General features: G+C 40.3%; 2 protein-coding genes across 5 annotated transcripts; one reads left to right on the forward strand and one right to left on the reverse strand.

Moving 5' to 3' along the window:
• Positions 1 to 27,839: 27,839 nt before the first annotated feature.
• On the reverse strand, positions 27,840 to 120,906 carry LOC124612413 (epsin-2-like). 3 transcript variants are annotated; one of them, XM_047140611.1, is made up of 6 exons: positions 120,630 to 120,906; positions 100,243 to 100,314; positions 81,517 to 81,651; positions 71,731 to 71,849; positions 50,412 to 50,500; positions 27,840 to 29,114 (listed from the first exon to the last, which is right to left on the reverse strand). In XM_047140611.1, the coding sequence occupies exons 3-6, from the start codon at positions 81,645 to 81,647 to the stop codon at positions 28,434 to 28,436; spliced, it is 1,020 nt and encodes a 339-aa protein (XP_046996567.1). In that variant the 5' UTR covers positions 81,648 to 81,651; positions 100,243 to 100,314; positions 120,630 to 120,906; the 3' UTR covers positions 27,840 to 28,433. The 3 variants fall into 3 exon arrangements, with proteins under 3 accessions (XP_046996567.1, XP_046996566.1, XP_046996568.1); XM_047140610.1 differs by lacking the exon at positions 100,243 to 100,314 and having other exon boundaries at positions 120,630 to 120,904; XM_047140612.1 differs by lacking the exons at positions 100,243 to 100,314; positions 120,630 to 120,906 and adding an exon at positions 120,448 to 120,470.
• Positions 120,907 to 230,082, forward strand: LOC124612414. Of its 2 annotated transcripts, XR_006979542.1 has the most exons (5): positions 120,907 to 120,965; positions 158,404 to 158,519; positions 164,181 to 164,315; positions 205,566 to 205,693; positions 229,968 to 230,082. XR_006979542.1 is itself a non-coding variant. In XM_047140613.1 (4 exons), exons 1-4 carry the CDS (start codon positions 121,050 to 121,052, stop codon positions 205,656 to 205,658), a joined length of 348 nt encoding a protein of 115 aa, XP_046996569.1. In that variant the 5' UTR covers positions 120,915 to 121,049; the 3' UTR covers positions 205,659 to 205,693. The 2 variants fall into 2 exon arrangements, 1 of the variants encoding a protein (XP_046996569.1); XM_047140613.1 differs by lacking the exon at positions 229,968 to 230,082 and having other exon boundaries at positions 120,915 to 121,053.
• The last annotated feature ends 58,276 nt before the right edge of the window (positions 230,083 to 288,358 follow it).

Here is a 288,358-nt window from a genome sequence, read left to right on the forward strand (position 1 = left end):
GAGCCATTCTCTGCTTGCAAAGATCTGCTGTCACATGGATTGTCAGCCACACAATGCACTCCATCTACCACCTGCAACACAATGAGAAATTACTATTTCTAACTTATCATGGGCCCAACATGAGAAAACAAGGAAAATACCAAAATATGAAGAAATTTTTTTGATATTTCAATCATTGTATTAGACATAGCCTTAAAATGAATCGTGTTGATTGTCAGTGACCAGGCTGGTCAACAACTATTCAACAATAGCAAACTGGCAGGTGCCTATCAACATCAAGATGCAGCAACAGCCAGAGGACATGGAGTCGATCAACCAGTAACACCTAGCCACACTGAACTGTATTAAGTGTCAAATAATTTCCCATTTACTATGTAAGTTTGTAAGATAATGTAAAAAATTTCTATATATGAAAGAGAGAGGGAGGAAGAGTGGCAAGAGAAGGCAGTACATGATTTGGACAAGGAAGGTGTGGCATGGGTAATGACAGAATGGAAAAGGGAAAGTAAAAGGTGAGGCAGTGGGAATCAGGTTCTATATATGAAAGAGAGAGGGAGGAAGAGTGGCAAGAGAAGGCAGTACATGATTTGGACAAGGAAGGTGTGGCATGGGTAATGACAGAATGGAAAAGGGAAAGTAAAAGGTGAGGCAGTGGGAATCAGGTTAGCGGGGGTTTAGGCCAGGATCATAGCAAGAATTCAGGATATGCTGAAGAGAGAATTCCTACCACCATAGTTAAGAGAAACTTGTGCTGGAATGGAGTATCCAAATAGGATGCATAGTGAAGCAGCTGTGTTGTGGTGTGCAGCAACCGGATGGTCAACAATGGGGATGGCCACAGTTTCATGGCGGACATTCATGTGAGTAGAGAGTTGGTTACTTGTTAGGCCCGCATAAAATGCTGCACAGCAATTGCAACACAGCTGCCATATAATATGGCTCCTTTCCCACATGACCCTATCTTTACCAGGCAGAAAATGCCTTTGACTGGACTACTGTAGGAGGTGGTGTATGGTTGTATGTGACAGGCCTTGCAGCTGGGTCATCCACAAGGGAATGACCCATGTGGTGCAAGATTGGAATAGGGATGGACAAGGATATTTTATAGGTTGGGTGGACAGCAGAACATTACTTTGGATGATGTGGGTGGAATTATGGGTAAGATATCCCTCATCTCAGAGCATGACGGGTGTTAGTCGAAGCCTTGGTGAAGGATATAGTTCAGCTTTTCAAAATCAGGGCAGTACTGGATGACCAGAGAAGTGCTAGTCATTGGCCTGTCAACAGGTTTACTGGTGTCAGAGAGGGAAATGGCACAAGAGAGATGTTTATGGATGAGTGGTTAAGACACTGTCTGTCAATAAAGACTCTGGTAAGATTACGGATATACACTATGTGTATCCGGACACCCCCAAAAAATATGTTTTTCATATTAGGTGCATTTTACTGCTGCCAACTGCCGGGTACTCCATATCTGCGATCTCAGTAGTCATGACATCATGAGAGAGCACAATGGGGCACTCCGCAGAACTCACGGACTTCGAATGTGGTCAGGTGATTGGGTGTATGACTGTACACAAGATTTCCACACACCTAAACATCCTTAGGTCCACTGTTTCTGATGTGACAGTGAAGTGGAAGCATGAAGGCACATGTAGAGCCCAAAAGCATACAGGCCGATCTCATCTGTTGACTGACAGACTGCTGACAGTTGAAAAGGGTCATAATGTGTAATAGGCCGACATCTATCCAGACCATCACACAGGAATTCCAAAATGCATCAGGATCCATTGCAAGTACTAAGACAGTTATGCAGGAGGTAAGAAAACTTGGATTTCATGATAGTGGCTGCTCATAAGCCACACATCATGCCGGTAAATGCCAAACGATGCCTTGCTTGGTGTAAGGAGTGTAAACATTGGACGACTGAACAGTGGGAAAATGTTGTGTGGAGTAACGAATCACGGTACACAATGTGGCGATCCGATGGCACAGTGTGGGGATGGCGAATGTCCAGTGAACGTCATCTGTCAGCGTGTGTAGTGCCAACAGTAAAATTTAGAGGCAGGTAGGGTTATGGTGTGGTCATGTTTTTCATGGAGGGGGCTTGCTACCCCTTGTTTTGGATGGCACTATCACAGCACAGGCCTACATTGATGTTTAAAGCACCCTCCTGCTTCCCACTGCTGAAGAGCAATTTGGGGATGGCGATTGCATCTTTCAACACGATCGAGCACCTGTTCATAATGCACGACCTGTGGCGGAGAGGTTCCTCGACAGTAACATCCCTCTATGGACTGGCCTGCACAAAGTCCTGACCTGAATCCAATAGAACACCTGTGGCATGTTTTGGAATGCCGACTTTGTGCCAGGCCTCACTGACCGACACCAATACCTCTCCTCAGTGCAGCATTCCATGACGAATGGACTGCCATTCCCCAAGAAACCTTCCAGCACCTGATTGAATGTATGCCTGTGAGAGTGGAAGCTGTTATCAAGGCTAAGGGTGGGCCAACAACGTACTGAATTCCAGCATTACTGATGGAGGGCACCACGAACTTTTAAGTCATTTTCAGCTGGGTGTCCGAATACTTTTGATCACATAGTGTATTTTGACAACTCCTACTTTCCGCTACAGATGCTTCAATGGGTGGTGAGGCTGTTATGCCAAAGTGCAGTTGTTGTTGATGGTTGGTGTGCTTCACATGAAGAAAGATATCTGTGGAATCATCTGGATGGTGGCTAGTTGAGTTGAGGAGAACCAGGTGAAGTGGATTTGGAAGTAGGTGTTGAGATTATGGAGGAAATAGCAAAGGTTGTCCTTGCAACGAGTCCAGGTTATAAAAATGTTGTCAATGAATCTGATCCAGACAAGGAGGTTTGAGTTGTTGCTTGGATAGGAATGATTCCTCCAGATGGTCCATAAATAAGTTTGAATAGGATGGTGCCATGTGAGTACCCATAGCATTGCTTATACATTTGGCCCTCAAAAGTGAAATAATTGTGGGTTAGGTTGTGGTTGGTTCGGAGGATTAGGAAGAAGTTGGCATGTTTGGTATCAGGAGGACACTGAACAAGTAGTGTTCAGTGGCCAAAAGGCCATGGGCATTAAGGATGTTGATGTACAAGGATGTCACACCTACAGTGACTAGTAAGGAGTTTAGTGATCACTGAACAGGAATTGTAGGAAGACAGTGAAGAATGTAAGCAGTGTTTTGTATCTAGAATTGGAGGTTATGGACAATAGTTTGGTGGTGCTGGTCAAAAGGGGCACAGCTTCATTCTGTGGGAACATTGTAATCAGACACAACTGAATGACTTGTAAGACTGGGTTTATAGACTAGGTAAAAAGACAGAGTGTTTGGGGAGGGGGGCAGTGTTGTTACTGGTGAGAGAAGAAAGATGGGTTTGGGTATCAGGTTTTGGGATGGACTTAAGGCTTTGTGGAGCAACCAGTTCTCTTCCTCCTCTCTTCCCCCCTCACCCATGTTTGCATATTCTCCCCCCCCCCCCTCCCTTTTCCATCCTTCTCTCTTCACTTCCTCTCTCTGCCCCTCTTACATGCACTAGCCCTTGTAAATCCTTCACTGATTACATAAATTTTCTCACTGACTAGCAAAGTAACATGATTATTAAGACTTCATTCAGATTCAGATGCTAGATTCCAACCAGCATTTGGATACACATTTCCCATGTTACCCCAAGTCACTGCATGTGACTGCGAGTGCCACAATGGTATGGTAACTTAACCCTGTGGCGCACAGCATTCACTACAGTGGACAGCTGTTAATGGTCGCATTTTCAATTAGTCCTGAGGCTGCAAATGCACACAGTTCACTGCAGTGGGCACTCCCTACAGGTGTTGTGTCCTGCATGCATTTGCAGCCTCATGACTGAATGAAAACACCAGCGAATTGACCATTAAAAGTTGTCCACTGCAGTGAAATTCATGTGCCACAGGGTTAAAGCAGGCCTTGTGAGATTATCCAGTTTTTCATGAGCTATGATTCTGGCTGTTGTGGTCACAGTGGAACATTACTCTCTAAGCACCCTACTAATATGCTTCACTGTATACTGTGGCCGAGACACATATTGTTAATCTTTCACGTTAGGCACACTGATCAAGCTAATGCACTTCAAAATTTTTGTCAACAATCAACAGAAATGATGCCTTCTTGGTAGTAGCTTCCTGCCTCAGAACAACTTTCATTGTTGAGCACTCTACTGTCAGAGCGACTGCTCAACCTGATGCACCGTGCTTGTTCCAGTTTAAGTGGTACATTTATTTGGCCATCAATAGTACTTCATGTAGTATCCTTGACTAGTAATTAAAACCTCCTGTGTCCCAGTTATAACTCAGCCACTGTTTGACACTTTGAGTATCAGTGGTTTCTGCCTGAGTCCATCATTTTATTAATAATATTTTTTCAATACCTGTGCATTCAGTGTGAAACCAACGATGCTGTTGTAAGAGAGAAATAAGTAGTGGTACTCGAAGTAACATTTGGCATGGAGATAGTGCTTGTTTTTATTGGCTGTACTGACATCATTGACAGTGAAAGTAAATATATCTAAATTTGTTGTAACATAAATTTGAGTGTTTGCTGTTCTTGTTATGAGTGATTTTGAAACCACTGTGGTAGTATGTACTTTTGATACAATATTTATTAAATTTTAGGCCCATTTGTGCTTTTTATTTGGGACTGTAATTTGTTTTAGATGTTATAAACAGATGAAAGTTTCGAGATGTGGGATTATATCTAGGAAAAATGCAAATTTGCTTTAAAATATATCACAAGAAACAAAGGGTGGTTTGAAAGTGAAACCACCTCTTTAACAAAACTGATTGTTTACTTTTTGCCAATTTCTTTTTTATTCATTGCTTACTATGATAATAAAGGTTAATTTTGTGAAAAATTTTAAAATTGTGTTTGTTTTCATATTTTTGCAACTCAAAGGGTTAAATTTTTAATAAAAATCATCATCAGCAAAGCAGTTAAAGACTTCAGGTATAATGAGTAAATCTCATTCTGGCAATGTCCTTGTCGAAGAGAGCAGAGAAGTGGACAGAATTTCAGGACAATCTCTTGCCCCTGGAAATGGAAAACTGCCCATGGAAGGCATAAGAATTAGCAATGATGAATGGCATGATGTTGCAAAAGGCAGTGGAAACTAATGCATTAAAGACACATGTCATGATGATCTCCCCATTGGCAGAAGATTGAATAACCAATTAAAAGGTAACATTCTATGAATTAGAGCATGGAATGCCATAATTCTGAAGATGGTAGGGAAGCTATAAAATCTGAAAAGTGAAATGCTAAGGCTCAGTCGAGATATAGTGGAGGGTCAGTGAAATGAAATGGAAAGAAGATAATGATATATGGTCAGATGAATACAGGATAATAACAGCAGCAGCAGGAAATAGTATAATGTGAGTAGGATTCATTATGAGCAAGAATGTAGAGCAGAGAAAGTGTTACTGTGAACAGTTAAGTGATAGGATTGTTGTCACCCGAATCAACTGCAAACCAATGCCAATAACAATAGTTCAGGTATAAGTTCCAACTTCAGAATTAGAAGATGAAGAGAACAAAATAATACACAACAAAATTGAATGAGTAATTCAGTATTTTCACAATTATGGCCGACTGGAATGTGACAGGAGTGAATCAATAAAAGACTTATAGACTTGGTAGGACGTACAAGAGAGGAGAAAGATGAACTGCATTCCACGGTAAACTCAAGTTAATAATAGCAAATACACTGTTCCAGAACCACAAGAGGGGGAATTATATTTGGAAACAGCCTGGAGGTACAGGGAGTTTTCAGGTGGATTATATCATGGTCAGACAGAGATTCTGAAATCGGATATTAAATTTACAGGCGTAACCAGTAGCAGAAAGATACTTAGATCACAAGTTAGTAATGACAAAGAGTAGTCAGAAGTTTAAGAGAATCGTCTGAAGAATCAATGAGGAATGAAGAGGGATACTGAAGTACTGGGAAATGATGAGATGTGTTTGAAGTTATTTAATGCTATAGATATTATAATGAATGCCCACTAGGGAATTCAGCTGAAGAGCTATGGACATTTCAAAAAACAGTCACATAAGCTGAACAGAGAAACAGAGGTACAAGGAAGGTAACTGCGAAGGAATCTTGGGTATTGGGGAAACACTTTAATTGATCAGAGGAAGAAGGCAGTATAAAAATGTTCAGAAACAGAAGGGAATACAGCAACCTAAATCAGTTAGGATGTGATGATGATGGTTGGTTTGTGGGGCGCTCAACTGCACAGTCAACAGTGCCCGTACATTGTCCCAATTTTTACACAGTCCACAAGTCACTGTCACGAATGATGATGATAATGACGAAGACAACACAAATACCCACTCCCCAGGCACAGAAAAGCCCAAACCCGGCTGGGAATTGAACCCGGGGCCCAGTGATCCAGAAGCAGCTAAATCACTTAGGAACGGACGCTAAGGTGAAATGGGTGCAGGAAAAATGTGGACCACTGATTCAGCTTATAGAAAGGTCAAAACAACCTTCAGTGAAATTAAACAAAGGTGTCAACATTAAGAATTCAACAGAAGTTGTACTGTTAAATACTGAGGAGATATTAGATAGGTGGAAATAGCACACTGAAGGCCTCTGCAAGGGAGAACCTGTCTGATGATCTAAAGAAGAATGGCAGTAACAGAAGACATACAGTATTAATGGCTGAAATTGATAAGGCCTTAGAAGACTTGCAGTCAAATAAGACAGAGGGGATGTATAACATCCCTTCGGGATTCCTAAGATCACTGGAGGAAGTGGCAGTCAAACAACTATTCAAGTTTGTATGTAGTACCTACAAGACTGGAGACATACCATCAGAATTTCACAGAAATGCCACCCACACAATCCTTAAGATAGCAAGGGCAGATACATCAAAGAATTATCTTCACTCTCAGCTTAATGTCTCAGGCATTCAAGTTACTAACACAAACAATTAATGGAAGAGTGGGAAAGAAAATCTAAGAGCTGTTAGATAACAATCTGTTAGGCTTTCAGAAAGACAGAGGAATGAGACAGGCAATCCTGAAGCTGAACTTGATAATAGAAGCAAGACACATGTCACTGGATTTGTTGACTTAGAAGAAATATTTTATGATGTAAAATGGTGCAAAATGTTTGAAATTCTGAGAAAAATAGCAGTAAATTATAGGGAAAGTTGGGTAATACACGTTATGTACCTGAATCAATGGGGAACAATAAGAATGGAAGACCAAGAGCTAAGTGCTCAGGTAAAAGATGAGTAAGACAAGGATGTAGTCTTTCACCATTATTGTTTAATCTATACATCAAAGGAACAATGATGTAAATAAAAGAATGGTTTATAGAATGGGATCAAAATCCATAATGAAATGATAGCAATAAGATTGGCTGATTACATTGCTGTCTTAAGTGAAGGTAAAGATAAATCACATGACCTTTTGCACAGAGCATACAATCTAATGAGCACAGAATACAGATTGAGAGTGAACATTTATTTCATTCATCTTGTCAGTTCTACGAAGATTACAGTGAGGCAATTGTCCTGGGTTTTCATTTGTACAAGAGAACTTGAAAATAGAGTTAACCATTTCAACTTTTGCATTGCTACCCTTAATTTCAGTTCCTGCCTCATTCACCTGAAACTGGACACTAACTGTGGTGCCACGAACAGCCTTTACATGCGACCCGAATTTCTTTGGGTTCTGTGAAAGATCACTTGACAATATTCTGCTACGGTAGTGACTGAAGACATCATGCATTGTTCTCTTCAGCTCCAAATGAGTTTCATTTAGCATCTCTCTATCTATAGTCCCATGGTTTATTTTACACCTACTACACAGTAATCTCTGTTACTTTAGAAGTTTCTTTACAGTGACTGTATACCATGGAGGTTCCCTCCCATTATGAACTGTTCTACTGGGTACATGTCTATCCACTGTGTGGTCAACTATCCTTTAATAAATTTGAGTCATAGTTCCTCTACATACTCCCGATCTGTGCTGAAAGTTTGAAGTTCCTCACTGAGATATAACATGACTGATTTTTATCTAGTTTACTGAATGTATATGTCTTTCTGATTGTTTTAGTTTTACTTTGGTTATCATTGTTGCCACAATAGCATCATGGTCACTGATGCTAGGTTTGACGTGTACATCCTCAAAGACGTCAGGTCCATTGGTTGCCATTAGATCCAATATATTTCCATCATGAGTGGGGTTCCTAACTATCTGTTCTAGGTAGTTTTCAGAGAAGGTGTTTAATAAAGTTTCACCTGATGCCTTGTCACTCCCATCACTAACAAAATTGTTATTTTCCCAATTATTTGTTGCATGATTAAAGTCTCCACCAATGATTACAGTATGACTGGACGAACTTACATACAAGTGAACTGAGGTTTTCTCTGAAGTTTTCAGATATGTCAGAAAATGAGTGTGGTGGGCAATATAAGGATCCAATCATCATTTTGTGCCCACCCCTGACACTGAATTTTGCCCAAACAATCTCACATACAACTTCAGTTTCTATCCCAGTGGATTTGAGTTTTTTGTCTACTGCAACAAATGCACGACCTCCATTTCCCATTTGCCTATCCTTTCAATATACACTTAAATTTTACCCAAAAATCTCTCTACTATCAATTTCAGGTTTCAACCAGCTTTCTGTGTCTAATATTATGTGAGCTTCACTGCTTTCATGAGTGCTTCAAGCTCTTCACACTTTGTTGTGAATGCTTCAGCAGTTTACTATATGACAGCCTCTGATCCTTATCTTTATGCATCCTAATCACAAAGTTTCTCCATAGCATATTGACTATCTGGTTACTCCACATGTATGTTTTCTGATTCCTCCTTTTGCACCTTTTTACCTATACTCCTTCTACTGTTTTAACTTACATTATTCTATTACATCATCTAATAATGAATCTTCTCTCATGTTATTCCATCTATATGTTCATTTTGCCATGAGTTACTCATAACATTCATGCACATGGCTCCACGGAGTCTTTACATTCCAATAAATATTTGTTGTCAATGACTGTTCATAAAGTACCTATTCACTAAGGGTCTACTCATTGTTTCTAGATTATAAAGTTTATCTTTATCCTTTACGATTAAAAGAGCCACACCATAAACAGTTACAAAAATGCAGTTCAAGTACTTTTTCCTTCGTTTCATTACACAAATGCTCATTATATACAGAGTGATTATAATTAAAGTTAAAATCTCAAAACACTGTAGAAATAACACCACTGGTCAGAATATGACGTCCAATTACAATGGAATATTATCAGAGAAGGGGAAAACGTATGGCAGAAGAAAAAAAAGTGTGAAAATTGATCAGTAGACGGTGCTGTATGTGTCAGAATACATAAATGAAAAAACCTATCATGCGCACGACCCACCGAGGTTGGTATAAACATACCGGGTACACAGCTTATCCTCCTTTCGTGTCTGTGACATTCGCCATGACCATCTCAATGAAGGATTGCACTCTGCTTGTCCAGCTGTTTTACAAGAATGATGACTGTGCACAAGCAGTTCTGCAGAAGTTCCGGACACTGAAGGGTTTGAAAAAAGGTGTTGGTCTGATGACTGCTGTGGGTCTGGAGAAAATGGTTTGGAAATTCGAAAAGACAGGCTCTTTTGGTGTGCAACCTGGTGTAAGAAGAAAACGAATAGATTCGATGTCAGTGGAAGCAGTGACCACAGCAATGCATGAGGAGATGAGTGGTGGTGCGCAAACGCGTAGTGCACAGAGAACCGCCCGAACATTGGACATACCTGTGAGCACCGTGCGTAAAATCCTACGAAACATCCTTCTTTGCTATCCATTTAAAATTATCCATGTGCATGAGTTGCTTCCTGTTGACCTGCCAGCAAGAGAGGCCCTTGCTTTAGAATTTCATGCCCGTATGGAAATAGACAATGATTGGCCTTGGACGATTTTGTGGACAGATGAAGCCCACTTCCACCTGACAGGATATGTCAAATATGCAGAATTGTCGAATATGAGCAACGGAAAATCCACATACAAATCACTTCATCCTCAAAAGGTCACTGTGTGGTGCAAGTTTATGGCATCATTTACCACAGGGCCAGATTTTTTTTGTAAAGACAGGTGCTTCCAGTCCTGTTACCTGTACCATTACTGGTAAGCGCTACAAGTGTCTTTTGCGCAACCATGTCATTCCAGCTCTCCAACAGCGTGGATGGGAACATTTTTACGCATGACAACGCACCTCCACACACTGCAGTTAAGCAGCTGCTGAAGCACCATTTCGGAAATGCTATAAGTATCAGCCACCATTTCCTTACAGTCTGGCCGTCTGTATCGCCTGCTTTCAATCCATGTGACTTCTGGCTGTGGGGCTATCTGAAACATGTTGGGTTCAGTGTTCTGATAACTTAGTTGTATTGAAGGCAAGGATTGCGCAACACATTCTGAACATGATCCCAGAAACACTTCGATCGGTTGTGGAACATGGCGTTTCTCGTTCTTGTTGCAGAAAACGGTGGACAGCATATTGAACAAGTTTTGTGCCAGTCACACAGAAATTAATAATCTGATTTGATTGTGGTTGATGCTTTTCATGCAGGTTTTGGCCTCAGGACAATTAAAAACCAATTTTTCCCATCTGATGTGATATGACCTTGCTGTAGTGGATGGGCTTACGTAACTAACAGTATCACACCTGTACACTCCTGCACACTGAGTAGTACAGTTCGTTTAACATCAAACGTACACCTTAGGCATTATTGTATGATTCATTTGTCATTTGTAATCGACCACTATTAAATTATGATGCTTACAGTACCATCTATTGCTACATTTTGTAAATATTTATTTTTCTTCTGCCATATGTTTTCCCATTTCTCCGATAATATTCCGTTGTAGTCTGACGTCATTCTGACCAATAATGTTATTTCTACAGTGGTTTGAAAGTTTAATTTTAATTATAACCACCCTTTATATTAAAAACTAGGTTCTTGAGTAGAGAATAATTCTAAGTTTGCCATTAATCTCTATTTTATTTTTTCTGTTTTTATTAACTAAGACACATCTACTTAGTAACTCATCAATCCCTCATTTTGTGTGTGTCAGTGTAATGTATTAATAACTGTAGCCTTTCTATTTCATTTACTTAAGTCATTTATTCATTAGGGTTCTCTCATCAGAGATAACTTTACCCTTTTATTATTTTCGCGCATCAGCAGTTAAGCACTTCATTAGCGCTCCTTCATCAGAGTTAACAACTCTTAGCTCCTACAGCTTTTTTTTCAACAGAAGCAGAATTTGTTTCACTTGCAACTTGTTTTAGTAAATTTGTGGTTTGAGGAAATATTTCAAGACGTAAAAATTTTTAAAAATTAATAACTCATAATTTATGAAGAAAATCGGTTTTGTACTGCCTCTCTTTGTAAATGAGAACACAAAAGACTATAACACACAGACGTGAAGTATGAGTTTGCTACAAACTTATGTTTGAAAAGGAAAATAGATGTCAAGTGTATTGCTACAGAAAATCAGTTAGCTGATACTTTTACAAAATGCTTATATAAACAAAAATTAGAAAAACTGTCAGAAGGATTGTGAATACATAGTTTTAGACTACCATTATATACAACTGAGGTAGAGTGAAGGAATGGCAATTCTATATCATGGTCCTTACGATCTCTTCAATATATTAGTCTCTGGTTATGAAGAGTCTTTGATTTTCCACTTCTTTCTTGCACAGTATGCTTGTAAATAAATTGCTGTTACGCATGTCAGACATTGTGTTAAAAGATATTCTTACAGTGAAAAATCAGCTCAACTTACACGTTTCTTGCTTGCAGCTATGCTTTGCAAACAGTCTTCTCAACAAGCACATCATATTCCACATACCGAAAGGTTTTCTTTCCCTTCCTTTTCCCTCTGTTCACGTGACACTTTTAACATGTCGTACAATAAAATAAATGCCAGGATTGCGTTTCTTCTATTTAATATTTATTTAAAACATGCAATCCAAATTAAGGCACAATCATATATATTAAACAATGGAAAATCCAGGATAGAATGTAACGATATTATGAGAAGGGTAGTTGCTACTCACCATATAGTGGAGAAGCTGAGTCACAAATAGGCACAACAAAAAGAATGTCAGAAAATAAGCTTTCGGCCAACAAGGCCTTCACTGAAAAACACACACACACACACACACACACACACACACACACACACACACACAGGCTGCTGAGGCCAGATTACAAGCAGTAATGCATGAGGGCAGAGGCAGCCAGGTGATGGGGGTATGAAGGTTACAGTGGGGAGGGGGAGGGATGGCAGGGTAGGGGTGGGGGACAGTAGAGCGCTGCTTGTGACAGTTGAGAGATTAGATGGAGGGCAGGAGAGAGATGGGGGGTGGGGAGTAGCTGGAAAGGAGAGAAGTATAAAGTCTGTGGGTGTGTTAGTAGAGTAGAGGACTGTGTAGTGCTGGAATGGGAACATGATAGGGGCTAAGTGGGTAGGGACAATTACTAACGAAGGTAGAGGCCAGGAGGGTTACGGAAATGTGGGCTATATTGCAGGGATAGTCACCATTTGCAGAATTCAGAAAACCTAGTGTTGGTGGGATGGATCCAATGGCGCAGTCTGTAAAGCAGTCAATAAAATGAATCATGTCATGGTGAGTGGTGTTCTCAGCAGCAGGGTGGTCCAGATGTTTTTTGACCACAATTTATCAGTGGCCATTCATGCTGACAGGCAGCTTGTTGGTTGTCATGCCCAAGTAGAATGCAGCGTAGTGGTTGCAGCTTAGCTTTTAGACTACATGATTGGTTTCACAGGTAGCCCTACCTTTGATGAGACAGGTGATGCTTTTGCTTATCTCTCCAGTCACCCACCATCTCTCAAAGTCCCCCCATACGGCCACAGAGGAGCACTCCCCTCATGACCCAGTACCACCCAGGACTGGAGCAACTGAATCGCATTCTCCTCCTGGGTTTCGACTACTTCTTGTCATGCCCTGAAATGAGGAATGTCCTCCCCACTATTGTTCCCACCCCTCCCACAGTGGTATTCCACTGCCCACTGAACCTACAAAACACCTTTGTCCATTCCTACAAGACCACTGCTCCCAACCCCTTGCCTGATGGCTCATATCCCTGTAATAGACCTAGAGGGAAGACCTGTCCCATACATCCTCCCACTGCCGCCTACTTCTGCCTGGTCACAGGCATCACTTATCCATCAAAGGCAGAGCTACCTGTGAAAACAGTCGTGTCATTTACAAGCTAAGCTGTGCAACAGATATACTGCATTCTGCTTGGGCATGAGGACCAACAAGCTGGCTGTCAGCATGAATAGTCACCGACAAACTGTGGCCAAGAAACAGCTGGACCACCCTATTGCTGAGCACACCGCCCAGTACAACATCCTTCATTTCAATGACTGCTTCACAGCCTTTGCCATCTGGACCCTTCCCACCAACACCAGGTTTTCTGAATTTCACAAGTGGAAACTCTCCCTGCAATAAATCCTATATTCCTGTAACCCTCATGGCCCCAACCTTTGTTAGCCATTGTCCTTATTCACCCAGCCCCCTCCCTGTTCCCATTCCAGCACTACACAGTTCGTTCCAACAATGCCCGCACAGTCTTTTTATTTCTCTCTTCCCATTAACACTCCCTCCTCTTCTCCATCCCCACCCTCTGTCTTGTGACTCAGCATCTCTGCTATGTTGTGTGTAGCAACTATCCTTTTTGTAAAATTGTTACATTCCATCTGGGATTTTCTGTTGTCTGACTTTGCCTAATGACTTTTCTTTCATCCCATAATCCATGTGCTGTTTTCTTTTCTTACTATTTTCTAATCCATTACTATACTCATTGTACATACTTCTGTCTCTTCTTTCCTGTGTTTCTCTGGTCGCCTGACAAACCTCACTGCACACTCTACTTATGAACTACACTTTATCAACCATCTCGGCCATGCACAACAGACAGCTATGAGACTGTGCTGCTTGTTGGTGCAGCATCTCATGTCCCACATTAGTCCCACCAATATCATTAATGCTATGTACCTTCAAACTGATCATTCTTTCTGCAGCACTCTCATGTATTTTCATATGTTATTTCTCATACCTTCCTGTGCTACACGCACTTGTATCTCACCCTACCAACCCCTCCTCTCCTCTATTTCAGTTAGCTTGTACTGCTTCACCTAATCGAGTCACATCTGCCATGCCCCTACTTCGTATTTATCCACCCACACATCTGCAATCCATATTTCAATCTTTTTATTAATTTTTTCCTTGATCTCATTGTGTCTTCATGCCAATTTCAGTTGTTTTTTGCCTTAGACTATTGGTCTACTCCCTCAGATTTAATCTTGTTTCCTCTACTTAACCCATTTCATCCTGTTCATGGTTTTCCCCACATATTTGGGTGTATTTTTGCGAATTTTTTCAGGTGTATTTCTCTGCTATTTATGTATTTTTAGGGTTTTTGTCCACCACAATGGATTCTTGTTCCTCCCATCTGCATCAATACCAAAAAGTTTCCTTATCCCTAGCCAAAACACAGTCCCACAACTGTTCCTGCATTTATGTTTGGGTCATGAAATACCCCAACCAAAAGGCCTTACCATCAAATAATCAACCTCCGGCTGCCACCCTTCCTTACACAATTCCAGATCCCACCAAACCTTAACCCTCACCAACATAGGCCTGCAAAACCATATCAATCAAGCCCCAACTTCCTTGCAATACCTCCTCTCCATCCGCAAAATTCTCCTACTACCTGCTACACAATCCCAAATTCCTGGATCCCGTATCACATGTTGAAACTCTGCCCTCCGGGAACTAGAGCAACATGTACAACGCCACCTCACAATATTCTCCACCCTGTTCACTTCCTACTCCCGCCTTGGACTACCAATATCCAGCACCTCCATAACAACCCCCAAACCTCCTCTACAGCCCTTCATAGCTGACAAACCCTATCTTGCACATATTTACTACATGCACCCCACCATCCAAAACTCTCTCCCACAACCATACAGAATCCAGGGTCTAAACAGTCCCTCCAAAAGCGTTAGCCCCACAGAAGTATCAGTCCTTATTTTTTAGGCCTCACTCCCAAATTCAATCACGTATGACTTGTTAAAGACCTCTCTCCTTCTCCCAGTCCCAACAATGGAAACACTTTTTCACCATCAACCCTACCAATCAGACTCAACCAAAGACCAATGCTGAACCCTGCCTGACTCAGCTCACCCCTCCACCCAACTGTGATTCACCCCCACTGCCCTCAAATCACTCCCTGTTAATTTCCCAGAATTTATTAATCTTGAACCTTTCCTCACCATCATTCACCAAATCCCTCAACAAACCGACAAACCTTACATCCGCAGAAAGAAAAACAACCCACCACCCAAAAACAGATCCCGACCTTATAATCCTACCTGCTGACAAAGGCTCCAGCACTGTTGTTTTGAACTGCAAGGATTACCTGGCAGAAGGACTCTGCCAGCTGCGAGATTCACCCACCTATAAACCTTGCCACAGTGACCCCATTCCAGAAATCCACCTCTCTCCTCACCCCTACCACTCCCCGCACTCCTACCTTCTACACGCTTCCTAAAATCCATAAACCTAACCACCCAGGAGACCGCATTGTGGCCAGTTACTGTGCCCCCAATGAGAGAATCTCTGCTCTCGTAGACCAACAGCTTCAGCCTATTAACCCACAACCAACCTTCCTATATAAAAGACACTAACCATTTCCTCCAGTGACTCTCCACAGTTCCTGCTCTTTTACCACATGGTGCTGTGCTCGTCACTATTGATGCCACCTCCCTTTACACTAACATCCCTAATGCCCATGGCCTTACTACTATTTAACACTACCTTTCCCAGCACCTGACAGATTCCAAACCTACAACCTCCTTCCTAGTCACCATGACCAACTATATCCTCACCTACAATTACTTGTCCTTTGAAGGAATTACCCAAAAATAAACCCAGGGTATGGCTATGGGTACCTGCATGGTACCATTCTATCCCAACCAATTCACAAGCCATCTAGAGGAATCCCACCTATTCACCAGAATCCCAAATCCCTCATCTGGTTTAGATTCACTGATGACATGTTTTCAATCTGGATCGAGGGTGAAGACACCCCAAACACATCATTCCTCCAGAACCTCAACACCTTCTCCCCCATTTGTTTCACTTGGTCCTACTCAGCCCAACAAGTCACCTCCCATGATGTTGATCTCCACCTCAAAGATGGCCACATTACTACTTCTGTCCATATCAAACCTACCAACCACCGGCAATACCTCCATTTCGACAGCTGACACCCATTCTACACCAAGAAGTCCCTTCCATTCGGCCTAGCCACCCATGGCCATTGTATCTGCACTGATGAATGGTTCCTTTTGAAATATACCAAGTGTCTCACCAAGGTCTTCACAGACCGTAATTACCCTGCAAACCTTATACAAAAATAGATCTCCCATGCCAGACCTCTCCAGTCACCCACTACCTCTCAAAGTCCCTCCAACCCACCACAGAGCAGCATTCCCCTCATGACTCAGTACCGCCCAGGACTGGAGCAACTGAATCACATTATTTACCAGGGTTTCAACTACCTTTTGTCATGCCCTGAAATGAGGAATGTGCTTCCCACCCCTCCCACAGTGGTATTCACCACCCACCAAACCTACACAATACCTTCGTCCATCCCTACACAATCCCTGCTCCCAACCCATTGCCTTATGGCTCATATCCCTGTAACAGACCTAGAGGGAATACCTGTCCCATACATCCTCCCACCACCACCTACTGCCGTCCAGTCACAAACATCACCTATCCATCAAAGGGAGAGCTACCTGTGAAATCAGTCACATGATCTACAAGCTACTCCGTGCTGCATTCTATGTGGGCATGAGAAACAACAAGCTGTCTATCCATATGAATAGCCACCAATAAACTGTGGGCAGGAAACAGCTGTGATGAGCACACCGCCTAACACAACACACATCTCAATGACTGCTTCACAGCCCGTACTGTCTGGACTCTTCCCACCAACACCAGGTTTTCTGAATTGCACAGATAGGAACTCTCTCTGCAATATATCCTACATTCCTATAACCCTCCTGGCATCAATCTTCATTTGTCATTATCCTTACCCACCTAGCCCCTTCCTTGTTTTCATTCCAGCATTACACATACTTCTATTCCACGAACGCACCCAGTCTTTTTACTTCCCTCCTTTTCCACTGATCCCCCTCCCCCGTCTAGCCTCTTGACTGCAGCTAAATGAGCTGTCCTCTCTCCACCTTGTTCCTGTACGCAACCACAAGCTCTTTACCGTCCCCCACCCCTACCTTGATATCCCTCTCCCTCCCCACCCCAGCCTTCTCCTCACCCCCACCACTCGATTACCTCCCATCATGCACTGTTTTTCGCAATCTGGCCTCAGCACCCAGATTGTGGCCACGTGTATATGAGTTGCAAGTGTGTGTTGTCTATTTCTGATGAAAGACTTGTTGGCCAAAATCTCACTTTCTGTCAGTCTTTTTGTTGTACCTATCTGCAGCTCAGCATCCCCACTATATGGTGAGTACAACTATCCTATTCATAATAATGATATATATTACACAGTTGGGCAATTTCACCTGTGAGAACTTCATACGACTTTAAGCATATGATCTGCTGTGCAAAGCCAACAAATTTGACAATTAATCTTTCTACTTAGAAGAATAAATAAATTTATAGGCAAGGTTATCTTTGCCTCAGTTACATTATAATAATAAAATTCAACCTACAGCTTTAAAATAATCCCTAGGCCTTTCTTCAGCTCGACAACTGTTGAACTTGAGACACATTGCATCCATAACAATTTTTAGGTTCCTTTAACACAATAGCCTTCTCCTGTATTAGGAGTGTAAATCCATGGAAGTCTACTTTTTATCTTTATTTTAAATATTGCACTTCTCATTAGCAAATACAGTGCACCTATATACAGAAGGATGCTCGATACATTGCAGACTCCACTATTAATAAGCCTTGCTCTTTCAATAACATATAAATACAACTTCATACTCCATTCATATATTTGTACATATTCTTATACTTACCACAATAAAACTTAAAACCAGTGCATATTTTTAGTGTCTCGGCTTGTAGTCCAACTTCCCTGACACACTGCATTCAAAAACGAAACCTTCATCTGAACATTCATTACAGATAATACATTTTTCACAGATACAGTTACGATCATTGTATACTCGCTAGGAGACACAATTTCTTTTTGGTTTTCGGCCATACTGCCCACAGAATTAGATGCAGTGCTAGCAGACTCAACCTTCTCTCATATTTCTGTTCAGCTAGTTTTTGTAGATGTTCCTCCAAACTGGTCGAAGTGTTGGGGCACTGATTACTTCATGAAAATCTCTGCTTTCTTCTAATGCTTCTACTCGTTGCCACGTGACTGAGATTAGAGTTTACACTTTCATGTTCATGGGTTGACAATTCCTCTATTAGTTGCACCTTATCGTTTACCTTTCTACACCGTTTTTTGAATACCATTTCTAACTACTTCACATTGTTTAATTACTTCCATTTGAAACTCCTTAGGTAACTTTAATAAGGTCACTTCTACATTTATAAAAATTCATGTTGGTTCTGTTTACAGCTCACCTAATCAGGCATCCCGCTAGCTGTACGGCACTGCTTATACATTATGCGGGGGAAATGGACATGGCAGTGAGCTGATTAGTTGCTGCAGTGCAAAATGGAGCTGCTCTGTTGTAGAACTGGACGGCCACCAAAGGGATGCCATCGGAGATTGCTGCTGCAATTGTATTCTTGAAATCACAACACAGAATTCTTCTATGTTGATGAAATTCTTCTTCATTCATGTGCCAAAGATTACTTAAGAATTGTTGACCTCACTGCTTAGGTCAGTTAACATCCTGCCTCCAACTCGTTATTATTTATTAATTATTAACACTTCTTAGGCTGTAAACAAATTAAAATTATTTCTTATTGAGTATTCAAATTAATTCAGGCAGCACCAATGCATGTGCCCACTTACATTTTCTCAGTTACTTAGTTGAGTTGCTTTGGGCAATTACTTATTAAGGCTCTTCTTTTGTCACTTCCGATTGATATCTTGTACTAGAGTGCCAAATGGAGTGTGACAAAACTGGGGTTTTGGTATGATGTGTTCCATTGCATTCATATCTGTTACCTGTATGTGCAAACGTTTACCTTACAAATATCTTGTGGTCACCATTCTTGAAGTTATTCATTGTAGTGGATCAACTATGTCGTGCCACTACACCTTGTTGTGAGACTTCATCTTTTGCAGGTGCTGAAAGAGCGCTCCCATCTATTTCAGCTACTATATTGATGTACTCAGTTTTATAGTAACCCTTCTGTATTAACAACTTCTTTTACAGTTGTGGGTGAACAGATCATTCATAACTTGTAGCTCACTATAGATAACAACATTTATTGATATGACATCACAGAATGACAGTTTACATCTATTCTACAGTTGTTATAGCACTGATATTATCACCAGCATACTCTGTTCCAGGAGTTCCAAGACAGTGCCAAGCTGCGACACCAAAGCCTGAGCAGCCCTCCACAGCAGGTGGAGAAGCTCACTCACCATCCTCCCTAATTGATAGTTTGAGCTGACGTCTTTTACAACCCTTGTGCACATATTGCAAACCAGAGTGTGGATATTCCACACTTAACAACTACCTAAAAGATTTTCCCGGTTTCCAAGACTGTCTTTCATAGGCCTGACTGGTTAGAAGTGGAACATGTTATTCTGTAGAATCAACTTGTAACACCAAGTGCTGGAGGGTATTGTAGTCTGTTTTGGTGGATTTGAGTTTCTTGTCCACTGCGACAAACACACCACCTCTATCACCCATTTGCCTATCCTTTTGATACACTTATATTTTCTCCATATCAATTTCGGGTCTCAACCAGCTTTCTGTACTAATTATTATGTAAGCTTCACTGCTTTTCATGAGCACTTCGAACTCTGGCACTTTTTTTGCGAATGCTTCGGCAGTTTACAATTAGGCTTTTAATACTCAGCTGTGGGAGGCATTTCTTTCAATCTCACACTTATGCTTCTGGGTTTCCTACAGTTATCATTATTACAGTTATCATTATCTGGATTGGATGAAGAATCACCTAATCTAAAAAAAACCTTCTATACACTACACACACAGTCAGCTACCTGAGCAGCATCCTCTGATGTGTAGTGCACACCTGACTTATTTAGGGAGATCCACAGTTCTCAATCCTATGGCTCAAGTTCAAGAAGTAGCAGCCTAGTTTGTCACAGAACCTTCAAAGTCTTTGATTCAGTCCTTCCACTCAACTCAGAACAAAAGGACCATGATCAGTTCTTGGAGCAATGCTGCAAATTGTGAGCTTCATTGAAATCCACACACAAGGCTGGTCTTCTCTAAATTCTCTGCCAGCCACTGGAATGACCCTGAAGCCAAGGAGACAGGCATCATTTGTTCCAATTTGCATCACAATCTGCAGTTGGTTGCACCCTGTTCCCTCAATGGCTGACGGAATAGCCTCTTCTACATGTTGAATGAGGCTCCCAGGCCTGCACACTCAGTGCACCTGGTGTTCTATCACATCCCTTGCTGCCATTTCCCTGAGGGGTACCAATGATTAATAGACCCCTACCCTGACACCAGAAAAAATAGGTTTCCCCAAAACAAGTGAAGTGAATCCCACTGACTCAGTTTCAGTCTCAGTGAAAGTCAGCACCTCAGACTTGTTGGCTAGGGGGATCAGTACAACACCCTGAGCTCTCCCCGGTCCCCGTCCACCCTGTACAAGACGCCTAGATCTACCACTGACATGCCACTCGCAGTCAAGTGGACAGATAATGATACAACATCAAGTGCTTTGGTTTAGAATGAGGTCTCCACAATTACATTAACAAAGCAGCATACGAAGGCCTGAAAAGGAGAGAAAATAAAGGTAGGGTTTAACATCGCATCTAAGACAAGCTCTTGTTACGTACTTTTCCCAATGGGACCTTATCAACATTTGCCATAACCCGCTGATTGTCTAAAGGCTGCCAGCAACCACAGCAAAGCCTGAAGACAAAGTGTGCCTGCTGGCAGCCACAGCAGAACCTCATGCCTTACGGTTACAGCAGAGCCTCACACCTAATGATGTGTGCCTGTCAGTGAAACATCCATCACTGTGTGCAGCAGTCAAAGTGTTAATTGATTTAAGGAGACCATGAAAACCTGAATGCCAATGTCTGGGCAAGCTTTTAAATCCTGTTTCTTCTATGTCTTAACCACTGTATAAAGTTGTTCAGTCTGTAAAAAAGTATTCATCCTCTGAGGATGGCAGAATGATGAAAACTTATTCTAAAACTTCCAATTATATGTTTATAGTGTGCCTGTACGAAAGAGGAGGAAACGAGAGGTGGAAGGAAGGGGAAGGAGTGAAAGTTGGAATATGGAGCACGAAAGAGTGTTTTTACTACCACTTGCATACATATTCCTTACATTTAAAGCCAAGTATAGCTTGTGAACTATACACAGCTACTAAATGCATTCATGTTCGAAATTCTTAATAGGCTATAGCAGTGGTTGTCAAACTGCAGCCTGAATCAAGTATTTGTGCATCCTGCAGCTCTCTGCCATATTTTATAACAATATGTATCAAGCAACTAACAGTGGAATCCAAAAACTCAACTAACATTAAGAGCTTCTTAAGAATGTAATTTTCCTGCCTTGTAATAAACAAAAATACTTACACAGATAGGAATATTTGAAAATGTGCTTAGTTTTAATTGGTGAATTTGGCCTTGAGCTAAGTGCATTTTGTCCACTTGCCTTCGAGACAGAGTAAGTAGGGCGACTTCTGCAGGGTTACATGATGTGAGGGGGTGGGGGGAATGTTTTATTGTGTGTCCTCCAGTGCTGACAACACACGCACGTGCATGACATGTTTCGATCAGCTGCCACAGTATAAATTTTGACACAAAAGTAATATGGATTCGTAACTGTGCATTATAGAGATAGTCATCTTCAAATGTGGCAGATATTTGTAGGAAGGTATATGAAATTAAATTAAGGCTGTTGTAATAATTTGCAATGAATAGCACAACAATAGCATTCAAAATATCTAGTAAACAACAGATATAGCTTCTAGAGAAGATTGCATAAAAATTCCACCAATCATACACCATCAGTTGTCTGCACCAATTTCAGGTGATATACTTTGGTACGCAAAGTATGCCACGAAACTGTGGTAACCAAGAACAGTTTATGAATATAGCCCAAGTTTGTTTAGCATTACTCATACTGAAAAAACCATGTACATGAAAACATTCGGCATTCATCGCGCGCACGCGTAGAAACCATGATGTAAACAACATTACTATACTGATTTATGTTCTCATGTATCTTTTTACTTTAAATCTCCACCCAACATTTTTTTCATTTTTTAGGATAAAGATTATGAAAATAATAAATGATTCATTAGATATTGAATAACTGCATAATCATAATAAATCTCTTTCTGAAACTATGTGGGAAAAAAAAGGGTACCAGCAGTCAGATTCAATCCAGAGACTTATGAAGTTATGCATTTAGTCACTCAGCCGTGGAAGACTTCAATAATAGCAACCAAACAAAGTATATTAGCACACCTAAAAATTTCAAATTCATTTTTTTCGAAAACGGTTGAGAGTTGCGTCTTCCTGTTTACATATGTTTAAGTCCTAGTGGTGCCATACATATCTGGGCAATATGTATAAAAAGGTCAAGGGAAATTCGTTCAGTCCCCTTGTAAGGATGGCAGCAATTTGGAACAGAAAACAATTGGCATGAAGTTTTCCACATAGCGCAGGCTTAACAATTAATACTTACCACACCCTTATTTTAGCTTGTCTATTGGGGTACATAACACACAAATTTATGTAGGTTACTGTACCACTTAATAATACGATCAGGACGTATGTGGCCCAAGAAGCTATCAATGTCAGTATTGGCTCTTGAAGAAAAAAAGTCTGATTACTGGGCTTACATCAATATCACCATGCGGTGTGATTATTTATTTATTGGGCACCAAATGGTACTTGACAGTGCACAATCAAACTAAACTGAAAATAATATTTCTAATTTCGGTGTCACTTAAACAACTGCACAATTCTTTCAAGTGAATGCTTTCAGTAAAGTAGAGATTGTAATCTTTTCATTAAAATGAATACGAATAATTTTATTGATCTTTCTGCATGAAACAATTGTAGCTATATGTCAACTTGTTCATAATGCAGACAACTGAAAAAGTTTTACACTGTTGATGTAAAAATTGCCTCTTCATGCCCAGTCCATTAACACACATGTGAAAATATTAAACAATGAAAAGTGCTATGGAAAATGAATTTGTGTGTGTTTTCTATTTCCAAAGAAGGACTTTTCTCCCAAAAGCTTAAATGGCTAGCAGTCTTTTCATTGTGCCTGTCTGCAATTAAGTGCCTCCTGTAAGTGGTGACCAGCAGTCTATCTTTTACATAACAGTGATTATTCCTTGTGGTAATATGTCTCTTGCTCTACATTAAGGCCAAATTAAAAAAGTGAACAGTCTCTAACGAGAGCAGCACACTTTTGTGGGTTACAATGTTTATACCACTGATATTATTTAACCTCTAATACTGTTTATTGGTTTTATTCTGATTAGGTGTAGATATAATTTGCATTATACAATGTTGAACTTCTAGGTGTTTGACTGAAGGTGGAAATACTGTTACAAAAAAAGACTTTGCAGTGATTAACGTTCACATTTGCATTTCACAAGAATATAACGAAACAAAATCGATACTGCACATGCAGTTTAAATGAAACATTACTGTGTAACACGATTATTCACGGCACACAAGACGTATTGTTGCAAACATATGTTTTGCATGACTGACCATGACACTGTCACTTTACTTTATCTTTAGGTTTTCATAAAACTCTCGGTATTTTTCAGGAATATATATACATATGTTTAGCAGATTAGCTTTCTTTTCCGCAGAGACATGCAATGGCACACCATAAAGTCTAAGTAGGTCATTCAAGCTAAACACCACCGGCAGAACTTAAATACTATTTTTACCCCTGGAGTGTTTTGATAAGTTTGCTGAGTACCAAGGCTGCAAGTAGTTATGACTCTTGCGGCACTGAAGTACTGTCGAGGAGTCTGAAGATATTTTCATCCAAATATAATCCGTTATTTTGCATTTTGGATCTTTGCGGACGTGCTTTTCAATACCGCTTAAATACATCGTCCTGCTCCATGTAACAAACCAGAAATGAGTTGTTTGGTTGTGCAGTAGCTGTTACCTGAACCCATTCAAATGGTTCATACACAGTAGTAGTTCTTATTTCTCTCAATGTGAAATCCCTGTCACAAGGCAAACAGCTGTGTTCTGTGATAAGAAACTTTTGCTCCACAGAGGTGAAATACTTCATCTTCAGAAGATATTGATACAAAACAATAGTTTTCCAGTTATTGTTCTGTCCTGTACATCGATCTGACCACACCACTAAAGTACTTTCTTCACACGGGTTTAGTATTGAAAATGTAGATGTTACGTACTTCAGAAGGCACGAAGTTATTTCCCCTGATCCCCGCTTAGCAACAATTTCAGGCCAAACACACATCCACACCTTATGGTCACCAACGTTATGTATTGCCTGATTGTAGGTTGACAGCTGATATTGATAGAAAACCACAGAATGGTTAATGGTAGGACAATACAGCACCTGTTGGAGGTCTGTGCATATCACAACATAGGTTTCGTTTGCTTTAGCTTTTGCTGTATCCTTCTCCAGCATTGAATATGCTGCTTGCGCACGTAAGTGGTACAGTTTGTTTTCTTCGTCGATTTTCTTTCTCTTTGTTTCATTTTTACTGTTAACTAACTGCTGGAACAATCTGTCACAACACCCACATGAATCCGAACATGGTACTCCACAGCGAAAATTATATTGTCCCCTGAAAATATCTGTATAAGCTCTTTCACTGCACTGTACTGTTGGATTATCTTCTTTAAAGAGTCGACAAAGTTTAGAAATATTCAAATCGGATCTCAGGCAGTGCTTTTCATTCTTATGTCTTGAGTAGTGGCTTTCTTCTTTTGGTAGCTTCTCAACATGGTTTCTTATCACGTCCTTCAAGCTGTCCTGCAGCTTATTTGGATGATTCACATGCTTACCTCCTGTCTTCTAACGGCATGCCACATTTCATCTTCCCTTGGAGCATTTGTACATGTCTACCTGTAATCCTATATACCATGCACAGCATTTTTTGACATACCTGAACTTTTTCTGCTCCTCTTCTTAAAAAGTACTTGAATGTGCAGTGTCTGCTCAAAAAGGTCTCCTCAGTCTCCCTACATTTGATGTCTACTATTTCAATGCACGACGAAGCCAAATGTCTGGTTTGTGGATTATAGTCTAAAGTGTAGAATTCTTGAAACAGCTCTCTGTTGTCCTCCATTTTTAGTGTTTTACACTGGTATCTACATTTGCAGGTAGCAATCAATAAAGGGAGCACGATGTAATGATAAGTATAGTTAAACACATTAACATCAAACGCAAAGGCTATGACAGCGCATTACAATATGATGTTTGTGAATAGTGTATGGAATCTCCCATTTCACAGAAGTATAGTGTTAGATTGGCATCGACATTTATGCACGCACCTGTTCAGCAGGGATTTTACCAGGTACTGGTTTGCTATTGTGGGCCAAATGTGGTTGCCCCGAATTCGGTTTGTGTTTCTTCACATTCCTCTTCCATTCACTATACTTAATTTTCTGTTTCCGGCCCCTATTTATATCTTCGCACATGCTCTGACTTAACGTCACACAATGTTCCTGCTCCATGTTTACAACGTTTCTGCATCCGAGCACCTCGCGGCGAATAGGAAACGAATGAGAAATGGTGCTTAATGTACATGTTTGCCAACATAACTTCATACACTGCTTATTCTTGGCACATACAACGTTTATGTGTGACAAACTGGTTTCTTAGAAAAGTGAGGGTTACAACATTTTTGCCGGCAGGTATTCATATATGTACAAGTTTTGTTTCACAATGGCTTGAAAGCAAGTTCACATTTTTTTTTTTTTTTTTAAGGGGGAGGGGGGCATAAATTTTACAGCCCCAATGGATTCATGGTTTTAATTAACAACAAACCGAACTATTATCAACAACAGGGTAACTACTGATCAGGAGGGGATTTACAACAGGGATTACCCTTAAATGAAAGCTATTGGACCAAACAAATTACATTTTGTAACATGCAATTACTGTGTTTTTATTATTGGTAACACCTCATTCTACAACTACTCCAGTATTACGTGAAAGTGCAGTCAAACCACCAGTTTATTACTTAACCTGCATACACACAGTGTGCAACAATGAAATTTGCTGATTTGAATGGGACACCATGAAAGGATGTGTGGTAAGACTACATTAGGGATAGCCTCATTTGAAACGTTACATAGTTAAGTTGTTTACCAACAGTCTCAGTAGTGGACAAAGGAGCAGTGTGTGTTTGTCATTGAAGTCTGCTTTTCTAAAGACCAGTCAACTGTCACCACACCGCGTAGATTTCAAGCAGATTTTAATATTCCATCAAATGTGGGTCCTGTAGTGGGTAACTCAATTTTTTCAGGGCACCTGGAAATGTGCAAAAAAAGAACGGGTTTATCAAGGACCACTTCACTACAAAACATCAAGACAATGAGATTCTTTCTTGAGATCTCTTCAGCAATCAGTCCTAGCACACAGCTGGTCTTTGACTTTCGGATCATTCTGTGTGACAAGTACTTCATTTCGATCTCCATTACCAGCCATACAAGTTCACTGTGGTGCAACCACTCAATGAATGTGAATTTGTTGTTCAGTAAAAAAGTAGCCTGGTGTCCTTTAGTGGTGAGTCACATTTTCATGTGGCTATGTGCACGAATAAATGAAACCTGTGTTACTGAAGTGTTAACAACCACAGAACTTCATGTTAGCTTACAGTAACATAGAACCATGGCAGAGATAGCGCAAACTGCAATGTGTGTTTTGTGCAAAAAAATTCCCCAGTCACTGGTCACTAGATGTCCTTGAGAAATAATCTTGAGGCTGGCACGCTCGCCAGATTTAGCACCCTTGCAACTTTTTTTTTTTTTTTTTTAAATCTATTATATAATGTTTATATTTATATAATGTTTATATTGGCTATCCGTGGATGCTTCCACACTTGAAGAAGAATATTCATGAAGCAATAGTCGACATTCTCATCCTCTATCATTTTTAGAAATGTGTAATTTTAAATTTCCAATTATGCAGAAACACAAAACATAAAATGCTAAGACATTTATTTTTCTTTTATAAACCTTTCAAATCAGCAGTTTTTATTGTTGCACTATTTATGATAAAAGCAACCACTGCTCAACAATACAATAACCTTTTCTTTCAGACAAACACACTTGCAAAGCAATGCTGCATTCTATCAAGATCTATGAATCACGGGCCAAATATTGACTGAAATATGAAAAACTTTAAATTACATAATACGTAAAGATGTCTTAGTTAATGTAGCTTTCACTTTAAATAAATAACAACAGTAATGCTTCTGTGTTTGTGAAAATTTATGTGAGCATCTACGTGCGAGTCATAGAAAATATGATTTTTTCTTTATGCTTTTGCTGAAACACTGTAGAACATTTGCAATGCCCACTAAGTACAACATGAAGGTTTATATCTGTTTATTGACTTTTCAATCAAGAGTTTTACAGAGAAAAAGGTTTGTGATGACAGGTATTCTACAAGGTTTTTTAACAAATTATAAAAAATTATGTTTGGCCATTTCTACTACATGGAAGTGGAGATTTTTACACCCAGTACAATTTTCTGCTTCAGTCTCTCCATGTAATTTCATTTATGTATTGGATATACGATGTCTTTGGCTACACAAAAATGTGGGTCTCTGCTTACAGTAAAAGAATTTTCACACTTACACTGGATTTCCATTAACACACACATAGTATCAGTGTCAAGTCAGAATGGAGCAGTACTGCTCAAAGAATACTGTGCCTTTAACTTTGATCAGTGGGTTTCTTCCTCAAATGGTGATGATACTGCAGTGGTTCACCAAATAGAAATCACTTTGTTCATTGCACTGTAGTATATCACATCAAGCACAGTATATCACATCAAGTAAATGCAACAAGGAAAAAACAAAATAATTGTCCTAATGTCCTTATACAAAATTGACAAAGAACTGTCTTCTATACACTGACTCAATTACTGTGCTGACGCAAAAACGTCTTCATACACCAGGGAACTCAATACCATTGGTCATTGCCCTGCTGAGTGTATGACTGGCTGTACACCTGCGTCTGTTGCTGCCCATACGTTGCTGTAGGCTGTTGCTGCCCATATGCTGCAGTCGTCTGTTGCTGTCCATATGCCGCTGTTGGCTGTTGCTGCCCATATGTCGCTGTCGTCTGTTGCTGCCCATATGCTGCTCTCGTCTGTTGCTGCTCCTGCCCAAATGACTGTGTCTGCTGCTGCTGCTGCTGCTGCTGCTGCTCTTGCCCATATGTGTGTGTTGGCTGCTGCTCATATGTCTGTTTTTCTCCATAAGTCTGCTGTTCATAAGCCTGTTGTCCGTAAGGCTGCTGCCGATTGTACGTTTGTTGTTGGCCATATGACTGTTGGCCATATGATTGTTGTTGGCCATATGGCTGTTGTTGGCCATATGATTGTTGCTGTCCATACTGCTGTTGTGACCCATATGACTTTTGTTGTCCATATGACTGTTGGCCATATGGCTTCTGGCCATATGGCCTTTGCCCAAACTGCTTTTGCCCATATGGCCTTTGACCATATTGCTTTTGTCCATACGGCCTTTGGCCATACGATTGTTGCCTGTAAGGCCTATTGTACTGGCGCTGGGTTTGTTCATCATCTTCGTCATCGTCATCATCATCATCATCATAGTCGTCTTCAGAATCTTCATAATTCTGTAACATACCTTCTGTTAGTAACACTTTTAGACTAGAATTCCCATGCTGTCTACAAATTTTTCCCACCAATTGCAGTAACTTCTGTCACAGTCTTTGTCACTACAGGATTTAACAGAAATAATTCTCTGATTTTGAGAGATCACTCCACTCTGAAGTGCAATTAGAAAAAATTTGAACACACACGCACACACACACACACACACACACACACACACACACACACACACACACGAGAGAGAGAGAGAGAGAGAGAGAGAGAGAGAGAGAGAGAGAGGTTACATTTAGAGAAAGTACCCATGTTGCAACCCATTAAATCACATTAACAGTTAATATCACTCAAGTGGTGATCATTATCAATTACACACTGTTGCTGTTTAGCAATGAGGTACAATTTCAACTGTAAGACATTGTAAACAAGTATTCAAGGCCAATAACTGACCCACTGAATGAATGTCCATTTCATAGACCCCATGATCTATGCGGTTCATTATCACTAAATCTAGCACGTGTTGTCTGCATGATATTGAGGCAATGACAGGAACCATGGCATTTGACAGATGTTTCGACATTTTAAGGAACTTTCTGTGGACACAGCATGAAACTGAAAATAATGCACAGTTCCATAATGACAGAGGCACAGCTCATATCTTTATTTTTCATTGGCCTGTTCAGTTCCTTGGTCCCCATCAGTTTAGCATTTTTTCTAACTTCTAATCCTCTGTAAAGATATGTAAAATAAAGTCTGTATGAAAATAACAATTAAAGGGCGTCAATACAACAAGAAAATTTACCTGTCTGCAATTACTTGCAAGGTCACAGATAATTTGCATGAACTGTTATCAGTGTGTGGTTGATAAATGTCACCTATTGGTAGCTTTTCTCTTAAAAATTAAAAAATCTTACAAATAAAAGAATTTTGAACATTCCTTACTTCATTTGTTTTTATTGCCCTTAAAAAAATAGACTGAAAATTAGTTTCATGTACATATTATAGACTGATAATGATAATGCATCATGAAAGGAAGACGAAGCTTAAAATGTTGTATTCAACTGACTGCAAGGACAGGAGGAGTGCATTCGGCAAAAAACACTGAACATCTTATCAAGAGGTCAGAGGACTGTAATATTGGAAAGTTGGGAGATGAAATTTCTGTCAGCTAAAGCTATTCCCTCTAAGTACATTTATCGGGTGTCTCTGCTAAGAATTGCAACATGCATTTTCTCTGATGTTTGTGCAGATATTTTCAATTTTATTTACGCAATGTATGGATGGAGTCAGCCCTAAACAAATAAGGCACATTACGTGTTTCACACAATGTCCAGTATCAACAGAAAACTGTATTTCTCATTACATACATTTTTTTAATGTAAAATTATGTGACCATTCAATTGAACCGACATAGCAAGGGCTGCAAAACACAAATATTAACCAGTAATCTAGCAAGCAACAATGCAGTAGCATTGTTGTATGGCAGTGAAAAGACAGGCAATGCATTAAGAGTCTGCACAAGAGCCGGGCAGGCCATGCAGTGAAGACATGTAAAACAAAAATTTACTGATATGACAAATGTTGAGAGAACATCAGAACTAATTGCTTTTTACTTCAGATAAAGATCTGTATATGTATGTTCACATCTTCTGTGCACGACTTGCCCTGTGCCATACTGTCTGTCCACTACTGTCATGCAGCAGCAGTACTGAGATGTAACTGGACTACTGGCCATTTCTTATGTTTTTCTGTTTCTTGTGTTGTTAAACTAAATACCACAGCAGTTTAAACTTGGACAACTTTGTCACAAGTACACACAAAATTACACTTATCCCCCCTCCCGTGAGATTGACACCAATGTCTTCTACTGACACTGGGTACTGTATGAAACACATGACGAGCAGTATTTGTTTGGACTCACTGCATCTACACATTACAAAATCAGAATTACAAATATCTGATGTAAGATCAGACCAAAACCCACCTGAAAACCCTCAGAAGACACACATGGAATAGTGGAGAAGTGTTGCTACCATAAGCAGGGGAAACAGTTGTGACTGAATACATATAAAACAAATAATAGATTGTTAAGTGCAGCAGCAACCCACCAAATGAAAATCTTCTACAGAATGTCAAAACGGATCTAAGTCAATCACACTGAAGACAGAAATCAAACAGAGCCACAGCCAGTGAAACCAAGATATTACTACCTCAAAATTTTCTGCAATTCATTAAAACTTAATGCTATCTACCAACTGGCATAATAATTCTGCACTGATTTTTAACACATTTACATGCTTTATTTGAGTGAAAATTAGTATTTTTAATGTTTAATGAACAAATGTGATTTCTGAATGTATCACAGCAAGATACTTCAGGATCACTTTGCAACTGAATGGGATGTGAAAATAGAAGAACTTGATGACAATCATAAATTATTAACTTTACCTAGTAAAATTGTCCACAATAAATTTATACAAGTACTTAACTACACACACCAACATGCAGCAACCTTTTAAAACAATACGAACTGATGGGTCCAGGAAAAGGAATAGCTAAGTCCATTTTTACAATTTTGAGTTTTCAGCAGTATATGAATGTGTGGAACAGACCCAGTATTTCCTACTATAGTAAGTATGGAAAAACCACTAAGTCATACTGTAAATGAGGTTCAAAAAGTCTCTGTCCAGAGGAAAAGGGGGGGGGGGGGGGAGAGGGTGCAGGGGGAGTCTTAGTGTGGTGTCACCGCCAGACACCACACTTGCTAGGTGGTAGCTTAAATTGGCCGCGGTCCATTTAGTACATGTCGGACCCGCGTGTCGCCACTGTGTGATCACAGACCGAGCGCCACCACAAGGCAGGTCTCGAGATACGATATAGCACTCGCCCCAAATGTACGACGACTTTGCTAGCGACTACACTGACGAAGCCTTTCTCTCATTTGCCGAGAGACAGTTAGAATAGCCTTCAGTTAAGTCCATGGCTACGACCTAGCAAGGCACCATTAACCGTATCTGAAGATAGTCTTATTTGTATTATCAAGAGCGATGTACCACAAGGATGGAATAAAGATAAGTATTCGAGGAGCTGCATACTTTTCTTATTAGAATTCACTACTTATCCTGTTCCAGAATTCACGCCCGTCTGCGTTAGATTTCGGCCTCCTCTATCTACAAGGTGTTGGCACATTTAACAACACATCATTGGCGACGATTTAACGGAAAGGGTCTTGTTCTTTCTAATTGCTTACATTTACTTGTGTCATGGCTTCGCCAGATGTACTGTCCGAATTTTATCGCTTGCAGACTCAGCAGACGCAGGCGTTATTGGATGCCCTTGGCCAGCTCGTCCAGGGTCAACGTGCCATTCAAACCGATGCGGCAGCCGCCGCTTCACCGCTACCACAGCCACAACATGCAGTTGCACTGCCTTTTCGGCCCTACGACCCGGACGTGGAAGCGTGGACCGAGTGGTCCCGCCAGTTTGGATTTCATCTCGCCGCCTACAGAATTCAAGGTACCGAGCGGCAGCCTCATTTATTGGCGTGTGTAGGGGTGCAAACGTACCGAGTGATAGTGAAATTGTTTCCCCGACACGACGTAGCAACTCTGTCCTACGATGAAATTTTGTCGGCATTGGACGCCTATTTCAAAGAAACAGTTAATGTAGTTGCAAAAAGGTATACGTTCTTTCGTACAAAACGTACGGCTGGTCAAACTAATCAGGAGTGGGTTGCAACTTTGCAAGGCCTTACTAGGGATTGTGCGTTTGAATGAGACTGTGGCCTTCCTTATTCAGATACTATGGTGCGTGATGCAATTGCACAGAACGTTTCTGATGTTCGCATACGGGAGCAAATTTTGAAACTAGTTAATCCCTCCCTTCAACAAGTGATAGACATATTGGATAGGCAAGACACACTTGACTGTGCTCAGGACTCATTTGCAACTTCGCCAGCCGTGTGTAACATTAACCGGCCTGCCAGGCGCGCTGCGCGGCCCGGTCAACTGCCCTCGCGCACACCAACGCAGCTGCCGCCACGCTATACACCAGGTGTGCCGCGCCAGCACACAACTGCAGTGAAATCATGCCCGCGGTGTGCAACTAGACATTCGCGTGAACATTGCCCGTCACGCCAAGCTATTTGCTTTTTCTGTAATAAGGAAGGACATTGTAACGGAACTGAAATGATGGTGGGCTGACAGTAATTTGGAGCCCGCGCGTCGGAAACGGGCGCGCTGTTGTGAGACTGCCAGGGAGTGCACCCTGATGCCATCTATTGGCGAAACTGGGAATTAGCGCTGCCTCTCAGACAATGCACTAAGCTCTCGGAGTCAAATGTATTCTTTTTCTTGGTAATTATAAGTTATTACTGTATGATTTAATGTTATAAAGCGCTAGTAGTAAATTATTATGACTGGTATGAACTCCAGGGTAATAAATATAAATATTCTTAAATGCTAAATGATTTCGGTGAAAAGGTGGTAGGGGAACGCCCCCACTCTTGGTGATACGAGCGTAGCTAGAGGTAGCTGGAGACACAGGGACTGAACAATGGAATGGCCTGGGGAGTGTTGACGTGACCAGACGTACGTAACTGTGCTCACGCAAAAGTGATTGTGCAACAGCGAAGAGGCGAATATCGTCGCCGTTTGTGGAGTAGAACGCGACGAATGGTTGTCGAAGCCGTCTCGACGCCACTGGGGCTGATTGTAAGAGTTCCTGCGCCCAGATTTTATGGCGGACGTGCAGTAGCTTATACGAGTGCTACAGCTCGTAGTTCCAGCCGCCATTGAGGGCATGAGGCGTGAAGAGCTGCGTTAGCCACACGCATCTCACCACCAGCACCGACACGTCTACCCAAGGCAAGACTGCTTGCAATTGTTAAGTCGAACTTTGTATACATGTAAAAGGAGAATACCAGTTTTCTTTTGTGCAAGTGCAGAGGACAGAATATAGTAATGAGTAAAATTACGACGCATGTTGTTCATTGTAAAGTGTAGTAACCTGAAACATAGTGTAGTGAAATCAGACTGAGGCCACCATCGCCTCTTTCGTTTACAATTCTTTTGGGTGTAGAATACTTTAGCGTGTAAGAATGTCGAAAAGAGCATTGGTCACACCAGAATGAGTCGCCTATTTATAGTTACTTAAATTTTTCTGAGTAACCTTTCAAGTAAAGTCACTTAACTAATTCTATATCAATTGTCCAAAGAGTAATATCCAAAATCATTAAATAAGTTGAAGGATAGAATTTTGTTAACCTAAGTTGCATAAGTTGTCTTGGTGGTAATTACCAAGCCAACTCACAGAAATTGAGAGAGTATTTGCTTTGTAGAATCACCTAGAATGATCAGAAATAGTAATATTCAGAATTAAGTTTAAATTCAACTCAAGCCGTTTCACTTTGAAACGAGCCAAAAAATTGATTTATTCTTTTGCTCCTTCAGAGCTGGCGACCGTAGTTATAAGTATTTTCAGGAGGATTCGACGGTAAGTCTGCTGCTCTCGTCGTGCTGATAGGATTATCCACTGCTGCTAGCACTGGTGATTGGATACATAAGCTCACTACCAAGTTAAGTGGGTCAGGTAGGCAGTGTTACCGTGTGAACTGTAGGGCACTGTAGGCCGTGGATCGAACCCGTTCAATCATCACAGCTCTTTGGGAAATAGTCCGGTTAGGAGTGTGCTAATCATTAGGTAAATACTGGCGAGTAACGGTCAAAATGTATACGCAGGTGAATTTAGCAAGGTCCATGTAGCACCTAGTTAATGTGGTGCAATGGCGAGGGTAGGAGTGGAGTAAAAGTGAGCTGAGCTTGTGGCAGCTGTTCTGTATTCAAAGATTAATAACGTGAATTCACTACTACCTCTTACCATTAGGACTGAGCTATTTACGGTTAAAATACGTAGCAGTAAGCGCAAAGGCGTGACAGCTACAAGTCCGTATTGGCTTTATACGTACGGAAGTAGGAAGCGGGTCATTCCGTCAGTGGAGGGTGTTAAAACAACCGAGTCAGTTGAGAACATACCCCATTTACTGATGGAAAGATTCGGCGGTTCGGTCGCAACATGTTCGACGTGTTTGCCAGAAAAAGCTCAGATCAGACAATCACAACAATTCCAGGCCTTTTGCTTCGCGCCGGAATCGAACCATGGACACTCAGGCTCGTGGACCTTCGCCCATGGACATTCATGTAGTTACTTCCACCCCGTCCAGTGCCACTTTCTCTAACAGTGACTGTGTTCGTCCCACAAAAAGTGTGCGTCGACGTCGCCGGAAATCACGTCAATTAGCGAGTGATGCTGTACCTGTATCAGTTCAAATTGCACGAGACAGTCGCTCTTGTCGTCAGCAGGACAATAAACTTTTAGTAGATTTGGACTTTAATGGCAAGGTCATACCATTCCAGCTCGATACCGGAGCTGCAGTTTCACTGCTCAATCACGACACGTACAAACAACTGGGCAAACCTCCGTTGCGTGCCGCAAATGTTCAGTTAAAAAGTTATTCAGGACAACCGAAATTTTTCAGAGCGCGCACTGTTCCTCACGCATTGCGTGTTGAGGTCGCAAGAACATTACACGCTTTAGCATCACAAGGTGTGAGTGAATGTGCGCAATGCCTCTTCCATTTCAGCTCCGCTTCATAGCTTACGCCGTAAGGGTGTTCCGTTCGTCTGGACGACGGAATGCGAACGCGCCTTTCGCCAGTTGAAATCGGCGTTGCTTTCTAATACTTGCCTTATGCCATTCGATCCCCAGAAACCCCTTTTGTTGATGGTAGATGCAACGGATTTCGGGATCGGTGCTGTGCTTGCGCACAAAGTTGGCTCGCATGATCGCCCTATTGCCTTTGCGTCCAAATTGCTCTCATCTGCGCAAAGAAATTATTCACAGATAGAGAAAGAAGCTTTGGCTCTCGTCTTTGGTGTTACTAAGTTTCATGATTTCTTGTATGGTCGTCACTTTACCATCATCACAGACCACAAACCTTTGACATCGCTTTTTCATCCGAACACGCCCGTACCTCCGCGTACAGCGCAGAAATTCATTTGCTGGTCTATTTTCCTCTCGCAGTACCGCTACGATATCTTGTATCGGTCCACTGCTAAGCACGGAAACGCCGATGCGTTGTCCCGTTTGCCTGTTGCTGAGGATAAAGCATTTGATTCTTCCGAACTTGCTTGAGTGTTCATTGATTCGGAAACCGATGAAGTGGTCGAATCGTTTCAGATTGATTTTCGTCGTGTAGCTACAGCCACAGCTGCTGACTCTGTCCTTGCTACCGTTTTGCGTTTTGTTGCTACGCAATGGCCTTTGTCAAAGTCTCGGATCGAGGATCCGTTGGTCCGCCGATTTTTTGCTCATAGGGAGAGACTTTTTGTCCGACGTGGTGTTTTGTTGTTGCGTTCTGATAATGATCAGTCCAGAGTCGTGGTCTCACGTTCGTTACAGTCCTCTGTATTACGACTTCTTCACCAAGGACATTGGGGTATAGTGCGAACGAAACAACTTGCTCGTCAGCACTGTACTTGGTTCGGAATCGATGCTGCGATTACGAATATGTGTTCTTCTTGCATGGCGTGTGCCGAACAACAATCCGCACCGCCGCAGAAAGTCTTTGCATGGCCGAAAGCCACTTCCCCTTGGTAACGCTTGCACATCGATTTTGCTGGTCCATTCTGGAATGCTCGATGGTTGGTTCTGGTAGATGCCTTCAGTAATTTTCTAATGTTGTCCGGATGTCTTCCACGACGTCCTCTGCCACCATCCAAGCGTTGTCTGCTATCTTTTGCATTGAAGGTCTTCCGCAGACTATTGTTTCCGACAATGGCCCACAATTCATGTCCGCAGAATTTCAGTCATACTGCCAGGCCAACGGTATTCAACATCTGACATCCGCGCCGTTTTCACCTCAAACGGTGCCGCGGAACGATTGGTCCGGACTTTCAAGTCACAGATGTTGAAGTTGAAAGAGTCGCATTCTCGGGAGGACACGTTGTTGCTCTTTTTGTCATCGTATCGCTCTCAGCCCCGAGATGGTCGCTCGCCGGCTGAGTTGCTCCACGGTCGTCCTCATCGAACCTTGATGTCTTTGCTGCACCCGCCGCATCAGGTTCCTGTGCAGCGGCAGACTCCTGCTTTTGCTCCAGGCGACGTTGTGTTCTATCGCAATTATCGAGGTTCACGACGTTGGCTCGCAGGGCGCATTCTTCGCTGCCTCGGCCGCGCGATGTATTTGGTTTTGGGGGCCTCTGGTGAGGTGCGTCGGCATCTCAATCAGCTGCGCCTCTGTCGTCGCACGGGTTCTGCCGCTCCCCGTCTGCTTTCAGCGACGGTGCCGTCCGGTCAGCGCCCTGGGGACCCATCTACTGGCTCGCCTCATCCCCAGGTGTTACCGACGATGCCTTCCATTTTGCCCCATGGCGGCGCGCCGCCGCAGCCGCCTGTTCTCCCGCTTCGCTGCAGCCGCCAAGCGCCTCCCTGGGTCACGCGCCGCCGATCGCTTCCCGTGACCAGCTGTCCTCCGCCATGGAACTCTTGCCCGCTCCGGACCACATGACGTCATCGCGTGTCGGATACCCCAACGCAATGGAGGTCGACCCTTCGGCCCCTCCTGTCTCTTTACGGGTGCATACACCGCATGTTGACGTGCACCCTGGACTAGGTTTTCAGGCGTTTCCTAGCTTCCCTCGGACCGAATGGCCGGGTGCGGGTGGCACAGCCTCGCCTGTTGTTAGGCTCCCCATCTCATCGCACACGTCAACATGGGGTCCTCCCCACGGCGGGCGGAAGCCTTATAACACGACCGTTCGCCGATTTGCGGGGGAGGAATGTGGTGTCACCGCCAGACACCACACTTGCTAGGTGGTAATTTAAATCGGCCGCGGTCCATTTAGTACATGTCAGACCCGCGTGTCGCCACTGTGTGATCGCAGACCGAGCGCCACCACAAGGCAGGTCTCGAGATACGATATAGCACTCGCCCCAAATGTACGACGACTTTGCTAGCGACTACACTGACGAAGCCTTTCTCTCATTTGCCGAGAGACAGTTAGAATAGCCTTCAGCTAAGTCCATGGCTACGACCTAGCACGGTGCCATTAACCGTATCTGAAGATAGTCTTATTTGTATTATCAAGAGCGATGTACCACAAGGATGGAATAAAGATAAGTATTCGAGGAGCTGCATACTTTTCTTATTAGGATTCACTATTTATCCTGTTCCAGAATTCACGCCCGTCTGCGTTAGATTTCGGCCTCCTCTATCTACAAGGTGTTGGCACATTTACCAACACATCACTTAGTATGTTAAGTGCTGGTCTGTAAATAACGATATAAGTTGCAGCTCTGACAAACTGTTGTTGTAAGACATTACTGTAATTATGTGCACTGTTGGCACATTAAGCTTACGTGTGATGGTCTGTACACAGTGCACTGAAGTTCTTGCAATTTTGTGAAAATACTGTTATGGATGGTGAGCCATTAAGTCATGACTGTAGTGAAATTATGGGAGGCAGTAACATACTCACGGAAGGAAAAAGAAAATAAAAAAAGGCTACTTATCTGTCCTAAATGAAATTTAATGTTTCATGAGGTAGGAGAAAATTGCCATTGTACTTTACAATGTTTTCACAACATCCCTGAAGGTACCAATAAAATATTTTAAAACAATTCAACATAATGGACTATGTAGATATGCAGAATGCCTATTTATGTCATCTCATTTCTGTACTTCCAATACAGCGCAACGAAAGATGGAAAAGTAGGGGATGGAGTCAAAGAAGTTTCAGTTTGTCATAAGGCATTTAGGGTAATGCATTGTTGAGTTGATTCTTAGAGAGAGAGAGAGAGAGAGAGTGTGAGTGTGTGTGCGGGTGTGTGTGTGTGTGTGTGTGTGTGTGTGTGTGTGTGTGTGTGTGTGTGTGTGTGGGGGGGGGGGGGGGGGGGGGGGGAGCATGTGTGCCCGTGTGAATGACCTAACGCATATGCTTTTCCTGGTTTTTAATTGTTTACATAAGCAAACCTTATATTGAAATTCATTGTCAGTCTTGTACAGTGCTGGTACTTTTTTTCCCTCTTTTCTTTCTGTCTGTACACTTTCTAAAAATGAATGTGTAAGAAAAAGAAATTTGTGCTGTTCAGTGTTAAGTTAGCAGCATTGAAATGACAAAGGAGAAACAATAAAAAAACGTGCTCATATATAATATTGGTGAAGTTACCACTGGTGACTTGCGAAGAAACCGACTTTCATTGGAACACTTTTCTTCATATAAATGCTCTGAAGGATCTCTCAACTAAAAAGCTATGAAGAAGTTAGAGTCTTAAGAAACAAGTGAGGCATTCATTTGGTTTATTCTTTTCAACATCCCCCCCTAACTTTCCATAGTACAAGTTTTCAATATTTCGAGATAGTCCCAGTCCCAGTCCCAGTCCCAGTCCCAGTCCCAGTCCCAGTCCCAGTCCCAGTCCCAGTCCCAGTCCCAGTCCCAGTCCCAGTCACCTAAAACTATCAAGACACTTTTCTACTGGAGATACCCCAGTTGATAAACAAAGAAACATGCCATGGACATTAAGTGCTGAAACAGCTAATACAGTTACACAGCATACTGCCTCCTTTCCAAGTAGTAACAGTAATTAGGCTTATGTGTGCTTCGAAGATCCACTGTTTATCAAATGCAATTTCTACATTTTTCCTTCATCCTGAACTTGTTGCCAAAAAAGATAGTAAGGATATCTGTTCAATGATTCGTACATTTTGTAACAACTATTATTGACATGGCTGTGAAAAACTGGAACATATTTTGTGATTTATATTCTTGCCAAAATGAGGACTAAACATTTATTCAATTTCTGTACAATTTGATTACAGCAAACAGAAGCTCTTTTCCCATAAGAGGACGTTCTATCAAGAATCAGATAAAAACATGGGCCTTATAAACCAGAAAGCTCACACAGAAGTCCCCAAAGATTAAATACAGGAGCTCCTATCAGCTCGGTCAAAGACTTTTCACCATTTAATGTTACTGAAGCGACATCTGAAACTTTTTGCCTATGGACAGCATTCCTTAAGCCCTTCCACAAGCAAAAGTGTCCCTTTCCTATGTGTCCAGTTAGGAACTCATTATAAACAGAACTCACTCAAGGCGTGCCAATACAGGACTTATAATCATCCAGCTGAAGAATTCAATGGACTATAGTGATTTGCGGGGGGTTTCAAGTAGCAGTAAGACTGCATGATAATCCCCAAACCTTACCAATTTATTTATTATGATAAAATTTCATATTCTAAAATGTTCCAAATGTTTCAAATCTACTACCCACATCTCGTGAGAAATACCAGGATCTAGAAGTTTTGAAAAATTTTTGTGGGTCAGCAGCACAAGAATATTATAACAGTCTCCCTATTGCTTGAAGTTCTCAGAACAGGCAATCTTCACTTTTTAAATGTAGTTTGATTCTTATTTCAAGCAATAAAGGAAAAGTCAATGCTTATGTTTCTTTCAATTCACAGACTCATGCCCTCCTTTCTTTGAACAAGGTACTCTTACTTGACTTAATCATCATCATCATCATCATCATCATCATCATCATCATCATCATCATCATCATCCGTTTCCCCTCTATACAACATCTGGTCGGGTTGGGGTATCAATGGTACTTTGTCACTTTACTGTCTTTCCACCATTCTTCTTCCACAATTTGGTTCCATAGCAGGTTTCTCCTCCTTCAACTCATCTTTATTGTATCAATCCATCTTTTTCTCTGTCTTCCTCTTGATCATTTTTCTTGTTATTCTTCCCTCTCCCATCCTCTTTACATGCCCAAACCATTTTAATCTATTCTTTTCAATTTTTTCAGTCAACTTCTCCACCCCAATTTCCTTCCTAACATCTTCATTTTTCACTCTCTCTCTCTCTCTCTCTCTCTCTCTCTCTCCCCCCTCATCTTCCCTAGCATACTTCTCAGAAACTTCATTTCACTGGATTGTATCGTACTCTCCTCTCCTCTAGTCACAGTCCAAGTCCCTGAGCTGTAAATTAGAGTAGGTGTGAAGTAGTTCTTGTATAGCACCAACTTGCACCTCATTGGCACTTCCCTTCCCCACACCAAGTCCCTCACACACTGGTACAATGTACTACTCTGTTGTATTCTTTTGCTAATTTCTGCCTCCAAAAGAGCATTCCCCATTAATACACTTCCCAAATATTTAAAGTTGTCCACTATTTCAATATACCGCCCCTTAATATGAATTCGTCCCTTGCCCTCTCTATCCCCTCTGGTTACCACCATGGTCTTGCTTTCCTCCACACTAAATTTCATTCCATATTTCTCGACCTTATCATTTAGGATGTCTATTTGTTTTTGTATCTCCTTACTGTTTGTTCTTCACACCACAATATCATCTGCAAATAGTAACAGCTTCATCTCCCTTCCTCTATGGGCTTCTTTCGTCTCTCTGACTATTTCATCCATCACCATTATAAATAGTAGTGGTGATATCACATTTCCTTGTTTTAGTGCCGTAACACTCTTAAACCATTCAGTTCTTCCAACTGATGTCTGCACACACAACAAGAGCTTTTTTCATACATTGCCTGGATGACTTCAAGTGTTTTCTTTCTAACTCCCTTTCTCTTCATGGCTGCCCATACCTCTTCTCTGGGAACACTTTCACTAGGTCGAGAAATGTCATCACCAGATCTTTCCCACACTCCCAATGTCTATCCATCAACTGTCTCATACTAAAGATCGAGTCCACTGCTGATCTACCATGACAAAAGCCATACTGCTCCTCTTCTAACTGCCCTTCCACTTTTACTCTCACTCTTCTTTCCAGTATCCTCTCCATTATTTTTGCTACTTGGGATAGGAGTGTGATCCCTTGATAATTGTCACATACATTCCTATCACCATTCTTGAGAACTGGGATTATTATTCCCTTTCTTCATATACACATTTTTGGGTCCAAATGCATCTTATTAGTCTATATAGCCACTGTAGCCCAACTGGTCCAGCTGCCTTATCTCCACAGTATAATTTCATCTACCCCAGGTGTCTTTCCTGTTTTCATTCTTCTCGCAGCTAGTTCCACTTCTAACATTGGTATATCCTCCTCTTCAACCAGACCCCTGGCGCACTTCTATTCCCTTTCCATTGCCGTTCTTCACATTTAGTAATTTATAGAAGTACTCTTTCCATCTTATCTTTTCCTTATCTCTTCTGGTTGGATTAATAGCTCTCCACTTTCCCCCTTCACTAGCTTTGTGTATGTTTTTTCCTTCCTCATACTCTTTGTAATTCCATACATCATCCTCTTACCACAAGTAACATCTTTTTCCAACTAATCATCTGAGGGTTGAAGCTCTTTTTTTCACGTTTGCTTTAACAATACATATGTTTTTGGACAGAATCCGCTTTTAGCAAAACACAGTTTTGTTTTTTAACCCAAACATGTTCAGTTGCAGCATCTTCAGTGGGTTTATTTCATGACTGTTAAAGATCAAGTTCTTTACTGTTTGTATACATGTAACTATTAGTTTTTAAATCATAATGACAGGTATTTGGAAAAAAAACACATAAAATTATGAATTCATACCTTTTTACCAGATGGTGTGGTTTCTCTGATGTGTTGTGTTTCAGCAGTGACTGTTTTGTTTCACAGTTTGTCATCTGCAGCCACTTACACCTCCAACACTTGGTTGAATTTCTCTCAGCTTTTCCTCTTTTCTTCTGCTAACATTTTCTTACACTTATTTTTACTATCCTGGTATTTCCTTTTACTTTCAGTTGTTCAGTCTCTGTTCCATTCATGCCAGATTTTCTTCTTTTCTTTTGCTGCCTCCATCACCCTCTCATTTCACCATGCGTCTCCTTTTCCTTTACCCTTCCGGACACTCTGCCACAGGTCTCAGCAGAGCTTACAAATGCTTCTTTGAACTTACCCCATTCCTCTTCCACACTGCTATACTCGTGTTAGGGATTTTACGCTTAAGTAACTCCTTGAACTTTTCTTGTACCATGCCATCCTTTAGTTTCCACACTTTTATTTTCCTTTCCCTTTCTTCCTTTATGTCTTTCAATTCATTGAATCTCATCTTTTCCACCACCACTCGACGGTTTCCATCAAAAGCCTCTCCCGGGAGTGCATTTACATCCATCAAGTGTCTCCAATTTTTCTTTTCCACCAGAAAGTAATCGATGGCCGTCTTTGTCCGTCTATCACCCCATCCATATCTCATTATCTTCTGGCTATTACTTTTACGGAACCATGTGTTGCCCACAATCAGCCCATTTCTTTCACAGAAATCAACCAGTTTCTCTCCTTCCTCATTTTTCCTCACATATCCATATGGGCCATTTATCTCCCCCATTCCCTTGCCTTTCTTTGCCTACCTGCACATTTAGGTCACCCATTACTATTGCTTCCATACCTGTAATTATACTCTCTAATAAGTCTAGAAAATCGTCTATATTTTCTTCTTTATTTCCTTACTTCACTTATTAACATGTAAAAATGACAGTTAGAATAAATATGTGATAATATTTTTACAGAATATAATGTAAGTTCTGTATTTTTGCAAAATAAGTTTAAATGCTACAGAACAGGAAGATTCAGAAAAGATTCAAACATAAATATTAATGTTCTGTAAAATGTATAAAACTGGGCTTGGCTCATTCTTATGCCTACAACTGCTCTGTACAGAAAGGTCTAGAGAGAGAGAGAGAGAGAGAGAGAGAGAGAGAGAGAGAGAGATCCAGAATATTCTAGAAAGCCCGGCACTATTTCAACTAAACTTATATGAAAAAAGAAAAAAGTGTTATAGGAATACGATTTCTCTAGCACTGCTAGGAATGGAGTAATGATAAATAGGGGAAATGGGGTGACATTTCTTCTAACAGTAAGTGTTGACGAGAACAGACAAACACATATAGAGAACAGGAAAACACAAATATTAAGCAGCAGTCCAGCCAGAAGTGACGCAATAACATTGCTACATGCTACATGGCGGTACCAGACAGCACAAGAGACCAGCATGAGTACACACACACACACACACACACACACACACACACACACACACAAAGCCATTGTATCACTGGGCTGTCCTTATCTTTTCAGGAGGTTTTAAGTGCAAAAAACTCATTTCATTACAAGAACCATACTTGCTTCAATGCCTTGGTTAATACAACTGTTCACAGTGTAACACGAACACAAAATTATATACCCCTCATTCTACTATCGTATGTTGAAAACCTCGTTCGAATATCAAACTGTTCATGAAATAAAAGCGATGCAAGGTTTAGGTAAATCATTTTCTATAATAAGAATTAATATCTGGTACCAGTCACAAAACTGCAGCATGCACGTATTTCTCGTTGGAAATACAACAGCAAAAATATTGTAACAGTATGGCTGGAGAGTAGAAACAATAATTTGTGAGACATATTTTGCACCAGAAGCCAAGGCTACCTCTATCACATCCCACAACCACTGTCTTCCCAGAGTTAGAGATGTTTATTATGTACCAGTTTTCTAACTGAACATTTATTATATATCAGCAAGCACAAGAAACAGGCAAGAAATACAAAACTGTTGACCTGGCAGTCTCCTTTCTGTAATATATAAGATACTCACTGGAATCAGAAACAAATAAATAGAATATATGATAGTTATTACTCAAGGAAAGGAACAACAGGGGAGTGACTCCAAGGGGGGAATGAAATTACAAAATGATGCAATGTGTATGAATTACCACTCTGCCTTTGTCGTTCAGTTTTGGGAAACCTTCTTACTACTATAACAGACCTTGAGACAGTGAATTAACTCGTGTTAGAGAACTGCTTTAGTTTCAACAAATTTCATCACAAAAGTGGGAAATAAATGACATGAAAATATTTCTCAACAGTTAGAGGAAGTTTTCAGATCTTTCCGTAGGTAAAACAAAGAATAAGAGTTAATGAGTCAACCTGAAGCAGATGATATTGCTCTGTTGACATTGAGACTGCAGACAAGCCTCAAAAGGGAATGGAAGAACTAAACAACCGAATTTAATTGAAGATTTGGAAATGAATTATAATGAGTCTAAAATAATCATAGAAGGAGTACAGGTTAATAACTCACCACACAGCTGAGGCACCATTTCCATTTTAAGTCTAAAATAGTGTACAATCAATATATTGACTGAAAAATCGTAAACATTGCCAACAAAGTGATTGAATCTGTTGATTAGCTGTTGTATTTAAGACACCAGAAGGGAAGATGGATACAGAAAGAAATAAACACTACAGCAAAAGTGGTCTGGAGTGCATTTGGTTAGCAAAGCTGTTTTCAAAATAGTTTTAGATGTGTAAGATACAAAGATTACATGTGTTTTGGCAGTAAGACGCGGTCTTCTAATGTGGGAAACTGTAAAACTCAAGTACCTTCTACAAAGAAATGGAGATATGGCTGTTGCAAATTGCTAGGAGTAAGAGGGAAAACAAACAAGTGGATAAGGTAACAGAATGAAATAAAAGACATATTTGTGACTAATGAAAATTAAATGACACTGAATGGGACAAGTAGCCAGATGAGAGAAAGGTAGATGAACCAAGAAAGACTGTTGGATGACAGTGGTACTCCAGTTATGATTATTCCGACTATTGATATGGTAACTCCACTTACCTACCATCAGAAAAATCTAGATGAAGATTGATGCTGAGCGTGAGGCGTTTATCATCAAGCAAGTTCTTAACTTGATTCAAAGAGATTATAAAATTCTGAGGTAATGACCCAACGGAAACACAGCAGGAGGCATTGGGGAATCATCAAGGAGCAACAACCACCACCACCACCACCACCACCACATTCATAGGGTACTCAGCTGTTTGGACCCTTAAACTAAAGTTATCATAAGAAAGTTCATAACCTGCTGAAGCATCCCAAAAAGTAAATGAAGATATCATTTTAACATAACATATAACAGTTGGAAAAACTGCTCCAAATAATGGTACAGGAAAAACAAAAGACCAAATGTGTAATTTGCACATAATTTCTTCTTTACACGTGACGAGACTATTTAGTTTTGGTGATTTCCTGAAAACAACTACATCTACAATCCACAAAACAACTTATGGTGTGTGGCGAAGAGTACTTTGTGTACCATCATACCTCCTCTCCCTTTTCCTATTCCAGCCACAAACTGTGCATGGGAAGAACGATATTTGGTAAGCCTTCATTGTGATCTCTAAATCATTGTAATTTTACCTTAATGGTCTTTTGATGAGATAGTAGAATGAGGAAACAGAATATTCGCAGACTTTTCTAAGAGCATATACTCTTGGTATTTTAACAGTAAAGCATGTCATGGTGCACAAAGCCTCTATTGTCATGTTTGCTACAGAAATCGGTCAAGCATTTCTAACACTTTCATTTACTTAATTAACTCACAAAAAATGCAGAGATCATCTTTGGATCTTCTCTATTTCTTCTATCACTCATACCTAGTAAGGAATCTAGAGTGAAGGGAAATATTCTAGTATTGGATGATCTAGAAATTTGTAAGCTACCTCATTCACGAGCGCACTTCTCTTCTTGATTCTTTCAACGTGTGTCATCTATTTTTTGTTGATTGATTTGAGGAGAGGGGACCAAACAGCAAGGCCATCGGTCCCATCGGATCAGAGAAGGATGTAGCTGTGCCCTTTCAAAGGAACCATCCTGGCATTTGCCTGAAGCGATTTAGGGAAGTCACGGAAAGCTAAATCAGGGTGGCCGGACACTGGTATGACCCGTCAACCTCCCAAATGAGAGTCCAGTACAATAACCACTGCACCACCTCACTTGGTAATCTGTTTTTCCTACAGTTAGTTTTATGTGGTCATTCACCTTTAAGTAACACCATACGGATACTCTCATGTTCAATGGGTGTGACAGTTTCCAGTGATTGTTTGGCAGTCGTGTAATTTTCCCTTATCTGTACACAGTATGTTACATTTGTTTATAATGATAGTCAACTGCCAATCCTTGCAACAGTTTCATGATGTTTTTGATGTTATTCATTAGGTCATTAATGTTCCAGTAACACTCCCTTGGGTGTGCGCCCAACAACTTCAGCCACTGAAAATGACATGTTACACTTTTATAGGGTAGAAAGTCTTGAATACAGTCACAAAGCTGGTCCATTATTGTGTATGCTTGCATTTCATTCATTAGGAGACAGTGCAGTACTGCACTGCATGCCTTCCAAAAGTCAAGTAATCAACATTATTGACAGGGACAATTTCTGCCTGTCGAGGGATTTACTGCACATACCTGAGTGTACAAGACACGGGTTCTCATGGTCTCTGCTGATTATTTCACCACTTTCAAACTTTATCACAAAGCAATCTTTACAATGGTGCTTGACACTTTTTGATATCAAATTTGATAGCTATGGAGTTTCCTTTTCTATTTTAATTTGTTGCGAAAATACTTCTGCCCTTCAATTCAAGAGGAAAAACAAAATCATGAAATTAAGAAAACATTCTCCCAACATAATGACAGTTCGAAGAAGTAACGTCAATTCTTTTCTTTCCTTACTGGATGCACAGACTAGCAGTAAGTATTTCAAGACAGTGGCAGCTTTACAGGCTTGTACATATATTAAATCATTTTCCAGCAGAGAACAATAAGCTTTCTCTTTAAGTCCACCTTCCAGTCCCCACTGCCCTCACACAAACGCATACACTCACATATTGCACATGGAGACTACTACTTCATTTACCAGTAAACATCAGCTGCAACTTTGAAAAAGAGTGGATGTGGAGTGGGAGGGAGGGAGGGAGATGGAGTGGGAGAGGCAGAGAAAAACAAGGGTGGTGGAGGACAAAAGAAGAATACCGGGGGCAAAGGAGAGGTAGGGGAGAGAGAGTACAAAAAGATATGGAGGGGACACACAAAGGGGGCAGTGGAAGGCAAAAGGGAGGGGCAGAAAGGAGGGAGACAGAGGGAACACGAGAGACGGCGGGAGGGGGCAGCCGAGGCGGAGATGGCGGGAGGGGGTGTAGATGGAGTAAGGGAGAGTGCGGGTGAGGGATAGGGAGAGAGATGGTGAGGTTCAGGTAGATGCAATGAGAGGGTGAAGCAGCGGGGACAGGGCGAAGCAGCAGTGAGAGAAGTAAGGGGGTGGGTAAGGGTGATGGGGAAGTTAGAGAAGTAAGGGGTGGGGCAACAGGTGACGCGGCGGGCAATGGTACAGTCGGGGGGCGGGCGAGGGGGGGGGCGAGGGGGCGGGGTGAGGGAGCGAGGAGGGGGGGGGGCGAGGGGAGGCAGCAGAGAGAGAAGTAAGGGGCGCGTAAGGGAGATGGAGAAGTGAGGAAAGGGGTGGGGCAGACGGGGGACGCGACGGGTGGGGCGGCGGGCAGGACGGACGAGGGGGAGGGTGCGGCGAACGGGGTTGGGGCGTGCAGGCGAGGGGGGGGTGGCGGGCGGGGATGAGAAAGAGGCAGAGGATTGAAGAGACGGGAGACAGGTAGGGCTGAGAAGAGACAGGTAGGGCTGAGAAGAGACAGGTAGGGCTGAGAAGAGACAGGTAGGGCTGAGAAGAGACAGGTAGGGCTGAGAAGAGACAGGTAGGGCTGAGAAGAGACAGGTAGGGCTGAGAAGAGACAGGTAGGGCTGAGAAGAGACAGGTAGGGCTGAGAAGAGACAGGTAGGGCTGAGAAGAGACAGGTAGGGCTGAGAAGAGACAGGTAGGGCTGAGAAGAGACAGGTAGGGCTGAGAAGAGACAGGTAGGGCTGAGAAGAGACAGGTAGGGCTGAGAAGAGACAGGTAGGGCTGAGAAGAGACAGGTAGGGCTGAGAAGAGACAGGTAGGGCTGAGAAGAGACAGGTAGGGCTGAGAAGAGACAGGTAGGGCTGAGAAGAGACAGGTAGGGCTGAGAAGAGACAGGTAGGGCTGAGAAGAGACAGGTAGGGCTGAGAAGAGACAGGTAGGGCTGAGAAGAGACAGGTAGGGCTGAGAAGAGACAGGTAGGGCTGAGAAGAGACAGGGAATGGGTAGGTGGTGATGGGTGCGGGAGACTAGAGGGTGATTGCGGATGGAGAGACGGGTCGGCGCGGGTGGAGAGACGGGTCGGCGCGGGTGGAGAGACGGGTCGGCGCGAGTGGAGTGAGGGGACAATATGGAGGGAGTGAGGGGACAATATGGAGGGAGAGAAACTGTTTAATACTTCTAATTGTATCATCATTACAATATTAGATTTGTATTATGATATAACATCACGGTTTAATATTTCGTCAGGAAATGAGGTCATTAGAGGTGGATGGAGTGGACACATTGCCCAAACTGGGACAAGAAAGTAGATCCGCAGTGGCCCTTCGAAGTTAACATTCAACTTTCGCCTTTGTTGATTTAGAAAAGCCATTAAAAATCAAAATCTGAATGGTCAGATAGTGATCTGATCCCAGCTCCTCTAGAAAAAGCACATCATCGCTCAGTATTGATATCATATATATGTACAAGTCTAGGAGGATGAACAAGCTGGGAGAATAGTGGAAACTAAAGGCCAATAAATAAAAGAAAATCATACGGCCTATAGCATGTTTCTATTTTGATAGGTCTGTGAGACATCTCATGCTAAACACCCATGCACGCAAGCACTCCCCTGTCTTCCGGCACGTGCGCACGCACGCACAGAGATAGAGAGAGAGAGAGAGAGAGAGAGAGAGAGAGAGAGACTGGGCTAGTTACAGAACAGTGGTAGGAAAACAGGGCATGCTTGCACACATCACTGTTTACCAATTTGAGTGTTATTGAGTATTTGTATGCAGAAGTTTACACAGCTTTGAAATAAACTACACATGAACACAAATTTTTCTGTGTCAACATCAGTAGCTGTACAAAATATTTATTTGCACAAATGAACATTACATGGTACAAACAAATAGGGTATGTCATACAGGAACCTACTAAAATGCTAAAATTCTGAGTGCATCACACCTCATTTGTCAAAGCAGTACCTATATTAGGATACTGGAAAATATAAATACGGCCTCCTTGATCAAAATTATAGACTCTAGTTTCACTGTACAAAGCTGGAAATTATCTGGAGGATTACACATTTTCACCTTTGTGTAAAAGATAAACAGTTCCTTAGAAATGAATCAGTATTAAATATTCTCCATACCTTCAAAAGAACCAAACAAAAATTCATCGCACTTTATATGATCAAGCAACGAAGTCAAGGGGTCTGTTGAATCCACCCTTGCGGTTCATGTATTGACGATATTTGCGTTTTAAAATTACATGGACTGAACCTACGTCATTTCCTGATACCTTTTTGCCTTTTGTAGTGTCGAATGCACAGAAACCCATTATCTTCATCATTTCTTGTTCATCTGGAGTCTTTCCCTCCAAGTCAGCCTCTAAAATAATAAAAATAATGATGTAAGTTTCACTGCAAATCTTTAACATACAATAATCTAGAAAACTGAATTATCACTAATTACTGCTACAGAGAAACACAAATTTATACTGTTTGGATTGTCCTGTAGAGAACATGCACACACTGAGACTTATTCCAATGCCACAAATGAATACTGTTTTCTTATCTCCATTGTCTTCACATGTTGAATATTGACCTTAATTTCCCAGTAAATTGCTGGGACAGACAGGGATCTTTACTTTGCTAATAGTCCCAGAGCTGGAATATCACAGGAAGAAAAAACTGGGCTACATTTGGTACCACCTTTGTACACACACTCAGTTTTATGATGAACAAATACTAAATGTGTGAGGAAATAATCAATCACCAAAGTCACTAGCAAGCTGCTCTTATTCTTTATCTATGGCAATCATTTAAACATAATAAATTCAGCTTAAGTTCATATAAAACAAGCTGTATTTGTTTCTCCATAACAAAGATACCTATGTCCGTCCATATTAAACTTACTAATTACCAGCAATCCTCTACTTTGATAGCTGTCACCCGTTCCTTACCATGCAGTCACTTCTCATACAGCCCAGCCACCTGTTGTCGTCGCATCTGCCATGACAAGCAGTTCCTCCCGAAATGTACCGAGGGCCTCACTGAAGCCTTCACAAACTGCAATTATTCTCCCAACCTTGCACAAAAACAAATCTCCCATGCCTTATCTCTCCAGTCTCCCACCACCTCACAAACTCCCACCATCTGGCCACAGAGGAGCATTCTCCTCCTAACTCAGTACCACCCAGGACTAGAGCACCTGAATTATATTTTCCACCAGGGTTTGAACTACCTCTAGCTGTACCCTGAAATGGGAAATGTCCTGCCTACTATCCTTCCCACCCCTCCCACAGTGGTATTCCGCTATCCACCAAACCTACACAATATACTCATCCATCCCTACACAACTCCTGATCCCAGCCCTGTACTTCATGGCTCATACCTCTGTAATAGACCTAGATGCAAGACCTGTCCTATACATCCTCCCTCCACCACCACCACCACCACCCACTCCAGTCTGGTCACAAACATCGCCTATCCCATCAACCAGTCACATGATTTGCAAGCTAAGCTGCAACCAATGTAGTGCATTCTATGCGGGCATGACGGCCAACAAGCTGTCTGTCTGCATGAATGGCCAACAACAAACTGTGGCCAACTGCGCAGGTGGGAACTTTCCCTGGAATATATCCTGCATTCCTGTAACTCTCCTGGCCTCAACCTTCGTTGGCCACTGTCTTCTCCCATTCAGCCTGTTCTCTGTTCCTATTCCAGCACTACACAGCCCTCACTCCTCCATCGCACCCAGTCTTTTTACTGCTCTCCTTTTCTGCTACCCCTCCTCCCCACCTCTCCACTGCCCTCCGTCTAACCTCCCGACTGCTCATAGCAGCCCTTACCCTCTTTCCACCTCGTCCCTACGCGCTCCCCAACAGCATGTCATTGTCTGCCACCGCTACCCTGCTACCCTACTATCCTTCCCCTTCCCAGTCCCAGCCTCCTCCTTACCCCCACCCAGTTGCCATTCCCATCATGAACTGGTGCTGCTACTTGCAGAGTGGCCTCAGTTGCCTGAGACTGCAGTTGTGTGTGTGAGTTGCGTTCGTGTGTGTGTGTCTAATTTTGACGAAGGTCTTACTGGCCAAAAGCTATATTTGTGACAGTCTTTTTTCTAAGCCTATCTGCGACTGAGCATATCCGCTATATTAAGAATATGTAGTTTTCACACACACAAATATGTGGACAGAACACTGCTGGCTCCACCTTTGAAACAAAGGATGTCTGTGACATTTGTAATGACAATTCATACTGCCACAGTGACAGCAATCTTTAAGCATACATGGAATGCAGACAAAAACATGTTTGCTTTTAGTGCACCAGTTGTCAGCTGCTTTCAAACCACACAAGTTTCCTTGTAGTCATAAAATTGGTTGTTTTTACCCAAGTGAATCACTCGCACACCATGCAGCTGTACCGCAATCCTAATGTGTGGGCCTGGTTAGCTCAGTTGGTATAGCATTAGGCTTTTAACCTAAGGGTCCAAGGCTCAAGTCCCTGTCTGGCTGGAAATTTTAACACCTTTCTAGTGGCTCATCTGATAGTGATGGAAGCAGGATCCCTCTTTAAGCTAGACATTAAACCAGGGATGATAAAATTTTGCCTGCATGACTTATCAAATTCCCTCACTGAATGACTTGTCTGGTATTAGTTACAATGGATTTTTGTGTACTGATGTTTCACAAACATATGGACATCTGACTGGCAACAGAATTTACACATTTCTCACAAAGACGAAGTCCCAGTTTCTTGGGAGATGTTGGAAGAGAATAACTGGCACTTAATTGTTTTCTCCACACAAACCATAACATCATCACATTCAAACATATTGACCATGGAGGCTGTTTGGGCTAATCAAATCAAATCTGCGTATTTCCAATCATGCAACTGAAGACACTGATTACAGTGGAACTTGAAATCCAGTATAGCGCGCAATACCTATGCCACTAAATGATAAACATGGTTACCTACTATGGTTTCACGGATATCATTTGTTACATTCTCATTCAGTGCCTGACAGAATCCTGCAACGCTCGTAATGTATTCACCCAAACACCTCCACCCCACTTCACCACCACAACAACAAGACAATCTGAATTGGATATTTCCCCCAGCAGACACCACCACACTGTAGACCATATAATTTGAAAGTAGCCTTATTTTACTAAAAACAAATTGTACATATCATTACATCTGAGTGGGTCATATTAGATGTTAAAGCTTGTTCGAATTTCCTTGCAGCACTTAAACCACAACTTTATACAATATTTATCAACAGAAACACTACCAAAAATGTTTCTCTATGCCTCTCCAGACAGTGTTCCTACACAAAAGTGGTGTACAATGGTTGTTTTCTTAATGGTAACAATGTCCTTTAATGCTCTGGTGTCCGTATCTGGAAGTTCCAATTATTTTTCCACTGCTATATACAACAGGTGCAGTTTTCCACCATCAACTATTAAGTGGTTATGCCATTACATACAGCAGCCTGTGATACTCTAAGAGGAAATATGCAACTGTTGCCATGGTTGCATCACCACAGGCACAGACAATTTCCTCACACTGGGAGTTTGTAAGGTATAAACGAAGCTGCACAAAACTCTTCCTGAGATATTAGTTTTTTTTTACACACACACGTATCTACAATTTTTTAATTTGGTTTCCTATCTTGTGCTCCTCCATCGAGTACATCTATTGTCATGTTAATGATTTCTTGATGCCACAGTGTAGGTTGCATTGTACTGTTTCTTCTTTTTGTCCAGTTTTGTCATAGACCTGTTTCCTTCCCTATTCCTTTAAATTTCTTATTTGGTACTGCCCACGTAATTCTTACATACTTTGATAGCACTACGTTTGAAATGCTTCCAATTTCTTCTACACATCTTCCATGCAACATATTTACTTCCAAACAGTTCTGTATTCTCTAAACACACTTTCAGGGACTTCTTCCTCAATAACCTATCGATATTAAAAACAGATAGAGCACTTTTAATGAAGTTAGCTTTCTCCATCTGCAGCAATCTACTTCTATATATCCTATATAAACATAATACATCTCTGCATCACATACACCTTAACAATTTCTCTTAAGCCATCTTCTGTGCTGAATGTGCTGTTTATTCCTCTCACTTGGTTTATGTTGGGGATATAAATTTCTCATCCGTCCTAATTGTCTCAAGGCTCCAAAATCTTATACCAACTTGAGCAGTCAAAGGCTTTCCCTAGATTCACAGTAGCTACACAGAAATCCACATTTTTCCTTCATTAAGGGTGGGTTCAAACACAACAAAAGTAAGACCGTTGCTCATGACATACTGCAATGGCACTGCGAGCTACCATTCAATGTTGTGGAACAGTTTTCAATATGGCACCAGCTGCCATGATTTAGGTGGGTATTAATGTTATAGTGCAGATTATGGCATTAGAACCGAGGCAAATGTTAAATACAATGAAAACTCCAATACTGAAGTCAAAAAACTAATTTCTCACAGGAAGAAATGAAGAGGAGGGTGGGAGACGGAGGTAGCAACACACACACTTGTAAAAGAACTAACACTGACACGAAAATGTTGTATGCTGTCAGACCAACCAATAGTTGGCATCTAAGTGTCAACCTCCCAATGTTGCACTGTTAGCAGTCTTGTCATGCCGCCTCCTGGTCCCTGCACACACTGCCGGACAGCATTGTTCTCTCTATCCACCTGTGCCCTGCTAACCCATCTCCTTCCCCATCCCCTCTAGAGTGCTGCTTACAATGAATGTGACAGTTGCATTCCAGTCCGAGCTGCTGGCGATGGTGGTCATGTGTGCATGAGGTATGGTTGCTTGTGTTAATGAAATGTGTGTGACAATTGCTACTCACCATATAGCGGAGATGCTGAGCTGCAATAGGCACAATAAAAAGGTGCACACAATCATAGCTTTTGGCCATTAAGGCCTTTGTCAGCAGTAGACACACACGCACACACACACTCCTGCAAGCACAACTTGCACACACATCTGCAGTCTCAGAGAGATGAAACTACACTGTGAGCAGCAGCACCAGTGCATGATGGGAGTTTTGACTGGGTGGTGGTAAGGAGGAGGCTGGGGCAGGGAGGGGGAGGGATAGTATGGTGGGGGTGGCAGGCTGTGAAGTGTCGCAGATTAGATGGAGGGTAGGGGAGAAGGTGCCGAGGGGGGAGGGGTAAGTAGCGGAAAAGAGAGAAATAAAAATAAAAGAAATTAAGAGGCTGGGTGTGGTGGTGAAATGACAGCTGTGTAGTGCTGGAATGGGAACAGGGAGGGGGCTGGATGTGTGAGGACAGTGACTAACAAAGGTTGAGGCCAGGAGGGTTACGGGAACGTAGGATGTATTGCAGGGAAAGTTCCCACCTGCGCAATTCAGAAAAGCTGGTGTTGGTGGGAAGAATCCATACGGCACAGGCTATGAAGCAGTCATTGAGATGAGGGGTATCCTGTTTGGTAGCATGTTCAGCTACAGGATGGTCCACTTGTTTTTTGGCCACAGTTTGTCGGTAGCCGTTCATGCGGACAGACAGCTTGTTGGTTGGCATGCCTACATAGAATGCATTCCATCCTGGATTTTCCATTGTTTGGAATGTGTGTGCGTGTATTTCCTTTTCTGAAGAAAGCTTTGGGCAGAAGCTATGTGTGTAACTGTCTTTCGTTGCACCTGTCCGCAAATTACAAGCCACCTTTATGGTGAGTAACAATTCATGTTTTGAATTATGGTGTTTTTATTCCAACCTGGAGTTTCCATTGTTCGATTTTACCTAACAGCTTTTCTTCCATCCCACAACCCTGTGACTTTTTTTTTGTGACTTGTTTAAAGCATTACTCTACACAGTATCTGTTTTTTCTCTTCCTTCCAGTTTTCATTCATCGCCTTCCAAACCCCACATGCTCCAACTTCTGATCCACAATGTCTCAATGATCTTATCCGCGCACATGTGCCTACATGACAGTGTGGATGATTGAGGCAAAATCTGACACCCCAAATTCTTACCATCAATAATTATAATTATTCCTAATGATACCACCTCATCCTCAAGTACTTTCACATTTCATTTTACATACCCACCTGTGCCACACAGACTTATGATCCTAGACATAACCACCCCTTATTCACCTTTCTCTTCCCTTAACCCAATACACACATCTCCCATACCTCAACCATTTATTTTCACTCATGTTTTTAAATTTGTGGACATTTTTACATAACTGTGTGCATTCTTACGAATTTGTGCATGTCTTTGCATATTTTTACATGTATTTCTGTTATCCAGCTCCCCTCAAAACCATCTAACAACTTCATCTGCCATATCCATGTCTTTCCCGTTTCCTCTACGCCTTCCCTGTCACAATGGATCCCAGTTCCATCTTTCTGCACCGGTTTTCAGACAAGCATACCTTATCGACCTAACCACAAAAGTTCCTTTCCCTGGATACCGCCCTTGATCTTTTTAAGATTTCGTCAGTTCCTGGCTGTTACAAACCTGGTACTGAAAAAACACATCTCCATGGCACAGGCATCCCAGTACCACCTCTGCAAGATACTACTACAGGGTGTATACGTGTACAAGGGGGAAAAAAATTCCCTAGATTTTTCCTGGATATCCTGGTTAAAACATGTACTTTTTCCCAGGCTTAAATACGTTTTTTCCCAGCACTTTAAGAGGGGGGGGGGGGGGGGAGTTTTGGAAAAACCTTTAACGAAAAAAAGGAGAGATGTTTCGGAAAGACCTTTGATGTGCAGCAACATATACGCGTTCGTGAAAGAATAAATTCGAATTCCACCAAACAGCACTTTAGTTTCTGGAGTGTTGAAATCAAGATTGTGATGACCTTTTGTAAGCCAACCATACCTCAAAGGCCATGTGATCTCGCCAGCCAATGACAGCAGATATTCAGAGCATAGGCCAATAGCAAGATGACTTATGTAGTGCGAACACAGAGTAAAAGTTAAACACACAAAGAGGAAAAGTTAATAAAAATGGCTCTGAGGACAATGGGACTTAACATCCGAGGTCATCAGTCCCCTAGAACTTAGAACTACTTAAACCTAACTAACCTAAGGACATCACACACACCATGCCCGAGGCAGGATTCGAACCTGAGACCGTAGTAGTCCCACAGTTCCAGACAAGTGCCTAGAACTGCTCGACCACACCGGCTGGCGGAAAAGTTAATAGTTTACATTAATATACATAGTGTAGCTACAAGAAAAGCTAAGCTTTTGCATATAATATTGATCTTTTGAACCATACAATGTAGGCTTTCACAGCCGGTGTTGTCTTCAGTTAAAACTTCCGGGCTGAGAGGCCATGGTCAATGTATAAAATTTCCACCTAACGTTTCGTCTCCATCTGTGGGAGACATCTTCTGAGGTCAGCCCTCGTCTGATTAAGCAAAACTGGGAACAGGCGAGGCGTAACATTGTTGCGACTCATAACCGGCAAGCACGTCGTTATAATCGATATCGCCTCCCCTTTAATGGGAAGCCTGGTGATCAGGTGCACATTAGGAATATGATGGGGAAAGGAAAACGTTCGGGTAGGCTAAGTAAGTTTATTCCCTGTTTTATCGGCCCATGTACTATCTTACGGGTCTTTGGTCCAGACAATCTTTTGGTTCACCATAATGGTTCCGGTAAACAGTACCGAGTGCATCTTAGTCAAGTGAAGAGTGTCGGATTGTCTGTGGGCCCTTCGTTTGGGTTTGAGGGGTGGAGGTTGAGACGTGCTTCTGTCCGTCTCGTTTAAACACACGCCCTTGTTACGCCTCAGCTTCCCACTGGCGCTTTTCCGCGTGGCAGCGCCGTCTGTTCTCGTCTCGTGCCCCACCCTCTAGGTCGGTGGAGTGGAGTGAGTGAGTCGTGAAGCAAGGCAGTATGCCATCAACTCCAGAAGTGCTTGTTTGTCTTACTTGCGGTGGTTTGTGTGGTGTCGGCCGGCTCATTCCACTGTGAGGTTCTACGGCACAGCGTGTCTGACTTGGAGAAGCCATTAGCTCCGATTATGCTTGTTCTTGTCGGAAGAGAATTGAAATAAGAAGCTGTGATGTTGCTGTTCTGGAGAATAGTGGGAGTCGCCGAGGACGGTTGCAGGTTTTCCTCCGGGACTGAAGTTGAGTATATTGCGCTATTGTCGTTGTGCTTTTGACTTGCTATTGCCTTGTATTAGGGTGGTGTTTGCGACTTCCTTTATGTTGCTGCCGCCGACATTGTGTGTTTTCCGTCCACCGGTTTAGCTCGCCGGTTCTGAACCTATGAAGGAAAAGGTTGAGTGTTTGTTCTGCACCGCGTTTGTGGAGTCTGACTTCGAGTGTGTAGGTTGTTCTTGTACTGCTGGGCTGGTTCCTCGGTGAGGTGTCGACGTGAGTGTGAATTGCTTGGTTAAAATTTGCAGTAGGCACTCCGGGCATGGTCGATGCTGTACAACAAGGATAGTAGAACATGTTGAATCAAAGGCTGTGAATGTGAACTGTTGCTCTGTCATGTCACACCGGGAGACTGTCTAATTAGGTACTGATGTATTGGTGGCTATCTATTGATTCTTGTGACCAATTTGGTAGTCAGTTCCAAGCCTACGTGTTCTATGTATGTGAGAGAAAGAAAAGATATTTGTGAAGTACGTGGCTGTGCACACCTTAAAAGTTGTTGGTGCATGTGTTTATCTTAAAGATTGTTTTAATACCGTGTGTTATTATCAGCCCCTTTTAGACTGAAAATTTTACAGGATTAGAGAATTTTATTTGTATGTTTGCCTATATGAACAGTGTCGATTGAGCTGGTGGCTATTACGCCAGTTTGTGAAATGTGGCAGCTTTACGCTGCAGTTTAATGATTTGTAATTGAAGGGCATCATTTAATTCCTCTTTGGGGCTCGCCTTGTATTTTTCTTGTTTCATACTACCTGAAGATATTGGGGCACGATGACTGATTGGTAGCCTTGCAGCTGCTTGTATTTCATACTCAGCAACTGTGGTTAAACTTTTGTAAATTTGCTGGCCATGTTGGTGTGCGATTGTTTGCATTTTAAATTTAGATTTTATGCAGGTTTACCTTTTAGAAGTATATGCATGTATTGTTGTCCCTAGGTTTTAAGCTGGATAGTATCAATTGATTTATTTAAGGTTGCTAAGTTTTAGGGAATCGCTTTGCTGTGTGATAGCTCTTAATGCTTAATGTGGATTCTAAATGTACTGTGGCCCTTAAGGCTTGATTACTGATAAATTTGTTGATTTGCCTTCTATTTTTGAGAACTTGCCTAACCTTAACCATTGGCCAGCCCTTCAGGCTGAGCTGTTTATTAATTACCTTGATGAATTAGCCCTTCAGGCCCCCCTTTTGGAAGCTCTACAGCCCTTAAGGCTTTGAAATTCAGTTTTAACACTTAACCTCCCTTGTTAGTGTACTGGGGCCCTTAAGGCCGGCTTACAGATAAATTCCTGGCCATTACTTACTTATTGCAGAATTTGTTTGACTAATTTCATTTATTACCTGGCCCTTAAGGTAGAGTTGTTAATAAGCAATTGTTATTTTCCAGTTGACATTTTTAAGTTTTTCTTATCTTGTTAATCTGGCCCTTCAGGTCTCTTATTGTTTCACACTGCCTTGCCTAAACTGTTTGAGAATCTGCTCTTTAACTAAAGTCTAGTTAACTATTTTGGTGGCCCTTCAGGCTCGAACCTTCTGTTCATACGTTTATATTTGAATATTTTCTTTGTCTGTGGTATTGGTCTTTTATATCTTAAATTTTGAAGTGAAGTGAATTTTGGTTTGCAAATTTACTAGCCCTTCAGGCTGAATACATTATATGTATTCTTGCTAAATTGGCCCTTCAGGCTTTCTTTGCGATTGCAACCCTTAAGGCATACGCAGCACTATGTTGCAAGGTACAATGTTAAATTGTTGATGAACTAGTTTCTTAAGGTTTGATTCTCCCTATATTCATTATCTTGGCAGATTGTATATTGTATTTCAGCTAGTTTTAATAAATGCATTAGAAGTAAGGTGTTGTGTTACTTCTACCAGCACTTGGCCCTGCTTCCTCGCCTGATCCTAGTGGCTTCTTAATTCCTTGATTGTTAGAATTTTTGCCCGTTAGCCACTATTATTGGTTCCAAAACTGACAAAAATAACTTCATTGCCCTACAAGGCGATTAATGCTTGTATGCTAAAAACTTGGAAATAAAATCAGAAAACAAACTAATAATATATTTTTGCCTTCCATATTATGTGAATGCATTTTAGTATACTCGATAGCTCTCAGCCACAGAAATTCATTTTGTTTTCATTTGACATGGGACCTGTAAATGAAGAGGAAACAGCGAAATCACTTAACGCATATATGGGTCACATAGAGACTACCCCCGTCACCACTACAACTCAAACAACTCTGCACATGCACTGATCCGGCAGCTAGGGTGCACAAGAAAAATTTTTCTCATTAGCATCTGTCTGTTGTTGCTACTCCTGATACAGCTAATAGCCACACTTCAAGTAACCGGAAGCAGGAGAAGGTACTGCTCATATGTTAGTCAACTGCGTAAGCATATGAGCCCGCTGGTGACTGGTCAAACGAACTTAATGCAAACAGCTGTGACGCTACACTCACAGAAACTAGTTTATTGTTACAAAGTATTACATAGTCTTCACCGTAAGGTCTTTGACATATTTTTGCTGTTTGCAGACCGTTGTGCATGCACTGTGTTTTGATGTTGTAAATGGCACAATTCCTTTGCAACGTAAGTTTTATTTCTCTCTCTCTCTCTCTCTCGTTTATGTTTTATTGCTGCACTCTTGTTCTCCAGTAGCACAATACGGTAACATTCTTTGCTAAAATATCAATTCTTTTCAGTCAAGGTTACAAAAATTAAACTGAAAACTAAAACAATGAAAAATATCTGGAATTCTGAAAAATTCCCTAGTTTTTCCTGGTTTTCTCCCGGATGAAAAAATTCCCAGGTTTCTCCTGGGTCGTACACACCCTGTACTACTGTGTAATCCCTGCTACACACATCACAGACCTGAAATTGATTCCCTTGCTCTCCAGTGCCCAGAGAATCATTCCCGTAAGTTATACAACCTACGACCATCCTACTGCTTTGCCTATTATACCACCATCCATCAATGATCTCCCCCCTGCCCCCCCTACCTTCCAGGAATGACTCACCTTCAATTTCACCATCCTTCCCCAGGTCCCTTCCTAAGAACATCAAACTTTCAGCAGAAGAAAGGACAGCCAAACATAACCACACAAAAAATCCTGACCTAGTCTTCCTACCTGCAAACAAAGGTTCCACCTCTGTCATGAACCAAAGTGACTACCTGCTGGAAGACCTCTGCCGAGCAACAGTCTCTGACACCCCATTTTAGCTAGTTATTGTGGCCCCCACAGAAAGAATTTCGGCTCTCACTGACCAACACTTCCAATCTATTGGCCATAATCTAGCCTCCCACATCAAAGATACCAACAGCTTCCTTCATGAAGTCTACTCCATCCCCACCCCTTTACCTCCTGGATTCCTACTCATCACTGCTGACACCACTTTCCTAAATACCAAAATCCTCACGCCTAAGGTCTTGACGCTATTGGACACTACGTTTTCCAATAGCTATCAAACTCCAAAACCGCTACCCCATTCCTCTTACACCTTCTTAATTTCTTCCTAATTCACAACTACTTCTACTTTAAAAGCAAGATACAGAAACAAATCCATGGCACACTCCTATCTTAACATGTTTATGGACTATCTAGCTGAAGCCTTCCTAGCCTCTGAAAATTTCGAACTCCTTGCCTGGTTCAGGTTCACTGATGACATCTTCATGACTCAGGGTCAAGACAACCTCTCGTCATTCCATCACATCAATGCCTTCTCTCCCATCCACTTCAACTGGTCCTCCTCAAATCAACATCCCACCTTCCTGGACATAACCACCTCCTCTCTGATGGCGCCACCCACACCTCTGTCCACCCATCAATGATCAACAGGACCTGCATTTTGACAGCTGTCATCCCTTTCACACCAAGAAATCCTTCTCATATACCCTGGCTACCTGGGGATGGAGCATCTGCAGTGACAATAACTCCCTTGCTCAGTACGCAGAGGGCCTCACCAAGGCCTTCACACACAGGCACTATCCCCCAGGCCTAGTCTGCTAACAGACCTCCCATTCCATTTCCTCTCACACCCCAGATCCTCCCACCACCCCCAAGAATCAGCCACAAAGGTGTATACCCTTCATCACCCAGTACCACCCCAGATTGAAACAACTGAACCACATCCTTCGCCAGGGCTTTGATTGCCTGCCATTATGCCTTGAAACAAGGGATCCTTCCCACCCCTCCTAAAGCGGGTTCCTGTCATCTACTCAATCTCCACAACATCCTAGTCCATCCCTATGCCATTCCCAACTCCAACCTCTTACCACAGGAATGCTATCCCAGGGAAAGACTTGTCCATCAGGATGAATGACCACTGCCAACCTGTGGACAAGAATGGAACTGCACAAATAGCAGTCCACTCCCGAGATTATCCAGGCCTCAACCTACGGTAACCCATTGTCACCACACCATCCACCCAACAGTTTCTGTCCAGTGTACCCTCACCCTCTGCCAATGTACACGCCTGCCTTTCCCCCTTCCTGCTCCTCCCCCCCCCCCCCCCCTCAGCCTCCCTATGCTGTGCCAGTTGGCAGACGTCATGTGTCTTTCTAGTCCCCACACACCACCAGGCAGCACTCTCTCTCCCCTCTCCCATATCCTACTATCCCTTTCCCTCCCCTGCTCCATCTAGACTGCTTCTTCAGCTAAATGTGACAGAAACGTTTTGTTACGAGCTGCCAGAAATGGCAGTCAAGTGCACATCAGGTGTGTTTGCTCGTGTGAATTAATGTGGATGGGTTTCCTTTTCTGGAAAAGGCTATGGACGAAAACTAAATGTGTAACAGCCTTTATATTGTGTCTGTCTGCAACTCAACGTGTCATCTTAACGGTGAGTACCAATCAATCTTAGTCCTTATATTACTGATATTTCAACCTGGGGTTTGCACCGTTTTACTTTCACAGCTATAACATCAAACTTAGACACTATTTGCCACACACAATTCTACAGCATTTGGTCCCCTCAAGGCACAATCTTTTAACAACTCTTTCTGGTTCAGTATGCATTTCATTCATCCACCAAAAAAATTTTTACAAGAAGAGAGGGGGGCAGGAGAGAGAGAGAGAGAGAGAGAGAGAGAGAGAGAGAGAGAGAGAGAGAGAGAGGGGGGGGGGGAGAGAAGAGAGACAGAGGGGGGGGGAAGAGAGACAGAGGGGGGGGAAGAGAGAGAGGGGGGGGAAGAGAGACAGGGGGGGAGAAGAGAGACAGAGGGGGGGAGAAGAGAGACAGAGGGGGGGGAGAAGAGAGACAGAGGGGGGGGGAGAAGAGAGACAGAGGGGGGGGGAGAAGAGAGACAGAGGGGGGGGAGAAGAGAGACAGAGGGGGGGGAGAAGAGAGACAGAGGGGGGGGGAGAAGAGAGACAGAGGGGGGGGGAGAAGAGAGACAGAGGGGGGGGAGAAGAGAGACAGAGGGGGGGGAGAAGAGAGACAGAGGGGGGGGGAGAAGAGAGACAGAGGGGGGGGAGAAGAGAGACAGAGGGGGGGGAGAAGAGAGACAGAGGGGGGGAGAAGAGAGACAGAGGGGGGGAGAAGAGAGAGAGAGAGGGGGGGAGAGAAGAGAGAGAGAGAGGGGGGGAGAGAAGAGAGAGAGAGAGGGGGGGAGAGAAGAGAGACAGAGGGGGGGAGAGAAGAGAGACAGAGAGGGGGGGAGAGAAGAGAGACAGAGGGGGGGGAGAGAAGAGAGACAGAGGGGGGGGAGAGAAGAGAGACAGAGGGGGGGGAGAGAAGAGAGAGAGAGGGGGGGAGAGAAGAGAGAGAGAGGGGGGGAGAGAAGAGAGAGAGAGGGGGGGAGAGAAGAGAGAGAGAGGGGGGGAGAGAAGAGAGAGAGAGGGGGGGAGAGAAGAGAGAGAGGGGGGGGGGAGAGAAGAGAGAGAGAGGGGGGGAGAAGAGAGAGAGAGGGGGGGAGAAGAGAGAGAGAGGGGGGGGAGAAGAGAGAGAGGGGGGGAGAAGAGAGAGAGGGGGGGGGGAGAAGAGAGAGAGGGGGGGGGAGAAGAGAGAGAGGGGGGGGGGAGAAGAGAGAGAGGGGGGGAGAAGAGAGAGGGGGGGGGAGAAGAGAGAGGGGGGGAGAAGAGAGAGGGGGGAGAAGAGAGAGGGGGGAGAAGAGAGAGGGGGGAGAAGAGAGAGGGGGGAGAAGAGAGAGAGGGGGAGAAGAGAGAGAGGGGGAGAAGAGAGAGAGGGGGAGAAGAGAGAGAGGGGGAGAAGAGAGAGAGGGGGAGAAGAGAGAGAGGGGGAGAAGAGAGAAAGGGGGAGAAGAGAGAAAGGGGGAGAAGAGAGAAAGGGGGGAGAAGAGAGAAAGGGGGAGAAGAGAGAAAGGGGGAGAAGGGAGAAAGGGGGAGAAGGGAGAAAGGGGGAGAAGAGAGAAAGGGGGAGAAGAGAGAAAGGGGGAGAAGAGAGAAAGGGGGAGAAGAGAGAAAGGGGGAGAAGAGAGAAAGGGGGAGAAGAGAGAAAGGGGGAGAAGAGAGAAAGGGGGAGAAGAGAGAAAGGGGGAGAAGAGAGAAAGGGGGAGAAGAGAGAAAGGGGGAGAAGAGAGAAAGGGGGAGAAGAGAGAAAGGGGGAGAAGAGAGAAAGGGGGAGAAGAGAGAAAGGGGGAGAAGAGAGAAAGGGGGAGAAGAGAGAAAGGGGGAGAAGAGAGAAAGGGGGAGAAGAGAGAAAGGGGGAGAAGAGAGAAAGGGGGAGAAGAGAGAAAGGGGGAGAAGAGAGAAAGGGGGAGAAGAGAGAAAGGGGGAGAAGAGAGAAAGGGGGAGAAGAGAGAAAGGGGGAGAAGAGAGAAAGGGGGAGAAGAGAGAAAGGGGGAGAAGAGAGAAAGGGGGAGAAGAGAGAAAGGGGGAGAAGAGAGAAAGGGGGAGAAGAGAGAAAGGGGGAGAAGAGAGGGGGGAGAAGAGAGTGATTCTCAACTTTTTGAATGTACTGGTGCTGCACTTTATTCTGTATTTCAAACAAATTTTAATGCAAATTCTTTGACCCATTATTTTTAAAAGTAAAAATTCCCTGAGCACTCAAATACAAGTATAACCTTTTCAGCTGTTAATAATCAACTGAATATTCATTATACATGAAAATGCACACATACACCACAAACATATGTACCAAGATAAAAATAAATTTTAAAATTGAAAAGATTCCATTATTTTTTATTACCTCATGTTTTGCCAGAGATGCCATTGTGTTCGTGTTTCAAGTATTGAACATCCACCATTTTTTGTTATGGGGGAAATTCAAATTTAATATTGCCCATCTCAGAATTAAGCAGTTTTCCATACATTTAAACCAATGAAAAAAATCTCTTTTCTTACACACAATCAAAATATACGTTTTTAAGAAACTTGGAGAAGTTGGCAAGCACAGTAAGTACAGTTTTACATTTTGAAAGTTCCATTCGTAAGCTTTTGGCACATGTCGATGTATATTAAGTGATTTCTCAATGCTCCCAATACTCACGACGTAACAGTAAGACATTTTTTAATGCCTTAATGTAATTTCATATTCATGAGTACAATTATGTTCCACATTTGAACACGAGCATCTTTATAAGTGGTGGTGGTTGTTGGGATGTTTAAGGGGGACTAAACAGCGAAGGTCATCAGCCCCCCATTCCAAAATCAGGCGAGCCGAAAATCTACGGAGCAGGTAAAAACCAAAGGGGGAGGAGACGTCCCCCCAGGCGCTAAAAGAACACAAATGCAGCAACAAACACTACAGACAAGAACAGGACAGAGGAACACCAGACATCTTTATAAGTGAGCTTATATGAGACCTCATTACTTCCGTAAGAGATTTCTACCACAGCAGATAATTGATACTAATTGCATGTTACACTGCACTCAAGGGGTGAAATTTTTCTGCTGCACCAATCCCCTCCCCAGCTTCATCTGTGTTTCTTCCACTGACCTCCTAGGCCAATGAGAGCAGTGCTCAGTGTGTCTGCAGATGTACATTCGTATTTCACCCTTTGTTTCAGTCTATTTTAGCACCTTTCTCAAGTTCCAGGTATTAGTCTACCATGATGAAGAGTGCTCCCTATAGTTCCAAGTCGAAACGGGAAGAGATTCCTCTTGCTAAGAAAACCTCATGCTGTGCTGCAAGTCAGTGATTTGAGATTGATACAGTAAAGCAAGATGGTGGTGACAGCAAAAGGAACAACATTTAGCTAGTTCCAGCAACAGAAAAACATTTTCTCGGCGACAACGTGAATGCAATTACATGTTTGTTATAAGTTGTCCTGAATGATTTTGTTAGGGAGCAGTGACAAAAGTGCTTACCATGAGTGCAGAAATTATCCAAGTTAAAGCACATGAAGTTGCTCACAAGCAAAAAATAACAAATTTTGAACAAAGCTGTAATTTGGTTGCCAATGTTATGAAACGTCTGGATTCTTTCTGCACAAGCGGATATCAATTGCAAAGAAGCTGCCACAAAACTAAAAGGAAAAACTTGCTGAATGTCAACATTTCATAATCAGGCAGTACACCAAAAATAATTATCTTCTTGGTCAAACCGGTAATGCAGACGAAACTCCACACTATTGTGATATGCCAACAAATTACATGGCAGAAGCAAAAGGGAACAAAGGTGCCAAGATACTGCCGGCATGTGGTGGAGAAGCAGCACGTCTGTCACGCTTGCTCATACTGCCAATGGCCACGAACTACCACCGTTCATTGTTTTTAAATCCAAAACATTACCTATGTCCGGGGTATTTGCAAAAAGCGTTACTGTACATGCTAACAAAAGTAGCATTACAGTGGATTAAACTTGCGTGGTAATGTCATTCTTGTGACCTGCTAAGTTTTCCAAACAAGCTTGTACTAGATTCGTATGCAGGTCATATTACTCCGGTTGTAAAGAGGAAACTAGTAGAGGGTAGAATGAGCTGGCTGTAATTTCAGGAGGAATGACGTAAATTCTACAGCTAATAGATATTTGTTTGAACACATCATTTAAAGAAGAACTTAAAATATGTACACACAATGACTACTGAAAAAATATAGCAAATTAATGCCTACACAATGTGTTAAGTGTGCAAGCAAGCTTATCTCAAGTCTGTCAGTGGATTGACCTGTCTCGGAAATTTATTCCGAATAAAACTGTCAATCACGAACATTCAAATTCTTTGAAGGTGACGAGTGAGAAGCGAGAAACATAGATTAATGGATATGACTGATGTAGTAGTCATCAAATGGGAGCACAGAAACATCTGAATAATTTTACCCAACATTTTTACTATGAAAATACACAAACGGTACTATGACAGTTTTGCAATGTGACACAACAATCAGTCACAGGAGGCTGATTGTTGCTGTGTTCTGAGACTACTTCATACATGCATTGTAGCCACTGTGCCAAGTTTGTGAGCACATTCAATAGCAGGCTTAGTTTGAAGTGCTTGCTATAGCATCGTGGTCAGGAAGTGAGATTCAGGCAGCTCTGCAGTACAACTGCGCGTGTGGTTGAAACACAGACCAGTGCTTTGAAGAAATGACTCTTGCACTTGGTGACATGTGTCCACATCTTACAACATATTCAGGTGGTTCTGAGAATTCCAATACGGAAATTTCACTCTGGAGGATGCCGAGAGGACTGGAACGTCACGATCATCAGTTGCAGAGGAGGATATTGATGCTGTGAGGAAAATGATAGATGAAAACAGGCGAGTAACTTCTATGAAGATAACAGATACCTTAGGACTAAATACACCAGTAATTTGATTCTGCATGATAATTTGAAAGTAAAGAAACTTTTGTTGTCTCTGGGTGCCACATGCACTGACGGAAGATCTGATGACACGACATGCGACTTGGTGCCAGGAGATGTTAAAGAAGTTTTCTAAGAGAGAATCTCAGTATGTGAATAACATCGTCACAGGTGACAGGACTAGTCTGTTCTATTATGACATGCCGACTAAGATTCAAAACAAAGTTTGGGTCCTTGAAGATGATGACACACCTGTAGCTGTCAGAAAATCCCTATCAGTAAAGAAGAAAATCATAGCTTTCTCTTTTTTTTCCAAATCGAGTGGACTTGTGAAGCGTGTTGTTCTAGACACACAGAAAACGGTCGCAGCTAAGTGATACACTGGGCAGTGCCTGCCCAAAGTCATCCAATCGTTGAAGAACATGCGACAGAAGTGAAGAATGGACACTTGGTTCCTCCATCATGACAACACTCCAGCTCAATGTGCGAAAATGTGTATCGAATGTTTGCGCGGTACAGGATTGAAACTTCTTGAGCACATTCCTTAGTCCAGACCTTGCTCCTTGAAAATGAAGTTGAAAGGAGTGCAGTTTTCAACAGATGAGAACCTCCAGAGTGTTTGCGACAACGAGGGTGCCTTAATCCCTACCGAAATTTGGGAGAACTTGTTTAGCGATTGGTTTTGGAGGGTGGAGTAGCGATTGGTTTTGGGGGATGGAGAGGTGTATTCAGGAATAAATTACTTCAACAAATTTAAATAAATGAAGGTGTATTGCAAAACTTACATAGTACCCTTTGTATCTTTGTTTTCAAGGATGAATACACAAGTCTGCAATATGAGCATGCTACCATATCGCTTTTCGGATCGCCAAAGCAATGCACTGTTTCACAGAATAATTCATAAAGACATGTTAGGTATCTGGAACTGTGCATACAACTCCTGAAAAACTTTAAAAGTGTCAAGCAATTAGTCTCTCTCATTCAACCATTTGAGGCAGGATTCAAGAAATAGCCAACAACGTTTCAGGTAAGGTAATGGTTCTTAAAAAAATTTTTTTTTGTCTTTTCTCTGGTGCAGGACAAGTGCACAGGTGTTTCTGATACTGTTCAGTTGGCAATTTACATTTGCAGAATAGATAGTAATTTCACCATCATAGCAAAATTACTGGTCTTGGTTCCAATGGAAGACACAATGTGCACAAGTGTTTGAAAATTGGGATCTGCAATGGAAGACTTTCACTTCTGTGGCTATAGACTGCACAGCAGCTGTGGCTGGCGAAAATATCAAGTTGTGTGTCACTTTTTGTCAGAGATGCTAAAAGTCGATGCCTGTTGCACATGAGATTTTTGAAATACACTGCAGTCTCCTCCAAGAGAATGCGTGTACAAGCGTGAACATGAGAGAATGAAAAATGTATGGACTAGTACAACCAATTTCATCTGCAGCTGTGCTCTCAATCACCAGTTCAATGTCTTTCAAAAGACATGGAAAACACGCTGATGTGCCATATGGCAGTGAAATATAGTGGCTAAATAAACAGAAACTCCTTGAGAGACTTTTTTAGCTTCAGAGTGAAACAGATTTCTTTTGGGCACAAGTGCTTGGTCTGTTGCAAACTTGAAAAATGAATAGTGCATAGTGGATTTGGGCTTTCTATGTGACAGTACATGCCATATATTAACTATAAAACTGTCTCTTGCTGAGAACAGGAAAATTTTGTGGGAACAATAATGTGAGAAGTAACGCGAAATTAGTAGTTTTTAGTGAAATAATAAATCAGCGCAGCGAATTTTACTAGCTATTGAAAAATTTGCCATTTTCTCGTATGAAAATGTGATCAATCTGAGGACAGACGTTGTTTAGTATTCATAATGGACAGTCATTGAATGTTAAAACTGCATTTTGATCTCTTTTCTGATCTTGAAATAATAGTTCTCCTCATGTGTAATGAACATTGATGTGCCCATGAAAATAGCACTGAAATTGGCCAAAAAACACCAAAATCCGCAACAACCCTGGAATATGAGAAAAGAACGACAGAATTTTTTGAGGGAGGGAGGGGGAGGGAGAAGGGGGAGGGAGAGGCGTAGGGGGTAGGGAGGGGGGAGGGGGAGATGGCGACGGAGGGGGAGGGGGAGAGGGAGGGGGAGAGGGAGGGGGAGAGGTAGGGGGAGAGGTAGGGGGAGAGGTAGGGGGAGAGGTAGGGGGAGAGGTAGGGGGAGAGGTAGGGGGAGAGGTAGGGGGAGAGGTAGGGGGAGAGGTAGGGGGAGAGGTAGGGGGAGAGGTAGGGGGAGAGGTAGGGGGAGAGGTAGGGGGAGAGGTAGGGGGAGAGGTAGGGGGAGAGGTAGGGGGAGAGGTAGGGGGAGAGGTAGGGGGAGAGGTAGGGGGAGAGCAAGCAAAAATAAATATATAAATAGAGAGGACAGAACACCAAAAGTGGCAAGAAATAACACCACATTTTACTATAAAATAAAACCATTTTTTTGTGTCTATCTACAGTGAGATTTTTTCCACCGTGTACAAACTCTATGGATTGATCAATGAAGAGTACGGTTGTGCACAATGGTTCTGTATTCAAATTGAGAGCTTGTCAACATGGTGTTTACTTACGGAAAGGCAAGTGGCAATGGGCAGCAAGGTTGTATCAGAAGACCTATCCTCAATGACAACAACCACAGCATTCAATGTCTGCGAAAGTGTTTCGCTGTTTGTCTGAGACAGGGTTGTTTCAGGAAGCAGGAAATCATGAAGGACATACCAGAAATGTACAGACACCAGACTTCGAGGCACACTTGGAAGGCAACCACTGTGTCAGCACCAGACAGTTGGCCCACCAGTACAGGGTAAGCCAGATGACCATGTGGAACATTCTCCATGACAACTGTTACTACCCGTTTATCACTTACACTGTGTGCAGAACTTACTAGCGACAAATTTTCCACATGGGCAGGAGTTTTGTCACTGGTTTCTTCACTAGGCAACCATGATTCCGGGATTTGTGCCATCTGCCCTATTCATAGATGAGGCCATCTGTATGTGGAGCAGTATCTTCGACTTTCATAACAATCATATGTGGGATTAGACTGGAACTATCGGCTTTTCTTGGAGGTGACTTTGCCTCCTCTGCTGGAAGAAGTGCCATTGATGATTTGAAAGGTTATGTGGCTGCTACATAATGGTGCTGCAGACCACTTCATCATTACCATCAGAACAAATCTCAATTGTGTCTTCCCTGGTCAATGGATCGGACGACAGGGTCCAGTTGCATGGCATGATCATTCACCGTATCTCACCCAGTGCGATTTCTGGTTATGGGATCATCTCAAAAGTATTTTGTATACAGAGCCCATTCCAAATGTGGAGACACTGGAGCAGCATATTCAGGCTGCCTCTTGATGCTGTTTGGATACGACGTGGCTGATGTGAACTTGTGAGACTGAACATGCCACGGTGTTTATACGCATGAGTTGAGGCACATGGAAACCATTTTCCACTCATACTTTATGTGTGGCTGCATGGTACAGCGCATATTAGATCACAGTCTCTGTAACAATGTATGACTGAATTGTGTCTAGCATGGAAATTATGCATTTCTGTACATAAGTTCATCACACCTATTTTGTTCCGTATCCTTTCATCGACCAATCTCTAGAGTTTGTACACAGTGGAAAAAAATCACCCTGTGTAGCTGCAAAGAGGTCAGACACTATAATACTATCAATGGCAAATTTCTGAAAATTAATTCTTACCTGTAATAGGGGGCCTTTCGGCCAACTGTGGCTTGTTCCTTGGCGTCCTATCTCTGGAACGAGATCTTGATCGAGATCGTGACATCGAACGACGATGTCGATGATCACGGTCTCCTGACCTGTTGTGTAATAACATAATTTCTCTGTTAACTTAACAATGATTTCTTCTTAGAGGGACTTTGAAATGTGCAGGAAGTAAGATAACGTATACAGTAATGAAAAGCAATCAGTAACGAAAAACAATAAATTTTAACCAGTACTGTGAGATATTTACCATTAAGAACAAACTTATTGTATGAGGAATCAAGTGAAGGTTTGCATTCACACAGAGAATGGACCAAACATCAGCCACAGCACTAATTATTAAAGTGCAATTCCAACAAGCCAACATTTGGGCAACATGTGGCATACAGCTATGACACATGTTACAAGACAATTTGACCAGGACAACATGTCAACACGCCACATGTGGCATTGTAGAATGCTGCATCCACCACCTGTCAACAAGAAACGACATTGCCCCCTGTTGCCACATATTAGACAGTCAGCACATCTGTGTGACATGTTGCATGCAGTATGGAGTGGATAATTGACAAAAGACTTTAGGTTGCCCAGCATTCTTCATTATTTGAAGAACAGTAAGTTTCGCCCTGATAGGGCATCGTCAGGTTACATTAAAAAAGAAATTTTCTGTCAAAAAGCACCCACTGTACCTGTCATTGCCTCCATGAGGCTGCCTTTTAGTACTTTTTTTCGGTATCTTGCCTTCTTGACAGATTTTTTCTGATTTTTTAACATAACCTGATGATGTCCTATCCTGCAAAAACACGTTGTTCTTAAAACAATAAAGAAAATTGTGCACCTTATGGCCTTTTTTATCTAGTAGCAATAGAAGGTTGCTGTATCACCATGCCAAGATGGAATGGAATAATTTTTATGATTTTAGGGTTTTGGAAGCACAGAAGAAAATAAAGAATTTACGGACTCCATTCCATTGTGAACATAAGTAACTGCAACAGTCAAAAAGTAGTAGTAAATCACCTAAACAAGAAGGAAAATGATTTACTGAGTGAGTTACAAGACACTAATGAACCAAGGAAACCCAAATGAAGAGTAGGGATGAGGTAAGTTCATACTAGTGAACCATATGATGATTCAATTACGAACAGCGTGTTAGTAGTTCTCCATGTTGTTGCAGACTTAATACTGAATTAAACACTCAATGTCTTTTAAGACTTCAGTACTACACTATGATCATCAGTGATACGTAATTCTAAGACTTCGTCTTACCACCTACTGTGGTTGCTTTTTATAATACTGATTGTTTATTTCTGCCTCCACCATGTCCTGCTTTCTTCTGTGGTCAGTTGTTTGTAAAATTATACTGTGTCTCTTCCGTGTTTATGTGTTGGTGTCAAATGATCCTTGAGGTGAGTACAGTGGTTCTGAAGTAGAGCTTTTTTTTCTCAGGAAGTTGTGAAGATTAACGGATGTTACTGTAACAATTTCCATGTTTCTCACAGTTCGCAACAGTGATGTCAGCAACCAAAAACTGTTCTTTGCTAACCTGTGAGCATGTGACTGTCTGTAGTTTTAATGTCTTCCACAAGAATTTATTTTGAGAAGGCCCGTAAGGGGTTTCACAATGTGTTCCTGTAATGAAAAACCATCATCAGGCACTAACACATATGGTGACACTTTTCTGTTTCCAGGAAGAGGCCCAGAAGCCAGAAATGCAAACTCACTTTTGTCATTTTTTGCAGAACTAAGTTTCATGCGAAACTGGGTTTGAAATGCGGCCCTGCCAAGGATACTGCATACAAGAAACAGTAGTTAGCATCAACAATGGCCATCAGAACAATGCTTAAACCTTTCAAGGCTATGGGCATATAGTCGCCTGCATGGCGATGTGCGTACATGTGTGCCCCACATGTACAGAATGTCCAGACAGCTACGGTCATTCATTCATGCCAGGCAGGAAGGAAGACCTAACAGCTAAGGGCATTCTTGTACGCCCAACTGCAGGGGAGTAGGTAAGCAAGCACACTGCAACAGCTACTAACTGTTGTCTGCTCCTCTTGGTAATGTCGTAAAACGTTACAGCTTTTACCACCTCCTGGGCCCTTTCTGCTTATGAGTTGTGCACTGAACCAGTCCTGTTTCTGCATTTAATGAAATGACAACATTTGCCTGCATTGCCTTTGCAATGTCGGGACATAATTTACCAGACAAGTAAATATGGAAATCCTCATGATCAATAGTGGCGAAGATTATAAGGATACTTTGTACCTTTCTTTGGGCAAAGATGTGGATATATCTGGACTTACTAATGATTCAACACCATGAGGAACTACTGCAGAAAATCTTCCTCCCGAAGAGGGACAGGACAATGAAACATTAAGCACAAGTTGTCATCAGAAAAATGAATGTACTATTGGTTGGAAAATCATCCTGTAACAAAACATCATCATTTCGTGAACACATTTAGTGGTTCAAGAATAGGATTCGATGATTCAGCAAGTACTTTAGATTTTTTGTTTTACTTTAGGTCTTTTGAATTTGTCTCTGCCATTTGTAAAGAGATAAATAATTATCATATGTCTCTTCCTGGGATAAAAATGATGAGTTTCCACCAGCTTAGCACAATGAAAGCCTATGGAACCTGCAGAATTTTATTGCTTCTTGTTGTGTTTCCTGTTTATACCAGTAACTAAAAAGTTAGAAGTGAATAAATACTGGTCAACAGATTCTTTGATTCAAACACTACTATTTCCACACAGACAATGTCCAAGTACCAGTACAAACTGATTCTTCGTAATTGCACTTTAGTGGCAATTCAGCCATGTCTCATGAATTCTTGTGAAAATGAGGGTCATTGTAGAGCAAACAAGAGAAAAATTCCACGAGGCCACAGCCCCTTTTAAAAATTTAGTAATAGCCTAATGTTTTTCAAAGAAAGGCTCTGAATTAAGAAGTACATTACAAAAAAACGTAGCCGTTTTGATATTAAACTTTTCGTGCTTCATTGCATAGAAAGTTATTATATTCTAGATTATACTGTGTACGGTGTTGCTGCTAAGGAAATAAAATCCAGAAACGCTGATAGGGGGAAATCAGGTAATGTTTTTGTGTTTGTTAATCTTTCAACCACAAACTGATCATATTTTGATGAAACTGAGAAGAAGGAGCATACAACTGGCCAAAATAACTGAAACACATGTGTAGTGAGCCGCAATAGTTCAATGGGTACTGCTGATGTCACAGACTTGATAAAGACAATGATGTGGTACAAAAGGGTATACTTCCGTTTGACTGATGTGTGTGCTGAATGCTAAAACAATTTTTGAAATAAAAAAGCAGCAGAACACCACTGGCAAAATTTCATAGACAAACAAGTAAAACGGAGATCCCATGGACACCATGCAAGAAACGCTATTTTGACTACAAAAAAAGGACTGTATCCAGGACTCCTTGCAGCAAAAGTGAAAAAGGATGTTCACTAGAGTTGCTGTGCAGTATGTATTGCTAATTCACAGAGAAAAATGACATGCATAAGATGCTAAAAGTGTGATGTTGCTCTTTGTATGGTGCCATCTTTTGGAAAATATCATACACTAAGGAAATCTTAGGTGGTTTCCATCAGTATATATGTTACAAGAAAAGGAAAGTCAAAAGAATGAAAATAGAAAATGAAAAGGGAAAAAATTTAAAACAATAGTTTTTAATCTGGCCAGTGGCAGTCCAAAGCCTGGGTCAAAAATGAGGATGGGAAACCACAAAACTAATTCAGACTAACCGTGACAAACGAAAAGAGAAAACAGTGAGCAATAAGCAGGTGAAATCTTACTCTTGCATTCTTTTTAATAAGGAGAACTGAGTTTAGGCTTTAATTACACAAAAGTCAATAGGCTTACCACAAAATGAGTTGTACCAAAATTTTCATTGTTTAGTTCTGTATCAGGCTACATAAGAATTTGCTTTAAAGTTTAATAATTATTATGTATTTATGATTAGAGTAAGAATTGTTTGTCAGAGCTTTGGGCATCTTCTCAAGAAACTGATCACACTTGAAACTTATCTGTCCGATAATAATAAATTTTATTGGATTATAATCTCAAGTTACATAATTTTTCAATAGCAAATACAAATGTTCTTATTTTCTGATGTATCATTCTCTTAGTTCAGGATAAATGTGTAACAGAAGTGTGGGTTAGTTCTGGAGGTTCCTTTCATGTTTATTGGAATCCACTGCAACCTTACAGTATGATACTGATTTTATAAATAGTGTTACTGAAGAGTGATGTTAAGCACGCTGAAATGTGGAATTAATAAGCGGGATGCTCTGCTCTTGCAGCCACAAAAGAATGGAAGTCTCTTTATAACTGAACAATGGTGTTGCCACCGTTCATTGAGTTTTGAATCACTATGTGTTTTCCAACACAAGCCCCAGAACAGTGTAGGTAATTCCAGAAAACTTTAAAATCTGTTGCAGTGTTACTCCATACATCTTCAATGGAGTGGGAGGGGATTTTTAAAAAAAAAAAAAAAAAAAAAAAAATTGAGCACATGGTAGCTTGTGTCACTGTGATGAACAAGTAGCGAATGGTATCATAGTTTCTGTTTTTGCCATTGCAAACACTCATATACTATTCTGGGTGACTGGGTTTGGAGTTAATCCATCCAAAGACCATGAATACGATTACAGTATCCGTAATACTGTCAAAACTGCAAAGCTCCATTCAGATAACAAGTGACACATGGCTTTATTCTGCAGCTTTGACGTATTACAAATGGCTCTGACCACTATGGGACTTAACATCTGAGGTCATCAGTTCCCTAGAACTTAGAACTACTTAAACCTAACCAACCTAAGGACATCACACACATCCATGCCCGAGGCAGGATTCGAACCTGCGACCGTAGCGGTCGCGCAGTTCTAGACTGAAGCGCCTAGAACCGCTCGGCCACATCGGCCGGGCTGATATATTACAATCCGGACTTCAGACCGAACACCACATCAATAATAATAGTGTAATGATATCTATTGTCTGCAGATATGTTATGTCTTAAAGTAGTTGCTCACAATTGTTCATGAGAATTGTGACAGCTATAACCAAATACGAAATTAATTTACTTTGATACATAATTTGTTTTACAGTCTGAAGATGGAATTTCGAATGCTGTAAGTACTTCGAGCACCTTAATGGTGAAATGCTACCAACATCACATGCATCTTCCAGTCATCTTGAAAAGATTGGGCTGTGGAGGTAAAATGCTTCTTTCCCCCAAGAAGGAAGTAAGAAGGTGTACGCATCCTACATCTCCATCAGAATGCAAGGAAGAAGCATATGTTATCTCAAAAGCAGCAGTTGCAAGGGATGTTCAACGTATGGCGAACATGTTGCAAACAAGCTACGGTGTTTGTTGCATAGGTCACGAACTATTTTCATGCATCACATAAATATCATTTTATTCCAAGCAGCTATTGGTACATACGATGCAGAAAATCCGCCCAATAGTCGTGCAGAAATATTTGTTTCTGACAATACATGTGAACAATGTCTTGCTTCACTGATTCACTCTGATGTCTCTGCTCTCACAACAGAAGAATGTCAACAGGTTCCTCCTTTTGGTGTTCTGACTGTAGTTTTTACATTTAAGGTAATAGCACCATGCGCTTAATGAATTCAAATACACAAGAATGTAAGTTGAATAAAATTAGAAGCTATTACAGCATTGCATTTCAAACTAAATACTGTCCGGTTTGTGATGTTTCGATATCTAAAGTGTACTGCATACAATCAACAGTTTGTAATGACACAATTTTCCTGCATACCTGTACAAAATCACACAGGAGATGTACATGTACATGCTTTTTGTACTTGTGGAATTCTTGAAATACCTGGTTCTGAAATGTGGAAAATGTACACCACTGAAGGATAGTTATTACCTGTAACTAAATGTCTCAACGTCATTAACAATTTCACATCAGCTGGTCATGATAGTTGGTGTCCAATGTTCTGATCACTGGCATGAATTAATGCAAAAACTACTAAATATCTTCCAAACTCAATTTACGTAAAATTTTTAAAACATGTTTCACGACCACCCACCAATTTCCTAAAAAGTTCACTGCAAGATTCTTTACCAACAACAAATAATTCTTCCCTCCACCATTTTGATTTTCTTCCTTTTCTTCTGCTTCTCAAGGTTACTACCAGGAAAGCAGCTGCTCCTACAGTTCGCAAAGGCATGGTGCACTGTTCTGATGTTGCTTCAGTGGAACTGATTGAGACACATGCTACAAACACAGGCAACCTGCAGCATGTGACGCTAGGTAACACATTTTCTGGGCAACGACAACTCTGTATCACGATTTCATGTCACAGACTAAAAGCTGGCGACATCAGGTGACATGCAGCAAGTAATTTGAAGCAAGGTACCACCTAGTGTTGCCTTGATGGACTTCGATCTTAATACTATGTGCAGAGAGAGAGAGAGAGAGAGAGAGAGAGAGAGAGATCAGTTCGTTGGGCTGAGGTACAAAAGGACCAAACTACATGGTCATCAGTCCTTTCTCCCTGACATAAGCAAGGGTCAATGTACAAAAGCACCCAACACCACACCTAAAAATAAAACTAACGCAACGAACAAAAAATGTAACCATCAGCCATCAATGTATACCACTTCATGGTCCCAGTACATGTCAAGAATCGAGAGGAAGTGACAGCGGAGAGCTGTGGGTTTACCTGGGTCCTATGCAAGGTCCAGGCGGGGCTTCGGGCTAGGTGTACACCATGGATGTGTACATGAATGGACCTCAAGTATATGTGGTAAAGTCAAGGACTCCAGACAGAAGAGATCGCACGCGAACCACAATCTTAAGCCCTGACCTGGACCTCCGATGCGGGAGATGAACCGCCGTGGATGGAAAAAGGAGACGGTAATTCAGATGCTCAGGAGAACTGTGAATGTGAGCAACGTAACTGGCGAGCAGTTGTGCACATCTAATCTTCAATGGAGGAACTCCGGCCTCCACCAGGACACCAGACTCGTCCTAAAAGCTCCTGTTGTCAGTCGAACGCCACAGTGGTGGACTGGGTCAAGTAAACGGAACACTGAGGGCACCGCTGAACCATAAACCAGACTCCCATAGCCAAGGCGGGATTGAACAAGGGCTCTGTAGAGCTGCAGCAGCGTACAGCGATCTGCACGCCAGTTGGTGTTGCTCAGGAAGTGGAGTGCATTGAGGTGCTGCCAGCACTTCTGCTTCAGCTGACGAACCCATGTTAATCGGGCGTCGAAAACCAGTCCTAAGAATCAATATATCTCCACTACAATGAGTGGATTGTCATTAAGGTAAAGTTCTGGTTCCGGATGAATGGTGCGGCACCGGCAGGAGTGCAAGACACACGACTTTGCGGCTGAAAACTGGAAGCCGTGGGCTAGAGTCCATGACTGCACCTTGTAGATGGCTCCCTGTAGGTGCCAATCGCCAACACCAATACTGGAGGAGCAGTACGAAATGCGTAAGTCATCTGATACAGAGAAGGTGAGACAGAGAGCCCGACAGCTGCTGTTAAGACTGTTAATGGCCACTAAAAACAGAGATACACTCAATACAGACCCCTGCGGGACCCCATTCTCCTGGATATGGGGAGAACTATAGGAGGCACCAACTTGGACATGGAAAGAATGAGATTTTCCCTCTGCAGCGGAGTGTGCGCTGATATGAAACTTCCTGGCAGATTAAAACTGTGTGCCCGACCGAGACTCGAACTCAGGACCTTTGTCTTTCGCGGGCAAGTGCTCTACCAACTGAGCTACCGAAGCACGACTCACGCCCGGTACTCACAGCTTTACTTCTGCCAGTACCTCATCTCCTACCTTCCAAACTTTACAGAAGCTCTCCTGCGAACCTTGCAGAACTAGCACTCCTGAAAGAAAGGATATTGCAGAGACATGGCTTAGCCACAGCCTGGGGGATGTTTCCAGAATGTTTGGAAGGTAGGAGACGAGGTACTGGCAGAAGTAAAGCTGTGAGTACCGGGACTGAGTCGTGCTTCGATAGCTCAGTTGGTAGAGCACTTGCCCGCGAAAGGCAAAGGTCCTGAGTTCGAGTCTCGGTCGGGCACACAGTTTTAATCTGCCAGGAAGTTTTTGGACATGGAAAGTACGGAGTGATAGGAAATTTTGGATAAAAATTGGGAGCGGGCTGCAGAGACCCCACACATTTAATACAATGTTGCCAGATCGTCATAAGTTTTTCGTAAATAAAAAAAGACAGCAATCAGGTGTTGGCGTCCGGAAAAGGCTGTTTGGATGACAGACTCAAGGGAAACTAGATTACCAATGGTAGAGCGACCCTGGCGGAAGCCGCCCTGGCATGGAGCCAGTAGGCCACAAGACTCCAGGACCCAACACAACTGCTGACTTACCACACGTTGTAACAGCTTACAAAGAAAGTTGGTGAGGCTGTTTTCCACATGTAGAATTTATTATATTTGAACTAAGGATATGTTCAAGGATTCTGCAGCAAACAGGGAGTCCCTGTTCTGAGCTCATAGGCAGCACACCGTGCCTGGTACACGCAGCGCTTGGGGACCACAGCACAGCTGCAACACCTGAAGATGGGCTTGTAACAGTCCGAAACTGGCTGTGTGAAAATAAAGGAATTTACAACTGAAGTGGTATTTTCAACCTCTGCTATAATGCTCAGTTGTGAATGTTCTTCCAACATGATTGTTTGTGACATAAAATAACGATGGACAACAGAATACTTTAAGGTCAGGTCATTCATATGCACAAAACCTTCAGAAACTTTTGAAATTTACCATCAATATTTAATCTTTTCATTTTCATTTTCATTCTTGTATGTTCTTCAATCCACATGTAACAATTTTCAAGGGCAGATGAGCCCCTTTTGACAGTCAATGGGGTTATGCCCTAAAAAGATGCTAGTGTCAAAAGAAGTTTCAGGCTTTCAAGCCTGTTACAATTTACTTCACTGTACGACATTTCGACTGAGCTGCCTTCCTAAGGTGAGCCATCAAAGACAGAAGACTTTTCCTTTCCAACAATTCATCAGTGTGTGTATTCCGTACATGCATTATGACCATGGTGACAGACTAATCACATTACCCACCAGTTAGTATCATCATTAGTGGAACTGCAGAACTCTGCTTATACTGTTGCATTCATTTCGAGCAAATAGTGGAAATGATGGGGGTTCCAAGCATTATCACAGTTCATCAATCTTTCAGCTGCATGTACTTCCACCAGTTTTTAACAAAGGAGTCGTAGTAAGTTATCGTGGTCAAAATTATTGTTGTATCATGCACCACTGAATGTCCAGTAGAGATACAATGCCCAGCAATGACAGACTAGACTGCAAACGGATAATATAGCACTGATTTTTGCTGCAGTATTTTCCCCACAATGCACATGATATGGACAGACTGTCTCCATTTTTCTTTAATGGCTCGCATGTGGAAGAGTGGCTGGTGCCAAGACAATCTATTGTGAAGTGAAGTAAATGACAAATGGACGCAAGCCCAAAACTTCTTTGAACATTCTGTTCACCAGAAAATATAAAAATTCACAAGACATTAGTACACTATGTATACAATTCCAGATGAATGAAACATACTGTTCTTATTGCAAATGGGACTTACACTGCTCTGAAACCAGCAAGAAAAGAAATGTATCTGTTAGCTACTTAGTGCATGAATCTTTTTCCCTTGTCGCTACAATACCTAACGACACGTATCAGACTTGAGAACTTACCGACGCCTCCTTTCCCTCTCTCTTGAGCGACGCCGCCTCCTGTCACGATCTCTGTCACCACGGTCCCTCTCCCTTTCCCTCGACTTGCTACGGCGTCGTCGCGAAGGAGAAGGTGATCTGCTGTGCCCCATTAATCTGTGTGCATAAAAAGAATGATATATTTTGTACACTTAAAGAGTTAAACATACCAACTTTACTACCTCACTCAGAGTGACAAAATACAGTCTTCCAGAACACGTGCTTTAAAACACAAACTGTTTAAAGATATCAGTATAATTTTCTATTACTATAGTCTGATTTAAACTAGTTGTCACTAGACAGGTTGTGGGCTGCACGGCTGACTCCTACCACCAATAAACTAATGGAAGCCTGGCATCATCGGCTCCCCATGTTGCCACTTCTGCTGCACTGCCTAAAGCACTGTGCCAGCCAGTCCTCAGTGAGCCATTGTAGTGAGAGATTTTTATTATTTTTAGCTTTGCTTGCCTTACAATGTGCGATGAAAATACTCAAAAGAGGAGTAGACTGAGGCTGCACACTGCATCAACATAGATACTCTGCAAATCGCACTTAAGTGCCTGGCAGAGCAGCTTGAAGTGCTGACTGCCTCCCTACCATCGCCTTTACAACACAACAGAACTATTTGCGCACAGGTTAAACATTACAATGCTACAGAAAATAAATTTACATTTAGTGAAGGGGAATTCCTTTGAAGGAGGCAATTATAAAAGTAACACCAGTAGACAGACAAAAGATAGCACATTATATAAAATGAGTGACATGGGAAGCATGGAATAATAAATGTGTGTTACAACAATGTGTCACTATGAGCTGCAACACCAGTAGGTCCACTGGCTTTGAATTAGGTGTTGTTTTCCCACTGTCCGATTATGTATAGTGTACTTTAACGAACCTTTTACTTCCATTAAATCCTGAGTTTGTGAATTTATTTCAATCACTTTCTCTTCCCTTTTGTAAGAGTACGTAATACTGTTCAGCAAGCTCCCATCATCTCCTTGTGGCACGTTACTTCATGCACAAAGATATGTCATGTGCTATTTATTACACATAAAGTTCCAATGATAAGAAGGAAGCTATCTCAGACCCAAAAATTTCTCCTATTTCAATAACCAACTTAACAACAGTCCTAATAAAAATTAAGAAACCATCCTGAGCTGCTTAGAGATACTACTGAGAGTGATATAGGCAAATTTCAGAATTTTTAATCATTTTTGTAGGACACAGAGACTAACTTCACACTTGTTAAAAGTTAAATATTGACGCCACTGCATAAAAATGCTGTTTTTAGAAGCTTATATATAGAAAATGCAATGCAATATGAAAATTTTAAAGATTTATGGCAAAACAATATATTTTGATAACCGATGAAAAAGTATTCGGTGATTTTTTTTAGATATTACATGATAAGTTTGAAACTGTTTTAAAACTGGAAAATTTAATCTGTTTCAAAATGATTTACACAACTCTTGCCCCCAATTAAAATTAAGAATGGACTTATGATGTGCTGACACTATACAGATCTACACTGTAAGTGAATTACAGATTTTTTAGTTCGCTTTTGTGGAAGATAGGGGCTTTAAAGTGATTTTCTATTGCCACAGAGTGATGCCCTGTGGTGGCCGTCTGCAAACAGTACTTGATGCGACAATGCTGCAGCTTTGGACCTTAAACTTAGTGTTAACCAGTTTAAATAAGAAGGCCACAGTTAATAATAATAATAATAATAATAATAATAATAAATCCCGTGGAGGCCCGGGAAAAGAATAGGCCTCCGGTATGTTCTGCCAGTCATAAAAGGCGACGAAAAGAACGGACCACTGAGAGGGCTAACCCCCCTTTTAGTGTGATTAGTTGGTTCAGGACAAAACTAATGAAGCCTCAGACAAGCGCTGTCATGGTCGGGGACGACGCTTGAACCCTATGCCCGTCCACAATGGTAACAACACTGCTAGCCACACGGAAAATGATTTAAATCCAAATAGAGGTGTTTTGCAGGATATGCTTCCTGCAACCACTCTAGAAGGAAAACAAAGACAGAGGATGAGATGGTCAGATGAAGTTAACCGACACCTCTGCTATTACCAAACAACAAACTTAGGAACCAACACAACCGGATACAGATCACAAGTATACACAACATTTACTACCAGGTACCCAGAATTAAAATTTTTAACAGAACAACAACTAGCTCATCTGATCCGTGTAATGATAAAAAATAACAGGATACCCCAGTCAGAATTAGAAAACATCAAACAACAAGTACAACAAATACTAGAACAAAATAACGTGCAATCAGAAGAAGAAGAAGAAGAAGAAGGAGAAAATACAGTAATGGACTCAAACATCCCAGAGCAAACAAACAAAGAACAACACGCATCAATTAAACAATCAGAGGAAAACAAAATCTTAAGACAGCCACCAGAACAAGCACAAATAGAACACGAAGTGACACACATATTAGATCTAGAAGAAAAATTTCAGCTGACATATATAGAATACAAAGACACAAATACAGACATTAGACCATTCTTGCATAGACCACCAAATAACCCACAAGTCGAAACAACAATAACAACTATCACCACATACACACACAGCAAAATAAATGAAAATACAACTATGGAAGAGTTACAACTACTGGTTTATATAGGAGCACTCACTACACTAAATACGCACACTAGGCATATATCAGAACCAACCAACACACAGAAGAAACCCACAAAACCAGCATGGCAACACAGGCTACAGATCAGAATAGAAAAACTGAGAAAAGACATCGGACAGCTAACACAATTTATAAGAAATGAAATATCAGACAAAAAGCGAAAAAGGTTAGGTAAAATCTCACAACAAAAAGTGATAGAGCAATTAGATGAAAAGAAGCAGAAATTACAAGCATTGGCCAAACAACTTAGAAGATACAAAAAAAAAGTGAAAATAGAAGGAAACAAAACCAAATATTCAACACAAACAAAAAGAAATTTTACCAGACAATAGATAACACACACATTAAAATAGACAATCCACCAAACATAACAGGCATTGAACACTTCTGGAGCAACATATGGTCAAACCCAGTACAACATAACAGACATGCACAGTGGATACAAGCAGAAACAGACACATACGAGATGATACCACAAATTCCTGGAGTGATAATTTTGCAACATAACCCAGTACAACATAACAGACATGCACAGTGGATACAAGCAGAAACAGACACATACGAGATGATACCACAAATTCCTGGAGTGATAATTTTGCAACATGAAGTCACCCGAGCAATTAATTCTACGCACAATTGGAAAGCCCCTGGAAAAGATAAAATAGCAAATTTCTGGTTAAAGAAGTTTACCTCAACACATTCACATCTAACTAAATTATTTAACAGTTACATTGCAGACCCATACACAGTCCCTGATACACTCGCACATGGAATAACTTATCTGAAACCTAAAGATCAAGCAGACACAACAAACCCAGCAAAATATCGCCCCATAACATGCCTACCAACAATATACAAAATCTTAACTTCAGTCATTACACAGAAATTAATGACACACGCAACACAGAACAAAATTATGAATGAAGAACAAAAAGGCTGCTGCAAAGGAGCACGAGCTTGTAAAGAGCAACTCATAATAGATGCAGATGTGACATATCAAGCTAAAACTAAACAAAGGTCACTACACTACGCATACATTGATTACCAAAAAGCTTTTGATAGTGTACCCCACTCATGGTTACTACAAATATTGGAAATATATAACGTAGATCCTAAATTGATACAGTTCCTGAACATAGTAATGAAAAATTGGAAAACCACACTTAATACCCAAACAAATTCAAATAATATCACATCACAGCCAATACAGATTAAGCGTGGAATATACCAAGGAGAAATATTAAGTCTTTTCTGATTATGCCTTGCTCTGAACCCACTATCCAACATGCTAAATAATACAAATTATGGATATAATATTACTGGAACATACCAACACAAAATCACACATTAGCTATACATGGATGATCTAAAACTACTGGCAGCAACAAATCAACAACTTAACCAATTACTAAAAGATAACAGAAGTATTCAGCAATGATATAAATATTGCTTTTGGAAAAGACAAGAAAAAAAAGGCGTAGTCAAGGGAAAACACACTAAACAAGAAGATTACATATTGGATAACCACAGCAACTGCATAGAAGCGATGGAAAAACAGATGCCTATAAATATCTAGGATACAGACAAAAAATAGGAATAGATAATACAAATATTAAAGAAGAACTAAAAAAAATATATAGACAAAGACTAACAAAAATACTGAAAACAGAATGGACAGCAAGAAACAAGACAAAAGCTATAAATACCTATGCTATACCAATATTGACCTACTCATTTGGAGTAGTGAAGTGGAGTAACACAGACCCAGAAGCACTCAATACACTTACACAATCACAATGCCACAAATATAGAATACATCACATACATTCAGCAACGGAAAGATTCATATTAAGCAGAAAGGAAGGAGGAAGGGGATTTATTGACATAAAAAACCTACATTATGGACATATATCTAAAAACAAAGATGATGTGACTTACCAAACGAAAGCGCTGGCACGTCGATAGACACACACACACAAACACAAACATACACACAAAATTCAAGCTTTCGCAACAAACTGTTGCCTCATCAGGAAAGAGGGAAAGACGAAAGGATGTGGGTTTTAGGGGAGAGGGTAAGGAGTCATTCCAATCCTGGGAGCGGAAAGACTTACCTTAGGGGGAAAAAAGGATGGGTATACACTCGCACACACACACATATCCATCCACACATGTACAGACACAAGCAGACATATGTCTGCTTGTGTCCAATCTGAGTTTAGGATTTCATTACTGTTTAAGTCTGGTTTCGGCCAACTTTCTGTCCCTAGTACTATATGGGCATTGTGACCGTTCATTAATGAGAGCAGTTCTGGGACCTTTCTATAGATGCTCCTGCAGTTTACTATTAGCACACTAATACTGTTATTCCCTGTTACATTTTGCCTACTCCTACCTAGCCGTGTCTCGGGAGGTGTCTTGTCGGGCCTAGGGAGGGAATTCTCTAACCTAAAAAACCCACATTTGGACTCCACATGTACTCTGCTACCCTTGTAGCCACTTCCGGCGTGTAGTGCATGCCTGACCTATTCAGGAGGACCCTATATTTCTTCACATGATAGCGGAGGTCGAGAAATTTGCACCCCAGATCTCCGCAGAATCGTCTGAGCCTCTGGTTTAAGCCTCCTACTCGGCTCCAAACCAGAGGACCGCGATCAGTTCTGGGAACAATACTACAAATAGTTAGCTCAGATTCCATCCTGCAAGCAAGGCTTTCTGCCTTCACCAATTCTGCCAACCGCCTGTACGAACTGAGGATGACCTCTGAACCCAGACGGCAGGAGTCATTGATGCCGACATGAGCAACAATTTGCAATCGGGTGCACCCAGTGCTCTCTATTGCTGCCGGCAGGGCCGCCTCCACATCTCGGATGAGACCCCCCCGGCAAGCAGACAGAGTGAACACTGGCCTTCTTCCCAGACCATTCCGCTATCTCCCTAAGGGGGTCCATCAACCGCCTAACATTGGAGCTCCCAATAACTAATAAACCCCTTCCCCCGCGTGCCTGCTCGGACCTTGCCGAAGGAGCAGCCGCATGTCCACTCACAGGCAGAGCGGGCGATGCCACACGGCCAGCTTCCACATTGACCCTCCGCCTCGTGCGCTGCGAACGCTGCTGAACCCCCCACTCCCCTTGGGGAGAGGGTGGCCCAACCGCGCCCGGTACCCGCGAAGATGTCTCGACAGCAGGGACAGTGGGTGAAGCATGTAACACCTGGGGTGTACCATGCAACACACCAGACTCCCTACTGCCGCTACACTCCGAGGCAGCAGCCTGAAGACGGCTGACCACGGCCATCAACTCGTTCAGCTGTTCGCGAACAGTGGCCAGCTCCTCCTGTGTCCATACACAGCAGTCACACATCCTATCCATCCTAAGAAATTAATTTACTGTAGAGAGTTAATCAACTTTTAACTAGACTGCTAATTCATTTAAGGCGGCTGTTAGTTGACTAAACTGTGGTTGATAGACGCTTCTTGTAAAAAACCATGAAAATAGCACTACCTGTCTCTGGACTGTATTGAAAACAAACACTACTGGCACTATGATTGACTACAGGGACTCTCTCTGACTGTATTCAAAACAAACACAAAACCTATGGAACACTGTTACTAGCACTTGACAATTAAAGCTTCCTAAAAGCAAAAACACACAGAAGAAGAAGTGACAAGTAAGAAAAATACAGTTAATACTTCAATTAACGTAGCTCGCTGTGAAGCAGACGGCAGTTACGACGACACTGACACTACTGGTACTATGGCTGACTAAAGGGACATGCACAAGCTGTTTGTTGCGTTAATCAGACTCCAAAATCAATATGCTCCCTACGGGTATCAACCTGCTAAACCCTGTATGTTATCCGAGCACAACTAAAATCCGCAAAAAGTCAAAACGTTTGTAACACTTAACAGAGTCCGTGTCTCCTCACCATTCAGAAAGGACATCAGCAGTCACCAAAATAATCAACCTAAAAACACATTATCAATTAGGAATCACCATACACAGTGCTCTCAAATACCCTGGCTGACACTGTGCCAGACAGGTGAACTGCTATAGCCAAAGACAGCAGGACTGTCCTGTAAGAGTTACTCAACCATCATCAGGATGCCACTGCCCACTCACAATATACAGGACACCTGCAGGGACAAAGTGCAAGCCCTATCAGACCAGACACTTGTCACCTGTAAATACACTCACTCATCTTCAACAGCTGATCATGTCACACTAAAACCAGACCTGCCACCACTGCACTGCTCGACATTGTGACAAACGTGCAATTCTGCACTGCAGGAGACTGCACAGTGTTGGCCACTTTGGGGCCAGTTGCAAAATTCAGGAAGGGAGGGATCGGGGATGGTTATGTTTGGTTAAGTTTGACTATAACAAGGAGACAAACATGTCTGCAAATGGAAGCTGCTCCTCATCAGAGGGCAGAGCAGCACTGGGTGCTGTACAGTCTCCACAACACAGTAGCACACAACTTGCCATTTGGACTACAAGCAGCATATTAGCACAAGCCCAGTGTGGCACTAGCAGTCATTTGTGTTTGGTGGTGAACTACTGCTCTTGACTGTGTACAGGCTAAGGAGGTACTGTGGTTAGTGCTTGGCCGCTTAAAGAGACATACAGTACACAAACCAGAGAATTACTCTGGCTGTGAACCATGATTAGAATGGACCAGGTTTAGCAAGGATCTGTGCTTTGTTTCTAACAACCACACTGTCACAGCTACTCAGCCCTGTGTGTGTGTGTGTGGTGGGGAGGGGCCACTGTGCATATTTTCACCTATCCACCATCCATCACCTAGAAATGGCACAGTCACCGCCTGTCAGCAAATTGTGTTCATTATTACAACTCATGAACCATGGACCTTGCCGTGGGAGGCCGTGGGGAGGCTTGCGTGCCTCAACGATACAGATAGCTGTACCGTAGGTACAACCACAACGGAGGAGTATCTGTTGAGAGGCCAGACAAACGTGTGGTTCCTGAAGAGGGGCAGCAGCCTTTTCAGTAGTTGCAGGGGCAACAGTTTGGATGATTGACTGATCTGGCCTTTTAACACTAACCAAAACGGCCTTGCTGTGCTGGTACAACGAACAGTTGAAAGCAAGGGGAAACTACGGCCGTAATTTTTCCCGAGGGCATGCAGCTTTACTGTATGATTAAATGATGATGGCGTCCCCCATTCGGATCTCCGGGCGGAGACTACTCAAGAGGACGTCTCTATCAGGAGAAAGAAAACTGGCTTTATACGGATCGGAGTGTGGAATGTCAGATCCCTTAATCGGGCATGTAGGTTAGAAAATTTAAAAAGGGAAATGGATAGGTTAAAGTTAGATATAGTGGGAATTAGTGAAGTTCGGTGGCAGGAGGAACAAGACTTTTGGTCAGGTGAGTACAGGGTTATAAATACAAAATCAAATAGGGGTAATGCAGGAGTAGGTTTAATGATGAATAAAAAAACAGGAGTGCGGGTAAGCTACTGCAAACAGCATAGCGAACGCATTATTGTGGCCAAGATAGACACGAAGCCCACGCCTACTACAGTAGTACAAGTTTATATGCCAATTAGCTCTGCAGATGAAGAAATTGATGAAATGTATGATGAGATAAAAGAAATTATTCAGGTAGTGAAGTGAGACTAAAATTTAATAGTCATGGGTGACTGGAATTCAAGAGTAGGAAAAGGGAGAGAAGGAAACATAGTAGGTGAATATGGATCGGGGCTAAGAAATGAAAGAGGAAGCCGCCTGGTAGAATTTTGCGCAGAGCATAACTTAATCATAGCTAATACTTGGATTAAGAATCATGAAAGAAGGTTGTATACATGGAAGAACCCTGGAGATACTAAAAGGTATCGCATAGATTATATAATGGTAAGACAGAGACTTAGGAAGCAGGTTTCAAATTGTAAGACATTTCCAGGGGCAGATATGGACTCTGACCACAATCTATTGGTTATGAAATGTAGATTAAAACTGAAGAAATTGCAAAAATGCGGGAATTTATGGAGATGGGACCTGGATAAACTGAAAGAACCAGGGGTTGTACAGAGTTTCAGGGAGAGCATAAGGGAACAATTGACAGGAATAGGGGAAAGAAATACAGAAGAAGAAGAATGGGTAGCTTTGAGGGATGAAATAGTGAAGGCAGCAGAGGATCAAATAGGTAAAAAGACGAGGGCTAGTAGAAACCCTTGGGTAACAGAAGAAATATTGAATTTGATTGATGAAAGGAGAAAATATAAAAATGCAGTATATGAAGCAGGCCAAAAGGAATACAAACGTCTCAAAAATGTGATCGACAGGAAGTGCAAAATGGCTAAGCAGGGATGGATAGGAGGACAAATGAGAGGATGTAGAGGCTTATCTCACTAGGGGTAAGATAGACACTGCCTACAGGAAAATTAAAGAGACCTTTGGAGAAAGGAGAACCACTTGCATGAATATCAAGAGCTATTATGGAAACCCAGTTCTAATCAAAGAAGGGAAAGCAGAAAGGTGGAAGGAGTATATAGAGGGTCTATACAAGGGCGATGTACTTGAGGACAATATTATGGAAATGGAAGAGGATGTAGATGAAGATGAAATGGGAGATACGATACTGCGTGAAGAGTTTGGCAGAGCACTGAAAGACCTGAGTCGAAACAAGGCCCGCAGAATAGACAACATTCCATTAGAACTATTGACAGCCTTGGGAGAGCCAGTCCTGACAAAACTCTACCATCTGGTGAGCAAGATGTATGAGACAGGTGAATTACCCTCAGACTTCAAGAAGAATATAATAATCCCAATCCCAAAGAAAGCAGGTGTTGACAGATGTGAAAATTACCGAACTATCAGTTTAATAATTCACAGCTGCAAAATACTAACGCGAATTCTTTACAGACAAATGGAAAAACTGGTAGAAGCTGACCTCAGGGAAGATCAGTTTGGATTCCGTAGAAATGTTGGAACACGAGAGGCAATACTGACCTTACGACTTATGTTAGAAGAAAGATTAAGGAAAGGCAAACCTACATTTCTAGCATTTGTAGACTTAGCTTTTGACAATGTTGATTGGAATACTCTCTTTCAAATTCTGAAGGTGGCAGGGGTAAAATACAGGGAGCGAAAGGCTATTTACAATTTGGTACAGAAAGCAGATGGCAGTCATACGATTCCAGGGGTATGAAAGGGAAGCAGTGGTTGGGAAGGGAGTGAGACAGGGTTGTAGCCTCTCCCCAATGTTATTCAATCTGTATATTGAGCAAGCAATAAAGGAAACAAAAGAAAAGTTCGGCGTGGGTATTAAAATCCATGGAGAAGAAATAAAAACTTTGAGGTTCGCCGATGATGATGTATTTCTGTCAGAGACAGCAAAGGACTTTGAAGAGCAGTTGGACGGAATGGACAGTGTCTTGAAAGGAGGGTACAAGATGAACACCAACAAAAGCAAAATGAGGATAATTGAATGAAGTCGGGTGATGCTGAGGGAATTAGATTAGGAAATGAGACACTTAAAGTAGTAAAGGAGTTTTGTTATTTGGGGAGCAAAATAACTGATGATGGTCGAAGTAGAGAGGATATAAAATGTAGACTGGCAATGGCAAGGAAAGCGTTTCTGAAGAAGAAAAATTTGTTAACATCGAGTATAGATTTAAATGTCAGGAAGTCATTTCTGAAAGTATTTGTGTGGAGTGTAGCCATGTATGGAAGTGAAACGTGGACGATAAATAGTTTAGACAAGAAGAGAATAGAAGCTTTTGAAATGTGGTGCTACAGAAGAATGCTGAAGATCAGATGGGTAGATCACATAACTAATGAGGAGGTATTGAATAGAATTGGGGAGAAGAGGAGCTTGTGGCACAACTTGACTAGAAGAAGGGATCGGTTGGTAGGACATGTTCTGAGACATCGAGGGACCACCAATTTAGTACTGGAGGGCAGTGTGGAGGGTACAAATCGTAGAAGGAGACCAAGAGATGAATACACTAAGCAGATTCAGAAGGATGTAGAATGCAGTAGGTACTGGGAGATGAAGAAGCTTGCACAGGATAGAGTAGCATGGAGAGCTGCATCAAACCAGTCTGAAGACTGAAGACATCAACAACAACAATATTACAACTCTGGAGATTCCACTGTTAATCTCAATGGTATTGAAAGTTGCAGAACAACAGAAACAGGATATGCACAATACCAAGTTAAAGCATGCCCCCACTATCTATAACAGTGACATGTGTATGCATACACTGCAAAGAGAACTGGGGCCTTACAAACCCATCTCACTGGAATATTGCTGTTGTGGTCTTCAGCCAAAAAATTGCTATGATTAAGCTCTCCGCACAACTCTACCCTGTAGAAGACTTCATCCCTTGAGTAACTACTGTAACCCACATCTTTCTTAACCTGCTAATGCACTTATCTCTCTGTCTCCCTCTGCAATTTTACCTCCCACACTTCCCTCCAATACTGAACTGAGGATTTGTCGATATCTCAGAATGTGTCCTATCAATCAATCCAATCTTAGAATTTTGCTACACAACAAATTCCCTTTCTGCCCAATTGTATTCAGTATGTCCTCATTAGTAATGCAATCTACCTATCTAATGTTCTTCAGCATTTCTGAGTAGCATCACATTTCAAAAGCTTCTGGTTCACTAGTATTAAGTCTTAGTCATAGGACAGGGGAATTTTGTTAAAAATTCAGTAAAGGCACGGTTGGGCGAAGAAGTCTGGAGCCGCTGGCAGTGTGTGCTAATAGTCGGGCAGCCAGTAGGCCAGGCAGAGTAAACATGGCGCGGAGCTGCAGCAGTGTATTGCATGTACAATTTGTTTGAAGTGAAGCAACGGAGAGGCAGGGAACTGCAGCGTTGCTGTAAGTTATTACGATGTACGATGCAAGGCAGTAGGCCAGAGCCAGGTGTGACCCCTCCCATAGTTTCTGTCTCTCTCTGACACTACGTCATAAGCAAGGGAAAAAGCAGTATAAATAGTCAGGCACTTTTAGCTTGAGGGTGTGCCAGGTCAGTCGAAGAGTCGGGTCAGATCTGTGCTGGTCTACGCATATAGGGGCCAGTCTGGTAGCATAGTTGTAAATATTCTGTGTAAACCTGTACTTTGTTTCTATGTACTTGTTCAGCCTGTCTTCCGCCTCTGGGGATACAACATCGGGGCGGGACGGAACAGCAGCCAGGTACTTGGAGATTGCACGGTCTGCCTGAAGGAGGGCAAAGACAACGGTCTGCAGTGGGTCCAAGACGAGCCACATTTGCTTCCCACCTGGTGTACCGGGGTCTGGGAGAGGGTGCACTGCGGGAGGTGTGGCAGCGCTGCAGGAACGCCAGAGACGGCAGGAAATTGCATCGCGGCATGCCTAAGTCCACCAAGGGACCGGGACAAGTCGTGGAACGTTCTGTGGCAGTAAGGATAACATTTGTAGGATATTCTACATGATCATCACAACTGGGGAAATATTGATTGTCGAAGGTTGCCCAAGAGGAGTGACGCCTCCAGTTGGCCTTACAAAAGCTGCCATTTGGGTGTGCATATAGATGGGTTAGGAGTCAACAAATGGACAGCACAAGGGAAATGGTCGACTGAACATGTGTCAGAGAGCATGGACCACTTGAGACAATGGGCAAGCTGAGCAGTGCAGAAGGAGAGGTCCAAATGGGAACAGGAGTGCATGGAGTCTGAAAGGAATGTGGGTGCTCCCGTGTTGAGATAAATGAGGTTAACTTGGTTGAGAAGGTCAGCTAATAGAGCACCTCTCTGACAGGTTCTGGGAGAAACCCAAAGGGGATGGTGCACATTAAAGTCCCCGAGCAGCAGAAAGGGGTAAAGGAGTTGCCCAAATAAGCTGGAGGAAGTCTGCCATGATGACACCTAGTGACAGAGGGATGTAAACGGTACAAAGGGAAAAAGTGAAATGACTGCAACAGCTTGAAGCCAGTTAGTCACAGAGACAGTTTGACTATGAACGTCATCCTGGATGAACAGCACGACTCCCCCACAAGATGGAAAATGCTGTCCTTGCGCGGGGAGGGGGGGGGGGGGGGGGGGCAAGCAGACCGGACACAAATGTGAGAGGTCAAAGCAATCATGAGAAAGCAATTTTGTTTCGTAGAGGCAGAGAACAAGTGCATGCTGCCATTCTAAGCTGAGCAGTGCAGAAGGAGGGGTCCAAATGGGAACAGGAGTGCATGGAGTCTGAAAGGAATGTGGGTGCTCCCGTGTTGAGATAAATGAGGTTAACTTGGTTGAGAAGGTCAGCTAATAGAGCACCTCTCTGACAGGTTCTGGGAGAAACCCAAAGGGGATGGTGCACATTAAAGTCCCCGAGCAGCAGAAAGGGGTAAAGGATGCTGCCATTCTAAGAACAGCCGTAATTCCTAGCTGTTGAATCTAAGGTCACAAACATTCCATTGGAGGAGTGTCATGACGAAAGCGGAAGAGGGAAAAAATAATGGGGTGTTACCTCAGCAGCTGCCTAGTGCCAGCCTTCAGAGACTCATTGCGACAGGACTCAGAGACTGGAGGATCCTGCTCCACGAGATCTACAGAGATGACGGCATTCTCTCTGTCAGTCTGCACACTGCAAGGCAGAGAAACGGTTGACAGTGCCCAACGGCGACATGGAGGTTGGCTGTGTGATTTCTTGGAGCCTTTCCAGTTGGTGAGGAAGACTCAGACGTTTGTTGGCTGGAGGGATGTAGAAAATCTTTGCAGGACTATTCTTTCTGTCCTGCCAGATGTGTAGCAGGTGATTTCGCCCTGTGAGGCGAAAGTCTGGTGGCTTGTTGCACAGCTGGAGGAGACGGGCATGACATGACACGGGCGATTTTACAACTGCGGTACCGAATCTGAGGTCACATGCCTGCGTGGCCATGTCCTTTGTGGTGCGAGATGTAGCAAGGTCAGTACTGTAAGTGCCAGATGGTAGAAAGCAGGATTTCCAACTAGCCAACAACTTGCGAGCAACAGGGTAATGCCATTTTTCCTTCACCCAGATCTCCTGGACAGCTCGCTCATCAAGATACATGGGACAATCTCGGGAGGAGGCTGCACTCTACTGTTGCTGTTGCAATGGATGAAGCAGCGAGGAGGAGGCAGACAATCACCCTCGTGAGCATCCCTACCACACATGTTTTGAATATACGGTCAGACTGTGATAACTTTATAGCCTGCTTTGACCTTTGATGGAAGCACTACTCTATCTGGGCCTGGCCTGTACCAGGGGGCACATGCGAACCCTATATGTCAACCCAGACTTGGGAATTATGGATTACCCAGCCACCTGTTATGTGCCAGACGTGTGGACCGGCCTTCAGGAGGGCACAGGTAGGAAGAAGAAAAAGGGGAACCTCAAACGCTAAAGTGGAAGAAGGATAAGAGAAGGGGAACAAAGAAAGAGAAACAGGAACATAAAACAGTGGAGAGACTGTTCTGATGTCAGCTACTGAAAATGCAGAACACATTCCCAAAACATCCGAGACATGTTCCCCAAGGGAGGAGAAAAAGAATAGCAAGAAGCTAGATATGCAGCACACTAGGGACAAGATGCTGCAAAGGCTGGGGTACCTGTGGTAGCCAAGCACAAACCCACCAACCAAAGAGTGGCGAGCTCCCTAGGTGGGGGCCGGGAGGAACTTTAACCAGTGATTGTGTGTTTTATTGTAAGGTTGTGTCTACTATTACTTCCTGCTACTTCATGTAAACATAGATGCTTGTTTTTGGATGCGGTCTTGTTGTTAGCAGTGAAGTGATGAAGGAATTGCCATATTAGATTCTGTAACTGTGATATCGTCAACATCGGGTCCAAGTAATAGCAAAATAGCAAAAAAGACTACAATATATTTTTCAAAATAGAATTACAATATTTTAAAACTTAGGTTTGTGTATTCTGAAGAAGAGCCTATGTCTCAGTGTGTGATTTGTTACAAAACACTATCCAATGAATGCATCAAACTATCGAAACTTGAATGGCATCTATCAACTGAATATTCTCAATGTTCATGAAGGTCTCTAAATCCACAGTGGAAAAGCCTTCAAAACAGAACATACTTAGTACCAGAGTTTGTTATGAGCTATCTTATGTGCAAGGAGTGGACAGCCCACACTGTGGAAGAACAACTTAGTACACCCACAGCAAAAGTAATGAGTAATGGTTTGTTTGAAGCAAAATGTAAACAAATGACGTGAATACAGACTTTGCTGAACAAGCTAATTTATTTGCTTTTGGTTGTTGTGAGTTGAATGGCAAAACTAGAGGAAGACTGCTGTTTTGCCAGTCTTTTCCAACAAAAACAGCTGGAAAAGGTATTTTCAAATGTGTTGAAAGTTTATGTAAGAAAATTAAGTAGACTGGTCAGAGTATGTAGGTTTAACAACTAATGGTGCAAGTGCTAAGTCTGGTATTCATACTAGGGTCAATCCATATGAAGTGATCCAATGAGGGTTGCCTGACCATTTGTAAATATACTGATTTTTTTACATGTGGTTACCCTACAATTGAGAAGTTCAAAACAGTTTTAAAAAATTGACCTTGCACCGTTACTGAATAGTCGCCAATTTTATTTGTAAGTGCATGATGGTTTTTCAATTTGGAGATATTAGCGTTAATTTGACTATCTCCGCACCGGATTAAGTTACAACATCGCAATAGACATGAGTGTTTTTAGAAAAGTATCCTCTACAATATTGTTTATTATCCTATTTACAAAAGTAACCATTGAAAATTACCTTTAAAGTTTGTTACTGACAACTTAGAATATCCACTTTTTAGACCCAAAAATAACAGCCAAGGAGTGATTTACCAGAGTGGTCCCCCCCCCTTCCTAGTTAGATATCAAACTACTAGCCTTACGTAGAGCAAGAACACTGGCAAATGTTTCCTTAATCTTTTATATATTTTTTTTGTCTAGTTATATCTGGTGGGACTGAATATAAAATTGATTTTTTTTTTCACATTTTGTACAGCTATATGATGGCATAGTACTGTAAAAATTTCAACATTTATATTTGACTGTGAACAAAGATGTGAATTTTTGAAAACAGGAAATAATTCACATTATTTACACTAAAATTGTTATTATGGCTGTTGCCTATTTAAATGGTTGATTGCTTCATTACAATAAAATTTAGTTGTAACCTACATTTAGTCAACACTACCCTCCTATAGCGGGTTAGTATTATTTATTTTCACAATAAAATATTACACAATAGGAGACTTTGCTTTAGTTCTATGTTAAAAGAGTTGCCCATTTACATCTAGGTTTCTTCTTAATTAAGTAGGACATTATTACAAGTTGAAATTGATAAAAGTAAAATAACAAACATGTGAAATTTCTCTGTTTTCTCTTATTTTGTGCATTCTTACCACCCTGCAGGCCCAAGAACATGATTCAGAAATCTACTAGTGACAATGTTCGGATACCAATGAAAAATGTATTAAGGAAGGTTTCAATGCTTGAACTTACCATAGCAACAACCATGAGGTCTTATTCTGTATTACTAATGCTGTCTGAAATAAAGTATACCTAACAATCAGTACTAGGGTTAGGAAGCACCACACCTCAAAAGTATGTTAATTGAAAATATTTATTTTAAATCTGTCAAGATAATATAAATGTTTGGTTCAATAATGTTATGAAAAGGAAAGTTCCCACTCACCATATAGTGGAGATGCTGAGTCACAGAGAGGCACAACAAAAAGACTGCCACAAATAAAGCTTTCGGTCAGCGAGGCCTTTTTCAAAAATAGAACACACACACACACACACACACACACACACACACACACACACACACACGCGACTGCAGTCTCGGGCAACATTGAGTATGGCATCAGTTCCCCGAGACTGCAGTAATGTCAGCGCGTGCATGCGAGAGAGAGAGAGAGAGAGAGAGAGAGAGAGAGAGAGAGACTGCAATCACAATAGGTACATCACGCAACACTCAACAACGTCCCTAAAACCACAGACTAGTCAATCTGATTCTTCCAACATTTCGCAAATATCACCTGTCCTGAGTGCATCAAAGAGAAAAATTAAATTACATATCAACAGTTCTGATAATGATAATGTGTGTGTTTTGGTGGATTTAAATGTAGTGAGTAATCTTATCATGAGTAGTGTCCAATGCAAATACTGTGACAGAATGAACTGTGTAGAAATTTGTGAAGATGCAAATAGGAAAAGAGGTTCTGTGGCTAAGCTGAATTTGAACAGCACACTCAGTAGGACTTCAAAATTCATTCAGGGGTGGAAGGTTTTTGAAATGAATCTTAGGTTCGCATTTGTTATGCGGTGCTTAGGAAAGGGACATACAAGAGTGAGATCATTTGCTGTTTTCATGAATTTGCCAGCATATCCTGCAAAAGTTCTGTAGATATAACAGTATAATCCTAGAGGCACTGAAACATGTTTCTGAAGATTCTATAACAAGCTTCAGAGAAGTGCATTTCTGCTAATAATGGGTGTAAAGACATCATTGGCGCTTCTGATGGAACATAGCAGAAAAAAGGCCATTTGCACTGAATGATGTAGTACCTTCAACATCATTTGATACAGGTAGGGTGATAGATATTGATATACTTACAAAATATTGCCATGATTGCATGAATGGAGCCCATCTCACAAGTGTACTATAAAAATTATGATGGCAATAGAGGAGGCATGGAAGTGAGTGGAGTGGTGAATATATTTACGTAGTGGAAAGAGTCACGTGGGATTCAGTACGCAAAATACCTACTAGAAGATGGGGATAAAAAAAGCTTTTCTGAAAGTTAAGACAGCGTAAATCTTGCTGAATGTGTAGGCTTTCACAAAAGGCTGGAACCTAGACTGCGATAACTACGACAAGAGCCATCAGGAAGGAACTGTCAGACGGGAAAGCCAGCAAAGCAAGGCGAAGGTTAACAGTTGGTGAAATAGAAAAACTTCACACACAGTATGGCATGGCCTTAAGAGCTAACGCTGGAGATCTAAAAATGGCAGAGGAAGCCGTGTGGACCACTTATTTTTGCAAGTTGTATACGGAGGACAACCCAATACACGCATTGTGCCCAAAAGGTTTATATTCTTTGTGTGGATACCAGAGACAGGTTTCCAGAGAAGATGAATATAAACACAAACACTTCTTACTAGTAGCTGTGATGAAAGTAATAAAACTTGTATATAGAGACCTTGCAAGTGAAACATTACTCTGTAAGTGCCTACATGGCTGTACAAAAAACTCTAACAAAAGCTTCAACCAATGTATTTGGGAAAGGCTTCCAAAAACAATGTCTGTGGGTGCAAATACTTTTAAAATTGGTGTGCCTGTGCTGTTACTTGCTTCAACGATGGCACTCAAGCCAGGAAATTTCTTTTAGGTACAATGGGCAAAAAACCAGGAAACAATTGCTTTTTCTGCATTGCTACTCTTTGACCAAAAAGGTGTCATGAAATCTGAAAGAGACCTTCTGCAACTATCAAAATTTTAAAAAAATGTCAAAAAGTTTAAATAAGAAGAGAAAGCAGGACGAGGAGCCAGAACAGTCAAAGGATTATGAGCCTGGGGCATTTTAGCTATATGGGAACATTGCATTTAACTTTAAAGTGATTTTCCTGAAAACTGATTTTTATAACAACTTTAGATACCACAAAAACTTTAGTCCTAAGTTATTGCAATTTTCAGAAGTTGTTATATGTGAGAGGGTGAACCCAAAACTCTAGAATTATTAGTTTTGATGACGTATATTGAGAAATACACATGAAATTAATATTTTCAATGCACAGTAATTTCAAAATGCTGTTACAGACTCATATTTCAATTGAAAAATTTATGGAATTTAAGTCAGATATGTTATGTCTCAACAAAATCCAATGAACAATATTAACGGAATGTGTACTGAGGCACAAAATGGATTTTTTTTTTCATTAGAAATGTGTTAAAAGTTTAATGAATAAAAAATCTTAACTACTGGTAACACGAGATGTTACCATAGATTCTAATAAAAACTCTTGTTACCTGGTTGGTTGTGGTAGATGCTTAAATAACTAACCACCAACCTCACCTTAACTGTAAGTGCTCTTCTTTTGCCGCACTGACTATCGTTCACTCTACAGCAGCAATGTACATTAAGTTGCTGGAACAATAAAGTTTTCCACAAAATTGTGAAAGTGCACAGGACACACTCATTTTATAGAAGAGTCATCTGACATACGCAAATGGCTACAGATCTATGCCACTGATGTTAATTTATGTTTGTGCATTATGGTCTTTTAGGGGACCTAAAAAGCTCCTCTGTATGAATCAACTTGGTTTCCACAAACAGCAATTCTTTGAAACTCTTATCACCTTACTCAAACATGAACTCTGGAAGGTATTAAATATTAACTTCTATGTTGATGCTGTGTTAAAGAGGGCATTTAGAACAAATCTGCACTGACACCAAGTGAAAATATTTTCAACTTACACATACGAGACCTGTTCGCCAAGTGGACTTATGACATCCCAACAAAAAGGGCTCACAATGTTGTTCTTAAAAGTGAATAGTCTGACATTCAAGCAGGGACTAGTATATTGCCCCAAAACAGCTTAAAAGAGGAATGTATTGCACACAAATAAGCAGGAAGACCTTTTACTGTTTGACTGTGCAATTTGTATATATCACTGGGAAATCTTACTACTGTAAAATATTCCTGACTATGCTTTCTGAGTGTCCTAAAGTTTAATGACTCCACAAAACTAGTTTAGGAGATACCAGATAGATTCACAGCAACTAAGTCATCCATGGATGATGTAAACTACAAAACTCCTTCAATGGCGTTACAGAACTCGACACAGAATGGCAGCATGTTTCATATTTTATAGATTTAGAATGTGTGAGAACAGCTCTAAGTGTCCATAGAACTCTAATTAAAGAAGTTACAAAAGAGGCATTATGCTCCAAGGTGAAGTTTACTGACTAAATTCTGAGACTGCATCTTCCAAGAAGAATCAAATCATTAACTCCATGCCTCATCTATCTCAACAAATGACATTAAATGCAAAACTGGAGAATTCGAATTTTAGAGATTTACCAACGATCTTTCTTCTCTTTTACAATTTGCAAATTGCACAGGAGAAGGTGAAAGTAAGAGCTACCTGAAGTAACCTGTGCCACACTTTTGTAAGACGAGTTATGGAGTATAGATATGGATGTTTGATGATGACATGCGTATACTGATTAGGACAGCCTTAAGATATATAGAACAGCTTAGCAGCTGCTAACTTAACTCAATCTCACAGCAGTTCATACAGTGTAAACCCAGACAAGACAATGTTCTGCATCTCAGAATCAGATGTTGATAATTGACCATTTCAAATCATTAGCAAAAATGAGTTCTGTCAAGGTATTTTATTAATTTCATTTTGAACTTTGCAGCTCGCACACTATGTCGACTTGTAGAAGAATAAAAAGCAAGGTGGTTTAGGTTTAATGACTCTCTGATGATGCTGGTCACTGTAAGTACATCACAAGTTCAAATTGTGAAAGAATGGAGCAGCAAAACATGACACTGCTGTTTCAAAGAAACCATCTGTATTTGAATTAAATTATTCAGGGAAGCCATGGAAAAACTGAACTTGGATGTTTTAATGAAGATTTGAAATTGGCCCCTAAAAGTCTACAGAAAAAGGAAGGAGGGAACAAGAGGCTGTTTGAGGAGGACACGTGGCTTTGATTACATCATGTTCAGGTACAAAACAGGCTGTGTGTTATTTAAAGTAACAACTCCAACAGTTGCCGTAACTTAGGTAAACCTCACTACTTCTGAATGCAATCACTGGGCCACTTCTCTCCTACCTGCATAGCAGGAGGCTGATAAACTGCTCCCATTTTTTAAGACAGTAACAGCTAATGAAGTATTCACAGAGCAACAAAATTAAATATGGACACTATATGACAGTAACAATGTAAATCTAGCCAATCTCTTGTAATAACAAATGATTTGCCACATGCAGTTGATTCAAAGAGGCAACTATGAAATCAACTGCATACTGTGGTCATTGACAAAGCTTCAGCATGTCAGAGTTCCCGATGTGGCTTATTGCCACCTGCATTTCTGCTGCTGCATGACAATGATATCTTATTATCTGCTACCTGAAGGGTTTCCATGTGTTTGGCAGTTTTTTTCAGGTGGTTAATTTTCAGACCATGGCCATAAAAAATAGTACAATGCTATGGTCAATGTTTAAAGGTATAAGGAGTGAGATACAAGAAGTTTGGATAGTATCTCTATTAGCTTTGTTGTTATTGAAAACATACTTCATTTTTCTATTAAAAACCTTATAAACAAAAGATAAAATGTGACCTAAGAGATTTAAACAAACAGGCATACCGTCTGTGTTATATAACTGCATACCCTTGTCGAAACAGTAATGAGTCACACACAGAGTAAATGAAGCCTCCAAGTTCTTTAAATACAGTGGTAACAGTTTACCAGCAAGCAAAATAAATAATAATTGATGACAGTACAGAATGCCGCTGTAAATAAACAAAACAAAGTTTTTCTGAAAAGCAGTACAGTTACTCTGATGAATACTTATAGTATTAGTGATTATTTGCTGGTGTGGCAGAGAGACACTGCATAACAATTTCACCTCTTCCACGATTTCCTTACTGTTTTATTTTGAATGGATGAAAATTATTTATAATATGCTCTGCAGTACGCTGTGTATAAACAACAGGGACGAGGGAATTTTTGGAAAAATTGCATTACTGCATTACTTCTACTCATTTTTGAATGAGTCACGTTACATGAAGGCAGCATTTTTGCACTCTGGCTCTATTTACTTAAATCCATTCTCCGATCCACAACTACTTTCACTTTTTTAAGCCATTATTCAGTTGTGGAACAGAAAACAAGTCAAAAAATACTACCTACACGAAAGCAATGCTATGTTGATCACTAGGAAGATGTTACATTACAGCTTACCCCACCTGGCACTTTTTATAGTTTTTGTGATTCCACAGGAATATTTTGAGGCTCTTCTATTACATAAACGACATTACTGATTTTACCTTGAAAACTTAATATACTTTTCATTATAAGTGAATAAGTAGTAAAACAATGGTAACAATGAACCTACACCTTAGATTGCTGTACAGTTTAGTGTTGTATCAAAAGGAAATTAAGATGAGGAATCTATAAAATTTGATAGAATTGCTGTTCATCACTTACACTTCAGGAGGCTTACCAATGTACTATCTTTGACACCTCTCTCTCTCTCTCTCTCTCTCTCTCTCTCTCTCTCTCTCTCTCTCTAATCCTCACAACGAGTGTGTCCCTCTCATCAACATCCAGAGGATAGGGTGAGCTACTCTTCCTTTCTAAACTTCCCTTGACAGGTGTCCAGCGATCAGTCATTTTCAAATTCAACAACTTTTCCAGGTTTTTCAACTTAATTTTTTTTCAGATTACTTTTGTATTAAATTTAACACTAACATATCCTTTTTCAAAGTATATATTGACGATTAGTAAAATATCCATAATTAATTACATGTGTCTTTATAACAATGAAAATAATCAATTTTTGACAGTAAAATGTAATTGGATAGATAAAAAAAATCTATTCACCAAGTGGCAGCAGGTCTTTCCTTCTCATCCCGTCTGGTAAGTCTCCCCGACCTGGGGATCTGCGCGACTTTTCCAAAATCTACCCCTTTCCCTGAAGCGCTCTTATCCTTTACTTTCACTGCGTCTCCTTCCCCTTCAACCCTTCTGCCAGAAGGAGCCAGTGGCTCCGAAACCTTGCATACATAAAACCTTTTCTCATGTGTGTGTTCTCCTGCCACCACTTGATGACTAGGGCTATAGTATAAATACTGGGGGCCCTGTAGTATAAATAATAGATATGAATTAAAATATTGAATGCTATATTTTCAAACTAAGGAAACTCCAGGCAGGAATGTCAACAATGTAGGAAAGGACTGATTGCTACTTACTGTAAAAAAGGCATCTAGTTGCAGACAGGCAAGATTAAAAGACTCACATACACCTTTCAGCCACAGCCTTCATAAGTAAAACACACACACACACACACACACACACACACACACACACAAGCGCGCGCGCACACACTGACACCAACTCCATCATATCGGATTGGAATGCATTATCCTTCACGACCTCAACAACCTCCCTACCACCCACTTCATGTGGTCCTCAACCCAGAGTGCCACCTTCCTAGATTTTGACCTCCTGATGGCTTCGTTTGCACCTCTGTCCATATTAACCCCAATCAACCACCGACAGTACCTGCATTTTGACAACTGTCATCTCTTTCACTCCAAAAAATCCCTCCGATATAGCCAGGCCACTCAGGGACGGCTTATCTGCAGTAACAAAAACACCCTTGCTCAGTACTCTGAGGGGCTCAGGTTCACCAAAGCCTTCATAGACAGTTATATCCCCCAGACCTAGTCCACAAACAGATCTCCAGTGCCTTTTCCCCTTACACCCCCAATCCTCCCACCACCCTCAAGAATCAGCCACAAAGGAGTGTCCCCTTCCTCACCCAGTATCACCCCAGACCGGAACAACTGAACTGCATGCTACACCGTGCTTTGATTACCTATCATCATGCCCTGAAATGGGGGACATCCTACCAGAGATATTTCCCACCCCTACTAAAGTGGTGTTCCATTGGCCACCCAACCTCCAAAACATCCCAGTCCATCCCTATGTCACTCCCAATCCCAACTCCTTGCCACAAGGATCATATCCCAGTGGAAGACGCGGATGCAAAACCTGCCCAATCCACCCATCCAGCACTTCCTACTCCAGTCCTGCCACACGTTTATCCTACCCTCATCAGGAGCCAGACCATCTGTGAAAGCAGCCATGTCATCTATCAGCCCTGCTACAATCACTGCACAGCTTTTTATATTGGTATGACAACCAACCAGCTGTCCATCAGGATGACCGCCCACTGTCAAACTGGGGCCAACAGCAAGGTAGGCCAAGCTGTGCCACAATATGCAGCTGAACTTAACACACTTGATTTGAATGGCTGCCTCACTACCTGAGCCACCTGGATCCTTCCCTCCACCACCCGTTTTTCTGTACAGCGCAGACGGAAGTCGTACTTATAATACATTCTCTGCTTCCATAATTATACCGACCTCAACCTAAGGCAACATATTGTCCCCACACCCCTCCCTGTCCTACCATCTCCTCCACATTCTCATCTCCCATCCTGTTTATCTGCACCCCTCTGCCAATGCATCCTCTTGTCTTTCCTTGCTCCTCTCCTTTTTCCCCCCATCGTCCCTGCCACACAACCTCCTGATGCTGCAACTGTTGGCAGTCTAGTTCCTGCACACTCCACCAGACAGTGCTTGTCTCTCTCTCTCTCTCTCTCTCTCTCTCTCTCTCTCTCTCTCTCTCCACCCACACACTACTATCCCTTCCCTACCCCTCCAGGCTGCTGTGATGTTGCATTCTGACCCGAGATGCTGGAGTTGGCGGTCGTGTGTGTGTGTGTGTGTGTGTGTGTGTGTGTGTGTGTGTGTGTGTGTGTGTTTACTGACAAAGGATGTGGCCGAAAGCTTCATGCGTCAGTCTTCTAACTGTGCCTGTCGGCAACTTGACGTGTCTTCTTTATGGTAAGTACCAGTCTGTATTTTCCTACCTTGTTATACTAAATTTTGTTTTAAAAGCAAAAGAAAATATCAAATAAGGAATTACAAATTCTGTTTACACACACACAATTAAAGGGGAACAAAACCTAGAAATTTGTCATAATGAAAATGAATAAATCATTTCTTTAAATTTTCTATCTCTGCCAAAATCTTTCAGGCTTCACTCAACATATTTGCTCCTTTGTTTCTGATTCTTTGATTTCAGCTTTCCTCCTTTCCCCCATCACCTACCTTGTCCTTATTTTTCATATCACCTTTACAGAAAGAATTTGCGTTGTGAAAACAGTATATATTGTCAACTCCATTAGCATTATATACGTACCTTTGAGCAATATGGCTTGTTTCTGTTTGATTTTCAACTATATTTTCCAAGTTTACAGAAAAGCTCCACTCAGAAGCATTTACATGTGAGATTATCAAAATACTAGCACAAAAATCTCTGAAATTTGGGCATAACTTGAATGTATCAACCCAGAATTTATTTAGACGATTTTCCATTTTCTTGTAAGAGTTCATCTATCTTCAAATCTCTTTTCTCTGCATATTTCCATAAATTCAAGTTTGACACAGTCTGCCCTTCAACCCGAAGTTCTGTTTAATACAAAAATTTTGTGGCATACTGTCAAATTTCTTTGAGTTGCTTCATGGTTAATGTGATATGTTAATTCAAGCAGGAAATTACACATGGTAAGTTGTATCTGAGGGGATCTTTCTCCCAACTTCTCTACAATGCCAATAACACATGTTCACATGGTTTCCTTTAATAACATTTCTTCTTCAGATTCATGCTTAATTTTTCAGTGCACTTCTTGCAGCAAAATCCAGACTGGACTGTCTTGCCATAACCAGATTCTTCACATTAAAGTCAATTTTCATTAAAGATGAAATTTTGTTTTTTAATACACTACTGGCCATTAAAATTGCTACGCCAAGAAGAAATGCAGATGATAAACGGGTATTCATTGGACAAACATATTATACTGGAACTGACATGTGTTTACATTTTCACGCAATTTGGCTGCATAGATCCTGAGAAATCAATACCCAGAACAACCACCTCTGGCCGTAATAACGGCCTTGATACGCCTGGGCATTGAGTCAAACAGAGCTTGGATGGCGTGTACAGGTACAGCTGCCCAAGCAGCTTCAACACGTTATCACAGTTCATCAAGAGTAGTGACTGGCATATTGTGACGAGCCCGTTGCTCAGCCACCACTGACCAGACGTTTTCAATTGGTGAGAGATCTGGAGAATGTGATGGCCAGGGCAGAAGTCGAACATTTTCTGTATCCAGAAAGGCCCGCACAGGGCCTGCAGCATGCGGTCATGCATTACCCTGCTGAAATGTAGGGTTTCGCAGGGATCGAAAGAAGGGTAGAGCCACGGGTCGTAACACATCTGAAATGTAATGTCCACTGTTCAGAGTGCCGTCAATGCGAACAAGAGGTGACCGAGACGTTTAACCAATGGCACCCCATACCATCACGCCAGGTGATAAGCCAGTATGGCGATGATGAATAGAAGCTTCCAATGTGCGTTCACCGCGATGTGGCCAAACATGGATGTGACCATCATGACGCTGTGGCCACTCAGGGATCTGTGGCAATGAACAAGCTGATAGATTGGCTAGGATGAGGGCAACAACTCCATTTATTTGACCGGAACCTGTCTTGACAATCACCAAGGCTATGCTTAAATTAGAATTATGGAACTGGCTTAGGAAACAGCACGTAGGATATTGGACCAAGATACGTAAACAAAAACATGGTAAGGTAATTATGCCAAAGCAATATTTTAAAAGAAGCTCTGTAATTCTGGGATTGAACAGGAAAGAGATCAAACTAATGACTGGACTGATGACCGACCATGGGAACTTCAAAAAACACCTACACACAATGGGTATAATGTAAGAGGACCTTAAATGTAGGATCCGTGATGAGGGTGAAAAAACTGCATCACACCTAATCTTTGAATGCATGGCATTGGAGAGTAAAAGATACAGAATCTTCGGGACAACTAGCCTGAAGACATTGTGTCTAACAAAAAATTGGTAGAGGGACTCCTTGCACTATTTAAGGGCACTGGTTGGCTTTACTAGATATACAGGGAGTGATACCGCACAATAAACCTAGTTACGGTGCGGGCAGTGGCGGGTTAGACATAAGCTGTTTTAGCTCTCCTGCTAAAATCAATCAATCCCGATGCTGTTAACAGAACCTGGATTCACCCGAAAAAATTACGTTTTGCCATTTGTGCACCCATGTTCGCCATTGAGTACGCCATCGCAGGCGCTCCAGTCTGTGATGCAGCGTCAAGGACAACCACAGCCATGGTCTATGAGCTGATAGTCCATGCTGCTGCACACGGCGTTGAACTGTTTGTGCAGATGGTTGTTATCTTGCAAACGTCCCCATCTGCTGACTCAGGGATCGAGACATGGCTGCACGATCCGTTACAGCCATGCAGATAAGATGCCTGTCATTTTGACTGCTAGTGATACGAGGCTGTTGGGATCCAGCACAGCGTTCCGTATTATCCTCCTGAACCCACTGATTTCATATTCTGCTAACAGTCATTGGATCTCGACCAACACGAGCAGCAATGTCGCGATACGATAAACCGCAATTGCGATAGGCTACAATCCGACCTTTATCAAAGTTGGAAACGTGATGGTACGCATTTCTCCTCCTTACACGAGTCATCACAGCAACGTTTCATCAGGCAACGCCGGTCAACTACGGTTTGTGTATGAGAAATCGGTTGGAAACTTTCCTCATGTCAGCATGTTGTAGGTGTTGCCACCGGCGCCAACCTTGTGTGAATGCTCTGAAAAGCTTATCATTTGCATATCACAGCATCTTCTTCCTGTCGGTTAAATTTCACATCTGTAGCATGTCATCTTCGTGGTGTAGCAATTTTAAGGCCAGTAGTGTACATCTAGTTTCACAAGTCACTGCATCAAAATGTTCATAAGGTTATGCAGTTCATCATATAAAAATAGAGCCACCAGGACATCGCTCTGAAAATTAAGTAAAAATCGAATGAAATGTGCTGTTGAACTGAAGAATGTGTTTGGGAGCTGGTAATTTATCACTGACAGCTTCGGAAACTATACTGAAACGTGACGACTGAGGCATGGTTTTCGAATTCTTTGTCTCAGCAACCCACGTTTGAATATGTTCAAGAATTTCCACAGCTTTTTCAGCTGCATTGGCTTCTTCAACCCATCTTGTTCCACAAAATGACATTGAAAAGGACGAAGATCCTGTTATCTCGGTGTACTGTGAGCTCCGTTCAGGAGAATCGTGAAATAAATACTAAATTGCTCTCCGAAATTAGAATTTCCAAGTTAGGTTTGGATGTGCCTGTTTTGAAAGCACCATGTAGTACATGCAAACTGCATGTACCAATTTCTACAAGTTTCAGACCACTAAATGATTCTTTCAGACCACTGAATGATTCTTTTAGTTCCTTGTTAAAGTCATTCAAAAGTTTTACATTAAAGTTGAGCTGCCCACTGAGAGCAGCAATTTTGTCCCCCCCCCCCCCCCCCCCCCCGCCCCCTTTTTTCTTCTTTTCTAAACTCAACAATCTTTTCACTCCTAAGGGGAAATCATCTGGCCTAATATGCTTCACAAAAATGGAATCAAACTAACATGCCATTACTGATTATTTATCATGGTTCCAAAATCGTACATATACAATGGTGTAAAACACCTAGGCATTTGTAAGTTGGGACAAATGGCCAGGGTAAATGCCTGGGCAAAAATTAAGCTCGTATTTTGTATTTGAAAAGGTGTTTGCATGTTTGGGGTAGTTATTAGGGAAATAAATTGGACCATAAACATAAATCTTTGGTGCTTTAATGATGTCCAACAGAAAGGAGCAAAAAAGAAAACTATTATATCTCAATCATGACATCTGACAACAAAGCAGTTTTTTTTCCCCACTGGAAACAGTTTAATAGATTAATAGTACATTTATAATCAAGAACCATATGCTAGCAGTTTAATACATTCAGTAATAGTTTTGTTATCAATAATTACTCTTCAATAACATTTGCAGATATGACACAGATTATAAAGTGTGTTACATTACGAAGTAATGACATAAGGACAATATTATGAAATGGATAGTTGCTTCTAAAGATCTAGGGGAATTGCTAAATTGCAGACAGGCACAACAAAAAGACTGTCAGAAAGTGAGCTTTTTGCCACTAAGGCATTTGTTAAAAATATTCTCTCTCTCTCTCTCTCTCTCTCTCTCTCTCTCTCTCTCTCTCTCTCACACACACACACACACACACACACACACACACACACACACACACACAAAAAACCACAAGCAGTACTTTACTGATCCCCACCCCCTACCCTGCTATTCCTCCCCCTTCCGAAACCAGCCTCCTCCTCACCCCCACCATCTGGTTGCCTCTCCCATAATGTCTGGCTTCAGCAGACAAAGACTGTGGTCACTATGTGTGCGTGGGTGTATTTCCGACCTCACTACACAGCTGTTCGACATAGTGTGTGTGTGAGAGTGAAGAGTAGAACCGACAAAAAGAAAAAGTGCATTATAAATAAGAAGCAGCTGTCAGCAACATGTGCTCTTCCTTGGTGCAGCAAGTGGGATAGAAAAGCCCTTTGACTTTGGCGCACCAGGTGCACATACTCTGTGACCGCAAGCTCGACTCCAGTCCACCACCAGCAATGGAGCTTGGAGCTATGATAATGCCAGCCACTCGTGCTGGCAAAATATCGGAAAAGTCATCAAACAAACTTCGGCAGAAGAACCCGAGACAGAAGTCAACAGGCAGTCTGTCACCAAAAAGCCACAAATGCCTTGACAACTTTGTGCTAATAGTTGTTGCAAAAGGCTTACTATAATTTCAGATATTGCACTAAACTGAACATTAACGTTTCTCTAAAGTGCTTTTACCAAACTTATTACTTGTGTGTGTTATTTCTACAAAAGTATTTGGTGGGTGCTTTGAACTTTACTTTGAAGCAATTCGTTCCTCTATCCATCACACAATGACAAATCAGCTTCCTTTGATCCCTGCCTCATGTGACAGCTCAACACTGATTTTTATTTACGTAGGCTTATTTAAAATATTGCTCACATTTTTAATATCACAAGAGACCAAACTGACATTCTTGCCTGAGTGTATCAGTTTTTCAATACTGTTACATTCCATCCTGGACTTTCCATTGTCATATTAATTTACCTATCCCTGTAACACAGTAAAATATGCAATTTGAAAATATAACATTTCTTTAACTCGAAAATTTTTGAGTTGCCGAAAGGATGAGATTTAGTATTCCCCAGCGAAGTTAAAAATACGCTGGAGACTATTATTGAGGGAATGAAGGTTGCTGCTGTAAGCAAGTTGTAAAATGCTCCAAGAACATTAAAAAATAAAATTCTGACCTACCTCCAGAATAATCACTTTGGCCCACAATGTCTTGGGAGAGAAAAAAACAAAAAAGTTGATCGACATTGTTCTGGACAGTTCCAACAGGGGGTCTCAAGTACTAAGGAAAATATTTGTGTGTTTAAGGATTAAAAACTTTTCAAAAGGCAGATTTGTGATGTTCTAAGGCTGCCTGCAACCTAGCAAAAGTGGTATCAAGGCAGTCTTCAAAAATACTACAGTTTTGTCATAGAAATGTGCCAAATGTTAATGGAGCTAGAGGTTCTTTTATAGTGGAGAAAAACAACAAATTAGTTCCAGGTAGTATCAAATATATGTTAATGACCCCAACAGCTTTTAATATGGATGAAACCCCTCTGGCTTCCAAAGGGGAATTAATTATACACTGTTTCTAGGCCAATTATTACAATGCTTTTTATTAACTGTTTTTCTTTGCAACTCAATTTTTTCAAACGTTAATGTACTATATGCATGTTTGTTTCTTGTGCACTTGCACAAAAATAAATTGCTTTCTAGCAAGCTGATTCTAGAATTACACAGGTCTGCAAAAAAATATTTTCTGAAAGTTGTTTGAAATTTGATAACTGACTTGTGTACTTCTCAGCGCTGATTTCAAAAATGCAATCCATTTTTTTTCTATCATGTCAGGTTTTTTCACAAAAACGGGAGTATTTTAGGGTATAACAAAATTTAAGCAATTTATCACATCTTTTCAAACATTAGAAAATTTTATTCTATTTATAAATCACGTTCTAAACTACATTCACAGTACACTTTCATCTCTCTTTAAGCTCATAAATCCTTATAACAACACTTTTGCTTTCTGTCGAAGCTTCTTTTATTGCTTTTCCGGCTGTGGACTCATTGAGGATCATCTCTTTTCATCATCCAGCAGTAGTCCGCTATCAAGGTGACGTTCCATCTTCCTTGATATCTTCTTTCCACTTCTTTGATATCTTGGTGGAATCTTTCACCCTGCTCTTCACTTCCATCACCACGGTTGCAGGGAAGTAGTCAAGATGTCACTCGATAAAATGAACTTTAATGCTCATGTTACAGCCCAGCTTCTTAAAGTTGTCGAGCATGTCCGCGACGATTGTCTTGTTGTTCGAATCTCTTTTGTTTCCTAGGAAACTGGTAACAACTAATTTAAAGACGTCCATGCTGCCATTTCTTTTGTTTCCATTTTGTCCACAAATCTGCGATCTGTCATAAGTTTTCTAATGTCTGGTCTGATAAAGATTCCTTCCTTTAACTTTGCCTCAGATAAACCAGAAAACTGTCCACAAAAATATCGGACACACACCCCTTCTTTTGGCAATGGCAGAACAAATTGTTTCATCAGCCCCAACTTAATATGAAGTGGTGGAAGAAACACCTTTTTGGGATCCATAAGGCTTTTCCTCTCAACATTTTTAACCCCTTCCTGTAAGGTTTTTCTCAAGAGCCAAGCTTTTTTTTATGTAGTGTTGCTTTCTGTCTCTACTGTCCCATTCACAGAGGAAACAAGGGAACTTTGTATAGCCACTTTGTTGACCAAGCAGCACTGAAATCACTTTTAAATCACCACATAGTGTCCATTTGTGGTCTGAATAGCAGAGTTTGCTTAAAACCAGTTCGAGGTTTTTGTAACATTCTTTTAAGTGAACCGAGTGTCCAAGTGGTATAGAAGCATGCTTATTGCCATTGTGTAGAAGTACTGATTTAAGACTTCTTTTTGAAGAATCAATAAAAAGTCTCCACTCATCATGAGCATCTTCTATTTTGAAACGTGCCACAAGTCCACGAACATCACTGCAAAACACTAGGCCAACTTCTTGAGAGGAGTGAGATACAAACTCCTTTTCCCTCGATTGATACCAAGAAAAGGATGTACCCAGAGCCAACATACATTTATCTTTCAATGTAGATCTTAAAACCTCTGCCAATTATTTAGAAAGGCCTAGGTCTCTTACTAAATTGTTCAGTTCAGATTGTGAGAATGGAATGGGATCTGTTGTGCGAGGATCACACCATAGTCTTCTTCACTATCACCTTGCTGAGCCAATGGCTTGTGATCATCTATATCATCCAAAGAATCTGGAGGAGAAGGTATTGGTTCTTCAGGTCCATGAGGAACAGGGCAAATGGCTGACTGAATATTAGGGTAAGAAATGCACGCACACAAACACTCGCGCAAACGCAACTTGCACACACGTCTGCTGTCTCAAAGAACTAAAACCAAAGTTCTCTGAGACTGCAGAGTGTGTGCAAGTTGCGTTTGTGTGTGTGTGTGTGTGTGTGTGTCCTGCTGACAAAGGCCTTAATGGCCGAAAGCTGTAACTGTGTGAATCATTTTGTTGTGCCTATCGTTATCAGGAGAAAGAAAACTGGCGTTCTACGAATTGGAGCACGGAATGTCAGATCCCTTAATCGGGCACGTAGGTTGGAAAATTTAAAAAGGGAAATGGATAGGTTAAAGTTAGATATAGTGGGAATTAGTGAAGTTCGGTGGCAGGAGGAACAAGACTTTTGGTCAGGCGAATACAGGGTTATAAATACAAAATCAAAGAGGGGTAAATCAGGAGTAGGTTTAATAATGAATAAAAAAAATAGGAATGCGGGTAAGCTACTACAAACAGCATAGTGGAAGCATTATTGCGGCCAAGATAGACATGAAGCCAACGCCTACTACAGCAGTACAAGTTTACATGTCAACTAGCTCTGCAGATGACGAAGAAATTGATGAAGTGTATGATGAGATAAAAGAAATTATTCAGGTAGTGAAGGGAGACGAAAATTTAATAGTCATGGGTGACTGGAATTCGACAGTAGGAAAGGAAGAGAAGGAAACGTAGTAGGTGAATATGGATTGGGGAGAAGAAATGAAAGAGGAAGCCGCCTGGTAGAATTTTGCACAGAGCACAACTTAATCATAGCTAACGCTTGGTTCAAGAATCATAAAAGAAGGTTGTATACATGGAAGAAGCCTGAAGATACTAAAAGGTATCAGATAGATTATATAATGGTAAGACAGAAATTTAGGAACCAGGTTTTAAATTGTAAGACATTTCCAGGGGCAGATGTGGACTCTGACCACAATCTTTTGGTTATGAACTGTAGATTGAAACTGAAGAAACTGCAAAAAGGTGGGAATTTAAGGAGACGGGACCTGGATAAACTGACTAAACCAGAGGTTGTATAGAGTTTCAGGGAGAGCATAAGGGAAAAACTGACAGGAATGGGGGAAAGATGTACAGTAGAAGAAGAATGGGTAGCTTTGAGGGCTGAAGTAGTGAAGGCAGCAGAGGATCAAGTAGGTAAAAAGACGAGGGCTAGTAGAAATCCTTGGGTAACAGAAGAAATATTGAATTTAATTGACGAAAGGAGAAAATATAAAAATACAGTAAACAAAGCAGGCAAAAAGGATTACAAACGTCTCAAAAATGTGATCGACAGGAAGTGCAAAATGGCTAAACAGGGATGGCTAGGAGGACAAATGTAAGGATGTAGAGGCTTTATCTCACTAGGGGTAAGATAGACGCTGCCTACAGGAAAATTAAAGATACCTTTGGAGAAAAGAGAACCACTTGTATGAATACCAAGAGTTCAGATAGAAACCCAGTTCTAAGCAAAGAAGGGAAAGCAGAAAGGTGGAAGGAGTATATAGAGGGTCTATACAAGGGCGATGTACTTGAGGACAATATTATGGAAATGGAAGAGGATGTAGATGAAGATGAAATGGGAGATACGATTCTGCGTGAAGAGTTTGACAGAGCACTGAAAGACCTGAGTCAAAACAAGGCCCCCGGAGTAGACAACATTCCATTAGAGCTACTGACAGCCTTGGGAGAGCCAGTCCTGACAAAACTCTACCTTCTGGTGAACAAGATGTATGAGACATACGAAATACCCTCAGACTTCAAGAAAAATATAATAATTCAAATCCCAAAGAAAGCAGGTGTTGACAAATGCGAAAATTATCAAAATATCAGTCTGATAAGTCACGGCTGCAAAATACTAATGCGAATTCTTTACAGACGAATGGAAAAACTAGTGAAGACCGACCTCGGGGAAGATTAAATTGGATTCCGTAGAAATATTGGAACACGTGAGGCAATACTGACTCTACGAATTATCTTAGAAGCTAGATTAAGGAAAGGAAAACCTATGTTTCTAGCATTTGTAGACTTAGAGAAAGCTTTTGACAATGTTGACTGGAATACTCTCTTTCAAATTCTCAAGGTGGCAGGGGTAAAATACAGGGAGCGAAAGGCTATTTACAATTTGTACAGAAAACAGATGGCAGTTATAAGAGTCGAGGGACATGAAAGGGAAGCAGTAGTTGGGAAGGGAGTGAGACAGGGTTGTAGCCTCTCCCCAATGTTATTCAACCTGTATATTGAGCAAGCAGTGAAGGAAACAAAAGAAAAATTTGGAATAGGTATTAAAATCCACGGAGAAGAAATAAAAACTTTGAGGTTCGCTGATGACATTATAATTCTGTCAGAGACAGCAAAGGACTTGGAAGAGCAGCTGAACAGAATGGACAGTGTCTTGAAAGGAGGATGTAAGATGAACATCAAGAAAAGCAAAATGAGGATAATGGAATGTAGTCAAATTAAATTGTGTGATGCTGAGGGAATTAGATTAGGAAATGAGACAATTAAAGTAGTGAAGGTGTTTTGCTATTTGGGGAGCAACATAACTGATGATGGTCGAAGTAGAGAGGAAATGAAACTTAGACTAGCAATGTCAAGGAAAGCATTTCTGAAGAAGGGAAATTTGTTAACATCGAGTATAGATTTAAGTGTCAGGAAGTCGTTTCTGAAAGTATTTGTATGGAGTGTAGCCATGTATGGAAGTAAAACATGGACGATAAATAGCTTGGAGAAGAAGAGAATAGAAGCTTTTGAAATGTGGTGCTACAGAAGAATGCTGAAGATTAGATGGGTAGATCACATAACTAATGAGGAGGTATTGCATAGAATTGGGGAGAAGAGAAGTTTGTGGCACAACTTGACTAGAAGAAGGGATCGGTTGGTAAGACATGTTCCGAGGCATCAAGGGATCACCAATTTAGTGTTGGAGGGCAGCGTGGAGGGTAAAAAATCATAGAGGGAGACCAAGAGAGGAATACACTAAGCAGATTCAGAAGGATGTAGGTTGCAGTAGTTACTGGGAGATGATGAAGCTTGCACAGGATAGAGTAGATGGGGAGCAGCATCAAACCAGTCGCAAGACTGAAGACCACAACAACAACAACATTTCGACTCAGGGTAAGAAATATCCTTTTTGTTTTTCAAATTGAAGCCTAGTATGTTGCAAGAACAAAAATAGCAGTCATCACTATGATTTTTGGGCTCCCTTCAAACCACTGGTATTCCAAAACGTATGGACTGATTTTTACATTGAAACCATTGCCTCAGTTCTTCAACACACACTAAACAAACTTTGTGTGGGGCACAAGGATTATCTTGTTCGCCTAACTTTATACCAAAATAGGCAAAATATTCTTTATTAACAAAATCAGGAATGTTTCTTTGTTGCTTTTTTAACGGTATAGTTACCATGAATGAAGCAGAAGCAGTGTGGTGAGTTTATACATCCTCTGGTAGCCATTGCCCATTACTCATCTTCACAACACAAGAAAACAGTCACTACTTTAAAGCACTAGTAACAACAACACGTGAACAGCAAAGAGTGAAGAGATACTGTGAACTGAAGAACAGCAGCAGAAGCCCACTGCTTGGTGATGGCGGGGGAAGGCGCAGAGCGACATACAGGCACTGACCTGAAAATACTGCTGGTTTGTCCTGAACAATCTTTATTTTATGTATATCTCCTAAACACTCTTTATTTTACTTATATCTAGTATAAAAACGGCTAAATAACAGTTTATGGAGATCCTAAAAAGCAAAATTTAAACTCACTAGAGTGCTGAAATATCAAAAAAAGCTAAAACGAGACAAGCAGTCTGTGAAATAACTGTACGCGATGGATTTTTTTCACTATTTTTCCCGAAATCAGTGTTGAAAACAATATAAAAATCACTTAATAAATTTGAAACAATTATTACGTCGCAGACCTGTGTTATTTGAATCTCCAGTTTTCTTATAAAATGCAGTGGCCATAAGTGGAGATGGCTGGCCATAGCTAGGGTTAATGTGGCCAAAACTGGGGAAATATGCCTTTTCATATTACGTAACATTTTTCTGCTTTGCTATATAACTCAAAACATATTATTTTTCTACTAGTTAATAGTTAAAATTCCATATAATCTGCTTCAGCCTGAAGGACAGAAATCTCCGCTTCCTGTGCAGAAATTCTCCAGCCTTTTTTTGCAAAACCTAGTCATCCATGGGCAAGCCTCATTCAATTCCCCATTCAGTTGCCCCAGTTAAATTCTTTTCATACCATTCCCTGTCTGACTACCCTACAGCAACATCCATACTTATAACACATTGGAACACAGATAAAACACTTAAAAATAGTACTGAATTACCTAACCCTATACTCCATTTTTGTAATTTATGAGCCACAAAAACAAGTGGAAGACTGACAAAAATTAAAATGAAGTGGTAGTGGGCACTACCTACAGCCTTGTGAGCAGATGGTAAATGGACCAAAGAAATTTTTACTTTAGTCTATGTGATTAAAAAATAAATAAATAAATCTTGGACATGGAATTACTGAATATGGTATTGCAAAACTTGCTGCTGCATCACATGCATGTCCACCTGACAACTAAGTTAATATACTGAAAAATCAGAGGAATGTTTAACTAGCAATGAATGGCCAGTCGCTAACCAACTCAAATTACTACGTCATGCACCTGAAACAATAGAGCAGCTATGAAACTGAAGGAGCAATAAATGACATATTCAGAAGTATTACTGATAGATTGTCGGTAAATGGTCCATCACTCAACTATACCATTCATTCAACAATATAGGGGCTATAAGGTAAAATACAGCCTACTACAAGAAAAACAATGCAGTATGGTGAAGAAAAAAAAAAGTAGAACTAATTGTTCAGAATTCGTGGGTGTGTGTATTGGTCAGAACTTGAAATATCTCTCTCTCTCTCTCTCTCTCTCTCTCTCTCTCTCTCTCTCTCTCTCACACATACACACACACACACACACACACACACACTATACATCTAAGAACATTTTAGCAAAGCAACAATGGCTCTACATGTTACTGCTAATTCTGGTGACAAAAACATTAGAAAAGTGGATTACTTGGCATTCATCCATTGATTGATATAATACAGAATAATTGGGTTAACCGAAGCGTCCGATTCCACCCGTCGACACATCATGACGGTGTGGAGTTTAGTTTGTGAGTCACGTGTCTGTAGGTGTCGTTTTGATACGATCGGTGGTGCTCTCTGGTGGCGTGTTTGTGTGCTGTGTGTTAGGTGATGTTTTTGGTTTAGTTTGCAGGTGGCATATTGTTGTGGTCGGCAGTTCTCTCTGGTGGTGTGTTTATGGTTAGCGTGTTATGGGGCATATGGGGTTCATTTGCTTGGTAGCAATGCACGTGTGTGGTATCAGTGGTGACTGTACTTTCAGCAAAATATTTTGCTGTGAGTTAACGATTTTGGTTTATTTATGTCGACATTATTGTAGTTTTTTTCTGTTCGTCATGTGTGAATATTGGTAAATCGCTTTGTTTATGTCTTTGGTAGGTGTGGATATGACTGACAAGATCAACAGTTTTTGGTTGTCGGCGATGATGGGGGACAGTGCATCGCCTCTAATAAAATTTCTTCAGCTATTCGGCCTGCTGGCTGAAGTTGTGAAGTGTTCAGTTTGTCATAAAGAAATGAGGCTTACTAAAGTTCCAGAGTCTCAGATCAGAGACGGCTATATGTGGAGATATTGTAAGGATAACAGGTCAGGAGAAGTGTTTGATTCCAATTTTGTTGCATTTTTTGAGGTAGTGATGATTGTGAACGTGGCTGTAGTTTTGGGTTTCATGATTTGGTATCAGTAGTTTCTGTTGAACTATATAGGTCAAGGGAAGTGTTCAATTCCAGTGGTTATTGTTTTTAGTTGATTTAGGTAAGGTTGTGGTGGTTTTATTTTATCGTTTGGTTCAGTAATGTGTGTATTTTTAGTTTGTCCCCACCCAAAAACCCCCAATTTCCCTAGCTTGTCCCGTTAGTTTCATTATATTTTTGGAGGAATATGTATTTGACAGTTTTTCGATCTATTTTTGTGTTTGTTGTCTTGTTTAAGTTATGACGTCATAGTCGCGATATGGGAGTAGTTGTCAATGGTCGTTCCCGCCATATTGGTGACGTCATTGGTCAAAGCAGACCGGTGGAATCGGGCGTTTCTGTTAGCCCGAGTAATTTTCTGGCGCAATCCCCCACATATGCATAAAGCATTCATTACACACACAAACATTCTGTGCTGGTATCTGTCCATCCTCAAACTTCATGCACAAAAATGTTAAAAAAATAGGTATACTATAAATACTGTATGAAGAATTAAGCACTATTTGGAGATAACAGTAGCAGTACAGAAATAAAACGTGGGAACAAAAGCAGCTGCCACTATTTACAACGGGTCTGCACTGGCAGGCAATCGCTGTAAATTAAAGATACTAGCAAATAATGAAGGTCTTAAAAATCAATCTAAATAGTTTCTACTTGACTACTGCCGTAAATAATTTACGATTGTTAGTGGGCAAATGGATATACTTAGGTTATATTACTGAAATTTTTATTACATGCAAAGATTTTTAAAATAAACGAGCTCTGTCACCGGCTAGAAGCCGTGTTTTCAAAATGAAATTAATTTAACTTGTAAACATACTGGTAAGTTCCAAATAATGGCGATTGTCAAGAGTGCGATACACAGACCATACAAAACGCTACAGTAAAACTAATACCTAGGTGAAATAAATTAGGAATTAACTTATTTAGAGCAATGTTACAAGTAATACGTCCAAATCAAACAGGCACTCCGACTACACTAATTCATTTGGCGTCATTAAATAATCATGCTTTCGCGCGCCCTATAGCAAACAACTTAATCCTTTTTGATTAATAGCCATACAGACTGTGATTAGCGCTACAATAAGCACGTGAAATTATTACGTCATCCTCTTCCGCGTTACACCTATCAAATAGAATTCAACGAAAAACAATCTACACTATATACCATCTACTAATAATGGCTTTATCAAGTGTCTTGGCCACCCGGCAGAACATGGCTCACCCAAGCAATGAAGGAAAGGACGTATTATGGAATAAATGGAAAAATATTCAGGATATGAATATACTCACGCACTTTTATGCTACTATCCAGAATAATTTCTTAAAAATTAAAAATCATAAACTCACCTACAGGTTACGCAAAACAGGGACGCTACTTAGTACCTACAAGTAGCTTTCAACTAATCTCTGATACAACTACTGACCGAAACAAAATACTATCTGCATGTCATTTCAGTATATATGCCTGATTTTTCTTATAGCTCTAATTATAAAACACTCAGGGGTTATTTTGTTTACAGTAAACAGTCACATTCTACGCTACGAGATAAATCTAACAATGCAGGTTACGTTATAAGTCTGATCTTTTCTATTAAGTATTTTCGACTACAGCACATGTTCTGAATTGTTGGCGTTGCTGTAGGACGCCATACCAGTGATGATCCGATGAATGTTTTTGTGACTGTAAGTATCTCTGGTAGCGGGAGTTCGAGTGGTAAACTGACATTTTGAAAACAAGTGGGTATTACAAAGGTTTACGAAAACACAATGGGTAAGCTATTGTCCTTAATCAAAATTCAGCTATTATGACTGTTGGCGGATTTGTTTTTTACAAGAAGTTATGTGAATACTCACTTTCAGCTTTAATGAAAGCATATATAACTGAAATTAACATGTAGCTAATTTATGGTTTGGTACCAAAGTAAAAAATTTCACCACACAGGTGATGCTCTATTTATTTATTTATTTTATATATATTTATTGCACAAATCATTGACTTGCAGCTTTTGGAAACTTGAGAAGTAATAGCATGCAATAATTATCGGTATACTTCACAAGTATCGTTATACTTGGGGTAAAAGCATTTCGTATAAAATGTACGTTTGTGCAATAACTATGAAGGCGTATGGATTGTGCATAACGCACATATAAGTGAGGCGTGTATGGCAGCGGCTATGAGTAAGTAGTTATCCAAAGTAAAGCAGTCATTAATGTGATGACTGAACACAGCGTTGCTTTGCCTTGTGTGGCCCTGTTGGAGGTGGTATGCTGTTCCCTTCCTCCGACCTTTGAACTGAGTAGTGCAGATGTTTCTTTTAATGATTTTTCCCAGGGACAGTAGCGCTGTATTTTTTTCAGAGGTATTCCCGTATTCAGATTGTGTCATCTCATGTAAGCTGCACCCTACATGTCTGTAATGCAATCTTGATTTCTGCTGATGTTGACACTTATTTCAAACTTTGTTTCTGTCTATCATAGGGCAACTTATCGTGCTTTGAGTGGTTAAGTATGTAACCCTTCTCAAGAACTTTCCATTTACAGCTAGTAATCATGTTTATAAATAAAGTGAACCAAAACCTTTTGCCAGATTAAATTGTGCTGGACAACTAAACCCAGAACCTTGTACATGTATATTTCACAAACCACATGCTGGTGTGTGTGTGTGTGTGTGTGTGTGTGTGTGTGTGTGTGTGGTGCGGTGGCAGAGGGCACTTCTGGAATCATAATAATTTGCCCCCCTGCTGTGTTCCATTTGTGAATGGTGTGAAGAACAAATTGGCAAGCCTTCATGTGAGCTCATATTTCTCCTGCTTTTTTTTAAAGTAGTAGTTTCATGCATTGTAATTGTAAGAGAATAACATACTTTTGAAAGTACATTTCATGAGCTGTACTCTTGCAGTTAGTAAATTGGGCACAACTTATGACCCACCGTCAGTCAATTCTGAACATACCTCTCTTCTACTTTCCACACTTCATAGAAGCTAGTGCTGCTAGGTTGGGATTCATCCTGGAAACAATCATCTAGGTAGGCCATGGCTAAGCCATTTTCATTTGATATCTTTTCTTCCAGGCGTGCTAGCCTCTCAATGTTATCGTAGTTTCTGTGAAATTTGAAAAGCTGGTAAGAGATACAGGAAGAATTGAAGCTGTGAGGAGGGTTCCTGTGTGCCATGCTTGGTAGCTTGGTCAGCAAGAGCATTGTCCACAAATGACAATGCCCTGTGTTTGAGCCCCAGCCCAACACAATTTTTTTTTCTAGTAGGGTATTCCAAAACTGTATGCTCAGATGAAGAGTGAAAGATTGACTCTGGAAATAATCTATACTGTGTCATAACAGTCATAGTTCTCCTGCAATGTTGCAATATAACAAAATAGCATGAAATTAATGATTTATGAAATAATCCTTGACAGTATCATCATTATTAGGTTGGTGCTGAGTTGAGCAGTGTTATCTACTGTTCACGTAACAGTAATTGTTAACATTATAGATGATTCACTAAATGGAAGGTGTAAAGGTAACTCGTCAGGTGAAGATTATGTAATGTCCCCTCGCAACCCTCCTCATTCCTTGCATTTTTTGTGCTTTGTGTGCAATAGGTATGTACATGATACATATCAAAATACTCATCAGAGACATGACCAATATCTAATAGAGGTATTCTGAATTTATTTTGCAGTTTCAATTTTTATGATGAAAATTGCACATTACATGTGGCTAAATGCTCCTTATGTGGTGCGACACAAACATTAGGTTGTGCTAAATGTAATTTTATTACCATAAACTATTTTCTGCATTTTCGTTCATTGGCTTCAGTAACTCGCAATGAGATTATCACCTTCAAACCTTACCTAGACCTTAAGCTATGCTACATATCAGTGTAGTCAAGGTTCTGGGCAGTCAATAGGTACATTAAAAAAAGATAGAGAACCTTCTGATCTTTAGATAGCCTTCTTTTAGAGCTTAAAAGATCTTCAGTTGCATCTCTGAATGGCTGTAAAACTTGTATGCAATGCACACTGTTGTAACAAGATCGACCAGAGCTGTTTTTTTGCTGCTACATTTTGAGCCGAAGTTTGTTCTCAAGCGGTACGTTATAAGATCATAAATGTAATATTTCAAGCATGAAAAAAAATATTGTAAATCATATTTTTCAAATTTTGAAAAATAATGTTTAAGATCTTGTAAAGCACTACCTGAGAACGATCCATCACTTGAAATAGAGTAAACAGGTCTTGTGGATCCTGTTACAACACTATGCATTTAACACAGTTTGTTGAGGTTGCAGAACAGTCCACACAAAAATTACTCAATGCTCCAAAACTTTCCAGAGTTCTCTTTTATTACTACTGTAATTGTTAGTGTTACCATGATGTGTTTCAGTGATGCCCTTCTTCACAATAATTTCATATGTACATGCCCCCCCCCCCTACACACACACACACACACACACACACACACACACACACACACACACGGAGAGAGAGAGAGAGAGAGATACTCTTTGGATCTTACTCGGATAGTACAAAGTGTCTAATCTCTCATCAGTTTTGTTGTTGATGACATGTCCTTTTTTTGAAAGAATCATGTGTATTGACTGACTAAACACAAGCCAACATAAATGTGGAACCTGCTCCTATAGATGATTACTGTGCAGTGTATGTTTCCAGAAAGATTCTACAAGAAACATGGTACGTGTGATTTAGACCCAGTCTACCAAAAATCGTAGTAAATATCACATTATCATGGTGCAGGTAGTATTTAAGATATTTTCTCTGTTATACAATCCTGAGTAGGTTGTGTAGTGTTTGGCACTACGAACCTGCATCTTGGTGGTTTGTGGTTCAAATCCTCATTCTGCCATTCTAGATTTCCCATGTGACTTCGGAGGCTGTCCTAGTGAAGCATCTTGTGATACTATTCTTTGGTTAGCAGCTGGGGTCCCAAGTCAACTTGACACAATATTTTAATGCCCCAACTTACACTCATCATGATATCAGATGCTGCCACTGCTGAGTCGACTTGAAGACCCAGCTGCAATCGTAAAATGAATTTCTTTAGATGAATGTTGTTTTCTTTTATCTCACATCAGTAGACGGTCTACAGATTCAATGATTGAATGGATAATTAACTCTAAGGATCTTTCCTTCTCTCAGTTATTTAGTAGCAGATAATTTCAGGTGCATTTTGTGAATGCTGTTCCTGACACTCTGACCAGCATGGAATAAGTTAACACTGATCTTGGAACACTAGGGGGAAAGCTATAAGAAGGGATTTTCAGTTTTTTCACTAGATCTAGTGTAGATGATACCTAGAGCTAGAGTAAATACAGTCACTTTTCAAACAGTAACCATACAAGGACAGTAAGACACTTCAGTTTGGACTGAATCACATTTATGAAAGAGGATCGTCACTGTAACTACAGTAAAACCCCTATTCCATCTTTTTGTGCAGTCCAGACATAAAATTGCAAAATTGAGGAAAATGCAGAATTGAGGATACCAAAATATGAACAAAAACACATGTAATTGGCATATGTGGTTAAAAACTTGCAGACCTCTCCAATACTTTGTATAAAATCTGCTAAGTGAAGGAAATGAAACATACACTATAATGTTTATACAATAATTTGCGGTAATGAATTTCATCAGTTTTTAAAAAATCACAGATGTATGACAGCAAGTAAAAACGAATAAAAAATTGGAATTGGTATCAGTGTACAAGGTAATTGAGCTGTTTTCCGACGTGATACAAATACATATAGGTTCGAAACATGCATTTTTGAGAGATTATTCTTTGTGCTCACTCAGAAAAAAGCAAAAATTGATGAAAACATCAGAGCAGCAAAGTGGTTAAACCATAAGTATAAATGCTGACATTCACTTAATGACATACTTTGTCACCATTGCTGTTATTGTTTAATGTTTCTCTTATGAGCCACACTTCATATGTTCACCACTATTAAAGTGTTATTTTAGGCTTGATGAGAGAAACATAGACATGAAAAAATGAGTTTACTTCCCAACTGACATTACAAGCTTATTAGAAGATGGCTTAGTGAATTTCTCTGCACTGTGTAAGATGTAAATTTTAAAGAAATTTCAGATGCTACAGTTTTGCTTCATGCCCACTATCACTGCTGCCAATCTTTACAATGTAGTGTGTATGGTGTGTGTGGTGCAAAGTATATAAATGAGTAGTGTATGTAGTTGTTGTGACTGTATCATGTCAAATTTTGAACACAAAAGTCTTTAAAATGTGCTATAACAGAACCCTTGTTCCATTTCTGTCTGACATCTCTGTCATAGCACTCATCTACATGAAAAGTATATTTTCAACATTTCACAAAATGCTTTCACCCGTACTTGTACTCCTGTCACTGAAGGGCCACTCCCCCTCTCCATTCATCCAATAGGTGAGCTCATTTTACATGTGTTATTGTGGTGTGGTGGCTGCGTTGGCTATTTGGTGACTTAACGGGTCGCAAGCCAATAAGATTTCACTAACCAGAAAGGGGGCATCGTTTCTTCAATTATGACTGAGCATATTCTTTAAGAATCTGTGTTTGGATTTAAAAGATTGACAATTGATATTGTTGCCGAATACAGTACATCAGAAATATATGCATCAAGATGAGACTGATTTACAAGTGGCATAAGTAAAGGTGGTGGCTGGGCCCCTTCATCATGTATTGGCTCATTCCGGAACACTTTGCGTCGAGTGTCTCATTTTTCGATTACTGCTGCAAACCATCTGTCTTTTGAGCAACTTGTAACTTGTTCAGTCACACCAAAAGCCAATAGGAAGAAAACAGGACAAAGTCAAGTGAGATATTGAGTAAGAACGAAGAATCAAGGTAAACCTTACTAGGAAGAAATGTAAAATTCGGAAATTTTTAGCATTGATCTCATTGGTTTTTCACAGGGGCTATGAATTTTTGGTGTAGAATCGCGAAAAATGTAAAATTGGAGAATGAAAAATTGAAGTTCCACTGTAGTTCTATTTCATTTAGGCCTACCATATTCATGATTAGATTGGTTTGCTCTTTAAAAGGAAGTGAAACACTAATGCACACAAATGCTACTTTTGTAGAAATGTTGTTAGTATGTATAGTAACTCAAGTGGCCTCTATGGAAGTAGTACCATTTTGTAAGCACTTGGCATGTTTCGACGTTGGTGTTGCATCGGGTGAACAACATGAGCTATTTGTGTATTTTTTGATGTGTGACATATTTTACACTTACTAAAATATATGTGGCTATTACTCATCCATGACACAAATATTAAAATATTCCAGGATATTGTATTGTTGCTAAATAATAGCCCTGAATATTTTAATAAGTGTAACATTTCTGACTGTAACAGATTACATTTGACATCATATGTAGCTGAGGTCCACTTTTTTTAATTAGATTTCTTTAACAATGTCGTAGTTATAATGTGTGGTCACTTTGCATTAGTATGCCATTCCAGCTGACGATGCCTGTGCCCTCTATGCTCGGTAATTATGTAACATATCACCATCTTTATGTCAGGTGAATACAGGGTTATAAATACAAAATGAGATAGCGGTAATGGGGGGGGGGGGAGATTTAATAACGAATAAGAAAATAGGAATGCTGGCAAGCTGCTGTGAACAGTGTAGTGATCGTATTATCATAGCCAAGATAGACACAAAGCCAACACCCACCACAGTGGTACAAGTTTATATGCCAACCAGCTCTGCAGATGATGAAGAGACAGAAGAAATGTATGATGAGAGAAAATAAATAATTCAGATAGTTGAGGGAGGTGAATATTTACTTGTAATGGGGAACTGGAATTCGATAGTAAGAAAAGTAAGAGTAGTAAAAATTGTAGGTGAATATGGACTAGAGGAAAGGCATTAAAGAGGAAGCCACTTGCTAGAATTTTGCACAGAGCATAGTTTATTCTTTGCTGACACTTGGTTTAAGAATTGTGAAGGAAACTTGTATACATGGAAGATATCTGGAGACACTAGAAGGTTTTGGATTGATTATACAGTAGTAAGACAGAGATATCAAAACCAGGTTTTAAATTGTTAGTAATTTCCAGGGGTATATGTGTATTCAGTCACAATTTACTGGCTATGAACTGTAAATTGAACCTAATGAAGTTGCAAAAGTTCAGGAAATTGAGGTGGTGGGACCAGGATACATTAAAGAACCAGAGGTTGTTGGGGGTTTCAGGGGGAACATTGGGCAACAATTGACTAGAACAGGGGTAAGGAATACAGTAGAAGATGAATGGATAGCTTTGATAGATGAAACAGTGAAGGCAGCAGGGGATCAAATAGATGAAAAGACAAGATCTATTAGAAATCATTAGGTAACAAAGGATATATTTATTGAATTTAATTGATGAAGAGGGAAAATATAAAAGTGCAGCAAAGGAAGTAGGCGAAAGAGAATAGAAATGCCCAAAAAATTAGATTGACAGGAAGTGGAAAGTGATTTAATAGAAATAGCTAGAGGACAAATGTAAGTCCTTAGAAGCACATATAACTAGATGAGAGGCAGATACCACCCAAAGGAAATTTAAAGCAGCTTTTGGAGAAAAGAGAAACAGCTGTACGAATATGAAGAGCTGAGGTAGAAAACCAGCACTAAGCAAAAAAGAGAAAGCGGAGAGGTGGAAGGAATATATAGAGGTGTTACAGAATGGGGAAATTAATGTGAAGGCAGTATTGTAGAAAGCGAAGAGGGAGTAGATAAAAGGAAAGTGGGAGATATGACACTGTGAGAAACATTTGACAGTGCTGAAGACCTAAGCTGAAACAAGAGCCTTGGAGTAGACGACGACAGTCCCTTAGAACTGCCGATGTCCTTGGGAGAGCCAGCCAAGACAAAACTAGCTATTCCACATGGTGTCTAGGGTATATAAGACAGAGTAAATAAGAAGAATGTGATAATTCCAATTCCAAAGAAAGCAGGGGCTCACGGGTGTGAATATTATCAAACTATCAGTTTAATAAGTCATGGTTGCAAAATATTAACACAAATTCTTTCCAGAAGAATGGAAAACTGGTAGAAGCCAACCTTGGGGAAGATCATTTTATATTCCAGAGAAATGTAGGAACATGCGAGGCAATACTGACACTAAGACTTCTCTTAGAAGATAGGCTAAGGAATGGCAAATCTACATTTATAGCATTTGTAGATTTAAAGAAAACTTTTGAAAGTGTTGACTGAAATGTCCTTTTCAAAATTCTGGAGATAGCAGGGATAAAATACAGGGAGTGAAAGCCTATTGACAACTTGTACATAAACCTGTCAGCAGTTATGAGTTTAGGGGTATGTAAGCGAAGCAGTGATTGAGGAGGGAGTGAGACAGGACTGTAGCCTATTACCAATGTCAGTCAATCTGTTTATTGGAAAAGCAGTAAAGGAAACAAAAGAAAAATTTAGAGTAGGAATTAAAGTTCAGGGAGAAGAAATTTAAAAACTTTGGGGTTTGCCGATTACATTGTAATTCTGTTTGACACAGCAAAGGAATTGCAAGAGCAGTTAAGCAGAATGGACAGTGTCTTGAAAAGAGGATATAAAATGAACATCAACAAAAGCAAACCAAGGATAATGGAATGTAGTCTAATTAAAAAAGGTGATGCTGAGGGAATTAGATTAGGAAATGAGAAACTTAAAATAGTAGATGAGTTTTGTTATTTAGGCAGCAAAATAACTGATGATGACTGAAGTAGAGAGGATATAAAATGTAACCTGGCAGTGGCAACAGAAGCGTTTTTGAAGAAAAGAAATTTACTAAAACTGAATAAAGACTCAAGTGTTGGTAAGTCTTTTCTTAAAGTATTTGTAGGGAGTGTAGCCGCATATGGAAGTGAAAATTCAACAATAAACAGTTAAGACAAGAAGAGAATAGAGGCTTTTGAAATGTGATACTGCAGCAAAATGCTGAAGATTGGGTAGGTAGATCATGTAACTAATGAGATACTGAATTAAATTGGGGAGAAAAGAAATTTGTGATACAACCTGACGAGAAGGGATTGGTTGATAGGACACATTCTGAGATGTCAAGGGGCCACCAGTTTGGCATTGAATGGAAGTATGAGAAGTAAAAATTTGAAATGAAGAGGCTTGACAAGATAGAATGGCATGGAGAGCTGCATCAAACTATTCTTAGGACTGAAGACCACAACACACACATTACCATCCCAGTTCATTAGTATTTTGCGTATGCCACTTCGACTAGTCTGCTACAATAATCATTCAATTTGAATACACAGTTGTTCATTGTTGATGCAGCCTATGTAAATATTTCAAGGCCTCTCCACATAATAAATTATATCACTTTTGACATTACTTTTGGCTTTTCTGTTTCTTGTCTAGGCTGATTCCATTTGCCCTCATTGAAGATGTCAAGTCTTAATTATAACGTCTTGTATAATATCTTATTGAATAGGTTGTCAAATGATTGGATCAGGAGTAATCCGCTGAATTATACAGGGTGGTCCATCTGAAGTTTCGGATGAGATTATCTCGAAAACTATACATCGAGTAAAAATAGTGGGAAAGACGAGTTCGTAAGCTCAAAGGGGGACATCAAATGATACTACATATGACCTCCAGCCCCCACCCCCTTGGGTGGGGCTGGGGCAACTCTTAAATCTTAAGTGGAACTCCCGTTTTTTATTGCAGATTCGGATTATCCATAAAAAAGTAATCAAGTTTTGTCTGAAACATTTTTTAAACCATTGACAGATGCCACTAAAATCGAGAAAAAAGTAAAATTTGGAAAGAGCTCTGATTTATTTAGAATGATCCGAGAAGGACGCATCAAATTGATACAAAATGTGCACCAATTCTTTCATTACACCAAGTTAAGCTATTTTTGTACAAAATGTATTGTATCCTACTTTTAACGTTACCCAGGAACAACGACATGGACGTAGTAGAATGATGTTCCCATGGGATGCTTCATTAGTGTGAGTCCCCTTGCCTCTCACATGTTGGGGTGCTTCATTAGTGTGAGTCCCCTTGCCTCTCACAATTTGAGATGCTTAATTAATGAAATTAGCCATGAAGAAATTGTTCAAAATTATCCCCATTTGCTTCAATGCATAAAGTCAATCACCTGCAAAAGTTGTCCACAGTTTTGAGCAGCACATCCTGTGGCATGGCTGCACACGCTCTTCGAATGCGTTGCTCCATGTCGTTTCAGGTTGTATACTGTCTTTCATAATCAATATTTTTTAAATAACCCCACAAGAAAATATCAGGAGATGTTAGGTCTGGTGAACTTGGAGGCCACTGAATTGGTCCACCGCATCCTATCCACCGACCAGGTTACTGTAAATTTACAACATTCTGCACATTTTTAGCATAATGGGGAGCTGCTCCGTCCTGTTGAACCCACATTTGTTGCCTAGTTTCTAAATCAACATCTCCATTAAAACCAACAAATCATTGCGGAGAAGTTGTAAATAAGATTCCCCAGTAACATTTCGGTCAAAAAAATACGGCCCTATCAAGTAACCATTAAAATTCCACACCAGACCATTAACGACCACTTGTGTTGATTGTCAACGGGTCTGTGCCAGTGTGGATTGACAGGGAACCATTAATGACAATCATGATGATTTAATTCGCCATTGTTTTTGATTGTGGCTTCATCGGTGAACGCAACATATCTAAAAAAAAATCATTGTCACCTCTTTATCATTGCCAAGTCCCATTGGCAGAAATGCATGCGTATTTGCATGTCTTTCGGCATTAATGCCTGTGTCAGTGTGATATGATACGCATGTTATTTATATGCCTTCAAAATCCTCAAAACAGTTGATTTCGGTATTCCAAAGAATCACACGACTACTCATTTCTGGATCCAGTTGAACACAGGCAAGAACGGTAAGGGTACAAGCGTTATTTTCATTGTATTTGTGATGACGAGGTGGACGGTGCATGCATCCATTTCGAGCTCGTTGAGTGCAATTTCGAATAATGTTTTTGCTTGGATGCCGTCTATTGGGAAACGATCCACATACAATTGCACAGCTGCAGTGTAATTGTTATGGCATTCACCTAAAATTAACATCATATCAACAATCTCTGTAGGAGGATGGTGAGCCATGTTTTGCTAAAGAATAATTTACTTTTGTCAGTCGATGTTTACAGTTCACAGTCTGAAAGCGAAGTGGATCATTCTAAATAAATCGGAGTCCTTTCCCAATTTTAATTTTTCTCGATTTCAGCGCTGTCTGTCAATGGGTTAAAAAAATGTTTCAGACAAAACTTGATTACTTTTTTATGGAGAATCGGAATCTGCAACAAAAAATGGGGGTTTCCATTTAATATTTAAAAGTTCCCCCCACCCCACCCAAGGGGGTGTGGGCTAGGGGTCATGCGTAGTATCATTTGATGTCCCCCTTTAAGCATACAAACTTGTCTTACCTACTACTTTTACCCGATGTATAGTTTTTGAGATAATCTCATCCGAAACTTCCGAGGGACAACCCTGTAGATCCGTATCAGTAATGCCAATTTGTTGTAGGGTTTTGGGACATATACTGTGTTTCAACATTGTGAATTACCTGAAAGAAATCAATTTATTGACAGTCAGGATGGATTCAGAAAATCTCATTCTTGTGAAATACAACTAACTCTTTGTTCTCACAATTTAATGAGTGTTATCAACAGGAGATGTCAGATTGATTCAATGTTATCAGATTTCCAGTAAGATTTTGACACTGTTCCTCACAAGAGATTTTTAATCAAATTGTGTGCCTGAGGAGTATCACCTAAGTTGTGCGACATGGTTCCTGAGTTCCTGTCAGAAAGGTCACAGTTTGTAGTAATTGAAAGAAAGTAATAGAGTAAAACAGAAGTAATATCTGGCATTCCCCAAGGCTCCCTGCTGTTCCTGATCTACATAAACAACTCAGCTCTCTTATATTGTGTGGAGATGATGCTGTCATTTACATCTTGCCTAAATCATTTTGCAGTTGCTTTTAGTCATTGGATGACTTTACATGGTGTGAAAAGTGGCAATCGATTTTAACTAATGAAAAGTGTGATGTCGTTCACGTAAGTACAGAAAGAAATCCACTATAGTTTGGTTATGCAATAAATCACACAAATCTATTGGCTGTAAGTTCAATTAAATATTAAATATTTAGGTAGTACAATATTATGAATAACGTACATTGGAATAATCACATAGATAATGTGGGCAAAGCAAACTAAGAACTGTCATTTATTGACAGGACACTTAGAAAATGCAGCTGGACTACTAAAGAGACTGCTTACATATTTGTCTGCCATTTTCTAGAATATTGCTGTGTGGTATGTGATCTGCACCAGATGGGACTGATGGAGTATATAGGCAAGGCTCTAAGAAGAGCAGTTTGTTTTGTATTATCATGAAAGAGGGGAGAAAGTGTCACAGACATGATGTGTGAATTGAGGTGGCGATCAATAAAACAAAGACTTTTTCTTTGTGGTAGGATCGTCTCTTGAAATTTCAATCACCAATATTCTCCTCTGATTGCAAAAATATTCTGTTGGCACCCAACTACATAGGGAGAAATGATGATCATGATAAAATAAGAGAAATTATAGCTCGCACAGGAGGATTCAAGCGTTCATTTCTCCTGCATACTGTTTGAAAGTGCAATGGTTGAGAAATAACGTGAAGGTGGTTTGATGACCCTCTGCCAGGCACTTAATTTTGCATTTTGGAGTAGTAATGTAGATGTGTTTTTAATAAATATATTGTCAAATTAATCGCTATGGCAGCTTTTCACTAACTGTTAATGTCAAGGATGGTTGTAACTTGCCGCACATCACATCCTGAGGAATTCTTCAGTATACTCGACAGTAGCAAATGCCTCTAAAAGACTGGCCTAGCTGCAGGAATCGGAACGTTTAGCAGTGAGCAACATGTTCTTCAATCTTGGCATATTGTTACAAATTATTAAAATTTGGCGTTCTTAGTCCCTCAGCATTGATCTATTCATTCATTCACACACACACACACACACACACACACACACACACACACACACACACACACACACACACACAACAAATTATGACTAGCGCTAATCTGCTCAAACTGATAAATATGGTAATTACTATTAAATTACTTTGTAAGTATGCAGCAGGAACAGATTAATGAGGAGCATGAAAGTAAGCTCTATGCTTTTCAGGCACATTAGAAGAAGCTAGAAGAGGCCCAGTGAGAATGAAGGAAGGGAGTGGTGGTAAGAGGGATGGTTGGGAACTGGTATTTGGTAGGAAGGCTGAGAAAAGGGTGATGCTGTCTGACAGTTTTGTTGTGTCTACCAAAAACAGCTACCAGATTGTAGGGAAGAAGAGCCTCCATGAGGTGGAAGCCTAAAAATGGTATCAATTACAAAGTAAACTTCCCAAGTCACTTGCAGAAGCTACTTCTGCAATTTCCTTGACATGGAAACCCCTGCAGTAAGTCAACTTGTACAAGTTTTGTCAAGTTGCAGAAGTAGCTTCCACAAGTTAGTGATAGCTTTCACATGATAGTGAAAACAGTTTCTTTCGTCTTGCTGCACGTACCTGTTGAACTTGCCTGTTGCTGGAAGTTTTTCTCACACTTACAAAAGTTTCTTGTATTCACTACTAATACGAAAATATCACTGTCAAAAATGAATGGCAGACAGATGGGCCAAAACAATTGCACCATTGGAACCCCTAAACAAATACAACTGGCCAACATCAACCAAGGGAGTGCGAAATGAAGTTCCTGATTACTTTGTTTCACCAAAAGGAAAATTAGAATGGTAGTCTGAGATGTCTTTATATTTTATCTAATTTTTGATCTTAGTGTGAACATAAATGTGTTACATTTGTAATAATTATTGTTTGCAAAAATTGAAGAGTAACTAAAAGATAGTGTGTGCTATTATAAAAAGTTTTAAGAAAAACCCCTACAGTAGTGTACCAATACGTTTAAATCATGTATTTTAAATGGTAATTAAGTGGATGACGGGCAAATGTACTAAACAGAGTCAATGACTCCTGCATCGAATTTTGATAATATGTGACTCTACGTGACTATGCTTCACTAATATTATTTGTTAAGATCTCCTATAATTTTGCTTATTGTAATGATGCCATCTCTGTTCCGTACAAAGTGTCGTAATAGTTGTTAATAGTTACAATACCTTCAGAAGAAGACAGTTTTAAAACTGTTGAAACCATGGTGAGGGTTTAATAAATCTGTATTTTGTAGCTGGTTGGCTGTTAGTGTTTCCAATCCATAAATATGATTAAAAGGCAATCTCTTGGTGATACAGCTTGCAGCATTTTTGTATATGATTTTTAAGTATTGTATTGTGCAATAGACAAGAGATTTTCAAAACTTACATGCAAAATTCTCAGAAAGTTTTTAATCTGAGCGAAGTCCTCTGATTAGATCGTTCAGTAATGTTTCTTAAAACTCCTATGTATGTCTCTGTATGTATTTCTTCACCCAAATACTTCTTTCTTCATAATTTGTTGTTTTTATCATGGTTTTCCACTGATGATGATGATGATGATGATGATGATGATGATGATGATGCTACAACGGTGGCGGCTTCTCTGCTTCGTAAACACAGCTCTGTAAACTTCGTCTTGCTTCTCTCATAACGCAACTCTAGTGGAAACACTTCTGCAAGTACTTGAAATTAACTGGTTCAAGCAACTTGCAGAATTAAACTTCTGCAAGTTTTTATACTAGTCTGAACACCTCAGCAAGTGCTTACAGAAGTTAGTTGTTGAAGTTACTTGCTAGTGGACACTTGTCATAAGAATAACACAAGTTTTATGAAGAAGAAAATACTGCTAGGTAGCAGTCATTGCAGAGATGTATACCCTCAGTTACAGGAGAAGTTAGGGGAAGAGTATCAGGTCACCAGTATTTTCAAACAGAGTACTGGTCTGAATCATGTGATAATGTGTTTAGGGCAGGGTTGTACAGAATTGCTATTACCCCAGGCCACAAACACCTCAACGTGACTACGGAAAGGTAGCAAAAAAAAAAATTCCGATTTGGGATCCCCCTGCCCTATTGTCAGCTAGACTGGCTTGGCTCAAAAGAACTTAGCTTTCGAAGTGCCCATTCATCCTTCCTAGAAGGGAGTGAAAGATGAGAAAAAATAAATAATTAAAAAACATGAACAAAAGGTAAGGAATGGATCAGCACAATATTAATGACTAACAGCGTGGGGAATCGCAAGCAGCAGTCTGCATCCCTGGCGTAGGACATTAGTTGTAACCGTATCATTAAAGATGATCCGATAATGGATGGGATAGGAAGCAGCTTGGATAGGGAAGGAGTGCACAGGATAGGTGATGACATGAGTAAGACTACTTTCCCAAGTAGTAGCTCCAATGTGAGCACAGTTGAGCAGTTCTGGCAGCATCATTGGCCTTGTCGTGGCAGTGCTGTATGGCGAATTGGTGCAGAACTAGAGATAGCACTGATGACTGTTCACTGGACGCAGATTTCGTGGGTGCTGATAGGGCTATTTTGAGATGTTACTACACTAGGCATGGTCTGCTTTTCAACAGAACTGGTAAAGGACAGTTAGTGGAATTGGAATATAGAAGGTTGGCTTGGGGCCCCACATAGTCGAATATCTGTTGTCACGGTCAAGAGGACTAGGTCATTTTTGTGATTATTCCTTAAGTGTCTGTTGGTTCAGAATGTTTCTCAAGATATACATGAAAGGTTGAAAGTACAACACCACAGTGCACAAACAACACAGCAATTTGCTCAGAATTATTTAGTCTTCATCAAAATATGTAATCTTTTTAAAAATAAAGTACACCAGCTTGAAGTTGAATTGCAATCTTTCAGGAGTGATGTGATTGATGTGATATGCATTACAGAAAACTGTTGTAGAAATAGTGAAATACAGTACAGTGTGTTATTGTCATGTGGCTGTCCAAGTTGCTACTTTAGAGCTACAGATTTTAAAGGGTGGGGGATCACATCCTTATATCAGAGATTGCTTAGTTATTTTCATGTTCCATGAATCATTTGCGCAATAAAATTATTTTGTAAATATGTTTACATGCTGATCATTTACAAGAATTTGTGGTCTCCCCCCCCCCCTTCCTCCCCCCCCCCCCCACCCCCCCCCCCCCAAAAATTCTTCTATGGAATAGGATGAGTTGTCAAGGAGAAACTTTTGCAATTTATTCTTTGCTGTCTGTCTTGTATTTTATATCACTTTGTAAGTGTTAAAAACTTGTATTGCAGGATTGTGCACACCTTTCTCTGCTAAAGACAATCTTAATGTGACATAATGAGTGTCACTTTTTTCTTTTGGTTTTGTAGTTATGTACACCATTGTTCTTTTAGAATTGCAACAAACTTCATGAGAGAATAAATATACTGTGAAGTAATAGTCAAAATGCCTACAAGATGATCATGACTGAGCACCAGATATTATTCTTACAACATGGTTTTGAGCAGTTAAGACATTATTCCATATGACATTCACAAAATGGAAAGAAAAAAAAAAAGAAAAAAAAAAAACACGTAGTGCCCTTTGACTATAGTATGAATGAGTCACAGTTGGAATCTGCCAACTCGTACAACTATTTGGGTATAACACTTTATAGGGATATGAGATGGAGTGATTACATAGGCCCAGTCATGGGTAAAACAGATGGTAGACTTCGGCTCATTGGTAGAATATTCTTAAAAATAGACACAAGCTATCCTGAGAAAGCCTTCTTAAGAGCAAATGTCAGTGAGCTGAGTTGTTTTAAGAGTTCTAAAATGTGCTTTTTCGAATTGAGGTTACATCATAGAATTTTGAACTTCCTATCCTATTTATTATTTCCTCACGATGTGTTGTTCTTGTCATGGATGAAGTACCTCTGGATGGGCAGAACTGACTATGTTGCATCTTTTTAACATTGAGTGAGAGACCATATACAGAAAACCAGTCTATGATATGTATAAGACCATTATGTACCATTTCTTATGTTGCTGTTTGTATACCTGGATTGATTATAATACTAGCGCCAGCCACAAAAAGAATTAATTCTGCTTAATATGTGAAAGTTTGTTTACATACATAAGGAAGAATAGTGGGCCTAATTTTGAATCTTGAGGAACCACATATGTTATTTCTACCCTATCAGAACAACGTCCTTGGACTACCATGGGTGAATTACTAAGTACAACTTTTCTGCATTCTTTTGGTTGTATGTGACATTATCCATTAGTTGGCTATACCATCAGTTCCATAAAACCTCAGTTTATCTTGGAGGATATTGTTGTTCACCCAGACAAATAAATGCCTTACATAGGTTGCAGAAAATGCCAGCCAGCTCTATTTTCCTATTTAATGCTTGTAAAGTTTGTTGAGTGAACATGTAAATGACATTCTCAGTAGAGCAACTCTTGTGAACTGCAAGCCATGATATAATGAGGTTATTATTGTCACTCATGTGAGATATACTACTCCAGAATACATCATGTTCTAAAATGTTTTGCAAAATGATGTCTGTAGTGAAACAGTTTGATAGTTATTGACATCTCTCCTATCATCTTTCTTATAGATGTGTTTAACGATGACATAATTCAGTTTCTCTGGAAAATGTCTTCATTTAGTCATTTTGCAATACATACTTCAGATAAGACTGGGCTGCTTATATGCGAACAAATCTTTTGTACTCTATTGGAAACTCTATCAAATCCAGATGCACTTTTATTTTTAGAGAATATATATTGTTCTTAGTTCAGAAGGACAAGTTGGTGATACATTCATATGATTGAATTATATGAGCATTGCTTTTTCAACAAACTGTTGTGATTTTTCTCTTGAACTGTTTGTCCCCATATTTTCTATTACATTTAAGAAATGATTATCATATATTTATTTGCTACCTCTGGTTCATCATTTATAGCACTTCTTTTCAATTGAAGAGAGACATTATCTTGTTCTGATGCTGGTTGTCCTGTCACTTGTTTCAGCACATTCCCTGTAGCCGTAAGTCAGTCATTGGAATTACTGGTTTCTGATATAATGTGATGTTTAATCATTTTTCTTAGTAGTGGCACACATTTTGAAGATAGAGGAAATTTAATCACAATTAGTGTAGGTAAACACTGTGTATTGGCAGCCATTGAACTAACGAAGCATCTGTAAGAAATCAGTCATTCTGTTTGTGTACCACTCGCCTAATGGTAATGTGGACACTTTCTTTGTCACATTAATTGAACTCCAAGAACATGTCTCAGCTCTCAAAACTAATGATATAATAATATGTGGAGACTTGAATATTAACACAGGTATGGGGGGAGGAATTAATAATAATTTCAGTTATGAACACTTTCGCATGGCACAAACAGTAAATGGTGCTGCTAAGGTATCAAAAAGTTCAGCATCCGTCTTCGACTATGTGCTTACAAATATCAAAAGGTAAAATTTAAAATGGTTATAAAATATCTTGGCTCTCTGATCACTACTGTCTGATATTTAAGCTAAAGATAGGATTAATAAAATCTACAAAACTGCAGGCTTTTAAAAGAATCTTCTTGGAACATAAAATACGAATTTTTCCTAAGACATTCGAAAATCTAACATAGGATGAAGTGTATATGGAAAACGACGTAGATCCTGAAGTCTGTAAATTCAGCTCAGTGATTAAATTAATTTTTGAGGAGGCATTTACAAAAGTAGCCACTTCAACAGCAGCAGCAAAGGAAAATAGATGGGTAACAGTTAGTATTAGAATGTCCTTCCAGACAATTCAGTTTTTCAGTTCTTTACAAAAGTTCTACACTAATTCAAAAGCAAAGTATTATGAGATGTCATAACACATGAAACTGTAATATACAAATCAGAGCTGTGGCTGGAATAAAAGAAAAACCTGGGGAACAAAATTTGACAAAATTTTGTAAAACAATGGTAAATCGAGGATGGAATAGTGACACAATGGTGAAGAAGATATATTGCATCTTGCCATATGAAGGAGATGTTGAGTTGCAGATATATATAAGAAAAAGACTACTATGTTATTATTTATTATTATTTACATGTTATGGCCTTCATTGGATCACTCTAGTCAACTTCTATGTATTAGAGCCTTCAGCTTTCTTCTAAAGTGGAACACACACACACACACACACACACACACACACACACCTACACACCTTTCACTCACTCACTCTGTCTCTGGCAGCTGAGTCTGTCTTCAGCAGCCAGAGACAGCGATCTCGTGTGTGTGTGTGTGTGTGTGTGTGTGTGTGTGTGTGTGTGTGAGAGAGAGAGAGAGAGAGAGAGAGAGAGAGAGAGAGAGTGAGGGGCGGGGGGGGGGGGGGGGGTCGCGCACTGGTGTGTGCGTGTGGTTTTTTCTTCTTCTTTAGAAGAATGCGTTGTGGCCAAAAGCTCAAATGTATAGCAGTCATTTTGCTGTGGCTGTCTGTAACTCAACGTCTCCTCTATTCCTTTGGTCTCGTGGAAAAGCTGCAGTAAAACTTACTATGTAGCACATCCCATTGCTGACCACATGTTCTGAGTTTCCTGCAGTCACAGTTCTGCTATCGTATGGACAACAGGTGCACCACATTGTGGCAGTGAATTGGCATGGCAACTGGAAATGTACTCTAAAGTTGGTGTATGTGGGACAGCAAGATTCGTGTGGGCAAAACATCTAAACTGCACACAAATTCACTATGAAATTCTAGTGTTATATGAAATAAATGTAATGTGATGTCATAGTGAAATGATGCCAAACATTTGACCAAGGTTGCAGATGTGTTATGTTAATTGGTAAGAGAGCCCATCGACATTGACCACAGACGGCAATTTCCAGACAGTCGAAGAAATGATTTACAGCACTCACAGAATGACTACTGGAGGCGTTGCTCATTGGATATGCATCTCAATAGGCAGCCCTCATTCCATCATTTGAGATCATCTGCAGCATGGGAAATTTTGATTGTGCTGGGTTCTGCAATCATTGTCACCTGCATGCCACAAGCACAAGGTTTATGGCATCTCTGGATTTTTTTAAGCATTATTTCGTGGAACACGATGATTTCATAAACTGTGTCACTGTGGACAATGAGACATGGGCCTATTATTTCATACCTGCAACAGAGAGAGAGAGAGAATCTACGGATTGGAGACAAACCATCTCACCTCCACGGAAAAAATGCAAAATTGCACCATCAACAGGGAGTTGTGGTCTGATTTATTCAATTGTGGAGCACCCCACATGGGAATTAGATGACTGGTTGAATGTTCTGATCATAGTTTGGAAGTGCTTAACGTCTATGTTAAAAAATAGCAATGTGTGTATCACTTTGAAATGTAGTGCAGTATTCAATAAATGCTACTTGGCCTGCTATAATAATGTGTAAGTTACTTTCTGATGTCCCCTCATGAAACACATAAAGCACAAACAATGAATTACTAAGCAAGTACAGTGATGTTTCCCACAACAGAGCTTGAATTTGGGAAGACAATACAGAAATAATAATAACAACAAGAAATCAGCAGGCTTGGATGAAGATCCAGTCTCTGTTCTGAACAGTTGCTTAGATAGAGTACAAACTCCACTGACAAACATAATAAATATTTCTTTAAGTAAAGTATTTCTCCAGAGGACCTAAAGCACATTGAGTTGTGCCCTTACTAAAGAAGTGTAATGCAGAGAGTACTGAAACTACAGGCAAGTTGATGAAAGAATTCACGGGTGAACAGCTGGGTGTTAGTGTCCAGCGGACACAATGTTTCGGCAAGCGACAACATTGCCGTCATCAGGTGTACTGACAAACTGACCACCAAGGTGCCGGTGCTGGACTTTTATCCCCCCCCCCCCCCCCCCCCCAGGTATTCTGAACACGATCCACACCCACCCAAGCGCGGGGTGTCTAGCATCTGTTCCCTTCGCAGTCTGCCTCCAGGGGCACGTGCCCGTTCTCGAAGTTAGTTCGTGGTGAGAAGTCTCCTTTCTCCTTTCAATCAGATTCACAGCAGGTTCCCAGGCCTTACTAAGGATGTAACCGCTATCTCAATTGATCAGCAGTTCCCGTACTCAAATCTAGATAGATTCTTTAATGATACAGTCCCGGTATTTGTATGTCTTGTGTCAGAACCTTGGTCTGGCGTAATTCATTCTTTGTAATTGTGAGAAGCAATGTTCAGCAAGCACCTACTTGTTAGGCTGCTGCAGTCAGGTGAGCCATTGATGTTCTTGGCAACAATCTTTGATAGTATGCACTGTTTGACCTATGTAAGTTGTGTCACATTTGCAGGGAGTCTGGTGGACTCCAGATTTTTGTAGTCCCAGATTGTCCTTGACATTACCAAGCAGTGCCAGTGTCTTAATTGGTGGATGGAAGACAGTCTTCACTTGATTTTTTTGAAGAATTCTGGGCATCTTTTCCAATAAAGTGCCACAGAATGGAATAAATGCTAAACCCCCATCCTGCTCAGCTTTCTTTTCTGTTTCCTCCAGTTGTATGGTCATTTTCAAATGTAGAGCTCTCTGAATTTGTTTCTCTATGTAGTCGTTTTTCTGTTGAAGTTCTTGATTAAGGCTCTCATTGTGACAGAGTAAGGGCCATGTTAACCAATATTTTGAAGACACCATTCCTCTGCGCTTGATGGTGGCAGCTGTTTGCATGTAAGTAAAGGACGATGTGCGTCTTCTTATGGTACATGCCGTGGCCCAGTTTGCCATCTACTCTTATTTTAACCAAGACATCCAGAAGGGATCACTCCATCCACTTTGACTTCCATGGTAAACTTGACGTTCTGGTGTATGGAACTGAGATGCATGAGGAAACCATTCAGCTTGTCTCTACCATGTGGCCATATGATGAAGATGTCGTCAACATAGTGGAAGAAACAGGTAGGTTTCCACTGCGCTGAATCCAGGGCTTCCTCCTCGAAATGTTCCAGGAACAATTTGACGACGACTGATGAAAGTGGACTCCCCATGACTACTCCTTCTGTCTCCTTGTAGTATCCACAATCAAAGAGAAAGTATGTCAATGTCAGGACATGCCTAACAAGGTTGGTCGTCTCTGTGTCAAATTTCTGACCAATAAGTTCCAAGAGTTCCTGCAAAGGCACCCTCGTCAAGGGAGAGACAACATCGAAACTCACAAGGATGTCCGAATCATGAAGCCTGAAGTTGTTAAGATGCCCAACAAATATGATGTGGACATTTTCTGATGTAGGGGCTAATCATATCCTTCAGGTATTTTGCGAGTGAGTGTGTCAGAGCACCAATGTTGCTGACAATTGGCCGTAAAGACATTCCCTCTTTGTGTACCTTTAGGAATCCGTAAAGTCTCAGTGGAACACATGCTCTCTGTAGTAGCTTCTTCACATCATCAGTTAAGCCAAATTCTTTGAGAATAGCCATGGTCTTCCTCTCCACTCTCTCGGTAGGATAAGTGTTGATCTTCTGATGTGCACTGTCTTCTAGCAAGCCCTGCATTTTCTCAACGTAATCCTTATGAGATAAGATTACAGTTGTGTTGCCTTTGTCGGCTGGTAAGACCGATAGGTGCAGATTTGGGAGATGGTGCAAAGTTGAGTTCTCTCTTAAGCACTGGGAGCATGTCCTCATCCAGGTGCCTGCCTGTGACATTGATGATGGTCTCGCAGGGAACATCAGAAGTTTGTCGTTCTGATAAATGCTCGAATTTTGATGTCTGATGTCCAGTGCCCTTACTTTGTGCAGAGTACGCTGTGGCCCATGTAACACCATCAGTCCATTCCCATGTCCAGGAGTTGACCTGGTTGGTCAGCTGTAGATATAGTTTGAGAAATTCTCTGTTAGTCAAGTCTAGGTTCAAGCAAGTAAAATGTATTCGTTCACAAACCATGGCTAGGCTAGCACATTTCTTGATTCTTCTGGCTGCCGCTGAATCAGTGTGATGTGTCACCTTGGCAAAGTTTGGCACAACACACTAGACATGGCATCTCATAAGGAATGCAAATGCACTCAGTAAACGGCTTTACTACTGTCTGCGTTCTCAAAAATCAATCATGAAAGATAGACTAATGAGTTCCATGAATAAATAATGACCTTTTTAATGAAGCACACTTTGGTTTCCGAAGTGGGCGAAGTACAATATCAGCCATTACAGATATCACCATATTGGTACTTGAAGCTCTTGACGAAGATGAATAGCCTTGTTTTTAGACTTGTCCAAGGCTTTTGATACAGTTAAACATAAAATATTACTAAACAAATAGAAGCACTAGGTGCAAGAGGAAAAGCAAATGAAGGGTTCCAACCATTCCAGGGAAAAAAAGGTGCAAAAGATACAGATAGTTCACGAATCTGCCAATCATAAATTTTTAGTACAACAATTGTCAGACATGAATCATTAAGAACAAGTATACCTCGGGGTAGTATATTTTCCATTTCTGTTCTCTGCATATTTGTCTTTCCAGATGGAAAGGGATTTTGTTTGATGATAATGGCAGCATCATTGTTACTGATAAAAAACCAGCACCATTATTAAAGAAAGCAAATGAAATTTTCAAAGAGGTTTAAGATTGTCATTATGTAATAGATCAACAATGAACAGAAAGAAAACAAATAGTGTGCACTTCAGTGTAAAGAAAACAACTGTCACATTAAGCATAGGTGATAAATCTGTAGATTGTGTAACAAGCATGAAGTTTTTAGAGATGAGTATTGTCAGTTAACATGCCATGAACATTGAAAGATAAGGCAAAAAGACAGTCATCAGGATGTTCTGCTTTTAGGGCTCTATCCTGATTCTGGAACAGCCAGTGTCTTGTGGGGACATAGTATTCCCACAAACACTTAATTCTTAGTTGTGGAATTCTCTTCTGGTGATCGAAGGTACAAAACATGCACACAGTTTTTAAACTGCAGAAAAGGGCTGTAAAATAAATAAAAGCAGTAGTCAGGCTCATTGTAAAGAACTATTTAAAAAACTGTGTAACTTCTTCTAATGCACTAACAATACAGCTCCTTCAGTAAGTGTGACATAAAATTCGTCCCATGGTTCGTAATTATCATGTCTGGTACTCAGAACTACAACATCCAGTAGTTAACGATTACGTGTACAACTGCCACTGCCCGCTGATTTGGCATAGCAATCGACACCATCTGCCAAGAAAAGTGATTTATTATTTTTAATACAAATAGGTTTCATACTGGAGTACAATTGAACAATCCTAGTACATCAACTCCAATCATTTCAAAAGGTTCTGATGCTTCTGGTAACCTCTGCAACAGTACCCATTTATGATTCAAGTCAGCCCACTGTGCACACTATGCAATTTTTCACATATTGATCCACATCCAATTTTATTCCTATCTCTCGTCCACTCTCCAGTTTGTTGGTCTGCTGCTTTCATGATCAGATAACACATAATAATATGTTTCCCTTAAAATCTCCTCCTTAAACTTCACTGTTACTATTACCCACGGCCCTAGCCTCGTTTCCTGGCACAACAGTCCATCAGTTGTTAAACTGCAATTGTATCCTGCACTATTTAGTTCACTGTCAGTGCTCTACACTGCCTGCCAGACCACACCTCAGAACTTTCACCACTGCTACCTTCCTGCTTAATGTGTCTGCATTCCCTTATTGCTTCTCTGGCTTGTGTATGACTTCTTAGTCAAATTTGCTAAGTCTCAGGGCCCATCTCGCCAGCCTTTTAGTCCCAATAACCACTTCAGAGCAGTGTGGTCTGTCACTACCCTAAACTTTTTCCATAAAGATAACATCAAAAATATGTGATGCTGTAACTGAGGTGCGACATGTGCTTCTCTGCCATTCAGTAGTTCTTCCCTGCTGCATTCAGCTGTGTCGACATCTAGGCTACAGGATGCTCTTCACCATTAATCTCCTGGCTTAAAACACTTTCCAAATTATGGTCCCCCTGGGGGCTCACCACTCTTTGACGGACTTGTTCTTGGCTACCACGGGGCCCCAGCCTTTGCAACATTTTTTTCCTTTCGTGCTGCATGTCTATCCTCTTGCTATTCATTTTCCCCTCCCTTGGGGAACATGTCTGGGGGTGTTATTGGTAATGTGCTGCATTCTGTCGCTGACGTAAGAACAGTCTCACCTATGTTTTTTGCTCCCTTTTCCTTTCTTTGTTTCCCTTCTCCTCTCATTTCTCCGCTTCGGCAGTCAATCATCTTCCCACTCAACTTCAACAAAATGTAAACATAATGAGGCTAATGATTCAAAGACCCTTCGCACTGCACCACAGTTCCTAATGGTCTCACGTACTGAAGACTGTAAATCTGTTTAGTATTCAGAAAGATGTTGATGCAATTGCCGCCCCTGTGAAATCCTGCTCTCGTTTACGGAATGGCACTTTGCTTTGATTCTCAAACACATCAACTGCTTGCTGCCTCGCTTCTCCACAGTTAACCTGGTCATGTCAATGCCCATAGAACTTTGAATTCTTCCCGTGATGTAATTTACACAAGGCTGCTCGACAGTCTAACCGAGGTCAAAATCCAGTCTTACCTCTCTGATCAGGGTGTCATTGCAGTCTATTGTGTAATAAAAAGGTAGATTCCTCCTTAGTGCCCACCCACACTCTCTTTCTCATCTTTGATAGAGTGGTGCTTCCACCAAAGATCAAAGCAGGCTATGAAATTATCACAGTCTGGCTGTACATTTTGAATCCAATGCGCTGCTACCAGTGACATCATTTCAACCATCCAAATGTTTCACCTGTGATAGAGATGCCCACGAGGGCGATTGTCCACCTCCTTCTACCTGCTATATTAACTTTAATGGTGGCCATGCTGTTCAAGAGGTCTGGGTAAAGCAAAAAGTGCATTACCCAGTCGCTTGCAAGTTACTGACTAGTCGCAAACCATGCATTCTCCCGTCTGGTACCTATAGTTCTGTTCTTGTTACCCCTCGCTCCATGAAGGACATGGCCACATAGACATGCGACCTCCAGTCAAGCTCTGAGGTTGTGAAATCGCCCTGTGTCAAGGTAGGATTGCCATCCCGCCGTCCAGCTGTGCAACAAACCATCAAACTCTCACCTCAAGGGGTGAAGCCACCAGCTACACAACCAGTAGGCCAGAAAGGACAGGAGTACTGCTGTGATGACTTCGTCTGTCCCTCCAGCCAAACAACCCTGAGTCTTCCTCTAACCGGAAAGGCTCGAAGAAGTCCACCAAAGGCAAACGGTCTTCTCCTTCGCCAACTCGAAGATCCTCTTCGATGGTGTCGCCACAAGTCACCTTAGCCCGGCCGGCCTCCGTGTTGCTGGTGTGCACAAACAACCATTTTCAGCGTTTGACTCCACAGACCGACTGCACAAGCAAGTCGATGCTTCTGTAGACCCCATGGAGCAGGATCCTCCTGCTTCTGTGCCCTGTAGTCTGTAGCAGCGACTCCCCCACCCCCCTCCCCCGGCTGTCACTTGGCAGCCGACGAGGTGAGACCACTACATCTCTTCCTTATCATGACTCTCCTCCAATGGAACGTTCACGGCCTTAAGTCCCACAAAGAGGATTTACGGCTGCTTTTAGCATCACAGCATCCCCTTGTACTCTGCCTTCAGGACATGAAATTGCACCCTCACGACCGCTTTGTGCTTTCACATTTGTTTTGACCTTCCCCCTGAGGTCAGCATTCCATCTCATGGGGGCTTCATGCTGCTCATACAGGATGACATATATAGTCAACCCATCTCCCAGACTACCAATCTACAAGCTGTTAAAGTTCGCCTTTTCCTTCCCCACCTGCCTTTTTCCCTCTGTACCATTTATGTCCCTCTATCATTTGCTGCCACCAGGACAGACTTCCTTCAGCATATTGGGCAGCTACCTCCCCCATTTTTGCAACTCGGTCAATTTAATGCACATAATCCCTTTTGGGGTTATCCCAGGACCTGTCAGAGAGGTGCACTCTTGGCTGACCTTCTTAACCAACTTGACCTCTTCTGCCTTAACATCAGAGCACCCATTTTCCTTTATGACTCCTCGTACATAAATTCCCATTTGCACCTATCCGTGTGCACTGTCCAGCTTGCCCCTCGTCTTGAGTGGTTCTTTCTTTCTGACACCTACTCAAGTGACCATTTCCTGTGTGCTGTCCGTTTGCTGATTCCTACCCAATCTGCGTGCTCGCCCAAATGGCAGCTTCCTAAGGCTGACTGGCAGCTTTACTCCTCCCTGGTGACCGAAGAACAAGATTTCCCCAGTTGTGATGACCAGGTGGAATACCTCACAAACATTATCCTCACTGCTGCAGAATGTTCCATTCCTCATACTTCATCTTTACCATGTCGTGTCCCAGTCCCTTGGTGGACTGAGGCATGCCGTGACACAATTCAAGCATGGAGACGTGCTCTCCACGTTTTTAACCACTATCCTATGATGGCAAACTGCTTTCATTATAAACAGATGCGTGCAAAGTGTCATTGTGTTCTTCGAGATTGTAAAAATAAATTTCATTCACTAGTTCCTTTAACTGTTCCACCCCCTCCTCTGTCGTGTGGGGTGACCTCCAATGGCTCTGTGGGACCAAGATCCATTCCCCAATTTCCGGCCTGACAGTAGCTGATGATGTCATTGTGGACCCTATTACTATCTCCAATACCTTGGGCCGCCATTATGTGGAAGTTTCGAACTCTTCCCACTATCACTCTGCCTTCCTCTACTGGAAACGAGCGGAGGCGACTCGGGTGATACTCTTCTCTTCTCTGAATTGTGAGTACTGCAACGCCGCCTTTACTGTGGGGCAGTTCATCCCAATCCTCCGCCCCAGGGCCAGATGTCATCCACATTCAGATGTTGCAGCACCTTTCTCTTGCAGGTAAGCACTTTCTGCTTAACACGTACAACTGCATCTGGACAGAGGGCATGTATCCTGTATGCTGGCATGAAGCCACTGTCATACCCATACATAAGCCCAGTAAAGAGAAAAACCTTCCTTCTAGCTACCGTCCCATCTTTCTTACCAGCTGTGTTTGCAAGGTGATGGAACGTATGATTCATGCCCGGCTGGTATGGTGGTTCAAGTCTCGCAATTTACTGAAGAATGCACAGTGTCGATTTCAAGCACGGCATTCTGCAGTTGACCTTCTCATTACTTTGTCCACCCATGTCATGAATGGTTTTCTGTGGAAATCCCAGAATGTGGCCATGTTTTTTGATTTGGAGAACACCTACAACACCGGCTGGAGAACTGGTATCCTCTGTGCTCTTTACACGGTGGGCTTCCATGGGCGCCTGCCCTGTTTCCTTCAGGCGTTTTTAAAAGACCGAGTTTTCAAGGTGTGTGTGGGTTCTGCCTTGTCAGACACCTTTATCCAAGAAAACTGTGTGCCTCAGGGTTCCACCCTGAGTGTCGTCCTTTTTGCTATCATCATTAACCCTGTAATGGCGTGGCTCCCAGTGGGCATCTCCGGCTACCTTTTTGTTAACGATTTTGCCATCTATTGCAGTTCTCCGTGGACCTGTCTCACTGAGTGGTGTCTTCAGTGATGTCTTGACTGTCTTTACTCCTGGAGCATCGACAATGGCTTTCGCTTTTCCACGGACAAAACTGTCTGTATGAATTTCTGGCGGTACCAATGGTTTCTCCCACCATCTGTACGTCCTGGGCCTGTTGCCCTTCCGTTCGTTGAAACTACGAAATCCCTGGGGCTCATGCTCAATAGGAAACACTCTTGGTCTTGCGTCTTACCTGGCAGCCTGCTGTATTCAGTTCCTCAGTGTCCTATGTGTCCTCAATGGTACTTCTTGGAGTGCTGATTGAACCACCCTCCTCTGTTTGTATAGGTCCCTTATCTGTTCGAAACTCGATGATGGGTTCTTTGGATATGTGTATGCACATCCATCCCTCTTACGTCATCTCAACATTATCCCCAACATGACATCTGTTTGGCCACGGGTGCCTTTTACACTAGCTCGGTTGAGAGTCTGTGTGCTGAAGCTGATGAACTACCACTGTCCTACCGCCGTGACTTTCTCCTTGGCAGGTATGCATGCCATTTGTCTGTCATATGTGGCCACTCATCCCATGCATCTGCCTTCGATGATTCTTTTGATCACCAGGATGGGGCGCGTCCCAATTCTCTGTTACCTCCGGGAGTCAGCTTTTGGCACTTGCTATGGAGGCTTAACTTCACATTATCTGCAACTTTCCCGATGGGTGTGAACCATTCACCACCTTGGCTTTGTGAAGCAGTCCGTGTCAACTTTGACCTTCATTCGCTTCCTAAGGACAGTACTCCAGCCTCGGTCTATCGCCTTCAGTTTCATGACCTTCGCATGGAACTTCCCGATAGTACCTTTATATACATTGATGGCTTTCGGACTGACCGTGAGGTCGGGTGTGCCTTCATCACTGGCACCCATGTCTTTCAATATCGGCTTCCGGCACGCTGTTTAGTATTCGCAGCCAAGCTCTTTGCCCTGTATCAGACCATGAAGTACATCCAGTGACACAGCCTTCTCAATTGTGTCCTCTGCTTGGACTCACTCAGCACCCTTCAAAGTCTATGTGCGCTGTACACTGCCCATCCCTTAGTGCAGTGGGTCCAGGAAAACTGTCTCTTGCTCACTCTTGGTGGAGCCAGTGTGATGCTTCTGTGGGTTCCTGGTCATGTCTGTCTGCCAGGAAATGAGGCTGCTGATGCTGCTGCCAAGGCTGCCGTCCTCTTACCTCAGCCCGTGAGTTCCTATGTTCCCCCCGATGATCTCTGTGTTGCTGTCTGTCAGGAGGTGGTGTCCCTTTGGCACCGCCAATTTTTCCTCCCTTCATAGGAATAGGCTCAGGATTATTAAGCCTCTCCCAGCAGTTGGGCGCCCTCATCTCGGCCGTCCCGTCGGAAGGAGGTAATTTTAACTAGGCTGCGTATTGGGCACTGCCTTTTTAGCCATCGTCATTTGATAAGTGGCACTAACCCACCACTTTGTACACAATGCACCCAAGTTTTAACTGTCCGCCACTTCCTGATGGAATGCCCATTTTTTAACTGTTTACGTTCCCCTTTGGTTTTGCTGTCTGAGTTATTAGCTGTTTTAGCAAATGACGCACGGGCTGTCAACCGCGTTTTATTTTTTGTCTGACAGAGCAATATGGCGAAGGCCAAAAATTTTTAGTTTTGGTCCTTCGTTTCTGTATGACGTCTTTTTAGCCCCTTTTCCACGTGCCTATTTTTAGCTGTCTTCTATGACATCAATTGGGACTCCTGTATAGTCATTTTTAACTCTTCCCTGTCTTTGTGCTATATTTTTGACTTGGGTGTGTATAGCCCCAGTTGTTTTTTGTGCCCTAAAGCAAAAACCAAAACCAAAACCAAACCAAAATATGGTTAGATGTGTCACAGGAAGGGATAAACTCCTTCAGAAAGTCTGGAATTATACTAGAAATGAGTTTTATATGTCAAAACTCTCTTTAATTCCTCAAACACACCCTGATGCTCCTCTGTCCAAATGAATTTCACACCTTTCATTAGCTAGTGTGTGTGTGGTCATGCTGTGTCAGCAAACCTGTAGTAATTTGAGGCTCCCAAAAAAGATTGCAGTCCCTTTATTGACTTAGGCATTGGAACTCTTGTACTAGCCCCAGGTCTGTCGTCACTCTATCTTCACTAATTACATACCCTAAAATCCCACCTCTTCTAATGCAGGGGTCCCGCGTTCGTTTCCTGGCCGGGTTGGGGATTTTTTCTGCCCGGGGACTGGGTGTTTGTGTCGTCGTCATCATTTGTGAAAGTGGCTAAATTCAACCATGCAAAGATTGGGACTTTGTACGTGTGCTGATAATTGCACAGTTGAGGACCCCACAAACCAATCATCATCATCATCTAATACAAAATGGCGCTTCTCTGTGCATAAGACGCACAGCCCTCAGTCTTTTAAAATCTTTCTTTGGGTGTTGTATATGCTGCACCGTGACTTTTGACAGTACAATGATATCGTCCAGGTAAGCTACACACAGACATGGTTTCAAACCTCACAACACACTCTCCAATAATCTACACACAGTTTTCAATCCAAACAGCATTCTCTTGAACCGTTAGTATTCCCATGGTACCGAAAATTCTATATCGGTCACGGCCATCCTTTGGAAACAACATCCAATTGATTGGAACCATTCCTCAAATCTATGGTAAAAATGTACCAACATTATCCCAAGTTACCAACAGTCTCAGTAATATTGGTGATTGGATATACATTTGCTGCAGTCTTGCTATTCAAGAGGCAGTAGTCACAGGAGAATGTGTGTTTTCTAAAACCATCCCTAAACTGTTTTGATGTGACCCTGATTCCTGTACCCCATGGACTACTACTCACTTCCATTATCCATTCAGCTAACTGATCGTTAATAAAATCTTCCTTAATCAGCTGCAAATACCTTGGAATGTGATATGGTTTCTGATACACCAGTGTTGCATATCCTGTTGGTGTTTTGTGTTGAGGCACAGGCTTTGCTGGCAAAAGTAAATCCTCAGATTCGAACAGCAACCCTTCCATCTGCCCCTCCTCCCTCATGCTCCCTCTCTCTCTCTCTCTCTCTCTCTCTCTCTCTCTCTCTCTCTCTCTCTCTCTCTCTCTCTCAGCATATATATATGCTGCAAAGGTTACCAAAGATCAGTTTTAGCACAATGTTGAGACAAAAATCTAACACCAAGACCATGCTGTAGCCCTTGCTCGCATACCCATACACATTGCTTAAATCAAACACCCTTACACGAAAATCCATGTCCAACTACTCCAATGGTCCCACATCATTGTCCTCAACACCACATAACCTGTAGTGTGACAGGTTGCATTGCCTTCGACCCACTAAGTTTGTACTGGCAACAGGCACATGCAACCCTGTGTCCACTAAAAACTTGTACTCTTTACCTCTTACACCATCTATTACTGCACACTCCACCTCTGCATAAGTATTTATTACATCCAATTGTAAGAGGAAAGTCTTCAGGTGGACTTGGGGGTTCTCTCTTGCAATTAACAGCTGCCTTCCATCTCATTTTCCACCCCTTTGTCTATTATCCAAGTTCTCCTACTGATACGCCCCATTTCTTGTATTTCCCTGTGTCTGGTGACGCTGACTGTGTAAACTGCCTTTCTTTCCATCTCTGTAACTCTTAATGTTCACAGAACATACCTCATGTCTATCTCCTAACCTGTTTTATGTAAATTTCTTCGCATTCCTTTTAAAACGTTACAGCTGAATGTAGATCCTTTGCTGCACCTGTACACACCCTTCTTGACATGTCCAGCAGCAGTCCCATCAGAAAAAGCATTGAGTGCCCTCTCTCTAGCTTCTTGCAGCAAAACTGCGTTTGATGCATCACACTGCCCTTACTTGTACGTGTGCTCATTACAATTATTCTGTCTGTAAAATCGACATTCTCCATCTCTCTTCACAGTTATGCACAACTACTCCTGAAAATACATCACACTATTGTCTTTTTTATAGCTTGGCAAAAGCCCTTTCTCCAACTGCTCAAGCGGACTGTGTTCTTTAACGCTTCTGTACATGTCACGTACATTTTCACTTTCTCACTGGTCGCAATTTTGCTACCCGCAATAATTACACAGTTCTGCAACATAAAAATTGTTTCAAATTTATTAAGTGGTTTTTATAGTGTTTTCAATGCTGATTTCAGGAAAAATAGTGAAAAAATGCCATCACATACAGTTATTTCACAAACTGCTTGTCTAGTTTTAGCTTTTTTTGATATTTCAGCACTCTAGTGAGTTTCAATTTTGGTTTTTAGGGTCTCCATAAACTGTTATTTAGCCGTTTTTATATTAGATATACATAAAATAAAGATTGTTCAGGAGAAACCAGCAGTATTTTCAGGTCAGTGCCTGTATGTCGGTCTGCCCCCCCACCCCACCCCCCACCCACCCATCACCAAGCAATGGGCTTCTGCTATTGTCTTTCAGTTCATAGTACGAGGTGCATTCAAGTTCTAAGGCCTCCGATTTTTTTTCTCCGGACTGGAAAGAGATAGAAACATGCGCATTGTTTTAAAATGAGGCCGCATTCATTGTCAATACGTCCCAGAGATGGCAGCACCGTACGGCAGATGGAATTTTACTGCCAGCGGCGAGAATGAGAACTGTTTTAAATACTTAAAATGGCGACGTTTTCCTTACTTGAACAGCGTGCAATCATTCGTTTTCTGAATTTGCGTGGTGTGAAACCAATTGAAATTCATCGACAGTTGAGGGAGACGTGTGGCGATGGAGTTATGGCTGTGTCGAAAGTGCGTTCGTCGGTGCGACAGTTTAATGAAGGCAGAACATCGTGTGACAACAAACCGAAACAACCTCGGGCTCGCACAAGCCGGTCTGACATGATCGAGAAAGTGGAGAGAATTGTTTTGGGGGATCGCCGAATGACTGTTGAACAGTTCGCCTCCAGAGTTGGCATTTCTGTGGGTTCTGTGCACACAATCCTGCATGACGACCTGAAAATGCGAAAAGTGTCATCCAGGTGGATGCCACGAATGCTGATGGATGACCACATGGCTGCCCGTGTGGCATGTTGCCAAGCAATGTTGATGCGCAACGACAGCATGAATGGGACTTTCTTTTCGTCGGTTGTGACAATAGATGAGACGTGGATGCCATTTTTCAACAAAGCGCCAGTCAGCTCAATGGAGGCACACAGATTCACCGCCACCAAAAAAATTTCGGGTAACCGCCAGTGCTAAAAAAATGATGGTGTCCATGCTCTGGGACAGCGAGGACGTAATCCTTACCCATTGTGTTCCAAAGGGCACTACGGTAACAGGTGCATCCTACAAAAATGTTTTGAAGAACAAATTCCTTCCTGCACTGCAACAAAAACGTCCGGGAAGGGCTGCGCGTGTGCTGTTTCACCAAGACAACGCACCCACACATCGAGCTAATGTTACGCAACAGTTTCTTCGTGATAACAGCTTTGAAGTGATTCCTCATGCTCCCTACTCACCTGACCTGGCTCCTAGTGACTTTTGGCTTTTTCCAACAATGAAAGATACTCTCCGTGGCCGCACATTCACCAGCCGTGCTGCTATTGCCTCAGCGATTTTCCAGTGGTCAAAACAGACTCCTAAAGAAGCCTTCGCCGCTGCCGTGGAATCATGGCGTCAGCGTTGTGAAAAATGTGTACGTCTGCAGGGCGATTACGTCGAGAAGTAACGCCAGTTTCATCGGTTTCGGGTGAGTAGTTAATTAGAAAAAAAAATCGGAGTCCTTAGAACTTGAATGCACCTCGTATCTCTTCACTCTGTGCTGTTCATGTGTTGTTGTTACTAGAGCTTTAAAGTAGTGACTGTTTTCTTGTGTTGTGAAGTTGTTTTATGGGCAATGGCTACCAGAGGATGCATAAACTCGCCAGATTGCTTCTGCTACATTCATGGTAACTATACCGTTAAAAAAGCAACAAAAAAACATTCCTGATTTTGCTGAAGAAGTATATTTTGCCCATTTTGTTATAAAGTTAGGCGATCAAGATAAGCCTTGTGCCCCACACAAAGTTTGTTTAGTGTGAAGAACTGAGGCAATGGTTTCAATGTAAAAAGCAATCCTTACGTTTTGGAACACCAATGGCGTGGAGGGAGCCCAATAATCATAGTGATGACTGCTATTTTTGTTCTTGCAATGTACGAGGTTTCAATTTGAAAAATAAAAATAAAATTTCTTACCCTAACATTCAATCAGCCATTTGCCTTGTTCATCATGGACCGGAAGTACCAATACTCTCCTCCAGACTCTTTGGATGATATAGATGATCATGATCCTGGCACAACAGATCCCATTCCATTCTCACAATCTGAACTGAACAATTTAGTTAGAGACCTAGGCCTTTCTAAAGAATCGGCAGAGGTTTTAAGATCTAGATTGAAAGATAAACGTATGTTGGCTCTGGGTACATCCTTTTCTTGGTATCAATCGAGGGAAAAGAAGTTTGTATCTTTCTTCTCTCAAGAAGTTGGCCTGGTGTTTTGCAGTGATGTTTGTGGACTTGTGGCATGTTTCAAAATAGAATATGCTCGTGATGAGTAGAGACTTTTTATTTATTCTTCAAAAAGAAGTCTTAAATCAGTACTTCTACACAATGGCAATAAGCATGCTTCTATACCACTTGGACACTCGGTTCACTTAAAAGAATGTTGCAAAAACCTCGAACTGGTTTTAAGCAAACTCTGCTATTCAGACCACAAATGGACACTATGTGGTGATTTAAAAGTGATTTCAATGTTGCTTGGTCAACAAAGTAGCTATACAAAGCTCCCTTGTTTTCTCTGTGAATGGGACAATAGAGACAGAAAGCAACACTACATAAAAAAAGCTTGGCCCTTGATAAAACCTTACAGGAAGGGGTTAAAAATGTTGAGAGGAAAACCCTTGTGGATCCCATAAAGGTGTTTCTTCCACCACTTCACATTAAGTTAGGACTGATGAAACAATTTTTTAAGCCATTGCCAAAAGAAGGGGTATGTTTCCAATATCTTTGTGGACAGTTTCCTGGTTTATCCAAAGCAAAGCTACAGGAAGGAATCTTTGTTGGACCAGACATTAGAAAACTTACGACAGATCGCAAATTTGTGGACAAAATGGAAACAAAAGAAAAGGCAGCATGGACATCTTTTAAATTAGTTATTACCAGTTTCCTAGGATACAGAAGATATCCAAACTACAGGACAATCATCGCAGACATGCTCGACAACTTTAAGAAGCTGGGCTGTAACATGAGAATTAAAGTTCGTTTTCTCGACTCACATCTTGATTACTTCCCTTCAAACCTTGGTGATGTAAATGAAGAGCAGGCCTGGTACATTGCGTCAGTGGTCAGCTGACTGCTGAATTCTGATCGCTGGCTGCCAGCCACCATGCGCTGCGATGGTGATGCAGTAGTCGCACAACAGCGGTCCCCTTACATAGGCCAGCCACGTACTTTTCACACCAACGGTGTGCACTTGACAATGCTTTGTTCACAATGGCAGCAGGCATTGCCCAGCTACATCATGGTGAGGGATGTCCACCACATAGAGGCACCGATCCTGCAATTGCAATAGACAGATGGTGTGCATGGAGTGACCAGCTCCTTGAGCAGGAGTCAAGCATACTGACGGAGATGATGTGTTGTGACCAGCTGCTTTATTGCACAAATCCGGGGAGGGGCTTGGTGTGTGGAGCTGTTGCCCTGCAGTTGCCTTGAACCATTGATTTCTAGGCCTTGAACCGATAACTTGTACTGGCAGATCCTTGTGGTTTTGTTGTCCAGCAGCACAGCTCCGTCATCCTGGTTGGTCTGAGAGACTCAGAATAATTCTATTACAAAATGACTAGTACTTACAGCTAGCAGTGACCCACTTGTGCATATGTGCTACTCCCGGTCACATATCCTAGGACACTACTGCTACTGTCAGTCCGGAAATCTGCCTTGCCCCTTGCTGCACTAGTCTGTGCAGTACTGCTGAGTTTGCTGTTTCAGCAAGCTAACTGCTTCAAAACATTGCTCTGGCCTGGTTGAATTGTTAGTGACAACAGCCCATGCTCGCCTGCTGTCAGTGCAGCTGCAATACACTGCTCAGGCTTGCACTAATACACCCATGTTTGGTCGTTACGTTACACTTTCATTTACAGAATTATTTGTAAATAACTCCAGACTTTCAGAATATGACTGTATGAAAATTACATGATATTCAGGAAAATGGCACCTATCAGTGGATACAGCATCTCTCAAAGTTTAGCTTCTTAATATGCACCAAGGTTTAGTAACAGGCACATTTCTAGGCGGAAGGCGTATAAGAACATTTAGACACAACATCCACTCCATGTTGATGCATTGAATTAGTTTGTGCCTGCAGATTGGCGCCAATGAAAAGATTGCTAAAGTGACCTGTTGTCATGCTTTTCCGGGCAGTGACTTGAATGTCTGCGTCACAAACAGTGCCCATATTGACCACTTGCAGTGTGAATAAAAACTTGTAGAGATGCTTTATCAACTGATGTGCATCATTTTTCTTTGTTTGGTAGTTTTTTGTGCAGCGGCCTTCTGGAACTCTGAAGGTACCTACGAATAACCTCAAATATCTTGAACAATTGAAAGTCCAGGTTGTAATATCAACAATATTGTGAAAAGAATAAATTGGTACTCACCATGAGGATGACATGTTGAGTTCCTGACAGGCATAATGAAGAAACTGTTCACCAGAGCAGCTCGAGACCACAGTCATGTGTACATCAGGTGTGCTTGCTTGTGTGAATATTTGTGTGTTTCCTCTGCTGAAGAAAGCTTTGGCCAAAAGCTCAATGTGTAACAGTCATCTCATTGTGTCTGTCTGCTACTCAACCTGTCATCTTTATGGGGAGTGGCAGTTATATTGTGTATCTTGACTTATTCTACATCCACAGAGGTTCTCCTGGTTGAAGTGATCTATGAAGCATGATGAATTAATTTATTGGTGAATGCTGGCATTGTGAAGGCTGCTATACAGTCTGTGCAGTAAGAAACATGAAGTCTTAAATCTTATAGCCTAGATTAGATTATGTTATTCATTGCATAAACCAGTAAGTGAGCAGCCCAAGATGGGTGTATGGAACATATCAGGAAAAAACATGTGGGAATCTTGATATTACTCAGTAATCACTTTGCTCTCATTTAATGTTCATTCGGCAGATTCGTGTAGAAGTACTCTTAAAGGGTGTGTGACCTCCTTAGAATTCAAAGTCCAGCTTTTTCCCATCTTGGTTCGTCGTTGTAAAGTTTTTCTGCTCCCTCCTCTAAACACCTGGATGAGATGTATTGTTCATAGTACATAATTCATTCATATGCTGAGTTATTCCTTTTATTATTATTATTATTATTATTATTATTATTATTATTATTTGCAGTAATTTCATAGCTTCACTTGTTCATAGACATTCCATTAAAGATGGAAATGCATTGTTTGTGTTTCCCTGTATCTCCACATTAATGTTTTTAGTCCAAAAAGTATTTTCTTGCTGAATTTATTAACAGACGTTCTTAATGTAAGCATATTATTATTTCCCCTATTGTCTCTTTATCCAGTACTTGTAATTACTGGATAAAGAGACAATAGTACGAGAATTAGTGCTTTGAATCAAATGTGTCTGTCTTAAATGTTGACCTTTCTTTCAGATTATGGAGAAGAATGTGAACAGCTAATATGCACTGTTGCACATTGTAGAAAAGTGTACCCAGAAGCTTGTTCTGAAAGCTTAATAAAGACTAAAAGATTGAAACTTAATTCTGTGGTGAGTGTTTTCAAATATAGTTTCCACCTAATATTTACTTACAAACATCTGTAATTGTCAGTGCTTCAATACCACCTGTGTATGTTGTTATTTTGTTATATTGCTGACATGTAACTGTGGGCAAGGATAGTGTTGGTATAAGTGGGTATAATTTAGCATCTTACACTTGTAGATCTAGGATGGATAAAGGAGGAGTTGCCATTTTTCTAAAACAAGGGTATAAATGCAAAACTGTAGAAGTAAGCAAATTTTGTATTGATCAGCACTTTGAGGTTTGTGCATGTGAACTTCAGCTAGATAATGTAGTAATGATATTAGCAACAGTCTACAGGTCCCCATTAGGAGACTGGGAGCTGTGCATAAAAAAGTTTGACTCCCTATTATGCTGTCTAGCAGACAAAAAGAAGAAGTTATTAATCTGTGGTGATTTCAATGTAAACTTTCTAAGTAATTTTGATAGGAAAAGTGAACTAGAAGTGTTATTAACAACATATAACTTAGAATCAGTGATCAATTTTCCTACACGTATAGCTCAGGACAGTAGCTAATAGATAATGTATCTGTACAGAAAGAGGGTGTAAAACACACACATGCTTTCCCTGTGGTAAATGGATTGTCAGACCATGATGCACAACTGATTAACTTACAAAACCTAACAGGGTGTACAGTTCAGAAACCATTAAGTAAAAGTGTGAGGTCGTTCAACCCAGTATCTATACAGCACTTCAGAGAAAGCTTAAGAAATGTTAATTGGGGAGATGTATATAATGAGCCAAATGCTAATAAGTGCAAAATATTTCTTGATAAATTTATATCTCTCTTTGAACATTGTTTCCCAAAGAAAATTACTAAGTGTAAACCACACACTTTTCAAAGAAACCTTGGATTACTACAGGTATTCGGCTGGTCCCGGCGGAGGTTTGAGTCCTCCCTTGGGTGTGTGTGTGTGTGTGTGTGTGTGTGTGTGTGTGTGTGTGTGTGTGTGTGTCCTTAGGATAATTTAGGTTAGGTAGTGTGTAAGCTTAGGGACTGATGACCTTAGCAGTTAAGTCCCATAAGATTTCACACACATTTACACACTACAGGTATTAAAGTGTCTTCAGAAAGAAAAAGAAAACTGTATGAGACAGCAAGAACTAGTAAAGATCCAGAAGTAGTTTTACACTGTAAAAATTATTGTATCATACTGAGAAAAGTTGTTTGGAAATCAAGAAATATGTATGTTGGAGAAGAAATTAACAACTCCGGCAATAAAATCAAATCAATATGGAATGTTGTTAGAAGGGAGACAGGAAAGGTACCACTGGGGTAGGTAGTACTACTGTTAAAGAGAACGAGACCATCCTAACCAACAGTACACAAGAAGCTAATGTATTTAACAATCACTTCTTAAGTGTAGGAGATAAAATTGGTGAGAACAGTTCAAAAGAAAAAGCTAGGCAGTATGTGGAAGAGTCCATTTTGGAAAAAAATTAGATTAAGTTTCACCTAACAACCTCTTGTGAAATGAGTAAAATTATTAAATCTCTGAAAAATAAATGTTCTGTTGGATTAGATGACATCTCTAATAAGACATTAAAACAATGTGGAGCAATTACAGCTGATGTTCTGAGTCACATATGTAATGCATCACTAACTCAAGGTATTTTCCCAGACAGGTTAAAATATGTCATTGTCAGGCCTCTCTACAAAAAGGGGGACACCACAGACGTCAATAATTATCGTCCAGTATCCTTGCTTACAACATTCTCAAAAATCTTCGAGAAAGTAATGTACTCGTGTGGTTAGCCATCTCAACAGTAATGGGATACTTAGTAAATCACAGTTTGGATTTCAAAAATACTGTTCCACTGAGACAGCAATATACAGTTTCACTGTCCACATAATAGAGTCTTTAAATAGTAAAATGTCACCTATAGGATTTTTCTGTGACTTGCCCAAAGCATTTGATTGTGTGAACCATGACATTGTTACAGAAATTACAATTCTATGGTATAAATGGAATAGCATATGAGTGGTTTAAGTCATACCTACAGAACAGGAAGCAAAAAGTATCCCTACATGGGTCAAGTGATTTAAATAAGTTTGCCACTTCATCTAACTGGGGTGAAATTACATTAGGTGTTCCAAAGTGTTCAATCATGGGTCCCCTTCTGTTCTTGATATATGTGAACTTCCTCCCTTCCTATCTGAAACAGGAAACTGAACTGACACTGTTTGCTAATGATACAAGCATCATTATTAATCCAGTAAAAGAAAGTCCAATTGAAAATGATACAAATAAGATCTTTGGAAAAGTCATTAATTGGTTTTCTGCAAATGGGCTTGCTCCAAACTTTGAAAAAACACAGTACATCCAATTTTCTGCTGCAAAAAGTACAGTTCCTTCAATAAATATAACACATCAACAGAAGTCAGTAGACAGGGTAGAGCATACTAAGTTTTTGGGTGTACGTATAGATGAGAATCTTAATTGGAAAATTCATATTTTGGATCTCCTAAAGCGACTAGGTTCAGCAACTTTTGCGATCAGAATAATTGCCAATTTTGAGGATATAGAAATTAGTAAGTTAACATACTTTGCATACTTTCACTCTCTGATGTCATACGGAATAATATTTTGGGGTAACTCAACATTTATACAAAAAGTATTCACTGCTCATAAGAAAATGGTTAGAATAATGTGTGGGGTTCATAGTTGCACATCTTGTAGGCTTCTTTTTAAAAGATTGGGAACTAATGAAATTTGTTCTCAACAACATGGGCCAGTTTAAAAACAACAGTGATATTCATGATTGTAATACCAGAAAAAAGAAAGACTTGCACTATCCTTTGCTCGGCCTATCTTTGGCACAGTAAGGGGTAAAATATGCTGCTATAAAAATTTTCGACAAATTACCAGGTGAGATAAAGTGTCTGACAGACAGCAGTGATAGCTTTAAAAATAAATTGAAATCATATCTGCTTGACAACTCCTTGTATACCATAGATGAATTTTTGAATAGGAATAAATAAATCTATAAATATAGTATACAAATTTTGTGCTATTTAAGGGAATGGGGTAAATAATAGAAATATTAATCCTTAACTCTGTATTTTATAAAATATTTTGTTTCATATGTGCATTTCTTGTGCACTTGACACGTTCCACATCATAACGGCTACCGTACCGTGCAATTGATCAATGGAACACCCAACCAACCATCTATTGCTGACATGATTAAATTGTGTGCTTCTGTGCTTACACTCAAGAACCACTGAATTAGAACATGTACTTTGAAGCCGCTTTTGCCCTGATGTGGCCAGTGACATGTCTCAAATGTACTCCTTAAAGACACAGGAAGTACTGGGCAGCCATGTTGTTGCACGTTCATTCAAATACCGGCTATAACTTGTAGAGATTGATCTGATCTGAGTTTCAGATGACCAAACTTTGCGCAAGTGCATTCCAGGTGTGCTTAGCAGTATTGGGGTCAGATGATCCAAGGGAAAGTGGATTCCCTTCCAATCGTCTTCTTGTCCGTAGAGTTCCGCTGTAAACATCTTTGAATGTTCATTTGTATGACCTAAAAGGCAGTCACATGATGGTTGTATATGATGCATGCACTAACACGCTGTATCAATACTGTTGTTGTGAGCCTGCTATTATTTTGGACCTGTCTGGATTTGCAATTGGAACGGTATTTTCTAGGTATTGACAATATTGGGCTATTTGGATTTGCATAGATTCCATATGGTGAAACAGTCATATCCACCAATTGAGTGCTTTTTGTCTCTGCAGCATTAACTTCTCAAACATATACCGCACTACAGTTTATCTTGATATCTGTAATGGATCAGATGTGTGTTTATACAATTTAAAAAATAATAGGAATAAGATTTTGCAGTATAATGCACTATATTTCTACTATAAACTGGAGATTGACAGAGGTATTAATTAATAATTCTTTAATTTTTGTGGATCACTGCTAAATGTTCCCTGAATAATCCTTGACTATTTAGTATGTATTATTTAAGATTTGTGCTTAAAAGGAATTTCTCAATATCTATGTTTTAGCTTTCTCTTTAATTTCCTTGGGCAGCTTATTGTAAAATTTTATTCCCTGGTAGAAAACAGTGTTTCATGTGTGTTGTTTATTTTGAATCAGTAATTGTAGTTGTCTGCAGCTAATGTTCCATGATTATCAATGCTGCTGTTAGCCTAACAATTACTTGTGGTTTTTTTTTTCTTAATGTGCGAAAAGATATAAAAAGTACAACACTAATGTGCATGCACTTAAACAACATGAATTCATATGTTGACTGGGCAGATGGGCTTACTCAGCAGGTTTCATCAAAATCGTGAATACACTAGATAGTAAAGAGGGACAATAGAAAATCAAGTACAGACAACTTAACAGAAAGTGAAGGGAACTGAAATTAGATAACTTGTAGGCCTTACTGCTAAATAAAGTGAGTATCCTGCAGTACAAGCTCTAGAACATACGAGGAGCATTCAATAAGTAATGTAACACATTCTTTTTCTGAAACCAGTTTGATTTTATTCAGGTTACCAATACACCATATTATTCCCCACTGTTTTGGCTACAAAACCCTATTTTTCAACATAATCTCCATTCAATCTGCCTGCCTTATGCCATCATAGTGGGACCGCCTATATGCCCACATGGTACCATTCTACTGGTCGATGTCGGAGCCAATGTCTTGCTGCATTAGTAATCTCCCCATCATCCATGTACTGCTTCCTGTAGAGTGCATCCTTCATTGAGCCAAACAGATGGAAGTCAGAAGGTTCCATTCCAACATTACAGGAATTGCAGCTGTGTGCAGGTGGCCAGCACATGGGCTATCAGACAGGTTTGCACGATCTTGTTGTGATGATGACAAAGGCATCGCCCAATGTCTCACCTTGCTTTTTTTTCATTGTCAGGTCTCCATAATATTCTGCAAGTCCCTGTGAATATCTGCGATGCTCTGGTTTTCTGCCAAAAGAAACTCAGTGCCTCTGCTTGGAGCACACCACCGTTACAGATACTATTCTGAAGGCTTTGTCTGGTGCCACCACCTATCAGAACTTCATAAAACTATAAGGGCTTAAGCGGGAATATTCCATAATGTCCCACAAATTCTGCATTTTTTCCAACCAAAATTGCCCATGGAAAAAATAATGTGTTTCGTTACTTACTGAACACCCACTCTTATGGTGGCTTGACTCTGTGATCTTTGACAGTGATCAGATGGTTGCATTTAAACAGTTTGTTAGGGCTGTTTGGCTTAGGAAGTGCAGTGTACACTGATTTTCGTTTTACAGTTGTTCATGAAGGAGAAAGAACTACCTATACTAGCCATTGTCTCTTACGATCTCTTCTGCAGTAGGGGATGAAACATTAGTTATAAAAAAATTAAGCCTTGGACCAGAAAACAAGTACCATCTAAGATCTGATACCTTGATTTGCAAGTACTTACAAATTTGAGACGTGTACATACTATGAATTTTGATATTACTTTTAAAGAAACTTCTATTTCGTACAATGAAGCCTATTCAAGTAGAGGTGGTCACAATCATCTCAATTTTTCACTAAATTAGTACATCAATATGTACTGTTCTGAAATAAATCAGATAATTTATAGGTATATTTGGTTGTTGTGATTTGTTTGCAGATAGATGCAGAATTTAAAATAAATAAGCAAGATGACCTACAAGAAATTACCTCCACGTCTTGTGCTGTTGATTTAGAGAAATGCATGTCTGATGTCGTGGAGATGTGTGCCACTCACAAAGAGATCTGTAAAAAGGTGATATCTAAATATATTTTTTTAATAAGCCAATGCAAATGCAAGGGTTAAAAGTAGTTGTAGAAATGAGGCTATGTCATAGTCATCAACAACAGCATTGTTATTTTTCTGCGTTGTTAGCAATTCCTTTGTCTCTCCATTTCTGCTGGACCACCACCTCCTCCTTAATGCTGGTGTCTGTGCTGCCATCTGCCACGTCATCCAGAATGTGAGATCTCTTTCTCCCTCACCTCCTTTTACCTTCCACATAGCCTTCAAAAGACTGTATTTATAAGCCCCTCTTTCATTCTCAATGTGTGTGCAGCCTCTTTTTGTCCTTATTATTACTCAGTAATTGTCACTGCTGTCTCCATTCTTGTCAGTACTTGTCTGTCCAATATGTTTTGTCCATACTCTGCCATATTCATAAGGCCTCCAGGCATGACGGCACTTTTGTAGAGAGGCCTTCAGATGAAAAGCTTCAGTGCAATGATGAGCAGGTGTTTCCTTTTAGGGCATAAGAAGAGCACACACTGCCAGCACTGCACCATGTCGGGTGAGTAGCGGGATATTGACTGGGGAGAGGAGAAGGAGAGCATGGGTGGGAATGTTCAGAAAAATGGTGGGTGTGTAAAACATATCAGTGCATGCTAGGAAGGTGGCTTACACCTATTTGAGGGGGGGATGGGGGGGGGGGGGTGGCAGACTTCATAGGGCCTAGGGCCACTAGGAGAAAGGCTGGGGAACATAGAACAAGATGGAACATACTGCTAAACAGTGTGGAGAAGGGGTACCAAAATAGGAGATTAGCAGATTTGCAAGCAGGTGTTGCCTCGTGCCCAAGTATTTGAGAGGGGTATGACTTATGGGTCAACCAAGTTGTTTGGGACATGATTGTCATATGGACAGACAAATACAGGTTCATTACATAGGTTGGTGGATATTTAAATACCACTTTGGAAGGTGGATAAAAGTGATGAGCGGGTGTTTCCTTTAATGGCATATGAAGAGTTGAAGCACTGACAGAAGATGTTACTCCCAGGAGTCATTGAGCTTCAAAGAGCTCTGATTGTGTGATTTGTCAGCAAGCGTGTGTAGTTCGGAAGTGTTCAGTTGGTTTCATTTAAAGAGAAGACTCAGGAAATATGTTCTGAATAAGGTAGAAGATCAGACCTGCTTAGGCCTATTTAAAACGTTTGGCATAGTGGTTGCAGAATTGCAGTGCAGCACCCACTGATGGTTAGGTTGTAGGAAGGAACTTTTTGGATTGGAATGGTGGCAGCTATTAAAATTGAGATATTGTTGGTAAGTGATGAGGTTGTTGTGAACAGTGGTCTTTGTGCAGCCCCCAGGAAGGTGATGGATATCCAAGAATGCGTTTTTGCCGAGATGAGGAGGGATCACCTAAATAGAATGAAAATAAAAAATGTCAAAACAAAATACCTTCAGCCATCTCAATTTCCAGTTAAGCAACCAGTTTCAGTGCTACATCATGTCATCTTCAGCCCCCCTCCGACCACCAATGTGTAGGAAAAATCCCACCTCTGGTCCAGTCAAAATAGGGGCTAGCATTCAGTGAATAGTATCACAGTATTTTTGACGCAGTGATCCCTTCAATCATCACTTGGTGACACAAGGTTCTGTTGTGTCAAAAATCTATGGATACCTGTCACTGTTCAATCATCACTTGATGACACAAGGTTCTGTTGTGTCAAAAATCTATGGATACCTGTCACTGAATACTGACCCCTAATTTGACCAGACAAGAGGTGGGATTCCTCCTACATGTCAATCAGGAGGCTTGAAGAATGTGTAATGTAGCACAGAAATTGTTGCTCAAATAAAATAATTGGAAATTTAGCTGGCAGAAGGTGTTTTGATTCGACATTTGACACTGAACAGCTGCGGTCCTGCACTTCTCTTATAAAGATGGACTTACAGTTGGTAAATAGAATGAGGTGAGTAGGCATTTAGGTTATGAAGGAATGAGGATAGAGTATCCTTGTCTTGGAACATCATGAAGATGACATCAATCAATTTGAAATAATTGAGGGGTTTCGATTTCTATATAGCATAGAAAGGGTGTCTCAAGATGATTCTTGATCATATTGGAATCGGAAAATGCCATTAAGGTGTCAATGGCAGTGTCACAGCATATTCATGTGTGATATGTTGAAAGGAGAATTTGTTATGAGAGGGTATGGCTGTCAGAAAGGAGGTTGTTGGCTTGGATCCAGCTGGGCATTGGTTGAGTGTAACAAGACAATTGCTATTGAGGATGTTTTTGCAGAGGAAGCTAAAATAAATAGTGACAGAAGTGAAATGGTAAATGCAGAGGAAGTGTGAAGAACTGATGGAGGAAGTAGTAGTTCGGTACAGGAGTTGCCACAGTGTGTGTGGTGGAGAGATGTGCATAATGGAAGGGACATGATAAAAAGAGATGAGTGTAAAGGGAAAAAGATTGACAGCCAATGAGAAAGGGAGATGGAGTAATAGACACTGCTGCACCAAAGGAGAAGGAACAGTAAGTTTCAGATTGGATAGTTATTGCAGGTGTCAAATATACAATTTTGCATTAGAAATTAATGTCCGGCATACTTTGGAAGTTGCTACAGTTTATTGCATTTGTGTGTAATCATTTTGGGGGGGGGGGGGGGGGGGGAGTCGAGCATCACAGAAATACAGTAGGTCGTAAACTCACATTGTAGTGTCCAGTTATGTGAAAAGTGTTGGTCAGAAATCCGCGAGCCACATGCTTTGATCCGCTTCCTACTCAAGGAGGGAATAACACATACTGAAATTTTTTCACACAGGAAAAAAGCTTATGGAAAAGGTGTTACGAGCAGAATGAGTGTGTTTAAGTGGTGTAGGGAGTTTAATGGAGGCAGATTAAATGTTGATGATGAATGGAGGAGTGGAAGACCTTCCAGTTTGACTGATGAGTTGGTGCAAAAAATCGAGGAAACTGTTCATGAAGACTGCTGATTGACAGTGGAAGAAATTTCTGCAAAATTTCCACAGCTCTCCAGAACTCTCTTGTGCGAAACACTCGTAGAAATGCTGGGATATCGGAAACTGTGCGCAAGATGGATAACAAAAGGCTGACAGAGCAGCACAAGAAAACTCAATTCAGCAGTGCACGCAAGTTCCTTGATTGATTTGAATTGGAAGGTGAGTATTTTATGAGCTGTATTGTGACTGGACATGAAACACGTGTGGCTCATTACAGGCCTGACACAAGAAGACAGTCGTTACAGTGGCAGCACACAACTTCCCCATTTGCCAAAAAATTCAAATCACAGTGCCCATTCTCACACAGCCCTTACCCACTGAGGCACTCTTCGACTAATTTGGTTGGTATGTTTTGAACCATCTCCTGCATTCCCCCAGCTTAGTGCCTTCAAGTTATCACCTTTTCACTTCCCTGAAGGCACATGAGTGGAATTAAATTTTCAACCAATGAACAGATACAGAAATAAGTTCTGAAGTGGGGGAAGGAGCTAGCGGAAAAGTTCTTGGAGGAGAGCATAAAGAAGCTTGTGCCACAACTCACCACATGTGTTGAACGGGATGGTGACCATGTGGAAAAAATTGTCAACAAATGTATCAACAATATTCTGTAATTTTTTTAAATACACTTTTTTCTAAAAAAATATAAAAATCTAGTGTACTTACTTTCTGAACATGATTTGTAGATTGTTCTGAAGTAGCAGAATATTAATACATCAGACGATAGGAAAATGGGCAAATCTGGGAATGAAATAAGGGTCATGCAGAGCAAGAAGGAAGATGATGATGAGTGGGAAAGTATGTCAGAGAGATGTATAAGGAACAGGAGCTAGTATATAGTTGATAATTCCAAGAAATGGGTATGATGTGAATTGAGAAGGTACAAAGTCTGTGCAGATTCTAAGGTCCCAGATTCTCTTTTTCGCAAGATTCACTGAAAAAAAAAAAAAAATTAGAAATTTTTGTCATTTCTCAACATAACCAGTAAACATCCTATTCTTTAAAGAGTTGAACTTTCATGAGTAAAACACCTTCAAACGTCTGATTACTTCACAAATGAGTTAATGTGTTTAATATTTGAAGTTATAAGCCTTTAAGAGAGAAAAAGTGTCATAAAGGTTGGAAATGATTTGTCAAGTTTTTTGGAAGTCAGTAAACCCACTAATTCTAAAATGCTTGATGAGTGAAGCCTATATAATTTGCACACAGTGAATTGTGCTGCCTCAAGAAACATATATACAAGTTCTAACTGGTATACGTGTCTTATTGTGTTAAACCTTTGACATAAGATCATCTCTCTTAATGAGTAGATTATGACAGCATTTTAAATTTTCAAATGTGCCCAGTAATTGTATGAAATACTGAAAATCAAATTTTTGTTGCCCTTGGAAGCGGTTAGATAGGCATCCTGCAATTGGGACTATCCTCCATGAAAAGGCTTATTTATTTAGTAATATAGATTTGCCAGCAGCTGTGCACACATTTCACAATATTGAAGTCATGATTTCATGATCGCTGCAAATGCTACATTAGGGGTGGTGACCACTGGAAAATCACTGATGCAGTAATGGAACAGCTGGAGAATGTGTGGCCACAGTGTGTGTGTTTCATTGTTGGAAAAAGTCAAAATTGCTAGGCACCAGGATATGTGAGTAGGAAGCATGAGTAATCATTTCAGTTGTTTTTAAAGAGAAACTCCTTCGCCTGATGTGCTGGGACTTTATTGTGGTGCAAAAGAACCCATACAACCTTTTACAGCTGTTTTTCTCACTTTATTGGAAGGAACTTGTTCTTCATAACATCTTTCTAGCTCACTTTTGCTATTGTCACGCTCTTGGGAACACAGTCTCTCTCTCTCTCTCTCTCTCTCTCTCTCTCTCTCTCTCTCCCTCTCTCCCCCCCTCTCTCCCCCTCTCTCCCTATCTTCCCCCTCCTCCCTCCTCCTCTCTCCCTATCTTCCCCCTCCTCCCTCCTCCTCCCTCTCCCCCTCCCCCCTCCTCCCCCTGTGTGTGTGTGTGTGTGTGTGTGTGTGTGTGTGTGTGTGTGTGTGTGTGTGTGTGTGTGAAGTTGCCATTTGTGTCACATACACAGTGTGTCCACATATTTCAGACCAAATCACATGCTGGGACCCTAGAAATGTAACACACTTCATACATAAACTGTAGCACCACCGGTACGTAGCTGCAGGTGAGAGGACTTTGAATCAAGACGAAGAAGAAGAAGAAGAAGAAGAAGAAGGAAAAAATATTCTTCGAACAGATTTGCAAGTGATACAGCACATACTGCGCACGTCATGGGTAAAAGCAGCCATACCATATTTTAAATGCTCCTTCAAGTCTTGTGCTACCTCAGTGTAGCTGTAAAAACTGTTACTGTGGAACTGTCTTAATTCGGACTAATGTAACACAACACAAGGAAGTGCAATGTTTAAATTATTTCTCTGTATCTAACAATTTTTAATTCAAACTGGTTTTCCTGATTTCTTAACAGAAAGCTGCTTATCTTTTGACACCTCATTTGTGTTTTAATTCCTTTGTATTTGATACTTCCCTTCCTTTTGCCTTATCACTTATCTTTTATACGCTGTTGAATTTCTCAGTGCATGTAGTTCTACCAAGGTTCAGCAGATGTTAATGCAATTGCTTTAGATGCTGGGAGAAACTTTACTTCGTCCACATTTGTATGTGCATCCCATGCTCAGATGGCCTTGACTGTGCAGTTATGTACTCATTCACTGCTCACTTCCCCGCTGCAGGATCATGGCACAGGCAAGTCAGCCCAAAGAAAATGTGGAAGGAAAAGTAGATTATAAAGGATATGTGCTGAAATGGTAATCATACGAGTATAGGAAAGATTTTCATTTGTGAGTAATCAAATCAGATAGGTTATGTGTACTGTGGCATACTTACTCAGTTCCATTACAACACATGTCTGTAGAACACACTAAAGTGTAAAACCTTACCTGATTAAATGAAAGATACTATAACTAACAAAGTTATGTGGTAATGTGGACCAAATATCTGTTCATTTGCATTAGTATTGGTAGAGACTTTCATGCTTTGTCAGAAATTTCCAGACATTGCTTTATAATTCAAATAGGTACATGTCTCCAACATATTGATTGTTCTGCAGTAATGTCACACAACATTAAGACAGCTCAATAAAATGTACCCAAAAATGAGTCCAGCATTGTCCTGGCTGTAGATGCAAACGCCCAATTGTAAGTGTGCATGCATGTGTGTGTGTGTGTGTGTGTGTGTGTGTGTGTGTGTGTGTGTGTGTGTTTGGGGGGGGGGGGGGGGGCAGCATGCACAGTATTGATACTTTGATGCTGTCAAAGACACTGTCCTATTTCATGCAGTAAACAGATGATGTGGATTCATTAGAAACAAGCATTAATTGTGGAAGAAATGGACAGTAATTGGAATGATCTTTATTCAGCACTTCAGGCTATAATTAAAATGACTGAATCATGGACAATCTTGTGAAGAAGGACATCACTGAAACAGTTCATGGTGACAACATAACGACAATAAGAGGAGTAGTGCAAGAAAACTCGTGACCGTGACCATTTAGGAGGCTCTCAGAGATGCAGCTGAAACTCTTGCAGGAAATATATATCCGACTATTCAATTTGCTTTGTTGAGGGTGCATAAAATGAGAAGTCTCAGCCTAGGGCATGACGATACTGAGGTGAATTTCTCTGGATTAGTGTAAGTCTAGCCAGTATTGACATGATGCAGATGATGAACAAATTGAAAGACAGTACGATGAGCTAAAGGAAACAAGTCACATAGTTAAGGGAGATGAAAATTTGTGTGCGCATGGGGAGGGGGGGCTGAAATTGGATTGCAAGAAAAGTAGTAGTAAAACATGAACAGGGGGAAAGAAATGAAAGAGGGAACTGGATGGTAGAATTCTGCACAGAACATAGTTTAATCATTGCTGACACATGTTTAACAGGATGGCTGGGTGTGGGTGGTGCAGCAGAAGAAAGTCGTTGTAAGGTACATGTGGTTTTACAGTCATGGGACGTGGAAACTACAAGTGGCAATGGCAAGTGAGGTGAATACTCCCTCACAGTGTGCCTTGTCCCCCCCCCCCCACCCCACCCCCCCTCCACCTCCTCCATCTCTGCACTGCTGTTGTGATGCGAGAAGCTAAAATTCCCCGATCACATCATAGGCAGCCTGGCAGTGGTTGTTATATGTTCATACATCTGGCTCATGCTGCAATGTCCAGTGCACAGAAGTCCTCTTTGACACCTTGGCGAAGGCAGGGATGGCCGAGTTCTCTCATTGTTCTCCTGGGATGGCAGAAAAGTGCGGAGTTGCCTGGGTGTCGATGTGCTCAGGTAACAAGCAGAGATTCAAGGCACAGATGATGGTGTAAAGTTATTTCATTGGCATGGTGCTGTCTGTCACAGACTAGGCATCACATAATGGCCCAGATGTTCGATGATGACTAGTTAGTTCAGTTAAGTTTAAATGCTGCTGTTCCCTGCTGACTTTGCAGGCTGAGTATGTATGCCATTCTGAACAACCTGTAACAGAGCGAATGACTGGACAGCTGTCGTAACTGGCAGCAGATTCAGCTGAATTTCTTCCTGAAGATGGACTGGCATTGACACACATGTTCTGACAGCATGGGCTGTTGTTTCCACTAACAACACAGTTCAGTGACCACAGCTGGCTGACGGTGGCTGTGGCCTGGTTAGTGCTGTGGGCTCCATCTTCTGCTCCAAGTCCTGGTTTAGTTTTAGTTCCTATAATTCCTCCCTCCTAAGAAAAAATCCATTCTCAGATTTTCTTTGAAAACTTTGCCATAACATAAGCACTAATTTATTTGCAAGTATGTACTCTTTACATTTTTAACTCCACTCGCTGTGTCACCTAGTCTTTTTTCACAATTTAAAACTGAGATAGGTGGCAGAGTGGTTAGCACATTGGACTCACATTTGGGAGGACGACAGTTCAAACCCACATTTGGCCATCCTGATTTAGTTTTTTCATACTTTCCCTAAATCGCTTCAGGCAAATGCCAGGATGGTTCCTTTGAAAGGGCACGGCCAACTTCCTTCCCCGTGCTTCCATACTGATGATCTTGCTGTGTGGTCCCCTTCCCCAACTCAGTCAGTCAATCACAATTTACACTTCTTTCAACTACGCAGCTCTTGGCTCACAGACAGAGCTCATTCACAATTAATTCTGCTCTTGGCCAGACTTTCTCGTTGGTGTCACTACTACTAGTTTGAACCCATAGATTTGAAGGAGGGCAGGAATGGAATTTGGGGAACTTCCTGCTTGAAGCAATAGTAAGCAAAATCATCCAGGCAGCTGAGCTTGCGGATCCTCTCCTTAGGAGTTAAAAGATGGCATTTATATTCTGTATGATAACTTAATATGGGGCCTAAAACATGATGCGTGGATATGTGGCCATTTTGCATGGCTAACTTCTGACCTAGGGAGGTGATCATGGTCAGGTTTAAAGTGGTAAGTCAGGTCTTCTAAAACTAGATAAATTAATGTGTCCATGATATTTACGGTAGGTTGGTGGTCCTTGTGGTGATGGCGGGTAATCAAAAAGTTGGTCCGGAAATATCCCATCAGGAGTCGTCAACCAGTAACCCTTGACACTGTATCCAGTGTGCTGTGTGCAACTTAACGTCCTTGCTCATAACAAGTAAAAATAATAACCATCTGGTTTGCCATGGAGTATAGCCATTGAAGAACTACACTTCGGATGAACTCTGTTTTGTCCATGATTATCTCTTCAGGACGTTATCGCCAATTTCTGGAACCAGAACAAGGTGAAACTCGCACAACCTGAGGCAGTGTGTACCTTTTGTGTAGGACAGGTAGTGATGGATCTGGTTCAACTGCACTGTAATTCCTGTGTGGGATTTTCTGGGTAATTTTACCCTTCATCTTACTGACTTAGCAAAAAGTCTGTTCCCCTAACCCCTAAAGCTATAAGTTTATTCAAGCTTCAGAAAAATTCATACACATGAACTTATTCCTCTATGTAGTCTCTTGAAAGGAAAATACATTTTGCCAGTGGATCAGCAGTTATTTGATTCTGTTTTCATAAAATAAACATGGCTGTGACAGCAGCTGGTTGCACACAAATGCTTTGTTAGTGCCATCATTGTCTCAAATCTGTGTCCTATAGCTTCCTTTAGTGAGTCAAACAAATAAAAATTGTAGGGCGGTAAGTCTGAAATGCATGGAGGATGTTTGTTCTTGTGTGCTCCAGAACAATTCCTGAATTTTTTGTTGATTTTGGGCAGCTGTGTTCAGTTGAGCGTTGTCATAAAGTATGGTCACATCCTGAACTGGAAAGGCACACCTTTTGTGATGATAGGCATGTTTTGCTTGGTCCCGAAGTTGGCAGTAGTATGCATCACTCACAGTACAATGTTTGTGGAGAAAATCAATGAGAAGAACTCTGTAAAGTAAAAAGACTGTTGCAAGAACCTTCCCTGCAGAGAAGTGCTTTTTGGCAATGACTGGTGCAGATTCATAATTTCATGCCATTCCACACTGTTGTTTTTCATGCATGGAGGAGAGGGGGGGAGCACTTTCAACACTCGAAAGGAGAAGGTATCTTCTGGCGAAAAACAATCTGATGCAGGGATAATCCCGTGCTCTTGTAGACTTTAGAGTTGTATGTTTCTACAATATAAAAAGTGACTTGATGCACCATCCATACAGATAACAAGGGAAATAAGGTATTCTATAAATTAGTACTGTCATTTATTTCTCCATGGTAGAATAATTCTTTCCTGCTTTACTAAGCTGCCTCTGTGCATACACCATGGTATGCTATTGTCTGTCTCTCTCTTGCCTTCAAATATAACATAACGCAAAATTGCTAACACCACACAAAAATATGAAATGTTACTGATAATCTGGGAAAGTGAGTAGCGGACTAGAGATCAGCAAATGTTTTAGTTTTACAAATGGCAGTTCACAATCAGGAGACCATTGAAATTTTGCTCCTTCTTTCTTTTTTTTTTCCCCCCAATAATTACGTTGAGGGGTTCTGCAGTTGTAGCAAATTTTTGAAGAAAATTGACAAAGCCTAAATATGAGTGTAATGCCAAAAGGCTTGTGACACATTGGTAATGAACAAAGGAGGTTGAGATTGCTGATTGCTGTTTTTTTTTTTTTTTTTTTTTTTTTTTTTTTTTTTTTTTTTTTTTTTTTTTTTTTTTTTTTTCCACTTCAATCTTCAGGTGTCACCTATAAGTGATAATACCCACTTCTAAGGCCCATAGTTGTGAAATTTTGACATTAGCTCAGATTGTGTAGGGCTTCTGGAATACTTTGCTTGGGGTAGGGATTTGAAATTGTCTTCTGGTTTAAATAATAGTTGTTGCAACAAAACCTTTATGCTGTACTGCCATATGGTAATTTCTTTTGGACAATGACAATGGGTGTAGATCAGGTGCTGTTACTAGAAATTCCCTCTTGAATTTGCTGTTTTATAAATTCCTCCATGACAGGCTGTATTTTCTGTGGGCCTCTATACGGTTCTTTGTATACGGTCAGTTTGTTGCCTGTGGGAAAATAGTGTTGAGTTAGTGACACAACAGCAAATGGTCCAGGAGGATCAAACAACCATATGTACTCTTCTAACAATCTTTCCACGTCCTCCTTTGTCCATCTCTCTCTGGATGTTCTACCTTCTCCCTCATTGTGGTCAAACTGACAGACTGTCAGGGTGTTGCACAATCTGACAAGGATTCCCTGTCCAATTTGTTCTCATCTAGTACTTCTAAATCAGCTATCAAAGTACCACATGATAGCTATACTTCTTCAGGACTATCAGTACTGGCAGGCACAGTTTGTTCACACACACACACACACACACACACACACACACACACACACACACACACACACACACACAATCTAATGTCTCATCGTCAGGCAAAGGCTCGCCAACACACACAGGATTCATCAGCAGATCAGGTTCTGTGTGACAAATATAACTAATTACCTCAATGAGATGACCAGATTGCGACCAAGTCAGCTAATTCTGCTTATAGGACACTTCTTCCAAGAGATGAGCTGTTAAAATGTGTTATTGTGATTAAAATGAATAAAACCAGAATACAGTAGGTTTCCTTTGAGTTACTATTGAAGAACTAATTGACTTACACGGTCTACATATCCCCATACAGACATCAAGAACAGATAACAAAAGAAAAGTAAAATAAATCAAGAAAAATTGACAGAGAGATTCACTTATTGATGCTAACAAAAGTTATTAATCAGTGATATTAAATTATCATGTCCACATACTATGGGAGTCTGGCATATGGTTCGACATTGCCTTCAGAATTGCGGGTACTGGATCCAGGACACCACTGTGGAGTTTGACTACTGACCGAGTGATCTGACCTCCTCCACGGCTTCTTTATGTCTAACGTGGACTCTCGCCACATTATCAGCCAGTGGAGCTGCAACGGATACTATCTTCACATACCAGAAATGCAATATCGTGTCTTCCCCCTACTCTGCGGTCTGTCTTGTTCTTCATGAAACACATTTCCATGATGACCACTCTCCCAACATTTTCCTGTTAGTGGGCATTCTGTCGGACCCATGCCAGCCCCGGGGCAGCATCTGGTGGTGTCTGCACTTTGGTTCGCTCTGATTTCACTGGTGAATGGATCCTCCTACATACCAACCTGGAAGCAATAGTGGTTTGTGTGCAAACGACTCTGGCAATCACCATTTGCAATGTCTACCTCCCTCCAGGTAGGTCACTTCCTTATGTTGCACTGCGTACCTTAATCAAGTGACTCCTGCCCCCATTTCTCCTCCTTGGGGACTTCACTGTCCACTATCCACTTTGGGGGAGTGTCACTTCAACAGGTAGGGGTATCCTAAGTCACCAACTTATCACGGACCTCGATTTGTGTCTCCTCAATGATGTTGCCCCTACCCACTTCATTGCCACTCATGGCACCTTCTCTGCTATCAATCTCACAATCTCCTCCCCTGTCCTCGTGGGTTCCCTACATTGGTCATCCCATGATGACCTTTGTGACAGTAACCACTTTTCGATGATTCTGTCATTCCCCAGGCAGGCAGGCCCCCATGTTGGACATTCCGCAGGGCCATACTCGGTGTTGCGAATGGTTCAAATGGTTTAAAAGTGGCCTCACAGAAATTAAAGATGACCCTCATTCAGGATGCCCTATGACATCTACCGATGATGCTCATGCCAGGGATGTCAATGAAATTGTGTGTGCCATTCGAAGACTGATTGTCGGAGTGGTTGCAGAAGAATGTAACATTTCAGTTGGATGATCTCATGAAATACTGACGCAGCATCTTGCCAAGTTTGACTTGTGACAGGCGTCTTTCGAACTAGTCCTTTGAACAGTTTACTCGTGGAGGCTGGGGTCACACTATTGCAGATGCATCATGTTGCTGCGAAGTTTGTCCTGCGGCAACGTAATCCCTGATCTGGGCCGACGTTGTAGGAGATGGTTTTCCGTTTTTGGGAAGAGGAGATGGTAGTTTGGATGCTTCAGGAAGCTGTGAACATTTGTAGCCTAATTGACAAGCTATTGTTGGCACCTGATTTGCAATATGTCAAAGACTTAATGTTCTACTCAATATAGAACTGAACAATAACTAACAGACATACAAAAATGAAATTTCTGTCAGTTACACATTAAACACCTGCCTTTTTATACATCTGCTGAGAACTTTGACACCCCCCTCTCGAATTGCATTGATGCAGTGGTGCAAGGCATCTCTGCCATTATTCTTCATATTGCTGGCACTGCTGTCCCCCCTATCCACACGTCCCCCTTGTCATCGACCGGTATTGTGGTGGACCAAGGATGTCGCAGTCGCTGTCCAGGATAGCCGACGGGCGCTGCAGCGATTTAAGCGACACCCTTCACAGACTAACCACCTCACTTTTAAGTGCCTCCATGCCAAGGCTCATTACCTTTTTGCAGAGTAAAAGTGAAAGTGGTTTTTATTTCCAGATAATATAAGGTTCTATTTTAGTTTTGGAGCAGGGACAGGTTGGTTGTGGTTGGGACTTCTTTTACGGTCTTCTTGGTCTGTGACCCCATGACTGCCGCCCTTTTTTTCCAGTTTTTAGATTTGGTCTCGACTTTTATGCATTTACTGTGTGTGTTTAATGATCATTATTTTATAATTTGACTCTCCTGCCTGGATCCATCCACTTTTAGCAGACCCACTTTCTTCTGTGACTCACTTTGGAATCGCGGGACTGATGACCTTGCCTTTTGGTCCCATAACCCCTCTCAGTTACTCAATCAATCAGTTTAAGGGAGAGCCACTTAACATTATTGTCCTATTAAGGGATTACCAAAACATTTGTGTTGCCTCCTCTACCCACACTGGGCTGCTACTGTCTGGGCTTGGTGATCCAACCCCGCCCTCACCCTACTTGTTCTTTTACTCTTCCTTCTGCACTCTCGCAAGGTCTGTTCAGCTTGTTCATCTTATGTCTGTCTGTGCTTTTCTTGCCCTGTCCATATTGATAGGCTTTCCTAGGCAATTTCTGATGGGGATACCTCTGGTAAGTGGTGGTGGAGGTGGAGAGTGTATGTCCCCCCATTGCAGTCTGCTTTTGGGGGCTTTCGGCTTCTCCCTAGACAGGGCCTCTTGCCTGCTTTTGTTCCTGTTTCCCACTTTTCTTCTTTTTTGCCCCTTATTGAGCCTTCTTTGACCTTTGGTAGACCTTGGGTTTTCTTCTCCTGGGTTTTGCGCAGTAGGCCACCTCTGCTGTACAGTCATGTAGGACTGTATACTTGAGGAAAAAAGGACAGATGACCTAATAGTTTGGTCCCTTTAATCATCCAACCAACCAACTACACACTATACAAGTTCCTGCCTCATCATAATCGTGTTGTTTTTTGTTCTGTAAAACATCACTGCCCGTTCAGTTAAACTATGTAGGCTCAGATAAAAATCATTCTTTCGCAACACAACCTAGCAATGGGATCCAAATTATCAAAAACACTGACTATTTCTCCTGATTTGCCAGAAAATGGAGTGACCAATGCAGCTTGTGTTACTATCAAGGATAGGTGCACTAGGATGTGACTGTTCCCTTCTTTCCTCCCTTAGTTGCCCCAATTCTGTCTGTAACTGAGATACTTGATTTATCAGCTGTTGAATAGCATCCAGGGATGAAACTGGGTTCTTCACATTGCCTATTTAATACCAGCACAAGTATACAGTATATTCAAAACAAAACGAAAAGGAAGGAGAAAGGCAAGGGAAGCAACCATACAGGCCCAAGAAGTCTCTAAAATTGGCACTTATTCATACCGTTAGGAAAGACATCTCTGCTGTAGAACCATGGAACTGGCTGCTGTCTTTTGGTTGTCCGTCATGTTCAGCAGTTGTTTTGACACCATTTATAATGAGATCCCAGGATGGCTGGGTGTGGCCAGTGGTACTCTGCCGAAGATGGATGCAGGTGCAGCAGGAGATGGTCCCAGTAAGGTTACAATGATTTCTTTATTGCTGTTGTCTTACAATCATGGGACTTTGAAATTGCAAGTGACATTGATGAGCAAGGTGAATACTCAGTCACAGCATGCCCAAGTACAACAGCCTCTGGTTGCTTACCGTGCACCCTTCTATTGCTGCATTGCGCGAAGCTCAAAATCTCCAGTCACAGTATGGATGGCTCGGCAGCGTTAGCTGTGAGTATGGATAGCTGTGTCGCACTCGTTACCCAGAGCACATTGACACCTCAGAGTGGGGTTGGCTGGGTCCTTGCATTGTACTCCCGAGGCAGTGGCAAAGTGCTGAAATGCCTGGGTGCCACGTTGTCATGGGCAGGAATTAGAGGCCCTACAGCAGTAGGTCCAGCTACATAGCTCTATCCATCACAGACTTGGCATCACATAACTGCCCCACTTGTTTGATGATTATGAAGGTGTTGGTTGTGGTGGTGGTTCATTTGTGTTTAAATGCTACTGATCCCCTGCTGACCTTATTCTAGTGTGTGTGTGTGTGTGTGTGTGTGTGTGTGTTTGTCATGCTGAACAGTCTGTAAGAGAGGCAATGAATGGGTTGCTGTCATAATGGACAGCAGGTTGGGCTGTTGTTGTTCATGGAGCCTGGCCCAGGTGTCGGCACAAATGGCCTGATGACACAGGCAGTTGCTTCTTCTGACCACGTAGGTCAGTGACCAATGCTGGCTGGCACTGGTTGTGGTTTGATTAGGGCTCTGTGCTCCATCTTCTGCTCCAATCTCTGCTTTTGTTTTAGTCCCTGTCACTTGGTTTTTAGAATCATGAAAGAAAGTTGTGTACGAGGTCTGTTCAAAAATTTTGGGAACATTCGTATTTTCATGCTAATGGTGTGCTGGAGCAAAGTACATTTGTCATCCCTGCACATGCTTGTGTTTAATGTGTAACTGCCAGAAATTTTATTGTTGTATGTCTGTTAGTTATTGTTCAGTTCTATATTGAGTAGAACATTGAGTCTCTCAGTTTGTGATTTTTGAGATGGCAGAGTTAGAGGAGCAATGCGTCTGCATTAAATTTTGTGTGAAACTCTAGACAACCTCTACACACACACACACACACACACACACACACACACACACACACACACACACACACCAAATGGGATCAGGATGCCTACAATGATGAGTGCTTAAGCCATACTCGGTGTTGTAAATGGTTCACATGGTTTAAAAGTGGCCTCAGAGAAATTAAAGATGACCCTCATTCAGGATGCCCTACAACATCTACCGATGATGTTCATGCCGGGGATGTCAGCACTGACTGCCAGATGCTACAATTCCTTCCAAAATTCAGATTACAGGCAATACGACTGCCAAAGCAGGTCAAACACATTCCATAAGTCGTCAGAAGTTGGACTGAAAGTCAAATTAGTGTCGCATTCAGAATCATAATCAACCCAAAATGGAGTACTGCTTAAGGTAATGGTGCTAAAGCAATTAAATTGGGATAATACCGATACAAATATGTAGACAGCTGAAAGGACCCGTTGGCAACCAACAGGAATTTATTAAGATCAGACTGCAAGAAGTCAAGAAAATAAGCAGAGGCTCTGCTGTTCATTCTGTGTTGTTAAAACTCTTGTTATTTTATATCTCAGTCTTTGGTGTACTGCACACAGAAATTTTCATTCATAAGACGCTTTCCGCTTTTCTTGGCAAAGCGTCAGTAGCAATTGTATTGTAACTGTTGCGAGTACATAATAGTAAGAACCATATGAACAGAATGGTATGGGTGCTCAGTGAATGTAGTGGTGATACGCTGTCCACATGGTTTGAATAACATCAGTGGTGACACACATAATCTAGCGCTAACTACCAGAGTAAAGATAGCTTGTGGGCGTCAGCACTTCTTTTTGGCAACAACTCTGGTTAAGCTCTACTTACTTCATCCTGCTCTGCGAACCAGCATACACTACTTAATCTTGTGCAACTAGGGACACCTGCCCTGTTGTACCGCCTCACATTACCCTCAAGAACAAATGGAGAATGGGACAAAAAACTCTTAACATTTAAAGGGAAACACCCATGAATCTGTTCAACCTAATGTGTGCAGTACCTATCTCATTAGCACCGAACAGGCACAGAGTACACTAATTCTGCAGATAATTCCTTAACAAATATTACTGTCTGCTATGCAAGTGAAATGACAGTCACCACTTGTTTTGTGTGTTACAGGTCATTAAGAAATAAGCCCTCTGCGATCCTGCTTCCACTGTTCTGAAACATGCTGACCGTTAGTTACGTGACTATATAGGGGATACATTCTGATTCGCAAATATCTGACACGAATTAAGAACATCACAAAACAATGACTAAGGAAACAACACCGTTAAAGTGTTATTACACCAATAGCAAGACAAATGTTGACAAATCAATGGCATTGTCTCAAAAAACAATTACATAAAAAATGCCATCCAGAAAATGTTTGGCAACTGAGTGATGGTTGATAGATTTCCAGGACTAGAACTGAATTATTCTACTATGTTCGCTAGAACATGTAACTTTGATGAAATGTTTTGAACAATCTGTGCATAATAAGTGACAGTGAGTTGCTTTTTCACCTGCATTATATGTACTGTGTATTATTACTAGCTGCACTCTAGTATCTAAGTCTAGTTGCAGAAATGCAAATAAGACTCAGTGATGCATATTTTTGGTATTCCGACCCTCGGCAGCCATGTCATTAAGACAGAATCTTTAGTCACTTCATAGCGACGTGAGGAACGTGTCAGCTGGTATTCTTCCTGCTGGTAGTATAACTGAACCTTGGCAACAACGCTGGATATGTTGACAACTCTTCGAACAAGAGTTACATCCTGGATAGCACAGAATCATCATGCTAAATTACCTTTATTTATTGTTATAATTATCATTGAATATCCTGAGTGATATGCACATAGTATTATCAATTTGTAGGTCTGAGTCCACGAAAGTTATTCCACATGAGAACTGCAATTAAACTTACCTTTTACATTGTAATTTATCTTTCGTGGCCCCAACTGGGGCAATAAGATAGTGACTAATACTGTAGCTCTTCACTATCTCTGACGTACCCTCATTGCCTGTGAAGCGAAGGCTGGTTTGGCTTGCATTTTTAGCCTCTCAGAAGGACGTATTTTTACCAGTTTTGGTACAGAGTTACAGGCAGACAGATCTAAAATCAACAAGGAAATCTTATTCAGTTTACTTATGAACTGCAACATTTCGATACTGTTTGAGTTAGACAGGACAGTAGATAAACATAGATACGTTTCGAATTCCAGTGCGAGTAATATCATGCCAATTCGGGCCTATACAGACTTGTTTGTATTGCAGGTGCCTTATCTTCTATTACAATAGGTTGCTGATAACAGCATTTTGTTTGTGTTAGAACACTGCATAATATAATAGCATTTTCCATTATATTGCATCAGAGAGAAATTAATCATCAACAGACTATTCTCTCACATTATCTAAAACAAGTCTGACAGTTCCCAGGTAGTTTACTGTGTGCACCTGTAGAATTGTACAGGATCTGAGTTAAAGATGTCAAACCAGGTCTGAATTGCATTTTTGTCCAGAAAAGTATTTTCTTGACTTTTTTTTATAAGGAGCAAGAATGGTAAACATCGAAAGGTATAAGATCAGAATAATAGGTGTGTGGAGAATGACTTTCAAAACAAACTTCTGGATAGTTTAGTTTGTGAAATCGTCAGAGAACATGATCTCGCAGTAGCAACACACGATGCAGTTTTGTAGGTTGTTTTTATTACACTGCACCAAAAGATGTGTTAGTCATTGGCAATAAATACCAGCTGCAACAGGCATGACCCCTTGGAGTGGTTCTGAGTATTTGTTGTTTCTTAGGGCTGAGCCATTAACTTCTTAAGAAATTAACATAAAAGGCATCATAGCACATAACTAGTAATAACATTGCAGAGGAATTTTCAATGAGGGAACTGACAACTTTCAGCCAAAAATGCAGCAATAGTTATACCTTTGACTTTTGTCACTTTGAGAACCCAGTACGTCTACTCCAGACTTCTGAGCCTTGCCTATTGAATGCAAATGGTCGCAGTTAACATCTGTTCTCGAAACTTCATGAATGTGGAAAATTATTGAGACAGAACAATCTTTCTTGAAACAAGAAAATCAATTTCTGATGTGTTTTCCAAAAAACACTCGCCCCACACACAATACAAAAGTTCCAAGCTGACTTTGTGACCCTCACCTCTCTACAGTATTAAACCCATGACGGGGGACCTTTTTCCACTTGCGACCATTTAATGACACTTGAAGAATGCTTCAGCCATGCAGAATCCAATATGTAACTGCAAGATAAATACTACGATTGCAAATAAGAAAATAACAGCTGATAATACACTGATAGCACTATGCCATGCCATGTCCATGTGGTTGGCGGTTGCTGTAGGGCAAGGAAACGCTCAAGCGTTGACTGTCCTGATGTTGAAGCAGCTGCGCGCTGTTTGATGAAATTGTTTCTAGAAGTTTCTGCTCTTAGCAGACAAGCAAAATATGATTTTAAAAAATAAGGCATCGAGGAGTATCGAACTCACAACTTGATATCTACATTGCACGATGTTTATCCATAGATCATGACCAGATGGAGCTCTGTAACAGCTCGTAAATGCCAAATCGTGCCTATGGCCAGACTTACAACTCTGAAGGGTGGCAGGTTATATTGGCTGCCTTAAGTGAATGACAACAATTTGGTTTCTGCAGCCTTGGTTTTGTGTCTTGTTGTTGTTGTTGTTGTTGTTGTTGTTGTTGTTGTTGTGGTCTTCAGTCCTGAGACTGGTTTGATGCAGCTCTCCATGCTACTCTATCCTGTGCAAGCTTTTTCATCTCCCAGTACCTACTGCAACCTACATCCTTCTGAATCTGCTTAGTGTATTCATCTCTTGGTCTCCCTCTACGATTTTTACCCTCCACGCTGCCCTCCAATACTAAATTGGTGATCCCTTGATGCCTCAGAACATGTCCTACCAACCGATCCCTTCTTCTGGTCAAGTTGTGCCACAAACTTCTCTTCTCCCCAATCCTATTCAATACTTCCTCATTAGTTATGTGATCTACCCATCTAATCTTCAGCATTCTTCTGTAGCACCACATTTCGAAAGCTTCTATTCTCTTCTTGTCCAAACTATTTATCGTCCATGTTTCACTTCCATACATGGCTACACTCCATACGAATACTTTCAGAAATGACTTCCTGACACTTAAATCAATACTGGATGTTAACAAATTTCTCTTCTTCAGAAACGCTTTCCTTGCCATTGCCAGTCTACATTTGATATCCTCTCTACTTCGACCATCATCAGTTATTTTGCTTCCCAAATAGCAAAACTCCTTTACTACTTTAAGTGCCTCATTTCCTAATCTAATTCCCTCAGCATCACCCGACTTAATTAGACTACATTCCATTATCCTTGTTTTGCTTTTGTTGATGTTCATCTTATATCCTCCTTTCAAGACACTGTCCATTCCATTCAACTGCTCTTCCAAGTCCTTTGCTGTCTCTGACAGAATTACAATGTCATCGGCGAACCTCAAAGTTTTTATTTCTTCTCCATGAATTTTAATACCTACTCCGAATTTTTCTTTTGTTTCCTTTACTGCTTGCTCAATATACAGATTGAACAACATCGGGGAGAGGCTACAACCCTGTCTTACTCCCTTCCCAACCATCGCTTCCCTTTCATGTCCCTCGACTCTTATAACTGCCATCTGGTTTCTGTACAAATTGTAAATAGCCTTTCGCTCCCTGTATTTTACCCCTGCCACCTTTAGAATTTGAAAGAGAGTATTCCAGTCAACATTGTCAAAAGCTTTCTGTAAGTCTACAGATGCTAGAAACGTAGGTTTGCCTTTCCTTAATCTTTCTTCTAAGATAAGTCGTAAGGTCAATATTGCCTCATGTGTTCCAGTGTTTCTACGGAATCCAAACTGATCTTCCCCGAGGTTGGTTTCTACTAGCTTTTCCATTCGTCTGTAAAGAATTCGTGTTAGTATTTTGCAGCTGTGACTTATTAAACTGATAGTTCGGTAATTTTCACATCTGTCAACACCTGCTTTCTTTGGGATTGGAATTATTATATTCTTCTTGAAGTCTGAGGGTATTTCGCCTGTTTCATACATCTTGCTCACCAGATGGTAGAGTTTTGTCAGGACTGGCTCTCCCAAGGCCGTCAGTAGTTCCAATGGAATGTTGTCTACTCCGGGGACCTTGTTTCGACTCAGGTCTTTCAGTGCTCTGTCAAACTCTTCACGCAGTATCATATCTCCCATTTCATCTTCATCTACATCCTCTTCCATTTCCATAATATTGTCCTCAAGTACATCGCCCTTGTATAGACCCTCTATATACTCCTTCCACCTTTCTGCTTTCCCTTCTTTGCTTAGAACTGGGTTTCCATCTGAGCTCTTGATATTCATACAAGTCGTTCTCTTATCTCCAAAGGTCTCTTTAATTTTCCTGTAGGCAGTATCTATCTTACCCCTAGTGAGATAGGCCTCTACATCCTTTCTTTTTGTCCTCTAGCCATCCCTGCTTAGCCATTTTGCACTTCCTGTCGATCTCATTTTTGAGACGTTTGTATTCCTTTTTGCCTGCTTCATTTACTGCGTTTTTGTATTTTCTCCTTTCATCAATTAAATTCAATATTTCTTCTGTTACCCAAGGATTTCTACTAGCCCTCGTCTTTTTACCTACTTCATCCTCTGCTGCCTTTGCTACTTCGTCCCTCAAAGCTACCCATTCTTCTTCTACTGTATTTCTTTCCCCCATTCCTGTCAGTTGTTCCCTTATGCTCTCCCTGAAACTCTGTACAACCTCTGGTTCTTTCAGTTTATCCAGGTCCCATCTCCTTAAATTCCCACCTTTTTGCAGTTTCTTCAGTTTCAATCTACAGGTCATAACCAATAGATTGTGGTCAGAGTCCACATCTGCCCCTGGAAATGTCTTACAATTTAAAACCTGGTTCCTAAATCTCTGTCTTACCATTATATAATCTATCAGATACCTGTTAGTATCTCCAGGGTTCTTCCATGTATACAACCTTCTTTCATGATTCTTATACCAAGTGTTAGTTATGATTATGTTGTGCTCTGTGCAAAATTCTACCAGGCGGCTTCCTCTTTCATTTCTTAGCCCCAATCCATATTCACCTACTATGTTTCCTTCTCTCCCTTTTCCTACACTCGAATTCCAGTCACCCATGACTATTAAATTTTTGTCTCCCTTCACAATCTGAACAATTTCTTTTATTTCATCATACATTTCTTCAATTTCTTCGTCATCTGCAGAGCTAGTTGGCATATAAACTTGTACTACTGTAGTAGGTGTGGGCTTCGTATCTATCTTGGCCACAATAATGCGTTCACTATGCTGTTTGTAGTAGCTTACCCGCATTCCTATTTTCCTATTCATTATTAGACCTACTCCTGCATTACCCCTATTTGATTTTGTGTTTATAACCCTGTAGTCACCTGACCAGAAGTCTTGTTCCTCCTGCCACCGAACTTCACTAATTCCCACTATATCTAACTTCAACCTATCCATTTCCCTTTTTAAATTTTCTAACCTACCTGCCCGATTAAGGGATCTGACATTCCACGCTCCGATCCATAGAATGCCAGTTTTCTTTCTCCTGATAACGACATCCTCTTGAGTAGTCCCCGCCCGGAGATCCGAATGGGGGACTATTTTACCTCCGGAATATTTTACCCAAGAGGACGCCATCATCATTTAATCATACAGTAAAGCTGCATGCCCTCGGGAAAAATTACGGCTGTAGTTTCCCCTTGCTTTCAGCCGTTCGCAGTACCAGCACAGCAAGGCCGTTTTGGTTATTGTTACAAGGCCAGATCAATCAATCATCCAGACTGTTGCCCTTGCAACTACTGAAAAGGCTGCTGCCCCTCTTCAGGAACCACACGTTTGTCTGGCCTCTCAACAGATACCCCTCCGTTGTGGTTGCACCTACGGTACGGCTATCTGTATCACTGAGGCACGCAAGCCTCCCCACCAACGGCAAGGTCCATGGTTCATGGGGTGGTGTCTTAACACTGTACATTGAGCAAGCAGTAAAAGGAAACCAATGCAGAATTTGGAAGGGGAATTACAGAATTGGGAGAATAAATAAAAACTGAGTTTTACTAGTGACATTTTAAGTCTTTTGGAGACAGTTAAAACTTAGCAGGGCAGTTGAATGGAATGGATGGTGCAGGTAATGGAATAAGAGGTGGAATACAAAATTTTTGGACTGGTGCTGCCATCTGGAAAGTAGGAGTAGTAGATCTTTGCACCGGTAGGTGGCGAGAGCTGCATATCTGATGAGTCAGTGTGCGGGGGAGTGGCATTCAGGTGGGAGGACGTGTTGTGTGTCCACAGTGATTTCCGTAATACTCCCCACCCAACCAAACAGTGAATTCCGCCTACTACTGTGACATTTTGCGACAGCTCCATGAAAACGTGCGGTGACAACAGCCCGAACTTTGGCATCAAGGGAACTGACTGTTGCATCACGATAACGTGCCCTGTCACACATCTTTGCTCACCAGGACCTTTTTGGCAAAAAACAACATGGCGGTTATACCCCACCCACCGTACTCACCAGATCTGGCACCTAGCGACTTTGCACTATTCCTAAAACTGAAACTCAAGTTGAAAGGCCATCGGTTTGATACCCTAGAGAGGATTCAAGAAACATAGCTGGCGGTGATAAGCATCCTCCAAGAACAGGACTTCTAGAAAATGTTTGACTAGTGGCAGAAGCGCTGGGACCAGTGTGTACGTGCAGATGGGAACTACTTCAAGGGTGATGGTGACCATTAGTCCAAAGGTGAGGTTTTCAACAGATGCAGCACCAGTCCCAAAAATTTTGGATATTTCGTCATATACTCGAATTAAATCAGGTGATGCTGAAAGAATTGGATTAGGATATGCGATACTAGAAGTAGAAGCTCAGTTGAGCTATTTGGGTAGCAAAATAACTGACAACAGCCAAAGTAGAGAGGATATAAAATGCAGACAGGCAATAGCAACAAAACCATTTCTGAAAAAGAAAAACTGATAACATCTGATATAAATATAATTGCTAGGAGGTCTTGTCTGAAGGTTGTTTTGTAGTGTAGCCTTGTGCGAAAGTAAATTGTGGATGAATAGTAGTTCACACAAGATGAAAATATAAGCTTTTGAAATGTTGTGGAGGAGGACATTCTAGTTAGTTGGGTAGAGCATATAATTAATGGGAAGGAACCAGACTGGGAAAAAAAGAAATTTATGGCACAACTTGACTAAAACAAAGGGGTGCTTGATATGACATGACCTGAGTCATGAAGAAATAGTCAACTTGCTAATACAGGGAAGTGTAGATAATAAAAGTTGTAGAGGGAGACCTGTTCATGAATATAGTAAACAGTCTCACACGGATGTAGGCTGCAGTTATTATGCTGAAGTGAAGAGGCTTTCACAGGATAGACTAGCATGGAGAGCTGCATCAAACCACTATTCAGACTGAAGATCCAAAAACAGTGAAGTTCAGATGTTTTGATATGACACATGCTCAGCAAATGCAAATTGTGCTATATTTCAAAATACCAATGAAGATATCACAAGCATAGGCCAGTGTTGTAAAAATTTCATATTATTACCTTTTAACATGAGATAATGCAGATATAAAGAGTAAGTTTCCTAAAGACAGTCATCTCAAGATGAACAACCATTTTCTCAGTGTCAGGGAGGAGAAAGCTGAAATTCCAGTGCTGCACTAAATAAGAGCATTTTTGTTGCTGACCAGCTGAATACTAAAAATTATTTTATCGGAAGCAGTTTGAGACTACAGAAGCATAGTTACAGTAACAACAACAGAGCGGTGTGCCCACTAGACCTGGCCACCTGTGTCCACCTCCTGTTCCCCCCCCCTCCCCCCCCTCCTCCCCCTCCCACCCTTTCAACTGGCATGTGTTCATTCAGTGCATTCGCACAAGCACACCATGAACAAGCACAGGCATGCTCAAGCAAGTATCATCAAGAAAAATCTGTTTTCTGACCGCTATTCTACATGCAGTTTCATACATCTTCCTCTTGCCCATTCCTCCACCTTTCGTATGTAGCTTTATTCCTTTCAGTTGTTGCTGTTTTCATTAGTCAGAAATCCTTGATGCAGCTCTCCTTGCAAGTGTGTCCTGTGCCGCCTCACCCTTCCATTACTACCAGAACGTACACACGTTTTAATGTACTTACTGTAGTCAAGCTGTGGTCTACCTTCGATTCAGTACCTTCTCGTTACTTATTTGATAGACACGTCTGATTTTCAACTCTCTTCTGTAACACCACATTTCAAAAATTTCTATTTTTGCCTTGTGTGAAATGCTTATCACCTACGTTTCACCTTCAGAAAAGAAATTCTAACACTGCTCATTGCTCATGAGCCAACATTTTCAGGGAGGAAATGTAGGTGGGAGTGCAGGAAGTGTACTTTTAATGATAGCTCATATTACAACCCAAATTTCTATAAATTTTTATAAGATTGTTGACGGTAGCACAATAACTCTCTGACTCTCAATTTCCCAAAAAACTGTGAGTTACTTTTTTGAATGCTTGACAAGCTACTTTCTCCAGTGGATTCAGTAGTTCCTTGAACTTTTCATCATGTGTTAGTGATCATATTTGTGGACTCACAAATATTCCTTCTTTAATTTTTGCTTCACTCATTTTAGAAAACTTCTGTTTTATGTACAGGAAGCCAGATGCGCGTTGACCATGACTGATGAAATTCTTCATTTATCCAACAGTGGAAAATACAGGATGAAATGTTACAATATTTGAAAAGGATAGTTGTTACTCACCATATAGTGAGTTTCATTTCAATGTCTCCAGCATAGAAATTATAATTTCCTTGCCATATTTTAAGTACATTGTCCTCTGCATGTAGCAAGGCATGGATTTGCATTTTTACTCTCTGGATTTCCAGTCACCTTCCTCTCTGAGGAAATGCTGAAAATATTGAAGATTAGTTTTGGTCATCTGTCAAATAAGCTAGAAGCTTTTTTGGAAAGTTCTGGATTATGCCTTTAGCTATTATCTTATGGAATCATAGTTAAATGAATTTTTGCTGAGATATATGAAGCATTAACCACAGTCTTATTAAAATGTACTGAGTACGTGTTGGAAAACATCTGCAGTACTCAAAAATAATTTAAAAAACTAGGTACAAAATCTTATCTCTCATCATTTAACAATAAATCTTGGAATTTATGTTTGCAGAGCTATGTGCTGAATAGTGACAGTGGATCAAAGACAAAATATTTGTTCTCGTGTATAGTACGTGGTGTGTGTGTTATAAAATCATTTTACTAATTATTGATAAAATTATTTAAGTGGATAGATAAAAAATGTACTAACCGAGCAATGGCAGAACACACACATAAGACTGTTGTGATTAGCAAGCTTTCAGAGCCAGTGGCTCCTTCTTCAAGCAGTAGGGTTGAAGGGTAAGGAAGAAGGGTGAAGGAAAAGTACTGGAGAGGTCTAGGAAAAGGGGTAGATTTTGGAAAAATCACCCAGAAGTGCGGGTCAGGGGAGACTTACCATACAGGAATAGAATGAAAGTCTTTCCTTCTCATTGTAGACTGTGTGTTAGGTTGCACTGTATGTTTTGATTTTGACAATCTGTTTAATGTTTTTTAAGGAGAAATATGTCAGACAAGTGATCTTCGGGTTCCCTCCAAATCATAGGGATAGCAAGTGGCATGTAGCGTGTGCCATTCTTGCTTGGAGTGAGAAGCCTATAACATGATAACAGATGTGTGTTCCTCTACTTTAGAAATGTTTCGCCTCTGGGACCTGAGCATCACTTAACCACTTGCATAACCCCCCTCACAAGGGGCTCACCACTCTTTGATGAGTTTCTGCTTGGGTACCACAGAGCCCCAGCCTTTGCAGTGCATTTTCCATTTCAGTGCAGCATATGTATCATCTAGCTGTTCTTTTTCCCCTCCCTTGAGGAAAATGTCTGGGTCTGGGATGTTTTTGTAAAATTGTTCTGAAGTTTTAGTAGCCTGACATGAGAACAATCCTTCATCTGTTTTTTTCTTTCCTTCCATGTTCTCCATCTCCTACCCTTCCTCCACTTTGGCATTTGAGGTTCCTTTTTTTCCTTTTTGTTTCTTCTTCCTCCCTGTGCACTCCTGTGAACTGGCCCACACGTTTGGCACATAATAGGGGACTGGGTAAGGCATAATTACCAGTCCCTGTTCTACAAGTAGAGTGTGTGTACCCCCTGTACAGGCCAGGTCCAGGGAAGGGTGACTGCCCCTGAGCTGAGACCTTCCCAAATTGCCAGTTGGTCTCTCTGTCAGGAGTTCCGTAAGTGTGACCTGAGGTGTGAACAATCACTTAAATCGGGTGAAGCCTCCTTCTGAGGGGACCTAGGACAGAAGGAGCACGCCATTAGAGACACTGGCAGTCATGGGGGATTTTTTCGCAATAAGCCAATCACCATCTCAATCTACGTCTACTAAATGTAAATGGAATGAGGCTAAAGATTCAAAGACTCTCCCAGCTACACTTCGGTTCCTTGTGATATCACACACATTATTCAGAAAGGTGTTGGTGCAGTTACAGGCCCTGTGAAATCATGCTCTTGTTTATACAGTGGGACTTTGCTTCTGGAGACCAGTTGTGATTTTCAAGCCCAACAGCTGCTTACAGGTTCCCTTCTCCACAGCTATCCTGTCCATATTGAGGCCCATCAAATGCTGAATTCTTCGCTTCGTGTTATTTACATTCCACGCTGCTTGATGGTCTAACTGAAGGAAAAATTCAAACTTATCTTCCTCATCAGGGTGTCACTGTAATCCATCGGGTAGTGAAAATGTTGATGCAACCTTAGTGTCTACATGCTCTGTTCCTCACATTTGATCGAGTAGTACTTCTATCGTAGATCAAAGCAGTCTATGAAGCCGACTGATCATACATTCCCAACCTGATGTGTTGCTAACAATGTCAATGTTACAACCATACTCACGTGTTTTGTGAAAACACAGCCAAACATGTTACTTGAGGTAGGTACGCTCACTGGGGTGATTGCGTGCCTCACCCTGCCTGCTGTATCAATTGTCATGGCGACCATGCTGTCTCATCCTGTGAATGTCACATGCATGTAGATGAGCAGACCATTCAGGAGATGCAGGTGAAGGAAAAAGTAACTTACCCTGTCACACGCAAGTTGTTGGCTAGTTGGAAACCCTGCATCTTACCATCCAGCACTTACAATATTGTTCTTGCTATGCCTCACTTCACAAAGGACATGGCCATGTAGATTTGCGACCTCCAATTCAGCACTGTAGTTGTAAAATTCGCACAGTATCGTGGTAGCATCCCAGTCCCATTCTCCTCCAGCTGTGCAACAAGCCATCAAATCTTTGCCTCAGGTGGCAAAATCACTTGCTACACAACAGGCAGGCTGGAATGGACAAACGGAGGACACCTGTGAAGACTTTTTATGTCCCCCGAGCCAACAAACACCTGAGTCTTCATTTGCCAACCACAAAGGCTCTAAGAAGTCAAACAAAGTCAAATGGTCTTCTCCTTCCCCAACTCAGAGACCCTTTTCAGTGGTATTGCTGCATGATACTCTCACCCGGAGGACCTCTGTTTCACCAGTGTGCATTGCCTGCCATTTTTCTGCACTGGAATCTACAGGTCGACCCAGTGAGAATTCCAATGCCTCTGTAGATCTGGTGAAGCAGGGTCTTCCACCCTCTACACCCTGTAGCAATGAGTCTTCGAAGGCTGGCACTCAGCAGCCACTGAGGTGACTGCCCATGGTTTGTTCCTTTCTCCTCAGTCCTTGTTATCACTCTTCTCCAAGGAAACGTTCATGGCATTACATACAACAGGGAGGAATTATGGCTGCTCTTGGAACTGCAGCATCAACTTGTTCTCTGCCTCCAAGAAACAAAATTGTGTTGTCTTGACTGCTTTGACATGCCACATTTTCTTCCTGTCTGCTTTGGCCTACCCATGGGGATGGCATTACATCTCATGGGGAAGTCATGCTGCTCATCCCACTTTGACTTACCCCTGAGGATGGCATACCATCTCATGCAGGATAAAACTCAGAGCAAAACCATCTCACTGAACACTCGGCTGTAATCTTTTGCAGTATGCATTATTCTTCCTCGCTTCACTTTCTCTTTGCGACGTCTACATCCCTCCGTCATTTGACTTTAATGCACACCATTCACTTTGGGGTTCTTCCGAAACCTGTCAGAGAGGAGCCCTCATGGGTGATCTTCTCCGTTCTGCACTGCCCAGCTTGCCTGTCATCTAGGGTGGTCTGTTCTCTCTTACATCCCACCTATGTGTAAATCGAATTGGCAGCTTTCTAAGGTCGACTGGCGGCTTTACTCCTCCCAGGTGACTTCCAACAAACATCATTTCCCTATCGGTGATGACAAACCTGACAAACATTATCCTTACTGCTGCAGAATGTTCCATACCTCGCACTTCATCTTTATCATGCTACGTTCCAGATCCCTTGTGGACTGAGGCATGCTGCAATGCGATTGACATGCAGATACCTGCTCTCTGCAGTTGTAACTATCTTCCTGCTATGGAAAACTGTGTTTGTTATAAACAGTTACGTCCACAGTGTCATTGCATTCTTTGTGAAGCCCCAGAACCGAACGATGTTCACATTCATATGTTGCAGCACCTTTCTCTTGCAGGCAAGCACTTTCTCCTTCATACATACAATCGTATTTGGGCAGATGGCACGTTTTTCAGGCGCTGGCATGAAGCCGCTGTCATACCCATGCCTAACCCCAGTAAGAACAAACATCCTTCCTTTTAGATACCACCCAGTTTCTCTCACCACCTGTGTTTGCAAGGTGATGGAACATATGATTCATGGTTGGTTGATATGGGAGAACATATAATTCATGGTTGGTTGATATGGGAACTCGAATCTTGCAGTCTACTAACCACTGCTCAATAAGAATTTTGAGCATGCCGTTCTGAAGTTCCAATCACGTCACCTTGTCAACTCATGTCATGAATGGCTTTCTGTGGAAATATGAGACTTTGGCCATGTCTTTTGATTTGGAGAAAGCCTACTACACCTGCTGGAGGACTGGTATCTCCTCTACTCTATACAGGTGGGGCTTCCGAGGCCGCTTCACCTGTTTCCTTCAGGAATTTTTAAAAGACTGAGTTTTCAAGGTTCATGTCGGTTCAGCCTTGACGGCCACCTTCATCCTGGAGAACACGTTGCCTCAAGGTTCCATCCTGAGCATCGTCCTCTTTGCCATTAACCCTATTTTGTTCTGTCTCCTGCCAGGTATCTCCGGCAGCCTTTTCGTTGACAACTTTGCGATGTATTGCAGTTCTCCATGGACTTGTGCCCTCCAGTGTTGCCTTCAGCAATGTCTTAGTCATCTTTACTGGAGTAGTATCGACAGTAGCTTTCATTTTTCCACTGACAAAACAGTTTGTGTGAATTTCTGGAGGCGCAGTGGGTTTCTTCCACCGTCTTTATATCTTGGGCCTGTTGCTGATCCATTCACAAAAACTCTGAAATTCATGGGGCTCATACTTGATTGATTACTTTCTTGGTCCTCCCATGTATCTTACCTGGTTGCACGCTGTACCCATCTCTGTGTCCTATGTCCTAAGTGCTACTTCCTGGGAATCGGATCAGACCACCCTCATTTGTACCAATCCCTTGTCTGTTCGAAACTAGGCTATGTGTGTTCTGTATATTCATCTGCATGTCTTCCCATCTTATGCTGTCTCAATACAATCCACCATCATGGAATATGTTTGGCCAGTGGCGCCTTTTAGGCTATGCGCAAATTGAGACGCGTATAGCACGTGTGACGTGACACAACACTACAGTGCGATGCGCACGTTCCACACGAGTCGTGCGGGCCCAACGCATATTGAGACGCGTACACATAATTTGAACTGGCCAATTGGCGACGCTCTGCGCTGACAGAAACGAAGCGCACGCATACTGTAATCTTTCTCAAACGATTTTACAGAAACTATTCAGTAAAAATATTTCATTTTTACCTTACTTGTCGCATTATATGTCCGCTTTGTGGCCATAATCTCGTTAATGGTTATACTTTCTGTGGCAAACACATTTTAGTAAGACGCTACACAAAATTCGAAAAGTTTACAATGAAAAATAGGGGTCATTATGATTTTGCGTTTGGTGCATGTTACACCATGTGTTGCTGCGTATGAAGTTTAGCTAACATGTTGAATTTTTCTTTAGGCTTGGGAGGAAGTGTCTATCTGCCTCCTTTATTGAGAAAATGAATCCTATGTAGCGCGCTCACTCCCGATCTGACGCCCGCGAGAATGAAATATTCACATTGTCTCTCATATCTCCTAAACAGCTGGAGACATCGAAACGAGAGTTCGGCGTATGATAGCACACAAGGAGGAGGGTATTTTACCAATTTGTAAACACACACAACTTCCTTATATAGGGCGATATACCAGTAGTTATACTTCCCTTTTTAGTTTTTTCACTCCAGTCACTGATGGACAGCTAGTAAAACAAGAGTTTCCTAGTATGAAAATAAACGTGAAATTTCTTCTATTATTTACTGCAAGCCGACAGTATGAGCTTTATCGTAAGCTATTGAGCTCTTTGATTGCCAGTTACTCATTTAATGAGGCACTCTTTTCAGGATTCTGTCACAACAGCTGCTGTGAGATGAGTTTGTGCAAATTACACTGTGTTTCGACAAAGAAAGTACAATTAAACCTGTCAACAAGAGAAATGTGGCTGTTACCCAGATGCTCCTTTGAGTGAGAAAAGGTTAACAATACACACAAAAATAAATTGCCAATTCTGTTGGAATTTCAGTTTAGTCCCCATAACCCATCGTATTTTTAACACTGAACGACTGGAATGGAAACTTACCAAAGGATTTTATTCCATCTCGTGATCTCAACAGGCTTGCCAAACTGACAATGTGTGATTTGCGACTAAAATAGTTGTGACTGAGAAAAATAAATAATTGATCTGTCGCACAACACAATGGTCAGTGCATTGTCGGCAGCTGAGCATAATGAGCACGAAAGGAATGCGAAAGCTAGCCGTGTGTGCTTTGTGAGCGGGAGTTCAAAGAACAGTGTCTTTGTCAGCAATGCATTTCAACAAATTAAATATATCTAATTACCACACACTTTCAGGATACTCCTACTTTCGTAATAATACAGACTTTTTTTTTTCATTTGTGTAGCATGTTGCATAGTTAGTTTATTAATGCTGTTAATGTGTATGCAACAATTTAAATGCTTTTTCTCAACATGGTGAGCCAATTAAATCATTGTTATTTGTGACTGCTTTTCGACTCTTTCTAGCTTGCAGTGGAAATGTAATGTCCATATGTAGATAGTATAATGTCCCTTATTACATCCATATCCAAGTAATTCTTTCCTTGGACGCTTTTTACCAGATGCACAAATGGGCCATATCTTGGAAATTACACCATTTCGACCTTTTTGCAACAGGTCATAGAGATACGTCAGCATAACAGGCGGCAAGTAGATAACCTTGTTTGACTTTCCTGCCTTGCTTTTAAATCACGTGATTTTATAATATACCTTACTTCCTTATTCACTACGTCCACGATGAATCGTCTGTCCCTTCTTACGATCTGGAAACATTGTGAAGGCAGAAGCTGGAATCCCAGTGGCTAATGGCTCACCAGTTTTTGGACTATGCATTGTTGTTGACAAAAGAATAAACAAAACAAAAGAACTGTACAGATATATGTAACTGAAAACTATTATGTACTTATGAAAAGAGATGGAGCACTTAAAAGGTGAAAATGAAACACTGTATACAGTAAGGCCGTATCTTTCGGATGGGGAATACTTCCACTGCCAATATGCGCCGTGCCGAAGTGAACATCGGCAGGACTGCCTTCCCGCTTTCCGCCTCGCCCCTCACATAGTACTCACGTAGCACGAGAAACTGTGCCACAACCTCAATGCCTCACGTAGCATGAGAAACTGTGCCACAACCTCAATGCGTGACCTAGCGCAGGTGCGTTTTGTGTCCAGTTACTTGGCCTACCTCATCTCGGCCCCCTAGCCATGAGAAGATCATTTTAGCTAGGCTGCGTATTGGGCATTGTCATTTTAGTCATCGCCATTTGTTAAGTGGTGATCCCCCATCACTTTGTGCTCATTGTTGTCAGCCTCTAGTGGTTTGCTATCTCCTGACTGAATGCCCTTTTTTTAACCACTTACACTCTAATGTATGTTTGCCATCTCAGTTATCAGCTGTTTTAGCGAACGATGCGTAGGCTGTTATCACTTTTTACTTTTTATACATCGTAGCAGTGTGGCGATAGACATTTAATGTTTGGCTCAGGATCTGCACTGTCTCTATCACCTATTTTCTGGACAATTACCCCTGTGGAAGTCCTTGTTCCTAGCTCACTTTCCTTCCATAGTTGGCTTAATGTATAGTCGATTTCAAGTTGTTTTACTTCTTGATAATCTTAGGTTATGATGTGGTCACTTATGACAGTTGTTTTGCATCCGAAATCAACATAATAAAACCAATGTTCTGAGAATGATTTGAACAGATCCAGGAATTTTGTAACTAATGACTAACCAAAAGAATTAAATTTGTATTTATATTACATACAACAATTCAGACACACAAAGCACTCACAATGATGTTTTTGATGGTTCACTGCTATCTCACAACTATCATCGTGGTAATGAACGCATCCTACACCAGATCATGTTTGTTCATGCATGTGGGTAACATTTGAGTTAGCTCATTCTGTTCCATCGTATTTACAATGCTCTAGGTGGTTTTATTTGACTGGGCAAATGGGGAAAAAACATACATTTTAAAGAAAAAAGTTGAAACTGAAATAAAAATACCTGTGGATGGAGGAAAAATTCCGAATACATATTTGAAAACATGATAAAAAAATTGCATTACATACAGCTATTGGTACAACCAAGGCAAAAATCATGTTGACCAGTGTAATTGTTCTTTGTTTTTTGTTTATTGAAATAAATTCAATTTTTCCTATTACTTGTTACATCCTCTCCATTTCAGCATTTGTCAGAGATTTCTTAATATATCATACTGTTTACTAGTAACACAGTTGACCAGTTCTTAGGAATGCCTCCAGTACATGTAGCAGTTCCATTCTATAAGATTCTATTGCCTCTTGTACTATTTCTGTTTGTAGATGGGTGTAGTGTTGTGTCTGCATCTGCATCTATACTCTACAAGCCACATTACGGCGTGTTACTGTGCTACCACTGTCACTTCCCGCTTTTCCTGTTCCTGTCGCGAATAGTGTGTGGGAAGAACAATTGATGGGAAGCCTCTATGTGAGCCTGAATATCTCTCTAATTTTACCTTCATGGTGAGATATAAGTGGAATGAAGCAGTATATTGATTGACTTTCCTAGGGATGTACAATCTCTTAACTTTAACAATAAATGACACAGTAGTTCAGAATGCCTCTCTTGCAGCAACTGCTACTAGAGTTGGCTAAGCATCTAAATGAATATGTAATACAACACGCTGCTCTTCTTCCTATCTTCTCTATTTCCTCTATCAATCCTATCTTATACAGATCCCAGACTAATGAGTGGTATGAGGAATTATAAGCAACTTCTTCCAATGAATCTGCCTTACAGGTTTATGTGGTGATCCCACCTTAAACTGCTATGTACACAGATTCCCACATGTTTTACAGTTGTGACTGCTCCCATTAGTAGTTTCCAATCCTGTAATCATATATTAATGGTCCTCTCTGCTTAGTTCGCACAATTCACTGCCTTTGTTTATGTTGAGAATCAATTCCCAATCCCTGCACCTAGTGTGGATCATTTACAGGGCTTCCTGCATTTCGCTAAAATTTTGTAGCATTGCAACTTACATGTATACAACAGCATTGGGGTATGTCCAAAGTTACTTTCATGTCTTAGATATTTCTCTGTGTTAAGAATGACATGCTGTGTTCTGTTTGCTAGAAACTCTGCAGTCCAGTCACCAGTCACGAAGCTGGTCTGATACTCCATACAGTTGTATTTTATTAATTAGGCAGCAGTGTGGAACTGTATCAAACGGCTTCTGGAAGTCAAGGAACAGGTATTAACCTTTTCACCAGTATCTACTGCTTTCTGAGTCCTGTGGATGAACAGAGCGAGCTATGTTTCACATTATCATTTTTGCAGGACCCATGTTGATTATACAGAGGAGATTTTCTGTCTCCAGAAATGTCGTAATATGGAGTCATAAAATATTTTCCAAAATTTTACAACAGACGGACATAAGGGATACAGTCCTATTATTTTGTGCATCTGTTTGAAGACCCTTCCCACAGGAATGACTTTTTTTCTCTCCCCAATCATATGGAACACATTGCTCCTCCCCAGTGACCTACGGAATGTTGCTGCTGGAAGAGGAGCAAGTTATTTTTTGTACTCTATGTAGAACTGTATTCTTATTCCATCAGGTCCAGTTGATCTGTTGATCAATTTCTGTTGCTCTTTTAACCCTTGGTCACTTATTTTGATAAGTCATTTTGACCCTCATGCCCAGTTGTTTATTTGTTCATTACTTTGTAAAATGATTGCTCTCTGGCCAAATGATTAGCATCATTACCTTAGGTGCAACATGACGTGGGTCCGATTCCCAATAGATTTTTCTGAGGTAGTAAAGTGTTGAAAGGGGTCCACTCAGCCTTGTGAGGCCAAATGGGGAGCTGCTTGAATAAAGTAGTAGTGGCATCATCAGGATTTGAATGTAATAAATTCCCTAGAGATCAAAAAGTCCAGTTGCCCTTTTCTCACATTATATACTGCTCACTATGAATGAAGGGCAGCAGACAGATTCCGTATTTCTCAATTTCCATAAAGCATTTGGCACAGCACCCCTCTACAGACTGGTAACAGAGGTACAGTCATACTGAATAGTTACCAGATATATGAATAGCTTGAAGACTTCTTAACTGACAGAACCCAGTGTGTTGCCTTTGACAGTGAGTATTCGTCAGAGACAAGGATTGTCAGAAGTGTCCCAGGGAAATGTGATAGGACTGCTATTTTTTCTATATACGTAAATGACCTAGTGGGAAGCAATCTGTGGTTGTTCACTCAAGATGCTATGGTGTGCACGGAGGTGTCGAAGATGAGTGTCTGTAGGAGGGTAAAAGATGGCTTAGGCAAAACTTCTAGTTGGTATGATGAATGGCAACTAGCTATAAATGTAGGTAGATGTAAGTTCGTGTGGATGAGTAGGTAAAACAAATCTATAATATCTGGATACAGCATTAGTAATGTCCTGCTTGATACAGTCACATCGTTTAAATACCTGGTTGTAACATTGCAATGGAACGAGCATGTGAGGATTGTGGTTGGGAAAGCAAATGGTCAGCTTCGGTTTATGGGGACAATTTTAGGAAAATGCGTTTCATCTGTAAAGGAGACCACATATAGGATGCCAGTGTGATATATTCTTGAGTATTTCTTGAGTGTATGGGATTCTTACCAGGTCGGATTAAAAGAAAACATCTAAGCAATTCAGAAGCAGGCTGCAAGGTAGGTTACCGATAGCTTCTAACAACAAGCAAGTGTTACAGAGATGCTTCGGAAATTCAAATAGGAATCCCTGGAGGAAAGGTGATGTTCTTTTTGAGTAACACTATTGAGACAATAAAGACAACAGACATTTGACACTGACTACCGAACGATGCTACTGTTGCCAACATACATTTCTCATAAGGACCATGACGATAAGATATGAACAATCAGAGCTTATATGTAGCCATACAGACCATCATTTTTCCCTTGCCGAATCTGCGAGTGGAACAGGAAAGGAAATGACTTGTAATGGTACAGGGTACCCTCTAACACGCACTGTACAACAGCTTGTGGAGTATGTATGTAGATGTGGATTCATGTACTGGTAATAACAGCTGGAAGGACTAGCAAAATTTTGATTCCATTTCCAGGATCATAGATCATTCCTCACACTGCCTTGTAGGCAGCAGACAGCTAGTCAGAACAGACTTTAGGGCCTGATATGAGAGTGGTGGATTTTACATTGTCAGAGACTTCTCCATATAGTCTGTTGACAGTCTCCCCCCCCCCCCCCCCCCCCCCCCCCCTCCTCCTCCTCCTCCTCCTCCTATGCCCCTAAGAGTCATGTCTAATATATTTAACATCCTTTATTTGTTTAGAATTCCCTCTTTAATTCTTTTTTGTTCCCATGCTTTTGCACTTTTTCCTTCAATAGAAGATTTTTTTTCCAAGATTAGTTCTTGCTCCTTGAACTTTTTTCTTGATGTTGAATGTTGTAAAATAACCTTTATATTGTTCAGAACTTTACTGCCGTTCAGCCAGTTTATTTTATTTTATTTTTTACCTCATCTCAGTTTCCTCATACTACTAATATTAGTGAGTGAATTCACTATATTTATGTTGTTATGGTGTGCTTTTGGGTGTTCTGCCAAGATGCTGTTCCCATTTTATGCACAATATTTTGATGACCAACTCAGCCATCTTTTTCAAGTGCTAACTCAACAGAGCAACTGGAAGCACACCATAAAATAATCATGCCAAGAAACTTGAGAGAGCATCTGATATATATATATATATATATATATATATATATATATCTGTGTGTGTGTGTGTGTGTGTGTGTGTGTGTGTGTGTGTGTGTGGATTGTGACTTCTGTTTGGGGATATTTTGTATAAAAGACTTGTTTTCCTCAGTTTTTATTGGTCTGGGAGGAAATAAAAATTTAGAATTTGCTAATTAATTGGTCAGTATATGTTACCCCTCATAATAATTCTCATATTTTTGTCTTTGTCGGGTGTTTGATTATATTATAACCTTTTACTTTATTTTCTGAATGTGTTCGTCTGGAGTGTAACCATGTAAGGGAAGTGAAAAATGGATGTTAAACAGTTTAGACAAAAAGAGAATAGGAACTTTCAAAATGTGGTGCTATGGAAGAAGGTTGAAGATCAGATGGGTAGATCAGGTAACTAATGAGAAAGTACTGAATAGAATTGGGGAGACAAACTTGTGGCACAACTTGAGCAAAAGAAGGGATTGGTTGATAGGATACATCCTGAGACATCAAGGGATCATTGACTTCGTATTGGAGGGAAGAGCAGGAGGTAAAAATCATAGAGACCAAGAGATGAACATACTAAGCAGATTCAGAAGTATTCAGGATTCAACATTTACTCTGAGATGTAGTAGTTCACACGGAGTAGCATGGAGAGCTGCAGGAAACCAGTCTTTATACTGTAGACCACAAAAACAACAACCACTTTTTATTGATTTTTGATGCAATGTATCTTGCTGCCAAATGTGTTTGTGTTTGTGTTTGTTTATGTCGAAAAAAGTGGTTCAAAACTATTGTATAGATAAAAAATATACACACTAAACAGCAGCAGCAAGAAACACAAGTATAAAGGTATTTAAATTTGCAAGCTTTTGGAGCCAGTGGCTCCTCCTCCTGGCTGGACGGTTGAAGGAGAAGGAAGAGGGGTAAAGGAAAAGGACTGGTTTTGATTTAGGAAAGAGGGAGAGTTCGGAGAAGTTGCCCAGAGTCCTGGCTCACAGGAGATTCACCGGACAAGATGAGAAAGAAAGCCAGATTGCTGGGGACTGCTGTGGACGAGATTTGAAAACCTGAGAGCTTAAAGGTAGAAGATAGAGTAATACAAAAGAAAGAGATTACTGCCAAAACACTGTGCACGAGTTAATAAGAGTGGAAATGTAAGTGCACAGTATGTGGTGGAGGGGGGGGGGGGGGCGTCAGAAAATGGAAGATATAGGAAACTAAGAGGGAATAAAGAAAGGAATAGTTTCTGTGAAGAAATGCTAAGGCTGGAGAAATTGAAGTAAATTAAATCAAAATGGATGACGAGAAACAAGGACATGTTGTAACGCCAGTTCCCACCTGCAGAATTGTGAGAAACTGGTGTCGGGGGAACAATCCAGATGGCACGTTTGTTGAAACACGCACTAAGGTCACGACTGACATGTTGTATTGCATGCATAGGATACTGTGTTTTGCCAGTATACGCCTTCTGCCTATACCCATTTATCCTAACTGATAACTGGGTGGTAGTTATGCTGATGGAAAAGGCTGAACAGTGTTTACGAAACAGCTGGTATATGTTGTGTTGTTTCACAGGTGGCTCTCTCTTTGATAGTATGTGTTTTTCCAGTTACAGGGTTGGTGTAGGAGGGTGCATAGGGCAAGTCTTACAGCAGGGACAGGCACAGAGCTAGGAAACTTACATTAGGGAAAAGGGTACAGAAGGAGCATAGGGTCTGTCAATGATATTTCGGAGACTGGGAGAGTGATGAAAAGCTGTTCTAGGTGTGGTTGGCAAAATATCAGACAGAATGGGTCTCATTTCAGGATATGATTTTCGGAAGTCACAGCCTTGATGAAGTAGCTAATGTATTGAAGACCAGGATAATATTGAGTGACAAGAAGTGTACTCATAAGTTATTTTTTTTTTTTTTGGCAGGTTCAGCTGTATCAGGATTGGATGTGATGGTCTGGGAAATCTGCTTTTGAACTAGGCTAGTCGGATAATAGTGTCCAGTGAAGGCTGAGGTGAGAATGTTTGTGTATTGCTTTTGAGAGGCTGCATCTGAACAAACACATTTGCCTTGAATGCCAAGGCTGTATGGGAGGGAATGTTTACATGGAAAGGATGGCAGCTGTCAAGATGTAAGTACTGTTGTTTGTTGTGAACAGAAGTGTGTAGCTGACCTTCAGGGATAATGAGATCAATGTTAAGGAAAGTGGCATGGGATTCGGAATAGGATAATGTGAAATTTAATTGGGAGACTGTATTTAGAGACTCCAAGAATTTTAACAGGTCAGCCTTACCATGAATTAATGTGGCAAAGATGTCATCAGTATATCTAAACCAACTCAGGAGCGGAAGGCTTATGGATCCCAGGAAAGCCCTCTCCAAGTGACGCATGAATAGATTGGTGTAGGAAGGAGTCATCCTGGTTACCATGGCCATGCCCCTGATCTGTTTGTATGTTTACCCTGCAGAGGTAAAGTAGTTTTTGTAAGTATAAAGTTGATTAAGGTGAGCAGGAAGGATGTCATAGGTTTGGTATCAGGTGTGTGCTGGCTGAGGAAACATTCAGTAGCAGACGGACGATGTACATGTGGGATGCTGGTATAGAGGGAGGTGGCATCAGTTGTGACAAGCAAGATGTGTGGAGGGAGTGGGAGGGGCACAGATCTCAGACAATCTGGGAAATGGTTGGTGTCTAAAATAGGAGGTAAGTCTTTGTACTGTAAGTTGCAGGTGTTGATCAAATAAGGCAGATATACATTCGATGGGTGTTTTGAAGCTAGCATTTATAGGACGGCCAGGGTGATTAGGTTTGTGGATGTTAGGAAAAAGTAAAAGGTAGGAGTGCTTGGTTTAGGTGGGGCAAGAAGTTGTATGGATTGTTGTGTTAGTCCTTGTGAAGGGCTTGAGATTTTAATGAGGGGTCCTTAACACTCCAACCCCTGGTTTGGTTTAGATACATTGGTGACATCTTTGCCATATGGACTCATGGTGAGGCTGACCCATTAAAATTCTTGGAGTCTCTAAATACATTCTCCCAATTAGATTTCATGTGGTCCTATTCCGAATTTCATACCACTTTTCTTCATGTTGGCGTCATCCTCACCAGAGTTCAGCTGCACATTTCTGTTCACATTAAATCTAGTAACAAACAACATTACTTACATTTTGACAGTTCCCATCTTTTCCATGTCAAACATTGCCTCATGTACAGTTGTAGCATTTGGGCCAGATGTATTTGTTCAGTACAGATACCTTACAGCAATACACTTACCACTCTCACCTCAGGTTTCATTGGACGTTATTAGACTGCTGGCCTAGTTCAAAAACAGGTCTCTCAAACCGCTATATCCAATCATGGTACAATCACTTGAAAAACAACTTATAAGTTCAAATTTTGTGTCTCTCTATTATCCTGGTCTTGAATGTATTAATCAGCTACTTCAACAAGGTTATGACTTATACACCATACACTGAAAAGAAATCCATTCTGCTGATATTTTGCCCACCATATCTAGAATAGCTTTTCATCGCCTTCCCGGTCTCCACAATATCCTTGTCAGACCCTAAGCTCCAGTACCCATTTCCCAACCGTATGGTTCCTACTCCTGTGCCCATCCCCTCTGTAAGACTTGCCCTATGCACTCTCCACCTGTACCAGCCCTGTAATTGGGAAAACATATGCTGTCAAAGGGGCTGTTACATAAACACTATTCGGCCTTTTACATCGGCATTTCGTTAACATCATCAGTCCTTTTCTTTACCCCTCTTCCTTCTCCAACCCTTCTGCCAGGAGGAGGAGCATATGGCTTCGAAAGCTTGCAGATTTAAATATCGCTATATTTGTGTTCTTGTACTACTGCTTGATGAGTAGATTTTTTTAACCATCCAATTGATTATACTTTCAAAAATTAATTATTTTCATTGATCTGTTAAGAATTACTGATACTTTTTATTTCCATAAATATTAATTATGGAATTAAAATCAGATGTATTAAGTACTCCCACTTGTATTAGTAAAATGTCAAAATTTTGTCTCAAACAGAGAAATACTCTAGAAATCTGCCATTTCTTTACAGCTTGATGAAGTTACCAACTCCTTAAAGGATATCAGTGATGTTTTACAAATAAGAGATAAGCAGATGGATATGCAACGGCTTTTACGGAAATGACCTTGATAGTGTGGATGCATGGAGAAGTTTTGCTGGTAAGTTCTGAGAATTGAGCCAGATATGTTAGTAATACAGCACTCTGCTGGATAAAAAGACTTTAACTAGCATCATAGAAACATCTTATGTATGCTACAAATGAATAACATAAATACAAACAATTAAGATTCTAAGACATTAATACTAGCACAAAAATGGCTGTCTTGGGCTACACTGATGCTTTAATTGCATTTAGGCATTAGATCACATATACAGGGTGGACCAAAACTTGTGCTCTCAGATGCCACAGCATGATTCCCTGCATACCAAGAGTACAAAAGACTCTAACCAAATTTCATCCCATGCAAATTTTTGGTAGAAAATGGACATCAAATAAAAGAAATTTGGCAACACTCAAATCACGTGTACGATAAGTACCTTCATTCATTGCTGCATAGCTATACTACTCAGCTGGTGCAGTCAGTAGAGTTTTGTGTTAGAAGACTTGATTTAGAGAGTTCGATTCTGGGACTAGTTATAATTCTTTTTTGCTTTTCTGATTTTATACTGTTTGATATGGTATCTGGCTTCTTACTCGTTTTACAGCAGTTATAGCTGGTCTCACTTTCCAAAGACATATTTTGTGTTTAATGATTTACTCTGCTCTTTTCGATGCATTACACCTTTCCTTGCTGTACAGGACACCTAGCCAGTCTGGATTATCAGGAGTAATACTTTCTTCTGCCATCTGTCTCTCTTTCTGTGCTCCATTACCAGTCACCAGCCAAACTTAACATGAAGCATCTTCTCTCCCTCTTCCAATCTTGAATTCAACTGTCCCCCGTACTGGCAATGTCCTCTACAGTCCGGCCTGGATGAGCACTTATGTAACCTGGCACTGAGAATATATCCACATTTTAAGTGTATTTCACTCCTCCAATGCAAACCACCTCTCTTCTTGCTTCCCTTCCCCCATCCTTGACACAGAGCACATCCACTATTGGTGCAGCTTGTACAGTGCTTTCCATCCATGGCAACATTGCTTACTTTTCTTCAGTTATACCTAGGGTGACGAGACGTCGAGATTAATCTGGACATGTCCTCCTTTTTAGCTCTTTGTCCGTGGTCTGGGCGGATTTTTACAGTGTCCGGCTTTTTCGCAAAGTTGAGCATAGTACAGTTAAATTTACAATTTGTTCCATTCTATTGCTCTTTTCTTAAATACTTTAACTATTGGCACAGTCTTCGTGATAAACACGCACGAAGGTGGTGTTAGTAGGTGGCACCAGGATCGTCGATGTTATCATTGATCGACCTATAAGCGATTGCAGATATCGATTATTTAAAATTTTCGTTTCGTATCTTCGCTTTGTATTGGCTTGGCTTCCTGTAGTGCACGTGTGATTTTTGAGTGTAATTTTTAACTGCGTGAGTTACATAAAATATTTGGCTATGCGTAAACGAAGGTGCACGTTTTCTGATGTCCTTTCCTGCAAATATCTGGCTTTCAAGAAAGGGAGAAATGAATTTGAAACGGAATGTAAGAAATGTGGAGCTGGAACGTACGTCTCAGTGGCCAATAAAGGTAACAAATAACTCGACAGATTAACTTTCATGGTTTTATTTCATTGTGTCATAATCAATTGTATTTGTAAGGTTAAAGTGCACTTTACATGTTGTCAGCTGCTGCTTGAATTGTAGATGTTGGTAGCGGTGCGTCGGATGAAGGGAGGTGAATGGTCTTACGTTTTTCGCTTTGTAAACAATTCCGTGTTGTTGACATAACAAAACAATTGACGCCACACTGTCGGCACAATCAATGTTTTTAATTTTTCTATATTGCTTAGTTAACCACCACCTGACCATCAGTAATAATTAACTACTAGTTTTAGCAGTAATTCCTGGCAGTCACGTGACTTGTCCAAAGCTGACGGGTGGTATCCTCATCTACAGTTGACCCATTTGATGTGTCCTCTTTTTCCTTCCTTTGTCCTCCTTTTTAAAGCTGTTTGTCTTCATTTTTAAACAATTGCATCTGGTCATCCTAGTTATACCCATTACCCCAAAGATAAAAAAAAAAGAAAGAAAAAAGGTAAATCTACACCTGTACTTTTTTTAACTTTCAGGGGGGGGGGGGGGGGGGGAAGAGGTGTGTGTGTGTGTGTGTGTGTGTGTGTGTGTGTGTGTGTTGAAGAGAATAGAGTAAATATTTAAAAGCAGAATAGGGCTTACCAGTAACTAATATTTCCAATAGACACTCTAAGGGGTAATCATGAAAATGAGACACATGGAAAAAAGTATGTATACTGTTCATCAATTCAAAAGTAATTGTCATATTCTTTACTACATTTATCCCACTGTGAGAAAATACTGTCAGTGCCCTCACGGAAAAATGTTTGCAGTTGTCTATAGAACCATGATTGTAGACAGAAATGCATCTCTTCATCCAAAAGAAACTGATGGCCAGTATGCCTTTCTTCAGGACTCAAATAATATGGAAATCATATGGTGAGAGATTGGGACCGTATGGGGTATGTGTAAGGGCTTCCCGTCAAAACTTCTGTGTTGTACTCAAAACATATTTGCCAACGTGTAGGTGGACAGTTGCTGTTTATTTTATTTTTTTTTTTTTCTTGTAAGTTGTAATAGAAATATCTTCTCCAAAGAATGTTGGCTCTGTTGTGCTTGGCCATCATCTTGCCAACCCATCACCATAACGCAAGTTATTTAACATATGAACATGAATGGTCATCAAGTGAGAGATTAAGAACTCTGTCTACAATAATAATATTTTAACATCATTTCGCATGAACATGGGTCTATGCATTTCTCTTGAAGAAATGAACTAGTTAGACATGTTGTGAAAAGAAATGACCAGTAATGTTGTAGTTTCCCCCCAGTGGCACCAGTCATGATCACTGCAAAGCTGAAAATCTGATCGAGTGTGGGCTGGGATTTGTTCACTGATGTAAAAGACACCATAGTTTAGAAGAAATTAACCCTCACATTTTATTCCCTTCAAATTTTAGTAATTAACTATGGTTATTTTTACACTACAAACAATCATTAGTGCAATCAAAGTGGTGAAGCAGTCGATTGTGGCAGAAGTAAACAGCTCACACTTGTCTAGAAGCATCAGTGTACTTGCTGGAGGAAATCGCATACAGGTAGTTCAATCAAGTCTTTTCCTCATGGAAAGCACTATGTCCAACAACCAGATTGATGACAATAATACTTCAGTCTTGCTAATTGCAACTCAAAATTATTCAAAATATTGTTCCCTTCGGGTAACAGAAATATTTGGAATTCTTTTACATTACCGTTCTTCAGTTTCACAGTCGTTGGTGCATGTATATTCACTTACAGAATGTTCTTTGTGGTGGCCTAAGTCAACAACAAGAATACTTCCAACAGAGATGGTTGGTTGGTTGGTTGGTTTGGGATGTAAGGGACCAAACTACAAGGTTGTCAGTCCCTTTTTCCTTATGCAAACAAGGCTCAAGGTAAAACAACACCCAAATTCAATTTGTGGAGGTAAAAGAGGGTAAAAGGAATGGAGAACCACACCGAAAGAGAAAACGAAAGAAAGGAACAAAACTGGGGGAAAACGCACACCAAAAAGAAAACTAGAGGAAGGTATTAAAACCATAGAGCAGATGGTCTGGGCTGGCTGCCCACAGGAATGAAAGAGGATGAGCCAGCCACTCTGCAACACATGAAAATATCCAGCCCAAAAAGACAAGGCGAGATGAACACACGTAGGGAAAAGACGAACACCAAGACAAACATGGATGTTTCTCATTTAATTTCAAACCATGGACTGACTGTTTTTTGTGACATTTGACTACTTATAGACAGACATAAGAACAACTTTTATTTTGAAAACTACATAATACTTTGAAAAATGACTAGGTTGGAATTTAATGTTTTCAGTTAGCTACAGGAATCAATAGAATTTCGGATTACAGGAAATGTTGCTGGTTGCAGATTTAGAAAAATATATGAATACTATTTTTCTTCTGCAATATCTACATCTGCATCGATACTCTGCATTTAAGTGCCCGGCAGAGGTTTCATCGAATCCCCCTCACAACACACTATTATTCCAATCTCGTATAGCACACGGAAAAAATGGACACCTACATCTTTCCATGCAGACTCTGATTTCCCTTATTGTATTATGGTGGTCGTTTCTCCCCATGTAGGTCAGTGTCAACAAAATATTTTCACCTCTGGAGGAGAAGTTGGTTATAGAAATTTTGTGGGAAGATTCCGCCGCAACAAAAAAAGCCTTCGATTTTAATGATGTCCTCTCCAAATCCTGTATCATTTCAGCGATTCTCTCTCCCCTATTTGGCAATGATACAAAACGTGCTGCCCTTATTTGAACTTTTTCAATGTACTTGGTCAGTCCTGTCTGGTAAGGATCCCACACCACACTGCAGTATTCTAAAAGAGGATGGACAAGTGTAGTGTCGGCAGTCCATTTAGTAGATCTGTTACATTTTCTAAGGGTTCTGCCAATAAAAAGCAGCCTTTAGTCAGCCTACCCCACAACATTTTCTATGTATTCTTTCCAATTTAAGTTGTACATAACTGTAATTCCTAGGTATTTATTTAAATTTACGGCCTTTATATTTGACTGATTTATCTTGTAACCAAAGTTGAAGAGATTCCTTTTAGCACTCATGAGAATGACCTCACACTTTTCATTATTTAGGGTCAACTTCCAGTTTTTGCACCATACAGATATATTTTCTAAATCGTTTTGCAATTTGTTTTGATCTTCTGATGACTTTACTAGTCGATAAACGACAGCGTCACCTGCAAACAGATTAGATTAGATTAGTACTTGTTCCATAGATCATGAATATGACACTTCGTAATGATGTGGAACATGTCAAGTTAATAAAAGGTGTCTATACAAGATATTACATTACACAAAATATTACAGGACACTTAATTTTATTTTTTTATTTTATTTATTTATTTTTTTTTTTTTTTTTTGTGGGGGTTGGGGAAATTACCCACTTACTATATCCAAAAATTCATCTGATGAGTAGAAGGAGTTGCCATTAAGAAATTCTTTTAATTTCCTTTTAAATGCTATGTGGCTATCTGTCAGACTTTTGGTGCTATTAGGTAAGTGACCAAAGACTTTCGTGGCAGCATAATTTACCCCCTTCTGAGCCAAGTTAGATTTAACCTTGAGTAGTGAAGATCATCCTTTCTCCTAGTGTTGTAGCCATGTACACTGCTATTACTTTTGAATTCGTTCGGATTGTTAATAACAAATTTCATAAGTGAATATATATATTGTGAGGCTACAGTGAAGATCTATAGCTCTTTAAATAAGTGTCTGCAGGATGATCTTGGATGAGCTCCAGCAATTATTCTGATTACACACTTTTGTGCAATGAACACTCTTTTACTCAATGATGAGTTACCCCAGAATATGATGCCATACGAAAGAGGAGAGTGAAATTAGGCATGGTAAACTAATTTACTCAGATGTATATCGCCAAAATTTGCAATGACCCTAATAACATAAGCAGCTGAACTCAAACGTTTCAGCAGATCCTCAGTGTGTTTTTTCCAGTTCAACCCCTCATCAATGTGTACACCTAGAAATTTTGAATATTCTACCTTAGCTACCGATTTATGATCGAAGTCTATATTTATTAATGGTGTCATTCCATTTACTGTGTGGAACTGTATATACTGTGTTTTGTCAAAGTTTAATGAGAGCCCATTTACACAGAACCACTTAATGATTTTCTGAAAAAACATCATTTACAATTTCACCAGTTAATTCTTGTCTGTTGGGTGTGATAGCTATACTAGTATCATCGGCAAAAAGTACCAGCTTTGCATCTTCGTGAATATAGAATGGCAACCTAAGACAGCTGCTCAGATTGTCTCCCAAATCGTCTATGTAGATATGGAACAGCAAAGGACCTGTAACACTACCTTGGGGAACGCCAGAAATCACTTCTGTTTTACTTGATGACTTTCTGTCAGTTACTACGAACTGTGACCTCTCTGTCGGGAAATCATGAATCCAGGCACGTAACTGAGACGATATCCCATAAGCATACAATTTCACTACAAGCAACTTGTGTGGTACATTGTCAAAACCCTTCTGGAAATCCATAAATACGGAATCAATTTGAAATCCTTGTCCGTATCACTCAACACTGTGCGAGTAAAGAACTAGTTGTGTTTCACGAAAACTATTTTCTAAATCCTTGTTGACTGTGGGTCAATAGACAGTTTTCTTCGAGGTAATTCATGTTCGAACACAATGTATGTTACAAAATCTTGCTGCATATCGATGTTAATGATATGGGCCTATAACATGGTGGATTACTCCTACTACCTTTCTTGTCTGTGGGCACAGATCTTTCATCGAGCAAACGGTTGTATATGATTGTTAAGTATGGAGCTATTGAATCGGCATACTCTGAAAGGAAACTAACTGGTATACAATGTGGACCAGAAAACTTGCTTTTGTTAAGCGATTTAAGTTGCTTCACTACTCCAAGGATATTTATTTCTACATTAGTCATGTTGGCAGCTTTCTTGATTCGAATTTGGCATATTTACTTTGTCGTCATTAGTGAAGGAATTTTGGGAGGCTGTGTTTTGTAACTCTGCTTTGGCAACACTGTCTTCGATAGTATCTCCACTGCTATTGCAGAGAGGTGTTGACTGTGTCTTGCCACTGGCGTACTTCACATACGACCAGAATCTCCTTGGATTTTTTGCCAGGTTTCAAGGCAAAGTTTTGCTGTGGAAACTATTATAAGCATCTCGCAAGGCCATGCTAAATTTCGAGCTTCTGTAAAAGATTGCCAATTTTGGAGATTTTTGTGTCTGTTTAAATTTAGCATGGTGTGTGTGTTCTGACACATTTTGTGTGCCAAGGAGGATCAGCTCCGTCGTTTGTTAATTAATTTGGTATAAATATCTCCATTGCTGCTGATACTATATCTTTGAATTCAACCCATATGTGGTCTACACTTATATTATTAATTTGGAAGGAGTGGAGATTGCGCCTCAGGGAGGCGTCAAGTGAATTTTTATCTGCTTTTTTGAATAGGTATATTCTTCGTTTATGTTTGGAAGATTTGGGGGTTACAATATTCAGTCTTGCTACAATAACCCAGTGTTCACTAATCCCTGTATTCATTTTGGTGCTCATTATTAGCTCAGCCATTTACTATTTGTGTGGGCCCATAAACTAACTGCTTGAAATAATTTTCAGAGAATGTGTTTAGCACAATTTCGAATGATGTTTTATACGTACCTCCAGAATTAAATATTTATTTTCACTAACGTATTGAGGGTACATGTTTGAAATCAAACTCAAGTTTTCTTTGAACCTTTCAGCAATTGTATCACCTGAACTGGGAGATCAGTAAAAGGATCCAATTATTATTTTATTCCCATTACCAAGAATGACCGCTAACCATACTAACTCACAGGAACTATGTACTTCGCAACAAGGTAAACTACTTCTAACTGCAACAAACACGCCCCCGTGAATTCCCTATAAACACTATATTCTAAATTAAACATAATTATCTAAGTTATTAATTAGTAAGTTAATCAGTCATTGTTGCATGTCATTTTGTACAGAAAAATTAAGGTAACAAAAGTATGTAGTCAAAGTCTAGAATCTAAAAATGGTTATTACAAAATCTGTGATGGAAAATGATACTGGCCCAGACAGTAAAGTTTAATTATTGTCAAAGATAATTAGTTTTTGGTGATTTAACATACTTAACAGAAAAGTCAGAATGCTTAACTTTCAAGTGGTGTAGCTCACTATGTAATTATGCTTATTAACTCATAGATTTTTGCATTTGATAAACTATAATTTTAAATCCAGTTAACTGTAACTTTTAATTAAAGGAGCCGTAATGAAAACTAATTACAAAAATGGGATCAGAGCACTTGAAATAAAAATATGAGTAAAAAATTTAAGTAGAAATCAGTCAAAATAGGAAGTTGAGGTTTTTAAGTAACTGTTACATGTTCCTGGACAAATGTATTGAAAGTAAGGTCAAAATCAGTGAAAAATTGGTTATTTGTGGGAGAGGAGGGGTAAACAGATGGAAAGAATCCACCTGCTTTGTCACAACATCTAGTGTGATTGTGATTACTAAACATCCAAATGAAATATTACTATACGGCTTTATTTTAACAACACATCCTTTCAAATAAAGCTAAAAGACCAGAGTGAGTATTATTTTATATTTGATATCACAAGAAGCAATGGAATAATTAAAATTCAGCAGCAATGAAAGACACTCTTAGCACCTCTGAGTGTGTGTTAACGATGCACAACGGGAACTCTGAAATATCGTACGTAGCAACTAATATTTTCGATATATTACAGTTACTTATGACACTACTTCAAAACACAAGATTTGCTTCTTTGATGGCTTCACAAAATGCTGATTTCTGTGAAAATTGTGGATTATGTTGGTCCAAAACAAATGATGTCAATTTCATTCACTTTTGACACAACCTATATGGTATTTTGTCAGCTTGTGTGATAAACCATATATCATAATACACATATGAAGAGTGGAAATGGAAAACGTTTTAAGCGTCATTTTAGCAACATTAGGAAAAAGACAGATTGCTACTCCCCATGAAGATTGCCCGTTGAACTGCAAAGAGGTGCAATAAAAAGACCCTGCCTAGTGGACTTTTTCAACTTGCCACATCCCTCACAACTCACTACCGTTACTCAAAATCCAGAGCCTAAATAATCCCGGAACATAGTTGTTAAGCTTTCCACCAAAATCCTCAGTCCCACAGAAGTTTCAGTCCTATCCAAAGGTCTCACCTTTAGCCCCTCACCCTCATTTAACCATGGTGGACATATCAAAGACCTATTCTCCTTTTCCTTATTCCTGTAAAGGAAACACTTGCCACTAATCCCTACAACCAAAGTCAGTCCTGCCTCTCCCAGTTTGTTCCACCATCCAACTGTGATTGTGATCCTCCTCCCACCCTATATAACTACCCTATGGTCACCTTACAGGAATTCCTTACTTCCAATTTGGCATCACCATTCTTCTCTAGGTCCCTTCCTAAGTACAAACACCTTTCAGTGGAGGAATGAACAGCCATACACAGTCTCAAAACAGATCCTGACCTAATCATCCTCCCTGCAAACAAGGGCTCCACCATTGTTTTAATGAGTCACAGCAACAATCTGGCTAAATGCATTTGCCACTTGTCTGACATGTCCACCTGCCATAGTGAACCCATCCCAGAAGTTAAACATAACCCCCAATCCATGCTTAAATCCTTAGGCCCTTGCCAGAACCTCTCCCCTGAACCCATTTCCGTACATACACACTTTCTAAAAGTTCCTCAAAATTCACGAACCTAACGATACCCCGTTGTAGCTGGTTATTGTGCTACCACTGAAAGTATTTCAACCCTCATTGAGAAACATCTCCAGCCAATTGCCTGAAATCTAGGCTACCACAACAAAGATACCAACCACTTCCTTCACTGTCTCTTCACCATCCACACCCCTTTACCTCCTGGTTCCCTACTGCTCACTGTTGACTCCACTTCCTTAAGCACCAAAATCCCTCTTGCCCATGGTCTTGTTACAACTGAACGCTACATTTCCCAGTGTCCTTAAGGCTCAAACACATTACCTCATTCACCTATCTGCCTTTATCCTAACACAGAACTACTACTACTACTTTGAAGTAAATCCTCAGCTCAGTCATGGGCAACCGCATGGCACCATTCTGTGCTAACCTGTTCATAGACCATCTAAAGGAAACCTTACAGGGCATGCCACCTTGTCGGAGGTGCCTTCAGTGCCGGTTGGGAGGGCTTGCGTGCTCTGTCAAAGTCAAGAGCTATGCTGGCAGTAGCATAGCTAATGGTAGGGTCACCCAAGCCAAAATGGTCTTGACAGAGGAGCCAGACAACACGTGTCCCACAATATAGGACAGGGAGGGTTCTAGAGACGTAGTGAAGCCAACTTCAGTAAAGGAGTAAACTTGATACAAATCCTGGTACTCCAACTTGGGGGTTGGGCAGGTGGCTAACAACCCCTTTCTGCAAATAAAAAATGTCCAGAAACTTCAAAGTAAAGAAGCCGGACTGATACATGTACAGTGACACAGCACTGTTAAAGGGAAGGGCAAAGACAAATAAAAAAGGAACCTTGAATGTAAGAGCATTATACGGGAGGAGGAGCAAGGAGCTGAGGTCACTGCTACAACACCTCAGTAAAACCAAGGCAGGACAGGAATCGCTGCCCTACATTAAATGCGATGTAATAGACACGGAGTGCTTGATATGGGAAGCTGGATAATTTTCTCTCGTTGTACAGAGAGCAACAATAAATTTGTTACAGGGTCTGCAGCAAGACAGAAATTTAAATACATAGTGGGTGGATTTACTGTAAAAATCTAGGATCTCACAAATAAGATTGAAGGCCTGATTCGCAAATGACCAGGATAAAGATAACTTCTCTGAGAACCTCGAGGGAGCCTATGATGGTTGCCCTGTGCATAATGTTAAAATAATACGTGTATACACATCTGACTTCCACTCATGGACTCTAACGTTCGACTCCTGCTCACCCACTTGCACATTGTTGACTGCACTGCAGTCTTTGCTTTAGTTTATGGTCACTGTGGAGAGCGTATGATCAATACTATGTAAGGCTACAGCTATGTAAGGGTACTGTATCCTTGCATATCCCCACCAAAATAACACTTTAATTTGATAAAATATAATGGTGACATTAGATTTGAATATTCAAGTTTAAAAATATATAGGAAGACAAAAAAGCAAAAAAAAAAAAAAAAAGTAAAATTTAAAATTACAGTAATTATAACCAGTGCTGTAACGTCCCATTGAAATAGCATGGCTAAATGTGACACATTAATAATAACAATTGTTTATTAGTGTTTCCTGTTCATGTAATTTGTCTTAATGAATTGAATATTTATCATTATATTGTCACTGTATTCAATGAATATAAACCAAATAAATGTGATTCAAAAGTAAACAAAACAATAAACAGACAGCCCTAACTGCTACACAATATTGACATGAAAGTATTCTGTTACTAGCCCACATAAATATACACTCATAGTGGTAGCATAGTTTGAAAATACAATACTGTTAGATTTTGGCATACAGTTTACAGGGTTAGAAGTACAAGAAATTTGACAGAAAACACATACCTTGGAAAGTAATCCATAAACAAATCGTCGCATTGGAAAACACTTTTTTTATGTTGCACGTCATATTCTTGTTGTAAATAATTTATCTACTTACTCTGCTGTAGGGCCTTACTTATATGTTGAGTCGCAAGTACACGTAAATACACTGGTTCATGGGGTACTGGGCTGTGGTATCGACTCCACCGGGGATACACCACCACAAGAAGAATCATGTACTCTGCTTTTTCACTGTCCTATATGATGTGGTGCAAAACACGTGTATTTGTAACTTTCGATGAATTATAGGTCTGTGGCATCGAAGCCACAGGGGACTGTAGACTCGTTGTCTCTGCAGATTTGTAGAATTGTTGTAACAGCATCATAACAGCGATTCCTGCACCATGAAACTTGTTGATCAGTTGGCCACTGACATCAGCATCCCGTGGTTCCATGCTCCACACAACTCGCCAACCTGACAAGCTAGCGCAGAGCTGGAACAAGCGACAGTCACATTGCGTGCTAGGTCCTCGGAGGTGTTGGCAGCTCCACTGCTGCGGTATAGACAAGTGATGACGGCGCTGGGCATGCGTTGCTTCACGTCAATGGCTCCAAGAGCTCGCCAACATACAAACATTAAAGGGAATTACGGCAGTGGGGAACAAAACACACACTGCGCACGCACATCAAATAGTCTGTAGTAAACACAACACACACGCCACATGTCCCTGTTATTGTTTATGGACGTGTCTCTGACTGAAGCACTTTACAATGTTTACTTGATGACAAAGAATGTTTAAAACTGATTGCACCTGACTGATAGTAGTTACCTACTACTGTTCACTATAACTTACTCGCAATAGCTACCGATTGTTGTCCAATTACTTTCAAACAGACAAAATTATATATTCACAAAGAGCATCCCTTGTCTTGCAACACTTCTTACAGATGAAACAGTTTAATGTTTTCTACATTTTGTAGGCATGATACTGACCTGACTGCACCATTTCAATTTCAACTGAATTAGGGTGCACAAATTTTCTAATTTTGAATGGTCCTTGCTAGTAGTGATGAAACTTTTTTCTCTCTCCATTTACACTTGATGATTTCGTTTGAGTTCTAATGAGCACTAAATCACTGACTTGGTATGTAATGGGCTTCACTACCTTGCCATATGCCAGCTTCCGTTCTTCTGGTTGTTTCTTCATCATTTCCAGTGCGATTTTAAAGCGCTCCTCTTGTGTAATTTCCTCTTCGTTTGGAAAGGAAATGTATTCATAAAAGGTACTGTCAGGTTTCTTTCCAAAGGGAACTGTACATGGCGGCAATCATATCAAATCATGTGACAAACTATAAATTACTGTTTCAAAGTCTGTCAATCGTTCTACCCATCTTTTATGTTTCTTCCCATAATGTGCACGAAATAAATGTCAGAGTTCACGCATTTGGCATTCAGTCAGGTTGGATGTGGGCCTGAAAGACGAAATTGCAATGTGCCGAATACCTTTATTGTTAACTAAATCTTCCCACAGGTGTGACCGAAATTGTGGACCATTGTCTGATAAAATGCACTCTGGCTTGACAGTATTTACGAAGTATTCTTCCCCGAGTTTCTTGATTATGATCTTAATGTTGGCTTCCCTGGGTGGGTAAAGGAATACAAATTTTGAGAAGACATCCATCACAACAAAAATTTGAGTGAAATTTCCTTTTGAGCTGGGTAGTAGTTCATAGAGATTGAGAACTGAAATTTCTTTGTTAACACCTTCTCTTTTTGCCAAGGTATCACATGTGATTTACTAGGGAATGGTTCACGATCCTTCACTTTAATATTACAAACACATTAATTAATTAATCCCAGTATCTTTGAAAATATGTCGACGTAGCATCTCAGTACTTCCCTAAATTTTTCTCGTTCTGCCTAAGATCAAGGAACAAGCTAGCCTGTGTAGAGAACTTTTCCAACCAATCCATTGCCCATTAAATGTCTGTGTGAAGTGTTCTCAGACATTTCAGAGAAAATGGGCTAGTGCACCATCAAGCATGAACAATGTCTTCAGCCATCGCGGGAATGTTACTCCTACAGGTAAGACAAGTCGTGTGATAGAAACTGACAATACCTTCTTGCATCAGTCAACCTGTTTGGTATCATATAAGGCCCTTGTGGCATTTGCTGTGTTATTCAGTGGTTTGGTATTTAAGTAATTGGTAAATGAAAATGATAATCTTATTTCATTACAGTGAGTAATTACAAAATAATTTTTTCTCCCGGCTAAAGATGTGGTCAAGTTGCTAAAGAACTCCAAGTTAACATTGTGTTAAAGTGTTGTCTGTAAGTTGTGTGTGTGTCACTAAATCACAGTTCATACAACAGATTCTATACAACTATTGCTTATGATGGAAACAGTTACCTTCAGCAAAATTATAATTAAAACCACCAAATATCAACCACGCACAACACTGACGTATGTTACCTGAAACAATATTTTTCGCAACTCGTGCGTAATTAATTTCGGCTCCATCCATCGGCAAGAAAAGTTTGTTATATGGATCGTGCTATGAGAACTATTTTTTAAAGAACCAATCTGAATCGAATTATTGTCGTTAAAATGAGTTCAGGACCACCAGTGAACATTTATTTTTACACATTTTTATTACCTTCGGCATTTATGTCTGCAGAGTTGCGTAATTTGAATTTGCCATGGAGATAATTGTTAAGATGGTGGCAGACAATTGACAGAGACTTTCTATTGTTAGAGCAAATTTCCTTTTAACAGGTTAAGTATTTGAATTAATGCTTATTAAACTTTACTTTTATATTGTGCACTATTTAGACTAATTTTCATCAAGCAAACCTTTGATACTTCCGTAAGAAACACAGGTAAAAATGCGATACAAATCGCTATCGTCAATGGCTGTGCTCCTTGCAGTGCAAAGAAATACTTAACACAGATAATACTTATTGAGAGAGGAATTAAAGTTACAAATAATTATTCACTCATATTTATAATAATAATGAACTCTATTCTCAAGTAATAATTAACAAATAATTACAATTTCTTAACAGACCTCAGTTTCATATGCGTCTCGTGTCCGCAACATACAAAAGCCAACCAAAAAAAGGCAAAAACAAAGGAAGATGAACGCATATCATGAAAGGAATTTACAATTATCATTGTCTTTGTATGAAACACATTGATATGTCCAATTACATCATAAAATATTATATAAATAATTAATATTCATCATCGTTTTCAGAATGAGATTTTCACTCTGCAGCGGAGTGTGCGCTGATATGAAACTTCCTGGCAGATTAAAACTATGTGCCCGACCGAGACTCGAACTCGGGAACTTTGCCTTTCGCGGGCAAGTGCTCTACCATCTGAGCTACCGAAGCACGACTCACGCCCGGTACTCACAGCTTTACTTCTGCCAGTACCTCGTCTCCTACCTTCCAAACTTTACAGAAGCTCTCCTGCGAACCTTGCAGAACTAACACTCCTGAAAGAAAGGATATTGTGGAGACATGGCTTAGCCACAGCCTAGGGGATGTTTACAGAATGAGATTTTCACTCTGCAGCGGAGTGTGCGCTGATATGAAACTTCCTGGCAGATTAAAACTATGTGCCCGACCGAGACTCGAACTCGGGACCTTTGCCTTTCGCTGCAGAGTGAAAATCTCATTCTGGAAACATCCCCTAGGCTGTGGCTAAGCCATGTCTCCACAATATCCTTTCTTTCAGGAGTGTTAGTTCTGCAAGGTTCGCAGGAGAGCTTCTGTAAAGTTTGGAAGGCAGAAGACGAGGTACTGGCAGAAGTAAAGCTGTGAGTACCGGGCGTGAGTCCTGCTTCGGTAGCTCAGATGGTAGAGCACTTGCCCGCGAAAGGCAAAGGTCCCGAGTTCGAGTCTCGGTCGGGCACATAGTTTTAATCTGCCAGGAAGTTTCATATCATCGTTTTGTTTTACTTCACTGTTTTTCTGTAGGTTGTATAGATAATGTTTATAATTGTTACAGGCATAATTTCCTCTCGTCACACTATAGCTAAAATTTATCTTGTGGATGTTACATCCTGTTAGTACCACCAATGATTCCTGCCCATAAATTAACTGAAAACTGGCACTGATGCATTGCTTCTTCATCTATGTCGTGTGGATTTACACCATCGCACATGTGCTGGTTATGAAAATTGACAATCCTATGTCACATGAAACCAGCCTCATCTGTTAACATTTTCTTTGATGTGAAAAGTGGATTTTCACCGTATCTTTGCAACAGCGATTTGCAGATCTGCATTCTGGCAGGATGATCTTGTGGCTGAAGGGCTTGGACATGCTATACGTTATATACCAATTGTTCATGCAAAATTTCACAGACTAGAGGATGACTAACTCCAGTAGGTGTTGAACTTCTTCCACTCATTGCAATACTCCTCTCCACAGCAGAAGTAAGAGTGGTACAAGGTCTGCCCCAATCCGCCATTATTGGAGCCCGAGTCTGCTAGTCACAGGTAAAGACAGCTAAGTACCATATATTTCAACAGATATAAGCTGGTTCAAGCATTTAAAAAAAGCACTCAAATTGGGGTCGTCTTATGTGACAAATATAAAACATAGACTGAAATTTATATAAATTCAAATCATTATAAGAGAAATCATTCATCAATGCATGTAAAATGCTGCAAAATCCTCGCAATCATCATCTAACGAAAGCAGCTCCTCAGGTACAGCCTCACTTTCATTGTTGACAAGTTCGTTATACAGGTCCCGTTCTACACCATGTGAATCGATTTCCAATTCAACATCAGTATCTGATAACAAACTGTCCTTAGTGCCATCCATAGAACTGGAAATTCCACACTTATTGAAGGATTTAATCACTATTTCCATTTTCACTTTTTAACATGATTTGATGATGAAATCACTCAAAACATCAAGTGATGCAGTCTGCACAGCTCCATCTTTTGTACGTGACTTTTTGCCACTCATCCACTTGTCCCATTGTTCACACATATGGTTTTGAATGGTTTATTCAGAGATAAGTTTAAAGGTTGTAGCATCAACATCAAACCATCTGGTATAATAACAATCTTAGTATTGCTTCGTGCTATGTGATTTTTGGTATTATCAGTTATGTGATTGCAAAACATGCTTCCATACTAACAAACTTGGTTGATTTTGTAGAGCACCTGGTCGCCTCTGCCACACATTTTACATCCATAATTTTACACCATTCTTGCCCATCCAGCCATCCCTTTTTGTGAAAATATATGAAAATGTCTGGTGGAAATTTTATTTTAGGAATAGTTTCCTCTTGAAAATACCTTTGTTCCATGTGCCATGCATGTTAATACTACAGTAAATCTGGTCTTTTCATTATCTGTACTTCTGACTTTAACAGTTTTTATGTCTTTTGTTTCCACAGAGGTGTTGTTTATCATATCAAAGTTCATTGGTGTTTCATCCAAATTTTCCAATATAAGATAGTGGAAGTTCTATTTTTACCTCATATGAATAACAAACTTACAAAAAGTCATAACTTTATGGTTGAGGTGTTTTGATAATTTCTGTGCAATTTTTGTTTTCTTCCATGTTAGTAGTTGTTAGAGGTGCATCTTTTTTTAGATTGCAGTCAGCTGATAGGTATACCTGTGTAAAGGAAGTCCCTCTAACTAAGGCTCACCTTCAGAGGATGTCATGTTTCCAAGTAGAGAAGGAATTAGCATATTTCATTGAAATATAAGAGGTATTAGAGATAAAGTTAGTGAACTGCTTTTAGATGTTGACTATGAAATTTTTGGTATGTTGGAGCACCACTTAAATAATCTGGCAGTTCAGAGGTTTCCTTTACCAGGATACAGATTAGCTGGCTGTTTTCCAGGAGTTCCTTGCAGGGTGGGAGAGTGGCTATGTACATAAAAAAACAATATTCCATTTGAGTCCATAGATGTATCACGGCGCTGCACTGAACAGATATTTGAATGTTGTGCAGGGGCAGTTGAATTTAGTGAAACTAAACTTCTAATTGTTGTTGTTTGTAGGTCCCCTAACTTTGACTTCAGAGCATTTCTGCTCAAGCTAGAGATGTAGGAAGTACCAAAAATTAGTTATATATGGTGACTTAAATAAAACTTTTTTATATGATGGAGCAAGAAAAAGGATGTTGGTAGATCTCCTAAATTCATATGATCTGATGCAGACTGTGTTTTTTCCAACTAGAGTGCAGGGGAACAGTAGCACAGCCATGGACAATATTTTTATTGATTCTTCATTACGAGATGAATGGCCTTTCAGACCGTGATGCACAAATTTTAACACTAAAAGGCTTTTGTACTCAAACAAATGTCACATGTAATTACAAACTATGTAGGAAAGTTAATTCAACAGCAATAGAGAGTTTATTAAACCTCATCAAGGAACAAGAGTGGCAGGATGTTTATAGTGCCAATAACATAGATGATAAATATAATGGTTTCCTTAACACATTTCTCATGCTCTTTGAGAGTTGCTTTCCATTTGAACGTTCTAATCGGGGTACTAGCAGTGATAGGCTGCCTGGGTTGCTGACTAGTGGGATAAGGATATCATGTAGAACAAAGTGGGAATTATATCAAAATGTTAGAAGTAGTCGCAATCAAGCTACATAGCCCATTACAAACAGTATTTTAAGGTGCTTAAAAATGTTATTAGGAAGGCAAGGTGTACGTGGTATGCAAATAGAATAGCTAATTCACAGGATAAAATTAAAACCATATGGTCAGTTGTGAAGGAAGTGTCTGGTCATCAGCACAATGTCGATGATATAAAGTCAGTTCACAGTAAATATATTTCTGTTACTGATAAATCAGATATATGTACAGTTTTTAACAATCACTTTCTGAGCATTGCTTATGAATTAATTAAGAATTTAGTTTCTACAGGGCATCACATAACTTTCTTGGAAAATGCCTGTCCAAGATTTATGTCTGAAAAACACCTCTGTGATACAAACAAGAGGGAGATTGAGTCAATAATTAAATCACTGAAGACTAAGGACTCTCATGGCTACGATGGAGTTCCTAGCAGAATATTAAAGTACTGTGCTGCACATATTAGCTCTGTATTTAGCCATATTTGTAATTTTTCCTTTAAGAATGGTCAGTTTCCTGAAAGATTAAAGTACTCAGTAGTAAAGCCGCTTTATAAAAGGGAGAAATGGATAATGTAGACAATTTTAGGCGTGTTTCTATGCCATCAGTATTTGCTAAGTTATTGAAAATGCTGTGCATGTAAGGATGATTGATCATTTTGTATCACACGATTTGCTATCAAACGTACAGTTTGGCTTTAGAAGTCTTTTAACAACCGAAAATGCTATATTCTCTTTTCTTTATGAGGTACTGAATGGGTTAAACAAAAGGTTTCGAATGCTAGGCATCTTTTTTGATTTAACTAAGGTGTTTAATTGTGTTGATCACAAAATATTGCTCCAGAAGTTGGACCATTATGGAATACGGGGAGTAGCTCATAATTGATTCACCTCTTACTTTAGCAACAGACAGCAAAAGGTCATTATTCACAATGTTGATAATGACTGTGATGTGGGGTCTGAGTAGGGGATGATCAAGTGGGGGGTGCCCCAGGGATCAGTGTTGGGGCCACTCCTGTTCTTTATTTATATAAATGATATGCCCTCTAGTATTACGAGTAACTCTAAAATATTTGTTCTAGTTTAGTAGTAAAGGATGTTGTGTGCAACATTGGCTCGGTTTCAAATAGTGCAGTTCATGACTTGTAGAAAATAAACTAATGCTAAATCACAGTAAGACTCAGTTTTTACAGTTTTTAACACACAATTCAACAGAACCTGACATTTTAATTTCCCGGAATGTGCATATGATTCATGAAACTGAACAGTAAGACTTTATGCTTGCATTTTTACTATTCGAACGGTATCTGAAGTGAGTGATCATTTGGCACGAAAATTATGTCATATGGTATTATACAGGGTGATTCAAAAAGAATACCACAACTTTAAAAATGTGTATTTAATGAAAGAAACATAATATAACCTTCTGTTATACATCATTACAAAGAGTATTTAAAAAGGTTTTTTTTTCACTCACAAACAAGTTCAGAGATGTTCAATATGGCCCCCTCCAGACACACGAGCAATATCAACCCGATACTCCAACTCGTTCCACACTCTCTGTAGCATATCAGGCGTAACAGGTTGGATAGCTGCTGTTATTTCTTGTTTCAAATCATCAATGGTGGCTGGGAGAGGTGGCTGAAACACCATATCCGTAACATACCCCCATAAGAAAATATCGCAGGGGGTAGGATCAGGGCTTCTTGGAGGCCAGTGATGAAGTGCTCTGTCACGGGCTGCCTGGCGGCCGATCCATCGCCTGGGGAAGTTGACGTTCAGGTAGTTACGGACAGATAAGTGCCAATGTGGTGGCGCTCCATCCTGCTGAAATATGAATTGTTGTGCTTCTTGTTCGAGCTGAGGGAACAGCCAGTTCTCTAACATCTCCTGATACTGTAGTCCAGTTACAGTAGCACCTTCGAAGAAAAAGGGACCAAAAACTTTATTGGCTGAAATGGCACAGAAAACGTTCACCTTAGGCGAGTCACGTTCATACTGAGTTGTTTCCCGCGGATTCTCAGTGCCCCATATACAGACATTGTGACGGTTGACTTTGCCGTTAGTGTGGAAAGTTGCTTCATCACTAAACACAATCTTTGAAACAAAAGATTCATCTGTTTCCATTTGAGCAAGGATAAAATCACAGAAATAGATTCTTTTATTCTTATCAGCTGCAGACAGTGCTTGAACCAATTTCAGACGATAAGGTTTCATAACTAACCTTTTTCGTAGGACTCTCCATACAGTTGATTGTGGAATTTGCAGCTCTCTGCTAGCTCTGCGAGTTGATTTTCCTGGGCTGTGAACAAATGCTTGCTGGATGCGTGCTACATTTTCATCACTCGTTCTCGGCCGTCCAGAACTTTTCCCTTTGCACAAACATCCATTCTCTATAAACTGTTTATACCAACGTTTAATACACCACCTATCAGGAGGTTTAACACCATACTTCGTTCGAAATGCACGCTGAACGAGTGTCGTCGATTCACTTCTGTCGTACTCAATAACACAAAAAGCTTTCTGTTGAGCGGTCGCCATCTTAGCATCAACTGACGCTGACGCCTAGTCAACAGCGCCTCAAGCGAACAAATGTACAACTAAATGAAACTTTATAGCTCCCTTAATTCACCGACAGATAGTGCTTAGCTCTGCCTTTTGTCGTTGCAGAGTTTTAAATTCCTAAAGTTGTGGTATTCTTTTTGAATCACCCTGTACTTTGGGGTAACTCTTCCCATTCTAAAGGTATATTTTTGGCTCAGAAATGGATGGTTCGGGCAATAAGTGGTGTAAGTTCACGAACCTCTTGTCGACCCCTGTTCACGAGTCTGGGTATTTTGGCATTGGCCTCTCAATATATATATTCCTTACTGTCATTTCTTGTTGACAGTAGTAGCTTATTCCCAAGAATAAACAGCTTTCACTCAGTTAATACTCAGCAGAAATCAAACTTGCATTTGGATCAGACTTCCTTAACTCTTGGGCAGGAAGATGTGCAGTATACTGCTGCATCCATTTTCAGTAAGCTGCCACTCAAATTCAAAAATCTTAGCAGTAATCCACATGCTTTCAAATTGAAACTGAATAGTTTCCTCATGGGTCACGCCTTCTATTCTGTCGAGGAGTTCCTTGAAGAGTTAAGCTTATTGCACTGTTGATTGCGTTTACTTAAACTTATGGACTGACATTTTTCGGGTTCATAAACATTTATTTTTAACTGTTATTACTTTTATGTTGTAATTTCATGTACTGACAGACTGATGACCTCAGCTGTTAAGTCCCATAGTGCTCAGAGCCCTATACTGACACATTCCATGACCTTGGAGATTTGCTCCTCAATTTGGTCCTACGGAACTTGATTTGTAAATAAATAAAGCAACTACATTTTTTTAATTGTTTGTGAGACAGTTGCACAAACCTACTGGTGATTTAAATTATCTGCTGTGCTCTGGATTGCCTCATGCCCACTTCAATGCATAAGCAGTAATCATATTTCTTCTAACAACATAACGGTTATGTCACTGTTCTTGTACCCATTCTGCAACACTACTTTCTAAATCTAGGCAGAAAGTTATTCCTCTCCTCATAGAACACTTTTTAATTTTTTTTTTAAAATAGCATCTTCACTCTTTCGCCAGTCTCTTACCATCATCTCTGTTATATCAAAAGCCCTTTTTGCAGCACAGTTGTTCGATTCTTTAGCCTGTTTTATGACCTCCTTTTGTTGGTTCAGTCATTCAGCGCACACTTTACGAATTTTACGCTGATTACACTTGCAGTACAAACAGTTTGAACATACAACATTACCTGCAGCAATACTTGTTAGCTGTACATACGAGTTCGTTATTTGGCATGTGCTTCTACAGACAGAACTGTAACGATGCTGAAGGAGGCTTTTGCTTTATGCTGTGTGCAGGTGTATCAGGTGCTTACTAGTAGAGAGGGGTATGCCCACAAAACTGAATAGCCAATATAACACTTTTATAAGTACTCAAGGTCGCCTATTATTATCACCCAGATGATCAATGTTCTAAACTAAATTTACAGGCCATTGATAATTTGGGCATCATCTTATAGGAAGAGCATACGGTAAAACTATACATCTTCGACATTTGTACCTCACCTTATATAAAGGTCATCTTATCCGCTGAAATATACAGTAATTGTGTACGTAGTGCCTTGCATTCTGGACATTTTTTCAGCATTCAAAACATGTGCTCAACAGTTGCTTTCATTTGCCAGACCATAAAATATCGTCTTGTTTACCATTTTCTGTGTGAAATTATAGGCTTCCATTATGCTCATAAATGCAAAGCTAACAGTGCAATGTAAAAGCATTTCAAAAACTTATCAAACACAAACTTGCCCATTAGAAATAATGTATGTGCTGCACTTACTCAGAAAAGTGAATATGGTAACAGTATTATCAGATATTTAGTGCCGTATCCATGGACAGTAACAGAGGAGTGAGTCTTCATTTGTTTACTGCCTTCTGTAGGGTGTTCATAACAGCAAAGACTGTAGAGGATATGTTTCACAGTATCAAAGATGAAAAACTCCTCATAGCTCTTAAGGTATGCATTTAAAAGCCCATGTTTATTGGATATTTTTGTCTTGTTTTAGTCCATATTCCACTCCTCAAAATAAGGAATACTTTGCCTCAACACTGTGTACTGTTCTGCATAATAGCGGCAGTAGCAAATTAAAAAAAAATTGGTGACTAGAGGTATTCTTCCTTCATTTATTAAATTTGAAGCTTGGTTGGCAGCATTGTGATTAGTAGGAGAACGCCATTCTTCGTATCCGTTGTTACCATACAGGTCTCACACTCAACATCTTTCACAAGTTGATTATATACATCAGTCATAGTCTTCCTGTAGGTGTTTTCCCATTGACTTTTCTGTCAATTATTATGCCTCAGGAGACCTTAGTGTCCCAGTAGGTGTTCAATAACCCGTGTTTAGTCTCTCTGTAACAATGTCTACAAACTTCTCATCGCCTCTTCCAAGGATGTTGTCATTTGTGATCTTAGAGTGTAGACAAAGTGCTTTGTGACTACACTAAAAAATACAATAAAAGAATTACATTTCTAGGCGTTTCAGTCTGGAACCGCATTACCGCTACGGTCGCAGGTTCGAATCCTGCCTCAGGCATGGATGTGTGTGTTGTCCTTAGGTTAGTTAGGTTTAAGTTGTTCTAAGTTCTAGGGGACTGATGACCTCAGATGTTAAGTCCCATAGTGCTCAGAGCCACTACGTTTGTGATCTTACTGCTTCATTTGACTTTTTAGGATACTCTTGTAATATCACGTGTGAAAAGAATGATATGTTCACAAGTTCAGGTCTGTCAGCCATGCCAAAGCACGCTCTAAGTTTATGGGCTGAAAAACTTCACACTTATTCCAAAACTATTACTTTAATACTAAAGACTGTTTTATTTAAGGGACCTGTTGCTTGTGCTAGTCTACTTCCACCTACTGCACCACCACCTCTTTTCATATTTTATAGTGAATTGAATGAGTCTGCTTAATACAGTTGATCTTACTGTAAATGTATTGTAACTCTGACTTATTCTTCTTTGTCACACACCACCATTATTATTATTATTATTTTTAATTGGCTTCATTATATTCACCTCTCATAGCTGATACTTAACACGCATGTCTTACAGATCATAACAGAAAGTCTTTGTCAAATATAAATGATCTAAGGAGTAACGTTAGCAACTGACCTAATACTTGAGGTGCTGTGTTGTTAAGAGGCACATAAACAAGTCTGAGACCTTGTATCTATTATAGATATGGAACACTACTACTTTGACAAAAAAAGATTTTCAAAAATGGCTGCAATTAATCGATGGTAAGATGGGAGGGAGGAGAAAGCAGAGGAAGCCTTGTTTATGTGCATGTCTGCAACTCGTCACCTTAGCTGTTCATATTCAGCGAGTTGTTATCGTTACTGTGTCAGTAATGTCGTAAAGGTCTTCACTTTCATTTAAAACATATAGGTTGACATATCTATTCTTTTACAGTGTATTACTTTTTTTATCTTTAAGTTATTCCTGTTTTTTCCTCTCACTCTGTTAATGGAATACTGATAATTTGTATTGTTGTTGAACTTTTTTTCAAGTCTGTGCATATTTTTGAAATGTTTGTCCACGAGTAATGTCACTCTAATTTTTTGAAGACTCCATTTGCAATTGCAGTCGGAGTAATGACTAAAAATACTCTCCCTCTGTTGTACAAAATAGAATTTTGAAAACCAGTATTCAAACCATAATGAGTTGTGTGTACTTAAGATCCTATTTAAAAAAAACTGAAGGTATGAAATGTTCTGCATGCATGGTTTCTAGCAGTATAAATATCAGAGAAAGTTGGGAGTGCTGTCTGGTCAATCCCTTTGTTAAATAAGTTACCCCCTGCCAGTGATATTCCCTGTTAGCAAAACTGCATGTACATCACTGATAACAATATATCATGCTTTCTCTTTCAGCAAACAAAAAGGTTAAATCAAGTCTGCATTATTTATGGAGTTTAACTCTGTGAAGCATGAGACACTGAGAAGCCAACTATGTCTTTGAAATATTGAGAATGTTGATGTAACGCACTATCTGAACTTACTCATTAAAACAGGCAGGAGGCGGCTCTTTTCAGTGTTTAATAAGAGAAGGAGAAGAGTGAAAGTATGCTAACACAATAAAATTGCACAAATCTGTTGTAAATAATTATCACATGTATTGCATAGTAAATGTGTTATGCGTTACAGACATGTATCTCCTTCTCAGAAAGCAGACAAGACATACATCTTAATTAAAATTGTAGCACTGCCACTGACAAAATGGTGAATTGTCATTTTTACTTTTGTACGTCAGATGTTACAAAGTGTCATTAATGAAAACTCTATATATATCAGTAAAGGACATTTTCTTAGCACTACTTAAAATTTTAATTGCTCTATATGTGTGCCATAAACCACACAAAGAAAATTTGTTGCTTTTGTAGAAGCAAATTCAGTTGTTTTTTACATGCTAGTATATACACAAGATTTGTGTAAATGTATGCATACAGCGGGATAGAAATCAACAGATTATAAAATATTTAGAAATATTTTACTGAGAAAATAGCCATCCTTCATGCAAACATGTATTTGTAATTCATGAATATGTGTACTCAATTTCTAGAAGTGAAAGATAAATAAAAAAAGTCACCTCTGAAGTTCTGTCTTACTTAATATTTCTTGAAGTGTGAAACTTAATTCCAAAATTTGTACAGTAATGCAAAATGTGTGTGGAAAATGTTTTGTATGTCGCACATACGTAAATCACGATCACGCTCCAACTTTTTGAATTATGTGCAGATGCTTTGCAACAGTAAATATACTTCTAACCTCAAGGCATTGATAATATTTTGCATGCTAATGTTTTTTTTTTACAGTTTATTTTGAGGATACACTAGAAAATCATCACAAGACAGTGGAAAGTAAAGACAAGCACTATATATTGGTACCCCTCTCTGCATATTGCAGTGAAGGAGCAATAGAATTTGTGGTGTCAGCATTAAGGCCAGCAAACATTAAGTGCAGCAGTGGGCACAGCAGAAAACAGATCTTCCTTGGCCTGAACTGCAAGGGCTGTAGCAATGTCTATAAAAAAAATTGTATTAAACTTACATTGAGCTGCAAACCTTGGTGAAAGTGTCTCTGGTTTGTAGACTGTGAGGCACCAAACAATATCATCACATATCCTTTATTTGTCATGATATAAATCCAATATTTCGTGTTGTTATCAAGTGAGCCTTACTGTCAAGCCTAACGAAAAGTGTTAACTGATTTTGCCAACTCACTTTAAAGATATTCAGAAGTCATTACCTCTTGTTGCTAAACAGAGAAACCCAGTCTACACTTCCCTTAATAGAGAAATTTCTTCAGATGATTCTGTAATGTGACAGTTGGCTGTTCACTGCACTGTTAATATTGTACCTACAGCAGATCATTTCTTTTGAACTCTAATAGTAAATGTATTAACATTATAATTTCTGTCAAACTGATATGCCTTATCATAAATGTGCAGTATGATAGAAGTATAAGATTTCTTCCACATACCCAAACTATACAATGTTGAAATTATTTGCTAGAAAAAGTAATTTTGAATACTTTTGTGTTTCAACATCGATCTTCTTACTTCTTCCACTGGACTACTGTTTGCGTTAGACAACACAACTCTCTCTCTCCCTCCCCCTCTCTCTCTCTCTCTCTCTCTCTCTCTCTCTCTCTCTCTCTCTCTCTCTCTCTCTCTCTCTCTCTCTCTCTCCCTCCCCCTCCCCCTCTCTCTCTCCCTCCCCCCTCCCCCCTCTCTCCCTCCCCCTCCCCCTCTCTCTCCCTCCCCCCTCCCCCCTCTCTCCCTCTCCCCCTCCCCCTCTCTCTCCCTCCTCCCTCTCCCCCTCCCCCTCTCTCTCCCTCCTCCCTCTCCCCCTCCCCCTCCCTCCATCCACCCCTCTCCGGTGTTTCCTGTTGTAAAACATACACTCTAACCTAGCAAGGCAAGACATCCTACCTGTTCTTATACTGCCCTTAATGTCAATGTAATTTTGTTTTCTTTAGCTCTCATTCTCATCTTTTCAGCAAGTGATACTTTTTCAGAAACTTTATTTTAAAATATATTGGCATTTGAAAATTTAGTGGTCTTGAATAGCAATTCTTTCCAAAATTCAGTGCCATAATTTTCTAGCACAGAGCTTCCTGTTTCCAAAATGTCTACTGTCATTAAAATAACTGGTTAGTTTGTTAAATATTCAGTTTTAACTTCCTCAAAACTTTTTGCTGATGTTTGTGAATCCCCATGCGTATAGAAATCATACTGGTAAAATAGTATTTATAATTTTGTCTTTCATATAGCTTATAGTTAGACTTACTCCTTGCCTATTGTATCTGCATCTTTAAATGCCTCCGATTTTTATGTTACCGTACTATTCAAAATATAATAGCTCTGTATTGCAACATTTTATCTGTGGTGTCACCGCCAGACACCACACTTGCTAGGTGGTAGCCTTTAAATTGGCCGCGGTCCGTTAGTATACGTCGGACCCGCGTGTCGCCACTATCAGTGATTGCAGACCGAGCGCCGCCACACAGCAGGTCTAGAGATACTTCCTAGCACTCGCCCCAATTGTACAGCCGACTTTGCTAGCGATGATTCACTGACCAAAATACGCTCTCATTTGCCGAGACTATAGTTAGCATAGCCTTCAGCTACGTCATTTGCTACGACCTAGCAAGGCGCCATTATCAGTTGCTATTGATCTTTTGATGCATGTACCGTCAGACCGACGTTCACCATTAATGGATTAAAGTTAAATATTCCACCAGCTATGTCCGTTTTTCTAAATTCTAATTTCCTTGTCCTGTTCCAGACCTCACGCCAGCCTGCATGAGCTAAAATGCGTGCCTTTCGGCTTCCTATATTATTAAGGTGTTGGCTCTCCTGCCAACCCACAACATCATCATTATTCATACTTCACTCATCTATAGATAGGCAAGGCACACAGCATCATAGTCAATCCATGGTTGGGCATCAGAAAGTTAACAATCTGTATTGAGTCAGCAGTTCATTGTGAAAGTCATTCTGTAGTATAGGTACTATGTGAGACTATGTACATGAATTAGTAGGTATTTAGCCATCAAATGTACATTTCAAGACCAAATAGCTTAAATTCGTGTATTCATCTGCCACCAGCGAACTGTGTGACATGGTACTTATTAGTGTAGTTTGGTAATGTGGTGCAAATATTTAGACCATTGCTTATGACTAAGCGGGTGCGAGTGAAGGAAGAGTGATTATAAATGAAAATGAATAGATTGAAAATTAATTACTGCAGTGTGGTGTGCAGTATTTGACATGTTAATTAGATCCTTCAGCAGCTGTAAGAGAACTGTCATTGAGCAACTACTAGGCTACCAAAGGCTTAGTACCTGGTGAGCAGTATTACTGTACACTTTTGTGATTTCATGTATTTTTTTAAGAATTCATATAATGAAGCCAATGTGTTACTAGTAATTATACTAGACAAACCAAAGACACTGTTACATAAATGAAAGGATGAACAAAATTTGTTCCGGGTGCAGAGAATACAAAATTAATGCTGTTGAATTACAAAACCTTTAAACTTACATATTACTTTCAATCAGTACTATTCTTTTGCGTCCATGTTGCATATTTTACATGTTTTCATATATCTTTTGGAGGCAGAAGTTGAAAAAGAAAAGAAAATTTTTCTATTTTCATATAAATTTTAATCCACTAGCCTACTTTCAAATTAATTTTCCCCTATAAATTGTAACTGCTAAATCAAGGTATCCAAATGGATCACAACAGAGATAATAACCTTAATAACCTCTTGCCTGAAAGAGACTTCTACAGAAACTGTATAGACAGACCTATACATCACTGGAGCTACACAGTTACTACAAAACATATATCAAAATGCTAAACAAAGTTATTCAACTTGCTAAAAGAATACATAGTGACCATTAATAAAACCGACAAACTGCATGGACAGATTCTGGCGAGAAATAGATGAAAAAAGGTCCTATGAACATGTGTTCGGAAATGGATGGTGTGTACAAAGACAACAAATAGTTCTGGAATGCGGTATGGAGCTGCATCGCATCCACGTCACAACAGATGCTCAAAGTGACCTTCATGGGATTGCAGGTGATAGTGATAGTGGTGGTTACCATGCAGGACACACATAATCGTTTGACTTAAACCACATGGTGGGCCACTTGCCTGGCGCTTGTACTGGGGTTCGTCTCAATATCCATTACAAAGCGGTCCTCCAAATCTGGTGTATGCACAGTCTGCGGCCTTTCTGCACGTTCATCTGCTGAAATGGCCCATGATCTCAAACACCCAAAAAAGGCTTGAAATGTTTTGTGATGTTGTTGGTGTCTGTGACGGTACTTGTTTTGGTATTGCTGTTGTAGTACCCCCAGAATTTTACAAAATTCTGGAGCCACTTGTGTTCCAGCCATTTAGAACACGCGTTATTTTAAAGCAGGGTGTAAAGATGAGTATGGGATACTGCACCCATTTATTGTTTGTGCAGGCGAAACTGGAACGGAGAAAATTCGTTGGCACTGGCAAGTGTTCAGCGTGACCTGCCAAGAATATACACATATGGCCCGGAAGCTCCTTGGCCGGCTGCAAGGAGTAATGTAGCTTTGTATTGTTAAAAAACAAATGGAGTGACTTGAGATAGTGACTGTTTATTAGACATTGAACTGCTGTTGAGAGTACGTGGACTGGACGTGGATAGTCAGCCACGATAAAAGCTTATATATTAATTGTGTTCAAAAATGTGTAATTAACTGATCTTGGGTGCCCAGTAATGTGTGGGCTTACATCATATGGTTTAGTTGTTTTTTTGTACAAAGTGAAAATAAATACGTTCTGGTGCATTGAATGATATTCCACGAGTAGCGTATTTTTAAATAAGAAGAGAGAGGGAGAGAGTGAAAATTTCCCCTTCCTAGCAGTGAAATCTTTGGAGAAGCGTCCGGTGGTAGCAGAAGACATTGGCGCTGCTAGAAAGCAGAACCAGCATTCTTCAACAAGTAAGTCCACGAAAACGCTTAAGCTGTATAGAGGGAGCTTAACATTACACCGGGCCACCGCACCATGCTGCCTCTCGGCTGTTTCCATCTGCTTGTCTGTACACAGACACTATCTTGGCTAGTTTCTGACATGAATACTGGACCATTCTGCTGCATATAGTGTGTTGCATCAATCTCAGCCCTCAACGCGCAAGGAATCCATGCCACATGGTCAGAGGAACTGTCATTCATGAGTGCCATCTACAGTAACAATGAGGCATTTCCAAATGTTCACCCTGTATAAACTATGCAGCGTACAAAGTAACCACAATGTAGAAAATCTGAAATAAGGAAAATGTTGAAATTAATAACACAGGTATGAGCATTACATTAATGCACGAGAACAAATAAATAGATAATCCCACAGCAGTGGTAAACTTGTTTAATAATTTCTTTACAAGCACTGCAGAAGATGTGGTAAGATGCAGTTTAAACTGAAAGCTACACCTGCCAAATTTAGTTAAGAAATTTGTTCAGAGTCGGTGTATTTTAACACTCTTAGCAGAAATTATGTCACAAAAGCAATAAAAGAACTGAAAAAAACTCAAGTCAGCTGGTATTGTTAACATCCCACTGACACTTTGAAGAGATTTGTGTATAATATATCAGCATTAATGTAGTTACCTGATCACTCTTGTGACGAAGTAAGCTTGGATCTCTTTACTTCCTCTCTTGTTTTGCCATCTACCGCCTTAAATTAATTTTATTTTCATTTTTGCCTAATTGCCATTAACATGCATGAGTGTAATCTGCAATTCTATAAAAGAGAAAGGCTGGCCCTCAGTCTTAAGGAATATAGCACCAGGTATAATTTTGTGTTTAGTTTTGTGTATGTAATTAATTTCCTCATTTATTTTGATCGTTCCTAGTTAGTATCTTTTGCTACAGATCATTATAGGGTGAAATCAGTCATTGTTTTGTGACTGAGATTCTACAAATATAAATTCTTTACTAATTATAAATGTTTGGAAAAGAAACTACTAGGATCCCTAAAATATTTATTTGACTCTATTCAAAAACATTAGCAAAGCCAGCCCTTAATTAATTCCAAAATAATTACCAGGTTTGCGAAAAGAATTGTTTGTGTAACTATATATTTTAATTTCATTATTTAAACAAATAAGTCAGCATATCCTTTGTGGCGGTAGGAACTATTAAAAAGAAGGAATTTTTCAATGTATTCAGTTAGTTGTACGAGCTACGTTTTAATTGTAATTTCTGTGATGTAAACATTGAACAAGGTGTAGTTTCAGTACCTGTTATTGTGAGGATATATAAAGAACTGATTTTTGGTCCTGAGGCAGTCAGTCCACGGCAGATTTTCAGACGTGAAACATGTATTGGTTAGATCGACGACAATGCATCAACTTAACAGTGGAATAAGTGTAACACAAATAGGGCATGTGTTAGAACAGTTAATGACAACGTCTGTTTAATTTATTTGAAAAATAGTGTCACATGTACCATATTATTCTGCAAGAACTGTGAACTGTGTGGATAGGTGTTTACTGCTGATAGATGTTCAACAGCAAACTATTGTAGCAGTATGCTGATGCCTGCAACCTATTGATGTGGCTTGTCAACATTTACCAATAGTGAACTGGCCATATAATTGTGTAATATTGAGGGGTTTGTGAACAGTGAAAGTAAATAACTGTGAAACACAATTATGCAACTGTCAGCTACATCATTTACAGTAGTCTGTTTTGAACTTCCACCCCCATTTTTCAGCCAGTATAACAATGCAGTATGTCAACACCGAGGACTGTCAACTAAGAAATTAAGCTGACGAGCGTCACATATGCTACCCCTTTGGGTGAGGACTATTTTATTTGGACACAATAAACAAGGACTCACAAACTTTGAATAGTGCAGTTTGAATGGAATGACTGAATTTAAAGTATGTGTGGCACCAGTACTACTGAGAACAGTGAACAGACTAACTGACAGTGAAAAGTAATTACAGTATTCAAAAAATTTGATCATGCATGAACAAGTAATGCGATAGGAATCATCAACAACAACAAAGCATAACAACAGGAGATCGTTGGCCAAGTTATGGAGGCAGCAATTATAAATGTTGGACTCTGCAGCCAATCTGGAATCCAGCTCGTCAAAGCAGCCATTATGGAGGACAGCCGCAGCAACCAACCGGGAATCAAACTCTTCAGGACAACCATTATGAAGAGAAGCCACAGCAGCCAATAAGCGCACCAACTGGACTCAACCCACTTGATGTAAACAAGCAGGTTTTGGACGAATGGGAGTAATCACAGCAGCAGGAGACGAGGGAATAAAAATAAGGTAATTCATAGCAAAAGCTGTTTTATATTAAGTGATACGTAATGAGTGGCCTTAATGAACAAGACAGTGTGATGGGGGAGAATGGACACCTGGGGAGTGATGTGATTGATAACAGAGACAGAGCTGTAGAGGTTAAGTTTTTAAATGAACAGGCTTAATAGGGACTGGTTCAGTAGATGATAGTGGTTATAAATTGACATGAATGTAACTTTGAATGATGGGGACGCAAGTCATATTGTAGGTGAGATGATAAAAGCATCATCTACATTGTGTGGTGATATGAGTGAAATGGACGAAAACAGTACTGAAATTGGTGAAATCGTTACGGCTAAGGAGGAAGAATCTAGTAGCGCAAGTCGGCAAAGACAAAAGTTTGTGGCAGACGGAAAATTGGAAGCGATGTAAGGCAAATTATGATGAGTTCGAGCAGTATGAGTATGAAAGAAGACATTAGTAAGGTGGAAAATAAAACTGATAGCATTAAAACTGACTTGGCTAGATTAGGATAAACTGAAGAAAGAAATTAAAAAGGAAATTAAGGTAATCAACTCTAATCTTTCAGAATTAAATAACAAGGTTGAGGCGGTAGTGAAAGATTGTAATGAAAAGATAAAGAAAGAAAGTAGTACAGAATACTAATGAGAAATTAACATTAATGGGTAGTAAATGTGTAGAAGAGATAGAGAAACTTTTCGATGACTATAGCTGGAGTGTGGAGGCTTCCGAGAAACAGTGTAAGTATGAAGTCAAAGCAGCCAGGAAATTTTGTGCTGAAAATAGGGTAAAAGTAAATAACAATATATATTCAAAATTGGCTGAAATGGAGAAAAAGGTGGAAGAGGTACAAGATCTAAAGCACAGTGTGTGTAGTGTCCCAAATAGTCCTTCGTTTGTTAGTAGTAAGAAATTTATTAATTTTGAACCATATGGGGAAGTGCATCCACTGGATTTCATTGGGGCATTTAATGAATTGGAATGGCAAAGATAAAAAGTCATTTGCCAGAGGTTTATCGAAAGGTGATGCTTATGGATGGGCAGTTCAGGTAGCCGATAGGTGTACTTCGTGCCATAGCTTTAAGAAAGCATTTTTAGATTACTGTTGGTCCAAAGAGAAGCAGCAGAAAGTTTTGAGTGAATTTTGGGGAGGGGAGAGATTTGACTGTAGGAAGGTACTGTGAAAGATTTTTGTCAGTTTTGGACAAGCAAACTGAAATATTTGCACAATGAGCTAGATAGTGAATCAGTAAGTTACCTCAGAAAGTTAGAGAATTGCTTGTACCTGCCCCTAGGGTTAGTATTAGTGATTTTTTGAATTATGTTGATAAAGTGGAGATGGTGAAGCCCTCAGTGGAAGATCGTAGGAGGAATTTTGATGATAATACTCAGTCAGGGAAAGTGTTTTGGGTAAATAGGATGAACAGAACTAATTATAGTAGAAATTCAAGGAATGATTGGGTTGTGGTTAGCCAGAATGGGCAAGGAAATGGTAGGAGAAATTCAAGAAACAGAAACGCAGAAGAAGATGGTAATTCTGAATCAAACCATTTAAACTAGATAATGCTCCAGTTTTGGCTCGCACTATAAGCAGGTAGTGATGAAGAGCCACGTGTATATAAAGGTGCTGTAATCACAGGCTAATTCTAGTGAGAGGTTGAATGATGGTGTGCATAGCAATGTTTATCCTGTGAAAGGAGAGGAGGAAGTTACTATAATACAATTAAGTGATGAAACAGTGTATGCTGCTGTTACTCAGTATGTCCAAAATGTCAAAATGGATGATAAGTTTTTAAGTGACATAATGAATTCAGGTGTTTAGCTTTGTGGTCTAATACTAGAAACAAGGATCAACTAATTAGAGCCAAGTATTTGAGGAGAATGAAAGTGACAGTGAGCCTGATTCTGACCATAGTTGTAATGAATATAACAATGATGAATCCAGTAGTGATGAGGACGAGGTATTTGAATTTATCATCTATAATTATGCCAATGTGCGAAGTAAAGAAAAAAGTAAAGAATGATAATATTAGACCTAATGAAGAGTTAGAGTTTAATGAGAGTGGTAATGAGGAAGAAGACCAATGTATCTGTCTTTTGACTGTGCCTGATAATTGTTTTGGTAAGCAGGATGATAGTTTTTCCAGGGAGGGGATTAATGAGGATTTGTTTTATGAAGATCATGTGGTAAGTAAAAAGGAAGTGTGGCACCCTGTAATAACAGCAAGTGTCCAAGGTATACATGTTAAGTGTTTACTGGACAGTGGTAGTGATGTGAATGGCATTTCACAGGCATTTTTTTAATCTATTAGGAACACAGAGGGTACAGTAGTGATGCATTTTTCTGGAATAAAAATTATTGGTGCTACTGGTAAGCTGTCAAAGAGTGTGAAATGAGAGGTACTATTAACTGTAGAATTGGCAGGACAGCTGTTGGAGTGCAATTCCTTGTTGTGTCAAAATCTCAGCATTGATGTAATATTTGGGACTAATTTCTTGTAAAAACTGTGTGTAAATATTGATTTTGCTAGTGGTAAGTTTAGTTTTAAGTGCATTGGAAGTAGGTATGAAGTATCAGTTTTGGAAGGTATCGACAAGTATGTGCAAACTGAATTAGATTTGCCATTAACAGTTTTGGCCATGGAGCAGGTTACTGAGGGAGAAGAAGAAGAGGAGGAGAGAGTAAGGTTGGAAATAATAAAGAGAGTTGAGGATGTTGAAGGTACTACAAATAATCAAAGGTAGGAATTAAAAGGTATTTTCCTGAGCACCTGTAAGGCATTTTCAGACAGGCCAGGTTTGGTAAAAGATTTTGAGTGCAAATTAAAGTTTAAGGATCATGAACCATTTTTCAAGAAGCCTTATATTATTCCATTTTCAAAAAAACAAATCTGTGAGAAAAGAAATTCAAAAGATGATCTCATGGGGGATTATTGAAAGGCCAACCAACAGTAACAGCTTGCGCTGTACGTGCTTGAGCATTGTCCTGCAAAATGATGGTCAGGTCCTCCAGAAAGTGTCATCATTTCTTCTGTCTCTATGCTGTTCATTTTTGGAACACAACCTACAACCAGCTTAGAGAGAGAAGTGCAAGCTGTTACTGATTTGTTTGACTGATGGGGCTGCTAAGTGCTATACCACCTACTGCACTCCACTGACTTAAGCCCTTGTAAGTTCAACTCGATATTTAAACTGAAGGAAACACACTCACGGCATTTGCTTCAGAACTGCTACAAATTCGTTGGGCAACAGACCGCGCCGCTTGAACTGTCAACACAACTGGCACTGCTAAGAATATCCTAAGACTTCCACATTGCTGGCAACAGGTTATACACCATGCTGGTGACTACTTTGAAAGTCAGTAAAACTTTGAAACATGTATCTATTTTGTACGAGCTGTAAATAAATAGTTGCCGCTATTAAAGTTCCAACCCTCGTATACTGGCAATTCATGACACTGCATCTGGGAATGAGAGCTTAACATAAAGAGCAATATTTTAGTGAGGTACAAGTCATATAATGCTGCATTATTGGATCTGTAGGTTATCTGAAAATTTCTATTTGTGTTCTGAGGAATTATAAGCTTAAAGTGGTAATGCTGGAATGAAGAAAAGTAATTTTGCTGATTAACTGGTAAATATGGTTTTAGAGTGATATGAATACTCTGACAGGCCAACTATTTGGTAACATTTTGTGAGGATTTAATTTTCTGGTTGAATGAAAGTAGTACTCAGAGTTGACTGGAGAAGTAGGGCAGTGATTTGGTACAACTTCCATCGCCTTAATTTTGATTTGAGTAGTAATTACGTTATGTAATGATAACTCTGTTCTTTTTCCATAATGTAATGATTATTTTCCATAATGTAATGATTATTAAATCTATGCTACTGCATGTCTTGAGATTATGCTAGAGGTAATGTACATATTTTGGACATTATTCTGATATGAATCCATAAATGGTGTGAATTTCAAACCAGGATTTGGCTATTAGTGATTTTGCAAATGGAAAAGAAACTTAAATCTTTCAAATTTAACCAGTCTGGGATAGAGTTATGACCTAGAGTAATGTGTTGTAGTGTAATGTGAACTTGATTTTAAAATGTGTACTGGTCCCCACTTTTCATACTATAGGCAATTTTAGTGCTAATTACTGTGATGTTATGAGAATTGTGTAATGTATTTATTTATGAAGTAATGGCTATTGTTTGCCATTAGTGTGTGAAACATTTTTTTCTCATATTCTTAGTTAGAAGTAAATGTGAGTGTCTTAATCTAGGGTATTTTGTCAAATCTTTTCAGGTACTGTGGCAGTGGAGAACCACCTTCAAGGGAACTGATAGCAGTGCATTTCCTTACTAACTGCCAGTTGATCTGTTGAAGGTGTGGATGACTTGGTGAGAATATCTGTTAAAGCTCATTAAAAGAGTGAAAGTGCTTGTGCAAAATACTAAACATTGAAAAAGTGAAACTTTATGTCTCAAAATGAACTGCAAGGTGCGGTGCAATTTAACTTTTTGCAACCCATGATCATTTATTCTTTGAAGCAAGAAAGGACTTGTACAAAGTGACATGTATCTTAGAATGTAAATGTTTGTTTTTATCCAAAAAGGACATCACATGATGACGATGCCTATTTTTATTAAAAATATATTTTGTGCCTTTGTACAATACATTATATGTAAATATTTTGTATGGGAAGTTTTCAATGGCCAGTTCATATAAGTAGAAACTGAAAAACATATGTACTGTAGTTTTTGATAAGGCGATTTCTTATGTAATATTATTTTGTGTGTGAAATGTTAAACCCACTTTCTGGGGTCACTTGTGGTCATTGAATTGCCCAGTTAGCTGTTTGCAATATCTATCTGGTCAATCCAATGAGTGGATAATGTGACGATGCAGGCTGGGATCTCTTACTTCCTCTCCTGTTTTGCCATCTGCCTCCTTAAATTAATTTTATTTTCATTTTTGCCTAATTGCCATTAACATGCATAAGTGTAATCTGCATTTCCATAAAAGAGAAAGGCTTGGCCTCAGTCTTAAGGAATATAGCATCAGGTGTAATTTTGTGTTTAGTTTTGTGTATGTAATTAATTTCTTAATTTGTTTTGACCATTCCTAGTTACTATCTTTTGCTACAGATCATTACAGGGTGAAATCAGTCATTGTTTCATTACTTAGATTCTACTGTTGACTTATAAACAAATATAAAATCTGTACTAATTAAAGACATTTGGAAGAGGAACTACTAGGATTCCTAAAATATTTCTCTGACTTTATTTGAAAACATTAGCAAAGCCAGCCCTTAATTAATTCCAAAATAATTACCAGGTTTGTCAAAAGTATTGTTTATATAACTATATATGTTAATTTTGTTATTGAAACAAATAACCTTTGTGGTAGAGGGAACTATTAAAAAGAGGGAATTTTTCAATGTATTGAGTTAGTTGTATCAATTATGTTTTAATTTTAATTTCTGTAACTTAAGCATTGAACAATGTATAGTTTCAGTGCCTATTATTGTGAGGATGTATAAAGGGCCGATTTTTGGCCCCAAGACAGTCAGTCCACGGCAGATTTTCGGATGTGAAACGTGTATTGGTTAGATCGACAACAATGTATCAACTAACAGTGGAATAAGTGTAACACAGATAGGCCGTGTGTTAGAACAATTAATGACAATGTCTGTTTAATTTATTTGAAAAATAGTGTCACAAGTACTGTATTGTTCTGCAAGAACTGTGAACTGTGTGGTTTGGTGTTTACTGTTGATAGATGTTCAACAGCAAACTATTGTAGCAGTATGCTAATGTTGCCTGCAACCTATTAATGAGGCTTGTCAACATTTACCATTAGTGAACTGGCCACATATTAGTGTAATATTGGGGGTTTGTGAACAGTGAAAGTAAATAACTGTGAAACACAATTATGCAACTGTCGGCTACATCATTTACAATGGTCAGTGTTGAACTTGCAATCTCCATTTTTCAGCCAGTACAACAATGCAGTACGTCAACACTGAGGACTATCAATGAAGAAATGAAGCAGGCAGATGTCACACTCTCTCCTATCTGGTACTTTTCTTTGAAGTGTAACATACCACTTCAGTGAAGTAGTGTGTAGCACAGTGTGTATAGTACTGGCAAATAATTATTACCAAACTTGTAATTACATGAAAAATATATGTACATATGTTATTTAGTCGCTTATTGAAAGTAGATAAGAACGATTCCATTTCCATAACAGGTCAAAGTGCACAGGAGATGAAGTCCCCAAAAACCAATAAAGAAGATATAGAGAGGGGAGATAAACTCCAGATAATGCATACCATCGGCATTAATACACAAGTCCCCCTCTCAGTACCTGAGCAATACAGTAGGGTTCAAATGGCTCTGAGCACTATGGGACTTAACATCTGAGGTCATCAGGCCCCTAGAACATAGAACTACTTAAACCTAACTAACCTAAGGACATCATACATATCCATGCCCGACGCAGAATTCGAACCTGCGACCGTACCAGTCACGCGGTTCTGGACTAATACAGTATGGAACATTCCATTTTGGCTACCTGTTGAAAGGACACAAGACATTTCTGTGTTGGAGAGGCAACTGATGAGAAATAATGAAAAGAAATTAAAGTTTTCATCAAAAAATTTTCAAGAAATAGAGGTTGGTGTCCTAGAAAACTAGATCACCATTCTTCTTTGCAGCAGTGTGTAAGCTGATATTAACACTGCAGTTGAAAAAAGTAAGAATAATTTATAGTTTAGGGGACCCAATATTGATTAACCTCGTTTAGCACAAAGAATTTTCAAAAGTCCACTAGTGGAAGATAGTTGTCAGCAGGCACTGACGGTTCTAATATCATTGGCAATACTTCACTGACATTCTTGACTGCCGAATGCTGTTCTGTCTCCAGTACATCCTGTCCAGCATGAGATGCTGCATCCATGACTCACCTGCAGACATAGTTAGCCTAGAAGATCATCACTGCTGTGCATCGACATCGAAACAGTGAGAGCTATGCCAGCAGATTGGTGAGCTGTGTCTATGTTAATTTGAGTCATGCCTTGTGTGAGAATTGTGATGGTGTTGTGTGTGGTGAGGGATTACAAGCCATCTGACAATCAATATATGAAAACTGCTGAGCAGCATATGGTACTGTAGTAGGTAATAGTTGCTATAGACTATGTTAATGTATACTGCCGTCTTCTGGGTGAAAAACGTAATAATCAGTGAAAAGCACAAAATTTCTTATGTTTTTGGCTTACTAGAACATCGTCATACTTTAACTGACTGTTGTCATCAAAGAAGTTACAGTGTTTTAAACAACATTTGAAAAGATATTACTCATCTAGACTAAGGAAAATGAGGGAACAGACAATGTGGGAAGTTATGGAAAACTGGGAGCATTATGTGAAGGGAAAGTATGAAGCAATGCTTGGACTGAAAGGGGACTCCATAGCTGAGCCATCAAACTGTTAATACATAGTCCTTCAGTACTGAAAATAGTTTTCTGATAAGCAAGTCTGATTGCCCAGGTGATCCGGTTTTCGATGAAATATTCATGGACCATTTTGAACATGTTTTTTGAATAACAAAACCTTCGAGTACAAATATTAAATACTGGTTCAAGTTTGTAGATGATGATCTGTGTATGTGACAGATACTACAAGACGATCTCAATAATTTTTACATAAGTTAAACAGGCAACATAAAAATATTGAGCTCACAATGTAGATTGGCAATAAATCCACAAACTTCTCAGATCTAACCACTGACATCAGTATACACACACATTGTTTCAAAATGCATAGAAAACTAAAACTACAGACACCTTCTTGATCATAACAACCAGTATCACACAAACATGCAGCTTTCTGTTCACTGATGCACCATTTCGTATCTGTTCCTATGTCCAAAGACGATTTCAAAGCAGAGTTAGACACAGTAAAATACTTTGCCTCAACCAATGGCTTCAATCCTGCCCTGGTTGCCTGCATCTTGCATAAGAAACAATCCTACACGTTTTATAAGCGTTACAAACATATAATGCCCACGATCTTTTTTTAGATTTAATCGCCCATCTCCTGTGGCAAGTGTTAACATACCTTATTTAAATTTAAAAATTTGTTCTCACGTAACAAAATGACCGAAAGCTGACATGATGTATTTGATCTTCTCTTGTGACATCGGCAGCACTTGTGCAAATTGATCTTTGGCATTACATAATCAGATTAGATTCAGTTTTTGTTCTTTATAGCCATAAATGAAATGATTCACTTGGGTATGGAACATGTCAGAAAATGTAACATTAAAAATGTAGAACATTTTAATATACTCACTACCCTGGTCATTTGTCATGAGACTGTCAAGATATCTGAGTACATTACAGAATTAATACACTGTCAGAATGAAGCTTAGTTTGTTGTTGTTGTTGTTGTTGTTGTTGTCTTCAGTCCTGAGACTGGCTTGATGCAGCTCTCAATGCTGCTCTATCCTGTGCAAGCTTCTTCATCTCCCAGTACCTACTGCAACCTACATCCTTCTGAAGAAGCTTAGTTATGCTTTTCTAATAAATTTTTCATACACAGAACACCTAATCTTGACTGTTATGGCCAAGTGCTAACAAAACTGAAAGCTAACAGATGTTCTTACTGAAGTTGGGCCAACAGTCCCTGTTAAAGATATTCACCTACAGAGTAGGAGGAGTTGCCCATCAAGAAGTCTTCCAAACTTTGTTTAAACTGTAATTTTATGAAATTTAATGGTTGCTGGCAAGTAATTCAAAATGTGTGTTCCAGATTATCATCTCTCTTTCCGGACCGAGTTAAGTGATTTTAGGTCTTAATGGTAGATTGTTCTTATTTCCAATATTGATACTATGTATTGAGCTATTGGTTGGAAAGAGAGACATGTTATTTGAAACAAACTTAATAGGGAATGAGTATACTGCGAGGCAGTGGTTAGAATACCCAGTTCCTTGTACAGGTTTCCATGTGATGTTCTTAAATTTATACCACAAATGAGTTTTATTACACACTTTTGCAGTCTAAAAGCTTTTGCTATCAAAAAACAAAGATGATGTGACTTACCAAAAGAAAGCGCTGGCAGGTCGAAAGACACACACAAACACAAACACAAACATACACACAAAATTCTAGCTTTCGCAACAAACTGTTGCCTCATCAGGAAAGAGGGAAGGAGAGGGAAAGACGAAAGGAAGTGGGTTTTAAGGGAGAGGGTAAGGAGTCATTCCAATCCCGGGAGCGGAAAGACTTACCTTAGGGGGAAAAAAGGACGGGTATACACTCGCACACACACACATATCCATCCACACATATACAGACACAAGCGGACGGTCTTCAAATATGTCTGCTTGTGTCTGTATATGTGTGGATGCGTTGATTATAACACCATGTTTAAAGTCACTTAAATCTTGATAACCTGCCATTGTAGCAGCAGTAACCGATGTGACAATTGTGCCAGACACTTGTCTTATAGAAACTTCGCCAACCACAGTGCCATATTCTGCCCATTTACATATCTCTGTATTTGAATACACATGCGTATACCAGTTTCTTTGGCACCTCTGTGTAATGTATTGGAAATTCCATTGCCTGCGTGGTGTTTCAGGTATTGATGCTTTACTTCTTGAAGGCTTTTGCAAAATCAAGTGAAACTAAAGCACACTTGATTCTGTAGACCCCTGCATTAGCGATTACGTCTCTGTACTCACATAAGTTATGGAGGATCTTCCTGTTCATGCCTTCACTCGTCTGGTACCAACCAGTTACTGTACTTATTAACATTTTAAGTCAGTGAGACATGTTTAGAGATTAATACAGCAATGCCTTACACGAGATCTTTAGGAATATTACAGTTTGGCTGCATTAATTAGTTATATGTGCCTAACAACTTAAATAGTTGAAATACAAAGGGCGTTTGAAAAGTCCCTACAAAAATAAAAACTACATACGTGTTTGGGGTAAACCATTTTTTATTTTTTGACATAGTCTCCTTTTAGACTCCCACACTTCGTCCAGTGCTGTTCTAATTTGTTAATCCCTTTCAAATAATAGCAATTGTCCAAGTCTACAACATCGCTATTAGTTGCTGCAATTGCCTCCTCGTTTGAATAAAATCATTGTCCCACCAGCCATTTCTTCAAATTGGGGAACAAATAGTAGTCCAAGGGAGCCAAGTCTAGAGAACAGGGGGGATGTAAAACGAGTTGGAATCCTATGTACATTAATTTTGCGACCACAACTGCTGAGGCGTGTCCTGGTGGACTGCCGTGATGGAAAAGGAGATTTTTGTGCTCCAATCGCCGGCGTTTTTCTTGCAGCTCAGTTTTCAAACGATCCAATAATGATGAATAATCTGCACCTGTAATAGTTTTACCCTTTTCCAGATAGTCGATGAGGATTACCCCTTGCGAATCCCAAAAGGCATTCGCCATAAGCTTTCCGGCTGAAGGAATGGTCTTCGGCTTTTTTGGTGCAGATTCTCCCTTGGTAACCCATTGTTTAGATTGTTGTTTGGTCTCAGGTGTATAGTAATGATCCATGTTTCATCCACTGTGACGAAACGACGCTCAAAGTCCTGCGGATTCTTCCTGAACAGCTGCAAACCATCCTTGCAACACTTCACACGATTCCATTTTTGGTCAAGCGTGAGCAATCGCGGAACCCATCTTGCGGATAGCTTTCTCATGTCCAAATGTTAATGCAAAATAGTATGTACCTGTTCATTCAAGATGCCCATAGCACTAGCAATCTCACACACCTTAACTCTTCTGTCATCCATCACCATATCATGGATTTTATCAATGATTTCTGGAGTCATAACTTCCACAGGGTGTCCAGAATGTTCAGCATCACTTGTGCCCAAATGGCCACTCTGAAAATTTTGAAACCACTTATAAACTGTTCTAATCGAAGGTGCAGAGTCATCATAATGTTTATCGAGCTTCTCTTTAGGCTCCTGAGGCGTTTTGCCTTTCATAAACTAACATTTAATCACCACACTAAATTATTTTTCGTACATTTTTCCTTGACTCAAAACGAATGCCAAACACAAAGAAATAGACCAATATGGCTGAAACTTGGTGTGCGTTCTTTCCAAAGGTGCTACTAACTAAACATGACATCGATATGCGCTGGTGGTGCCATCTCTCTGACTTTGCACAGAGTTCTCAAACGCCCCTCGTACATGTTAAAATTCCTCACTAAGACCTTTGGATCCCAGAAATTTATTTTTTGGATTTCGTGATACAGAAAATTCAATTCCATTTTTTCTTCATTGATTACCTTCATGGGGAGTTTAGACTTCATCTGAGTGTAATTTTCTTTGCAGATTATCTAGTACTTCTAGCTGTATTTGTTCATCGGTGTTCTTCATTGCCAGCAGCTCCTCCAAGCATTCGTGCACTGCATATTTTATTATGGTCTGTTGCAGGAACGTAGCTTTAGATTAGTTATTGACTTCCTTTTACCTGGAATGTGGATGGTTCCTCTTCCTCTATCACCGGGACCTTATTTTATAACCTTCTGATTGCTGTCACGTAGGTATTTGCAGATAATTGTGTATTTAGGTATTTGCAGATAATTGTGTATTGCTGATGAGTCTGACTTGCACAAGTCTCTGACAGAAGTGAAATAAAATTTGATTTTTGATTTCACATGTTTTAGCCACTATTCTTTTACTGAGTTGTATTGTGCTGATTTTCTTTTGGATTCCCTCCATGTTTTGTTGAAGGCACACCAACATTCTACTTATTGGAGATGAGTATTGTTGCGTTTCCGTGTGCCTTTGACATGAAATGTTCCTTGGTCACTAGTGTGTACAGTAAGTATACATATGTGGCATTATCAGAGAAAACTGTTGACCAAACTCCAGAATGTTGGGCTTCATTTCTTATATGTCCTGAAACACAAATTCTGTCGCCCCAACTGACGCAGTGGCTCATGACGTGTGTGAACCCAGGTGCAGCTCCAAGCATATGTCCCCAAGTATCCATTACTCATTTCATGAATGATATGTTCCAGTTCTGTGAATGTGTTTAAGTTAGGTGTCCGATCTTATGGGCATAACACGCAATTGAAATCACTTGCTAATTTTATGTAGTCTCTCTTCCTTCTAAAAAGTTTGACTATTTGGCTCTTAAAAAAATCTGCACTGCATTGTCAAGTGCTGCTTCTTGATGGAGCTTTCACATTGATTATTATCCATGTATGGTTAAGGGTGACAGGGGTTCCTCTGCTGTTTTGGTAGTTTTTTCATGTCTTTCGTTACAATCCCTTCTTAAATTAAATAGGTGGCACCTAAATCAGCCCTACTTCCCGGATTAGTGATGCATTGTACCCAGTTAGTTCTTGCAGCTCAGTATCAATTACTTTTGGAAATTACATAGTGTGTCTATATATGCAGTATATAAGAGATCTTGTAACTTAAATAGTGGGAGATAAGATCGGTTCTTACGTATATTCAAAGTATCAATTTTATGGGCTTGAGGCCGGTTCATGTTGTATGGTATATGTAGGGAGGTAATGGTCCTTACTTGAGAGGCAATTCAATGCAAGTCCGCATTCCAAAATCAGTTCTTTTGGGGTACTCTCTTTCATTGAAGTATACTGCTTTTTTTGGGCTAGCAGTGAATCTTCAACAGCATTTGGGGTCAAAGCACATTTCGTTGTTCACAGCCGTCTCTTCCACTTCTACCCAGATTCCTGTTTGTATGGTCCAATACGAAGAGCCTTCTGTTTTCCGAGACTTATCGTGATCTGGCATAGAGTACCGAGGCTATCTTCCGATAGTGTCATCAAGCACCTTATATTACATACGGTAGAGTGGGGTAATGCCGTTGCAAGGTAATACTGTGCACTGCTTTTTCCAGTTTCCTACAGGTAGTAAAGAGCACTTCATAGTGCTGCTGCATAACAGAAGGAACTACAGTCAGATTCAGAGAGGTCGTGAGCTTTTAACAGAACAGTTGTTTCCAATATTGGTTTCGTTTGATTTTGACTGTTTTGTTATGTGTCGAGGTAAGTGAATTATGTTAATGGTAACAATATTTAAAGTAGTTTGATTTAATTGCGCATTTCTTGAACTTTTTCAAATGTCAAATATTAGCAGTTAAACATGGTGATTATCAGGTTAGAATTAAAAATGCGGGGTCATATTGTCACGGGACAATACCATGCAGAATAAACTGTATGGCCCCATGGTGAATGCTACTGCCCCATATGATGATTTGTTTTAGTATTTTCATAGATTATATTTTTGGAAGTGTATGCCATCTTGCAAGCTTTTATTTTATTTTTTTTTTAATCACAGATGGTGAGAAAGTCAGAACGACCAAAAAGGGGGACAGGTGAATGGAGCATGAAATGAATTCCACACTGCACAACGCTATAGGAAATGGAAAGCCACAGAGAGGAGCTGCAAGGCTGTATGGAATACCCTTTCTTACTTCAAGAGAGAGGTTAAAACTGAAGACTGTTCTAAAGTAAGCTTAGGAAGAAAGTCTACATTTTCTAAAGAAGAGGAAGATGACATAGCCAATCGTGTGTTTTTGTTAGCAGAGAGATTTTATGGAATATCTTCAGTGGAGTTGGAAAGATCAGTGTGCGAATGTGCCGAGGCAAATAATATTCAGCATAATTTTAATAAATCATCCAAAATAGCTGGAAAGGATTGGCTCATTAGGTTTCTTTCAAGACATCCATCAGTCAGTATTTGGAAACCTGAGGCTGCCAGTCGTAATCTTATTTCAGCTTTTAATGCAAGTGGCGTTAAACACCCTTTCTCCTCACTGCTGTAATGGACGCTTATAAGTTTGAGGCATCTAGAATTTACAATTTTTATGAAACAGGGATATAAACAGCTCAAAAGCCAGGAAAAATTTTGAGCATTACAGTGCAGTGAGTGCCAGTGGGACATATGTACGTCCCATGTCTATTTTTCCTTGGCTTAGGATGATCCCTGCTGGGAGCCACCAAATTCAATGTAGGATTAAGGAAAGAATGATCGGATGACCAAGGATCTCTTTCCAAAGTGGCTGAAGCATTTTGCTAAGTTTACCTATTTGCTATCTTTACTATGACATGTAAGACCCATACTGTTAATTTGATTTTAGGCAATCACACTAGCTATGTGTCCCTAGAAGCCTACAAATTTCAGAACGACAATGGAATAGTAGTGATAACACTACCACCTCACTGCTCTCACTGGTTACAACCTTTAGATGTGGCGTTTTTCAGCAGCTTGAAGATTTCATTTTATCAATAATATGACAGCCTTATGAAGTCTAACACCCACCAGAAAATAACACACTATGACATTTGTTCTGTCTTTAGCAAAGCTGTCACAAAGATTGAAAATATTGGAAAGGGTATCTCTGGCTTCAGGAAGACAGGAATTTCCCCCTTAGAAACTACCAAATTTAGTGATAATGACTATGTGCTTTTGCACCCAGAAGAAGAGACAGCTTTAAGACCACCAGTTGTTGGGGATGGCAGCACTAAAACTTATGAAAGTAATGAGACAGTTGTGCTTTGTTCTTTAAAGACAGGGACTGGTGTCATCGATAATATAGACAGAGACTTAAAAGTTCAGCCTGCAGTTGAGCTACAATTCAAAGATATTTTTCAATTATCAGGCCCTCTTAAATTGAAAAAAAGTGCCAGACAACATCATTCCTCGATTTTTGCTTTACTGAGTCCTGACAAAGTTAGTTCAGAAAAAGCTGCAGAAAGTAAGAAAGCAAAATTAAGAAGGAAAGAAAAGAAGGTGAATTATCGTTAGGAAAATTGGAGTTAAAGCCTAAGGAAGAAAGCAAGCTCACAAAGGTTTCATCAAAGAGAAGCCCTCAGCAACCTGGCATAATGAAATGTCAATGGAAAATTCCTTTCGAGTCTTCATCAGATGATGATTTAGACCCATCATTGTACAAACTCTGTAGTGACAATGAGCTGGATGACACACACCCTTTCGGAAAAACTCCTGTTACAAGAAACACTGAAAAATTTAAAGACAGTGATTCTGTCTGCCTACTCTGTTTGGGAAAAGCAGGGAGCTGTGGTTTCAATATGTGATTTGCAGTGACTGGGTTCACTCAGTGTAGTGGATATGACACTGCTGGAAAGTATGTTTCTGATTACTGGCACTGCAATAGGCACTAAAATGTGAACAGAGATATGTTGAGTCCATTATGTTACAATGTTATTATACCAGAAAAGATTTTTTAATTTTTTATTCTTTGTGAGAATATTAATAAGTGGCCAACTTTACATTTTTCAATTGAAAATAAATTATTAAGTTCTAATTTTTTCAGTTTTATTTTTACCGAGTTTCTGCCGTTCTATGTGATATATTCTATTATACGTTACACTGCATGTTGTTAGCCGATCATTGGCGTAATACTGTGGAACATAACATTTTTGTAAAACACCTATAGAAATGTAAATAGATTTAATATACCAAATGTGGAACCATAAATGTGTCGGTAACTGATTGCTTCTCAAAAGATGATGATCGCCATTTCAGTTGAGTTCAAAAACTAAAAAATATTTTAAAAAATGGCTTTAAGTGCACAGTATTGACCCCCCCTCTCCTAATCACTGTGTGGGAGTCTCTCGAATCGATGTCCATCAGACCTGTTGTAGATTGGCTCAAAACAGGATTTTCAGAATATTTCTGGGTCAGTTGGTTATAATCCTTATTACTTTTTCTTGAAGTTGTGGCGTTACTTCATTAGCATTCTGACATGTCAGTCTCTGCTTCTTTTTAGAAGAGCTCCCTTTGTGATTATCTTTCTTTTTAGAGTTCAAGTTTGACTGTTTCTCAGGCTTTGATCCTCTGTTGTTAGTGTCGGATTTGGAGGCTTGAACTTGAAGGGGAGAACATAAGTTGTTTCTGTTCTTCTTGGTTCAGCACTGTTGGCTTTGCATCATCACTAATTTTCACAAGAGTTCCCAAATTAATTTCATCACTTAAACTGATAGCTATGGCTTGAATTGTCGGTTTGAGTCCCTGGTCGCTGCTGTGTATGTCACAGGCGGTGCCATTGTCATAGGGGGCCTCATGACTTCACTAACGGATGTCGGCACCACTTGTCTTTGTATGCACTGTGCGCGGATGTGGCCTGGCAAGCCACAGCCAGCATTTGTTCATGGTTATCCGTCATATATTACTATAGCGTGACGTCCATTTACTGCGATATGTGCTTCTAAAGCTCTATCTTAGCGTGCCTCACCCCATTAATCACCAGGAATTTATGAGCATTAGACTGCCTTTCAATAAAATTTTTGATCGCTTTGCCATAAGGTGTTACTACAAAATTTATCTGTTCGGTTGCAATTTGAGGATTGCTTGAGAATCCTGACTGTGCAGATGCAAAATCCCACATACATAATTGTTGCATTATCAACATTACCGTCTCTTTGTTTGAATTTCAAAACACCTCCACAATATTCTATTATTCTGTCACATATTTCAAAGATTTCCTGTTTGATGTAAACAACACTGCTCACTATACAGCAGTTAATATCCACAATATCGTCGAATGTGATTTGCACGACTTTTGTAGCCATGATTCTACTGCAAATGAGTTTTTATGTAGGAAAATTCTTGTCAAAGGTAATCTTTTCTATCGCTTTGAGTCATTATTTCACTTTAGTCTGCACAGTATACGCTAATGTTACAGCTAAGGCACACTGTACCCTTGCAGTTCACTGCACCGACGTAAAGACTTCTTGCCTCAGTGCGCTGCAAACCCAGACGTTCATACACACCATCGCTGGCACAGGCATACTGCAAATTTATGTAATGGCTGCATCAATTACGCTACAGTTTCATTAGTATTTGGCTGTGGAGTTCGTCTTCTCTTTTGTATTGTGGAGAAATACTTGTGTTACCTTTAGTTACCTCCTTAAAGTGATGCCTATGTAGATATCTGATGGTAGGTCCATCAGATATCTACATAGGCATTGCCATAAAACTTCTTGATGTTGCGACCTGGAGAGCTGGGGTCATTTGTGAGCAGGAGGAAGGCATGGAGTGAGTGTGAGTGGTCCAGTTTACACCCAGAGTTGTCAGTGACACAGTGATATCTGTAATAACATTTGTTTCTTGTGTTGAGTTTACACAGGTATGAAGTGTCTTCAGGGCAGCGACTGGGCATAAGAGTGTGCCATGAAGTAGTACTGATGCCTCCGCAGCAAGATGTGACATCGTCCTGCAGGTCAGTGAGCTATGTACACGTGTTGTGCTGGTGGCAGCATGGAGACAAGAAGGCATCACACACCCAGATGTCCTTTAGCGGAGAAGAGCTGGCTGCACAACAGTCATCTCCTCATCTGCTATGTTCCAGTAGGCAGCAGTGTCAGAACATGGCCGTGGTATGCATAATGTTGACCCAGATATAACTGCAACATTACTCGATGCATCTGAGCTTGGAAAGACTCGTTATTTAAAGGGCCGAAACTGCGTATATGATGCGGTGGCTCTGGGTATGTGAATGCATTTGCCCTCTTTTATTGGTGTTTTCAGTGCTCCTTACCTCACTGTGGTAATTCAATAATTATTCTGGCTCACTGACTTATGTCTTTCTGCCTAAGTTAGACTTTGTAAAGGCTCTTTGCCACTGAAGTTACTAAGTGTTACTTCACACCACCTTGTTATGTAGCATCTCAATGTTTGCGTTTCTGCTTGCCTCACTCTGAGCTTGTGTGGCAGTGCTCGCCTCATGCCCTGACTGATGTTCGTTACATTGGCAGTATACTTTGTTGACATTCCGATTGGCACACCAGACCGTCTCTGTTCTGAGCTCACTTGGTGAATTTTGAAAAATATAGACCTGTACAAGAAAATTATTCTGGTGCACAACACTCTCCCTTGTTTCAAAAAAATCATCCCAAATTGTGCCTTTTATTATCCTATGCAACAGCCTCATAGATTTACTTATATAATTGTACAGCATGCCCTAAGCAACAACTTTTAGGCTCATGAGAGCTGGCTCAGATTGATTTTCTCGTTTCATAATTCTGTACCTTACTTTTGTCTTTACGAGTTATAATAATTTTATATTCTTCTTAGTCTACATTTCTTGCGTTACATTAAACACTCGACAAGTATCTGATGTGTCACTAGGTCTTTAAAATGGTCACTTCTTTGTCTGAGACAAAAGTAAAGTACACAAATTACTGTCAGAAACATGGCAAGACTAGTGGTCGTAATGTTGATGGTTACCACATTTCGGTGACAGTTCTCTTGATATTGCTGAATATGTTGCAATATTTTCTCCAAGGAACTGTTACCATGCTGAGATGCTATCACTGAGTCTAAAGAAAGAGAGTACTGGCAACAGTTTCTGTTCAAATGGTTCAAATGGCTCTGAGCACTATGGGACTTAACATCTATGGTCATCAGTCCCCAAGAACTTAGAACTACTTAAACCTAACTAACCTAAGGACACCACACAACACCCAGTCATCACGAGGCAGAGAAAATCCCCGAATTGAACCCGGGCGCGGGAAGCGAGAACGCTACCGCACGACCACAAGCTGCATACGCGGTTTCTGTGGAAAGTATAATGGAGAGTGGGTTAGGTAGAGTACAGTTGTACCCATGAGCCCTTGAGTGTAGCTGGGAGGTGGAAGTTCATCGTGACTAACTCACAGGTTGTGCCATTCACCAAGCTACCACTTTACGTAAACTGAACATTGCCATGCCCTAATGTTTCCCATTCTTACAGCAGTTCATGACGATGGGTTCCAGTGAAAAAAATGAGCAGATTGAATGTGCTCCTACTATCTTAAAATGAAGTTGCGCTGCTAAAATTTCTGCCATTCTGTTGCCTCTTTCCCCAGAAACAGTTGCACTTTGCATGTCTGTGCGTCAGTTTACAATTCTGTGAATGGACAAATATGATATTTTCCTTCCAATACTCTTTTAGGTCCCTTAATGATGTAAGAACGTGAGACTTTCCATGCTCAGATATTATTAACACCACTCATGCCTTTATTGTACTCACTTTTTCCCTGTCTTACTGGATAAGGGTGAACTGTATAACACCAACACTGCACATTCATCCCTATCACTGGGTAGTTGGACCAATACATACTACTTTGTTCTGTCCATATTCAGTTCCACAGTTGCTATGTGGTAAAACATTGGCAAGTTTTTTTGCGACACCTCCGTCTCATGTCATAGCTCTGCTCAGCTATTTTTCTGCTAAGTGCAAACCAATCAAAAATTGTTTTGATGATAGTGATACCGAACTCAAATGTCTGTTTACCACATGGTAGACTTTCTTGTAATGACTTCCAATTCTAGCATCAATCAGTCTATCTGCTAATATATGTAATAGTATGGATACTACTAGTTTGTTGTCCAGTAAGCTCAGTCGTTTTTGTATTTCCCCTGCATCACTGTATTCCAGGAGTACTGGGCTAGGTGTATAAATAACTCGCATACTATTTTGGTGTTATCATAGTGTCCTCCAAATTTGACCACCTAAGGAAACAAAGTTTCGTCCTTTCCTCCCTCCCTCCGAAAATGCAAGTGCAAAACAAAACAATTACAAATAACTTGTAACCAATATACAATTGTAACGACCTATGGTAAGTAGTACAAATTCACAATACACTCGAACAAGAATAGAATAAAACTTGCATTAAACAGCTCTTAGACATAACGCACATTAACTGAAGTACTACGATTTGTTGTGTGACCTCAGTGTGTATGTCATGGGGTCCCGGATTCAATTTCCAGCCCGGTCAGGGTTTCTCTCTGTCCAGGGACAGGGTGTTTATGTTGTCCCCATCATTTCATCATAATTCAGGAAACTGACGAGACTGGATGGTGAAAAGATCGGGAATTTGTACAGGCACCGATAACCACGCTGTTCAGCGCCCCACAAACCAAATACTATCACTGTCTTCATCAATGGATCATGCCTGTCCACTGGTAAAGGCTTGTTGATTTTTTAGTTGTTTTTATGCAATCGGATTATCAAACAAGACATCGACCATTATTTTGTAGTTAGTTTGCTTTGCGTCCCACATAACTTCCATAGTTCTAAACAAACAGTACTTATCCTGCTTGCGCATTGTTGGTCGCGTTTTCCGCAGTGTATGTTGCTGGCCCCAAGTCGTCGTCCTTGTACCAAGTAATATTAAATGGCCATAAGTATTTTACTCAGATAACTTTCAATAAATGCAGTTTCTGTACTTTGAAATAGTTATTTGTTCTGTATTTGCACACTTAGCATTAATCACATTTTGCCTAACACTTCTGCCTTCAGCAGTACTACAAAAATACCAAGTCCCTTTGCATCAACTCTTCTCCAAGAGCATCCATTCCACAACATATTCCCACTCAGTCTCTGAACCTTCCTCTCAACGAACAAGACCGAGTGAAGTGGCGCAGTGGTTAGCACCCTGGACTGGCATTCAGGGGGACAACGTTTCAATCCCGCCTCCGACCATCCTGATTTTGGTTTTCCGTGATTTCCCTATAAATCACTACAGGCAAATGCCGGGATCGTTCCTTCCAAAGGGCGTGGCCGTCTTCCTTCCTCATCCTTCCTTAATCTGACGAGACCGATGACCTTTATGTTTGGTCTCTTCCACCAATTCAATCCAATCCAGTCAGTGAAAAAGAACAGCGATCTAACATACAGATCAAAGAGCAACAATCGCTGGTACAGCTTCAAGCAATTAAAACATGAATTCAAGTGAAATGGTTCAACATTAATTTAAATGTGTAGGGTATAAATATTTAAGTATGGAATAACTCAGTTGTATGAATGTGTATATAGGCCTATCGAAATTATTCTTATGAAACTGAAAAGATCGATACCCACTGGTATCGTAAATTTCTTATTATGTTATTGGCTTGACTGCATTACACCAGTAAAGGAGCACAAATGTAAAATAAACCCATAAACTTTAGTACCAAATCTTCTATTGCTTGTCAATCACTGCCTCACAAGTGACCCAACTTTTCACTTAATACTACTGCATCTAATATTTGCTTGTGGCACGGGTCATCACATGATCTATTGATATCTTCTTCCTCTATTACCTCTAATGTGGCAACCATTAAGCCCTTTGCCAGACTAATCATGCCCTTGCTGAAGTTATCCTAGCTTACAGGAACCATAAATTCACCATTAATATTTCTTACGGGTATTATGCTTCTGTGCACAAAACAGTGCATTTCATCTAATTCTTCAGTTTCCTTTAGTGGCTTTAACACATACAGTGATTCACGCGGTTAATCGGTATCAACAGAAACCCACACTAACTTCACCATACATGCTGTATTTTATCATGGGAATCAATGCTTAATGTTCTTGTTTGCAGTTGAGTTGGAACACCTTCCTGAGGGATGTGCCTTGCAACATTGCCTCGCTGCAAAACATCAAATTCCCATTGACAAGGAACTTCTCGGTGTGAGGTCTCAAAATGCCAAAGATGTTTTCGGTATTCAATGGCCTATATATTGTTTACCATGGTACCACAATTTTGGTTGCTAGTGGCAACAGGGGATGTGGCTGGAGGCATTGAATGGTGAGCACAGCATGAGGCTAAAGACCGTAGGTGAACTGCTTAGTCGACGAATGACTCTCAACAATGCTACAGTGCTAGTTGATACAAAGCAGAGCAATGGCAATGATAAACAAAACAAACATTACTTATATCTACGTCATTTGCCGAAGTTGACATTTAGTCAGAAAGGAACTTCGGAGAGTAAAAAATAAGTGGTAGATGAAATATTAGGTTTCTGCAAGATGAGTCAGTGGAATGTGTGGTGTCGTATCCCTCACCTGTGTGGACAGTGCACATGGGGAGTACAATGACGACGATATGTGCTTAACAAGTGAAAGTGATATTGAAACAGTTGTTCAGCCATGTAGTTCATCATCCTTGTCAAGCAAAGTGCCACAAATCCTGTCTCCAGTCAAAAATAGTAAAAGACAATTGTTGTCCAAAGAGTGGGTACTAAACAAAATTATGTACACTGAAGACCTTCCGCACCCTAGTAAATTATGAACAGATATCAAGTAAATTCGCAACAATATGCTGATGTAGTGCATAAGAAAAACAACTGATATTCACTTGTTACAAAAACTAGTGTTTGTGCATTTCAAGGATGCTCGATACAATTTACCAAGTGTGCACGATAGTGACCTACTACGTTATGCACATCAAGCTGCACGTGACATAGTTTACAGTTATCTCAAGGGAAGCAATAGATGTTTGCATAATTTCAAATAGTGCTACAGGATTGGAAGATGTAAGATAACGAAATTTCAAACGAAGTGTCAAATTGGTCATGCACAGAAAATTGCACAGTCGGTCCGAAAATTTGTTGATGAGAGAAACTAACTTATCCCATCGTTCAGTAAGGAATTTGTTTTTAACTCCGACCAATCAAGATTTGAATAGAAAATGCATATGAAAGGAACCCTGGTAATTAGAACTACCAAGAGAATTGTATCAAGATAAGCAAACGTACAATTATGCCAACTGTTAATCTTGATGGTAAATTGGCTGGAAAGTTAGTTATTGTGCTGCGAGAAGTTAGAGGAGCTTTGCCCCCTGCGAGTCTTTCACGTGTGCATGGTATTGCAAGGGCAGAACGGAATACTCGTATGTACGTCACAGCAAAGAAGAGTGGGAAAATGGGCTTGAGAGAATTAAACTGTGGTATGAGCAGTGCTTTTGGCCAGTAGCTGATCAAAATAACTTGCTTTTGCTTTATTCCTGATCTGGATGTAAAAATCTCACTCCTTTAGAGCAAATTATCCCTCCAAAAAAAGTATGTTACATTGCAGTTCATACCACCTGGAACCACTGGACAAATTCAACCTCTGGATGTTTTTTCCATACCTATAAACAATTTATCAAAGTATCTGCAGCTACACCGTAAAGGATAGCCAGTTTGACAGTAAGTTCCACGACAGACTGTTTTCACGGTTGCATGTCATCACATTCCATCATTTCTCATCACCCCGTTACACCAATATGATTCTATATGCAGTCTTCAAGAGTGGATAACTAGCTGAATGTCCTGCATGGTTTGTAACTCCCAAGGAGTCCGTCTTCGATCCTGATGGTGTGAACCTCCACGATCAGTCTGGTGCGCCACTTTTCATTTGGTGTTCATGGTGCAAGTTAATAGTTTGTTTTGCACGTTATTTGAATGTCAACGATATCAATTTTCCATAATGTAACACATACAATCACATGGAAGGTTGATCTGTGCACCTTACAGACATTAATTTACTGTCGCCTCCTGATGCACATGGTGAGTCATTAGCAGCTAATATTTTTCCTGTCATTATTGTTAACACAACACTTTCATATAAGCCTTACTAAAGGTTGAACTTGCGACGTCGCATTGAAGAGGTTTCTTGTGAGTACTTCTCTCAGTATACTGCGAAAGATCGATTCTGGCGTGATGTTATCGAGAAAATCTTGCCCAGAAATTGAATTGCTGAATAGCTTTCACCCACGTGTGGTAACGCTACCATATGCTTATGAAAATCTCTAGCTCCGACCCTAAAATCGAGCAACTTCGTACTCAGCGACTCTACGTCATCATCATCACTCCACGCGATTTGTTACTTGCCTCCCCCCCCCCCCCCCCCCACCACCACCACCACCACCACCACCACCACTCCTCATCTCCTCCTATCTACATGGTCCAGACTGATGACTGACAAGTGCTCACCTGCGTCTACTTGACATTTATGTTGCTTGACTCTCACCAAGGCCGACAACTAGCTTTTAGTCCGTGGATCCATTTGTGCAGTGTTACATCCTATTGGGAATGCCTTCTGATTGTTGAAGCATTTCAGTTTTTGTTTAACAGCTACTTCTGCAGATATTGTTTTCCCTGCCTTTGCTTCCCATAGTCCTGTTTTCCCTGTCCAACTTGACTACACTTACTTCATTCAGGTTGCTGACACTGATTCTGTACATGACTTTCACACTCACATCCATAATACTTCACTTTTACAGAAAAACAAGATGGTCTGTACATATATTTGTAGCAATGTGGATCTCCTCTAAGTGTGTCTTGGCCCTAAGTGCCGCAGACAAATCCCCAGGATTTTCCATCCTTAACCTACATGCTATCTCTGCGGGTATACCACACACAAAAACATCCAAATTCCTATTCTTGGCTTCCTGCAGCAAGACTCTGCCAACTTCTGCATTTTGCGTCAGCTGGTATGGCTGCACTTTGATCCTTCAGATCCTATCTGAAAAGGTTCCCTTTGATTCCTTATGCTTCTTCTGCGTTAAGGTACACAATTATTTACCAAAAAAATCTTATGATACTTTGCTTCTGATAACATTGTTGTAAACCATCAGCTATGTTCTGGAATGTTTCTGCTTACTGAGGACTTTACCTTTCAATCGAAAATTAGCCACACAGAGTGTAATCTCATCTGACCAATCACTCATTGCTGCAGTAGCCTTAACATGTCAATGAACGCAGTTACGTCCTCTGTTGATTTGGCAGAAAAAGGCTTTATTAAGGGAGTTGCTGAAAGACTGAGAGGAGGAGGGGATGGTACACACACACACACACACACACACACACACACACTCACTACTGTCTTGACTTCCTCCGACACTGATTGCAGTTGCTAAACTGCGGATTGTAAAACTCCTACCTGCCTATGTAACTCCTCTTTTTCCTGCTGATGCTAGGAATCCAGTCCTGACAATACCTGTACATGCTCTACCAAAGCGGCAACAGTATCACCCAAAGTAGCAGAATGAGTGCCTGGCGTTTTGCGTAATTTACTGCTACCGATTACAACAAGTAAAAATTAAGGAACTGCATTCCCAACACGTAAATAATAACTATACACTAATCCTTCCAGCATAAAAGGGACTCGGAATAATCCTTTGCAAAACGCCCAGATCGTCTGCAAGTAAGTGACATAGCCTGGGTAAATGACAATTCATGCAGGTTACAAAAGTTACACTGAAATGGTGTTGAATAAGTTTCCCTAACATTTCCTCTAAACAATGACAAATCCACAGGATACTGTATTTAACAAATGATACCTTAAGGCTGCTACTGATGTCTCTGGTACTTGATATGGCCCAAAATGATACACATATACCCTAAAAAGGCGATCAATAAAGAAAATGTCCACTCATAACAACGTATCATGCTGGTACTGCTAGAAAGAGTCGGTAACGGAGATGTACAGTCTGAGGTTAAAGCCGAGTCTGACATCAATGTTACGACCTGGGAAACTAGGGTCACACTGTGAGCGCAACGCTGGCCATGAAGTGTGGGTGAGTGGTCCAGCTTACACCTGGAAGAGCCAGTGACACAGCAATAGCTGCAACAACATTTATTTCTCCTGCTGAATTTACAAAGTGTCTTCAGGATGTCGGTTGGCAGTCGGGTTGCGAAGAAGTCAGCAAGATATGACGTCACCCCACAGGTCAATGAGTCATGGTTGTGTGTCATGCTGGCTGCAGTATGGGGATGGGAAGGCGTTGCCTGTTCAGAAGTTCCCACTCTCAAAGACAAACCCTTGTATGCTCAGGTGAGGACAGCTGACTGTGGTCCAGGATGTCAGTTTTCATGAAGACTAGGCTGTGGTCATTCACCATGGATAGACCAAGACTGCAGCAGATATTCAAGAGTCAGACAGGGCTGCATGAGCATGCCACACCTGGTTAGTGTTGACACAGCTTGATCATCATCCACAATGTCCCTTCGTGGAGGAGGGCTGACTGCACACCAGTCTTCTCCTCATCCACAACGTTCCAGTTGGCAGCAGTGGCAGACCCTGTGGTATTCATCGTGTTGGTTGTGTTTCAGTTTTGAAGTTGTCATTCATAAGCGGTCCTGGTTCCACTGAAACACAGTCGACAGTCATTTTCTCTGGTTCTAGCGACAAGGGTAGAACGCCAGCACAAAAACCCCGTTATTTAAAGGACCGAACCTACGCCTGCGACGCCATGTCTGGGTGTATGAACGCATTTGCCGTGGTCAATCGGTCCTGTCAGCACTCCTTGCCTCACTGTGGTAGTTCAACAATTTTTCTGCATCAGTGAGGGTATACACTGTTGACATTCCAATTGGCACACTGGTTTAGAGCTAGCCTTCTCTGCTCTGAGCTTGCGTGGTAGAAATTTATAAAATTTAAAGATGTACAACATAATTATTCTGCTGCTCACCAATGGATAGGGATGAGCAAATTGTTCACACTGCTGACGGCGACACACAGACGAATGGATGAAAAATCGAGGAAACACGGCACGTCATCAGTTCGGTTTCTGAAAAGACAAAGCATCTATGTAAGTGAATCTGATTTTGTATTTCGTCTACATATACATGGTGAACCAAAATTGGCGCACTCAGATACTACATGCAGTTCTTTGCGTAGTAACAATACCAAAGTGTCTCCACCAATATTTCATCCCATACACATTTACGATAGAAAATTTACGTTAAAGCTAAGGCAATTTGGCAACACTGTAAATCACGTGTACGACAATATCTTCACTCGGCTGTTGGGCTGCCCAGTCAGTACCATCGGCAGTTCCGCATTAGAATATTCGAGTTCAAGAGTTGGATTCTGGGGCTGACTTTCTAATTTTGGTCTGCTCAATAATACTGTAGAATACACTGTTCGTTAAACGAGATATGTCCTTCTACCACAGTTTTTTTTTGTGGCGTTGAACATCGTTATTAATCATACATGTGAGAAATATTACTGAAGCTTAATGATCAGTTAAAAATAATTGTGTTATGTAGGGCAAAAGTAACCACAAAACTTCGAGATGTTAAACAAAAATATTACAGTCGGTAAGACCATCCAGTTGACTGACAGCTAAAAAACACAATTAGTCATTAGATGATGATGATAAAAACATTTGCAGAGCTCGTAAACACCTGTCAAGCGTGTTGCTAGCTTTACTCTTGGTGTTGTTGTTGTTCTTGTTGTTGTGGTCTTCAGTCCTGAGACTGGTTTGATGCAGCTCTCCATGCTACTCTATCCTGTGCAAGCTTCTTCATCTCCCAGTACCTAATGCAACCTACATCCTTTTGAATCTGCTTAGTGTATTCATCTCTTGGTCTCCCTCTACGATTTTTACCCTCCACACTGCCCTCCAATACTAAATTGGTGATCCCTTGATGGCTCAGAACATGTCCTACCAACCGATCCCTTCTTCTAGTCAAGTTGTGCCACAAACTCCTCCCCAATCCTATTCAGTACCTCCTCATTAGTTATGTGATCTACCCATCTAATCTACAATGCTTATCACTTTCATATCCATTACATTTTAATAGGACATAACGTTCTTGGTGTTATGTCCTATTAAAATGTAATGGATGTGAAAGTGACAAGCATTGTAGTTGCTACTATCGTTTAAACTGCACTGAGGCGACAAAAGTCGTGGGATAGCGATATCCAGATGGCGACATATAGCGTTCGCAAGGTATAAAAGGGCAGTGTACTGGCAGAGCTGTCATTTGTACTAAGGTTGATTTATGTGGAAAGGGTTATTACGTGATAATGGCCGTATCACGGGAAATAAACAGACTTCGAACGCAGAATGATACACACATTACTTAACGACTGGGAGCGACAGCATATGCATAGGGTTGTAAGTGCTAACAAAGAAGCAATAATGCGTGAAATAACCACAGTAATCAATGTGGGATATATGACAAACGTATCCGTTAGGGCAGTGGGGCGAAATTTGTTATTAATGGGCAATGGCAGCAGACGACTGACGCTTGTGCTTTTGCTAACAGTACGACATCGCCAGCAGCGCCTCTCGGGGGCTCATGAGCATATCGTTTGGACTGTAGGCAACTGAAACGCGGCGGTCTGGTCACATGAGTCCTGATTTCAGTTGGAAGAGCTGAAGGTAAGGCTCAAGTGTGGCACAGACCCAACAAAGCCATGTACCCAAATTTTCAACAAGTCACTGTGCGACCTGGTGGTGGCTCCATAATGGTGTGGGCTGTATTTACTTGGAATAGACTGGGTCATCTGGTCCAACTGAACCGAACATTGGCCATTTGCAGCAATTATTGAACGTTATGATTCCAAACGACGATGGAATGTTTATGGATGACAATGCGCCATGTTCATGATTGGCTTGAAGAACATTATTCCAGCGAATAATTTGGCCAGGGACATAATTGAGAGATCACTTCGAGCACAAAATCCTACACCGCCAACACTTTCACAATTATGGACGGATGTAGAGGCAGCAGGCCTCAATATTTCTGAATGGGACTTCCAACGACGTGTTGAGTCCATGCCACATCGAGCTGCTGCACAACGCCGGGCAAAACGATATCCGACACGATATAAGTTTGTCACCTCAGTGCAATGGCGGGAAGATTTCGCTGAATCTGTGTACTTATGTAGCTGATCATGTAGTACGAAACAATATATTTAATTGCATGTTTGCAAGAGAAATGCAAGGGATAAAAGAAGTAGACATAAACCAAGGAGAGGAGGGGTGGTGTCAGCTTTTTTATTGCCTTGGGGAAAGAGGTCTAACTGAAGAAAAGATCAACAATGCTGACAGTCTACCGGAATGTATGGAAGGCTGTAGTGCGTGTAAGACAACAGCAGCAAATCACGTCTTTAAGAGTGTAATTAAAAAACGAATGTACTGTGTTAGTGTCAAATAATTGCTCGTGTTCTGTATAAGACCTGACGTAGTTGCTGTATAACGATTAAGAAACCAGATACCACATCACGCAGTCAAAAATTAAGAAATAGTAAAAAGTTGCACTTAAACCCGGAAACGAATTCGCGAACTGGAGTACTCCAACGGAAAACTCTATCCTCCACTTTAACTGGGAGCACAGCTACACAGAATTAGATTACGATACTTGTCACACAGGTGATTAAAAGTTTTTGCGAACTATATTTCTCTGATGTCCTTTTTTCTATCGAAAATGTGCACGGAACGAAACTTTGTCAGATAAATTTTTGTAATGTCAGTAAGCAAGGAATAGTCCCTTGGCGCCCAGTGCGCCAATTTTGGTGCACTCTGTATATTTATGCTCTGCGAATTACTGTGAAGAGCGTGGCAGAGAGTAATTTTTATTGTAGCATTTATTTACTTTTCTCTCTGTCCCACTTAATGATAAAGCGCTGGTAAAACTGCTGCTTGTGTGCCTCTACACGAACTGTTATTTGATTGCTTTTTATTTGTACGACCTCCACATGGTGGATATATTGTCTGGCCCATTTAACGTTGTCAGAGCCAAGTTTGAATATTTTATAGTTCTTACATTGGATTCCATTTTCATTACTTTGACTCAGTGCGATATTTACCCGATGGCACTGACTTATTTGTTGGATCGAGTAGCGTTAGTAAGGACTTAACGGACTACAAGGTGATGATGAGTGTAAGGAGAGGCAGTAAGCTCGGAATATCGGGAGCGGAGGCGGTAGCGTAGGAGAGAACTGTAGACCAGCTACAGATTCGCCCGTTTAATGAGCTTTGGAACGTCTGCAATGCCTCCTTCGTCCTCTGGAGAAATTCAGATGGTGATGGAGAACTTCCACGAGTGACATTTTCAAACTTCACGACACAACAGTTGTTTGTTTTTTTTTCATTTTTTTTATAATTCCACTTTACTTTGTGACGTACTACTCACCTTTAGGTACACACTTGAAGTGACGACTTATCATCAGATATAAAGACGCTCCTTTTTTTTTTTTAAAAAAAAAAAGAACCTGGACAAATGTTTTGTGAAATGAATCGTCTAAAAGTAATAAACAGAATAGCCTATCTTAGAGATATATCTGACGCATCTTTGAATGTGGCTCGAAATAATGTGCAGTAAACGAGGTGCCGACTGATCATTTAAAATCCAATGCTTAACACAGAATTTTAGGTTTGTAAAGGGTAGGGATATTTGTTTAGCGAATTATGTAGACTTAGCCGTTTGCCGTTGTGTGGCCTTGACATATTTCTGTCATCCTACGCTCAACGTGCCAACTATTTTTTAGCCACAAACATTTTTCGAGAGTTGGGGTATAACACGTTACTAAAAACGCCGTTACTATCGTGCGATTAAAATTACTTCATAGTTGACGTTTCATACGTTTGGAGCTCGTTTCCTTCAATCAGAGCACTCAACGTTATATCCAAACCATTCGCCATTCCAAGCTGCCACGATATTTGGTCAGTTCCCTTCCAATTCCTTGTCCAGTTTTCTTAATTGATGTATTCGAATCATGAGTCCTGGGTCTGGCATTTTATTTCATATTCCTTCATCGCACAATGTAACCACAGAACCCCCCCCCCCCCCCCCCCCCACACACACACACACTCACACACGCACGTACACAGTGATGATAACGAAATACGTCCATTTCAAACAAAGTACCAACCAAACATTACTGGATTATTCCACACAAGAAGTGATGGAGCATCACATATACAGCTATTATAATGACAGAGATCAGCTTATTAGAAAGCTTCGCACGATATTGCGTGGAGACAAATTCTAGAAGGGTGTAATTGATTGTTGCAACAGTGTCACCAGAGTCGTGCATACAGCTTATTGCAGTGCAGTGGCGTAGGACATTGGTTAGCATAGAAACCTGATGTGTAGAAGGTAGTAGGCTGGAATCTCGTCAAATACGCCGAAATTTTTTACTTCTAAATCTAATCAAAGGTCTTTCTTATTTTTATTCAGTTAATTGGTTTAAAAGTTTTTTAACTTTCTGATACCTTGTTGAGTCATTTTCATCAATTTTTTCTTCCTATCATTCTGTTTCCGTTCGGAATCTGTTTGTGTCGCCTATAATCTGCGACCACGTGCAAACCAGTATGAGGATAATTCCTCGTAACCAATAATAGCGGGAAATTCTAGTTCGCTTTTTGCGCTGAAACTGAAGTTTTTCTGTCTTAAGTTCTTTTATAGAGGCTAGCTTTAATCGCTGTGAACAATGCGTTCGTGATATTAATTCTGCCGAAGATTGATGACAGCTGTTTTCTCTAATACTTTGAACATCATGAGTTTGTGATTAGGTTAGGACATTAGTTTTAATTCAGGGCTACATAACGCATCGTCTGCCACAGTTCAGTCACAGGTCACTTAAAATCGGTGTCAAGAGAGCATGTCGCTTTTCTGTCATACCTCGCGGTGGCCACTTCCAACTTGGCTCCGTGTTACACATTAACAGTAGCTGTGACGTGAACGCCGTGTTTGTGTGTCGCCTATAACTAAGCGGTAGCCGCCACTCGATATGGAAATGCTGTACCGGCAAATGACAGACTTCAGCTATCAAGTAATTTTAATCGGGGTATAGTAACAATTACTTTTTAAAGGTAGCGGTCGCTATTGGCGTTTTCGCTTCCATAAAGTTACTTAAACTGTACCGTACTTAAATTGCTTTCATCGGTGACTCTTTAACAAAAGTGCTGTTAATTTTTCTTATTGCATGTAAAATATTTAGTCGTGAGAGTCTCAAGACAGGCTAACTCTGGTCTTCATTTTAAAAAAATGATTGTTTCGTAATTAAATATTTTCATCAATGAGTGCATTACACTTGTTGTCCGCCTCCATAGCGTAGCGGTAGCGTTACTGCCTACCACTCAGAAGGCCCGGGTTCGATTCCTGGCAAGGGACTGAGTATTGTATGTCCATAATCATTTTCATCATCATTGACTCGCAAGTCGCCGATGTGGCGTCACCTAAAAAGGACTTGCAATACGGCGACCGAACTCCCCCGAATGGGGCCTCCTGGTCAACAATTCCATACGATCATTTCATTTCATTACACTTGTTCTAAAATGTACATAGGAAATGTCTGATTCCTTAGCTATAATTTCAAGTATCTTTATTGCATCTAATTCTTCTTCATGAATTCATCCCTTCATAACATTTTTATCTGAAAATTATATATGCATCAATGATTGCATTGCAGACATGTCACGTGAATAACACGCAATCTTCAAGGTTATGTTCATTCCCACATCTTCCGAACGTGGAGGTGGAAGCAGACACACTCATGCCTTGGTCAACTTATGCTGAAATGTTTCATTTTTTGATGTTGGATAGGGAAAAAATACTAAGCTGTCAGAGCTACACGGTGAATTTAAAATCATGCACAGGTATGTATTTTGCTTGATGTCAGCGTTAGGTGACACCATTGTTTTGTTTAAATAAGAAATATCCTCAACATTTATAGCTAAAAACCTGAAAAAGCGCAATACATTCAATTCTCATTTTCGTTTAGAGCAAATATTCACATTCCTTAAAACAAAGTGCGGAAAATAAAGTGCAAGGTACAAAAAGAAAGTATTGCAATATCTTTACAGGTACAGCCTCAAAACAAACAAAACTTAACTCCTGGAGTATCCCTTCAGCTTCACCATATGTAACTCAAAGTATGGTTGACAAACCAGTTATGAACTTCAGTCGTAGATACCGCTCAGCCACTCTGCATACTAGAGGAATCCTCATTTAAAGACCTTTTTTGTCTGGATTTTCCGAAATCTCTGTCAGTTGCGTCTAGAAAAACTGTTAGTGGAACATTAAATAAGAAATTTGAGAGAATGAAAAGTCAATCAAAAATGAATGTGATGGTAACTCCATCAATGTGTGGAGTAAAGGGTAAAGGTACTTTCATAAATCCCACATATTTGAGATTACATTATTTGGCTATTTTTTTATTTACTTATTTTATAATTTTATGTGGAGATTAATACATTTCCAAGTAGCTTTCCTTGTGTTTTCAAGGTCCATTCATTGATTGTTCAACTAATTGGTGTGTTTTAGGAAGGTCGCTGGAATATATGGTCACTGGCTTGACTCAGTCATATTGAAAAGAAAAATGGAAGTGCTGCCATGTAGAAATATGAAAGGAAGGCATACATAAGATGTGGCAAAGGAAATGAGTTACACATTGATATGTGGATTAATCGGGTCTACGGCAACGAGTTACGTGGCCGAAATATTGTGCCAGAGCGACACAAACATCCAGCAGTAGACCCGATTATTCCACATGTCAAGATCTCGCCGGGAAAGCCTGAAGAGTTAAGTTATACATTGTTAGAATATCACATAATTTCGTAGTGCCACTACGTACAATGGTTTAGTTTTTTGCAAGGCTTTGGGATTGTTCCAGAGGCAAAATATTACTGATGAACAAGAAGACAATAATGAAATTTATGATGAATATGATGATTTTGAACTTATAAATGCCTTCAGTATGTTATCAGTAAGCGGAAACGAAAATTCTAAAGAAGAGATACCATTGCCCCTCACCACTGTTGTGCAAGTCATACATTAAATTTGACTGCTGTGAAAGAATCTGTATATACACTTAAAAATATAAAATTTAAAAATGTTTCAAGAAACTCCACAGCAAAGTGCTCTGGACATTGGAACAGGCAGAATCAGTCAATATAAGTTGCATAGTATATCAGAGATGCTTGTGGTGTTTGTCAGCAGGTGTAATTACATGATGGAACTCAAAACATGAGGCTGTCCAACAGATCTGCTAGTTGTTGGATAGTGGTAATGAAGCAAATGAAGTTGTATGAATTTTTGTTCACTGTCAAGACTAGCCCCTGAAGAAATTACTTTCCTGAGAGGATCTTGTGAAGTGATGAGTCCACTGACACATTCTTTGAACTTGCTACAAGGTGAAGACAGCGTATTCATGGGTTTCCTTCTCCCAACTGCTTTGAAACAAAAGCTGAGTAAGTTATCCAGTAAGTTGACACTGTGCAAACCCCCGCTTACTGCAGTTCTGGGATTGCAGAAAAGGTTTGAACATGTGTTTGAAAACAAAGATCTAATCATGTCTTCGTGTTCCCACCCAAAATTCAAAACCAACTCAATGAATCAACGATAAGCCTATGTAGCTAAGGTTCATATGCTGGAAGCCATGTTTCAAACAACAGCTGTAAGAGACAGTGCCAGGCAAGAAGCAAAAGTACTCAAGGATGAGGATGATATTTTTTTCTGCTTTGGACACAAAATATACAAATATCATGTGCTTGACAGGATCTTGAACTATTTATACTAAATTATTCAACAGACATATAAATCGTCAATGCTTCATGTAATCAATAGGCTCTTTACCAAATATGACATAGGAACCGTATAGAGATGGTTTTCAGTGTAAGGGGTATTGTGTTGAGGGCAAACTGGGAGATGAAACATTAGAAAAACAACTTTGTTGAAAATGAACAAGCAGTTCAACTGAAATACACAAAGAGAGGAGGCACCATAGACAAAGTATTTAATTACTGTTTGACATTAATGGTTGTTTCCTCTCTACATTGTACAGAGTTCGTTATTTATTTACACATGAGTTACCATTATAATTTTTGAAAATAACTCTAATGATAGCTGTAACAGATACAGCTACTTTTTGTGTGTACTAGCTATAACTGTAACTATGTTAATTTTCCCAGGAAGTTCCTTTAACTGTAACTTAGTTACAATCAAAAAATAACTTTTCCAATTCTGAATTTTTCGGTAATCAATCCTTCAGACAACAGGAAAGAAAATGCTCATGCTCAATCATCTTCTGTTTTGCTGCAGATGATGTCAAGCATAAATCAAAGACTGTGTGTACAGTATTTGTTAGTATACTTTATTTACTACTTTTGGACAAATCAGACCATAAAACATGTGACTTTTTTGCAATTTTTAAAATTTGTTTTCACATTTTGTTCAGAAAGTTGCTCTCTAAACATCTAAAAGTTTCAGTACTTGATATAAAGGGAGCCACTGTAATAAATCAAATACCACACCAGTGCATCTTCTTGTAGGCATAGTCACTACACATAGGAGATATGAATCTCATTTGCTTCCATAGTGTCTTCAGTACTCGAAATATTTTGAATGTAGTACTGTACTTGGTTCAGAAGAAGTCATTGTGACAGATAATATCCCACCAATGTAACTTTGTATTCGCAAAATGGCTAGGCCTTGAAGATATGAACTTTGACATTTCACTTACATACCTTTTACCAGCTGTTCGAGAAATAATTCAGTTTTCCCTCAAATCACTAATTAAGTTTTTTGTGATTACCCTTTTTTCTTTCTAGCAATTAAATCTTTTTGCAACATTAGAGCTCTTTCTGGTCTGTTTGATACCCCATGTGTCCATTTATTACAATTTGTTTGGCTATGGCAGATGGGAGGAAATGTTTGTTAGTTAATTTGTTACTATCAAGCAATTAAACACGTTTTGAAATACTAGAACTCACGCTAGTCAATATGATACCCCAGTTTTTCCATTTCCCACTCTTCATTTGGCTACGAAAATTACGACTAAAACTCATTCTGTAATTGAAGACTTGATATAAAAAAGGCTCTAACTGCCATAATGAGGAATTTTAAAGTTTTGCGTGAAATGGGATATGCATGTCAAGCCCAACAACGTACAAAAGGCTCAAAATGCCACGAATGAAAATGTGGTACCAAATGCAATCAATGGATAGCTTGCGGTTTAACAGCCACTATTGTTAACATATGATAGACTCTATGTTCCATGAACTTGCTCCTTACTGTTAGATAAAATGTCGGCGCCAGCACATGTTTGTAACATTATGAGTGGAAAGAAACGACAAATGAAATGAGAAAATTAATGAGGAAAACCTGAAAATGAATACATAAATTAAAACAATAAATGTATTCCTGCAAAAGCTCGTGCAGGCGGTAAGTCTCGTTACTGATCACTAACCGACACCATAATTGGACAGAATGTTTATCCTTGAGTTACCAACTGCATTGTTCCAGAAGATGTAAAGGACACAATAGAGCACTTTAAGCAAACAAAGCCATTCATCGTTTGCAACATAAATGCATCTGACTTCTTCGATTTCAAGACAGCTGTAGAATGCAATACAAACACAGGAAATATAAACATATCCAAAGTATAGGGCTACGGATGGACAAGCATAAACTTCATGTAGTTAAGACCAGGAGAAGCTTAAATGAAATTGAGGCCTGAGAAGGTATCCCCATTTTGAGAAAAGGTGTACGAGTATAGGATGTCAAGGAAATGTAACTACCTACCCTGGATGTTTCGAGCCACTTCTACGAAGAAAAGAAATATTTGATTGAAATGCTACAGTACCTGACAAATAACGATCACACACAGTTTTTCAAAATCAGAATGAACTTTTACTGAACTATGATACCGATAGCTTTTCATTATATTTATACTTTGAGTAAGTTTTACATAGTATTACAATACAATGTTTGTAATTTACTTTGTAAACTAGATCCATACCACGCTTAACTTTCAAATAACACATTAATAGTGCAATTATGACCATCAATATCTAGTATACTTAAAACTCATTTTCCTCAAATTTATGATTTTGGCACGTAGATTCTTTTTTATTTCAAGTCTTCAATTTATAGTGTGTCATTTTTTCGTTACATTCGAACAGCTCGCGAAAAATTCTGGAAACACTACATGTTATCAGTTTGGTTTCAGACCAGAAAAACTTGTAAGTGGGCGATTTTAACTTTGTACTTCCTCTTCATATATATCTAGACACTGCGAAGAACTGTGAAGTGCGTGGCAGAGAGTAATTTTTATTGCACCCTTTATTTATGTTTATTTCCATCCCATTTACTGATAGAGTGTGGGGAAGTAATTGCTTGTAAACCTTCATGTGAGTTGTAACTTGAGTGATCTTAACTGTGCGATATGTATGGGAAGGATATATAAGGATCTGAGCAATATATTTTGTGGTTAATGCCCTGAAAGTTAGTTCCAATTTTTTAAGCAGTTCTCACGAGAAGTGTAGCGTCTTCCTTCGCTTGTCTACAAGTTACGATTTTTCAACTTCCCTATCACAGTGTCTCGCCAGCTAAATATAGCTGTCCGATCTGGTACGGGCCTCTTACCTTCGGTCAGTATGATCAGTAAATGTGTTTTGTATGCAATCTTCTTTGTAGAAAATATACAAATTCCAATATCCTAACAGCGAATCGAAATCTTCCATTTGCTTTATCTGCAACTAAGTTGTAGGCCTATAGGGTCTCTCCACTTGGTATCTCTGCATTTTGTTAGACCTAAATGCTTGTGATTCTAGTTGTAAAGAGTCTAAGCATGTAGTCAGTGGTGCCATGCTTTTACATTCTGCGACGTGCACATTGTCAATGTTCTTTTCATTGCTGACTAGTTGCTAGCCATTACAATAGGCTGATATTTTGTCCAAATCGAACTCATGTATTAGTGAACAGAACTGCCTCATAGATAACTGCATCACGTTGAAACTGTCTGATATTGCATGCAACTAATACTATCCACTAAGTTCGGTTCAACTGAAGAACGGGCGCTCAATTAGACGAGGAACAGGGTTTGAGAAATCGAAGCTGGCCTTGAGAGATATAATAAAAATTACATACTGTTGAAGTTTGAGGTTTTGTGTGTACATGAATGTCGTGTGAGTGAGCGTACCGTTTTAGACTAGTATTCGCTTTGTAGGAAAGTTTGTAGGGGAATATATAAAGTATAGCGGGGCTTTTTTGGGGAGGGGTCGGGGTGCTATAGTCGAAATCGATGAGTCTCATTTTGGCAAAACAAAGTACAACAGGGGGCAACCTGCGATAGGATTATGGGTTTGGGTGGGGGGGGGGGGGGGCTGTAATTTCAGGTCCAGAATATGACAATGTAGTTTTTGAAGTAGTTCCTAAATGAACGAACAAACCTTTGATGAAATTAATTGATCATATTGCAGAGGGTTCTGTAGTTATTTCCGATGGTTTTTCTTCTTATAGGGATTTGGGTAATAGAGGTTTTCAGCATCTTGTTGTCAATCATAATATTGAATTCAGATCTTCATCAACTTGGCGTCGTACCAATAGTATAGAAGGTTATTGGTCAGCCATAAAATCGGTTGTAGGGAGGGGTAAGCGACGAATTGCGACACTACAGAGCCATGTAGCTGAATATTCGTGGAGGCGTAGTGTTTCCGGTACATATTGCTCATTTACGTGTTTCCTTAAACGTGTTGGACAAACGTATTTGTCAATAAAATCAGATTGGGATGGGAGCTGCGGGGTAACTGATAATTAAAGAGAAGGGTGGGTTTGGTTGGGGTGGTTAAAATATTGATTTGGATTTTTTGTGGTTGATCCGTCATTCTTCCTTTTCTTAAGTCAGGTAATTTTCTTCTGTGGATTTTTATATTTTACTTCATTTCGTTGATGTGAACTTCCGGGTTTATATATTTGTATGTGTGTTTTTCGTGATGTGTTTCTTGTGTATGTGTATATGCGATTTTTGATGGTGTGTTTCAAGGCGAGCTTCGGTTTTTGCGGGGTTTGCGAGTGATAAGTTTAGTCTTTTACTTTTATGTTGTACTGAAATTGTCTATTTTGATGCATTTCTTTGACGTATTATACTGTTCTGTATGGGTTCGTCGAGCTGCAATACAGAATACAAATTTTGCAGTTGTCGCTCTTTTTCCCTTTCCCAGTACTAGTATACGTAAAATTTGTAACCCGTACTTCAGTTGACGTATACAGGTCAACTGAAGTACGGGAAACTGGTGCTAGGTAGATGAAAAAAGCGACGGATGTAACGTTGATCTGTAGGTCAACTGACGAACAGGATACAAATGTTATGTATGTCGTTATGTTTCGCCTTCGCTAGCAGTAGTATACTGTTCTTCAATTGACCTATATAAGTCAATTGAAGTACAGGATACACATGTTATAAATGACGTTATTTCCCACTCGCTACTACTAGTATCCTATTCATGCAGCTGACCTGTATACCTCAACTGAAGAATGGGATACAAATTTCACTGCTGTTGGTTTTTTGTCGTCGCTAGCAAGATTATGATAACTTTCAGTCGATACTATTAGTATCAAAGGCAAAAAAAAAAAAAAAAAAAAATGTATCCCATACTTGAGTTGACCTATGTGTGTCGTCTTCTTCCGCCTTCGCGTAATTGAAGTGAGGTACAGGTTGCCAATGTTACGGACGTCGATTTCCTCACTTCAGTTATCAGTAATATCCTGCTCTTCAGCTCAGCTATGAAGGTCAACTGAAGTATGGGATATAAATATGATGTATGTAGATCTTTTTGTTTTCGCTAGCAATACCATCTACGTAAGAACAGAACGCCACTAGCAGCAGCAGCGAAAGAAACAACACCTGTAAAGTTTGTATCCCGTACTTCCGTTGACCTAACTGAAGAACAGGATACTAATGTTAACGAAAACGAAGAAATCGACGTACGTTAAATTTGTATTCCGTACTGAAATTCACCTATACAGATCGACTGAAGTTCGAGATGCATCAACTGAGGTATTCTATGCTACCGCTACTTCTACCCCATTTTTCATTATTTTTTACAGAAGTACTAAGACTCAAGCAAGCGATATATTTAACATTATTTGACCTATGTGTGTCGTCTTCTTCCGCCTTCGCGTAATTGAAGTGAGGTACAGGTTGCCAATGTTACGGACGTCGATTTCCTCACTTCAGTTATCAGTAACATCCTGCTCTTCAGCTCAGCTATGAAGGTCAACTGAAGTATAGGATATAAATATGATGTATGTAGATCTTTTTGTTTTCACTAGCAATACCATCTACGTAAGAACAGAACGCCACTAGCAGCAGCAGCGAAAGAAACAACACCTGTAAAGTTTGTATCCCGTACTTCCGTTGACCTAACTGAAGAACAGGATACTAATGTTAACGAAAACGAAGAAATCGACGTACGTTAAATTTGTATTCCGTACTGAAATTCACCTATACAGATCGACTGAAGTTCGAGATGCATCAACTGAGGTATTCTATGCTACCGCTACTTCTACCCCATTTTTCATTATTTTTTACAGAAGTACTAAGACTCAAGCAAGCGATATATTTAACATTATTTGACCTATGTGTGTCGTCTTCTTCCGCCTTCGCGTAATTGAAGTGAGGTACAGGTTGCCAATGTTACGGACGTCGATTTCCTCACTTCAGTTATCAGTAATATCCTGCTCTTCAGCTCAGCTATGAAGGTCAACTGAAGTATGGGATATAAATATGATGTATGTAGATCTTTTTGTTTTCGCTAGCAATACCATCTACGTAAGAACAGAACGCCACTAGCAGCAGCAGCGAAAGAAACAACACCTGTAAAGTTTGTATCCCGTACTTCCGTTGACCTAACTGAAGAACAGGATACTAATGTTAACGAAAACGAAGAAATCGACGTACGTTAAATTTGTATTCCGTACTGAAATTCACCTATACAGATCGACTGAAGTTCGAGATGCATCAACTGAGGTATTCTATGCTACCGCTACTTCTACCCCATTTTTCATTATTTTTTACAGAAGTACTAAGACTCAAGCAAGCGATATATTTAACATTATTTGACCTATGTGTGTCGTCTTCTTCCGCCTTCGCGTAATTGAAGTGAGGTACAGGTTGCCAATGTTACGGACGTCGATTTCCTCACTTCAGTTATCAGTAATATCCTGCTCTTCAGCTCAGCTATGAAGGTCAACTGAAGTATGGGATATAAATATGATGTATGTAGATCTTTTTGTTTTCGCTAGCAATACCATCTACGTAAGAACAGAACGCCACTAGCAGCAGCAGCGAAAGAAACAACACCTGTAAAGTTTGTATCCCGTACTTCCGTTGACCTAACTGAACAACAGGATACTAATGTTAACGAAAACGAAGAAATCGACGTACGTTAAATTTGTATTCCGTACTGAAATTCACCTATACAGATCGACTGAAGTTCGAGATGCATCAACTGAGGTATTCTATGCTACCGCTACTTCTACCCCATTTTTCATTATTTTTTACAGAAGTACTAAGACTCAAGCAAGCGATATATTTAACATTATTTGACCTATGTGTGTCGTCTTCTTCCGCCTTCGCGTAATTGAAGTGAGGTACAGGTTGCCAATGTTACGGACGTCGATTTCCTCACTTCAGTTATCAGTAATATCCTGCTCTTCAGCTCAGCTATGAAGGTCAACTGAAGTATGGGATATAAATATGATGTATGTAGATCTTTTTGTTTTCGCTAGCAATACCATCTACGTAAGAACAGAACGCCACTAGCAGCAGCAGCGAAAGAAACAACACCTGTAAAGTTTGTATCCCGTACTTCCGTTGACCTAACTGAAGAACAGGATACTAATGTTAACGAAAACGAAGAAATCGACGTACGTTAAATTTGTATTCCGTACTGAAATTCACCTATACAGATCGACTGAAGATCGAAATGCATCAACTGAGGTTTTCTATGCTACCGCTACTTCTACCCCATTTTTCATTATTTTTTACAGAAGTACTAAGACTCAAGCAAGCGATATGTTTAACATTATTTGACCTATGTGTGTCGTCTTCTTCCGCCTTCGCGTAATTGAAGTGAGGTACAGGTTGCCAATGTTACGGACGTCGATTTCCTCACTTCAGTTATCAGTAATATCCTGCTCTTCAGCTCAGCTATGAAGGTCAACTGAAGTATGGGATATAAATATGATGTATGTAGATCTTTTTGTTTTCGCTAGCAATACCATCTACGTAAGAACAGAACGCCACTAGCAGCAGCAGCGAAAGAAACAACACCTGTAAAGTTTGTATCCCGTACTTCCGTTGACCTAACTGAACAACAGGATACTAATGTTAACGAAAACGAAGAAATCGACGTACGTTAAATTTGTATTCCGTACTGAAATTCACCTATACAGATCGACTGAAGTTCGAGATGCATCAACTGAGGTATTCTATGCTACCGCTACTTCTACCCCATTTTTCATTATTTTTTACAGAAGTACTAAGACTCAAGCAAGCGATATATTTAACATTATTTGACCTATGTGTGTCGTCTTCTTCCGCCTTCGCGTAATTGAAGTGAGGTACAGGTTGCCAATGTTACGGACGTCGATTTCCTCACTTCAGTTATCAGTAATATCCTGCTCTTCAGCTCAGCTATGAAGGTCAACTGAAGTATGGGATATAAATATGATGTATGTAGATCTTTTTGTTTTCGCTAGCAATACCATCTACGTAAGAACAGAACGCCACTAGCAGCAGCAGCGAAAGAAACAACACCTGTAAAGTTTGTATCCCGTACTTCCGTTGACCTAACTGAACAACAGGATACTAATGTTAACGAAAACGAAGAAATCGACGTACGTTAAATTTGTATTCCGTACTGAAATTCACCTATACAGATCGACTGAAGTTCGAGATGCATCAACTGAGGTATTCTATGCTACCGCTACTTCTACCCCATTTTTCATTATTTTTTACAGAAGTACTAAGACTCAAGCAAGCGATATATTTAACATTATTTGACCTATGTGTGTCGTCTTCTTCCGCCTTCGCGTAATTGAAGTGAGGTACAGGTTGCCAATGTTACGGACGTCGATTTCCTCACTTCAGTTATCAGTAATATCCTGCTCTTCAGCTCAGCTATGAAGGTCAACTGAAGTATGGGATATAAATATGATGTATGTAGATCTTTTTGTTTTCGCTAGCAATACCATCTACGTAAGAACAGAACGCCACTAGCAGCAGCAGCGAAAGAAACAACACCTGTAAAGTTTGTATCCCGTACTTCCGTTGACCTAACTGAAGAACAGGATACTAATGTTAACGAAAACGAAGAAATCGACGTACGTTAAATTTGTATTCCGTACTGAAATTCACCTATACAGATCGACTGAAGTTCGAGATGCATCAACTGAGGTATTCTATGCTACCGCTACTTCTACCCCATTTTTCATTATTTTTTACAGAAGTACTAAGACTCAAGCAAGCGATATATTTAACATTATTTGACCTATGTGTGTCGTCTTCTTCCGCCTTCGCGTAATTGAAGTGAGGTACAGGTTGCCAATGTTACGGACGTCGATTTCCTCACTTCAGTTATCAGTAATATCCTGCTCTTCAGCTCAGCTATGAAGGTCAACTGAAGTATGGGATATAAATATGATGTATGTAGATCTTTTTGTTTTCGCTAGCAATACCATCTACGTAAGAACAGAACGCCACTAGCAGCAGCAGCGAAAGAAACAACACCTGTAAAGTTTGTATCCCGTACTTCCGTTGACCTAACTGAAGAACAGGATACTAATGTTAACGAAAACGAAGAAATCGACGTACGTTAAATTTGTATTCCGTACTGAAATTCACCTATACAGATCGACTGAAGTTCGAGATGCATCAACTGAGGTATTCTATGCTACCGCTACTTCTACCCCATTTTTCATTATTTTTTACAGAAGTACTAAGACTCAAGCAAGCGATATATTTAACATTATTTGACCTATGTGTGTCGTCTTCTTCCGCCTTCGCGTAATTGAAGTGAGGTACAGGTTGCCAATGTTACGGACGTCGATTTCCTCACTTCAGTTATCAGTAATATCCTGCTCTTCAGCTCAGCTATGAAGGTCAACTGAAGTATGGGATATAAATATGATGTATGTAGATCTTTTTGTTTTCGCTAGCAATACCATCTACGTAAGAACAGAACGCCACTAGCAGCAGCAGCGAAAGAAACAACACCTGTAAAGTTTGTATCCCGTACTTCCGTTGACCTAACTGAAGAACAGGATACTAATGTTAACGAAAACGAAGAAATCGACGTACGTTAAATTTGTATTCCGTACTGAAATTCACCTATACAGATCGACTGAAGTTCGAGATGCATCAACTGAGGTATTCTATGCTACCGCTACTTCTACCCCATTTTTCATTATTTTTTACAGAAGTACTAAGACTCAAGCAAGCGATATATTTAACATTATTTGACCTATGTGTGTCGTCTTCTTCCGCCTTCGCGTAATTGAAGTGAGGTACAGGTTGCCAATGTTACGGACGTCGATTTCCTCACTTCAGTTATCAGTAATATCCTGCTCTTCAGCTCAGCTATGAAGGTCAACTGAAGTATGGGATATAAATATGATGTATGTAGATCTTTTTGTTTTCGCTAGCAATACCATCTACGTAAGAACAGAACGCCACTAGCAGCAGCAGCGAAAGAAACAACACCTGTACAGTTTGTATCCCGTACTTCCGTTGACCTAACTGAACAACAGGATACTAATGTTAACGAAAACGAAGAAATCGACGTACGTTAAATTTGTATTCCGTACTGAAATTCACCTATACAGATCGACTGAAGTTCGAGATGCATCAACTGAGGTATTCTATGCTACCGCTACTTCTACCCCATTTTTCATTATTTTTTACAGAAGTACTAAGACTCAAGCAAGCGATATATTTAACATTATTTGACCTATGTGTGTCGTCTTCTTCCGCCTTCGCGTAATTGAAGTGAGGTACAGGTTGCCAATGTTACGGACGTCGATTTCCTCACTTCAGTTATCAGTAATATCCTGCTCTTCAGCTCAGCTATGAAGGTCAACTGAAGTATGGGATATAAATATGATGTATGTAGATCTTTTTGTTTTCGCTAGCAATACCATCTACGTAAGAACAGAACGCCACTAGCAGCAGCAGCGAAAGAAACAACACCTGTAAAGTTTGTATCCCGTACTTCCGTTGACCTAACTGAACAACAGGATACTAATGTTAACGAAAACGAAGAAATCGACGTACGTAAAATTTGTATTCCGTACTGAAATTCACCTATACAGATCGACTGAAGTTCGAGATGCATCAACTGAGGTATTCTATGCTACCGCTACTTCTACCCCATTTTTCATTATTTTTTACAGAAGTACTAAGACTCAAGCAAGCGATATATTTAACATTATTTGACCTATGTGTGTCGTCTTCTTCCGCCTTCGCGTAATTGAAGTGAGGTACAGGTTGCCAATGTTACGGACGTCGATTTCCTCACTTCAGTTATCAGTAATATCCTGCTCTTCAGCTCAGCTATGAAGGTCAACTGAAGTATGGGATATAAATATGATGTATGTAGATCTTTTTGTTTTCGCTAGCAATACCATCTACGTAAGAACAGAACGCCACTAGCAGCAGCAGCGAAAGAAACAACACCTGTAAAGTTTGTATCCCGTACTTCCGTTGACCTAACTGAAGAACAGGATACTAATGTTAACGAAAACGAAGAAATCGACGTACGTTAAATTTGTATTCCGTACTGAAATTCACCTATACAGATCGACTGAAGATCGAAATGCATCAACTGAGGTTTTCTATGCTACCGCTACTTCTACCCCATTTTTCATTATTTTTTACAGAAGTACTAAGACTCAAGCAAGCGATATGTTTAACATTATTTGACCTATGTGTGTCGTCTTCTTCCGCCTTCGCGTAATTGAAGTGAGGTACAGGTTGCCAATGTTACGGACGTCGATTTCCTCACTTCAGTTATCAGTAATATCCTGCTCTTCAGCTCAGCTATGAAGGTCAACTGAAGTATGGGATATAAATATGATGTATGTAGATCTTTTTGTTTTCGCTAGCAATACCATCTACGTAAGAACAGAACGCCACTAGCAGCAGCAGCGAAAGAAACAACACCTGTAAAGTTTGTATCCCGTACTTCCGTTGACCTAACTGAAGAACAGGATACTAATGTTAACGAAAACGAAGAAATCGACGTACGTTAAATTTGTATTCCGTACTGAAATTCACCTATACAGATCGACTGAAGATCGAAATGCATCAACTGAGGTATTCTATGCTACCGCTACTTCTACCCCATTTTTCATTATTTTTTACAGAAGTACTAAGACTCAAGCAAGCGATATATTTAACATTATTTGACCTATGTGTGTCGTCTTCTTCCGCCTTCGCGTAATTGAAGTGAGGTACAGGTTGCCAATGTTACGGACGTCGATTTCCTCACTTCAGTTATCAGTAATATCCTGCTCTTCAGCTCAGCTATGAAGGTCAACTGAAGTATGGGATATAAATATGATGTATGTAGATCTTTTTGTTTTCGCTAGCAATACCATCTACGTAAGAACAGAACGCCACTAGCAGCAGCAGCGAAAGAAACAACACCTGTAAAGTTTGTATCCCGTACTTCCGTTGACCTAACTGAAGAACAGGATACTAATGTTAACGAAAACGAAGAAATCGACGTACGTTAAATTTGTATTCCGTACTGAAATTCACCTATACAGATCGACTGAAGATCGAAATGCATCAACTGAGGTATTCTATGCTACCGCTACTTCTACCCCATTTTTCATTATTTTTTACAGAAGTACTAAGACTCAAGCAAGCGATATATTTAACATTATTTGACCTATGTGTGTCGTCTTCTTCCGCCTTCGCGTAATTGAAGTGAGGTACAGGTTGCCAATGTTACGGACGTCGATTTCCTCACTTCAGTTATCAGTAATATCCTGCTCTTCAGCTCAGCTATGAAGGTCAACTGAAGTATGGGATATAAATATGATGTATGTAGATCTTTTTGTTTTCGCTAGCAATACCATCTACGTAAGAACAGAACGCCACTAGCAGCAGCAGCGAAAGAAACAACACCTGTAAAGTTTGTATCCCGTACTTCTGTTGACCTAACTGAAGAACAGGATACTAATGTTAACGAAAACGAAGAAATCGACGTACGTTAAATTTGTATTCCGTACTGAAATTCACCTATACAGATCGACTGAAGATCGAAATTCATCAACTGAGGTATTCTATGCTACCGCTACTTCTACCCCATTTTTCATTATTTTTTACAGAAGTACTAAGACTCAAGCAAGCGATATATTTAACATTATTTGACCTATGTGTGTCGTCTTCTTCCGCCTTCGCGTAATTGAAGTGAGGTACAGGTTGCCAATGTTACGGACGTCGATTTCCTCACTTCAGTTATCAGTAATATCCTGCTCTTCAGCTCAGCTATGAAGGTCAACTGAAGTATGGGATATAAATATGATGCACATAGATCTTTTTGTTTTCGCTAGCAATACCATCTACGTAAGAACAGAACGCCACTAGCAGCAGCAGCGAAAGAAACAACACCTGTAAAGTTTGTATCCCGTACTTCCGTTGACCTAACTGAAGAACAGGATACTAATGTTAACGAAAACGAAGAAATCGACGTACGTTAAATTTGTATTCCGTACTGAAATTCACCTATACAGATCGACTGAAGTTCGAGATGCATCAACTGAGGTATTCTATGCTACCGCTACTTCTACCCCATTTTTCATTATTTTTTACAGAAGTACTAAGACTCAAGCAAGCGATATATTTAACATTATTTGACCTATGTGTGTCGTCTTCTTCCGCCTTCCCGTAATTGAAGTGAGGTACAGGTTGCCAATGTTACGGACGTCGATTTCCTCACTTCAGTTATCAGTAATATCCTGCTCTTCAGCTCAGCTATGAAGGTCAACTGAAGTATGGGATATAAATATGATGTATGTAGATCTTTTTGTTTTCGCTAGCAATACCATCTACGTAAGAACAGAACGCCACTAGCAGCAGCAGCGAAAGAAACAACACCTGTAAAGTTTGTATCCCGTACTTCAGTTGACCTAACTGAAGAACAGGATACTAATGTTAACGAAAACGAAGAAATCGAAGTACGTTAAATTTGTATTCCGTACTGAAATTCACCTATACAGATCGACTGAAGTTCGAGATGCATCAACTGAGGTATTCTATGCTACCGCTACTTCTACCCCATTTTTCATTATTTTTTACAGAAGTACTAAGACTCAAGCAAGCGATATATTTAACATTATTTGACCTATGTGTGTCGTCTTCTTCCGCCTTCGCGTAATTGAAGTGAGGTACAGGTTGCCAATGTTACGGACGTCGATTTCCTCACTTCAGTTATCAGTAATATCCTGCTCTTCAGCTCAGCTATGAAGGTCAACTGAAGTATGGGATATAAATATGATGTATGTAGATCTTTTTGTTTTCGCTAGCAATACCATCTACGTAAGAACAGAACGCCACTAGCAGCAGCAGCGAAAGAAACAACACCTGTAAAGTTTGTATCCCGTACTTCCGTTGACCTAACTGAAGAACAGGATACTAATGTTAACGAAAACGAAGAAATCGACGTACGTTATATTTGTATTCCGTACTGAAATTCACCTATACAGATCGACTGAAGTTCGAGATGCATCAACTGAGGTATTCTATGCTACCGCTACTTCTACCCCATTTTTCATTATTTTTTACAGAAGTACTAAGACTCAAGCAAGCGATATATTTAACATTATTTGACCTATGTGTGTCGTCTTCTTCCGCCTTCGCGTAATTGAAGTGAGGTACAGGTTGCCAATGTTACGGACGTCGATTTCCTCACTTCAGTTATCAGTAATATCCTGCTCTTCAGCTCAGCTATGAAGGTCAACTGAAGTATGGGATATAAATATGATGTATGTAGATCTTTTTGTTTTCGCTAGCAATACCATCTACGTAAGAACAGAACGCCACTAGCAGCAGCAGCGAAAGAAACAACACCTGTAAAGTTTGTATCCCGTACTTCAGTTGACCTAACTGAAGAACAGGATACTAATGTTAACGAAAACGAAGAAATCGACGTACGTTAAATTTGTATTCCGTACTGAAATTCACCTATACAGATCGACTGAAGTTCGAGATGCATCAACTGAGGTATTCTATGCTACCGCTACTTCTACCCCATTTTTCATTATTTTTTACAGAAGTACTAAGACTCAAGCAAGCGATATATTTAACATTATTTGACCTATGTGTGTCGTCTTCTTCCGCCTTCGCGTAATTGAAGTGAGGTACAGGTTGCCAATGTTACGGACGTCGATTTCCTCACTTCAGTTATCAGTAATATCCTGCTCTTCAGCTCAGCTATGAAGGTCAACTGAAGTATAGGATATAAATATGATGTATGTAGATCTTTTTGTTTTCGCTAGCAATACCATCTACGTAAGAACAGAACGCCACTAGCAGCAGCAGCGAAAGAAACAACACCTGTAAAGTTTGTATCCCGTACTTCCGTTGACCTAACTGAAAAACAGGATACTAATGTTAACGAAAACGAAGAAATCGACGTACGTTAAATTTGTATTCCGTACTGAAATTCACCTATACAGATCGACTGAAGTTCGAAATGCATCAACTGAGGTATTCTATGCTACCGCTACTTCTACCCCATTTTTCATTATTTTTTACAGAAGTACTAAGACTCAAGCAAGCGATATATTTAACATTATTTGACCTATGTGTGTCATCTTCTTCCGCCTTCGCGTAATTGAAGTGAGGTACAGGTTGCCAATGTTACGGACGTCGATTTCCTCACTTCAGTTATCAGTAATATCCTGCTCTTCAGCTCAGCTATGAAGGTCAACTGAAGTATGGGATATAAATATGATGTATGTAGATCTTTTTGTTTTCGCTAGCAATACCATCTACGTAAGAACAGAACGCCACTAGCAGCAGCAGCGAAAGAAACAACACCTGTAAAGTTTGTATCCCGTACTTCAGTTGACCTAACTGAAGAACAGGATACTAATGTTAACGAAAACGAAGAAATCGACGTACGTTAAATTTGTATTCCGTACTGAAATTCACCTATACAGATCGACTGAAGTTCGAAATGCATCAACTGAGGTATTCTATGCTACCGCTACTTCTACCCCATTTTTCATTATTTTTTACAGAAGTACTAAGACTCAAGCAAGCGATATATTTAACATTATTTGACCTATGTGTGTCATCTTCTTCCGCCTTCGCGTAATTGAAGTGAGGTACAGGTTGCCAATGTTACGGACGTCGATTTCCTCACTTCAGTTATCAGTAATATCCTGCTCTTCAGCTCAGCTATGAAGGTCAACTGAAGTATGGGATATAAATATGATGTATGTAGATCTTTTTGTTTTCGCTAGCAATACCATCTACGTAAGAACAGAACGCCACTAGCAGCAGCAGCGAAAGAAACAACACCTGTAAAGTTTGTATCCCGTACTTCAGTTGACCTAACTGAAGAACAGGATACTAATGTTAACGAAAACGAAGAAATCGACGTACGTTAAATTTGTATTCCGTACTGAAATTCACCTATACAGATCGACTGAAGTTCGAGATGCATCAACTGAGGTATTCTATGCTACCGCTACTTCTACCCCATTTTTCATTATTTTTTACAGAAGTACTAAGACTCAAGCAAGCGATATATTTAACATTATTTGACCTACGTGTGTCATCTTCTTCCGCCTTCGCGTAATTGAAGTGAGGTACAGGTTGCCAATGTTACGGACGTCGATTTCCTCACTTCAGTTATCAGTAATATCCTGCTCTTCAGCTCAGCTATGAAGGTCAACTGAAGTATGGGATATAAATATGATGTATGTAGATCTTTTTGTTTTCGCTAGCAATACCATCTACGTAAGAACAGAACGCCACTAGCAGCAGCAGCGAAAGAAACAACACCTGTAAAGTTTGTATCCCGTACTTCAGTTGACCTAACTGAAGAACAGGATACTAATGTTAACGAAAACGAAGAAATCGACGTACGTTAAATTTGTATTCCGTACTGAAATTCACCTATACAGATCGACTGAAGTTCGAGATGCATCAACTGAGGTATTCTATGCTACCGCTACTTCTACCCCATTTTTCATTATTTTTTACAGAAGTACTAAGACTCAAGCAAGCGATATATTTAACATTATTTGACCTATGTGTGTCATCTTCTTCCGCCTTCGCGTAATTGAAGTGAGGTACAGGTTGCCAATGTTACGGACGTCGATTTCCTCACTTCAGTTATCAGTAATATCCTGCTCTTCAGCTCAGCTATGAAGGTCAACTGAAGTATGGGATATAAATATGATGTATGTAGATCTTTTTGTTTTCGCTAGCAATACCATCTACGTAAGAACAGAACGCCACTAGCAGCAGCAGCGAAAGAAACAACACCTGTAAAGTTTGTATCCCGTACTTCAGTTGACCTAACTGAAGAACAGGATACTAATGTTAACGAAAACGAAGAAATCGACGTACGTTAAATT

The sequence above is a fragment of the Schistocerca americana genome, chromosome 4 (assembly GCF_021461395.2).
Source record: "Schistocerca americana isolate TAMUIC-IGC-003095 chromosome 4, iqSchAmer2.1, whole genome shotgun sequence".
In the NCBI taxonomy this organism is placed as follows: domain Eukaryota; kingdom Metazoa; phylum Arthropoda; class Insecta; order Orthoptera; family Acrididae; genus Schistocerca; species Schistocerca americana.

Excerpts from the sequence above, each read along its gene's own strand:
- LOC124612413 (XM_047140611.1), bottom strand. The coding sequence starts at position 81,647 with ATGGGGCACAGCAGATCACCTTCTCCTTCGCGACGACGCCGTAGCAAG. Across the intron at positions 50,501-71,730 it reads CGAAAGGCCCCCTATTACAG|AGGCTGACTTGGAGGGAAAG; the intron begins GTAAGAATTAAT and ends TTATTATTTTAG. Across the intron at positions 29,115-50,411 it reads ACACTACAAAAGGCAAAAAG|AATTATGAAGATTCTGAAGA; the intron begins GTATCAGGAAAT and ends GGTATGTTACAG.
- LOC124612414 (XM_047140613.1), top strand. Across the intron at positions 158,520-164,180 it reads GATTGAAACTTAATTCTGTG|ATAGATGCAGAATTTAAAAT; the intron begins GTGAGTGTTTTC and ends ATTTGTTTGCAG. Across the intron at positions 164,316-205,565 it reads ACAAAGAGATCTGTAAAAAG|CTTGATGAAGTTACCAACTC; the intron begins GTGATATCTAAA and ends ATTTCTTTACAG.